This window comes from Pan paniscus, chromosome 21, assembly GCF_029289425.2.
Source record: "Pan paniscus chromosome 21, NHGRI_mPanPan1-v2.0_pri, whole genome shotgun sequence".
NCBI lineage: Eukaryota > Metazoa > Chordata > Mammalia > Primates > Hominidae > Pan > Pan paniscus.
This window is the reverse complement of record NC_073270.2, coordinates 52,262,085-52,550,442: the sequence shown is the minus strand read 5'-3', so window position 1 is coordinate 52,550,442 and position 288,358 is coordinate 52,262,085. Positions and strand designations below refer to the sequence as shown.

Below are 288,358 nucleotides of genomic sequence, written 5' to 3'. Positions count from 1 at the left end.
ACTGTATCTGCTGACTTTTCTCCTCTGTCTTCTTCAATGCTTCTCCTTGAACCGTCACCTCTCGTCTCTTAAATAAGCTACGTACCCTTGAATCCCTTTCTCAGTGATTGCTTTCAGGAAAACTGAATGTGAGATATCTCTGATATTTGAGTGATGACGAGAAGTCAGGTATGAAAAGAATTGGGTAAGAGTGGAATAAAAATGGTGCATAGATGTTTTTATTTATTTATTTTTTTTTGTGCGATGCCATTTTGTGAGATGTGGAAGATATAGGGGGAATGGGAAGGAACTGAAGATCAGAGGGTCATTGTTAAGAGCACGGACTCTGGAGCCAGACCCTTGGGTACATGTCCCAGCACTGCCATTTAACATCTGCAGGAACTTAGGCAAGCCACTGAGTCCCTTAATGCCTCGATTTCTTTATCTGTAAAATGGAACTAAAAGCTGTACTTCAGAGGGTCGTGGTGAGGACTGAGTGAGTTACAATATGTAAAGCACTTATAACAGTGCCTTGTGCAGTAAACACTGTTATTATTATTACTAGTGGTTTTGTTATTAGTATTACTGCTTTAGACGTGTTAAGATTGAGATGCCTATTGACATCCAATTATATCTGGCCCAAGTGCTCCCAAGTCTCTGGGGACCATGTGGTGAGATAATAGCAGACATGAAAGAGTCTTGGAAACTCTTTGTTTACCCGTCTGTCTGCCCCTTTGAGCTCCAGAGACCATGACTAACTCGCCTCGGTCCCAGGCTTTGACTCAGGGCTGATCAGAGCAGTGACTCAGGGTAGCCACTGAGGATGTAAATAAAGGAAGGAATGGAGCAGGTCTTGCTGGCCACAGGTAAGGGAACATTCATGAGATTATTTCTGCAGGGGTCCCAGATCTAGTCCATCGAGGAGCTGCTGTCATTGCCCCAAGGCAGCTCTAGAGTTTTTAGAGTTTGTCTACCCCAGAGTTAAAAGGTTTTCCTGAGAATGAAGTGCTGGGGCTTTGCAGATCTGAGATAAGGCAGCTCTTGGAGTCTGCAGTAACCTGAGCTGCCCAGGCTTGGCAGAGGCATCTGGGAAGCTCTCACAAGAAAGGGAGGACAGAAAGCCAGCCCAGGTAGGCATACCAGCTCCTGGCTCCTCCCAGATGAGGGCCCAAATGTGGGGATAATGACCCTCTGCTGAGCAGCTTAATCCCAAAAGGTGCTTGAAAAAATGGAGCCTGCTGTCAGTGGAAGCATCAATTGGTGCCACCCTCTGCAAAGGCAAATTAACGATACCAGCACCTTGTTGAGTCATTTTGAAGCCTGAGGCCAAAGGGAAAATGTGTAGCCTTCATATATATGACTTTAAAAAATTATTAATATTATTATTATTATTATTATTATTTGAGACGGAGTCTCACTCTGTCACCCAGGTTGGAGTGCAGTGGCGCGATCTCGGCTCACTGCAACCTCTGCCACCCGAGTTCAAGTGATTCTCCTGCCTCCGCCTCCTGAGTAGCTGTGATTATAGCCACTTGCCACCACGCCCGGCTAATTTTTGTATTTTTTTTTTTTTTTTTTTTTAGTAGAGACGGGGTTTCACCATGTTGATCAGGCTGGTCCTGAACTCCTGACTTCATGATCCGCCCCCCTTGGCCTCCCAAAGTTCTAGGATTACAGGCATGAGCCACTGCACCCAGCCTTATTGTTATTATTATTATTATTATTATCATTGAGACAGGATCTCACTGTGTCACCTAGGCTGGAGTTCAGTGGCTCGATCTTAGCTCACTGCAGCCTCAAGCTCCCAGGCTCAAGCGATCCTCCTGCCTCAGCCTCCTGAGTAGCTGGAACTACAGACATTCGCAACCATGCCCGGCTAGCCTCATACATATACATAATCTATTTTTTCACAGTTAAATTCTTTCCAGGAGTAGATTTTGAAAATATCAGCGATGAGTTTGCTTCCATTAAAGCCAGCAAAGTAAAATTGATACAAATTCTCTTTGGGGTATAAATAAAATAAAACATAAGTAATGCTGTGAGTTTTAATACACTTACTTTTTAACTTTTCAGTGTATATTTTTCAACTACTTCAACGATTTGGGAGAAAATTACCATTAAAGAATACATTAAAATATGTATATGAAGGCACGTTTTTCCTTTGGCCACAGGCTCAACAAAGCCAGTATGACACTGTCAGATGCTGTCTTTAAAATGTTGATATTTTGCTCATTATGGATGGTTTTTAGCATTAATTTTGATTTTTAAAAATATTGCATTAAGATACCATTTATCTTGATTACTGAGTTTTTGGGGCATCCTCTTAAATTTTGTGCCTGAATGCTTCACTCACCTCACCCTACTTCTGATCCTGCTTGTGCCAGACCATAAGGGGCCTTATCCAGCAAATACCACCCCTAAGGCTTGAAGCTAGGGGAACTGTCACACAAAAGAGTGTGTTCAAGAGTGCTCACTGCAGCATGGGAAACCAGTCCCGTCCTTCTTAGAAGACGGCTGCTTAAATGGAGCCATACGGTGGCATATTCTACAGCCGTTAAAAAGAATATTATTTCAAATTTTCCAACACATAAAAACATCTAAGAAATATTAAGGAAGAAAGTTACAAAACCACATCTGTAATAAAGCTCGTATTTCTATTTGCACTGTTGGAAATGTTTTGTATTAATCTCACAACTTTCCTACAAGGCTATAGATGAGGAAACTGGGGTCCAGAGAAGTTAAGTAGTTTTCCCAGGGACACACAGCAGGGAAACAAGAGTCAGGTTTTTTAGTGCAGGAAGTCTAACTCCAGAGTCCAAGGTTTCAGCCTGTAAGTGAAACTTCTTCTATTTGATTCTGGAATCTATATTTACGCATATATCTATCTGTATTTATTTATTATACATATAGTGTAGAAAAAATCATGGGGCAGCCAGGTGCGGTGGCTCACACCTGTAATCTCAGCACTTTGGGAGGCCGAGGCGAGTGGATCACTTGCAGCCAGGAGTTCGAGACCACCCTGGCCAACATGTTGAAAACCTGTCTCTACTAAAAATATAAAAATTAGCCAGGCGTGGTGGCAGGAGCCTGTAATCTCAGCTACTCAGGAGGCTGAGGCAGGAGAACCGCTTGAACCCAGGAGGTGGAGGTTGCAGTGAGCCGAGATTGTGCCACTGCACTCCAGCCTGGGCGACAGAGTGAGACTCTGTCTCAAAAAAAAAAAAAAGAGAAAAAAAAAAAAAATCATGGGGCAAGACACAAAACTGTTATCAATGGTGATCTCAGGTAGAGGTGAAATTATAGAGTAGTTTAGCTTTTAATCTTACATAATTGGATAAAATGTGGATTCTTAACAGTGAATAATATGTATTACTTGTATAATAAGAAATAATAAAAAATACTTACTACAGGTGTTTGCTGTTTGCCAGCACCTAGGCTAGGCAGTTTCACACATTGTCTCATTTAACTCCTGCAACAGCTCTCTTATTACACCATTCTACAGATGAGAAAACTGATGTTGGCAAGGGTGAAGTGACCTGATCAAGCTCAAAAGAGATGGCACCAGAGCTCAAACTCAGATTCCCCAAATTAAGATTACACTGGATGTGCGGCAGTGGCTCATAGCTGTAATCCCAGCACTTTGGGAGGCCCAGACAGGAGGATTGCTTGAGTCCAGGAGTTCAAGACCAGCCTGGGCAACATAGACAGAACCTGCGCCTACAAAAATAAAAAACCCAGCTACTTGGGAGGCTGAGGTGGGAGGATCACTTGAGCCTGGGAGGTAGAGGCTGCAGTGAGCTGTGATTGCGCCACTGCACTCCAGCCTGGGTGACAGAGGAAGACCCTACCTAACAACAACAACAACAAAAAGTTACACTCAACACATCCCTCTTCCCGACTTGCTTTTCTTTAGTATATTTTTAATGGTTGAGTCCGTGCCCTGCAGAATCGCAGCACACGTTTTCTAGTCAATCCCCTATCGCTGGGCATTTAGGTTACCAAGCTACTATCCAAAAAAGACTCCCTCCTTTCGAAACGAGAAGGACTAGGGCATGGCTGGGTCCCGCTGCCCCTGGTCATTTTCTCGATGGCCTCTTCCCTACAGGTTCCAAGTTCCGACAGGAACCGCCTTGCGGCGAGGGGGCCCCGCTCTCTTCCCGCCTCCGCGTCCCCGGAGGAGCCTTTGGTGCCTGCTGTCCGCCCCCCGGCGCCATCTGCGCCGCGCAGGTGTGCCCGGCCCCCTGTCCAACCTGGGGGCTGCGAACACTGGGCCGATTGTGGCCCCCGCGAGCCCGGCGGGCAGCTGCGCCCGAGCTGCCATCTGCGAGCGCGGCTCTGCGTGGGGAGACAGGGGGCGGCGCGAGGAGGAGCTGGGACGCACCCTAGCTGGGCCCCATTCAAGCGCTGCCAAGGCCTAATTGATGAGAAATGGCCCCGAGCAGGTGCGAACCTGTCTCCCGAGGCGGCGGGGCGGAGGGCGGGGGCCCGGGGGGTGGGGGCGGCTGCTTCGCGGGGAGCGCAGCTGTCGAGGGGTCATTACTGTGGCGGCCTCCCTGGGGCTTTCCAGCCTGGGGCTTGGATGGGGTTGGAGAGACAGCGCGAGGGGGAAAGGTGGGGGCGAGGGGCGGGGAGGGGGGAGCCCCCTAACCCCTTTGTCGCACCCCAGGGTCTCCACTGGCCAGGACCTCAGAGCGCCAGGGGGCCCCTTAGATCCTGTCATCGCTCTCATTGGAGAAGACGGTGGCCAGGGAAGACCAGCCCGGCATCCAGGAACACCCAGCTAGAGGCAGCTCCACCAGTGACTCCCAGTCCAGGGCTGTCCCCACGAGGCTCTCAGTTGTGGGGAGCCAGTCTTTCCACCTCTTTTTTTTGTTTGTTTTCCGCTGCTCCGGTTACAGATATATCTGGTTGGTGCAAAAGTAATATGCGGTTTTTGCCATTACTTTTCATGGCAAAACTCGCAATTACTTTTGCACCAACCTAACAAAAAATAGCAGGGTTTTGAAATGTTAGGCTGTTTTACATGTTTACGTGGACTGCATCGACCTCTCAACAACTCTCCACCTAAGAAAAAAAAAATCAAGGCGCAATAAAATTGTGCTTTTGCCTAAGATGTTTATAGGACAAGTTCGTGCAATTAGAGCTGCCTAGAGCCCTGCCGAAAGAGTGTGTGGCTGCAGGGGGTGCCATCAGTCTCCTCTCTGTACATGGTGAACCTACTGTGTCTCAGAAGCTCCTCAGTCCTTGAGACTGAGAAGAGAGCTCATTGAGATGTAATTTCCAAAGGCCCAATGTGAGGCCTTTCTCAGCAGTGAAACTCCAGGATAAGGGGTCCTCCAGGTCCCATACTTCGCCTCTCAAAACACCTTCTCACTCACTGCCCCAGAGGCTGTTGGACTGAACTCCCCTTCTTAGTGTCAGACACTTTGCCAAGCTTTCACCTGCCGCAGCATCCACTGTAGCAGCCAGAGTAATCTTTGCAAAATCAAAATTGGAGCTCATCCCTCGGTGGTGAAGACTCTCCGATAATTTCCTATTCCTAAAGAATAAAATGTTGATCCCCAGCATGGCCTATGGCCCTAAGCGATCTCCCTGGAGGGAGACTTCTCTGCCCTCATTCCATACTCCTGTCTCCCTAGAGCAGGCAGATCGTGCCATGTTCCCGCAGCATTTGACAAACAGGTGCGAACTATGTACCAGACACGTCTCTAGGCTCTTAGGAAAGAGCAGTGAACAAAATAGACAAAAATTTCTTCTTCATGGGCTGGGGTTCTAGTGGGGGAGACAGACAAGAAACAGACAAACGATTAAAATATATACTGTGGCTGAATCTCAGGCCTTCAAAATCATCATAGTTGCTTTTTCCCTCGGGCCCTTCCCACACGCTATTCCTGCTGCCAGCAACATCATTCCCCAGAAAGCCCCAGGCTTGGAATCTTCAGATCATTGTTCAATGTTGCCTTCTCAGGGGTGCCTTTCCTTGCCATGCTATTTAAAATCATGGTTCATGCTAGAATTAGCTATTCATTTTATTCAGCTTTGACTCCATAGTGCCCATTCCCATCTAACATAGTACATATTGGTTTGTTTTTGTTAGCTCTACGAAATATTTGTGTTAAGTACATCGCTTAACTGCATTTTCCAGCATCCCTTGAAACTGGGCGTGACCCTGTCATCGAGTTCTGAAAATGGTGGAAGTGATGGACGCCACCTTTTGTCTTGGGCTACAAAACCTCCTGCAGGATCCTCAATACTTGTTCTCCTCCCTTGTCACCTGTGGGTGCAGAGGATCTGGGAGAGAGCCCCTGAGGCCCTGGATTAGGTGTTTTTTTGTTGGTGTTTTTTTGTTGTTGTTTGTTTGTTTGTTTTTTGACAGTCTTGCTCTGTTACCCAGGCTGGAGTGCACTGGTGTGATCTTGGCTCACTGCAACCTCTGTCTCCCAGCTTCAAGCGATTCCCCTGCCTCAGCCTCCCGAGTAGCTGGGACTATAAGCGTGCGCCACCACACCTGGCTAATTTTTGTATTTTTAGTAGAGACGGGGTTTCACCCTGCTGGCCAGGCTGGTCTCGAACTCCTGAATTCAGGTGATCCGCCTGGCTCAGCCTCCCAAAAGGCTGGGATTACAGGTGTGAGCCACCGCACCCGGCCAGATTAGGGTTTTTTAACCTGGGCTTTCTAACCTGGGATCAGTCCTGAGACCCCCCCACAGAGATCTGTGGCTAAAAGGCAGAGGAGGAATCTCTGAATTTGGATCTTTAAAAAATTGTGTCTTTATTTTTACTCACCTTGAATTGAAAATTATCATTTTCTTCAATAATGAATGTAGCCAACAAGCCACAATGGTGGCAGCAAGGCCTGTGACTTTTACCCTAGAAACCATAAATGCCTTCATATTACATGACAGTTGCTGCAAATGTCTCAAAAATACTGTTAACTGCAAACTTTTCCTGTAAAGACACAGATAGTAAATATTTTAGGCCATACAGTTTCTGTTGGAACAATTTGATTCTGCTGTTGTAGAACAAACACAGCCACAGACATTATACAAATAAATGACTATGGTTGTGTGCCAATAAAACTTTAAAAAAACAGGTGGCATGTTTACCCAATTTGGCCCATCTGTAGTACTTTGCTGACCATAGATTTACACTCATTACTACTTTGAAATTACAGTAATTATCAGATCTGCCACTAGGTCTTGTTATTTAATGTGTTAAAAAGAAGAATTCATATTACTAAGTGATGAATTGAGAAAAATACTGGATAATTATGTTTCAATATAATTGGTATTCTTCATAGTCCTAGGTGTTTTATTTTTTAATGACAATTGAAGAATTTTAAAATACTATCACACAAAGAGGTCCAGAAGCACGCAATGGGTTAAGAATGCCAGGCTCACGACGGCAGAGCCATTGAATGGAAGAACTCGTAGGGTCCCTCGGGCCCTTACCTGCCAACCTGCAGTGGGCTGTGAAGTGAATGAGAAATAAACTTTTTCTTCCTTTTAAAATTAAACAGCTGAGATTCAAGGCTTGTTGGTGGCAGCAGCTGGCTCATCCTAATACTTTCCAGGGAATGTCACCTCTGGGAGGCTAGGACTTTGGCTTGTTCATTGTCATATCCCCAGGGCTTAGCGCAGAGCCTGGCATTCAGTTCATAGCAGCTGTGATGAAAGGGGTGAGTGAGGAACGCTCCAGCTCCACTCAGTTTCTGGGCCAACCTGTAGCATCTTATTGAGCCCGAGGGACCCACAGGGGAAATTTGGATGGGGGCAGGGAGAAGCTAAGTTGGTGATAGGGGAATTTCAGGTGGGCAGCCAGCGGCAACCTAGGCTGTGTCAGCATTGATGGGGAGGGGCTAAAGGACCTGCCTCTAAAGGAGTTCTTTCCCAGGGCAATGGGGGGTGGCTGTGACCCCCACTGCCCTCAATAAAATCCCTTCATCTTCATCTTGAATCTCTATGTTGAACGATGGAGTGGAGCTCTGATCTACAGGACAGACCTCTGTCTCATTGTTATGGATGGAATACAGTGCCTGGCAAAGTCAAGACTTCTGCAAAGTGAGGACCTGGTGACCTTTCTCCACTTCTGGGCTCAGGATTTATTTCATCCCTTGAAACTCCGCTTCCCTTCTCTCCTTGCCCCGTTCCCTTCTCCTCCCCCGTTCTCTCCCTCCTGCTTCCCCATCCACCCTTACACACCAAGAACCAGCCTGCAGTCTGTTTTCTCCTTCCTCTGTCCCTTCCCCCAGGGCTCTTCATTTTGTCCCTTCTTACCTGGCTCAAGTTACTGACCCTTTCTCTACCTCCATTTTCTCAACTATAAAATGGGGGTGGTAATAACAGTTCCTTCCTTGCAGGGTTGACGTGAGGATGAAATCACCAGGACTTAGCTATGACACAAAGGCAGAGATCAATACATGCAAACTCCAATTGTTCAAGTATGTATGGGAAAAAATAGAAGTGGCACATCAATGCCCCAATTTCAAGGGCATTACTGCTTAGGATGAGGCTGAATTTTTAAAAATAAATCTATTGGAAGGAGAACATTAAGTGGATGGTAAAACATTAATGAAGTGGTTTGTGGATATGAAAATCACCACGAAGTTGAGAAATAGGTTGAAGTTTGGGCAACTACTGGGTGGGAGAAAAACCTGTCTGCAGAGCATTTGCTTCCAGAGCCTGCAGGTGATGGATAAAAGCAGCCTTAAGGGGAGTCATAATGGTGGGATTTTTAGGCATGAAGGGTGGTCTTTCCTTTATTAAACCACTGAGGTCTAGGCCTGCTCTCCTTAATGGTCATGAAAGATGAGAACATGGTTAACCCCCCTGTGGTGAGTTAAATAGTGTCTTCCCCAAAAGATATGTCCAGGTCCTAACCCTGGTACCTGTGAATGTGACTGTAATTGGAATAAGGGTCTTTGCAGACATAATTAAGGTAAGGATCTCAAGATGAGACCATCCTGGATTAGTGTGGGCCCTAAATCCAATGACCAGCCTCCTTATAAGAGAACAAGAAGAAGATGCACAGAGACACGGAGAGAAGGCCACGTGCAGATGGAGGCAGAGATGGGAGTGATGTGGTCACAGCCAAGGAACACCAGGAGCTCCCAGCAGCTGGAAGAGGCCAGAAAGGAGCCTCCTGTAGAAACTTTAGAGGGCGTGGCCCTGCTGAAACCTTGATTTTGGAGTTCTGGCCACCAGAACTGTGAGAGAACACGTTTCTGTTGTTTTAACCCCTCAACTCTGTGGTTAATTGCCACAGTTCAGGTGGGCAGTGGCCTTAAGAAACACAACACCAAAAAAGCTCTGTTTGTTCTCTCTCTTTTTGGAACTCTGGCCTGGCCAGGGGTTGCATGGGGTTGCAGGAGAGGAAGCTCACAATCTGGACCCACTTGGAAGCAGATTTACTGGGAAGTTTATAAAGTTTAAGCTTCAGGGCCCATCGCCTGCCCAGGGACATTCCAAAGCCCTGGGAAGGGCCCTAATGCTATGTTCACGAGGCACGTGTTTGTGAAATTTGTAAAAGAAAGATATTTGAACGGCAGCCCATTAAGACCACTGTTTCTTTCTGCTAACAAAAACAAACCAGTATGTACTATGTTAGATGGCAATGGGCACTACGAAGTCACAGCTGAATAAAATGAATTTTGTCTTTTGACTTTCCCAGCCTAACTTTTTATTACTAATTTTGTCTTTCGACTTTCCCTGCACTTTCCCTTGCACGGAGTGGTGCTGGGGTGGCCGCGGGCGCTGTTGGGGTCTGGTCAAAGCGGGGTTTGGTAGGGATTGCATTCACTTTGGCTACCACGACATATTGTATGTGGCTTGCAGTTGTCTCTATGGGTAAATCATTGCTGTCCTTCAAGTGCGAGAATGGAATTCTAGAAAATGCCACCTGCCCGCTCTGATCCCGATGAAGCATCACTGCACAGAGATGTCATTGACAAACTGGTTGAGAAGAGTTACCAACGCATCAGGTATTTTAGGTTAGTTGCTGTGCTTAGAAGACTTGAAATGCCTTAAAATGTTTTAGCTCATGTAGGAAAGAAACTTGATAGTGGTTTCCCCAAATTTGACAACTGCCCTGTAAATGTGTGTGCTGTCAGCTGAATTATGTGTTCCTCCCCCAAATTTATACGTTGAAGTCCTAACCCTAGTGTCTTAGAATGTGACTGTATTTGGAGATAGGGAGGGTCTTTAAAGATTAAGTGTAAATCAGGTCATATTGGTGGGCCCTAATCCAATATGACCGGTGTCCTTAAGAAGAGGAAATCAGGACACAGAAATGCACAGAGGGAAGGCTGTGTGAAGAGGAGACGGCCATCTACAGACCAAGGAGGGGGCCTCAGAAGAAACCAACTCTGCCAGCACCTTGATCATAGGCCTCCAGCCTCCAGCACTGTAAGAAAATAAATTCCTATTTCTTAAGGCACACAGGCTGTGGTACTTCGTAGTGACAGCCCTGACAGGTTACAAAGCCAAAAGAAACTTCTAAATGGTCAGACTTTTCTTTTCCTTTCTTTTTTCCTTTCTTTTTTTTTTTTTTTCTGATCAACCTTCTAAAGAAAAGAATGAATTACCTTTCTTTTCTCTCTGCTCTCTGTAGAAAATGATATTGATGAGAAAAGACAATCAAAGAGTCTGGCCAAAAGGGAAAATGACCATCAAGTTTTTTCCTACAGGAGCTAAAACATTCAGGGCATTTCAAATTTTGTTGTGAAGTAAGTAACTAGTTTTTTTTTTTTAATCTTTTTTTTTTTTTGAGATGGAGTCTTGCTCTGTCGCCCAGGCTCGAGTGCAGTGGTGTAATCTCGGCTCACTGCAACTTCCACCTCTTGGGTTCAAGAGATTCGCTCTTGCCTCAGCCTCCCAAGTAGCTGGGATTACAGGCACATGCCTCCATACCCAGCTAATTTTTCTGTTTCTAGTAGAGATGGGGTTTCACCATGTTGTCCAGGCTGGTCTTGAACTCCTGACCTCAGGTGATCCACCTACCTTGGCCTCCCAATGTGCTGAGATTATAGGTGTGAGTAGCTAGTCTTAAATACTCACTAAATTGATGACACTTCAAGCAGGCCAGACAGTTAGTTAATTAATAAAAATATTGTGTTGTTTTTATGGGATTTTGTGGGTTTTGCCATAACAAAGTAATTGGTTGTTATTTAGCTTTTCTAGATAAATGTTTACTTTCATGTCTAACTTTTTATTACTAATTTTGTCTTTTGCAAGATGATGCCTCAGAATAAACTTCAGGCCCGAGATTGAATCTAGCCCCTTTCATTCCTCTCCATCTGTCCCTAGCAGGTCACCATTCTGGGAGTAACTTCACCCCGCAGAGGAGCCAGTGCTCGCCTCCAGTCACTCCCAGCCTCTCCTCTTTGGACTCTTTTTTCCTGGGAGATGAGTGTTGAGTGCAGATGGGAAAGATGTATAATTGATGAGCCTCCAAGCCTGGCTGGGCTGAAGAGGTCAATTAATTATTAAATACAGACTCAATGGGAAGAAATTTCATTATGGGGTCACTTAATTAAGTAGCAGGCCAGAGGGACATTTGAGATGAGATTTCAAGGACTCTTGTTTCTGAGTTTGCTTTTGGACCAAGTCTGAGGGTGTGAATAAAAAAGAAGTGACCCTTCAACCCGAAGCATTTGAGTGAGCCCGTCCTCCTCCTCCTCCCTTCCCTGCCCCCGACTTTCCTCCCTTCCTCCTTTGCCTTTCTCCCCCTCCTTCTCTTCCTTCTGCCCTTCCTTCCTGCCTTCCTTTCTTTTCTCTCTTCCTCCTAACCTCTTCATTCCCTCACTTATTTCACATATATTTATGGAGTATCTTCCATGAACCGGGCATCCGCGTTAACACTCGGGTTGCAGTGGTGACAAAACAGCTTAATTCTGGCAGAGGAGACAAGCAACAGCCAAGTAAAGGACCAAATGCCCAAGAAGGCATCGCCCAGGTGGCTGCTGTGCTGAGCTGCAGAGCAGACTGACGGTTGCGTCGAGAGGGGCTTGCCAAGGAGGTCCCTATGAGGGGGTAACACTTAAGCTGAGTCCTGAGGCATGAGAAGGAAACAATCCGGCAGTTCGGCAGAAGGACACTCTAGGCAGAGGGAACAACAGCAAGTGCACAGGACAAGCTAGTGTGTTCCCAGAATAGCCAGGAAGCTGGCGTGGCTGGAACACAGTCAGGGAGGGGAAGCATGGTAGGATATGAGTTTGAAGAAGTGGGCAGTTGCCTAACAGATGATTGACGGACAGGGCTTTTTTTTCCCCACAGGCCCTGGGAGAAGCTCTCCACCACTCACTGTATTATCACTGAAGGTCTCTGCCACTCACGCACCAATGCATGCTGCATGTTCAGCGGTATGGGATGGAAATCCAACTCAAGCTGTCTCATTCAAATAGGGGATTTTATTGAGCCACGTAGTTGAAACAAACAGGTAATTGGGCTTCAGCCATGGCTGAATCCAGTAGCTCAATGATGATGTAATGAAGTTTTGACTCTTTCCCTTTATCTCTCTCTCTCAACTCTGTCTCCCATTTCAGGGAGTTCCAGGCTATACTCTGCAAGCTTAGAAATCTTAGCAAAAGAGAACACCTCTTCCTAAAGCGTTACAGCTAATGTGCTAGTTCAACATTTCATCAAATGGCCTGGGTCAGCTGCCCACTGCTGAACCAATTGCTGTGGTTGGGAGTGTGGATACTCTGATCAGCCAGGACTGGACTTGGGGAGAGATGGAGCTTCACAGAGTAGAAGCAGGGGAGGGGTGGACCCCAGACAAAAACTATGGTGCCATGGCCAGAAGAAGGAATGGATTCTGGGCAGACGTAAACAACAGATGTTCACTTTACCTCTTGGACAGTCTGTCTCTTTTTCTTTGCTGGCAAAGGCTGTTGTTTTGAAGAATCCGTCATGAGGCATTATCCCATCTTAACAATGGGCATGCGTGAACTGCAGGCATTGACATAAATCTTGATCATACAGGATTAGCAGGCACGAGCTTTGAGTCAGAAAGGCTGCATGAAAAATTGGGAAACGCTCAGGCTCTGAGGCCCAACTAAATGGAATTCAAGGTGAAGAGCTTTGAAATGGACAAAGAGAGAAATTGCATGTTAACGACAGGAAAACCCCATGAAAGAAAGCCTTGAATATTAGTCTACCTAACAAGCGAAACTCAAAATGCAAAAGGTAATAAAAAAAGGATGAAAAATTTTCTGTTGGGAGGATAGTCTGATGCAGCCATTCTAAAGAACAGCGGGCACTGTTGAATCTAATTAAGTACATGTAAAATATGGGACCCCGCCATTCCTCTTCTGGATATCAACCCCAGATGAGTTATCATTAGAGTGCATAAGAAGACCTGTACAATGATGATCATTCTAGCATTAGTGGTGGTGGTGAGGGGAGAGAACTTATGTGGAAGTCCACCACAAGGAGGATGCACTCTGGGAGCCCTGAGCAGCGTTAGAACAATGGATGAGACACGCACATTGTAACATGAGTGGATTCTAAGAACACAGTGCAGAGTGCAAGAAGCGAAAGATATACGGCACAATACCATTTATATAAGATAAAAATACATGTGCACACAAGACAATGCAAATCACATATGAATGCCTGCAAGTTGGAAATATGTAATATATTACATGCATTAGAATGGCTGCCTATGAATGGGAAAGGAAAGAAAGTAGGGAAAGGGAATAAAAGGGAATCAACCAATTAATCAATCTCTTGAGATTGGACCAATGATGATGTGCCAGGACCCAAGGAGTAGGATTAACTCGTCATTCTGCCCTGGAATTAAATAAAGAGAGAGAGAGAGGGAGACATTGACAGATCCTCAATGATAAGTGGGAAACAAACACACTGTTTCAATCAGGAGTCTGTTTGGCTTCAGGTAACACTATCAGACCACTGGTGGCTTAAATAATAAAGGTCGTGCCCCACATAAGAAGAAATCTGGAGGAGACAGCTGCTGGCATTGGTTCAGTGGCTCAATTTTGTCAGATGTGATGTCACAGTGTTTTAGTCTCTTGGCTTGTCTTTCCAGCTTCTTGCCTCATGGTTGCAAGGCGGCTGCTATAACTCCAAACATCACACCTGATGTCAAGGCAGAAAGGAAGCAGGAGGAAATGAAGAGTAATGACAGTTGCAAGTAAACCGTTTGTCAGGAAAGCACATGTTTTTCCAGCCCTCCCCCATCTGACTTTCCCTGAAAGACTCATTGACTAGTGACTCACTCTGTGCCTTTCAGGTACGAGTGAAGCAGCAGACTGCAAAGACAGGCTCAGATCAGTGATGAGCTAACCAGCTGTCACTCAGAGTGGGGAACATTGCTCAACTAACAAGACCCACCAGCAAGGAAGAACGGGGGTTGTAGCTCACACTGCAGACTGGACACTATTCTAAGCACCTTACACATTGCCCTGTTTAGGTTTTACAATTTTAAAGGTGGTCCCCATTATTGATCCCATTGTAAACTGGGGGTACTGAGGGATCGAGATAAGTCAGTGTCTTTCCCAAGGGCACACAGCTCGCAAATGTCAACCCAGGGCTCAAGCGTAGGCAGCGCGGCACCAGAGCTGCTGCTCAGAACCCCTGGGCTGCAGGTGCACAGCACACTGTGCCCTCCGCATCTGAGAAATGACAAGCTCAAAAGTGACCAGCAGGAGTAGAAGATATGGGGGACTTGTATAGCACAATTAACATGCTGGATCATTACATATATGTGTACATGCCTCCACCCCCTCAACCTATCCATGCAAACAGTAACGGGGCTCATCTTTAGAGCGGTTGCAAAAAGGAATTGGGCTAAGACGTGTAAAGCACTGAGAACAGTGTCCAGTCTGTGGTACATGCTATGTCCCCTGTTCTTCCTTACAGAGGAGTATACACACACAACCACAAAGTTGTTAACTGTGTTAATTACTTGTTAATTGTATATATAATAATGTTAATTGTATATGTGCTTGTGTATATCTACATATATATGTAGAGAGAACAAAGGCAATATGTGTTTATTGCAAAAAAAACAACCAAAATTTAGGTGACTTTTTGGGTAGAGTTTGGTCTGCATCAGGCACTGGGGAGGGGACGGTGAGGGACCCAGGCACTGTCCAGAGTCAGCTGTCCCTGGGTTCCACACAGACTCCCCAAGAAGGACACCTGTCAACTCTGCCAGTCCAGAAAGTGTATACACTGTCCAGGCTACTGCAGAGCCAGCGGGGCTGGTGGCATTTTGTTTCCAGTTCTGCACTTTCTAAATTAGAAAACCAGTACACATTCATTATAAAAAACCAAACATACAACAAAGCCCATGGAGAAGTAGAAGGTGCAAATGAAGTTCCCTCCATCCCTTCTGTCTCTCTCTCTCTTTTTCTATAAGACCGGCTTTCAAGGACATCCCTTCTCCTACCTCCCTTGGGTAGTGATTATTGACGGTTTGATGTTTGCTTCTAAACAAGTCTCCACACCTGTATATCCATGGGTAATTTGACTTTTTCTAGCTAATGAGATCACACTCTGTGTGTGTGTCAGGACCTCTCAGGAAACAGATGGCACAGTCAGCCTGGGTAATACAGGGAGTTTAATGAATGTAATATTTACAGAGCTGTGGGTAGCCGGTGGGAAGGCTGTAAGAATGGTGCAGTGGGCCTGGGGAACCAACAAGGGTGCAGAGTGGAGAGAGCCTTCTGTGGAGACATGGTGAAGCCTCGGTGCCTGGCAGGGGCCGCAAAGGGGGATAAAGCCCTCACTGTGCACCTGTCTCCTGCTGGGGCCTCCCCCTAGTTGAACCTACAGGAAGCTGGAGGAAGGGGAGCTTAATTTCCATGAGCCAGATTCCAGGCTGGACTTGGAGGAGGCAGCAGAAGACAGCCATATTGCACTGTAAGCCCCGCCTAGGTCTCGGTGAGACCCTTTTTCTCCTCTACTTGATCTGCATGGAGATCAGCAGGACTAATCTCACCATGCTTTTTGACGCGCTGACATCCGTCACCCCTGGAAGCCCAAACCCTGCTCCCCACTCTTCCCAAGACCCTCATCTCCACCTGATACCCTCCCTTTCCCCCTTTCCTGTTTTCCTTTTCTCCACAGCACTTATCAACCATCTGGCATGTTATTTCTTTAAGTTTTTTGTTTGTCTTCCTTGACTCTAGCAGATATTTTTGTCTTCTTTGTTCCCTGTTAAGTCCCAAATATTTAGAACACTGCCTGGCACATAGTATGTGCTCAATAAATAACAAAGTATCCAAGAACATGAAAGTCAGCCCATACAGCCCTCTGATGATTTTAAATTGCCACATAGTATTTCACAATACTGGGAAGACTACGGCACGTGTAGCCATTCCCTTAAAATTTAACTTTTAGTTAGGTTCCAATTTTCCCCCAGGACAGACAGTGCAGCAGGAAACACCCTTTATATGCATCTTTTCCTCACACTTAAGTGAATATTTCCATGGGATAAAGTCCTAGAAACGGAAGGATAGTGTCAGAGATGCTGCACTGTTTGATAGACGCTGTGATGTCTTTGAGTTCACATGGAGTGAAGAGCTGAGCCTTCCTTTGTGCCAGGTGTGTTTTGATGCTGAGGCAGTGTTCTACATCTGCTGCATATCCAGCACTCATGCTGTGGGGAAGACAGCAGGATCCAGATCAGGCTCCGTCCTTGATGAGTCTGGCGTATAGCTGAGGAGGCAGGCATTCCCAGAGCGTTCTTCTCCCCTCAGAGCTGGCTCAGAGACGGTCAGGATGATGGGAACCCAGAGAGGACAGAAGTCCCAGGGGCTGGGGATGTTTGGATGACTCCTGGGTGAAGGGGCCACTCATGAGCTTCATTAATTTGAGGACAATTTATTGAGCACCTGCTATGTGCCGAGTATCATTCTAGGTGCTGAGAATACAGCATCATATAAGTTAGAAATGGTGCCTGTTCTCACAGACAAAACATTGTATGAGGGGAGGAAAGTGGTAATCAAGTAAAGAAATGAAGAAAATAGAACAGGATGGTGCCAGGGTGGCTGATGGGGTGGGCTGGCTACGTTGACAGGAGTGCTCAGGAAGCCTTTGAGAAGGTGGCATTTGAGCAAAGATATGAATGACAAGGAGTGAGCCATGACAAGGTCTGAGGACAGAGGGTTCCTGGGTGAGGGAGGAGGCGGCAAATACTGCAGCTGTGAGGTGGGACTGAATTTGCAGCGATTAGGGAGAGGAGGTGGGAGCCCATGTGACTGGAGTGGGCTGAGAGAGAGGCAGGAGGCAGGAGGTGAGGTTAGTAAGACCCCCTGGAACCAGGCAGTACAGGGCTCGAGAGGCCATTGCCAGGAATTCGGATTTTCTCCTAAACACAACCATTCATCGTTGGTGGATTTGAAGCAGGTTAGGGCCCTGATCTGATTTCTATTTTAGCAGATCCCTCTGGCTGCTGTATGGAGAGTGGCTTGAAAAGGTGGCAAGACCAGAAACAAGACCAGTGAAGAGGCAATTGCACTAATTTAGAAATGACGGTGGCTTAGATAAGAGCAGTGGCCATGAAGGTGCTGAAAAGTGGATGAGACAGATATATTTTATTTTTTTAATTTTACTTTTCTTTCTTTTCTTATTTTTTTGAGACAGGGTCTTGCTCTGTTGCCCAGGATGGAGGGCAGTGGCAATCATAGCTCACTGCAGCCTTGAACCCCTGGGTTCAAGTGATCCTCCCACCTCAGCCTCCCAAGTAGGTGGGACTACAGCTGTGTGCTACTCCACCCAGTTAATTTTAAAATTTTTTTTGTAGAGACGGGGTTTTGCTATGTGGCCTAGGCTGGTCTCGAACTCCCAGGTTCAAGTGATCCTCTCACCTTGGCCTCCCAAAGTGCTGGGATTACAGGCATGGGACACTGTGCCTAGTCGATATATTTTTAATGAAGAACCCACAGGGTTTACTGCTAGAAAGATGTGAGGTATGAGAGAAAGAAAGGAAATAAGAATCGCCTTGAGATTATGGAACTGGGTACTGGTCAGATATCCTAGGTTTGGGGGCGAATACAGAGGAAGGCTGAATCAAGACAGCAGTTTCTCTAAATGGGAAGGGTTATCTGCAGCTTGGCAAACCTTTATCTGCATAAACATCTTCACCCAGACTTGTCCCCCGACAAAGGCTTAAGAGGGATTGAGGCTGGGCAGAGAACACCCCCAAGCCTCTAGGTCATACTCTGAGGATGGTTTACCATGTTGCTTCTCAGTGGTGAAACTGACAAGGTCAGGTGCATAGATGCTGTAAATATTAGAAGAGACACATTCAAAATGACAGGCATAACCAAACCAGAAAATCCTCATTTCTAACCAGATACATTAAGTATCTGTTTTTCGTCTCCACCCCAAAGATGTGCACAGCTGTCTGGCATTTGTGGACAAGCTCAGGTTGCTTAACTCCCACCTGCCTTGCTGGGGTCAGGCCTCTTTAGTGAACTTGGATGTTCGCTGCTGCTACAAGCAGCTTAGGTCTGCAGGGCCAGCAAGAGACTTCTGGTGGGAAGGAGAGGAGGCCTGGGTTTGTTAAAGGGACACTGGAAGGGGAATCCTATTGACCTGGGTTCCAAAGCACACCAAGGATCCAATGCAATCTGATGGGGGACAGTGGAAAGACTTTTCCTCTTTTCTCCAGCAAGCTGAAGAAGTGGAGTCAGATCAGCAAAGGTGGATTTTGGGGTGGGAAGTAATTGGAAGAGCAAGCAATTTTTTTATTCATCTGATTTGTTTTGGTGGTAGAAACCATAAGAAGAGAAAAAGGAAATAATTCTCAATGTCAGACACTGTTGGTCAAGTTGACTACCCAACAGCCATTCCCTCTTCTTTGCTCATATAATCCTGATTTTTGTTCCCAGGTACTGAATCTAGACCCTTGAGGTGAGTCAGTCAATCCAAGCCAATCTGAGCCACTCAGTCTTTCTTGGACAGTGATTAGACTAGGGGTGAATATGTGACCCAGCATGTGTCACTTGCCATATTTTTCTCTGAGAGAGAAAGAGGGAAAGGGAGAAGGAGAAGGGGAGAAAAAAGGAGACAGAAAGCCAGATTTTTTTTTGGTTTGGAATGATGAGTGTGATGTCTGGAGCTGTGACAACCATATTGCAACCAGGAGGAGAAACCCCAAAAGAATCAAAGAGGCACTCAGTCACACCTGTAATCCCAGCACTTTGGGAGGCCGAGGCGGGTGGATCACAAGGTCAGGAGATCGAGACCATCCTGGCTAACGAGACCATCCTGGCTAACACGGCGAAACCCCGTCTCTACTAAAAATACAAAAAATTAGCCGGGAGCGGTGGCGGGCACCTGTAGTCCCAGCTACTCGGGAGGCTGAGGCAGTAGAATGATGTGAACCCAGGAGGTGGAGCTTGCAGTGAGCTGAGATAGTGCCGCTGCACTCTGGCCTGGGTGAAAGAGCGAGACTCTGTCTCAAAAACAAAAACAAAAAAGAGGCACTCAGAGTCTATACATTGCTGAGCTACTGAATCAACCCTGAAACTGCTTCCATTTAGACCAAGGTTTCTCAACCTCAGCACTATTGACATTTTGGACCAGATAATTGTTGTGGGAAGCTGTTTTCTTCATCATAGAATGTTGAGCAGTATCTCTGGTTTCTACCCACTAGATGCCAGTAGCACCCACATTTCACTCATGACAATAACAAAAATATCTCCAGACTTTGTCAAACATCCCTTGGTGTGGCAAATCATGCTGGTTGGGGACCACCACTCTAGAAATCTTGTTAAATGATATAATTGTGTCTCTACTAACTGCTATGATGAATAACTTCTGTACCAAAGTTGTGGCCCCCAAACTGGGAAGCACAAGATAGTCCTTTGGGGCATGGGAAGAAAATATTAAAAATTCGATTTACATTTCTTATCTAATAAATAAGAAATTAAGCCTAATTTATATTTATTAATAATAGATTGTCAGGGGCACCCTCACTTTGTCAGAATCTACGCAACACAAACCTACCCAAGACATCTGAGGCTCGGAGGAACATCACACCTCATGGGAGGTCAGCAGTGGTGTCCACTCGTGTGTGTTTGTTTTCAGACCCTGCACCGTACATGTGCCCGATTACGAGGATTTACAGGTTACATCATCTAACTATAACCACCAATAGGTTTCTCAATGGGGCTGTCATTGGCCGTTTGGATGAAACAATTTGTTAGTGTGCTGATAGTCCATGCATTGCAGGACATTGACCATCTCTGGTCAGTGCCCACTGAATTCCAGTTATGGCCACCACTCATCATGGCAACCAAAAGCAAGATAAGGGAGGGGGAGACAACACACATTTGTTACATCCCAAGCACTGAGCCAAGCATCGTGGTATATACAGTACATGTGTATGTGTATGTACATGTATATTTTTATTATTTATTTATTTATTTAGAGACAGAATTTTGCTCTGTTTCCTAGGCTGGAGTGCAGTGGTGTCATCATAGCTCACTGTAGCCTCCAACTCCTGGGCTCAAGTGATCCTCCTGTCTCAACCTCCTGAGTAGCTGGGACTATAGGCGTGCGTCACCCAGCTAATTTCTGTATTTTTTGTAGAGACGGGGTTTTGCTGTGTTGCCCAGACTCATCTTGAACTCCAGGGCTCCTGTGATTCTCTCACCTCAGCCTCCCAAAGTGCTGGGATTGCAGCCATGGCGCCTAGCCCTGCATGTATATTATATATGTAATGTAATGCGTGTATGTCCGTATGCATATGTATATATGTATATTACCTCCGTCCTCAGGACAGCTCTGAAAAGTGGGTAACCCTATTAGTTATCGACTGCTGCAAACAAATCACCACAAATTTAGCAGCTTGGAACAACACTTGTCTACGATCTCACAGTTTCTGTTGGTCAGGAGTTGGTGCACCGTTCCTCGCTAACTGGGCTTCCCCAGCACACCTGCCTCCTTACTGCAGCTCATCTCTTCAAAACCAGCCAGGGAGAGGGAGACCCATAAAATAGGTGCAGTGCTACGTCTCCTGCACCGACATCACATAAGCATCTCCATAACCCTCAGTCACACACCTCCCACCAACTTGGTGCATTCTACCGCCTAGAAGCAGGTTGCAGGTTGCACCCACGCTGCAGAAAAAGGGATGGCAAGGGCCATGAGCACCAAGAGAAGCCGCCTTAACCACCTGTCCACGCAGGGCTAAAGGCTGTGCAGTGCCCGAGTGGTAGAGTTCAGATGCAGCCGTGGCCTGTCTGATGTAGAGCTGGTGTTACCTCCCTTGTCCCTGTGCTGGGTGGCATGCATGTAAGCTGGGCCAAGGAGGAAGGAGAGACCTTCCTGTGGGGTGAGGAGACGTCACTGCAGGTGTAGGGGCTCAGGGAATAAATGGAGGGAGGCTGAAGGCATGGGAGCAGCTGGAGAAGGCAGGCTGGGCAGTGTGCTGGGAGGTGAGAACTCAAGGGCAGGCCAAAGTCATCGGGCCTCCAATGCCCAGGTCCGAGCTCCAGAATCACACGGAGCCCTCATCTTCCTTCGCTCACATCTGGCAGAGACGGAATCATTCATTCACTCATTCATGTTTTTGTTCATGTGTTCATTTATTCTAACATTTATTGAACACTAATTATATGTCCTACTGGCTGTTCTAGGGGCTGGGGATGTCATAGGGAACAGAGCACCATTCGATCTCTCAGGGACCTTCCATCTCAGCGAGGCAAACAATAAATACAGCAGACAATTGGTCAGGGGGTGACAGTGCCATGAAGAAGCAAAGTAGGGTGGGGAGATGGAAGACTGTGGTGGGGCTTTACTGCATGTTCTTATGGGTGGTCAGAGGGATCTTCTTGACAGGGTGACATTTGAGAAGCTGGGGAGAGTGCAGGTGCCATGGACTGGGACAGGGAAAATGTGGAAGGGAAGCAAGTCTGCAAGTGGAAAACTAATAATTTATTTTCAGCCGTGTTAATTTGAGATGTTTATTAGACGTCTAGTAGAGATGTGGAGCAGGCAATTGGAAACAGAAGTCTGCAGAGACATGTACTCCCCTGCAGTGATTCCCCAACAGATCGCTCCTCTCTCCCCAGAGCCTCCGTAATGCTGTTCCTCCTGTCTGTGGTGCTGTCCCTCCAAGTTATTCACCAGGGCTCAGGTTCAATGTGGCCTTCTCAGGGAGATCCTACCATCCTGGCCAGCCTCAGGCACCCACCTTGCAAACACTCAGAGCTCCTGTTCATCTTGGAGCCCGAGCCCGTGCCACAATTGAAATTAAACAATTACATTTGTGATTCTGTTTCTTGCTTGTTCCTCCCATTCCCCTTCTCAGACTTCCAGCTCCACAAAGACAAGAACTGTGTGTGTCTAAATCATCACTCCATTGGCAACACTTTATGTTGTAGGTATTCAGGCTGATGGAATGAATGAATGACTGCATTTGTTCATTCATTCGTTTATTCACCTGGCAGATCTTGTCAGCTCCCACCTGTGCCCCCTTGGTCTTTACCCCAGTGCACCCCAGCCTGACTTCTAGCCAGCAGCACCTGCATCCCTTTGCCTGCGGGCTTTCACAGGACTCTGAGATGAGCCCTGCTGTGCCTATGGAGGTCAGGAAGCACCTGGAAAGAATGCCTCCTCCTTTCCAGGGAGCAACCCGGAGTGGTCACTCATGACTGAGGGAGTTTGAAAATAAATACGCCAGCTATTTCACTGCCCAGATGGGGTAGCTTCAAGATGTGTCACCCAGCTACACAGTCACCCAGAGGGCCCCAGTGGGACTAAGCTCCAGCTGCTTGATGGCACCCTGCATGGGCTGCCTTCCTTCCCCACATCACGTGCCCTCTCCTATACTGATATTTCCTGCACCTCCCAAATAAACTTCTTGAGCTTGAATCCCGGTCTCAGGGTCTGCTTCTGGGGAGACCCAACCAAAGACATTCAACAATTATTTTCTAAACACCAGTTTGGAGCTGGACCTGGTTCTGACCTCCAGAAACATAGAAGTATCCAGGCCCCTCTTACTCTTTTTCCTCCGGTTGGGGTGGACAGATCATCAACAAGCACGCCAGATGCAACTGACAAGAAAATGATCAGATAATGCTGATGCCATGGAGGAAATGAGTAGAGTGAAAATTTAGATGTCTGAGGGGCAAAGTGCATCTTAGACAAGGTGGTCAACAAGGCCTTCTCTGAGGTGGTGACGTCTGACCCAGAGCTGAAGGACGAGAAGCAGGTAGCCATGGGAAGCTCTGAAGGAAGGGTGCTCCAGGCAGAGGGAACAGCAAGGGCAAAGGCTGGGGGCGGGCTTGCAGGGGCAGGAAGGAGGGAGGTGACAGAGAGAGGCTGCAGGGGCCACAATGAATAAATGAATGAACAAGTAAATGAATGAGTGAATTAGCAGATAATGTAAAACTTCAGTCATTGGAGAGGGGGGAATTGTGGGCAGATATGTTCCAGCCCCTGAAGGGAGAGGAGGATCCTCTGTCTATCATGGCATCAATGACCGATCAGAGAGGCTACAGCTGGCTCAGGAATGCTGCTTGTAATGTTAATAACCATTTAGAGGTTGGAAGGCAGGGAAGGGAGCCAGATAAGGTGAGGCGGGAGGGGAGCCCCGACTGCCTGCCCCACCATGGCCTCAGGATCTGACAGCACCTGTCACCAGGAAATCACACGAGATTGGCCCGAGGGATAAAAATCTGGTTGGATTTTTAGGTGCTTAGGGCCAAGCAGAGTGGGTGGGTGGGTAGGACTTGCCTAGCTGGCCCTGCCACACTCAGGTTCCTTGTAGGGGGAAGAGAAGCCTCTACTATGGAATGGGGAATGCCCAGAGGCTGCTGGCCAGTGTGCAGGAGCCCCGCCACTCCCAGGTGCAGGTGGGGTGTCAGTGAGGGCTTGTTTGCTGAGTGAATCTACCTGTGGATTTGTGGGAAAGCCTCCTGTGTGCCTGGACCTCAGCACTACCACTAGAGGCACGCTTTAGGATTCAAAGCACTCCTTCCAGAAGTCTCTACAAATACACAAAAGTGTTACCCAGAAAAGAGTAGTGCATTGGTGCCTGCCAAAACCTTAGTCCAGATGTTTCTTTAGTTGCCAGTGGAACCCATGAGGGGATAGGACACAGGGCAGATATATTTAAATATGCTTGGGTATTTTTTACAAAATAAATAAATAAGCTGAAGTCATGTCTTTAGTGTTACCTGGACTTGTGGTTGTAAGAGTAAAACCACAATTCAAACAGACTTAAACAAAAGAGGAATTTATTAAGAGTTTTTTGTAGTTTTAAAAAATGTGGTAAGATATACATAATAAAATTTACCGTTTTAACCATTTTTCAATGCACAATTGTTTCAGTGGTACTAAGTTCATCTACGGTATTATGTAGCCATCACCACCATCCATCTCCAGATGGATGCAGTTTCATCATCCCACACAAAAACGCTGTACCCATTCAACAACCACTCTCCATCCCCATAGGGATTGACTGGATTTTATAGTGCAAAAGCTCAGAAGGATTGGCCGGCTCCAGGTACCACTTGCCGCAAATGCTCACATGATTTCATCTTTCAGGGCCGCCTCCCCTGGGACCCTCATGGGATTTTCCTTTGTGGTGTCAAGATGACTGACTCACTGATATGATTTGGATGTCTGTCCCACCCAAATCTCCTGTTGCAATGTAATCCCCAGTGTTGGAGGTGGGGCCTGGTGGGAGGTGATTGGATCATGGGGGGGCGGGGTTTCTCACAAATGGTTTAGCACCATCCCCTTGGTGCTGTCCTCATGATAGTGAGTGAGTTCTCAAACGATCTGACTGTTTGAAAGAATGCAGGCCCTCCTCTTGCTCTCTCTCTTGTTCCCTATCTGGCCATGTGAGATGCCTGCTCCCCCTTCACCTTCCACCATGATTGGAAGCTTCCTGAGGCCCCACCAGAAGCAGATGCTGGCACTATGCATCCCGTACAGTCTGCAGAACCATGAGACAATTAAACTTCTTTTCTTATAAATTACCCACCTTAGGTATTCCTTTATAGCAATGCAAGAATGGCCTAATGCACTGACCTTCGGCCTGACACCCTCACAACATCAAGTCCAGAGGGGAAGAGACTCTAACACCTTTGCTCGTGTGGAAAGCAAAAGCCATGGTTTCCCCTGAATCGGCTTGATTGGCTTGGCTGAAGCCATAGGACTCCCCTGAACCAGTCACTAGGGCCAGGGACACTGATTGCCTGGTCAGCTTGTGGACTGCGAGTTGGGGAGGTGAATTGCTGCAGGAAACTTAGGGCTCTCCTATATGGTGAAAGTGTGCTGGGTTCCAAAAATAGCAGCTGCTCACTACACCCTGTGCCTGGAGGCATCTTTCTGGTGTGAGCAGATGTCTCAAGCCAGGCCAAAGAGTGTCGTCTCAGAATATTTGCTGCAGTGATATGAACTCGGGTTGCTAAGCTAATTGGATAAATGCCCAATGCTACTCAAGGCCACCATGCAAAGAAGGTCTCCAGAGGTCTAAAGCCAACACAAACGCAAACAGTTGAGAGATGGAGAAGGACCCGTCCTAATGGACATGCATTCAGTTTAAGTCACTGAGTCCAGCCAAGCTTGAAGCTAGTTCTACTTCTGGAAATGCATTACCCAGAAGTTATATAAGCCAACAAATACACTTTTTGGCTTCAGCCAGTTTGAGGTTTTATATTTTTGTTACTAGTTCATGATCACAAATCAGTAAAGAAGCATGAAACTAGATGATTTCTAAACTCCCCTCTAGCCAAACATTCTAAAAAGACTTCCCAACAGCAAAGAATTTTATGTGACCTGGGTTATCTTGTCAAGCCAGTGAGATTCTACTGAAGTTACCAACTTTGGTCAGCACCCGCACTCCCACCTCCTGGTCTGCCTTTCTGTCCTGCCACACCCCAGGGAAGGAGGATGGGGAATTCCGGAGTAGGGCAGCAGTGGCTGCAGCAGGGCGCTCTGGTAAGATGACAGAGAGCAGAGCCAGGAAAAGGTGAGAGAGGAAGCCATGAGAGACTCTCATCAGGGATGAACCTGCTGTGTTCAGGGAGCACCACGGAGCCCGTGCGGCTGGAGGAGAGAGGATGAAGGGGAAGGCGGTACCATAAGGTCAGAAGGGAAGTGGGGCAGCCACAGACTGTGTAGGGACCCTGGACCACTGGAAAGGCTTTGGGTATTCTTATGAGTCATATTAATGTGATGTTCAGAGTTACCTCCCCGTCACCAAACACTCACATACCCTAACTCCCACAGGCCCACATATGCACATTCACACCCACATTGGCCTGTATGCACATAAACACACACCTGCACACTGACACACTCACATCCAATAAACATACACCTGCACACCCACACACTCACATCCAATAAACACACACCTGCACACCTGCCACACCCACATCCAATAAACACACACCTGCACACCCACACACATCCAGTAAACACACACCTGCACACCCACACACTCACATCCAATAAACACACACCTACACACCCACATGCTCACATCCAATAAACACACACCCACACACTCACATCCAATAAACACACACCTACACACCCACCACACCCACATCCAATAAACACACACCTGCACACCCACATGCTCACAGCCAATAAACACACACCTGCACACCCACACGCTCACAGCCAATAAACACACACCTACACACCCACACACTCACATCCAATAAGCACACACCTCCATATCCAGGCATCCAGGCATTTCCTCACACTGCACATGGACCTCCAAACCTTTGCCTGACACATAAAGTCTAATACCCACGTTCTCTCTGACATGTACTCACGCACACATGCACACACACACGCACAGTCGCAAACACACACGTGCACATTCGCACGTGCTCATTTTTTCACTCACATGTTCACACACATTTGTCTACCTACGTGCACACACTTTCAATGTAGGCAGTCCCTGTCAGATCCCTGTCCCACAGGCCTGATGCTCCTTACACACACACATACACACACACGCTGCACACACCATCACACACACTTCCAGGCATCTGTGCACATCCTCAGCCACAAACAGCCCCAGTCTGCACACCTCCCCCTCCCCTGCAGTTTTTTCCTGGGGATTCTTCGTCACAGCGTTGAGACAGACATTTGAAAAATCATCCTGCCGGTTCATTATTTCAGGGAAAGCTGGGGGCGGGGAGATTTATTAAATTTGGAAGGGCTGCTTCTCTGGAGAAACTTTCTGAAGAAGGAGAAAAAAAAGAACCCTTGACTGATGATAGAAAGCCAGGCTTAGAGCAAGGGATTACGGGGATCAGCCGAGGTCATCTTGCCGCTTTCATTAACCCTATAGTTTATTTTTTTCATCTCCTTCTTGACAAGTACGTGGGAGACTGACAGCCACAGCCGCTGGCCGCCAACGCCCTCCCTGAAAGCTGAGTTCCTTGTGAAGTCCCCATGGGGGCTGCGGTTGGGAGGAGACCTGGAATCTTGCCAGCTCTGCCTCTGTAGGAGGGTGCCTACTGTCCCCCAAAATTCAGAACGTGAGCTTATTTGGAAATAGGATCTTTGCAGGCATAATTATCTAAGGATCTTGAAATGAAGTCACCCTGAAGATAGGATGGGTCCTAAATCCAATGACTGATGTCTTTATAAGAGGAGGGAGAGGGACGCAGAGACACAGAGAAGGCCCCGTGAAGATGGAGGCAGACAGAGGTGCAGCCACAAGCCAGGGATCACCTGCCGCTGGAAGAGGCAAGCAATGAATTCTCCCCCAGAGCCTTGCAGGGGAGTGTGGCCCCGCCCATACCTTGATCTGGGATTCCTGACCTTCAGAACTGTGAGAGGAGGAATTTCTATTGTTTTGGCAGGAATTTATGGCACCAAGATTGTGGCAATTTGTCATGACGGCCCTAAGCAATGACTATAGGCTCTAGTTGGTTGGATGGACGTGGGCAAGCCCTTCCCTCCGCTGGTCCTTAATTTGCTCACCTGTAAAAGGAGAGGCTCTTGGATATCAATTTATTAACTAATGTGTTGGGCATCTCCTGGCGCCTGGCATTTGACACACTGCAGGAAGCCGAGGAAAGAGAAATCCCTGCCCCTGTGAAGGTGACCTCCCAGAAGGTGGAAGCAAATATTAAACGCAAAAATAAGTGCAGCACCTGGTATGTCAGGACATGACAGGTGAAGAAAGGCCTTACTGAGAAGGTGATATGTGAGCCAGGGCAGGAGGGGGGCAGTCACGTTCTGGGTGGGTGGCTGGGCAAGCACACAGGCCCGGAGGGAGGGTACGTCTGTACCTGGTGTGATGGGAACAGCAGTGAGAGTGGAATGGAAGGAGAGAAGGGGAGAGTGGGTAAATAGTTTCCAAGTGCCTTTCAGGGCTCGATTTATTTTATTTATTTATTTTTTTGAGATGGAGTCTTGCTCTGTCACCCAGGCTGGAGTGCAGTGCGATCTCGGCTCACTGCAACCTCCGCCTCCTGGGTTCAAGTGATTCTCCTGCCACAGCCTCCCCAGTAGCTCGGATTACAGGCACCTGCCACCATGCCCAGCTAATTTTTGTGTTTTTAGTAGAGACGGGGTTTCACCATGTTGGCCAGGCTGGTCCCGAACTCCTGACCTCAAGTGATCTGCCTACCTCGGGAATTACAGGCGTGAACCACCACGCCTGACCTCAGGGTTGGATTTCTAGAAGTCTCTGCTTTCATTTGTTTGGTATAGCCAAACTTGGATTGAGTACATCATGGGAAATTCACGCAAATCATGAGTTGTTTATACGTTTGGCTTCTCTCAGGGAGGGAAGCCTGGTGAGAATACACAGGCCTCCTGGCAGCTCCCCCCGAAGAATGACTCTAACAGAGGGCAGTAATCTGGTAAGGGGAGGTAGTGTGGACTCTGACCACTGAGGTTGGCAGAGACCTAAGACTCTTACACATTCATTAGTCTGTGAGCCTCAGTTCCTCTCCTTCCCCCAGAGGTAAGTGTCCTCTCCCGGCCACTTTCCCTGGCAGAGCCATGCTGGAGGATCGAATGCAAGTGCTTAATTTCTCTTGGCTCCAGAGCACACTGATGATGCTTCGTGTAAAGGGAAGGACATTGGGTTTGGCCTCATGTGGACCTGGGACCAATACCCAACTGGGAATACTGGGCTTCAGCTCTCAGCTCCCCCATTTGCTATCCATGGGACCCTGGGCAGACATTGAATCGCTCTGTGCCTCAGTTTCCTTCTCTGTTGATGGGGTAATGATGTAACCTCCATCTGGGGTTGTTGTGAGACTCAGATAGGGCTCTAGGGCTATTGGCCAGGATTACTGTGATTGCCTTGGTTGCTGCAAGACGCTGTCCAGTTGCCATTCCTTTGCAGTCACAGCCACGTGGGTGCGAGGAAGGGAAACAGACATCCACATGAAGCCCTCTGTAGCCTTGTGGAGCAGAGCAGGCAGTTATACCACCACAGGGGCCCAGCCGCCTGCTCCAGACTCCAGGGACACTGAGGGTAGAGTGGAGTGGGGTTGGGGGCAGTTGAGGTGGGGATGAAGCCTCAAGGACCCATCTGCTGGACTATTTTTTAAAAAGCTCACCTGGACTGTTTGTTTATTTGTTTGTTTATTTATTTATTTTTTGAGATGGAGTCTCTCTCTCTTGCCCAGGCTGGAGTGCAGTGGCATGATCTTGGCTCACTGCAATCTCCGCCTTCCAGGTTCAAGCTATTTTCCTGCCTCAGCCTCCCAAGTAGCTGGGATTACAGGTGTGCACCACCATGCCTGGCTAATTTTTGTATTTTCAATAGAGACAGGGTTTCACCATGTTGGCCAGGCTGATCTCGAACTCCTGACCTCATCACCTGGATTGCTTAAATATTTTTACGCTGAGAATGTATCACTATAGCATCACTTAGTAACTATTGACTGAGCACCTACTAGGTGCCAGGCCCCGTTCTTACTGCTGGAGCCATAGCAGCAAGCGCGAACAAGTCCCCGGTGGCTCCTGGAGTCTAGCGAGGGAGACACGAAAAGCAAATCAACAGACGATGAAATACGTCATCTAGTAGCAGGTAGTGAGAAGTGCCGTGAAGGAAAATGAGACAAGAGAAAAGACACAGAAGCGTGAGGCAGAGGGGAGGCAGCAGATATTCTAGACCTGGCCATCAGGGAGAGCATCTCTGAGGAGTGACATCTGAACAGAGTGAGCCAGCCGCGGAGATATTTAAGGAAAGGGCTCTCTAGGTGATGGAACCAGCAACTGCAGAGACCTGGGGGCAGGACTGTTCTTGCCTGGTTGGAGGAAGAGCGAGCAGGCCAGTGGGGTTGCAGCAAAGAGGGTGCTGGGAGATGTGGTAGGAAGTGAGGTCTCAGAGAGAGCTGGGGTCAGCTCAGGTGTTAAATCGTAAGGCCGTAATTTTGAACAGTAATCTTCAAGAAAGTTATCAGTAGAGACATTTCTGAGCTTGTCTTTCGAACCCCCAACTTGTGTCTTCGTTTCTGGCCTCTGACGCATCTCTCCAAGCCCCCTCCCTCCTAATACCCGATCCCCACCGCGCTCCTTCCACAGTTCTCTGGGAAGAGCTGGCTTGCTTTGGCATAGACATGGCCTCCAGCTCAGCTGACCGGAAGGAGTCACCTCCAGTTTCAATTTCAAGTGAAATCGGATCCACCCAAGCTGGGCATTTCCTGTGGTCAGATGAATAAACTCAGGAGAAGGAAGCTGCAGAGGCCGCTGAGGGCAAAGACAGACGGGGGTCTGGTGAAACGGGACAGGGTCGGGTGCAGGAGGTCCCCCAAACCTTCCCACACAGAGAGAAACTGGGGCAGCAAAGAGGCCCTGCTCAGGTTCCAAACCTGCCACGTGTCTCCCCCAAGGCCCACCTCCCTCCCTCAGGTCACCAGGACACTGAGACGGGAGGACATCTGGAGCCCATTAGGATGGCATCAGTCCACACAGGGATGTTTTGACTGGACCCTTGGATGGGATTTCTTGTACATTAACGGTGTTTATTTTCCAATAAAGATTCTTAAGACAAGATTGCAGCCCTGGCCTCTTCTGAGGGGACGACCAGCCAGAAAGCCTGATCCTGTGACCCAGGGGTCCTTGGGTCTCCCGGGGGGGCAGTGGAAGCTTCTAGACAGGGTATATCACCTTGTAGACAGTCAGAACCCAAGGTCCCTCTCATGAGACATGTAAACAGGTCAAAACCTCAGTTCGTACTCCACATATAGAAAAATGTAATTTCCCTGATTTTTTAATAGTAATAATATTCATAACAGGCCAGGCACAGTGGCTCATGCCTGTAATCTCACACTTTGGGAGGCTGAGGCAGCCGGATCACTTGAGGTCAGGAGTTCAAGACCAGTCTGGCCAACATGGTGAAACCCCAACTCTACTAAAAAATACAAAAATTAGCGGGGAATGGTGGTGTGCACCTGTAGTTCCAGCTACTTGGGAGACTGAGGCAGAAGAATTGCTTGAACTTGGGAGGCAGAGGGTTCCTCCACTCCAGCCTGGGAGACAGGGTAAAAAAAAAATTGAAACAGTAGCCAACACTTACTGTGTTAGGAAATGTTGTCTGACTGGTAACTGGGGTGGGGTGGATGGAACGAGGATGGCTCAGTAGGGTCAATGGACAAAAGGGCTTTGGTTTATTTGGAGCCCCAGAAGTCATGGCAAAGACCTTAGGATTGATGCTGATTGGAGATGGGAAGCCATTGATGCTGATTGCAGATGGGATGCTGATTGTAGAGGGGTGAGGGGTTAAAGAGCAGAGGAGTGGCAGAGATGACTTCCATTTTTAAAGGATTATTATGGCTGCCCAGGGCTAATAGACCTTGGGAACCACGGAGAGCAGGTTGTGATTAGAAAGACCAGGCAGGAGGCCACTGTCATGGCCCAGAGAGGGGACAACGATGGCTTGGAGTGGGGTGGTGGTAGTGGCGGGTGATGAAAAGCAGACAGAGGTGTGAGTGTGCCTGGAGACATCCGGAGCACAGCACCGTGTCCAGAGCACGGGGAGAGCCGTGAAGAGGTAGCAGAAGACCAGAAGACAGGTGGCTGTAGGCACAGGTGTGTGCTCCAAGCAGTCTGGCCCTCACCAAAGTCCTCACCCCACAGCTCGGAAGGGAGCAGTTGAATATGATTAATATCTGTGAGCCGAGGGCAACAAGGATCCAGCAGAGAATCTCTGGATCTGCAGGTGCCCTGAGGATGGGAACCCCACAGCTACTGTGTGGACAGTGACTGAGGACCAAAGCATGACAGATGGCCAAGTCACCCCAAGGCCAGCCCCCACCCACTTCCTTCAAATACTTGGCACTGCATGAACTCAGAATTCACCCACGGAAAGTGCAGGAGCCTCAACTCGATGAAACTAAGATTTCAACATTCCCCAAAAATGGAGACTCAAATTGCCCTGGAGAAATACAGAGAGGTTCGTTTCCTGCCTGCCTATGTTTGTGGAATGATATTTGGGTACTATTTCCATCTCTCTAGATTGGAACCTCATGCTTAGTTTATTTCCTGTTGCAGGGGTTGGCAAACTTTTTTTTTTTTTTTGAGACAGAATTTCACTCTTGTTGCCCAGGCTGGAGTGCAGTGGTGCGATCTCAGCTCACTGCAACCTCCGCCTCCCGGGTTCAAGCAATTCTCCTGCCTCAGCCTCCCAAGTAGCTGGGATTACAGGCGCCTGCCACCACATCTGGCTAATTTTTTGTATTTTTAGTAGAGACAGGGTTTCATCTTGTTGGCCAGGCTGGTCTCGAACTCCTGACCTCAGGTGATCCACCCGCCTCATCCTCCCAAACTGCCGGGATTACAGGCATGAGCCACCATGCCTGGCCAGCAAACTTTTTGCAAAGAGCCAGAGGGTAAACATTTTAGGCTTTGCAGGCCAAGGTAAGAGTTAGGCTCCTGCAACTATTCAACACTGCCACTGTAATGCAAAAGCAGCCATGGACAATACATAAACAAACAGGGCTGTGTTTCAATAAAATTTATTTGCAAAAACAGGTGGTGGATCCCAAGGTCTCTCCAGTGTTTACCATGAGATCTTGGATGTGATATGGGATCAAGAAATATTTGCTAACCTGATGAATGGTTCCTGCTGCTCACCAGCTTGGAGGCCTTGAGCGGGTCCCTTCTCTGAACTTCCATTTTTTTCATTGGTAAGATAGAGAGACTGGGCCAAATGAGCTTTGATATTCTATGAGGGTGAGCTATGGTTTGAGAATTTCAAGGTGTTGACAGTATTCCTGTATTACTTTCTTATCTTACAAAGGCATGGTGTGGGTGCATGTGGTGCAAGGATTTATAAGTTTTCTTGGTCCTCTTCTTTGATTCAACTTTATATAGCTATTCCATTATCTAAAACAGGGGTCCCCAGTGCCTGGGTCAGAGCCTGGTACCAGTCGTATTACCACCTGAGCTCCGCCTCCTGACAAGTCAGCTGCGGCATTAGATCCTCATAGGAGTTCGAACCCTATCGTGAACTGCGCGTGATGGGGATCTAGGTTGTGCACTCCTTATGAGAATTGAATGTCTGATGATCTGTTACTGTCTCCCATCACCCCCAGATGGGACCATCTAGTTGCAGGAAAACAAGCTCGGGCTCCCACTGATTCTACATTATGGTGAGTTGTATAATTATTTCATTATATATTACAATCTAATAATAATAGAAATAAAGTGAACCGTAAAGGTAATGCACTTGAATCATCCTGAAACCATTCCCTGCCCCCATCTGTGGAAAAATTGTGTTCCACCAAACCAGTCCCTCATGCCAAAAAGGCTGGGGACCGTTGGTCTCAAAGGTCTCATCATGAACTACTGTGGGTCTCTGATCTTCCCAGTTCACCAGGGGAAGCCTGGCCTCCCTTCCCTCCTGTCCCCTGGTCTGTCTTCCACAGCAACCGCATTATCAGGACTCTTCCTATAAATGACAGGAACTTAAGCTGGCTGTGGCATAAAGCAAATTTTTTAGTTTATGAAACTAAAAAGGCCATGCTTTTTATTATGGCTTCTAGCACATTCCAGCAGGAAACCCCAAGGAGCCCAAGATCTCTAAATTTATTTATTTATTATTATTTTTTCTTAGACAAAGTCTTGCTTTGCCACCAGGGCTGGAGTGCAGTGGCTTGATCTTAACTCACTCTGACCTCTGCCTCCCGGGTTCAAATGATTCTCCTGCCTCAGCCTCTCAAGTGCTGGGATTACAGGTGTGCGCCACCACGCTTGGCTAATTTTTGTATTTTTAGTAGAGATGGGGTTTCACCATGTTGGCCAGGCTGGTCTCGAACTCCTGACCTCAGGTGATCCACCTGCCTCAGCCTCCCAAAGTGCTGGGATTACAGGCGTGAGCCACCGCACCCGGCCCAAGATCTCTAAATTTGAACCTGGGCTTCCAGGTATTTTAGTCAAGGTAGGAAGATAAAAAAACATGTTTAGCTTTGTTTACAACTTTTAAATATTAGACACATGGTACGTCGGGCTCCATTTATACTCTTGTCCTGGGGCCCAGAGATGAACTGGATGTGAGTGAGCTGGCCTTGCCAACCGTGGGAGGACAAGAGGGAGGATCCTGACAGCTCTGCCACACGCTGGCCCTGGAGTAGGTGGCTCAGCCATGCTCTCCAAAATGGGACTCAAAATAAAATCTAAGTCACAGGGTTAATGTGAAAAGCGAGTGAGATAATGTGTGCAAACGTGCTTTGAGAAATCCTATACAACGATAAGGAATTATTATTATTACTGGAAGTGATTAGACGCAGACATGGTTTCATCACCCTCCTGAGAGATGGTGCCTGGAACCCAGAGGATTCTGGGAAACGTCTGACTGAAGGTGAATAGAGAAGGGCTGTGTGCAGACGTGAGATCAAGCAATGGGCTTAATGTGGTGGGAAATCTTAGGAGCTCCGTAAATATTTAGCTTGTCGACTAGACGTCAGCTGAGATCTACCTGTGCTACAAGCTTCCTGAAAAGGCAAGCCGCACGCCCGGGTATCTAGCCCGAAGCCCTCTTGGGCAGTGCCACCCTATGGAAAAGGGGGAATGGTCCTCTCCATCCTGCCCTCCCCCATTCCGGGGAAATCATGATCTAGAAAGAGGCTCAGAGCAGTGCCCAGAGGTGTGTGGAGAAGAGTCCAGAATCCAGGGGTGTTCAATCTTTTGGCTTCCCTGGGCCACATTGGAAGAAGAAGAATTGCCTTGAGCCACACATAAAACACACTAACACTAATGATATCTGATGAGCTTTTAAAAAATTGCAAATATAAATCTCATAATGTTTTAAGAAAGTTTACGAATTTGTGATGGGCCACATTCAAAGCTGTCCTAGACCACAGGTTGGAGAAGCTTGGTATAGACAGAAGGAAAGAGATACAGATACAGATGGAGGAGGTGGAGGGAAGAGGAGAGAAGAGGGTTGCAAGAGAGAGCCGAGTGGAGATTCCTAGCATTTCAGAGTTGAAAGAGAATCCACAGATTCTGCCCAACCTCCCAGGAAGTGGAAGCTCAGAGAGGTCAAGCACCCTGCCAAAGGTCACACAGCCAAGCATTAGCCTCAGAAAAGAAAGATGAGCTACCAAGCAGGGGCGGTCTGTTGCAAGTGAGGGATGGGACCAGTTAGATGACTGCACAAGCTACCCCAAACAGACCCCCACCCAGCGGGGTAAGCCCTAAGCAAGGCGGGGGGTGGGTGGTGATGGCATGGTCAGGAACAAGGTGGGGACTAACATTTACTGAGCACCCACGATGTGCTAACCTCCATGCTGGGCACTTTTCTTACTGACCAAGTATCGTCCTTGGATTATTCTTGGTTCACAAACTCAGGTCTTTTTTGTTTTGTTTTGTTTTTATTAAGCACTTTCTTTTGGTCTCCAAGCCATGTGTCAAGTCAGTGAACTGCTGGGGAGGCCAAACTCAGTCCTTCCTGGGGTTCCCAACCAATGCTTGTGCAAATATCCTGGGTAGCCCAAGCCATGGGAGTGGTGGGCGGGGGCACTGTTATCAGTGCAAAGTCCCTACATAATGGGTTGTCTAGTTCCCATATGTTCCCTCCAGGACAGGAGGCCCCAATCATTCATGCTGTGTTTAAAGCACAAAACCTTGGGTGGGATCAGGGGCCCCCGTGGCTGAGGACTAAATTTCCCAGGTGCAGCACAGAGCCATCAGCTCTGAGGGACAGCTGTCAAGAGCACAGAATCTGGAGCCAGACTATGGGTTCAAATCACAGCTCTACCACTAGTTAACTGTGCAAACCTGGCAACTGGCTTAACCTCTCTGTGCCTAACTATGAAGTGGAGATTAAACGTGATGGTGAGGATTAAATGAGCAAAACCAAGTCAGGTGCTTAGAACAGGGCCTGGCACACAGTATGCATTCAATAAATGACAACCATTACCACCAAGTTTCCCTTCTTTCCTTCTTTCTCCTCGGCCTCAAAGGCTCTCTTTTCTCTCCTTTCTGTCTGTGACACCTAGCAATGGGCTGTCCCTCTGGGCTAATAACGATAAGGATACAGTGCTGCTGGGAGGATGCAGGCCGTGAAGCCAGTGGAGGGCTCTACACAGCATTTCGTATCTGTTTCTATCATTTTTATATTTATTATAATCACCAGTCTGAGTCTCATTAGCCCCAGAATTAGGCCCAGAAGCATCTATTTGTAGTAAATGGGAAAGTGCACAGCAAAAGCACAGGAAAATGAGGTGTAAGACCCCAATGCCTGGTGCAGAGGAGGAAGAGGGAGGGAGCTGGATGTTCAGCTCTCCTGGCCTCCTGGAGTCAGCTCTGGCCTTTGCAGGTCTCTGGCCCCTCTGACCGCAGCTGACCTTGCTTCTTGCCAATATAGACCCTCTGGCTTGGCTGCCCCTTCACATCTCTCTGACCCTTCCCCCCTGTGACCGCCCCACCTTGGCCTGCTGCTTCTCACTTGACCAAGGTCTTCAATGACCTTGGCCAAACTTCTTTAGCCAAGCCAGGTTCCAGGTCCCAGTGCCATCACACTCATTTGGCAGGTCAGAACACCCAGGCCCCATGAGGAACTGTGACTTTCCCTGGGCCACAGTGTGAGGTAGGGGCAGATCCAGGATGCAGGTTTCCTGACCTTCAGCCTCTTGCTGCTTACACCGGCAAGACTGGCTGTTCGGGTTGACTGACAAGCACACAATCTAGACCAGCAGCTCTCAGCCGGGGGTGATTATGCCTTGGAGGGAACATTTGACAACGTCTCAAGACATCTTTAGTCATCATCACTGGAGGTATGGGGCTGCCACTGGTGTCTTGTGAGTAGAATCTGGGAATGCTGCTAACGATCCTGTAAAGCACAGGACAGCCCCCACCCCCGACTACAAAGAATTAGCTAGCCTCAAACAACAATCAATTGAGACCCTGGGCTAGATTCACATGCAGCGTTAAGCCTTGGATAAATTATTTAACTGGTTCTTCTGTGAAATAATGATAACACTACTGAGCGCATAGAACTTGGAGAGGATCTAATGACCTAAGGCATGAGAGAGCTGAACGTCGTGTCTGGTGGAAAGCGAGTTTTTGCTCATAAATGGGGGAGGAGGTGAGCGCGTGGGCTATTGTGCCAGCAGGGATGGCTGCTGACAGCGTCCCATATCTAAACTCCAGAAAGTGCCGGGGAGGACCACAATCTTCAAAACCAAGCTGAAGTGGCACACTTGTGTCTAAAGGAATTTTGAGTTTCTTTCCCCCTCCCTGCCATTGGCATTTGAGAATTCGAGTGTTAATTTCAAAGAAGAAACTGCATTACCTGTTCTCCATGCAGATCTGAGCCTCCATTTTAATTTGCCTTCATTATCTCTTTCTCTTATTAAGAATGGTAAATCTGTTTTGTGTTTTCATTATTCCATTAGCTCGAGGAAGCTCATCAGTAATGTGGGGAGCTGCCAACATAAATAGCACAATTTTCATACAAGCGAGGCAATAATTGACTTAAATCGCTATTCTGCGGAGGCTGAGGTTCACAATTAGAGAAAGCAGTGTGATTTGAAAACGAGTTACAGTTGATTGGATTTTAGGGGAAACCAGGTTTGGAATGTGTTAATTGCATTCCGCCTAAACACCAGGTCTAAATGAAGCAGCCAGAGATTTAGGTAACTAACAAAATCTTCTCCAGAAATGGCCCCAAATTGCTTAATAGGATGGGAGAGATCTGATTAAGATGGGGAACTAATGGTCTCACTGTATTTCTGGGGTGACAGGCTGAAACTCTCATCTTGGAAACTCCTCGAGATAAGCGAGTGACCAACTTCAATCTGTTTTTCAATCTGGTCCGGCTGAGTTTTGGGATCAAATGTCAATGGTACCTCCTTCCTGAGCCTCTTTTCCTGTCCCACCCTACAAATGGTCCATCAACAAATCCTGTGGGCTCTAATTTTAAAAAGCATCCCGAATCTGGTGTCCACTGCCACCATCGTCTCTCACCTGAACTACTGCGGTCACCTTCTCATTGGTCTCCTGGTTCTGTCCTTGCCTGGGGAGCCTCTTCTCTGTACAGCAGCTAGAGAATCCTGTTAGAACCTAAGTGGAACTATGTCCTGCCTCTGCTCAAAACCTGGCTGGGCACGGCGGCTCATGCCTGTAATCCCAGGACTCTGGGAGGCTGAGGTGGGAGGATCACTGGAGCCCAGGAGTTCAAGACCAGCCTGGGAAACATTGTGAGACCCTGTCTCTAAAGCAAACAATAAAAAAATAAATTAGCTGGGTGTGGTAGTGCATGCCTGTAGTACTACTCAGGAGGCTGAGTGGGGAGGATGGCTTGAATCCAGGAGTTCAAGGCTGCCGTGAGCTATGATTGCCCCATTGCACTCCAGCCTGGGCAACACAGTGAGACCCTATATCTGAAAACAAACAAACAAAAAACCCTCCAGTGGCTTCCGTCTCATTCCAGGAAAAGCGGAGTCTTTCTGATGGCTTGTAAGACCATCTTGACCTGCCCATAAACTTGTTGAACCCGTCACTCACCAGGGATGCCCAGGGTCCTTCATGGTTGGCTTGATTCTGTTTCCATCCCATCTCTCAGTATTTTCTCCTCCCATCTCTCAGTATTTCTCCAGCCACCTGGAATTACTTAAAGACCCCTGATGGTTCCAGGCTCGGCCTTGTCACAGAACCTTTGTGTGTACTGTCCCCACCTCATTCACTGGCTTAGTTTCTAAGCTTCCCTGAGATCTTACTTGTTTTATGCCCCCGTCCTTCTCCAATCCTTCTTTTTAAGGTTTCCAGGAATGCAGAGAAAAAAGCAAAAACTAGTGGAAACTGTTACTTCATGTGACTAATTCCCCCACCCCCCAGGTTTCTGGACTTTTCTCCTCCTCCCCTAGCTGCACAGATGAAGTGGGAACATATATATTAATACTTATATCCAATGACTATGCTTCCTGGTCACAGTTGATTGGTCCAAAGTGGACCAATCAGAGTCCTTCCCTGGGAATGTGGAATGTGACGTAAAGATTTGAATCTTGGTCTCACTTCACTTTTATGTTTCTCTCTCTCTCTCAACCTTTTGCATAATCTCTTTATACATAATTTTACATGAAGGAATACATGTAATGACGTGCATTCCTTATTCCCTTATTCCTATTTCCTCACTCTTTTATCTACATTATCCCTGTGGCCCAGTGCTAGAGACCCAGGTTAACAACCCAGCATGTGTTCTTTCAAACTATTTTTATTTGTGCTTATATTTGCATCTGTGTTTTTATGTGATACATATGTATAGACTCACAAATATACGCGAATTAATTGGGATTTTTCCATCAGTCTTTGTTTTATAAAAATGGGATTCTATTTTACACTCTTTTCTACATCCTATTCTTTTTTCTTATTCAAAAATATCTCATAGAAATGTCTCCAAGCCAACGAATAAAGCTTTAACTTATTCTGGCAAATAAATGGTAGCATTTATTTGCAAATAAATAGCACAAGAAAGGATGGCTATTATTCTGTGAGTAAAAGCAGAGAAAGTGGGTCCGAAGATGGAGGGAAGAGAACAGAGACCCAGAGAGGAAGACTGAGAGAAGCCACAGAGATAGGTGCCCTCTGAGTCAAGCTGGCATAAAGCCAACTGGCCTCGCAGCCTCAAGGCTCCAGGACACCCCACGCCTTCTTTATAAGAAAGTGGCCCTGTAGGGGTTTCAGGCAATGTGGTGGGTATCAGTTGGTTGTAACTAACAGGTCTTAACTAACACAGGTGAATCTGCGATGGTGCTTTATATGGCTATTTGGGCACTTTATGGACCTTGAGGAATGAAGGTAGGGTTAGTCAAATTCCTCTGTCGGCCGGGGGTGGTGACTCACACCTGTAATCCCAGCACTTTGGGAGATTGAGACAGGAGGATCATTTGAGCCCAGGAGTTTGAGACCAGCCTGGTCAACATAGTGAGACCTCATCTCCACAAAAAATTAAACAATTAGGCAGGTATGGTGACACACTCCTGTAATTCCAGGTACTCGGGAGGCTGAGGTAGGAGGATTGCTTGAGCCCAGGAGGTGGAGGCTGCAGTGAACTATGATCATGCCACTGTACTCTAGCCTGGGCAACAGAGTGAGATCCTGTCTCAAAAAAAAAAAAAAATCCTTTCAATGACATATTGTCATAATTGGTTCAGACAAGCTCTAACCCTTGGTTGATTTGTTCATTCATGTGTTAATTCTATTTCATTCCATCCTTTGCTTCCAACTCCTGCCACTGTCAGCTGCCCAGATGTGTTTTCTTTTTCTTTTATTTTGTATGATTCGGGATAACATATGCGAGCATTTTTGTATGTGTGTGTGTTTTAAGTGTGCCACATTATGTGATAGACTCCCTCTTTTGTTTATGTGTGTGTGTTTGTTTTGTTTTTCACCTTGGGAGCAACCCACAGCTGTGCTCGTGTTTATAAATCTATTTAGTTCCTCTAATCTCCATTCCCCATTCACCTGCTTCCCCCTGGCACGCTTGAGTTATCCTTTTGTTTGTAGGCAGTTTGCAAAATACCTATAATTGCTTTGTGTGCATCTATTTTACCTTATGTAAAATGGCATTGAGCTGTGTTGTTAAGACCTCTCTGTACTGCTGTGCACACATCTGGGGCACTGCTTGTAACCATCCCATAAGATGCTTAGTGCACACCTGGCACATTTTACTTATGGTCAAAGAATGACTCTGAAACATTTAGCTAGTTATCTGCATGCTGTTTAGCTCTGACATGAAGAAGACTCATGTTCCTAGATTGTTTCAAGCAACAAAGGCAAAAACAGAATTTTGAGAGCAAAGAGGTCAGTTTGAAAAATTCAGTTTGAGTTGTTGACTAGAGGAGATGAGGAAGCTAATTTGGCCGTGTATGGGTTTGTTTTTGTGTTTTGAGATGGGGTCTCACTCTTGTTAGCAGTAGTAGTTATCTGTACGGGTCTGCAGCAACCTCAGTTCTTGCCTCCTCAGAAGACAGAATTCGACCGAGGGGCATAAGGCAGAAGGAGTGACTGACGCAAGTTTTAGAGCAGGAGTGAAAGTTTATTAAAAAACCTCAGAGCAGGAATGAAAGAAAGGGAAGCGCACTTGGAAGAGGGCCAAGCGGGCAACTCGAGAGACCAAGCGTGCGACCTGACCTCTTGACTTGGGGTTTGATACGGTGGCAAGCCTCCGGGGTCCTGCGTTCCTTCTCACCGCTCCTGAGATCTTATTGGGAAGCCTCTGGCCACCCATTTCAGGTGTTTTCTATCTATTAAGGGCCTGCCTTTCCCTCATGCCAGCTGTGGCCAATTATTACTTTAGACAGCCAGTTAACAACTGCCTGACCGTCACCTGATGGTTGCGTGACACTCCTGGTGTGTGTTGAGGAGGATCCTCTCCTGCCCTGCTCATACCTGACCAGCTACCTACTGTAACGCTCCAGCCCCCAGGCTGGAATGCAGGGGTTCTCACTGCAGCCTGGAACATCTGGGCTCAAGTGATCCTCCCACCTCAGCCTTCTGAGTAGCTGGGGCTACAGGTGCGTGCTACCATGTCTGTTTAATTCTCTTTTTTGTAGAGATGGGGTATCACCATATTGTCCAGGCTGGTCTCAAACTCTTGGCATCAAGCGATCCTCCTGCCTCAGCCCCCTAAAATGCTGGGGTTACAGGTGTGAACCATCGCGCCCAGCCTGGATTTTCCAAAAACCTGCAGAGTATGAGTGTGGGGCGGTCACGATGCCTCTGAGCAATGACCAAGAGCATCTCTCCACCAGCTTTTCCATCTGCGGTGTCCAGGTGGGCCCATTCTTCCTAAGAACTTCTCCCACCATCAAAGGGAGGGACTCCCAGGGTGCCTGCAGCTCTCACCACCCCCAACCATGTTGCGATGAACATCCACACCTGTAGGTCCTATGCAAGGATCTCTAGGCTGTGAATTCTCAATGGGGGTGATACAGCCCCCTGGCGGGCGAGAACTGATTCTTAACGCGTCGGAATACTCTTTGTTTAAAATTGTGGCAGAATACACATAAAATAAAATTGACCATTTTAGCCATTTTAAAATGTGCAGCTCAGTGGCATTGAGTACATTCACATTCTTGTGCAACTGTCACCACTGTCCATCCACAGAAGTCTTTTCTACCCATCAAACACTAACTCCACATTCCCCGCCCTCCCAGACCCTGGCAACCACCACTCCACTTTCTATCTCTAGAATTCTGACTACGCTAGGTACATCATACAATATTCTACAAATACTGTAGAATCACACAATATTTGTCTTTTGGGGACTGGCTAATTTCACTTAGCATAGTGTCCTCGGGATGCATCCATGTTGTAGCATGTGTCACAATTTCCTTCCTTCTTAAGGCTGAATAATATTCCACACTATGTACAATAGCACATTCTGTTTATCTATTCATACTATTCATATCCATCAATGGACACTTAAAAATCTTACTTTTTTTTTTTTTTGAGACAGAGTCTCTCTCTGTAGCCCAGGCTGGAGTGCAGTGCTGCGATCCCAGCTCACCGCAACCTCCACTTCCTGGGTTCAAACAATTCTCCTGTCTCAGCCTCCCGAGTAGCTGGAATTACAGGTGCACACCATCACACTCAGCTAATTTTTGTATTTTTAGTAGAGACAGCGTTTCACCATATTGGTCAGGCTGGTCTTGAACTCCTGACCTCAGATGATCCACTCACCTCGGCCTCCCAAAGTGCTGGGATTACAGGCGTGAGCTGCCACACCCAGCCAAATCTTACCTTTTTTATGTATAAAGCACACATATACCTACAGCACACAAACAAATATGTATGCAATATCTCTATAGTTCTAAAATTTCATTAAAGGGGGAATTAGAAAAAAAAAATCTTAAAAGGCTCCTTAAGGGATAATGACTGTTGACGCTGTGGACCGGATAATTCTCACTGTGGAGCTGTCCCGTGCATTGGACAATGTTTAGCAGCACCCTGAGCTTCCACCCACTGGATGCCAGTAGCACCTCCTTCCCAGCTGTGACAAACAAAAATGTCCCCAAGCATTGCCATGTGTCCCTAGGGGTGCAAGATCACCAAGGTTGAGAACTGCTGCTTTGGGCCCTGCCCCAGAGGGTGGGCTGCCTGTTGAGAGCCTGTGCATTGTCACTTTCTCTGAGTGCTGCCTGGTGGCTCTCCTGAGGGGCCATCCTTTTACCAGCAGTGCCCAAGCATTTCCGTGGGGGAGAAAGTTTCATGGTGGAGCCTGGGCTAAAGCATGGGGTGGCCCTGAAATGAGCCAGAGGAGGACAAGAAGCCTGCCAAGTTCAGCACAAAGGCCCAGGGTTTCTTGGCACAGAGTCCTGGTGGCCTCTGGGTTACCTTACCCAGCAGTGTGATCAGAGACGACCAACACCCTCACCCTGTTCGTTCCTGGGCGTCAGGCTCCAGAGGGCACCTTGAATGGACAAAGCTCAGGTGTTTACTTCTAACAATACTCCTGTCACTCCTCCCAGCCACTTCCCCACCTTTCCTGAGCACGTCCCCCACCCGACACCCCCAAGTCTTTGTATGTATTCATTCCTCTAATTGACAGGTATTTATTGAGCAACTACTAGATGCCAAGTACAGTGTTGTGCTCTGAGATACGATCGTGAATAGGGCTGGCCAGCTCCCCATCCCAGCCTCACCCAGGAGCTTTCAGAAGGCTGAGGTGCTCTCAGGTCTGCACCCCCTCCAGCCTGGGGTGTCAGCAATCCTGGAGAAGGGACACCTAAGCTGAAACCTCAAGGGTGAGTCCAACCTGTTTCTATCAGCTTTGGATAACAGCAACGATTACAATAATGCTGGTCCCTGAACTTAACCACATGCCAGCCACTGCTTCCAGCCCCTCTCCAGTGGGTCCCTGCCCATTCCTGGGCATCAGGAACTGGAGGACAAGCCAGGACCCTCAGCAGCTTCTAAAGTTGTGCATCATCCGCCCTTGCTCTTACTTCTCCCTGACCTCACCTTCCAGCACTTTCTGCTGACTCACTTTATTCCGGCCACACTGACATCCTGACAGATCTTTCCAACACAGCAGGCATACTTCTGCTGCAGGGACTTCGCCTGTGCTGTTCTGGTCACCTGGAATACACTTTTCCTCACCTTCCTCAGGTGACTGTTCAAATGTCACCTTCTTGTCATTCTACTTGCCATTATAGTCCTTCTCCCTGCCGGGTCCCACCTGGAAGCACTGCTTTATTTTTCTCCTTCCCACTGAGCACCATCCCCCATTTCCTGTATTTTATATTTTCATCTTGTCCGTTTGTCTGTCTCTTGTTTGTCTGTCTCTTGTTTGTCTGTCTCTCCCTATGATATGGTTTGGCTCATCTTGAACTGTAGCTCCCACAATTCCTATGTGTTGTGGGAGGGACCAAGCGGGAGGTGATTGAATCATGGGGGCGGGTCTTTCCCGTGCTGTTCTTGTGATAGTAATTAAGTCTCGTGAGATCGGATGGTTTTACCAAGGGGCGTTCCCCTGCACATGCTCTCTTGCCCACCACCATGTAAAAAGTCCTTTTGCTTTTCCTTCATCTTCCGCCATGATTGTGAGGCCTCCCTAGTCATGTGGAACTGTGAGTCCATTAAACCTCTTTCCTTTATAAATTACCCAGTCTTGGGTATGTCTTTATTAGCAGCATGAGGATGGACTAATACACTCCATTAGAAAGTAAATTCCTTGAGGGCTGGGATTCATCTGCCATGTTCAGTGCTATACTCCCAGCATTTGCAACCAAGCCTGGCACATAGTAAGTGCTCAAGAAATATGTGTTGGATTGGCCGGGCATGGTGGCTCACAGCTATAATCCCAAAATTGGGAGGCCAAGGCAGCGAATTGCTTGAGCTCAGGAGTTCAAGACCAGTCTGGGCAACATGGTGAAACCCCATCTCTACAAAAAATACAAAAATTAGCCAGGCATGGTGGTGCACACACCTGTAGTCCCAGCTACTCAGGAGGCTGAGGTGAGAGGATCCCTTTAGTCTGGGAGGTGGAGGTTGTAGTGAGATCACGCCACTGCACTCCAGCCTGGGTGACAGAACCAGACCCTATCTAAAACAAACAAACAAACAAACAAAACTGTTGCATTATTGAACTGCATATACTCCTCCCAAAAGCCCTACGAGTTTGATCAAAACCACCTGGAGAGCTTGTGAAAACAGATTCTGAATCAGCGAGGTTGGGGCTGGGTTCGAGATTCTGTGGTTCTACAAGTTCTCAGGGGATGCTGATGCTCCTGACCCTAGGCCACACTCTGAGCAGCAAGGACTTAGTGGCTGTGACCACCGTCCGCTTTACAGATAGTGAAACAGCGCACACAGGTTAATGACATTGCTAAAGGCACTGGCTTTAAGGAACGAGGATGAGTTTGAAGTCTGTCAGGCTCCCACAGCTGATGTTGATGACAGTGACCACCCTACCGTATTGCAGACTCCAAGGCTGAAGGGTCCTTCAGGTGCTTGCAAAACTGAACTCTCTCTAAGTTTTCCAAGGGAGAAGATCATGGATGCCAACTTAGGGGCTCTGTGACCAACTTTGGAGGCCTGTCCTGCAGTGCAGCTCCCAGTCTGACCACAGATCCTAGGCCCTCAAACTGTCTTCCTCCATGTGCCCTCCACGTCTCTCTTGTGCTGGGATTTGCGTGTGTGTTGGGAACCATTCAGAATGCTTTCTTGGCATGTTGACAATGAAGGGAGCTCTCTCTGGGCCAAAGCTTGCACTGGGTGAGTGGGAGCTGGTAAACTTGATAAGCCAATTGGGAGGAAATTTGCAGCATCATCTCATTAGAAGGTCAAGGGCATGCTCTCACACTTACCTGCCCCCAGAGCTCTAGAGGAAAGCCCAGAGAGGAGGGCAGAGGTGGTCATTTTATCCAGAGCCTTCTAATTCCTTGGTTCCATCTGAACTCGATATCGCAGAGATGGACTCTTGGACACGCTCTCATATTGCCTCTCAGCTCTTTACCAGGGGCTAATTACAGAGGCTGCTATTCCCAAATCTAACTAACCTCGCACACGATCAAAGCACAGTCTCTCTCTCCCCAGGCTGATCTATATAACGGCGACCCTGCTGCCCCAGCTCAGTGCAGCCACCAAGCTCATGGCCATCTCCGCGTCTCCATTTCCTTGGTACTGACTGCCCTCTGAGCTGTGCCCCAGCCCGAGAACCCAATCCTAGTTCTGGTTTCTCTCACAAGCAGCCCCATAAAGGCTGGTGAGGCCACATCTGGAAGGCTTGAGAGGCTGTCATAAACCCCATGTTTACCAGGGCTGGGCAGGTAACGTCAATGAGGAAGAGGAGTCGATGGGAGGGGGTACCTGAAAAGGCCTCGAAGGCTGCAAAGCTCTTCCCAAGTGGTTAAAAGTGGTCCTGAGAGAAGAAGGCAAGCCCCATGTGGCCAGGGAGCCCCCACCATTTTTTTTGTTTGTTTTGCTTTGTTTTCCAGCAAAGCCAAAATTTTAGAATTTTTTGCATTAACTCTCCCAATGGTTAAAGGTTGCAAACTAATTTGAAAGGATTTTTAAGCATGCACAGACCACGAGGCATGTGTGATGGCCTAATTCAACCAACAGGGCCACTGGTTTGCAGTCTCACCTTAGAAAACTGAGGACAGAGTAACTGTGCATGAATGGGGGTCTCTATCAGTCAGGATCTGAGGAAGATATGGGGACACAGCTAAACAGAGTCACTGGAAGGGATTTTCTATTTACAAAGTATGGGCAGGGTGGAGGAAAGCCATGGGGACGGTGCCCCTGACACAGAGGTGCTCCTGGAATGACAGCCACGTGGAGGGGGCCACCTCACAGAGCCATGACTTGGGCTGAGGGAGGCCGCCATCACAGGTAGCTCTGCAGGCCAGGGACAGGGAATAAATTTCTACTTTGCATCTTATCTCCTCCCATCCTGCTAAAGGTCACTATTGGCCAAACGCAACCAGAGCACACCCACCCATGGGAGCCTGTTGGTGGAGTCCATGCAGGTGAGCCTCATGGGCAGAAAGCAGGGTGAGGAAAAGTAAGGAGGTGGAAGGAAGGCATTGGCACAAGACCCCATGCCATGGTCACACCTGGCAGTGACCACGCCATCAAGTCTACCACTCTTGGCCAAATGAATGGAGGCCTCCATGTCCGTGTCACCTCTCAGCATTTCATATCATTTACTCTCATCTAACCGTCACGTTCTTGTCCTCTAGACAATGCTGTGTCTTCCTGGCCATAGCCTTGGATCTTTTTGACCTGCATTTTGATTTTTAAAGGATATAGAAATAGAAATGAGGCTTGATGTCTGATATCCTGAGTTAGAATGTTGGCTCTGCTGCACATTGGCTGTGTGATGCTAGGTGAATCAGTTAGCCTCTCTGAGCCTCAATTTCCACTTCCGCAACAAGAATAGGGAAGGATAGTGATTTGTCCCTTGTAAGGTTGCTAAAGGCTTAGAGATGAGGGTCATATAGTACTGGTACAATACCTGGTACTTTACAGACACGGAGCCATAACCTTGGGCTGAGGGTTGTAAAATAATAGCATATGTTGATGTATGTTGATGCTATTATTTTTAATGCTGTTTCTAATTATCCTCCTTATCTGCTCCAATTTATATCTTGGTTAATACCATCTCTCTTTAACCCAGACTCCCACTGGCTCCCCCTAGTGGTCAGGTTGCTTCTCTTCCAGTGTGCTCTGGAGTCCTTTCTCCCTGGAATGCTGGCCTAAACTAGAGGACAGGTGCACGCCAGCCCACCCAGCTGCACTCTAACCTCACTTTCAAGACGAAACTATCTTCCTAGCAATTACTCACTTTGCTAATCTGACACTGATTCCCTGGGCTCCCACTTGCATAAATCTCCCTGATTTTGACCTAAATAAGGAATCTGAAATCCAGTAGAGTATTGGGCATGATGTTTCTTCTGTGTTATTTATTATTGTGAAAAATTGGAAACAACCTCAAGGTACGAGAATAGGGGATGGGCTGAGTAGATGAAAGGATGCCCTGATGGCAGATAATGCAGCTGTTAGAGATATTTATGAAGTGTTTAGAGTGATGTAGAAAATGAGTACAATATAATTATGCAGGATTAAAATTATTTTCACAGGTATGATTGGAGCTGCATATAGGAAAGTTGCCTCTGTGCACATTACACATGTATAAATTCAGCTATATTCATTTTTAAAAAGAAACAAGAGAGAAAAAAATCACTTAAACAGTGCAGGCAGTTCCTCTAGTTTAATGACTATTTGTCACTTGTTGAGTGTGAAGTGGGTGGTGTGAATCTGGAGGCCTTCATGGAGTTCTACCTCTCCTGAGAGCATCTCTTTCTGCCAAACAACTCTGGTGTTTCGAGACATGTAATTTCCATGCAACATACCTCCCAAATGCAAACCAACTACTCTATGTACAGACAAAACCATTCAAGAGCAATATAAGAGGTTTTCATGGGCATTTTTGCAGCTTTCTCCATAGGCATTTATCTTTATAGCCTAACCCAGTGTATGGGGAACTCCACTGTAGAAATAAAAACGGAAGCCTATATATAGAAAAAGATAAGAAGCAAATGCACCAAATACTACCAAAGGCTGAATATGAATAAGTGGGAGTGATTTTTTTTCTGCCCTCTTCTTCTAGTCATTGAATTTTTTATTGAGCATCTACTATGTTCCAGATGCTATTTTATTCACTGAAGATAAAACAGTGAATTATAAAATGCAAAACGAATTGGCAGGTGGAGACAGACGATGAACATCTAACTAAGTGAAATATACATCAGGCTGGGGTTGATGTGTGCTTAGGAGAACAAAATCAAGCCGGGCAGGAGACAGGAAGTGCCAGGTTGCAGGTGCAGGTGTGGGTGGGGAAGGCCTTATTGAGAAAAAGATGCTCGAGCAAAGATTGGAAGGAGAGGAGAGAGTGAGAATGTTTGGGGGAAGAAGGTTTCAGGTAAGGGGAACAGCAAATGAAGGGTGTGCAGAAAACAGCTAGGGGCCATTGTGGCTGGAGCAGAGCCAGGGGCAGTGGCCGGCTGTGTTTCTCTAGTGAGAGTCTGTCACTTGTATAATGGAAATCAAAGCTTTTTATTATCTTTACAGGAAAATAAAATGGGGGGTGAAAGGAAAAAATCATCTTTTTTTCTCGCCCACGCGAAGCTGACAGTTTTCCTCTCTTTGCCCAGTTTCGCATCTGCGCAAGGCTGGCCTCCTGCAGGCAACCCTTCAAGGCTGCCCTTTCCTGGGTCATCATATGTTCAGCGTGAGAGATGCCATTCCAAAGGTTCAGAGCCGTGTGGCTGTGGACTTGGGGGTGGGGGACACACCCCCTCCTTCCCTCAACCTCCCTCCCACCGCCTGCTGCCAAGGGCCGCCAAGAGAAATGTGGGCAAACCACACGGACCACCCTAGGCCTCCCAAGGGCACTCGGGGGTGATGCCAGCCCCAGGAAGGAGTCCTCAATAAAGATCCAAGGTGCTAACAAGAAGATGTCAATCCATTAACTCCACTTGAAGGGAAGAAAAAAAAATGTCAATTACTGGTAACGTGAAACAAAAGAGTGGGAAATCGCAAATGACAGTCTTTTTAAGACGGCCCTAGGGCCACTTCCAGCTGACCCTGTGCATTAACCAAGCAGGGAGATTTTTTTTCTTGGCTGCTCCCTCCTGCATCCCTAATAGCATAAAATAAAAAGATTTTAGATAAGATTTCATTCTGTGAATCAATTGGCAAACCACACTGGGCTTCACGGGGCATTCTGGTCTCAATCTAATGGAAATTATTATTTTTTAAAATGGGAATATCAATACTAAATTGGATCCTATAGCAGACAGCATATACAAAGGTTTTATTTCAGCTGGCTTCTCTGGCTTCCACGGAGCTTTGCTTAACCCAGTACCTGCCAGCATCCCAGGGAAAGGATGAGAGAATGCGGTGGGAGAAAAATATCCCAAATCCTTGTTGTGACAGAATAGCCAGAAAGTTCTGGCCCCTCGCTGGTTTTCCTGGTTTTCCACGTTGGTCTTTGTTCTGTTCCTCAGACACCAAGCTCACCCCAGGACCTTTGTGCCTGCAGTTACTTGTGCCTGGAATGCTTCCCTTCATTTCCCTGCTCTTGGCTTTCCTCTCTGCAGATGACAACTCTCCAGTTAAAAATCACTTGCTCAGGGAAGGTGGGTTTGACCTCAATCCTGTCCTGTTATTCATGCTGCCAGCATCCTTCGCAACCCATTGCAACTGTAATTACATATTAATTTATTTCATGTTTCTGCTACTTCTGCATAGATAGGGGGACATCCATGTATTAGTTCATTGCAATGTCCACTTTGGTGGCGGCCAGTTTTTCTAATCAGGAATGCGTTCTCTGGAGGTGACTGTCAAAAAGATCACGCTCCAGAGGTAGCATCTTCAATGGCACCACTAGCTTTATGCCAGGTCAACCCCAGAGGCTTCACTAACTGGCCCAAGGAACTTTAGACATAAGTGGTCACGGGGGGAAGTCAGGACTGATGCTTAGCAAAGCGGACGTGAGAGATGCATCGTTTTCAGTGGCAGCAGTGCTTTCCAAGATAAGTGGATGGGGGAATGTGTCAGAGCTGCTCCCTGCCCTTGCAGGAGCCGCAGGGTTTAAGAATCTAGGGCTGCACCATCTCATGTGTAGCCACAAGTCACACTGTGGTTATCTTGACTTCAATTTCAATTAACTAAAATTCAATGGATACTTCAGCTCCTCAGTCACACTAGCGGCATTTCAAGGGCTCCATTGGCACACGTGGCTGGTGACTACCACATGGCACAGCACAGAGTAGAACATTCCATTACCATAGAGAGTGCTATTGGCCAGAGTTGCTCTAGGGGATGGCACCCTGGGTTTGATCCCTAAAAGGCCCAAGTCCTGACCACCATGGATGCTGGACAAATTCTACTGCTGCAATACTGTGGCCTTTGCCCCTGGGAGCCTCTTAAGCAAAGCATTTTCTGAGCCTCAGTAGGGCCTGAGATCTGGCAGTCCAGGAGCTTCCAGACTGGCTTGTGGAGCTGTTTTCCTCTGCTTGTTAATAAATTGTGGTTGGATGTGGTCTGAGAGGTGCCTTCATCAAAACCTGGATGCCAGCTACCAGCTGCTCCATTTATTCTTGTAGTTATTTAACAAATATTTATTGAGCATCTACTATGTGCCAGATGCCTTTTTGAGTGTTGGGACACAGCAGAGCACAATGCAGACAAGTCCTTCCTCTCATGCAGATTGCATTTTGTGGTATGGGTGGGTGGGACAGACACCCAGGAAACAAACAAATGAATTAGATGTTGTCGGAGAGCGATAAACATTATGAAGAAAATCAGGCAGCGTGCCAGGATAGAGGGCAGCTTGGCGGGGGTGGAGTGAGCACTTGATGGAACAGAGGGGCCATCCACAGCAAAATCACTGTCCATGATGCTGGAATTCCAGCATTCCAAGGTTCTCTACTATCCTTAGATTCCCAGATCTCCAGATGTCTACACTGGAAGAAAGTTCCACTGGAAGTAGAAGCTCCTTTGCCTGGCTCTTCTACTAACTTCCCATGTGACCTTAGCAAGGTCATTGGCCCAGCTTGGGTCTCCCTCCATTTCCCCATGTGTAAATTGCAGGCTTTGGACCTGCTGATTTTCAAACTGCGAGCTGTGACCCCTTAAGTGAGTTATGAAGTCAAGTTGACAAGTGGCAACTGTCATTTTTTAAAGGAAAGGAAATAGAACCAACAGAAAATAACAGAGTACATTGCACGGAGGAAGGTATGGTTTCCTGTAACTTTCACGTGTGTGTGTACGTGGCGTGCACAGGTACTGGGTCGCTATGTCAACTGTATTTCTTCTTGTGAGCTGCTGTCAAAAGATCGGAAAGCTCTGCTCTGGATCACCTTCTGTGCCTTCTGATTTGAACGTACTCCGAATCTATTGTTGTTAACCCGTGGGACCAGACAATTTAACAACATACTCACGAACAGAGTGGAAATTGAATCAGGGAGTGTGCTCTGAGCAGACATCACTTACATTTTTATTATTCCCAATATGCAAAAATCACATTAAGGCTACATTTAAAAACCTGTAATATTGCATGGAGGCCTGGTATTTCCTGGGGATCTGTTCCAACACTTCCACTCACCATGGTCTGAAACTCCAAAATCTCACCTTGAGAGCGCAACCTCTCCATCTCCCTTCACTCCCGTTCTCTCTCTCCATGGGTTCTTCTTATTGTTCCCATTCATTCATTCGTTCATTCACTCATTCATTCATTCATTCATTGAGCATCTATTTCTTGAGTGCCTGCTATGGGCCAAACATTATTTTGGGTGCTGGGAACAAAGTGAGGAGACCCCATTCTCAAGGAGCTCATGGTTGGGTGGGTGAGGGGCATGTTTGATGGGGGGTGAGACAGACAAACAAGAGGGCAAATTGGTGACAACTTTCAGTGGTGATGGAAGCCATGAAATAAACAAACAGGAAGATGGAAGAGAGGATGCTGAGAGAGCAGCCGGCTTAGCCGTTAACCCTGGGCTTTCTCAGAGTGACTTGAGGACAGATGCTATAAGCTGCTTGCTGTGTCTGGCACCCATGGGCCCTCTCTAAGTGCATGCTAGACCAGGTAGACCTGGGGACCCCAGAGGACCTCAACATGAGGCTCAGGCGCATGGTTCCCAGCACTGAAATTCCACATTCCTGCACCCAGATAAATGGTTAGACCCATTTGAGAAAGAGCCCAGTGGTCCCTACTAATCAATAAACCAAGGAGTTGGCCCTTCTGGCCCCAACACTCAAAGAAGGCTCTGCCCAAAGGTACTGAGAACCAGAATATCTCTGCGGATAGAGTCTCTGGGGCTTGTGAAAGCCCAGATCGCAGGGTCCACCCCAGCACCTATGGTTCCCTGTCTTTCCGTGTACCACATCCTTGGGGTGTTCCAACCTGCCTTTCCAGCAAGGTGCTGGTGTGTGCGGAAGCTGCTGGTCTGAGAATCACATAGCAGTGCTGACCTGGAGGCTGGCTGGTTGGAGGCAGGGCCTGACACGGAGGGCAGGAGACAGAGCCTGGCAGGCCTAGCAGCAGTGTAGTCCACATATCTTGACCACTTTTGCTGGGTCTCTTATCTCCCAGGAGCTTCTTGGTCACTTATAATGAACCAAATGCTCAGCGAGGGCTGGGGGTCCTTGCCTTCGGGAGCCACTGGAGTTTAAGCCAGTGCTGGGGAGTTTGAGACACACAGGGCTGCTGAGACTGTCTCATGGAAGACTAGTGTCCCCGGTGGCTCAGCATGGCCTCGTCTCTCCAGTGGGGTTCAGCTTCCAGCAGGCACCAGCACCCCTAGGAAAGTGGGACCCCGAGGGTCCTGGGGAATTGCCTTTGGAGCTGGGTCCTTTCACAGACAGCCGCCATCTGTCGGGAACGAGGGAGCTGGGTCGCGGGAGAGTGTGGTATATGGTTGTTAAAATTGATCACTAAGCCTGAAAGATTGAGTTCAAATCCCAATCTCCTCACTTCCTGGTTGTGTGACCTTTCGAAGTTCACTTAACATCTGTGAGCCTCAGTTTCCTCATCTGTAACACTGGGAAACAATAGCCAGTATTTTCAGCATTAGCCATCCTTTTATGGGTCATTGACTGTGCCAGGCTCTGGTGTTGGGCACACAGCAGGGAACAAAACAGACCAACAAGCTGCTCTTGGGAGACTGCTTTCTAGTAGGGGAGAGAGGACTTTTTTTTTAATAAGAAGAATAAATTATATGGCATATTCAAAGGAGATAAGTGCTACGAATATGGGAAACGTTAGAGAATGAGCAGCCCAGTTTCTTCAACAAACACACTGCAAGGAGAAAAACAGAAGAAGGGGGAACCCATAGATTTAAAAAGACCTAAGGAACAGCTCAGCTGTCATAAACAACCTCGTTTAGATCCTAGTTTGAACAAATGAAGGCGAAAACGAATTGAGAGAATGAGGGACATCTGAACGTGGACTGGAATTCTGGTAACACTAAGGAATGACTGGTAATGTTTGAAGTCATGATAATGGTATTGAGGTTACGCTGGAAGAAAATCCTGATTTTGGTGACATTCACAAAATGTAAACAGATGAAATGAGGTGGTGCCTGGGTCTGTTTCAAAACCATCCGGTGGGGAGGAAATCAGTGAAGCCAGATGGACCGTACACGGGGCTGGGGGGTGAGTGTGTGGGGTTGATCTTACTGTTCTCTCCACTTTTGTTTGGATTGACAATAAAACATTTACAGAGAAATCAAAGTCTTGCTCTGGCTTCTCATGTCACTCAGAGTAAAGCGTGGTCCTCTCAGTGTCCCCCACAGCCCTGTGAGGTCTGCTCCCCAACTTCCTCTTTATCCTCCCCACCCCTCGCCACCCCTGCTCACCCAGCACTCACCGATTGACCTTCTCGCACCTCCTGAGCCACCCAGGCTCGCCCCCTGGGGGCCTTTGCACCTGCTGTTCTCTCTCCCCTCCCCCGCAGCTGCCCTCATGCCTCGCTCCCTCCAAAAATTCAAGCCTCTGTTCAAATGTCACCTCTCAGTGACACCTTCCCTGAGCATCCCGCTTAAAATCCAAACCCCATTTAGTGCCCTCCTCCGGGTTCCCTGCTTTCATTTCTCCATGGCACTCCTGCCCTTATCATAGACTGTACTGCAGCATTTACCGATTATTTTGTTTGTCACCCTCACTGGAATGTCACCTCCATGATGACGGGGATTCTTGTGTTTTTATTCCCAACTACATCCTTTGCATCTAGAAGAATGACTGGCACATAGTGGGTGCTCAAAACATTCCGTTGAATGGAAGAATAAATGCAGACACAGACACTGATGAAGGTCTTACGATAAAGGAATACCCTGAAAGGCTTGCGGAGGGTCCCTGGACAATGGGATCATGGGGAACCACTATTCCCTTTGTACTTATTTATATTTTTACACATGTTTCTATAATGACTAGTAATTATTTTTGCAATCTGAAAGAGCAAACAAACAATGATATTTTAAATAAAATGCAAGGGGTTCCCATTTTTATTAGAATGAAATTGAGTCCTTATCCTCCTTTGGCACCGTCCCTCTTTATCCTCACTAATGAAAGAGAAGCAGAAAGTGCTCCTTCCTCCCACATGCTGAATGCTAGGCTCTGGGAAAAGCGGGTGTATTAGTCTGTTCTCATCCTGCTATAAAGAAGTACCCGAGACTGGGTAATTTATAAAGAAAGAGGTTTAATTGACTCACAGTTCTGCATAGCTGAGGAGGTCTCAGGAGACTTACAATCATGGCGGAAGGGGAAGCAGGCACGTTTTACATGGTGGCAGGAGAGACAGCGAGACTCTGAAGGAGAAACTGTCAAACACTTATAGAACCATCAGATCTTGTGAGAACTCACTCACTATCATGAGAACAGCATGGGAAAAACCGCTGCCATGATCCAATCACCTCACTCCATTGACACATGGGGATTATAATTCGAGATGAGATTTGGATGGAGACACAGAGCCAAATCATATCAAGGGGGGAGCAGGGGCAGCAGGCTTAAGTGTCATCCTTCCTTCTCTGCTGCCGTATATGGCGCCACCACCTGCCCAAAGGCCCAGGAAGGAGACTTGTAGGCATCTGAGACCCCTCATGTTCCTCACGTCCCATGTTCCACCCCTCACCCAGTCCTGGGGGGATCTTTATCCAAAATAGGCCTTTCCCCTTTCTCATGTGACCTTCCAGCGTGCCAGGAGTGTCCCTGCAGCTCCTGCAGCCTCCTGGTGGTCATCCAGGTCCCCATCCAAATGTCCCCTACTTTGAGAGGCCCCCCCCCAGGGACACAGCCCAGATCTCTCACTCCATCACTGTGCATTGCCCCATCTGAAATGACCCTGGGTGGGGTCCATCTCCCCCAGACAGAGCACACACCCAGTTGATCTCCTTGCTTGTCACAGCTTCCCACACATGGGGGCTCAAAACACATCTGCTGAATGGATGTGTGCTGATGTGGTTTGGAGGTTTGTCCCCTCCAAATCTCATGTTGAAATGTGATTCCTGTGCTGGAGGTGGGCACTGTGGGAGGTGATTAAATCCTGGGGGTGAGTCCCTCAGGAAAAGTTTAGTGCCACCCCCTTGGCGATGAGCGACTTCTCCCTCAGTTAGTTCATGCCATATCTGGTGGTTTAAGAGCCTGGGACGCCCCCCTTTTGCTCCCTCTCTCACCATGTGATGCACCTGCCCCTCCTTTGCCTTCCTCCATGATTGGAAGCTTCCTGAGGCCTCCCCAGAAACAGATGCCTGTGCCATGCTTGTATAATCTGCAGAACCACCAGCCAATGAAACCTCTCTTCTCTGTAAAGTACCTAGCCTCAGGTATTTCTTTACAGAAATTGATAAACGGCCTAATACACAAGCCCTGACTCCGTAGCGGTGACCAGGGACTGAGGATGACATGGGCTTGTCAGACAAAGGGAAAAGCTTCCGATAGAATGTTATGTGAAAATCCAGGCTGCAAAATCATGTGTACGGGCTGATGGCACCTGTATTGGAAAGCAAAACAAAACAGAATAAAAAATGTCAACAAAGTTGTCTGGGGAAAAAGGAAGAAACTATTCACTATTTAAATGTTCAACTGTCCCAGGAGGTGGGATTCTGGGCAATGTAGGTTTCTTTGTTCTGCTTTTTTGGGCTTTCCGCAGTTTTCTTTAAGGCACACCTACTCCCTTTACGATGAAAAAGTGGTAAATAGGAGGCAAAGGAACCCTCGCGCCCTCTGCTGTTCATCATTTGCTACTGCAATGCCCCTCCCAGGATCTGCCGGAAGTGCTGTGTGGGGGTGACAGGTGTTCCCCCCACCCCCTAAATTTCAAAGCAGGCTTTTCCTGTATCAGAAATGGATGTCAAAGGGAATCATGACAGACTCTCCCATCCCCCGGGAGTCTTTCCAAACTCCCCTCAGTCCCCTCATCCTCGGCGGAAGGCCTCCAGAGCTCCATTCCCACAGCCGGGTCAACTCCCCCCGCGTCCCTGTCCCTCCTAACTCCTTTCCCCGTCCCTTGATGAGCTCTAGGAGTGGGAGGTGCATGAGGACAGCAGAGTCAGGCCTCTGGGTTGAAATCCTGTGTGTCCTTGGACATGTCACTTAGCTGCACAGGTCCTCAGTCTCCTCATCCATATAATGGGACAGTGAGGAGCCAGGTTTTCTCAGCCTCAGCACTGCTGACATCCCACCTGGATCAATGTTTGTTACGTGGGCTTGTCTTGTGCATTGTAGAAAGTTTAGCAGCATCCCTGGCCTCCACTAAGTGTCAGCAGGACCCCTCCTGCCCAGGGCCGACAGCCAAAACAGTCTCCAGACATTGCTGAGTGTCTCCTGGGGCACAAACTCACCCCGGGTGAGACCACTGCAAGCCTCGTTTCTGTGAGTCATTACACTTTGCATCGTGCTACAGTTTTCTGTGGTTAGAAGGTGCTCAGAAAATACCAACTGAAGGAGAATTTAGGCATAATCTGCTCTGAAAACAAAAAAGAGGAAGAAGGAAGAGCAGGGATTGAAAGGGAGGCCTGATGCTCTCATCCCCCGCGTCCTCCACCCCAGCTAGCTGCTGCCTGCAGGCGAGGTCAGTTACATCTTGGCTCCATCAATGTCCCCCTGCCCTTGCCTGAGCAGGCCTCAGGCTGCAGAGTTGGGACGGGCCTCCCAGGCCCCCTTCGTGCTGGGCCTGTTGTGCTTGGCCCTGCCTGCGGTCTCCACCGACAGGAGAACGTGCTCAATTAACCTACAAAAAACAATAGCAAAAAGGGTCAGAGTGATTGTGAAAAAGAAAAGGTGCTGAAAGATTCTGGCAAACAGGCCCCCAGTGGGGGTGGACAAGGGCGGCCAAAGAGCTTGGCTAAAATGGGAGAAACCTCAGCAGCGTGGGGGCACTGGTGTCCCCTTGAGGGGACAAGGCCAGCTAGGAAAACAGACTTACTCCATTCCTTGGCCTGTGGGCCTCCCATTTTTGAGTGTGGAGGCAAGGAAAACACAGCTGGAGCCAGGTCTCCTGGGTTCCCTACGCTGGGGTGGAGGGGGGCACAGAGAGGCTCAGGAAGTGTTTGCAGCATTGGGGGTCTTGCTGACGTGGGGGCAGATTCTCACCTCCTCAGTTCCTGGAGGGAGAAGATCTTTATATCCCCAAAGCCTACAGCTCAAGGAATCAGCGATTAGCATAGTGGAGGGTTCTGCTAGGCAGTCTCTCTGTGTGGCTGGAGCTGAGGCCCCTGCCCTATGGCCCTCCCCTGGGGAGAGTGGCCTCTACTGTTAGCAATGATCCTCAGGTACTAAGGGCCAGGCACTGTGCCAAGCACTCTATACATTTTACCCTAATTCATCCTTCCGATCCCACTGCGTGATAGCCTCTAGTTATCTGTTTATATGCACATAGTAGGTATGCATATTTTTGTGTACCTACTATGTGCATATTTGTTGAGCACCTACCAGTGCCAGGTTCTATCCTTGGTGGTGGAAATTCAGTGATGAGAAAAAACATGTGGGAATGCTGAACAGCTGTCAGGCTTCTCCATCACCAGTGGTAATGTAAAATGGTGCAACCACTCTGAAAAACGGCATGGCAGTTTCTCGTGACGTTAAACACACACTTACATGATCCCGCAATCCCGCTCCTGGTGTGTAACCTACAGAAATGAAAACCTTTGTTCATGCAAAATCTAGTACATGCAGGGTTAGAGCAGCTTATTCCCAATCACCGAGAACTAGAAACAATCCAAATGTCCCTCGCCTGGGGAATGGATTGACAAGTGGCTCATTCATAGGATAAATTACAAGTCAGCAATAAAAAGAAACAGACGATTGATGGATGCAACAACATGGATGAATCTCAGAAGCATTCTGCTACAAGAAAGAAGCCCGTCCCCAAAGGCTGTAAGCTGTGTGTCTTTTATATGACATATTAAATAGAAAAGGCAGAACTACAGAGGAGAGACCAGATCCATGATTGACATAGGGCAGGGTGGGAAAAGGGCCTCACTATCCAGAAGTTGCTTGAAGATATTTTTGGAGATGATGGAACTGTTCTGTGTCTTGATTTTGGTGATGGTTGCATGACTATGCATTTATCAAAGCTCATAGAACTGTACTCCAAAAAGTGAATGTTACTGTATGTAAATTAAACATAAATTTAAAAAAAGAAAAACAGATATGAACCTTGCTTTTGTGGAAATTACGTTCCAATACATGGAGAGGAAATAAACAAATAGGCAAACAAATATACACTTAGTGAGGTGGGATATGGAGAAACAAAAGGGACAGAAGAGGTTGGGTGGGGTGGAAATCTAGGTGAGCAATCAGGATGGGCCTCACTGAGGAGGTGACATTTGAGCAGAGGTCAGAAGGAAGCAAAAGAAGGAGCCACGTGGATACCTGGAGAAGACGGTTCCAGGCAGAAGGAAGGAGCTTGCTTGGTGTGTTTAAGGAACAGCAAGGAGGCCATGGCAGCTGGAGCACAGTGGGGAGTGCGGGGAGCTGAAATGGGGCAGAAGGTACCAGGAAGCCAGATCTCCAAGGGCTTTGAAGGCCATGGTAGAGTTTCAGTTCTTGCTCTGAGTGAGTGAGGTGAGAGCTCTGGGAGCCGAGCAGAGGAAGGCAGTGATGTACTTACTTATTTTAGCAATTGATCTGGTGCTGTGTGTGAGGCACAGACTGTCAGGGGTGAGGTGGAGTCAGGGACCAGCAAGGAGGCAGCTGCCACGGCCCAGGCGGGAAGCAATGCAGGCCTGGACCAGTGTGGTAGTGATGGAGGTGATGAGAAGTGGTCTCGCTGTGCATACAATTGAAGGTAGAACCCACAGGTTTTTCAGACCGAATGAAGGTAAGGCTTGTATGAACGAGAGTTCTCGAGGGTAACTCCAGTATTTGGGGCTCAACTTCTGGAAGAATGGAGCTGTCATGTACAAAGATGGGAAAAGTGGCTGGAGAAACAGATTTGAGGAGAAAACCAGGAGTTCTTTTATGATCCTCAATTTAGCAATGAAGCAGCTCAGGTCCAAAGAGATTGACTCCCTCGTGCAAAGTCACCCAGCCAGTGTGGGATGCAGATGAAACTGGAAACAGGTCTGCCTAACCCCTGAGCTCTGTCCCTTCTGCAGGCTCCTACTCTAGACCAAGAAATGGCTGGGCTCAATGATACTCAAACTGTGGCCCCCTGAGCTTGTTAGAAATGCAAATTCCTGCGTTCCACCCAAGGGGGCATTTGGCACGTGCCTGTGTTGTTTGCATGGGCTTTGACTGCAAGTAATCTGTCATCTAAAAGAGGTGAAACTGCAAGTTTCCTAGAAAGTATGTCATATAATAAGAAGTCCTGAATTTGGGCTGGGCGCCGTAGCTCACACTTGTAAAACCAGCACTTTGGGAGGCTGAGGCAAGTGAATCACTGGAGGTCAGGAGTTCGAGACCAGTGTGGCCAACATGGTGAAACCCCGTCTCTACTAAAAATACAAAAATTAACTGGGCGTGGTGGTGGGCGCCTGTAATCCCAGCTACTAAGGAGGCTGAGGCAGGAGAATCGCTTGGGCCAGGGAGGCAGAGGCTGCAGTGAGCCAAGATTACACCACTGCACTCCAGCCTAGGTGACAGAGCAAGACTCCATCTCAAAAAAAAAAAAAAAAAAAAAAAGAAAGTAAAGAAAAAGAAAAGAAATCTTGAATTTGATAATTCCAGGATTAATGGAATTAACCACCAATTGAGCTGGTTAATTTGGCAACTCGATTATGTCAGACACAAAGATGGGGGTCTCTACAATTCCCTTGGTCTTTCCCTTGTGGTCACAAGATGGCTGCTGCAGCTCCAAACGTTCTGACAACATCCAAAGATAAGACCAACAGGAGAGAAGTTTCTCAAGTGTCTCTATCTTATCACACACACACAAAAACTCTGTTTCAGAAGCTCCCAGGAGACATCCAGTTGTGTCTCTGTGGCCAGAACCAGGGCATCTGCCTGCCTATAAACCAATTGCTGGCGGAAAGGAATGACTTAGCCCAATCGCAATGGATGCCCTGGGGCTGAAGCATCTCTCCATTGGGCACATTGTCATCTGCCGTGCATGGAACACATTGGGCACTCTCTTAGCCAAGAAGGGGAGCTGGCTTTCCAGTAGACCAGCAATCTGTCTGCCGCAGGCCTCTGCATATGCTTTTGTGTATTATCTTATGAGTATATGTATAACCTTATCGAATAAGCTTATACCCAAATCACGGAGAAGCACCGCCAGAACTGATAGCAGAAGGGGTCAGAAAGAAATTATTAAGCTTGGGTCCTTCTTTTTCTTTTCTTTTCTTTTCTTTTTTTTTTGAGACGGAGTCTCGCTCTGTCGCCCAGGCTGGAGTGCAGTGGTGCTATCTCCGCTCACTGCAGCTTCCGCCTCCAGGGTTCAAGCAATTCTTCTGCCTCAGCCTCCTGAGTAGCTGGGATTACAGGCGCGCGCCGCCACGCCCGGCTAATTTGTGTATTTTTAGTAGAGACGGGGTTTCACCATGTTGGCCAGGCTGGTCTCAAACTCCTGACCTCGTGATCCACCCGCCTCAGCCTCCCAAAGTGCTGGGAATACAGGCGTGAGCCACCGCGCCCGGCCAAGCTTGGGTCCTTCTATCAGACCATATAAGTTACTGTTTTAAAATAAATCCCACCATCTCTGCCTGGCACTGTTAGGTTGCCGTGTATATGAGGCAGAGGGGTGAGTTGTAAAATTTAACCTTGTGAGAGTGACTTCAATCTTGGTGATTGTTTGAGGCTTTCTTTTCCTTCACTCTCTCTCTTCTTTCCAGTTCTCCACTCTAGAAAGTAGTTCGGGCTTCTTTTGATCTCTGAGAGACCCTGCTTAATCTCACAATAGCCCTGCAGGTGGGTTTGATTGTTTCTGCTGCACAGATGAGAACACAGGTCCGGGTGCAGCAGGGGCTCCCTGGGCCAGTCCTCCGGCTCAGCCAGCTCTCTCCTCCAAGGACCTGCAAAGAGAGGACGCTCACCCTGATTCCACTATGGAGCACTCAGGAAGGGAGTCCTGGTATTTCATTGACAAGGCTGGCAGACTGGACCAAGTTGGAACTAAGACTTGCCCTTGTCACCCACACGGGACCCCCAAGACTTTTTCCCCCATCTCCTGTACACACTCAAAATTACAGCCTCCACGAACTGCTATGAAAACACTTTTTAAATAGATGCCTGGCGCGCCCTCGTGTGTCTCCATGGTGTAATAACACTGTAAGGTTTTCAAAACAGCTTAAAAAATAATAATGATGGCTGCTGATACAGATGATACATATTGAGCACTGATGTGCCAAGCAATGTATAAAGAAATGTAAATGCACAGTTTCGGCTTTGATATAAAAATTTTTCTTCTGAAGAAACTATATATGATCATGGTAAAAAAAAAATCACACAGGGCACAAAGGTTTACAGCAAAGTTATCTTCTCCCACTCTGTCCCGCCTGATGTGAATGGTGCACACTAATGTTGGGCAGTGCATAACCTGTCCAACCTTTCACCGTAACACTGATATGGGTCCATGTGCAAATGTATCTGTGAGATATATTCTTAGACTTGGAATTGCATGTGTATGCAGCCCTCTCCAGGGGGCACTTAGTACCACTTTGAATCATTGCACTGGCACTACTTGAATTGGCAGATGTTTTCCCCATTATTTCCTTCACTCGATAAACTACTATTAAGCACCTACTGGATGCAGGGCACTTGATTTCAAGGTTCTCTTTGCTGGTAGCATGAGGGCAGACATGAGTTCAGGCCTTACATCCCATTCTCTCAGCAATCCAGTACGAAGAGTTTTTCTTAAGAAATTTAAAAATTAGTCCCAGGATCCAGTATCACTGGCTTTGATTGGCTTAGCTTTGGCCACGCCCTCATTCCTGAACCAATCATTGTTGCTGGGATGGTGGGGATGGGGTGCTCTTATTGGTTAACTAGGAGATGGGTGGGGTCCCTAAGGAGCAGATCCGTAAGAGCTATCAGCTTAGAGGCGAATGGAAGTGGATGGCGTCCAAGCAACAGATGCCCGCTTCTGTGACTCCACCCCTCACGGAAAGTCTATGGGACTCTCTGAAATGTATGAGTGATACTGTTAGAAAGCGGCAAGAAAATGAAAAGAAAACGTGGATGTTTTCCATATTTGAGTTGATGCAGGCTGGAGACAACAGCTGCCAGAGCTGCAAGGCAGAACACCCTGAGAAGTGGAACCGGAGGATCCAGGCGCCTGTTGAAGGGATAAATGAGAGCCGTGGTGTGTGGATGGGACTCTTTCTGTCTTCCATTTGGCTGAAGCTCCAAACGCCAGGAGTAACCCAGTGGGTAGCAAGCACCCTTCCCTCCACCTCTGCAGGAATTGCAAAAAGCAATGGTAAAAAAATTGGTTTGTGATCCTTACCCCAGTGCTCAAGGAGGTTGGAGAAGCTGAAAGAGAGGACTGGTTTTGATATGGTTTGGATTTGTGTCCCCACCCAAATCTCATGTCAAATGCTAATCCCCAGTATTGGAGGAGGGACTGGTGGGAGGTGATTGGATCATGGGGGCGAATTTCCCCTTGCTGTTCTCGTGATAGTGAGTGAGTTCTCATCAGATCTGATTGTTTAGAAGTGTGTAGTGCTGGCCGGGTGCAGTGGCTCACGCCTGTAATCCCAGCACTTTGGGAGGCCGAGGCGGGCAGATCATGATGTCAGGAGATAGAGACCATCCTGGCCAACATGGTGAAACCCCGTCTCTACTAAAAATATAAAAATTAGCCGGGCGTGGTGGCGTGTGCCTGTAGTCTCAGCTGCTTGGGAGGCTGAGGCAGGAGAATAGCTTGAACCTGGGAAGCGGAGGTTGCAGTGAGCCGAGATCGTGCCACTGCACTCCAGCCTGGCGACAGAGCAAGACTCCATCTCAAAAAAAAAAAAAAAAAAAAAGAAGTGTGTAGTGCCTCCCACCTCTCTCTCTTCCTCCTGCCCCAGCCATGTGAACACGTTCCTTCTTTCCCTTTGCCTTGCTCCGTGAGTGTAAGCTTCCTGAGGCCTCCTCAGCCATGCTTCCTGTATAGCCTGCAGAACTGTGGGCCAGTTAAATCTCTTTTCTTTGTAAATTACCCAGTCTCAGGTATTTTTTTTAGCAGTGCGAGAACGAACGGACTAATACAGGTTTGGAGACACGTCTTTGGAGAAACTCTTGATACTTGGCGTCCTGTGGCATTTCCTTGCCATTAGCACCTCCAACGTTATGCTGGAGAAAAAGCCATTCCAACTCTTCACCGAACGCCGAGTCAGAGAGGGGTGGGGAAACCACTGGAAGAGCTTGCCCTGTGTCTTCTGGACAGACTAGTGCCAAACCCATGCCTGGAAATGGGTAGAAGTTAGGGACCATGGCCGCTCAGCCTCTGCAGGAAAATGGATTACTGCATCAGGAATGATGACTCCAGAGCAGGCCAAAGGTGTAAGTTTCTTCCAGCAGGTTCTGAACCTCCAGAGGCAGCTGGCCTGGGGTTATTTGGGATTCCCAGTGCAGGACTACCTGAAAATGTGAGGAGCCCAAACGGGGCTGCTGGACCACAGGATGCCCAGGACCTGCAGGCACACTCAAGAGTGGCCTGCCAGAGGAGACACATTGCCTGCCTCCCAGGAAGCAAATTTGGAGGTTGCCAGTGGGAGAATTGCCAAGAACTGCCATCCCTCCCCTGGGACACACAAGCTAAGGAAAGAAGGTATTGGCCCTCTAAGCCCAGAAAGCACAAGATCACATCATCACAACACCAGCCAAGTAAAACGTCCCTGCTTCTCACCTCTTCAGAGCCCAAGGGGGCTGGAGAGGAGAAGAAATGAGAGTGGAGGAGGAAAGAGGTTTAATATGAATGAAATTTGGAGTTTTGACATGACTCGACATTCTAATGACTTCATTTAGACTGTTGCTACACTCAGAAGTGACTTGGAGAAATTTTATTTTTATAATCATCACCATATTGTTATTGGTCATGATCTAAGGGTGAGGAGAAGGGCTAAAGGATCGGCCCAACAGATCATTCGGGGCAAGTAAAGAACTATCCCACCAGTTGTGTTTGAATGGGCAGTGAGAGGGAAAATCAAGTTGCTACTTGCACCCCTCTAACTCCCAACTTCCACTCTTTCAACATACCAGACATGAAAGCTGAGTAAATGACCTCAAAGGTACAGTGATGACAGGGTGTGGTGGTGGTAGTTCTTGGTTTCCTACATTACATCTTCAAATCGGGTTTTAGAATGGATGACACTGGAAGGCTAGAAATCTCAGGTACTGACATGTGGGCTGGATTATAATTGTCTTCAAAAATTCACCCACAATAGGATCAGACAAGTTAGTATGGCCATAGGTGCTACAATGGGAGAAAGTTTTAAATGCTGTTCAGATCGGAAGACATGGGTCAAAAAGATCAAGAAGAGTTGACATGAGGCAAACATTTTATATCTCCATCCAAGAGCTACCTGATGAGGTTTCACCCATCAGGGATGCAATGAGAATTTACTGGGCGCCCAGCACTGTGCGGACACAATTCAAGCAAAAGGCAACCAACTCTGGCATCCAAGTGCAGGCCAGCAGCCAAGTTCTTCCTCCTTATGAGCTGACATCTGATTGACAGATGGCCCCAGAGAAAGCTTCTTGGATCATATCTCAGTAACCACTGGCCCAGCCTGTCAAATCCAGAGATTTAAGATGGCATAGCACCTTAAATCTGGAAGAACTTAGCAACTTCATAATGTCAAATCCAGGGGGAAAATACGCACACAGAGAAACCAGAAAAGCATAGAATGGTGGGGAGAAAGAAAGAAAGAAAATGAAAACACTGTTTCCATCGGCAGAATTAGCCTTTGCCAGGAAAACTGGAATGTTGTCTTGGTAGGCACATAATTCATTTTTCTACATGTTCAGAAGTAAAGAAAAAGCCAGACCCAAAAAGCCAGACCCTGGGGGAAATCGTGGATACTGTTTGTAACTTTGGCAAAGACAATATATTTGTGAACTCAGCCTCATGTGAAATGCTTGATAATCTCAAAAAGTAAATGCCACAGCGTGTCGTATACTGTGTGGTCTCAATGATGTGAGAATGTCTATATATCCCAATACCTGTCCTCGTTTCTAACTAGCTTGATTTATTGTCATAGACAAAAGAGTAGATGAATGAATATATACCAAAATGTTGTTAGTAACTGGTAGGACATGGGCAGTTTTTATTTTTAATCTTTATAGTTTTCAGTGTTTTCTAAAGTACTAAAAATTATTTTTATTTTTTTTCTTTCACTGTCATAGCCCTTTCATTATAGAAGCAAGACATGAATGAGAATTCACAGAAACACATAGACAGTATAGAATGTTCTAAGTGGGGAGCTAGTCTTTCCTGTTCTTCCAACTGCCTTGAGATTGCCACTGTCAGAAATCTTGCTTTCTATTTTTCAGGCTGTTTTCTTTTCCTTTTTTTTCTTTCTTTTTCTTTTTCTTTCTTTCTTTCTTTCTTTCTTTCTTTTTTTTTTTTTGAGACAGAGTCTCACTCTATCACCTAGGCTGGAGTGCAATGGCGCGATCTTGGCTCACTTCAACCTCCACCTCCCGAGTTCAAGGGATTCTCCTACCCCAGCCTCGCGAGTAGCTGAGATTACAGGCGCCCACCACCACACCCTGCTAATTTTTGTGTTTTTAGTAGAGACGGGGTTTCACCGCTTTGGCCAGGCTGGTCTCGAACTCCTGACCTCAGGTGATCCACCCACCTTGGCCTCCCAAAGTGCTAGGATTACAGGCGTGAGCCACCACGCCCGGCCCAGAGACTGTTTCTATGAAACATTTATACCAGTAGTGAAAAGCCCTGGTAATGTGTAGCAAACAGGAGAGTTCAAGCGGCATGGAAAGGGAGTGGCTGTGACTCTGCGCCATCTGGTGGCTCTATTGCAGAATGCAGGCCCTGTCACCCAGCCTGTCACCCAGGCTGGAATGCAGTGGTACAATCGTAACCAGATCATTTTCAAGAGAAGCCAGAAATACCAAGTTATCTGCGAAATATTCCGAATTTCAAAGGTTGGCAACTAACTAAAAAATTTTAAAAGTAATGTCTGGAACAAATAAAAACACTTGAGGGCCAGCATCCAAAGAATTGAGGCCTCTGCTTTAAGAAATAGATGTAGAGTGTTGTATTAATGATCAATTTCCAGGGATGACATGAGGAATTTTGTTCATATACATTCCCTCCACTGCCACTTATTCCTTTCAGCTCCTTACTTTTATTAGATTATTACTAATTCTCCTACCAGTGGCCTTTATGACTTTATGTAATACATTTAAACTCCATTTTTCAATTCTATCAACTTTTTACAGCATCTACAATGAAAAAGGAAGAAAATCCTTCTTCTACCTGTTTGGTGCTAATGAGTACACTTTATTATTATTGTATGTTTGCAACGTTCCAGGCACTTTACATTCATTCATTCATTCATTTATTCAACAAATATTAATTGTCTACTTATGTGCCAAGCACTTTTCTAGACACCGGGAGTACAGCAGTAAACAAAACAGGCAAAACGTCCTGCCCTTGGGGAAGGAATATTGTAGCAAGGGATATAGATATTAAATGAACAAGCAACATAGCTGTATCATATGTTAGATGGTGGTAAAGGGTCAAGGAGAAGCAATAAAGCAAGAAGGAAGAAATGTGCAGTATGTGTGTGTGCGTGCATGCATTTGCAGGGGTGTGTGTGTACATGTTAAGTGTGTGCATGTGTATGAGCTCATGTGAGTGTGACATTTTAGCTGGGGTAGCCAGGAAAAGCCTTCCAGAGCAGATAACTCTTGAATAACTCTTGATGGAAGAGAGTGAGCCATACAAGTATGAGGCGTGTGCACATTCCTAACCAACGACACAGAAAGAGCTAAGGACGCGAGGCAGGGCGTGGCTGGTGTGTTGGAGGGACTGGGAAAAGATAGGCTAACTGAGCAAGGAGGATAATGGGAAAAGATGAGATTGGGGGAAAAGGCTGGGCAGTTCATTGGGGGCCTGAGAGTTTCTAATAAGGAACCCTCTGAGTAAGAGGGGGAGCTGTGGGGAGACCATCTCAGAAGAGTCACATGAACTGACTTGGGTTTTAAAAGCCCCTTATGGCTGCTGCATGGAAGATAGATAGGGGGCATGGAAGATAGAAAGTAGTGGCATCCTCAGTCTAGGGAGTGATGGTGATGATGATGATGGAGGAGATGATGAGAAAGGTCAAATTCTGCAGAGCCTGCAGGATTTGCTAACAGATTGGATGTGGGAGTGCAAAAGAGGAGTTAGGGGTGACTGAGAGGTTTGTTTTTGTTGGTTTTAGTTTTGCTTATTTTTTAAAGACAGGGTCTGTCTCTGTCATCCAGGCTGCAATGCAGTGGTACAATCACAGCTCGCTGCTGCCTCAGACTCCTGGGCTCAAGCAATCCTGCCTCAGCCTTCCAAGTAGCTGGGATCACAGGTGTGCACCTGTGATCTAATTAATCATGCCTGGCTAATTTTTTTTTTGATAGAGACAGAGTCTCACTATGTTCTCTAGGCTGGTCTCAAACTTCTGGCCTTAGGCAATCCTCCCACCTTGGCTTCTCAAAGTGCTGAGATTACAGGTGTGAGCCACTGTGTCTGGCCCTCCAAAGTTTTTGATCTGAACAATTGGAAGGATAGGATTGCCTTTTCACTATCTTCCTATGTAGGTAACTTGATCTGTCATCAGAGAAAAGAGATTACACGGGTATATACAAAAATATTGTTAACAATTATGTCTGTGTGGTAGGTCATAGGTGATGTTATCTTTCTTTATGTTTTTCAATATTTTTCATTTTTGAATATAAAAACTGGACTACTATTATTATTTTTTAAAATTTGGGGCTTTCAGGCATGACAAGGGTATACTCAATGGACCAGGTAAAAACACTCTCTACCTTGTTGGATTCTGTATTAGTCAGCATCTGCTGCATAACAAACAACCCCAGGCTCTTTTTTTTCTTTTTTTTTGAGACAGAATCTTACTCTGTTGCTCAGGCTAGAGTGCAGTGGCGTGATCTGGACTCACTGTAACCTCCGCCTCCCAGGTTCAAGAGATTCTCGTGCCTCAGCCTTCCAAGTACATGGGACTACTGGCGTGTGCCATCACACCCCACTAATTTTTGTATTTTTAGTTAAGATTGTGTTTCATCTTGTTGGCCAGGCTGGTCTTGAACTCCTGGCCTCAAGTGATCTATCCACCTCCGCCTCCCAAAGTGCTGAGATTACAGGCATGAGCCACTGCACCTGGCCTCCCAGGCTCTTAATTAGTGTTTCTTTCTCACTTTCTGAGATGTGAGTTGGCTGGAGCAGCCCTGGTTCAGGCTACTGGTAGAGTTCAGGTCTATTCCAGGTTTTTCATTCTAGGACCTGGGCTCTAGATGTCTCTGTGATCATTAAACTCTTTCCCTGCTTCATCTCTGCTGTTTCGGTGTAACGGGTCTGTCACTGCACAGTGGGTATACGAATCTGTTGGCCCTATAACAATAGTATCCAGACAATAATCACTGCTTGGCATTAGGTCTAGCTTTGGCTTTTGAAAAGTCAAAAAGAGAAATACTCACTTTATAGTTACTTCTGGCGCCCCTAACACTATGTGACATCAGAGATTCTATAGTCATGTGGGCTTCTATCAATCTAATCAAAAAACAAACAAAGCATGTTATTCACCGTCAAGAGGTAACTTGGAGGTTTTATTTTTTAAATCTCTTTATTGCTTTAGATATTGAAATTCTATTGATCAGCTTAAGGATCCATGTAATATTTATTTTGCTGCAGAGGAAGCTTTGGGGATCATATCTCAGTAACCAACAACCCAACCTGTCAAACCAGGAGAGGCAGGATGGCATCAGTCCCAAATCTGGAAGAATTTAGCAACTTCATTGTGCACCAAATTCAGTGGAAACACACACACACACACACACACACACACACACACACACTATGAAAGCCGTGATTTAATATGCAAAAACAGTTGCTAAAAATGCAAATATTTCAACAAAAGAGAATTCATGTGACTATTAAGAGAGTATGTTAACTAGATAATCTTGGAAGACCTAAATTGGGTCAACAAACGTTTTGATTTTAATACAATTTTAATACAAAGCAAAACTAAATAAATTAGAGTTTACTATAATGTGGAAATGGGTAATAATGTTTTGGTGTGCCACCCTTCAAAATGTTAAACAGAATCATTTTTAAGAACTGAATTTTATTTGTTATTTAATTTCATTTAGAATAGGAGACTTTCAACCTAATATAACCTACCTGGGAATGTTTCTGATCTCATGAGAATCAATTAAAAGCAGAATGTCAGCTTTTCCAGTTAAACATTTCATTAGGAGGAAAAACTCCAAAAGCACGTGCCAAAGCATCCACGATAAATCATTTTCTATCCTTGGACGAGACCCAGCATGTGAGGGTCTGGAAATGCTTTCAGAGGGTGTCTGAAAATGTTGTGTCTCACGTCAAAATGCCATCCTCCTCCTCCTCTGCCACGGATGGAAAAAATATTTACACTGGAAAGTAAAATGAACAAATATGGAAACTGAGTCTGGCCCTGGGACAGCGGGAGCTAGGGACAGCCCTGGGTGGGGTAAGAAGCCCTGCTTCTGGGGGAAAGGTTTTGGTGGATCCCTGCCCTGTGGTTGCATTGCCGTTCACAGCTGGGAAAGAGCTTTCCTACCCAGTATCTCAGTGAATCTGCCCAGCAGCCCTTTGGGGTGGGGGCTACTGCTGCCCACATCTTACAGTTAAGGAAACTGAGGCTCAGAGAGGTTAAATCCCCTGCCCGAGTTCACAAAACTAGCTAAGAAGCTGCAGCAGAATCAAACCCAGGTCTCCTGACTGCACCTTCTGAACCCTTCCTCTTGGCCAGGCCACCCCCTCTCTACGCTCTCCGTCTGCATCCCCATCCCTCCCTCCTGTAGCTCCTCTCGCAGTTCAGTTTTGTGCCCGAGAACCCCATGATCCTCGATCAGGTCATGACCAAGACCACAAATAAAACCCCTGGTGAACACGAGGGCAGGGCCACACTGCAGGGCACCAGCCGGAGCGACAGTCTGTCTGGCTCGGTAGTGACTAGTGACTCTCCCATCCGGCGGGGTGTGCAAGCGGAGCTGGACACAGGATGCAGTGTGGCCACGGGAAATGTGCAGAGTGATTTCCAGCATCTCTTTCCTCTTCTCCTGCCAACTTGCCTTTATGGTGTCCACTTCTTCCCCACTCAGCCATAGGGTCTGGGGTGATTGGCCCCTGTACTGGGTTGAACAGTGTCATAAACTTCATGTCTACCTGGCCCCTGTGAATGTGACTTTATTTGGAAATAAGATTTTGGCAGATGTAATCAAGTCACACTGGATTCGGGTGGGCCCTCCATCCAATGACTTGGGTCTTTATAAGAAGAGGGAAATGTAACACAGAGACACAGAGGAGACACACGGCGGGAGGAAGGCCACATGAGAGTGGAGGCAGAGATTTGGACTGAGGCAGCTGCCAGCCAGGGAATACCAAGAACTGCAGGCAACCACTAGAAACTGGATGAGGCGAGGAAGGATTCTTCCCTGGAGTCTTCAGAGGGAGCTGCTGACACCTTGATTTCAGATTTCTCAGGTCCAGAACGGTGTGAGAATAAACTTCGGTTGTGTTAAGCCACCCAGTATGTGTTGCTATGTGAATGCAGGCCTAGGAAGCCAACACAAGCCCCACCTCCAGCAGCTCGAGTGAAGCCCATCTGCATCTCCCAGTGCCCTGCTCCCCATGACTGGGTCTGGAGAGGCACATTTAACCCACAGAGAACCAGTGGGATGCTAGAACTACGTGGTGGGGCTTGGGGGAGAAGGAAACCCTCTCTCCTCCTCTATGTGAACCTGGAAGGGCGTAGCCAGAGCTGCTGCTGGAAGAAGAGAGATTTTGTGATAGAAAAAGGCTGAGAACAGAGGCAAAAGGAAATATCATCATCCTAGTCCTGGATCAAGCTGAGCCTGTCAGAAACCAGGACTAACTACGACGTTTTTAGTCCAGAACAAATGGGTTCCCGGGTAACTTAAGCCTGCTTGGTTTCCGTTTCTGTCGAAAAGTTTTCTAAGTAATGCAGGGAGTCAAGTATTGGATGAGTGTGTGGTCCAAACAGCCTTGATGGTCTTTTTTTCTTCACCCATGCCTTTTAACCATATAAATTAATGAACCTAGACATATATTTCGAATGCTTCTGGCATTCCCTACATTCCACTCCTAAAGAGGGCAGATAATTGAGAAGGTGCCATTACAAACACATATTCGGGGCTTTCCAGTTAATCCTAGTTGATCCTGAATCCTAGAAGCGATTGAGATGTAGGAAAAAATAATAATCACTCCTACGCAGAAAAATCGATTCAGGTGCCCTGACATTTCCCCCTGATGCGGTTTTGGAGGAAACCTCCTGCCCAAGGTAGGAGGCCACAGGTGCTTTCAACAAAGCCTGCCCTGTGACTAACCCCTTCTGAGCACCAAGATTTGGCTCTTCCAGCTGGATCCTGAAGTGGCCAGTGGAGGGAGGAAGGGAGGACAAGGGGGAGAACTCAGGCTGAGCCTCCAGGGACAGGAGGACACTCAGTTTGCAGCTGACCTCCCATCCTCTGTCCTAGCACCTCTCTGGCCAGCAAGGGGCTCATCCAGGCTGATTTAATGTTAAGGACTTCTTTTAAGAAAAAACAAACTACACATATAAAATTAAGTATGGACGTGAATATTTATTTAAATTGATAAAAGGAATCATGGTAAGTTGGAAATGTTAAAAAGGTGGCAAATGCGACGAACACCTGAAAATCAAAATAAGTGATAAATCATCCTCATCCTCATCATCACCATCATCACCATCATCATCACCGGCCTGATCCACCTCTATTACACCTGTTTTACTCCATTTTTGGCTGCAGATTCTCTCATAACAGTTTCATAAGATTCTTTTCTACAGTGACAATAAAAAGGTAATTTAATCTTTTCTTTAGGCATGTTCACTTTATTGATTGATTGATTGATTTGTGATGGAGTCTCGCTCTGTCGTCCAGGCTGCAGTGCAGTGGCATGATCTTGGCTCACTCCAATCTCCACCTCCTGGGTGCAAGTGATTCTCCTGTCTCAGCCTCCTGAGTAGCTGGGATTACAGGTGTGTGCCAGTATACCGGGCTAATTTTTATATTTTTAGTAGAGACAGGTTTTCATCATGTTGGCCAGGCTAGTCTCGAACTCCTGACCTCAAGTGATCTGCCTGCCTTGGCTCCCAAAGTGCTGGGATTACAGGCGTGGGCCTGATGAAAACCCGTCTCTACTCATTCTTCCCCCTCCCTGCTACCAAATGCCAGGACTCCTAACCCAACCAGAAGCTGAGCATGGGGCAGCCCATTGATGGAGCCCAAACAAGTCAACCTGCTGACACAGAGCAGGTAGAGGTTGAATTTGTTGGGGCAAATAAATGAGAATTACTGGCTCAAATCCTCATTCCCAATCAAACTATTTTTGGAAAGGAGGATTGGATGGAGAAAAAGGATGGAAAGGAGAGGTGGAAGAACTTTAATTTGAATTCTAGTACACAGACAATTAAACTAATTAGAAGGCAAAATAAGTATCATGGAGGAAATTAACAAGGGACTTGGAATGGTCCAATGGAAAGTGAGGTTGGTGATTCAGGAGACGGAGAAGCTCACCAAGGTGTAATGTGAGGATGGTATCTCCCCAGCAGTCCAGGTAAGAGGATGGTCCCACGGTAGAAGGATGCAGGATAGAGCAGAGAAAACGGACAGGTCTGTAATTTTGGTAGTGGCCCCCTGTATTGGTCAGGCTGTTTGGTTGCAAGTAACAGACACATACAATAGCAGTGGCTTAAATGAGATAGAAGGTATTTCTCTTTCACGTAATAGTCCCAGCTAATGTGGCAGCCCTGCTCTGTGATGTCAGCAGGGATCCAGGCTTCTTATAGCTTGATGCCCCGCCATCCCTAGGATGTTGTCCTTGTCTGCATGACCCCAGATGATTCCCTAACACACCTCTATTTCAGTCAACAAGAACAGAAGATGGAAAAAGGAAAGGACACTTCCATTCCATCTGAGGCTATGCATTAGTAAAGTCACAGGCTAAGGCGCTGTAACAAAAGGGACCCTAACACTAAGTTGGCTGGAATAAGGTAGTTGATTCCTCTTTCATATAACAGTCCAGTAGAAGGTGTTGAAACAGGGCCACTAGATACATTAGTTCATGAAGGTATCCATGGATCCAGCCACCTTCCATCTTGTTCCACCATCCCCTTGTCTTTGTCTTCATGGTGAAAGCTGACCACCATATACCCACCCTGGCCTGCAGAAAGGGGAAAATGCGTGTTGATTTCATGCAAACATCTTCCTTTTACGGAAATGACCCAGAAGATGCCACATTGCTACTGCTCACATCCCATTGGCCAGAACTTAGTCACATGGCCCTCTTGCTGCAAAGGAAGCTGGGAAAAGTCATCTTTAGCTAGATGGCCATGTATCCAGCTAAAACAAAGGGATTTCTATTATTAAAAAGAAACAAGGGAGAATAAATTTCCAAGGACAGCTAGTCTTCTCTGCCATAGGGCTTGCCTGGAGCACATCACTTGTGTTCCCTCACATCAGACTGAACTTGGTCACATGGCCCCACCTGGCTGCAAAGGAGCCTGGGAAATGCAGTGTTTGGTCTGGGCAGCCATGTTCCCAGCGAAACATCAGAGGCTCTGTTACTATGCCTAAAAGAGATGAAGATATCAGGGAACATACCTCTCCTGAGAACTTCTGTTCATTCAGTGAAGTATGAGGCAGGGTTAGCAGCTGAGAGTGAGGGAGATGAAAGAGACAGGACAGTTTCAGTCAAGGAGACCATATCAAATCGCTGAATTGTGGAGCAGGAATGTGTGCCATGAGAGGGTTTGGAGGGTGAGTCTGAGGTTTGAGCTCATGGACTTTAAGTGAAACCTGTTTGTCAGGTTGTATGACTTCTCTCCTGCAACATTCACAGCCCACGTGCAAGCAGAGAAGATGGGTGTGTAAACTGATCTGAGATTAGCATTACCAAGTGCACAAGGGGGTGTTTGCAAAGGATGGATTATAAGGTTGTGCTATGGGATCTTGGATGGACAAGAAGGAAAGTGAAGGCAGGAAGAGGTTCATAGATTCTGGGAAAGGGGTGAGGTCAGGGGTTAGCATTTAGAGGTCAGAGGTCTTCATGAGATCAGAGAATTGTGGTTATGAGACAGTATTAAGGTATTAGCAGAAATGTAAGGATGCGGTGACCAGGAAATAGGATGTTTGAAATACAGCCTTGAAAGAGTGGTGTTTGAGGCTGAGCTCCTCAGGGTGTATGAAGTAAAATGAAACATAGGCTTCTAGGATTTCACAGTCCAGGAACTGGGAGAGGCCAGACCGGTGAAGGGTAACCCGTGAAGATGTTATTTACTTCTTCCTGGAAGGACATTGGCTGCAGGGACTTCACTCTACTCTAAACTAGTTCCATGCTGAAGGTCAATGCTTCTTTCTAGGAGGGTCTGACATGAGAAAGTAACAAGAGGTCAACTTTCTCTCGGTGCTCGTGACTTCCTTGGTGTTCTCACCTTAAAGCTGTATTTACCAGAGTCAGAAGCATAATACCAGTAGCACTGGAAATGATTTTAGGTGGTTCACAAACACCATATAAACATGATGAATTGCACTGTTGTTCTTTCAATCCAGACAAAGAGAAAGTCTTCAGTTGTTGCTACTATGTCTTGAACACCTCTCTCACACCCGCTAAGCTCCCCTTTTCATTACAGAGCAGACCTCAAGTTCAGAATCTTCAGTAGATAACAATGGCTGGTGAGGATTTAGTGAATCTGTTGCTTTCATAGTATTTTATTGTTTTCTTCCTATTTCTGCAGTTGATATTCACTTTGTGTGTTTACCAACATCCAATGACTATTTTATAGCATCAAGTCAGATCATGTCAGTCCACTGCTCACACCCCTTCAGGGCTTCCCAACACATCTGGAATAAAATCTGAGGGATTTCCATGGTCTGGAAGACCCTTCATAGTCAGACCCCTGCTAAGCTCAGCCTCCTCTTCTTCCATCATTCTACCCTTTGCTCACACCCCCTTAATGTTCCTCTGATATGCCAAGCTTAGTCTCACCTTGCGGCCTCGGCACGTGCTGTGCCGTGCCATCTGCCTGGGATGCTTTCACCCAATCATCCCATGGCTCACTCTAACCCTTCATGCAGGTCTCTGCTCAGATGCCAGCACCTCAAAGAGGCTCTTCCTGACTGCCCTAGCGACTCTAGCTAACATGGCATGAAAGCATCTGCATCTGAACCTCACCCAATTTCTCTTTAGCTTTGTAACTTTTGTTAGCACTCACACTAATTAACTTCTCTCTACCTACTTACTTTTCCCTCCTTCTCTCCTTCCTTCCTTGTTTCATTCATTTTTTCTTTTCTTCCTTCCTTTTTCTTTTCCTCCCTCCCTTCCTCCCCATCTCTTGTTTAGAATTTATCTCCTTTACTAGAGCTCCATGAGGACAGGGACCTTGTCGTGTTCACTGCTGTGACCCCAGGGTCTAGAACAGTGACTGGCATATGTAAGACACTCAATAAATATGCATTTGAAGAAAAAATAGGTTAACATATTTTCCTTTTAAAATACATTTATTTAAGTGGAATAGCAAATAAATGTGAAGAAAAGCATTCAGCAAGAAGTCTGTGTAGTACAATCTGGCAAATAACCAAAGGTGCTAAGTGATGGGCATATTTTATTAAAGGACTGTGCACAAGACTGAGGTTTAGGAACTGCTTCCCTGAAGCGATTCTGGAGTTACTTGGGGGAAGGAGAAGAATTTCCCAGTGCTCTCCCTGCAGACCAATGAACAGACTGTCTCTCTCTTCTGGTTGGTGCTAAAGATCTTTGAGCATTGGCCAGGTGTGGTGGCTCATGCCAGTAATCCCAGCACTTTGGGAGGCCGAAGTGGGAGAACTGCTTGAGCCCAGGAATTCGAGACCAGCCTGGGAAACATGGGGAGACTCCATTTCTACAAAAAATTAAAAAATTAGCCAGGCTTGGTGGTGCATGCCTGTAGTCCCAGCTACTTGGGAGAATGAGGTGAGAGGATCGCTTGAGCTCCAGAGTTTCAGGTTGCTGTGAGCCAAGATCACACCACTGTACTCCAACCTGGGCAACAGAGCAAGCCCTGTCAAAAACAAACAAACAAAAAACCCTCCTAACTGAGCACCTAGTTGGTGTCCCCCAAATTTTTAGCTTTCTTTAATGCCCTCTTCTCCCCATCCAGACTACCACCTGGTCTTTGGCCTCATTATCCTTACCTAAAGCCAGATGGCCCTGGAGGCTGTTGGGACAGTTCGCCATTTAGGAGCGCCCACTATGAACTCTGCACTAAGTGACTGACGTGTCATTTCTGAAGAGTTAAGTAGTGTCATCCCCATAATAGAGATGAACAACTCCCCAAGTCATGCACCTAATTGTGCCAGTATAAGATGCTTGAGGTGTGGACTATTTTCATTCCCTCCAGGTGTCTTATACTTCAGGTTCAGTAATAGCCCCTTCACTCACCCAATTCAAGTGCTTGGGTATTCAGTTTGCTTGGCATTTTATTTTTCAAAAACTGTGATTCTTTTTTTTTTTTTTTTTTTGAGACAGAGTCTCACTCTGTCACTCAGGCTGGAGTGCGGTGGCACGATCTCGGGTCACTGTGACCTCTGCCTCTTGGGTTCAAGCAATTCTCTGCCTCAGCCTCCCAAGTAGCTGGGACTACAGGCGAGTGTCATCATACCCAGCTAATCTTTTTATTTTTAGTAGAGACGGGACTTCACCATGTTGACCAGGCTGGTTTCGAACTCCTGGCCTAACGTGATCCACCTGCCTCAGCCTCCCAAAGCACTGGGATTATAGGTGTAGGCCACCAAGCCCGGCCCAAAAGCCATGATTCTTTAAGGAGATTAAGCCAAGTGCCTCAAATATGCAGAAGAAAGGAATGTCTCAGAGGGAAAAACATACAGATTAGAGGCACAGACTGAGGTCTGTGATCTAGCCACGGAGTATTTTGTTTAACTTACAAGCTATTTTTAAGTTTGGAATCAACTGCCAAAACTTAAAAATCAATAAAATTTGCACCAAAGTGTGAATTTCTGGAATTTGTTGAAAACACAGACGGCCATGCCACATTGGGCCCACATTCCTACATGGCAGCCACCAGTTGGAATTGAGGGTCACATGGCAGCCACCAGTTGGAATTGAGGGTCAGTCACCCTTATAGACAGACCCTGTGTTTCCCCATTTCCACAGACCCCACTACTCCCTAATGTCTTAAATGGCTTCACTCATTTATATTCCCTACCTGAACCCCAAGTTTATAACCTGGAGCAAGAAAGGGGAGAATTCACCCTAGGACTAGGAGAGCATTCTTCCAGGCTGACTGATAGGAGAGGAAAGGAGAATTGAGTGAGGTTTATGGGTCCCTGGAGAGAGAAGAGATCTGAAGTGGCCACAAGCACAGCTCTAAGCAGTAGTGTGCTGGTAAATGTTTAACAACAGCTCTCCAGGGAAGAAAAGTGTGTGTGTGTGTGTGTGTGTGTGTGTGTGTGTGTAAATTTTACTATGATAAAAGATATGTTTGTTGCACACAATTTACAAATAATAATAAACTCTTTATTGTAAATACTCTTTATTGTAAACATTCTATCCTAAATTCCATATAGCCAATTAATTCTTACAGAATCTTTTGTTAATTTTTGTGTGTATAAATTTTACAGAGATAAAGGATATGTTTGTTGCACACAACTTACAAATAATAATAAACTCTTTATTGTAAATATTCTTTATCCTAAATTCCATATAGCCAATTGATTCTTACAGAATATTTTGTTAATATTTTTTTTTTTGCCAAACCTTGTATCCAAAGTCAACTATCACTGCGATTTGGCCATGATTTGACAAAATTAGACTACGAATAAAAATCCCTGATAACTGTACAGCTAGGCACTGAAGAATGGGTATAGGTTCGGCATGAATGCTGGTTGAAATTTTTGTTTACACTAGTGAGGAAGACAAAAGTAAAACAATGAAAATGAATGTCAGAACTCCTCTTAAATGATTTGAGCAGCTGTCAGCTGAAACGGATAACAGTGTTCAACTACTGGAAGAATAATCCCTCCATTTTTTGGTGCTATACACCATGTATTGGCTACAAACAAGACATACTTTAAAGTTTAATTTGCATTACTGACATTTTATCCAGCATGTTCTGAAGTCTAGAAAATCAAAAAACAATAAATCAAGCCCTGATGTGTAGTCCTCTCTAATCTTTGTGATACAAAAACACTCCCCACAGCCAGTTAAGCAACCAAAGACTAACATGATGTCATTGAGTGGGGAATCAGGAAGAGATGCGCGGTGTCTCCCCTAGGTCTCCATAAGAGTTACTATATAGAAATAGCCTCAAAAGCACAGATAACAGTAACAGGTAGTAAAATTAGGTAATGAGTTTTGAGTATAATTTTCTTTTTTAATGTAATTTACTTAATTATAAATTTAAATCATTTAAATTTTTATAATGGCTGTGTTTACCAACTTGTAAAAATCCTGAAAATATAGCAACCAGCTCTCACAGGCTTGGCAAAGCCAGCTCCAGCACATCACTGGATACAAGGGAAGCATCTAGAATGGAGAAGATAGGAGAACTCGAGAGGCCAGAGTCCTTGGAGGCTCTGCCAGCACCCATATGTGCACGCATGGATGACAAAGCATCCAGCACCTAGGATCTATTTTAGCTCTTCATTCTCCCCAGCATCTGGGAGCTTCTTGTCAGTCCCTTCCTTACATGATCTGCGGTCATAGCTACTTGCTCAGTCCCCCATCTGATTCACCCTGACCCTTTACAGGGTCCAAGGGAGGGACCTGGGTAATGAGGGTAAGTAGAAATTTCCCAGGCCCTGGACCAGCTGGGGACCCTCCTGAAGGGAAACAGGGTCTAAATATACCCCTGGGACATAATTATCCCCATTCTGCAGATGAGGAAACTGAGGTTCAGGGAGTTGTTATTTACTCAAGTTCAAGGGCTGCCAAGAGGCAAAGGCAATATTGACGAGCAGGTTTGTTGGCCTCCAAACCCATCTCCTTTCCGCAAAGCCATCCTGCACCATCCTGGAGACAGCTCCTAGACCAGCATTTAGAATTCCAGCTCACTGGAGTCAGGAGAAATCTTAAGAATGACCTGGTACAGGCTTCCCATTATACAAATGGGAAAACTGAGGCCCGTGGTCATTCCTACAGCAATGACACCAGCAGACCAAGGACTAGAACTGAGGCCTCCCGTCAAAGAGTCAGAGTTGCTGGTGAAGGATAAATATTCTGGGTAAGAGAATTAGAGGGGTCAATAAAACTCAGATAAAAGAGTCAAAAGGCCTGTAATCCTGGCACTCTGGGAGGCTGAGGTGGGTGGATCACTTGAGCTCAGGAGTTCACGACCAGCCTGGCCAACATAGTGAAACCCCATCTCTGCTAAAAATAAATTAGCTGGGTATGGTTGCATGCGCCTGTAGTCCCAGCTTCTTAGGAGGCTGAGGCACAAGAATCGCTTGAACTCAGGAGGTGGAGGTTGCAGTGAGCCAAGATCAGGCCAGCCTGGGCAACAGAATGAGACTCCACCTCAAAAAAAATGATAAGAGTAAAAAAAGAGACTTCCCCCTTCCCAAAATGTCCCAGCCAGTTGAAAAAAGAGATTAGAAAAGATGATATCCTCATTTGGATTTAGGGGTGATATCAGGAGAGACTTCCTGCCAGGATTGGTACCCTTGAGATTCTTTGAGAAAGTCCATGGTGCAACAAAGACTTCATAGAATATTCTTCTTATAAATACTGCAGAGATGTGCAAGTCAATGGGGAAACTGAGGCATGAAGCTAGATCCTCAGGAACCTTCAGGGCCTGAGACTCAAAATGAAGAGTTGGGCATTCTCAGACTTTCATCCTTTTTACCCCAGCAAAAGCAGACCACCTTTGGGGGCAGGGGCCACTCCCAAAAGACCAGCTGGAACTTGTGCTCTGGGGCCTAGGAAGCAGGACGCTGGAGATGGTCTGCCAAAGCCACAGTTCCAGAATTTCCAGGCAGACGGATTCCTCAGGAGGCTGCAGAGACCTCAATGCGGCTGTACTGGATGCCAGTGGAGTTCTGCCTGTGGCCAAAGCTCAGGGCAAACCTGTCAAACAAAGAATGCGTGGGATCAGGGGGTGGCAGGGCCTGGGGCCGTCCCTGGGGAGTGGACCTTCCACTGGGGTTCCCACCCCCCAATCCCACCTTCACTCCTACCATGACCCTTCCTGCCTCCTGCCTTATTACAAATGTCCACCTTCTCTCACCTGGACCCCCTAGCAGCTCCTCCCTGGTCTCCCTGGGTCTTCCCTGGCCTCCTATAGCCCCTTGTCACCATTGCATCTACAATGACCTTTCTAAACGCAAAAGTCTGTCACTCTCCACTGATATGGTTTGGATCTGTGTCCCCACCAAAATCTCATGTTCAATTGTAATTCCGTGTTGGAGGTGGGGCCTGATGGGAGGTGATTGGATCATGGGGGCAGTTTCTCATGAATGGTTTAACACCATCCCTTTTGGTAGTGTCCTTGAGATGGTGAGTTCGTTCTCATGAAATCTGGTGATTTAAAAGTGTGCAGCACCACCCCCTGCTCCCGCCATGGAAGATGTGCTGGCTGCCTTTCGCCTTCCGCCATGATCGTAAGTTTCCTGAGGCCTCCCCGGAAGCTAAGCAGACAACAGCATCATTCTTCCTGTACAGAGTGCAGAACTGTGAGCCAATTAAACCTCTTTTCTTTATAAATTACCCAGTATTTCTTCATGGCAATGTGAGAATGGACTAATACATCTGCTCAGAAGGAGACCATCATCATGCTCAGCCTAACATCCCATCTTCTCACCATGGCTGCCCTCCCCCACACCAACCCCTCCAGTCCCATTTGCTCATCACGCCCTGGCCACATAGGCCTCCTGTCTCTCCCTTCAAAACTCCTAACTTGTTTCCACCTCCAGGCCTTTGCTCTTGCTGTTCCCTCCACCTAGAACATTTCTTCCAGCTCTTGAAACTGTTTCTTCCGCTTGAACATTTCTTCCAGCTGTAGAAACCGTTGACTTTTTCTCGTAATTCCAGACTCAGCTCAGAGAGGCCTTCCTTGAGCATCATTCATTCAGCCAGAGATATGATTAAAGATGACAGTGCCAGGCACTGTTCTAGGCCCTGGAAACAGGGCAGTGAGTGAAACCAATACACAAAACTATCACCGTGCTTGTTGAAAATTCCTGATACACTTGTAACACAAATGCACCCATAGCTGTTTGCACCCTAGCTAAAGAAACTATCCATTTCCCAAATCTGCTGTTCACCCCCTGGTAGGTTAACCTGCCTTATTTTCTTCATGATATAAAAACTCTGAATTATCTTATTTGTGCATTTTTGAGTTTTGTAGTCTATCTCTCTCCTATACATTAAAATGTAACTTCCTTCTAAGTCCAGAGACAGGGTCTCTCCCGGTCATGGGTCTGTCCCCAGAGCCTACTACAGTGCCCGGCACTTGAAAATATTTGCTGAAGGTTGAATGAATCGATTCCTGAGAAACTGGGATAAAACAGGAATTTTTGAATTTTTTTTGTTATATCCCCTGAGGGATTGGTAAAGGTCTCTTTTGAGCAGAAATAACCTGATAAGAAGGCAAAATAAACAACATTTCGGCAACCAATTGCCATTGATTGATGTAAGACGATTTGAGCCCCTTGTGTTACTAACGTGTCCTTAAAGCAGGTAGAGGAGCTGGATCCATAAGATGTAGGTCCCCATTTCCAACAAGCACATCTGAGGCACAGGGATGCAGAATAAGTCAGCCCTACAGCAGTGGGTGACGGCTCTACCGGCATCTGCCTCCCATTTTTGGGGAACGTGGCAGGTGGCTTGACTGGACTGTCAATCAAGGATCTCTGCCCTATCCTGGCTAAGTTAGGGGTTAGGAGGTGGGCACATAAACCAGCCTTGGCCAATCAGACTTTCTCCTGGGACCATGGCTCTTGTATGGCGGACACAGGAGTGAAAACAGTTGCTGCAGAAAAGACTATCCCATTAGTTCCTGCTGTCAAAATCCCTGGACATGCCCTGGTCCCTATGTTCCCAAAGTCGAGTTTCTCTCTCTCTCTGTGGCCTCTGATATCAAGAGCCCCCTGAACTCTAGGGACAGAGATGATAAAACACAGACCTGCCTCCGGACTCCACCAAAACCCCTAACTTCCTGTCTTCTCCAGAGTCATAGCAGACCCAGCCTCCAGTCCCCAAGGGCTGGCCTTGGCTCCCCCATGTAACCCCAGGTCCAGACTGACACCCCGCAGCTGCAGTCACATCCTGCCTTACCCCAAAGCTGGCTCCCACCAGCGTTTCTGCCTCCGTTGCTTTTTATCCCAGAGTATGGATTTGGAATCTTCTCCCAAGAAAACCAGTGTGGCAGAGATGCCAGGCAGCTGTCTAGTAACAGAACCCTCGATTTTTAGCTGGGCACATGGCTTCCCAGATTGAAGACCACATTTCTTGGCCTCCCCTGCATATAGGTGTAGCCAAGTTCTATGGAAAGTCATGTGGGTGGAAGTGACCTTGAGGACTGTGCCCACCCCTTCCCCTCCCCCATCCTCTGGCAGGTATGTGGGGGTGCACCTCCTTAGGCCATGCAGGAAAGGTGATATGGAAGAGGTGGCAGAGCAACAAGACAGAAGGAGCCTGGGACCCTACATGATCTCATGGCATGCAGCATCCACCCAACCCTGGACACCCAACCGACATTTGGATGACTTCAAGCAGCCAAATCGACTTCCTAACTAATACAGCTGGGTTGCTGAGGCGCCTGCCGAAAATGCAGAAGGTGCCACTCAACAAAGTAGGAGAGAACATTCTGGGATGGGGAGGACTGGGTTACAGGTTCTTACATTAGGATCCAGATTGGGGTGGGGCTTAGCAGCCAGTGCAGGGATGCTAGTCAATAATAGAATGATTTTTTAAAACGTTTTATGACTTCCCAGAAACAGAATGGGCAGTCAGGAGCTGGTGACTATCACCTACTTTTAAGAGGTAACTGGGGACATTTGCCAAGGATGCTTAGGACTGTAGCACTTTGAAGTTCCTTCTGAAGCTCCCATTCCACTCTTCTTTTATTTGAACAGCCTAAGGTCTCATGATGCTAAGATTCTGAACTCCCCTCAATAACCTGAAGACCTGATGTGATCCTACCCATCTGGCCTGTCTGACCCTCCACGCTCTTCCCTTCCTCCCTCTGTTCCAGGCACACTGGCTTACTTGTTCCTTGCACATGCCAGATACATGCCCACCTCAGGGCCTTTGCACTTGCTGTTCCTTCTGCTTGGAATGCTCCTCCCCTCATCATTACATGGGTGCCTCCTTCTCACTAACTTAAATTCCACCTCCTCTGAGAGGACTTCCCTCCCTCACCACCCACTCTACTTCAGCCACAACCCCTTTCTTCTTTGTTCCTCCTGTGTCAACCTGGCCCTCTCAACATATTTTGCTCTGCTTCATTTTCTCCTAATTACCCATCACCAACTAAAACGCTCTTGTTTATGCATTTGTTGGCTTCCCTCCCCCATCAAATGAAAGCTCTTGAGGACAGGAACTTTGTCTTCCTTAATCTCAGCATGTTTCCTAAGGCTCTGAACACTGTCTGGCACATAGTAAGGACTTAATAAATAGCCACGGAATGAATGCATGAAGCCCACAAGCATTTTGCGTGCAATGTTTAAAGGCCATAGTTATGATATTTTGCTACTCCAAGGTCCTGTGACTCTAAGATAGTTTATGGTTTTAAGATTCTACTCTTCTAGCCTCCTGTGATTCCATAATCAAATGATTTTTAAATCCCCATGAGCTGGGTCTTAAAGTCAAATGAAAAGGCACTGTAGGGAGACACAAAACAACTCAAGGAAACAGTTTGTGTGTGACCGGACAAAACTCATAGTGCCGGCCGGGCGCGGTGGCTCACGCTTGTAATCTCAGCACTTTCGGAGGCCGAGGCGGGCGGATCACGAGGTCAGGAGATCGAGACCACGGTGAAACCCTGTCTCTACTAAAAATACAAAAAATTAGCCGGGCGTGGTGGCGGGCGCCTGTAGTCCCAGCTACTCGGAGAGGCTGAGGCAGGAGAATGGCGTGAACCCGGGAGGCGGAGCTGGCAGTGAGCCGAGATGGCGCCACTGCACTCCAGCCTGGGCAACAGAGCGAGACTCCGTCTCAAAAACAAACAAACAAACAAACAAACAAACGAACAAAAAAATAACTCATAGTGCCCAGGCAATAAGGAAGACAGGAGGAATGCCCGCTTGCAAAAGGAAAGCACAAAGACTAAAATCCTGAAGCTGTGTGCTTGGGGTGTGCTACAGCTCTTCCCCCAGACCCACCCTGTCAGCTTCCTACCGTCTCTTCTGGAACTGCTGGTCTATCTCTGCCAACGACTGGCCTTTTGTTTCAGGAACAAATAAATAGATGAAGCCCAGGCCGAGGACAGCGGTCAGTCCGTAGAGCAGGAAGGTCCAGGACAAGCCGATGGTGCCTGGAAACAGGAGGGCGGGAGTGTAGGCCCAGGACCAAGCACTCTGGCCCCGCAGCCTGGGCCAACTGGTAGGTTCTAGGTCAGGCATGGAAAGTCAGTTCACTCAAAGCAAATGTTCCCGTTGGTCAATTTGCAGAGTGACCAATAAGCTGTCAGTGAAGTACCTTAAAGTGGAAATCTCGCTGATTGTCTCAAAGGCGGGGATGAGCCAGGACGCAAGTCCACAAGCACAGAGACAAAGGCAACTTGTGTTTATGGGAAAGGCCCCTCACCCACATCTAGAGCACTATCCCGTGGAGCACGCTTGGGCTCCGAAAGCCTGGCTTGAGGGATCGTGGATCCAGCTGAGTGGCCAAACAGCGGCATGGACACGGCCTTGGCAAATCTCAGTTTGAAAAAAAAAAAAAAATCCTTAGAAATTTCATGAATTGGGCTTGGTGCAGTGGTTCACGCCTGTAATCTCAGCACTTTGGGAGGCCAAAGTGGGAGGATCACTTGAGCTCAGGAGTTCGAGACCAGCCTGGGCAACATGGTGAAACCCCGTCTCTACTAAAAATAAAAAATAAAAAAATTAGCTGGGCATGGTGGCACACACCTGTAGCCCCAGCTACTCGGGAGGCTGAGGCTGGAGGATTGTTTGAGCCCCGGAGGTCAAGGCTGCAGTGAGCCGAGATCATGCCACTGCACTCCGCCCTGCACTCAGGGCGACAGAGTGAGAACCTGTTTCAAAAAAAAAAAAAAAAAAAACACACCCAGAAATTCCACGAATCGGTCATTCAGTGAATTGATCATTCAGAGAACTGAGTTTCAGCCAGTTTGACCTGTGACTGGTTTGGGAGAGAGGACAAAAGCCACAGTTCAGTCCCAGAGTCAGCCTCCTCCTAGAGCCTCCGGTGGGTCTCAGAGCCAGCAGCCAAGATGGGAATGACCCTGAGTCATTTGATGTCATTCATCCCAAGACAGAGAAGAGGCTGTGGAGGAAGGGTCTTTGTCAAGGTGGAAGACAAATTATGTTTTGGAAGCCATTCTCACCTCTGACAGCCACGTCCATACCTCCTTTAGGCAGCCTCCCATGACCAGCTGGACCTATCGCCAGCAGGGAGAGCAACAGGCTGGAAGGCAGTGGGGCTGGTTCTAGTCTTTTGACTCCCTGGCTGGACGGGGTAAGGATGTATTTTCCCATCTGTGAAATGGGGATGATATATGACACAATTCTAATAAATTCCTTCCTTCCTTTCTCCCTCCCTCCCTTCCTTCCTCCCTTCCTTGTTTCTCTCCTTCTTTCTCCTCTCTCACTCATTTACTCCACACAAAGGGAAATGCTTGAAGACTGAGGCTGCAGGGAGAAGCTTGGATTCCCTAAGACTGGGGGTGGAAGACAGCCATGATAGGGGGGTTCTTCCACTGGGGTTTCCCACAGCACTGCCCCCCAGCCTCCCAAGTTGGCTGCACCTTTGGGAAGGAAACTCTTGGCCATAGAGAACAGGAAAATAACTGAACCCTAAGAACTGTGCCTTGGGGACCACAATGAAGGAGCCTGTGTACTCTGGCCCAGATGAGCAATACCCACTGAAGACCAGGGCCTGGAGCCATGAGCATCTCAGCATCTCAGAGTCATTCCCTGGTGTTCTGGGCCCACATCATTTCCACCCCATCCCGCCACACCTCAGAATGGGTTTCAATGCTAGGGAGGAAGAGATGATGTCACCCAAACTTGATTTGAGAAAAACTTCCAGGCCAGACACGGTGGCTCATGCCTGTAATCCCAGCACTTTGGGATTACAGGTGGATCACTTGAGGTCAGGAGTTCAAGACCAGCCTGGCCAACCTGGTGAAACCCTGTCTTTACAAAAAATACAAAAATTAGCCGGGCATGGTGGCGGGTGCCTGTAGTCCCAGCTACTCGGGAGGCTGAGGCAGGAGAATAGTTTGAACCCGGGAGGCGGAGGTTGCAGTGAGCTGAGATTGTGCCACTGCACTCCAGCCTGGGTGACAGAGCAAGACTCCATCTCAAAAAAAATTAAAAATTAAAAAGAAAAGAAAAGCCAAGAAAAACTTCCACCTGGCAGGTGTCATGAACCAGTTTAAGCCAGTTTGGAGCAAATAAACATTGCTACTCTTACTCCTGCTGGTTGACCTCAGATGACCTCTCACCAGTACTGGGTGTAGACCATCACCCATTAGCTGGCCTGGGGAGTTTTACAGTGCATATGAGGGTCCTGGATGTCGTCTTGGACATTTGGTGATGTTTCTGCACAGAATAATAGTTCTGCAGCTAATACATAGGAAAATCCAAAAATTTCTGCTTTAGAGTAGGGAGCTTGGGCCACAGAAAAAAAACGGACTTGTCTGGGAAGGACTCACCAATGAGATCGAGGAAGGAGAGGCTGATGAAGAGGTTGGCCGCCCAGTTGAAACTGTTGCAGAAGGCGAAGGCTCTTCCTCGTATCTCCACAGGGTAGATCTCGCTGAGGACAAGCCAGGTCACTAGGGTGGGAGAGCAGGAGGGCTCCTGGGCTGTGGTGGGACCTGGGGCCTGGCACCATCAGGTCAAACATGCAGCCTCTCAACAATGGGATTTTCTAGTGTCAGGCTCCTGATACTAAACTCCCACTCCCATTCCGCTATAAGAATTACAGTAGAGTCTCAGTTTGCTGAAGACTGAGAGGTTTTCTGAGACATGAGACTTTCAATGCCGAGATGGGAACAGTCTTGGACGAACTGGGATGATTGGTTTTCACCCTATTCATTAAATTCCTTCCAGTTGTGAGCTATCCAGGCTTTAAGGGACCTGAAGCTCAAATGACTTGGGGAGCCTTTTAAGGAATACAAATTACAAACATAAAATTAGGCACTGGCCCTGGGAGGAGCAACTGCAAGTAAGTGAGGGGCCCTGAGGCTTCATGGTCAACCCACCTCTAGTGCCCCGCTGACACCCTGCCAGGTCATCAGGGTGGGAAGTCCCCAAACTTCCCCCTAGGAGGGGTAGAAGGCTCCAGAGTCACCTGCAAGAAAACTCCACTTACCTGGCCCAAACCCAAAGGAGAAGGCACTGACAAAGACCATCAGGCACAGCAGCGCGGTCCAGCGCAGCAGTGCATGCCCCCGGGCGGGCGGAGGGGGCCCAGGGAGGGCAGAGCTCAGGGCCAGCCGAGGAGGGGCTGAGGGGTCTCCAGATCTGGGATGGGGCTTGGTTTTCTTAGCAGTGGACAAGATTGGCTCCCTTTGGTCCTCATTGGTCCTTGGAATGGGAGGTAGAGAGGAGTCCTGCAGCAGGCCAGAGTCTCCAGGGAGGCCTGTCTGCCCAGTGGCATTGGGCACAGCCAGGCAGCTTGGGCCTGAGTCCATGGGCACGGCAAAGCTGACGAGGCCTATGCCGCTGACGGACAGGGCCATGAGGGCACAGCCAGCTAGCAACAGAGCCCTGCGGCCTGCACGGTCCACCAGCCCCATGGCGGTCAGGGTAGCTGCCACCTTCACTGCGCCAAGCCCCACGGAGGCCAGCACGGCTGAGGATCCCCCATGGAAACCAACGGAGCTGAAGATGGTGGAGGCATAGCACAGCACGTTGGGCTGCCCTGTTAGTTGCTGGAAGAGCACCAGCCCCAGGCCCACTGTGGTCCGGCCTCGCATGTTATCCCGTGCCCTGAAGAGGTCCAGAAAGGAGTACCGTGGCCTCCCTGGGCCCAGCTTGGGGGCCTCACCTCCCTGGAGTGGGATGAGGTCCTTGTGTGCTGCAGTCTCATCTGTACCAGCAGGGAGGAAGAGGAGGCTGAGGGATTGCAGGACAGCAGGTGCAGTGGCCCAGCCGAACATGTGCCTCCATCCCCAGGGGGTACCAGCCAGTGCATAGTTGAGGGCATAGGAGAGCAGGATGCCCACAGTGATGCCTGCCTCATAGAGGGACACCAGCACTCCCCGCTGCCGTGGCCCCACCAGCTCTGACACGTAGATACAGCAAGCCATGGAGGAGAGGGAAATGGCAAAGCCAACCACAGCGCGGCCCAGGACCAGCCAGGCCAGGGAACCAGCCAGGCCCAGGGTCAGGCTGCCTGCCAGCAGCACCAAGTTGCTCCCGAGGATGGCTTGCTTCCTGCCATAGCAGTCAATGAGGAAGCCACCAACCAGGGAGGCGAGGAGAGCCCCCAGGAGCAGGCTGCCCACCAGGAACTCCTGCTCCAAGCAGCTTAGCCCAAAGTCAAGCTGCAGTGGCAGCAGCGCACCTGATATGACTGCCAGTTCATAACCAAAGGTCAGGCCACCCAGCAAAGACACAGAGGCACACAAAGGCAGGACAGGTGGGGGGTGGCCTAAAAAACAAAAGTGACAGGGACAGAGTTAGAATGGTTCCTTGTCATACCATCCATCCATTCAACCTTCCCTCCATCTGTCAACACCTCCATTTATCCATCCATCTACTCCATCCATCCATCCATCCATCCATCCATCCATCCATCCATCTGTCCATCCATCCACTCCATCAATTCAACCATCCATCCATTAATCCTCCATCCATCTACTCCATCTGTTCAACCACCCATTCAACCATTCACTGATCCATCCATCCATCTATCCATCCACTCCAACCATCCATCCATCCATCCATCCATCCATCCACTCCATCTATTCAACCATCCATCCATCCATCCATCCATCCATCCATCCAACCACCATCCATCTACACCATCTGTTCAATCATCCATTTAACTATCCATCCATTCTTCCATCCACTCCATCTATTCAACCACCCATCCATCCATCTATGCATCCTCCATCCATTCATCTACTTCATCCATCCAAATATTCATCCATCTGTATGTCCATTTATCTATACCTTAATTCACCCAACCATCCACCAATTTGTTGATCGGTCTATCTACAAATCCATCCATTCATCCACCCATCTCTGTATTTCATCCCTTTATATACTCATCCACACATCAGTCCATCCATCCATCCATCTATCCATCCATCCAAATTTATTTATCTGGCATTTACAACATGCCAGGAAGTGCTCTTAGGGCTGGAATACAGCTGTGTTGTCCAGGATCTAAAGTTCTAGAAGAAATAGGAAGATGATAAATAAGTATATAATTTCAGATAGTGAAGATGTCATAAAAAATGAAGCAGGGAAAGAGAATTAAGGTTGATGGAGTAGTACTATTTTAAGGCCTCTCTGAAGAGCAAAAATTTGAGCAGAGATTTGAGTGACGTGAAAGTCCCAGGAAAATCTGGGAGAAGAACATCCTAGACAGAGTGAACACAAAGTACAGAGGCCCTGAGGTAGGACAGTTCTTGGTGTTTCAACAACTATGGATATTAATGGTTAGTACTTATATGGCCCTTACTAAATGCCAGAATCTGTTTTAAGAGCTTTATATGTATTTTCTCATTTAATTGTTACAGCTACCCTATAACATATCATCCTCCAAAGTGCAGAGAAGTTAAGAAACTTTCTCATGGTCACATAACAAGTAAGTTGTAGAGATGATATGGCTAAAGTGAGGACCTTTAATCACTGAGGTAATCAGACAGGAGGCCAGAGGCTGAAGCCCAGTGAGTGAGAGTGATGGGAGATGATGAGGCAGGAGAAATAGGCAGGGGCCAGATCATGTGGGGCTTTGCAAGTCAAGAGGACAATGAGGAATGTCATTCTCAGTAGTTGGAAGCCTTTGCTGGCTTCAGCCAGGAATGAGGTGATCTACTTTTTTCATTTTTTATGAGTCCCAACAGGAAACAAATCGGTCATCTATTTTTAATTTTTAAAATATTGCTCTTGCTGTTGTATGGAGATGCTAAATTAGGTGAATGTGGCCCAATCAATGTCCATTCACCCCTTTTTCTTTGGTATCAGGACTACATCCAGCTAAAAGACTACATTTCCCACCTTTCCCACAGCTATTGGTGGCTACTAAGATGGAAGAGGGAGTTTTTTTGGTGGGACATTGAAAAAAGCTCTCCAAGAAGAGGGTGAGAGGGAAACAGCTGGCTAGATCTTTTTTGCCCTTTTTTCTAGCTCCCTTACCTCTTGCCTGGAATGCAGGTGTGATGACCAGAGCTTCAGCAGCCATCTTGGAACATGATGGGGGGTAACCATGAGGATGCAAGCTACACACTGACATAGTAGGACGGAAATATAGAAGAAGAATGGGTCCCTGATGGCAGTAAGCCTACCATACCAACAATGGATTGTCAATCTCCATATATTTTGATGTGCTAAGAAGAAAATCCCAACAATTTCTGACTTAGTGAAACTATGCTATTTCCAGTTTCTATTCCTAGCAGTGAAACCAAAGAGCAAGAGTAAACCCAGGTTGGAAGGCTAGTACAAGGGTCCAGGTGAGAGTGCTAATGAAAACTAAGAAGAAATGCTATATAGCAGGGAGCTGCCAGTTAAGATCAATGAGGAACACGGGCTGCATGTGAGACAACAAAGAATGGTGGGGATTGCCAAACTGGAGAGTTCATGCCTCATCTAAAGTCACAACACAGCTCCAGGTATTGTTAACACACCAGACTGTATAATCTCTGGCAAATTATTAGAAGAGTAACTGCCATTTCATGACTGATCCCTATGTGCCAGGCATAATGTAAGAAACTTTAAACGCATCATTTCATGTAATCCTCACAACTGTAGGAAAACACCCTGTTGCATGGCCAGAGTGAGGCCATCTTGAAGTGAAACCACCATGATGATGGATATTTGGGCCCCACATACCAAGTTGTTCTACAGTAAGTTCTTTAAAAATGCCTGTAGCATAGATAACCCTTCAAGATGCTTATTCAGCCTCTCCAGTGGTCACAAGTCTTGGCAAGAAAGTCTGAAGACATGATCAGCTGCACATGTTTTATGCTAAAAGCTTGATATATTAAGAATACTTTCTGGAGGGCAGGTATGGGAATCCACGGTCTTGTGGCTACCTGAGATATGGCTCCTGTTTTTATGTCCCTGTGAAATTTCCTTCTGCAAGACTGGATTTGTCAGCCTCTTTCTTTGGCCTCTCAGCTCCTCAGCCTTCAGAGGTAGGTTTGCATAGACCTGCTCACCATGGAACAGTAACCTCATGAGTTAGGTATTATTAATATCTCCATGTCACAGATAAGGAAATTGGAAAACAGGAAGGTCAAGAACTGCCAGATCTGTTTTTTTTAAAAGAGAAACCATAAATCCAGATTTTTATAAACTATTTTCTGATTTTTAAATGTTGTTCCAAGAATATATAAAAATATTATTTGAGTCAGACAAAACACATCTCAGAGTGCAACCCATAGGTACCAGTTTTCAACTGCTTCCACATGGAAACAAATTTTCAAGGAATACAATCCTCTGGGTGTAGTAAACGTTTGTTACTTCTTCTGTCTGCCTGGAATCTTTTCCTTTGAGGAAGAGCCCCTTCCCCACTGATGGGATTACCAGTCACATGTACTCTCCACCCACACATAGGGATGAGCAAGTGGGTCTCAGGGAATTGCTATACATAGACAGGAAAAAAGAACTACATTTTTTGAGAATTTCAAGTTACAGAAACAAAATAGTCATTGGTCATGCTGTGCAGAAGGCCTTTATGAAAATGAAACCAACACAGATGAGAACAGAGCCAAAAGACAACAAGAAATAGATCCCAATATTATTGCATGAACCCATGGATCTAGCAGTGCCTGAAGCTTACCCAATCCATTGGGCTCTCGTTACATGAGCCAACCAATACTCTTTGTTCTTTTAGTCAGATTGAGTTGTTTTCTGTAAATTATAATTTAAAAGCTCCCAATTAGTACACTGAGCAACAGAATTTCCAGACTCATGGAAAAACCTGCAACGTCTCTCTCTCTCTCTCTCTTTTTTTTTTTTTTTTTTTTTCTAATTGAGGGATTTGTAGGGCTCCCAAGTCATTTTTACATATATATAGTAGTGAGGACAGGACAATAATTTAGAGATTTGCAAAACAAGGTTCTTTTCTGTTTTGGTAACTAACTTGCTGTGTGACACTAGGCCAGTCACTTGCCCTTTTTGGGCTGTGGGAGCTGGTCTCTAAAGATGGCTCCCAATGAGTCATGCCTCCTGGTGTTATGCCATTATGTGGTTCCCTCTCACACTGAATCTGAGTAGCTCTGTTACTAGTTTTAACCACCAGAATATGGCTACAGTGACACTGTTCAGTCCTGGGTCTAAACCTTGAGCAATTTCCACATTTTATGTTTTCTGGGGAGCCCCAAGCCACTCTGTAAGAAATCTGGCTACACTGTCACATGGAAAAACTGTGTGGAGAGACCCTTAGGCAACAGACAGGGGCCGCCAGATGATTCCAACCACAGCCGCAGAAGAACCACCCAGCTGAGCCCATTCAACCCAGAGAACTAGTAGATATAATAAAATGATTATTATTAGAAGACGCTAAGTCTTGGAGTGTTTTGTTAAACAGCAATAGATATAACTTGAATATAAAATAAGGAAATCTATAAAATGAGGAAATGTTACTAGATCAGTCTCTTCCAAAGGGCCCCTGACACATTAATGAAAGATGTTACAACATCTATGTGTTAAAAATACCAATAGATAAAGCATCCATTCAAACATTTTTCTCCTTTAAAATGGAATAAAGATTCCTGAGTACATGACAAGCGAGCACAAGGGTCAGTTTGTGGGAATCAGGAAAGCACGCCATGACCCAACTACTTCATTACTTAGGAAACACCAAACTGCACAATAATTCTGACTTCCATATCTTACAATGTGAGGTTTTTAGTCCTAGATTAGTTTAATTTATATCAAAATGGACCACTGGCTAAAGATGAAAAATGAAAAGGGTAATAAAGGAGGAGCTCAAAAATAATAATTCTGAAAAATTCTTCCTAAATCCAAAGAAATTAGTGTTTCAATGTTCCCATTTTATGAATGAACAAACTAGTGAAGAAGGTACAAAATCCTTGGCTGAATGTAAGAATGTGAGAGGCTTTTTGTCTTGCTTTGTTTTCTTTTTGGTAGATATGTTTTCTTGCCATTTGCTTCTTTTCCCCTTCCAGTCCTCATGATTCCACTGATCCGAGAGCTCTGGTTATTAAAGACATTCTTAAGCTTCTCTCTTGTGTATCTGTGCATACCTCATCTCACTCTGTGCCCCTCTCAGCTGCACTTGAACCAAGGTACTTCTGATCTCTCAGTGTCAGTTTGCTCATGTGTAAAATGGGGACAATAATACCCACCTTGTTTGCTTTCAGAGCCGGTGGGAAGATAAAATGAAAAAATGGATGCTGTTCCTCTAAGTTGTTATATGATCTACTGTGTTGACAGCTTAGCACAGTGTAAAGCAATGAGGACTAGGACTGAAAAGGCCTGAGTTCCAGTCTTAGCACTGCCACTTGCTCTGTGCCACCCTGGGCAAGCTGCTTCTTCTCTTTGAACTCGTTTCCTCACCTGTAAAACAGGGCTAATAAATCCTTTCTCACTGGCTCTTGGAAGAGTTCAGTAGAGAAAGGAGGCTCAGGAAGTATGCTCAAGGAGAAGTACCATGATTGCTGTTACCACCTGTAACAGTCCTGCTCAATGCCAGACTTGATTAAGAAAACACAAATTTGGTGTCATCTCCTGCTCCACTTCTGATATGATTTGGCTGTGTCCCCACCCAAATCTCATCTTAAATTATAGCTCCCATAATTCCCTCGTGTTGTGGAAGGGACCCAGTGGGAGATAATTGAGTCATGGGGGTGGTTCCCCCATACTGTTTCATGGTAGTGAATAAGTCTCACAAGATCTGATGGTTTTATAAGGGGAATCTCTTTCACGTGGCTTTCATTCTTTCTTGCCTGCCGCCATGTAAAGTGCCTTTCACCTTCCACCATGATTTTGAGGCCTCCCCAGACACATGGAACTGTGAGTCCATTAAACCTCTTTTTCTTTATAAACTACCCAGTCTCAGGTATGTCTTTATCAGCAGCATGAAAACGGACTAATACACCTTCAAAACATATCCCTTCAACAGCTGGTGCTACAGGCATGTACCACTACGCCTGGCTAATTTTTATATTTTTAGTAGAGACCGGGTTTCACCATGTTGGCCAGGCTGGTCTCGAACTCCTGACCTCAGGTGATCCGCCCGCCTCAGTCTCCCAAAATGCTGAGATTACTTACAGGTATGAGCCACCATGCCCAGCCTGAATTTTTTATTTTATTTTATTTTATTTTTATTAGTGTACATATAAAAATAACCACATATGGATGCTGGCTACCCTATTGGCAGCACAGTTGCACAGATTACTCTTAATTTTTAATTCACACACTTAAATTTATATATTTCTGGAAGCATCTAGAATAATCCAGCAGTATCTATGTCATGCACCCCCACCCTGGACCTGACAAGGATATCTGCAATATTATAGCCAGATGTATGGAGAGTTTCTCTGGACTAGACATTGCTTTGAGTTTAAAAACACATTTATGGCCAGGTGCAGTGGCTCACGCCTGTAATCCCAACACTTTGGGAGGCTGAGGTGGGCGGATCACTTGAAGCCAGGAGTTCAAGAGCAGCCTGGCCAACATGATGAGAACCCATCTCAACTAAAAATACAAAAATTAGCCGGGTGTGTGGCATGCACCTGTAATCCCAGCTACTCGGGAGGCTGAGGTGGGAGAATCATTTGAATCCGGGAAGGTGGAGGTTGCAGTGAGCCAAGATCATGCCACTGCACTCCAGCCTGGACAACAGAGCAAGATCCTGTCTCAAAAAAAAAAAAAAAAAAGTTCTCACCCCAACGTTATGAGGTAGGCTCTTGTATTATTTACAAATGAATAAAGTGATCATCAGAGGGGTAAAGCAACTCACTTAAGGTCAAAAGTAGTAAGTGCAACCTGGGCAACATAGCAAGATCCTGTCTCTACAAAAGGTTTAAAAATTAGCCAGGCGTGGTGGTGGGCGCCTGTAGTCCAAGCTACTCTAGGGGTTGAAGTGTGAGGATCGCTTGAGCCCAGGAGTTTGAGGTTACAGTGAGCTATGATCGTGACACTACACTCCAGCCTGGGTGACAGACTGAGACCCTGACTCTAAAATAAAAAAACAAAAAAAGTTGTAAGCAGCTGAGGGTAGAATGAAAGCCAGGCTGTCTGGGTCCACAGTCCCTACTCTTGACTGCTCCATTATAATACCTTGGTGAAATGTGATTTCACTCTGTTCTCTTGCTTGGGTCCCTTCTTAGCTTTGTTAGGCAGTTTCTGTGCAGAAGGAGGAGCTCCATGGGTGAAGGAATCATTCTCCACCCCCACTTCTGCTCATCCCTCTCCCCTGCCACTCCTACCCTCCAAGGAAACGAGCCCTTGCCACTCCCTGGCTGGCCTGTCCTTCCTGTTCCTCACCACTAGCAAACATCCTGGAAGATGCTGCTCAGATCCTGCTCTGTCTTCGCCCCCCTTTGCCCCTCCTCCCTCATTCCTGAGGCTTTCTCCCAGAAAGCAAGGTCCTTCCAGGCCATGTGAAGCAATCGAGGTGAAAGCCCAGGATTTGTTTGCCATTTCCTGGGTTCCTCTTGCAGCGAAAGGGAACCCAGCCAAAGGGCTCACAGCTTCCACCCACAGGTTCCACTGGAAAACACATCAGTGCAGGTTCAGTTGAAATGGACAATAAGGCCAATGGACAATAAAAACAAACAAACAAACGTGAAATAAAACAGTAATAATAACAGCTATCACGTATGGAGACCTCCTCTGTGTGAAGACTTTATGTTCCTTCCCTCAATTCATCCTCATAACAACCCTAGGTGAGACTGCTACAATTATTCCATCTTACAGATGTGGAGGTTAAGGTTCGGAGTGTTCTCACAGCTAGGAAGCAACAGGATCAGGATGGAAATGCTGACCTGCCTGCCTCCCAAACCCACGTCCTTAAGAGCTCTGCTGCACTGACCTCCCAGCAAGAAGAGCCAATCAGAGATAGGTGGGGTGGGAGGAAACTGGGGTGCAGGAGGCAGAGGTGGAGGGGAAAGAGCTCTCAGGAAAACCCCAAGGGATAAAGCATGGTGAAATGATACTGTGGCATGGGACTGTAGATATAAAGGAGGACCTCAAAGGAGTTGGAGCCATTAGGAAGACGAGGAAGAACATTCCCTTTCCATGGTTCCCATCACCTGAGTCAGTCCCACCACCTTAGCATGACAGGCAAGGCCCTTCATGGGCTAGCCTAACTCCTCAGCCACTTCGCCTCCTGCCGGACTCTGTCGCCACAGCCCCGCCCCACACACCTTGCCAACATGTTTGTTCCCGGCACATACTGTACGCTTTCATGCCGCTCCACCTCTGCACGTGCTGGGCCTCCTATGTGCACTGTCCTTGTTCCCCAAGGAAAGGGTCCCTTTGTTCCTCTACTCTCCCTCTTCAGTCCCAGGTCCTGTGCCACCTCCCCAAGGAGCCTCCAGGTATACACATCTGTTATTTGGCATCCACTCCTCATCTTCCATTGCAGGGAGCCGCCCCTTTTCCTTGTCTCACAGTCTCTTGGTTTGGGTGGAGATAACCGCCCCCACCTCCACCCTCGGTGCCCAGCCCCAGGGTGGTGTCCATGATCCAGATCCAATCAATCAGCAAATTCCTGGGCCCTAGGCAGAGATGAATACCACGTGGGTGAACCTGGGCCAGTGAGAGTCGGCCTGGGTATGTTTGCTCACCAGGGGTGCCAAGCTGGTGTTTTACTTGCCTGGAGCCACTGGGGGCCATCTTCCCTGATGAAGGATTCCTGACAACACTGTATGAGCCCCTAGATCCAACTGCACCTGAAGCCATAGACTTCAGTGACCCATAAATACTCATTGCCAATTTCTGGATTTTCTGAAGGTTGGCCTGTCATTTTTTTTTTTTAATCTCAGTACCCAAGTACCCTTCATATCAGCAGACAGTGACGTTTGCTTAGTGCCTTTCAGTGGAAAAGTTTGAGGGAGTTCCTGACCAATTCCCATGCATCTTCCTCAACTCTCCACTGTACTCCTTTCGCTTGGTCACACTGCAAGTTCTTTTATGAGTCTTCCATATTCAACTAAGGAGGGCAGGGATAGAGACTGACTCATCCTGAGCCTCCGGGGCCCCAGCCCTGCCCTGACACCCAAGAGGAACCCAGTGAAGTTTCTGCTGAATGAACAAATGACTGGGTAGAGGACCAGGGCTATTTCACCTCATGACATTTCTAGGGCTGTGTCAGATACCTCTGAACCTAAACTAATTCTACACAGCAGCCAGAAGGATTCTGGGAAAACCTAAGTCAGGCCTCGTCACTCTTCCACTAGGAGCCCTCCAAGGCTCCTATTTCAGTCTAAGAAAAGCCAACGTCCTCACCGTGGCCTTCAAGACTCTGCAGGATCTGCCCCCTCTCACTGGCCTCCAGTCACACTGGTTCCTTGCCGCTACTCTCACTCCAAGCACGTCCCAACTCAAAGCTTGGTACCTGCCAACCTCTCTGCCTGGGAAGTCCTGTCCCTCCATGCCAACGGTTCCTTCCTTCCTCCCTTCTGATCTTTGCTGAAACATCCCCTTCTCGGTGAGGCTGTCCCTGGCCTTCTACCTAAAATTCAACCTCCCTGTAGCATCTAGCACTTTGTATCCCCTTCTCCACTTGTTTTTTCTGCGTGGCACTTCTCATCTTCCAAAATAACTACATATTTTACATATTTATTGGTCTCCCTGACCTGAAAGTCAGCCTCAAGGGAACAGGAGTGGTTTGTTTCTTCTCAGCTGTCTCCCTGAGGCCAAGGACAGTTACTCAGCACTCAATCAATAATATTTGTTAAACAAATGAATGATTGAGTGAATGAATGAAAAACCAAATGAATTGTGGGGATGTAGGAAATCCAGAAAGAAAGGATCTTGGCTCATGAACATCTGAAAGGTCCAGGGCCTGGAAGTGGCCATGGACAGGAAGCAGAGCAAAGCCTCATCCTCAAATTAAGATGGCTTAGGCTGGGCACAGTGGCTCATGCCTATAATCCCAATACTTTGGGAGGCTAAGGCAAGTGGATCACTTGAGTTCATGAGTTCAAGATCAGCCTGGGTAACACGGTGAAACCCCATCTCTACCAAAAAATACAAAAATTAGCCAGGTATACTGGTGTGCACCTGTAATTCCAGCTACTTGGGAGGCCGAGGTGGGAGGATGGCTTGAGCCTGGGAGGCAGAGGTTGCAGTGAGCCGAGACTGTACCACTGCACTCTAGCCTAGATGACAGAGCCAGACTTTGTCAAAAAAAAAAAAAAAGAAAGAAAGAAAGAAGACAGAAAGAAAGAAAGAGAAAAAAAGAAAAGAAAGAAAATTAAGGAGAACAAATTAAGACGGCTTGACCTAAGTTTAGCAAGTGTGCGTCCTTTCTATTAATAACCTGCCTAACATAGGCTGTAGTGAAGATGTCCCACACTGGAGGAAATCCCTTAATCCTCTAAGCCCCTCGCTGTGGAGGGCACAGCTTCCCCGGGACAGAGTCAGGGGGCAGGGGGAGGGGGGAGAACCCTGGTTTGGGATGCAAGTATCTCCAGCTGCAAGTCCCAGGCCTCCTGTTGGTGACACTAGAGTAGTGTCTCAACCAGAAGTCACAGAGCACTGGGTCCCTCCTGCACCAGAGACCTGCTGTGGCTTTCCCTGAAGCTCCAGGGAGAAGCCAGAAGTGAAATTGAACTGTATGAATATCCTCTTGCAGATGGCCGGCTTCCAAATGTCCCAGCAATTGCAGCCACAGCTGATACTTGGAGCACCCACTATAGCCAGCCAATCTCCTAAGGGGCAGTATCTGTACCTGCTGGCTTAATCCCTAGACAATCCTATGACAATCACTATTGTCATTCCCATTTTACAGAAATCACCACCACACTGAGAGGTGAAGACATTTCCCCAAGGTGACACAGTTTGTAAGTCACACAGCAGGAACTTGAACTCGGGCAGTCTGACTCCAGAATCCCAATATTGGGTGCAATATAAAATAAAAACTCACATTCACTCACCATTTACCAGATATAGGTGATGAGCCGAGCACTGTAATTCATTTTTTCTCATCATTCTCATGGCTGCCCTGTGATAAGGGTATTTGATAGTGACCAGAGAAGTTGGCAGACTCTCCCAGGTCAAAGTGGAATAGTAGAACAAAGTGAGGGGAATTGGGTCTAGAACCCAGTTCTGCCCCCAGAGGCTATAAAGACAGCCCAATCCCTGGTCCCTGCTGTGTAAGAATTCTGGGGAGGACAGAGACCCGCAGCCATGACTTATGCCTCCCCCAGCACTAACACCCAGCCCTCGCTTTGCCCATAGAAGGCACTCAGCAAATGGCTGTTGGGTTGATTTAGCAGGAATAGGAGGTGCAGGGACAAGGGGCTAGGGCTAAGCTGAGTGTCCTTAAGAAGACCTTGACCTCTCTGGGCCTCATTTTTTTCTCAGGCTCTGGGGCACTGTGCCGTGGGGGTTAAGAGGATGGACTCTCCCGTCAGAGCCGGAACTGGTCACCAGTTTTACCATTAATCCACCATGACAGGCCACGTGGTGCAGTGGTTAGGAATGCAGACTGGAGTCAGAATGCTGGGGCTCCTTCCCAGCTTCTCCTCTCCATAGCTGTGTGACCTTGGGGAACTCACCTCACCTCTCTGGGCTTCCCCATCTACAAATGGGATATTAATGCCTACCTTCTATGCTTACCTACATCATAGCCAGTGTTAGCCACTGTGATTCTCCACAGAACGACTCAGAGCAAGCTTTGAAAAGTTAATTCAGGGCCGGGCGCGGCGGCTCACGCCTGTAATCCCAGCACTTTGGGAGGCCGAGGCAGCCGGATCACGAGGTCAGGAGATCAAGACCATCCTGGCCAACATGGTGAAACCCACTCTCTACTAAAAATACAAAAATTAGCTGGGCGTGGTGGTGTATGCCTGTAATCCCAGCTACTTGGGAGGCTGAGGCAGGATAATTGCTTGAACCAGGGAGCTGGAGGTTGCAGTGAGCGGGATCACACCACTGCACTCCAGCCTGGCGACAGAGTGATCATCTCAAAAAAAAGAAAAAAAAAGAAAAGAAAAGATAATTCAGGTCACGGCCCCGCTCCAGCTTAAAACCCTTCTCCAGCTTGCCGTGGCATTTGCAATAAAATCTGAACTTCTCACCACGGCCTACAAAGCCCTGCACACCTCTCTGCCATCCCTTTGACCTCAGTGCCCTGCCCGCTGTGCTCTGGCCATCCTGGCCTGGGCCACACAAACTCATTCCTGCCTGAGGGCCTTTGCACTGTTGCTGCCACCTGGAAGCTCTTTCTCCAGATCTCAGCAAGACCCGCTTCTGAGGAAGGTCTCAGCTCCAAAACGTCCTACTCCAGAAAACCCACCCTGACCACCTACCTAAGGAACCCCCGCCCTCGGCCTTCACGCCACCCCATTTTATGGGTTCCACAACACCTTATCTCTCTCTGAAGTTATTCATAAACGTGTTTACCCAGCTGCTCAATCAGAATGCCACCTCCATGAGAGAGAGGATTATTGTCTATTTTGTTCATTGCTGAATCTCTAACCCCTATATCAATGTCTGACACGTAGTAGGTGCTCACTCAAGAATCAACGACTGATCCTTCGAGGCTTCTGAATGCAGAGAGAAAAATAGAGCCCTAGTCCCGAGTGGCAACAAAGCCATTCCCCACGCGTCCCACCCCAGTGCTGTGTTAGAATCTCCTTCTCTGTCCCTTCTCTGCAGAATCACGTCCAGAGGAGGGGGTTCGTCTGTTTTGTTCGCAGTTTCGTTCGCGACAGCGTCCCCAGGCCCACAACAGCGCCTGGGGCACAACCGCGCTCAGCGAATCGATGAACTGCTTTGCTTCTTTCGGAGCCTCCATTTCTTCATCTGCAGACCAGGAACAGCTGCACTTGCCTGGGGCTGTCGGATCAGGGCGCCCGGGAGAGTGCCTGGGCCCGAGTGGGCGCCGCAGCAAGTGAGGGGCCACTTTTCCGGGGCAGAAAGGAAGATGGAAGGAAGCGCGACCAAGCCCCGTCCCAGCCCCCGCTGCAGGCCTGCAGTCTCGGGCTGGCCACCCGAGAGGCGGTATCCGGCCGGGGCGGCCCAGGGGAGCCAGGGGGCGCGCACTCTTAGGGGAGCGTGGGGGCGGTGTCTACACCCTGGGAAGGGGTCGGGCTTCCAGCAGGCAGCGCCCGATCGGGACTTACCCATGGCGAGCGGGACTCGGCGGCGTGCTGGGGGCGCTGAGGGGCCGGGCGCGCATCCCCCGCCGGAGTCCCCAACGCCGCTGCCGCCGGACAAACTTTCCGGCCCGCCCCCGCCTCTGTCCCTCCTGCCCTGCCCTCCCGCGCGCAGCGCCGCCAACGCCACGTCGGCCAGCCAGGCCCCGAGGCCTGGAGGCGGGACGGAGGGGAGCCCAGGACCGCCCCCGGCCGCCCCAGGCCTGGCAAGGACCCCCTCCCTCGCCCACTGTCCTCCCGGGGGCCCCCACCCGCCATCTCCCGGGTCCCCTTCATTGGTAGTCCTCCCCTGGGGGGGACACACCAGCAAGCCATCCTCCCTGGTAGAAGACCCCACACGCACTGTCTTCCCCTGGCCTCTTTGCAGGGAAGAGGTGCCCCAATCACTGGTCCACACTTGTCTGGCCTCCCCAGCGTGCGCACACACACAACACACACAACATACACATCTACACCGAGTGAGACACTCGCGCATACCCACTGGAGCCGCTCGCTCTCTCATGGATTGATCCCTCATTCACTCCACGCTTGGGTTTGGACACCACCACATGCCAGGCACTACGCTAGGCTTGGGATGGGCCGAAGAACAAAACAGAACAGGTCTTTTGTTTACCTTCTAGGAGGGGAAGAGTTTACATTCTAGGAGGGGAAGACGAAAAAGAAGTAACTAAAGGATCCTGAGAAATATCAGCTAGTGATAAAGACTAGGCAGAAAGTTAAACTACGGTGGTGGGTTAGGCAGACACAGGTGGCTGCTTTAGCTTGCTGATCTGAGAAGAGGATATCTGAGCAGAGATCCGGCATTCCCCGCAGGGGGAACAGCAAAGGCAAAGGCCCCGGGGTGGGAAGGAGCTTATGGGGTACGAAAAACGCAGAAATGAAGCCAGAGTGTCTGGAGCAGAGGAGAAGACAGGGAGAGAGGAGGGAGATGGGGGCTAAGGGAGGGGCTTTGGTGGGCCAGGGTCAGGAATGTAGATTTCAACCCCATCAGCAGGACAGATAACTGGGGAGTTCTAACTGGTTAAGGGCCAGAATACTCAGCCTTCCCACCTGGGAGGCTGTTGCAAGGTGAGAAGTTGGTTTGGGCTCATGTCACCGTGGTGAGGTTGGAGAAAAGTAGGCAGATCACATATATATGCTCTGTAAGAACTTACAGACTGGAAGAGGGGCAGCTTGTGGCTGGGAAAGGAGATCCAGAGTTCTGTCTTGGCTGTGTGACATTTGAGGTGCTCAGCAGGCATCCATGTGGAAATAGGTGGGCAGTTGGCTATGAGCCTGGGATTCTGGAAAGGGGTAGGCTGGGGACACCGCCACTAATGCTCACTCAGGCAAAAATGCACGTACAAGCCCAGCACTCACATGGGCGCAGCCTCATCCAGCCTCTCAATACGTGTTCACAGATAGGCACCTTTGCACGTGCACCAGTAGCTGTACCCTCACCAGCCAAAGTCACAGCGACCCCTACCGTACAGGTGGATACACAGGCATTCTTCCATGCTGCAGGCACAAGCAGGTATCTCAGCAAAGATGACAGCATCCGTAAGACCTCTGAACCAGGGGATCCTTGCACAGTTTCAAAAATAATAATAGCTGGGGCAGTTTGAAAACATGGCTCCAGAATTCGTTGTTCCTTCCCTTGAAATAAAAGTGGGCTTGTGACTGGTTTGATCAGTAGCCTGCAGAGTGACACTGTAACTTCTGAGGCTGGGTCACTGGAATACTGGTGCCTGGATCCCTGAGCCTTCATATAAAAAGTCCGATTACACTGAGACCCTCCTGGTATTCGTGGCCTAGTGGCATCCTCTTCTCTTCTAGATGTCACTAGAAGTATCACTTAGCAACTTACTTCTAATGAATAGAATGTGGTGGATGTCATTTTCGGATTAGGTTATAAATGATGGTGATTTCTGTGTTGTTCAGTTTCGAGATCTCTCACTTGTTTGCTCTGATGAAGCCTTTGAGCTGCCATGTTTTGAGCTTCCCAACGGAGAGGCCCACATGGAGCGAAGCTATTGAATCACATAGCTAATGCCTCCAGGCAATAGCCAGTGAGGGACTAAAGCCCTTAAATCAACAGCCCTAAGGAGCTAAATCTGGCCAACAAGCTTGTGGTGAGCTTGGACGTGAATCTTCCCTCAGCCTAGCCTGGAGGTGACTCTAGTCCTGGCTGACACCTTGATTTCAACCTTGCAAGATTCTAAGCTCTTGCTCAGAGCTAGAATTTAGCTATGCTAAATTCTTTATCCTAGAAGACATGAGATAATAAATGTTTGTTTCTTTAAGCCACTAAATTTGGGGAATAATTTGTTATACAGTGATAAATAACGAATACACATTTCATTATTGTTAATTATCTTGATTAGAAAAAGGAGATGGATCATCTCCAGGAGAAAGTAGAGATTAGGTTATATCTACATGGACACTGGGAGGCTTATCACCCTTGGCCTTGAATCTCTCCTCTGACCCTTGAACAGTTAACCATCAGAAGCTGAGAAATCGGTGAGGATGATATCTAACTTTAATTTAATGTGATCTTAAGGGACTGAAAATGCCTTTGCAAAGATTAGAGAGCAAGAGAAATCTGGCATGGTTGACTCCATCTTGACTCTAACCTCACCGGCTACCTGTCTTTGCTTATTTCTGGGTATAGGCCAAGCCAACCATGAGAGGAGTTTAGTTTATATTTTAACTTTGAAGCAAGGATGATAATAATCACTCCCTAAAACTAACCCCCTCCTTGCTCAGGGACTGAAGCTACCTTTGTAAAATTAATGAAAGTCCATGAGGTTAGGATTATGGGATGGGCCTGAATTATGCTAAAATGCAGGTGTAGTTTTGGTAATACCTTACTGCTCAGGAGTCATGTGGCCAGAGGTCACAAGATTTGTAATTTCCCCAATTGCTCCTGTAGATAACATCACTATTGTAGAACCTAAGATTCATCTTTTGAGATGTTTTTCATACTTTCACATCCTGGCAACCAACTGACCCCACCTGGACTAAAGATTCATGAGTCGACTGGTCCTGTGGCCCCCATCTAGAGGCAGACTCAGTGCACGGGGCTGTTTTCCATATCTCGATGATTTCACCCCCCCAACCAATCAGCAGCACCCATTCCCTAACCCCCTGCCCACCAAAGTATTTATAAAAACTTGGTTTCTGAAGTTTTCAGAAAGACTGATTTGAGGAATAACTCCACCTAGCCCACTTGGCTAGCTCTGCATTAATAAAACTCTTTCTCTACTGCAATACTGCAGTCTCAGTGAACTGGTTTTGTCTGTGCAGAGAGCAGGAAGAACCCATTCGGCAATTATAGGACTTTGCTGAAAAGCCCTTCTCACCAATGTCTGTCTCTTAAGTGTTGTAAACCTCTCACTCACTATTTAAAAAGCCTATTCATTAGCTTGGGGTCCATGATGGAAAAAGGAGTTTCTCTGATTTAAAAAAAAAAAAATTCCCTTAAAAAGCCACTTTAATAAACTTCCTTTTATAGATGGCCTCAGAACCCAAGTTGATTTCTTGGGGAGTGACACAGAATTTAGATAAAATACAGGATAAAATACAGGATGCCCAGTTAAATGTGAATTTCAGATAAACATGGGACATACTTTTACTACAAAATTATTTGATGTCTATCTGAAATTCGCGTTTAACTGGGCATACTATTTGTTGCTGTTTTTGCTAAATCTGGCAACCTTACCAGCCATTGTTTGGGACTAAGCTCCTGCACTAGTCCCCAACAGAACAGACTGAAAATCAAAATGGAGTCACCCATGCTAGAGTTCCAGGTCACTGAACCTAAGCTATCTTATCTGACCTTTCCAGAAATCAGGAGAGAGATAAGCAGCCAGCTTAAATCTTCAATCAGCGTGATGATGAAGTTCCCTCTGCTTTCATCCTTACACAAAAAAGGTAGCCTGAAGTAACCTGATGTTAACCAGTTATTTTTCTATTGCTCTAAAGTAACTAATATACTTTTTGTTCTTTGTTTCTGCTTTCTTCAGTCCTTCTCTGTCTTCATAAAGCCAGCCTCTGCTTCTCAGCTTACTGGAACATTTATTCTATTTGATGAAACGAAGTGTTGCCCAATTTTAGAATTGCAAATAAAGCCAACTGAGATCTTTAAACTTGTGATTTTGTCTTTTGACACAGCTAATGAGGAACAGACCAGGAACAACTACACTTCCCTGGGACTGTCGGGATGGATCAGAAGAGGCAGGATGAAGACAGCAAGACCCAGAAGGAGGCTTCAGCTGTGAATCATGTAGCAGGGCATGGAGCTTAAACTCAGCTGTCGGCAACCCTGAAGTTTAGCAGGAGTGAGGAGGGGAGGGCACGATGGAAGGTTGGATTAGGGCTGAGAAAGGGAGTATAACTTGCACATTTAGAGTTTGTTTTGTAAGTGGATTCTGCTTTGAGATTTTATTTTGTATTTTTTGCAATGGAGTCTCACTATGTTGCCCAGGCTGGAGTGCAGTGGCTATTCACAGGCATGAGGATAGTGCCCTACAGCCTCTAACTCCTGACTCAAGTGATCCTCCTGCCTCAGTCTTTTGAGTAGCTAAGACTATAGGCATGTGCCACCATGAAATTGTCCTCATAGGGTTAACGAGAATTAAATGCTGGGTTCTGGGCAGAAATATAGTTATAATTAAGCATTAATTTGACTGCCCTTTGGCCCATTTCCTTGTAACTGAAAGTCATGTGGCACTAGATACTGCCATTTGCATCCCCATTGTTTCTATAGATAGGATTTCTGACCTTAGCATCATAAGGCTTTTTGTTTAGGAATTGCTTAAGATGTTCTTCAGATCCTGAATTCCAGTGGACTGGCAGACACCAACCAGTTTGAAGACCCCCACAGAGGAACTGAATCAGCCTAAGAACAAAATTTCTTTATCTCCCTGTCCTGTGACTTCACTCTGCATTCTTCAACCAAACAACGATCCCTACACCTCAGCCCACTCCAAAACCCTTAAAATCCCAAGGCCGAAACTCCTCCAGGAGGTGGATTTGAGGTTTCCTTCTGTCTCCTCATTCAGCTGCCCTAAGATTTTTTTAACTCTTTCTCTGCCGCAACCCTCTGTATTGGTGTGTTGACTTGCCCTGCTTCAAGCAACGGACCTGTTATAGTCACAACCACACCCAGCTTACTTTGAGATCTTTTTTCTTTTTCTTTTCTTTTCTTTTTTTTTTTTTTTTGAGACAAAGTCTCGCTCTGTCACCTAGGCTGCAGTGCAGTGGCGCGATCTTGGCTCACTGCAGCCTCCGCCCCCCAGGTTCAAGAGATTCTCATGCCTCAACCTCCCAAGTAGCTGGGATTACAGGTGCCTGCCACCGCGCCTGGCTAATTTTTGTATTTTTAGTAGAGACTGGATTTCGCCATGTTGCAGTCTGGTCTCGGATTCCTGGCCTCAAGTGATCTGCCCGCCTCAGCTTCCCAAAGTGCTGGAATTACAGGTGTGAGCCACCACACCCGGCCACTGTGAGATCTTAATTACTGTTCTTCTCTGTCTTCTCATTTACCATTTATAACCCCCTTCCAACTCTCTCTATATCTCTTCTTTGCATATTTCTATCTGTTGTACTTATCACCATCTGATACACTGTATATTTTTTTAAAGATAAAAACAAAAATGGAGCTCTTTATTTAAATAGCAATATATGGCACATTAAAGAACATCATAGGTTAAAAATAATACATATTTGGAACAAAACTCAAAAGCCTAGTTACGTTTTGGTATCTTTCTAGATAAGCAGTTGTTTTTTTCATCATTTCTTTATATATGTGTGTGTGTGTGTGTATATATATATATATATATATATATATATATATATATATAAGCTTTACTGAACTATTAAAAGAAAAACTTTGGGCCAATTAAATTTAACACAGTTTAATTGAGCAGAGGATAATTTGTGAATTGGGCAGCCCCCCGAACCAGAATAGGTGTTACCACATGGTTGGAGAGGATTTATGGACAGAAAAAGGAAAGTGACATAGAGAAAACGAAAGTGAGGTACAGAAACAACTGGATTGGTTACAGCTTGGCATCTGTCTTATTTGAACACAGTTTGAACAATTGGCCACCACTGATTGGCCAAAAGTTGGTGACTGGTGCAAGGGTAAGTTGTAGTCTGTTTACACATCTAGTTAGGTCATAGTTCATCATGTACGGGGAAACCTTTAGGCTGAACTAGAAATAGGTAAGGAGGCAGCTTCAGGCTAAACTTAATTTAACAGAAGCACAGTTGGCGTGTGATAAGCTGCTCATACTTAAAGCGTATAGTTTGACAAATTTTCACACATTTACACCTGTGAAACCATCACGTGAAACCATCATCACAATTAAGATAAGGAACATATCTATTATCCTTAACACATTATATCTCTCATTTATTTGTTTACTCTGTCTTCTCCCTTAAAATGAAGCTCTATGAGTGGGATTTTTTTTTTTTTTTTTGGAGACAAGATCTCGCTCTGTTGCCCAGGCTGGAGTACAGTAGAGCAATCACAGCTCACTGCAGCCTTGACCACCCCAAGCCCAAGTGATCCTCTTACCTCAGCCTCCCAAGTAGCTGGGACTATAAGCGTGTGCCACCACATTGGGCTAATTTTTTTGTATTTTCTGTAGAAATGGGGCTTTGCCACATTGCCCAGTCTGGTCTCAAATTCCTGGGCTCAAGGAATTTGCCTTGGCCTCCCAAAATGCTGGGATTACAGGCATGAGTCATCGCACCTGGCCAGGAATTTTTTTTAAATCTCCCTGTATTCTCTTCTGTATCTCTTCTGTGTTGTGGTTCAGGATAAACATCTAGAATTACACCTAGCACATACTAGTTGCTAAATCATAATTGTTGAAGGATTTTACCTTCCTCTTGTTCACCCAAGCAGCCAGCTTACAAGACTGCCTGTTTTTTGTTCCCCAAACTCTAACCTTAAAAAGAACTTAGATTAGAGGCTGCAAATTCATATGCCTACAGGGCCCACTGAGGTGTTATAAGTGAGGGAAGTGAGCCGGGCATAAGGCAGTGTGGAGTGGTGAGGACTGTGGCAAGCTGAAGGCTGTACATTCAGGGCGGAAGTCAGCAGGCTACAACCAGCTGACTGTTTTGTCTATAAAGTTTTATTCGAACACAGTCATGCCTGTGCATTTCCATATTGTCCATGGTTGCCTTTGCACTACAACAGCAAAGTTGAGTAGTTGTAACAGACATGATGGTATGGCCCACAGTGCTTTAAATATTTACTATCTGGCCTTTACAGAAAAAGTTTGACAACCACAGGTCGAGACTCTCAGGGGGCCAGATGGGGTGGCTCATGCCTGTAATCCTAGCACTTTGGGAGGCCGAGGTGGGTGGCTCGCTTTGAGCTCAGGGGTTGGAGACCAGCCTGAGCAACATGGCAAAACCCTGTCTCTATAAAAAATACAAAAATGAGCCGGGCATGGTGGCTTGTGCCTGGGATCCCAGCTACTCAGGGGGCTGAGGCTGAAGGATCACTTGAGCCAGGAAGTGGAGGTTGCAGTGTACTGAGATTGCACCACTGCACTCCAGCCTGGGTGATAGAGCGAAACCCTGCCCCCACCCCCCACCCCCCACCCCCACCCTTGCCAAAAAAAAAGGACTAACAGGGACAGCTGGGTGGAGCTCAGCAGGCTGGCTAGGTAGGAATGTGGGCCCGATGCTAATATTTTTCATTATAGGAAATGTGAACTTTCCTGATTTTTTTTTAATGAGGCAGGAGATATTATGTTTTAAAAACAAGGTGTTAGCAAACTGGACACAACCCAAAGGACACCAGAATCCATATCAAGTTAACTGGCTAGGACACAAACAACCTCAACAAAGCTTCCCCTGTGTCCCATGTCCTACATCCTGCCCAGAGTAGCAGAGCACCTCTAAACCTGACTCAGTCATTGGGAAGGCTGATGTTGGGCCAAACAGATTCCATTTGCCCCACGGTATTCGTCATGGTTAACTGCTGCCACAAAATTGCTACACAACAAATAAACAGAACAACAACAAAAGATTCCCACAAAACCTCAGGGGCATAGAAAAATATGTATTTATTTCCCAGGATCTGTGCTCTTCTCTCCCATGTCTGCTATTTGGCTGATTCTCTCGTTGGTCTGCAAATCGTCTCTGCTCCACATCTCTCATCCTGGCAGTCAGGTTGCTTTCAGTTGCAAGTGACAGAGACCTAACTCAAAGCAGCTTAAGAAAAAAATATATTTATTGGTTAACATATATTTTAAAATTCTGCTTCAGGCATGGCCAGATCCAGGGTTAAATGATTTCATCAGATCTCTGTAATTCTCTGCTTCTTCTATTTTGGGTTCCCTCTCAGGCAGGTTTACTGGGTAGTCCCAGACTCACATCCTCACAGTTTATTTTCCTTGGTATAAAGAGAGCTTGTCTTTTCAAAGAGCTCTCTCCAAAGTCTCAGAATTGAGTCTCATTGGCCAGGCTGGGAGCTGGTGGAGTATGCTAATGAGTCAGTTCTGATTCACATGGAAGAGGAGTGGTTTACTGATTCAATTACTTCATGAATAATTAATGAGATTCATGAACAATTAATTTTATGAATGAATAAATTCATTCATTCTTACATTTAATTATTAATTCAACAGGTATATATTGAGTATTTATTATGCTGATAACTTATCTAAGTGCTGGGAACCGAGAAATGATCAAAACAGAGAAAAACTCTTGTCTCCATGGAGTTTACATTCAATAAAGAGAGACAGATGACAGATTTTACATTTTTTACATATTTTACAATATGTAAAATACAATACAATACAAGATAAATACGTAAATTGTGTAAGGTACCAGATAATGATAAACAGTATGGAGAAAAATAAAGCAGGGAAAGAGGATCAAAGTTGCAAGAGGAATGGCAGTGTGCCAATTCCTAATCAGGTGGTTTGGGAAGTCCTCAATGAGAAGGTGACACTTGGCAAAAGACCTGAATAAGGTGAGAGAATGGGCAGAAGGATACCTGTGGGACCAGCATTCCAAGCAGAGGAAACAGCACGCGCCAGAGCCCTGAGGCAGGAGTGTGTCTGAGGAAGAGCGGGGAGGCCAGGATGGCTGGAGCAGAATGAGGGGAAGAGAGATAGGAGAGGAGGGCAGAGGTGACGAGCGATAGGCAGGGCTTTTGGGGACTTCTGCAAGACTATGTGACCCAGGCCTTCTGTCTCCTAGTGCATTGCTCCTTGCTCCTCTCCAAACAACCTTTTCTCTATATGACTTTCTCCTTTTACTCCTTCCTTCACCCCTGTGGCTCAAGGATGGTGACAGCTTCACGGTTACCCTCTCTGGGGTACTGCACTATCCCTTCCCTTCTGGTTCCCAAATACTAGGCTTGAACTATTGCAAATAGTCCTTTATCCCTGCTCTGCCTGCTCCACTGTCACTGAACGCTACTCAGCTGACTTGAAACAATCACAGATTTGTCCCCTAAGTAGTGCCTTAGTTTGTAAAACCTTCACGTGATTGATCAAATTTGAGTTCCGTAAGAACTCATGAGTCCTGTATACTTAATCTGAGGAAGCCTCCCCGGTGTCCCGTGTTTTGATCATTTTCTCTGTTTTGATCATTTCTCTGTTCCCAGCACTTAGATACATGAGGAAACTGAGGCTCGGAAAGGATAAACCAGGTTTCTCAACCTCAGCACTATTGACATTTTGGACTGAAGGACTGTTGTAGGAAGATGCTCTGTGTACTGTAGGATGTTTAGCAGCATCGCTGGCTTCTTCGCACTAGATGGCAGCACACTCCCTGCTCCTTGCATTGCCAAATATTCCCTGGGAGGCAAAATCTCTTCCGTTTGAGAACCACTGGGTTAAATGGATGCATGTAGCATAATGGTTATGGATATAAGCATAGGTACTGCATGAAATTTATTGGAAGTGTCTTTAAAGCCAGCCAGAATGCAGTCATGATTGACAGAGCTCCAGCAGCCATTTTGTGCCATGAGACCTTGAGAGTAGAAACTGAACCCAGCAGAGCAACCCCACAGCAGCAATCTGGGTTCCTAACTCCGTGATGTACCACTTCAGGCCTGGCCCCACTGTCTCTGTACTTCAAAGATAAACTGCTAGATTGTTTGAGTCACTGCTATTGTGAGTCTTTCTGTTATTCACAAATTAACCAAATCATTTCTAGTATGTTTTAACAGTAATGGGATAAAGATGTAGTTTTAAAAAATCATCATTAAAAATATATTATCCCACTACACTCATATAAAGGGAAATCTAATGTTCTGGAGCTGGATTCTAGGAGTAGGGTGGATGGAGGAGGCTGAAATTTCTCCTAATCACTTCTTGCTTTTTTTCCCTGTACTCTTGCCTAATTCCCTATCACTGCTCGTCTTCATGCCTGTAATAGTTGTCCGATTTTTCTTGCAACTTTGGAGTCGTGCACTAGGCAATGTATGTGGTTATATTTATTGGAGGTTTGCAGTGATGGAGGCTTGTTACCACCCAGAACAGTGCCGAAATTTTCTTTTAATTTAAAATTCAACATTACAACATTACAATTCTAAACATGTATCATCTTCTTCCCACAACAGGAAATTCTGGCCTGCTGACCTGTAGTGAGCATCTCGGACTTTTGCCTGCCTGACATTCATTATCCCTTCTCCTGGTAAGACCACTCAGATTTTCCTTTGGGGAGCCACACCTTCTCCACTCTCCATGTGAATTCCAATGGGGCTGGCCCCACCTCCCCTTTCCACATGACCAGATCTGGCCAATCAGTCTTTTCCATTGCTTTGTCTACAGTGGTGTGTTCAGAAACAGTTATGTGACCCAAGGCAGACCAATGAAAATTGATCCTGGATTTTTGCTAGAACTGTTGGGGGAAAATAGTGTAGCAGGCAAAATAACAATCCACAAAGACGTTCCTATTCTCATCTCTGGAAACTGTGAATATATTAGGCCACATGGCAAAGGCTAATTCAGGTTGCAGATAGAATTAAAGTTGTGAGGCCGGGTGTGGTGGTGGCTCACGCCTTTAATCCCAGCACTTTGGGAGGCCGAGGTGGGTAGATCACTTGAGGTCAGGAGTTCAAGACCACCCTGGCCAACATGGCGAAACCCCGTCTGTACTAAAAATACAAAAATTAGCTAGGCATGGTGGCAATGTCTGTCATCTCAGCTACTCGGGAGGCTGGGGCAGGAGAATTGCTTGAATCTGGGAGGCAGAGGTTGCAGTGAACAGAGATCAGGCCACTGCACTCCAGCCTGGGTGGCAGAGTAAGTTAAGACTTCATCTCAAAAAAATAAAGTTGCTAGCCAGCAGATTTTGGAAAGATTATCCTGGATTAGCCGGGTGGGCCTAATGTAATCACAAGGATCCTTAAAAGTGGAAGAAGGAGGCAGGAGAGAGAGCTGGGGAGATGGCAGCCTGAGAAGGCGATATGGTTTGGATGTGTGTTCCCTCCAAATCTCATGTTGAAATATGACCCCTAATGTTGCAGGAGGGGCCTAATGGGAAGTATTTGGGTCATGGGGGCAGATCTCTCATGAATGTCTTGGTGCCTTCTGCATGTTCATGAGTGAGTTCTTGCTCTATTAGTCCATGTGAGATCTGGTTGTTCAAAGAGCCCGCTGGCACCTCCTCCCTTCTCTCTTGCTCCCTCTCTCGCCATGTGGCACGTCTGCTCCCCTTTCACCTTCTGCCATGATTGCAAGCTTCCTGAGGCCTCACCAGAAGCAGATGTGGTGTTGTGCTTCTTCTACAGCCTGCAGAACCATGAGCCAAAATAAACCTCTTTTCTCTATAAACCACCCAGCCTCAGGTATTCTTTATAGCAACACAGAGTGTCCTTACACAGAAGGACCTGACCGGATGTTGCTGGCCTTGAAGACAGAGAAAGGGGGCTATCAGACAAGGAATGTGGGCAGCTTTTAGACACTAGAAAAGCAGGTAAACAGATTCTATCCCTAAAGCCCCCAGAAAGGAACACAGCCCTGCTGACACTCCAATTTCACCCCAGTGAGACCCATTTCAGACTTCTGATCTCTAGAACTGTAAGATAATAAATGTCATTTAAGGCTGGGCATGGTGGCTCATGCCTGTAATCCCAACACTTTGGGAGGACAAGGCGAGCAGATTGCTTGAATCCAGGAGTTTGAGACCTGGCCAACAGGGCGAAACCCAATCTCTACTAAAAATACAAAAAATTAGCAGGGCGTGGTGGCTCACACATGTAGTCCTATAGTCCCAGCTACTCGGGAGGTTTCAGCAGAAGGATTGCTTGAGCTTGTGGGGGGGAGTTGAAGCTGCAGTGAGCCCTGATCATGCCACTGCACTCCAGCCTGGATGACAGAGTGAGACCCTGTCTCAAAAAAAAAAAAAATAAAAATGTCACTTAAGCTACTAAGTGTGTGGCAATTTGTTGCAGCAGCAATGAGAAACCAGTGCAGAAGGGTCTGTTCTTTCTGCTGGGGTTGCTGGGCTGGTTGATGTGGAGCTCATCATGAGAAAGGGAGCACTCCTGGAGATAAAGCCATTGAAGATGAAAGCAATGTTGAGAGGCAGCCAGATACATTGTGTGAGCCCCTGGGTCCAGCTGCACCTAAAATAAATTTCTTTTTGTGGTTAAGCTTGTTTCTGTCATTTGCAGCCACCATGGCGATGAATAATGCAAAATGTATCCCCACTGGGCAGTCACTGGCAGTGCTATGCTCAGTCCCCTGGATGCCTTGCCCTTCACTGCACATGGCTGACAGTCAAGCTGGCATCTGCATTTGGGCTCTCTCTGCCCCTGCTCTGCTGCTCTGTGGCAGGCCAGGAGCACAGAGAAAGTAACATCTCTTGGGAACAACCCTCAGTCAACGACTGCTGTCTAAGTACCCAGGTCCCTTGCCGCTTGGGTCTGAGGCCTGAGTCATCTACACTGGCTTCTGTTCCCCAGCGGGATTCAGCTCTAGTTGCCCAGAGTGGAAATGGGCTCACCTTTCACTGGCTGCCTTCCTGTCCTTACCTCACTCCTCTCCTGGTGTTTCTTGAGATTACAGTTGTCTGGGAGTTGGAGACCAGCCTGGGCAACATAGTAAGACCCCCATCTTTATAAAAAAATACAAAAATTAGCTAGGTGTGGTGGCTCATGCCTGAAGTCTTAGCTACTCAGGAGGCTGAGGCCAGAGAATCGCTTGAGACCAGGAGGTTGGAGGCTGCAGTGAGCTGAGATCACGCCACTGCACTCCAGCCTGGGTGACAGAGTGAGACCCTGTTTCTTAAAAAAGAAAGAAAGAAAAAAAGCAGAGACCAAGTAGAAGGGGGAGTTTCACGGGAGATAAGTTTGGAAGTGGATGCAGGGATCTTATGCAGGGCCTCCTGGGCTGAATTAAGGATTGGATCTTTATCCTAAGTGCAGTGGGGAGCCATTGAAAGGCTTTAAATTGAGTTTCCTGCCACAGAAGCCAGAACCAGTCTGACCATAGCAAGCCTGGGTCTTGTAAATATGTTTTCATGCAGATTTCTAAGGCAGTGGCTCAGATGAATTTGGTAACCATAGAGACAACTATGTGGACACTAACAATTATGATAATGAAGCCACAAACTTGGGAAACTGGGAGTTATAAATAGAATTGGTTCTGGGTAGGCTTTGAGTAGTCTGGGCTGATGAAAGGTGCTAGAAACCACATTATGCCAACATAAAGGATCTTATGTTTGAAAAAGCGAACTGCCTCGTGTATGAATGAAACCTAAGGACGGCAGAGCCCAAGGCATTGGTGTCATAGCAACCCTCAGACCAAAGGGCTTTTCTTTGGTATTTCAAACAGGGCCCCAGTGACTAGGGGCTGGAAGGAAGGAAAATGAACAAATGAAGAGTGTCTGCTATCCACCAGGCACCCTTATGTTGAACATCTTGTTTAATTTTTATAAGCACTTGCCAAAGTAGAACTAATTATCCCCATTCTGAAGATGATTAAACTGAAATTCAGAAAAATGATGTTGGTGGGCGTCACAGTGTGCCAGCCATTTGTGGCTGCCTTTCCAATAGCTATGCCCAGCTCACTTGCTCGTTGCTTATAGAACACATCTCCATCTTCAAAGGCTGAAGATGCCAGATCCTCACTTTTCCAGCTTCCTCTGTAGCTAAGCCAAAGGCACATGGGCCAACTATGACCGATGCCCTTTATGGGAAGTGTGATGGGGAGAGAAGAGGCTTCAGCAAAGGATTTTCTCCCAAATAAAGAAAACTATACAGGAGGTACTGCCCCTCTTCTTGAACCAAATGTTTTTGTGTCTTCAGATAATGTGTGGAACTTTGATAGCCATCTTGAGATCATAAGGTGACAAGGATAAGGACCAAAACAACATGCTGAGGCTGGTGGAAAAGAATGAAAAGACCCCGTGTCCTTGGTATCTAATGACAGCTGGGGCCTTCCATCTCTTGAAATTATTTATTTATTTATTGAGATGGAGTTTTGCTCTTGTTGTGCAGGCTGGAGTGCAATGGTGTGATCTTGGCTCACTGCAACCTCTGCCTCCTGGGTTCAAGTGATTCTCCTGCCTCAGCCTCCTGAGTAGCTGGGACTACAGGCGCATGCCACTACGCTCAGCAAATTTTTTGCATTGTTAGTAGAGACAGGGTTTAGCTATGTTGGCCAGGCTAGTCTCCAACTCCTTACCTCAGGTGATCCACTTGCCTCAGCCTCCCAAAGTGCTGGGATTACAGGCGTGAGCCACTGCACCCAGCCACACCTCTTGAAATTTTGGGAGATAATAAATGAACTTATTGTTTATGCCAATTAAGCTAATTAGTTGACTGATGTTACTTGCAGTTTAAAATATCAAAACCATTGCAGTCTATTAATTGTCCCCCAATATCATTCCTCCCCTACTTCCTTTTAGTAATAATCACCCAGGGTTTTAGCTGAATTTGTGTCCGCCCTGCTAAAGAATACATTTCCCAGCTTCCTTTGCATCGTCCAAGTGACTAAGTTCTGGCCAATAGGATGAGAGTGGAAGTGACATGTGCAACTTTGGGCCAAGTTCTTAGCTGGTTGATCTCTTTTTCCCAGTTGTCATCACCCTTTTTGCTGAGTGGAGAGGGCAACAAGTGGAGTAGACTCAGAGGAGGAAGCAATAAGTTGAGAATAACAGATCTGGATGTTTCATAAGCAAGAAATAAATCTCCCTCATATTTAAGCCAGTATTTGTAGGTTACTTTGTTATAGCAGTTTCTTTTGTTTCCTAGCTAATTAATACAGTTACCACAACACACCTCCACTCAGTGGTGGTACAAGTCAGGGTTCTTGTTGCAAGCCACACAAGGATGGGGCAAAGGAGAGGCTTCTGTAGTGGGAGGTGGTTTCTGTGTTCCCCGAGACACCACACAATGGGAAGCCCCTTCCCCCACAAGGAGCAGTGGTTGGATACTGGGGGTCCAGTTTTAATTGTCATCATACTAAACACTCCATAATAATAATAGCTTCCATTTCGAAGTGCATATCATGTGCCCAGCACGGTTCTATGTGTTTTACCTCGTTACTCATTTAATCATCACAAAAACCCTACAAGATGAATATTATCTACAATCTTCTTTTACAGATGAGGAAACTAAAGCACAGAGAGGTTAAATTACTCACTCTTCCTCAAACATGTCAAGCACACTTCCTCTCTGGGGCCTCTCCTGTCTGGAAAGATCTTCCCCCAGGAATCCATTCACAGGGTTCAAATGTCACCTTTTCGTTGACACCTTCTCAACCACTTTATTTAAAATTAGGCCTGGCTCCCTCTCCCGTCTCCCTCTCCCGTCTCCGTCTCCCGTCTCCTGTCTCCCGTCTCCCATCTCCCGTCTCCCTCTCCCTCTCCTTTCCACGGTCTCCCTCTCATGCCGGGCCATCTCCCGTCTCCCTCTCCCTCTCCTTTCCACGGTCTCCCTCTCATGCCGGGCCAAAGCTGGACTGTACTGCTGCCATCTCGGCTCGCTGCAGCCTCCCTGCCTGATTCTCCTGCCCCAGCCTGCCGAGTGCCTGCAATTGCAGGCGCGCGCCGCCACGCCTGACTGGTTTTCGTGTTTTTTTGGTGGGGACGGGGTTTCACTGTGTTGGCCGGACTGGTCTCCAGCTCCTAGCCGCGAGTGATCCGCCAGCCTCGGCCTCCCGAGGTGCCGGGATTGCAGACGGAGTCTCGTTAACTCAGTGCTCAATGGTGCCCAGGCTGGAGTGCAGTGGCGTGATCTCAGCTCGCTACGGCCTCCACCTCCCAGCCGCCTGCCTTGGCCCCCCAAAGTGCGGAGATTGCAGCCTCTGCCCGGCCGCCACCCCGTCTGGGAAGTGAGGAGCGTCTCTGCCTGGCTGCCCATCGTCTGGGATGTGAGGAGCCCCTCTGCCTGGCTGCCCAGTCTGGAAAGTGAGGAGCGTCTCTGCCCAGCCGCCATCCCACCTGGGAAGTGAGGAGCGCCTCTTCCCGGCCGCCATCCCATCTAGGAAGTGAGGAGCGTCTCTGCCCGGCTGCCCATCGTCTGAGATGTGGGGAGCGCCTCTGCCCTGCCGCCCCGTCTGGGATGTGAGGAGCGCCTCGGCCAGGCCGCGACCCCGTCTGGGAGGTGAGGAGCGTCTCTGCCCGGCCGCCCCATCTGAGAAGTGAGGAGACCTTCCGCCTGGCAACCGCCCCGTCTGAGAAGTGAGGAGCCCCACCGCCCGGCTGCCACCCCGTCTGGGAAGTGAGGAGCGTCTCCGCCTGGCAGCCACCCCGTCCGGGAGGGAGGTGGGGGGGGTCAGCCCCCCGCCCGGCCAGCCGCCTCGTCCGGGAGGTGAGGGGCGCCTCTGCCTGGCCACCCCTACTGGGAAGTGAGGAGCCCCTCTGCCCGGCCACCACCCCGTCTGGGAGGTGTACCCAACAGCTCATTGAGAACGGGCCATGATGACAATGGCGGTTTTGTGGAATAGAAAGAAGGGGGAAAGGTGGCGAAAAGATTGAGAAATCGGATGGTTGCCGTGTCTGTGTAGAAAGAGGTAGACATGGGAGACTTTTCATTTTGTTCTGTACTAAGAAAAATTCTTCTGCCTTGGGATCATGTTGATCTGTGACCTTGCCCCCAACCCTGTGCTCTCTGAAACATGTGCTGTGTCCACTCAGGGTTGAATGGATTAAGGGTGGTGCAAGATGTGCTTTGTTAAACAGATGCTTGAAGGCAGCATGCTCGTTAAGAGTCATCACCACTCCCTAATCTCAAGTACCCAAGGACACAAACACTGCGAAGGGCCGCAGGGTCCTCTGCCTAGGAAAACCAGAGACCTTTGTTCACTTGTTTATCTGCTGACCTTCCCTCCACTATTGTCCTGTGACCCTGCCAGATCCCCCTCTGCGAGAAACACCCAAGAATGATCAATAAAAAAAAAAAAAAAAAATTAGGCCTGGCATGGTAGCTCAGATGTGTAATCCCAGAAGTTTGGGAGGGAGGCCGAGGCAACAGGATCACTTGAGGCCAGGAGTTCGTAACCAGCCTGCACTACATAGGGAGACCCCGTCTCTACAAAAAATGGTAATGATTGGCTGGGGGTGGTGGCACATGCTTGTGGTCCCAGCTACTCAGAAGGCTAAGGTAGGAGGATTGATTGCTTGAGCCGCAGCAGGTTGCATCACTGCACTGCAGCCTGGGCAACAGAGCAAGACCCTGTCTCAATAAAAATAAAAATAAAAAATAAAATAAAATAAAATTGCATCACTCCCTCCCACCCCCACTCTACTACACATAGGGTAACCATATATTGTATCATCCAAACTAGAATGCTTTTGAGAGTAAAAAGGGGACACTAGCCTGGGCGCGGTGGCTCACGCCTGTAATCCCAGCACTTTGGGAGGCCGAGGCAGGTGGATCACTTGAGGTCAGGAGTTTGAGACCAGCCTATCCAACACGGTGAAACCCCATCTCTACTAAAAATACAAAAAAATTAGTGGGGCATTGTGGCATACACCTATAGTCCCAGCTACTCGGGAGGCTGAGGCCTGAGAATCACTTGAACCTGGGAGGTTGAGGTTGCAGTGAGCCAAGATCATGCCACTGCACTCCAGCCTGGGCAACAGAGTGAGACTCCTTCTCAAAAAAAAAAAAGGCGGGGGCACTAATAATAGTTATGCCAGGGCAACAGGCAAAAACTGGGGCTGTCCCTGGCAAGCCCAGATGCACGTCATCCTTCCCATCCCCCTTACTGCTTGATTTATCTCCTGCTAGCCCCTGTCAACGACACATTTTCCTTATTTGTTTATTGCTGGTTTCCACCCACTAGAATGTAAACTCCATGAGGGCAGTAATAATTATTCTCTATTTTGTTTACAGCTCTGTCCCCAGGGCCTAGCACAGTACCTGGCCTATAGTAGTCACTCAATAAATATTTATTAAATTAATTAGTGAATAAATCACTGAATGGGCATCTGGTGCTGGTGGGTGGGAAGTGAAGAAGAGGCCATAGGTTCTCTTTCGGGCTCAGAAAGGGCTAAAAAGTAGACGCCTCCCTCCCCTTTACTGCTTGGCTGTTCTACCCAGAGCTCAGCTGCATATTTTGCAGCCAGAGGTCAAGGCCCCAAAGGGCCATGCTTGGTGTAGTCACCCCAGGCTCACAGCACCTCTCCTCCAGCAAGAGAAATCCTGTGGGACCAGGCCACTGTCCTTGTTCTTTCAGCTCTCAGCCTGTCCCCAGTGCCAACTTGCTCTAGCCATGTGGAGCTGCTGGTCCTTGTCCAACCCAATCCTACCCTGTGTCTGTTCTCACTGCCTGGAACCTGAGCACCCTCCCTCTCCACCCCCTGACTGAGCATTCCAGCACCTGAGAATTTCAATGAAGATGAAGATATGGGAAAATGAGACATGAATTTGACTGAAGCATAAATAGGCACAAAACTTTGGGAGGGTAGTTTGGCTGAGGAGTCGAGTTTCAAAGTGCTTGTCACCTACAACCCAGCAATATCACTTGTAGAAAGATGTCCTCAGAAACATTCATGTGTGCAAAGATGGCTGGATAAGCCTGCTCACTGCAGCACTGTTTATAACAGACAACAAAACAAAACAAAAAATGAAACAAAACTGGAGAAGTAACATTGTTAAAATGTCCTACAGATTCCATGTAATTCTTATCAATATTCCAATGACATTTTTGTAGAAATAAAAAATTCTAAAATTTATATAGAATCATAATAGACTCCATATAGTCAAAGCAATCTTGAGCAAAAAGAACAAAGCTGGAGGCATCATATTGCCTGACTTCAAAATATACTACAAAGTTATTGTAATCAAAACAGCATGTCACTGGCATAAAAACAGGCACATAGACCAATGGAACAGAATAGAGAGCCCAGAAATAAATCCACACACTATAGTCAATTGAGTTTCATCAAACACGCCAAGAACACGTAATGGAGAAAGGACAGTCTTTTCTATAAATGGTGTTGGGACAACTGGATATTCATGTGAAAGAATTTAGACTCTTATCTTACATCACATGCAAAAATCAACTCAAAATGGATTAGACTGAAATGTAAGAGCCAAAACTATAAAACTCTTATAAGAAAACAGGGACAAAATGTCATGGCATTGGCCTTAGCAACGATTTTTTGTGTAGGACTCTCAAAACACAGGCAGCAAAAGTGAAAATAGACAAATGGAATTGCATCAAACTAAAACATTTCTGCACAGTCAAGAAAAAAGAAAAAAAAAGAGTGAAAAGACAAACTACAGAATGGGAGAAAATTTTTGCAAACCATACATCTGATGAGGGGTTAATATCCAAATATATAAGGAATACAATCCAATAGTAAGAAAGGACAAAACCTGAATTAAAAGTAGGCAAAAGATCCAAAGAAATCTTTCTCAAAAGAAGACATAAAAATGGACAACGGGTATATTAAAAAAAATGCTCAACATCACTAATCATCAGAGAAATGCAAATTAAACCCACAATGAGATATCACCTCTGACCTGTTAGAATCGCTATTTTAAAATATAAGAAAGATAATAAGTGTTGGCAAGGATGTGGAGAAAAGGGAACCGTTGCACCCTGTTGATAGGAATGTAAATTAGTACAGACATTATGGACAACAGTATGGAGGTTCTTCAAAAAATTAAAAATAGAACTACCTTATGATCTAGCAACCATACTACTGGGTACATATCCAAAGGAAACAAAATCAGTATATTGAAGAGATGTCTGCAGTCCCATGTTAATTGCAGCATCATTCACAATTCTCAATCTGAGTGCCCATCACTAAATGAATGGATAAAAATATGGTACATTTATACACACAATGGGATACTATTCAGCCTTTAAAAAGAATGGAATGCTGTCATTTACAGCAACATGGATGGAACAGGAGGATATTGTGTTAAATGAAATAAGCCAGGCACAGAAAGACAAATATCCCATGATCTCACTTATATGAGGAAGGTAAGAAAAGTTGAACTCATGCAAGCAGAGTAGAATGATGGTTACCAGGCGGTGGGGTAGGGGGAGGGAGATAGGAAGGATTTTGAGATGTTGGTCAAAGGATACAAAATTTCAGGTAGATAGGAGGGAACATTCATGAAATCTATTGCACGACATGGTGACTATAGATAATAACAATGTGTTGTATTCTTGAAAAATGCTAAGATAATAGATTTTAAGTGTCCTCACCCCCGAAATGATCAGTATGTTAGGTAATGTTAACTAGCTGGATTTAGCCATTCCACAATGTATACATATTTCAAAACATGTTACTTACGATAAACACATACAATTTTTACTTTTCCTTATGTACATCTTCATCTGGCTGTTCATTTTTATCTTTTATACTATCTTTTATAATAAACTGGCAATAGTAAGTAAAGTGTTTTCCTGAAAAACAACAAACTGGAAACAACTGTTTAGCAACAAGAAACTGCCTGACCAGGTAGAAGGACGTGGTAGCTCTGTATGTATTGATATGGAATATAGTCTGAGATAAATCGTTTAGGAAAATGAAAAGCAAGTTGCCAAAGAACCCACAGTATGATGTCATTTATGTTGGAAAAAACGCCACAACGATGTGTGAGTGTGCACACTGAATAAAAGAAAATTCTGGAAAGGAACTAACGGCCAGCAGTGTCACAAGGGGGATAGGTAGTTTATTTATTTATGTGTGCGTGTGCAAAGCTCCGTATTGTAAGAATTTGCTACAGCCTGTGTTATTATAAGCTTTGTAATGAAACAGGTAGAAACTGAAAAAGTTTAATTATTCCCAATTCAGTTTAGGTTCTGTCTCCGGAAGACTTTCCCGGATTCCCCAGCCCCCACTCCCCACCCCATCTTACCACCCCCTCTGCCATCTCTGAGTCTCAATTTTCTTTTCTGTAAGGATTTTCATCATTTAACCTTATTTCTTCTGAATGCACTAAATGGTAGTTATCCTAGCACTTAAAAGGATGTCGGAAACATGGTTCATTGTCTGACCCTTCCAACCCTGACTTGTATGAGTACATTTTGGGGGGAATGTAGGAGTCAGGGGAAGAGGAGTTCCAAAAAGAGACTACTAGAGGGTGCAGCTGTCCCGGAAGAGACTTCTGAAGAGAGCAAAGTGCGTCCGACGTTTTTCTCGAGAGGCGCCGAAGTTTTCCGGAAAGAGACGACCAACTGAGAGGTGGGCCCCCAAAGCCGGCTGCGAGAGTCACCGAAGATTTCCGGAGAGCCAAGGAGTCGGGAAGAGCCACTTACTGAGCGTTGCCGAACGTGTACGGAGATAGCCGAAGAGGCGGAAGGCGGGGCCACAGAGCCCTTCCTGCAGGGAACCTAAGGCTTCAGAGAGCCGAAAAGTTGGGAGGCGTAACCACTTACAGGCCGGAAGTGTCCGGGGTGGACGCATTCGGGTAGCCGAAGAAGTCCCAGGATTGCCGAAGAAGTCCCAGGATTTCCGAAGCGAGCCGAAGCATCGCGACAGTTTTCAGAGACAGCTGATCGGTTGGAGCTGTTGCGCCGAGCACAGTCATGGCGGCGGCCAGAGCTACTACGCCGGCCGATGGCGAGGATCCCGCCCCGGAGGCTGAGGCTCTGGCCGCAGCCCGGGAGCGGAGCAGCCGCTTCTTGAGCGGCCTGGAGCTGGTGAAGCAGGGTGCCGAGGCGCGCGTGTTCCGTGGCCGCTTCCAGGGCCGCGCGGCGGTGATCAAGCACCGCTTCCCCAAGGGCTACCGGCACCCGGCGCTGGAGGCGCGGCTTGGCCGACGGCGGACGGTGCAGGAGGCCCGGGCGCTCCTCCGCTGCCGCCGCGCTGGTAAGGTGGGCCGGGATCCCGGCGTGGGCGGCCCCGAGGCTCTGGGGCCTGGGCGGGTGAGGGACTCCCCTGCGCTCCGAAGCTCGATTTGCCTCAGTTTCTCCTTCTGTGCCTTCTGCCGTGGCCGGCCTTTCGGAAATGTTATTCTTTCATCCCTTTCTTCATTCGTTAAGTCTTAAGAAACCACGTGGCCATGCAGCGTCAAGCTTTTGTCCTGAGGCCGTTCTGCCTGGTTCAAATCTGGGATCTGTCATTATTGCTCAGTGTTGAACATGTTTAACTTCCCTGAGCCTTGGTTTCCCCATTTGACTCGTTTCAATTTTCGATCATTATCTTTCCATTTATTAGTTTTAAGAAACATGTAATGACAAGTACTTGCCCCACTGGAGCCAGGCTCCCTGGGTTGAAATACTAACTCTGCTGCTTATGTAGCCTTTCAACAAGTTATTTAGCCTCTCAGCCTCGGTTTTCTCACCTGTAAAATGGGAGACATAGTAGCAGTATCCATGTCATAGGGATGTTGTGACCATTAGAGGCGGTATGTGTGTCACGTATTATCTTCGAATGTGTGCCTGGCACATAGTGCCCGATAAATGTTGGATTTCATTAAATTGCCTATGTTTTCATTAAACATCATTGTGCGCCAGCACCATAAACTTTGTCCTCAGATGAGAAAGTGACACTCAGAGAGAAGTAACTTGCCCAAGGTTACACGGTTACTAAGTGGCCGGTCCAGGCCCTCAGCTCCTTATGCCTCTGACTCAGAAGCCCTGGCTTTTTACTTTTACGCTTCTTGCCTTTCTTTTATCAGTATTTTTTAGGTACCAGTGGGTACCAGGACATTGTTAAGTGCTGGGAGATCTGGGTGGGGGATATTCAGTAGCCAACAAGCGGACACATTGCTGCCCTTTCAGAGTCTTAAGATTTCATGAAGTTATTTGTGTATTCATATTTCTGTTTTCAGCCTCATGATCTGTTTCGTTAAGCAGAGATTGTATTATAGCTGGCTTGTTTATTGCTGTATCCCCATTGATAACATCTCTCAGTTTCTAGAAAAGTATACTGAGTCTGGTTGACTTTCAGTAAAGATTCATTAAGTTTATTGGAGCTATTGTTCCTTGTATGGTAGCAGAAACTGAGGCTTAGAGAAGTTAATGTAATTTTAAGATTAGATTAGACAATTAATAAGAAAAGGAGCTGGGATTTGAACCCTGTCCTCTCTGACTACGAAGATGAACCTCGAAGCCAGCACACTGCTTGGCCTCCTGTTTGTGTCCTCATCAGTAGAAACTGCTCTGACTGGGCTGTGCCTTGCTCTTTGTTTTTGTTTTTTGAGACAGTGTCTCACTTTGTCACCCAGGCTGGAGTGGTGCAGTGGCACAATCTCAGCTCACTGCAACTTCTGCTCCCTGAGATCAAGCTATTCTCCTGCCTCAGCCTCCCGAGTAGTTGAGACTACAGGCGTGAGCCACCACACCTGGCTAATTTTTGTATTTTTAGTAGAGATGGGGGTTTCACCCTGTTGGCCAGGCTGGTCTCGAACTTCTGACCTCAAGTGATCCTCCCGCCTCCGCCTCCCAAAGTGCTGGGATTACAGGCATGAGCCACCACACCCGGCCTTTGTTTTGTTTGTTTTTTAGAGAGTGAGTGTGACAAATGAAGTCCAGTGAGAAAGGGTGGTTTGGAAGGGAGGAGGAAGCTATGGCCTCCTCAGTTTAGCTGTGGGATGTTCCCAGGCATAGTCCTGCAGTGGGCATGAGCAGGGGAATATTCCAGATGAGTTCAGTTGTACCATTTCCTGTAGCATTCCTCAGTAGTCCTGAAATAAGTAGATATAGATGGAAAAACTGGCTTAATCTTTGAAAATTAAGTTTACCCTTTAAAAAAAATCCAACCCAATAACCACTTATGTCTTGATTTCAGGAATATCTGCCCCAGTTGTCTTTTTTGTGGACTATGCTTCCAACTGCTTATATATGGAAGAAATTGAAGGCTCAGTGACTGTTCGAGATTATATTCAGTCCACTATGGAGACTGAAAAAACTCCCCAGGGTCTCTCCAACTTAGCCAAGACAATTGGGCAGGTTTTGGCTCGAATGCACGATGAAGACCTCATTCATGGCGATCTCACCACCTCCAACATGCTCCTGAAACCCCCCCTGGAACAGCTGAACATTGTGCTCATAGACTTTGGGCTGAGTTTCATTTCAGCACTTCCAGAGGATAAGGGAGTAGACCTCTATGTCCTGGAGAAGGCCTTCCTCAGTACCCATCCCAACACTGAAACTGTGTTTGAAGCCTTTCTGAAGAGCTACTCCACCTCCTCCAAAAAGGCCAGGCCAGTGCTAAAAAAATTAGATGAAGTGCGCCTGAGAGGAAGAAAGAGGTCCATGGTTGGGTAGAAGAATGTGTGTGACAACCACACACAGTGAAGCTCTTTTTTCAAAGTAAATTTGAAGAAATGCTACAAGTATGAGATGAGATCTAAGTAAAGGTGTTAAGATATTTTTAAGTGGTATGTGATCGTGTCATTATCATCTGCACTTCACTCAAGAGCTTACTATGTGTCTAAGTCATGTTCTAGGCAGAATTGGGTATTTAAAGTAAATTGAGGACAGGCTTCTCCCAGATTGTGACATGTATATCTCAGATACATGGGTGTGGCATTGAACCACATAATGAGAACATTATTCTCTTTTTAGTCCTTGTGAGACAAGGATGAAGTCTCAGTTGCTGATACTCGCTGAGCTTACTGGCCCTCTAACCCAGTGTTGTTTTTTTGTTGTGTACATGTTATATTTATTTTGAAACCAGTTTAATGGGATACAACCAGCATTTTAAAAAATGAAATAGAATACAGCATAGAAAATATCAGTGTATTGTTTTATGAAACTTTCACATGTATATATAGACCAAGGATATGTGCTGAGTTTTGATGTCAAATATATTTCTCTTTCAGGGTCATGATCAAAAAATGAAAAGTCTGCTTAACTCCAATTTCTCTTTTAAAAAAGCAGACTTACAGCTTTCAGGCAACTGAAATTCATGTTAACATTGTTTTTATTTTTATTGCTTTGTATTTTTGTGGTTACCTTCTAAGACAAGTGATTGATATAAAGTTCCTTTTAAGTTTATACCGGTAAACAAACTGAGTTGATTTCTATCACAGGCAGTAAGTAGGTAGAGCAAAAATGGTGAAGTGACTTGTGAAGACTGAAGTTTGATGAAGTCTGGTTTAAGGCACAGGTAAACTGAGTGTGGATGCAAAAGTACCAGGAGCTAGCTTTTAACCTTGCCCAGCCTCAGTTTCTTTTCTTAGAAGAAGCTATGTTTGGGTGGGAAGGGAAGAGAGGGATAAGAAAATACCTTTCTTCCTTGTAAACTCCAATCAACAAACATATTTTGAGTGCCTTTTGTGTTCCTTGGCACCCTGTTGGGTATGGGGTACAATGGTGAGCCAGACAGACGCAGCGCCTGTCCTTTTGTAAGAATATTTATTTTTATAAAAAAGTATAAAGTATACAGTGGGATGTTTTGATATACATTATGAAATGATTGCTACAGCTGAGCTAATTAACACCCATCACCTCACATAGTTACTGTCTTGTTTCTTAATATGGACATTTGCAGCTATGAATTTCCCTCTGCACACTGTTGTCATCACACACTCTCAGTTTTGGTATTTTGTGTTTTTGTTTTCATTCATCTCAAAGTATTTTCTAATTTCCCTTGTGATTTCTTCTTTGACCCCTTGATTGTTTAGAAATCTGTTAATTTCCACACATTTGTAAATGTTCCAGTTTTTCTTTTGTTATTGCTAGCTTCATTCCATTGTGTTCAGAGATGATACAGTCAGGGCCTGTTCTTATGAAGCAAACATTCTATAATAGTAGGACCAGTACGCTGTCTGTTTCATTCACCACAGTCAGCATGCCCCAAGTGCCCAGCATGGGGTGGATGGCCAGGAATGAGTGAAAACTTCCCTTCCTGGGTAGTTGTGACTAGTAGAGAGGAAAAATAATATAATTGCCTGCTTACTGCATGCCAGGCATTGGGCTGGGAATTTTTATATTGGATCTAAAATAACTCTTAAGTTAGGCATTATCCCCATTTTATAGATGGAGAAACTGGCCCCAAAAGGTGGGAACTTGTCCAAGACGTCACAGGTAGCAAGAGGTACTTTTACCTGGCTCCAAATCTGTGTTCTTTCCACTGACAAATGAGATATGGGATATGGTGCATCTTTACAGTACTATAAGAAGTATTGGCGTATAACATTATTTTCAAGGAACTCCAAGGGCCACAGGAGCTGACAGGTTTTTCAATTAATATTCCCAACATGAATGAGATGCCTCATTCCTCAGTTTCCTCACGTGTACTATAAGGCTAGTACCTACTTTGTTGGGGTATGGTTGGCTCGTGTGCATTAAGTCAACAAATCCCTAGTTGATAGGGTTTGGCTGTGTCCCCATCCAAATCTCATCTTGAATTGTTCCCGTAATCCCCACGTGACATGGGAGGGACCCAGTGGGAGTAATTTAATCCTCGGGGCGGCTACCTCCATGCTGTTCTCGTGATAGCGAGTGAGTTCTCACGAGATCTGATGGTTTTATAAGGGGCTTTTCCCTCTTGTTCGGCACTTCCTGCTGCCACGTGAAGAAGGGTGTGTTTGTTTCCCCATCTGCCATGATTATAAGTTTTCTGAGGCATCCCCAGCCATGCTGAACTGTGAGTTACTAAACTTTTCCTTTATAAATTACCCGGTCTCGGGTATGTCTTTATTAGCAGTGTGAGAACGGACTAATACACTAGTACTCACTATGCGCCGGGCACTGGAGATCTAATGGAGGGGAACATGAAGCTTACTTTCCTGGGGAACATAAGACAGTTTCAGACAGTGATGAGTGAAGATGTGAAGGAAAACCAGAAACACAGGAGATGAAGAGAGTATATCCCAGGCAGGCTGTGGCGTGCGAAGTTGGCGAAGAAGAAACATCCCCGACAGCAAGGCTGGTGTGGCTGGCATTAGTGAGCAAGGGGGAGGAGCAGAACATGAGATGGGAGAGGCGGGGCCAGATCCTGCAGGGCCCTGTTACAAGGTTGGGTTTTGTTCTTAATGGGACTCAGGGTTTTTAACAGGGTGATACCTGATTGTTTTGAAAGGGTTGCATTGGTTGCTGGCAGAAAACCATAGAGGGCAAGAGTGGAAGCAAGAAACCTGGAAGTGAAAAGGCGACCGAAACCAGCTGGTCCAGTAAAAACAGTAGCCAGGGTGGAAGCTGTGGCGAGCATGCTCCAACTGCTTGGCACAGGACCTGGCAGCCACTGAGGCAGGGAATGCGGTGGAGAAGCAGGCTTGTCTGGGGTAACACCCGAGGCTCGTTGTCTCATGGTCACGGAGATCAAGGACAGGGACCCACAAAGAGTTAGGTGAAGAGCAGAAATTTAATAGTTGAAAGAAAGAGAATAGCGCTCTGCTACAAGAGGGGTCCTGGAAAAATGGGTTGCTGGATCTGCGGTGAAACGCAAGGGAGTTTTATAGATGAGCTGGTGAGGAGGTGCTGTCTGATCTACATAGGGTGTGAAAAACTGGTTGGACCCAGGTGTGCCATTGGCATAGGGTATGAATCTCGGCACCCCCACCCCAGTCTTTTATTATGCAGCCGAGTTCTCTGCCTGAGCTGTGCCATGTTGCCCATTTCTTTATTACTGTACACGTGGTAAAAGAAAAGGGAAGATGGAGCCTCGTGTTAGACATGCCTGGCCCCCAGTTAGCCCTTCTCTATTGGCACAGCTACCAGCTTTCCCCCGTGCAAGCTTCCAGCTTCCTTATCTATGTTTGCAGCTGGATTTTTCAGGCTGCTCTTTGTTAGAAAAGAAATGATTTCTGGGGCTGCTTTTTTGTTAGAAGGGAAATTCCGCCGAGGACTCTTTTGCCCTGAATATCTGCCTAAATAATTTCTACCTCCGGTATCAGTGGCCAGTAGCAGTGGGGGTAGCCGCAGCTGTCAGGAAGCAGTAAGGATCTTTGCAAGTATCAGGAGGGAGAGTGGCAGATATTGGAGACTGGAGAAACGTCACAAATGCCCCCAGGAGGAGAATCGTCCATCTGCACACTTAGCCCTTGGCCCACAGTGGGAAATAAAGGGTTAACAAATGTTCCTAGGTGAACAGTGGATTCCTTTCCTAGTTCCTCTCACAAAGGGCTAAGGAACCCTCTGCACTTTCAGATCCCTTGACGTCCACCGGGGAGCTGCAGGTGCTTTGCAGTGCTGAGCCAACAGCACTAGCAGTTTTGTGTGAATCCCCAGCTAAACCCAACCAGATGAGGATTATAATCTCCATTTTATGGTGGAGGAAACACTGGGCAATAGGAAATATCATGTCCTGGGGTCACAATAAGTGACAGAGCTGGGATTCAGACCCATGCTTTTAACAACAGCAGCTGACTTTATAGAGTTACGTTCTTTCCATGCATTAACCCATTTTACAGAAGAAGCAAATGAGACACAGAGAAATTAAGTCCTGCCCCAGGCCACTCAGTTAGTAAATGGCAGAACCAGGGAAATGTGATATGACACCGAGATGCGACCAACACTTGACACAGGCCCACATTCCTGGAACATTTAAAAGTGCTTTTGTGGCCAGTCCATGGGGCCAAGAGAGGTAGTTCCAGAGTAGAGTTGCTTTAAAGCTGGCATAGTGAGTGCTCCAAACAAGCTGTGTTCTTATTGTTGGATGAGCTGAGCTGACCACGCCCACATCACGTGCTACCTTAGGGGTTGGGAACATCTACATTAGCGAAGGCATGCAGGGCATAATCTCTGATTTAACTGCAAGAATCCATCATATTCCTGACCCTGGTTCCAATAAAACTTTATTTACAAATCAGACAGTCAGCCTGTGGGCGATAGCTTGCTAATTTGATTTTTAAAACCATCCCATTAAGATATTTTTTGGATTATTGAGTTTTTGGGTGCCTCCTTAAATTTGTGCCTCACTTGCTTCACCCTAGTTCTAACCCAGCTGTCACTGACTGCCTGAGCCCTGATGGAGGAGCCCATGTTCTTACAAGGGTCTGCACCTGCTGTGGTTTGAATGTGTTCCCCGTATTTCATGTGTTGGAAACTGAATGCCCAACTTAGCAGTATTGAAAGATGGGACCTTTAAGAGGTGATTGGATCCTGAGGCCTCTGCCCTCATGAGTTGATTAATCCACGTGTGGACTAATAGATTAATGGGGTATTATGAGAGCAGGACTGGTGGCTTTATAAGAGGAAGAGAGACCTGAGCTAGCACACCCAGCCCCCTTGTCACATGATGCCATGTGCCACCTCAGGTCTCTGTAGAGTCCCCACCTTCAAGAAGGCTGTGCCCCCACCAGATGTGCCCCCTCGACCTTGTATTCCTCCATAACAGTAAGAAATAAACTCCTTTTCTTTATAAATTACCCAGTTTTAAGTATTCTGTTAAAAGCAATAGAAAACAAATGAATGCAGCCTGAACCTCTTGGGGAACTAGGAGTCTTCCCTTGCGTCCTTTAATTCTAGGCACCGCAATTTCAATGGACTGTGCACTTTTCTGCCACCAGGGGTCGTAAGTTACTGTCATTCTTGGTGCGAACAGGTAAAGAAACCTCCCTTCACTTTCTCTCTTCTCTTCCTCCTCCCTCCTCCCTCCTTCCCCTCTTTCTTCCTCCCTTTCTTTTCTCCCCTTCTCCTTCCTCTACTTCCATCTTTTCTTCCCAAGTCCCTGCCTCCTTTCCTCCCCTCTCTCCCTCCCTCCTTTCCTTGAACGTGTTCATTTATTCACTCAACGCCACCTTAGCTGAGCACCTATGTGTGGCAGGCACTGTGCTAATTATGCACCATGTAATGAGGGAGACGGACGTGAGGATGTCTAGTTCCTTCCAGTCTTAATGTTTTCATCCATTCTCTCTTCACTCACTCCTTCACTGGGTACTTAGTGAGCACAGGGGCTGCGTCTGGCTCTTCTGAAGAAGCTGCAGGGATGACAAGGTCCGGCCGCGGCCTGGGAGGCCCTTGTCCTGGCCCCTTCCGTTCTTCCTTACTCAGCAGCCCAGGGGACCCTTTTAAAGCCAGAACATGCCACTTCTGTATTCACAAATGTGCTGGCTTCCCAGCCCATGTCTCCTTGTTTACCAGGTGCATGGCCTAGGATCCCCTCCTTGTACCTCTCTGAGCCTCAGTGTCCTCATCTGTAAAATGGACTCACAGTGGTGCTGCATGGTGGAGTTGCTGTGAGTATTGTCACTGGTCAGGATCCCCAGGAAGCAGACTCAGATACAGTTGAGCTGCCCTTGGGATCAACATCCACAGCATGGAGGACACAGGAGATGGCAGAGGACACAGGAGAGGGCAGAGGACACAGGAGCGGGCAGAGGGAGAACTGGAGCTGAGACCCAGCAGCAGCTTCAGTCAACCCTGCGGGAGCTCTGCAGTTGAAATGGCTCTTCAGAGACGTCACAAGATGGCCTGAGATGGCCAGGACTTTGCAGTCTCACATTATGCAGTCGTTGGGGGGGTCACCCCTGGAAGGGACACGAGCTCTGGCAAGGCCACTCTCTGCCTACTGTGAGGCGATCCCTGGAGGAGCTGAACACAGGAGCTGACTGCTGACCACTCTCCCTGCCTCTGGGGCAATAGGTCCTTCCTTAAGGGATCTGGGTCGCACATCCATGTCCACCACAAGCATCCATATAAGGAGGTGCGTGGAGCACTTGGAGCACTACCACAGTGCATGGCACATGGTGACAATGAGCAATATCATTATCGTGATGTCATTTAAGTGGCTACTATTTTTAGAGAACAGCAAACAGGTGATTATAATACAGCTCCATTTGTTCCCCTTATAAGCTAAGGGTAGACAAGACGCACTTTCCTACCTTGCCAGGCTGCCATTCCAAAGCTTCTGAATCAAAGGTCTGAGACTGGCCTGAGAATCTGCATTGCTAACAACTTCCCAGGTGATGCTGAGGCTGCTGTTCTGAAAACTCCTACCTGAAGGAAAATCAAAGTATGTCATCAGAAAAATAGGAAATGGATGCTGAGAGGGCAAGAAACAAAATACCATCTGCCATACCCATTTTACAGATGGGGGAGTAGAGGCTCAGAGGTGCTAAGCAACTCTCCCAGAGTCATCAGCCTGTAAATGGTAGAAATTGTGCCAGGCATTATTGCCTACCAAAAGTCACCCTCTTTTTTTTTTTTTTTTTTTTTTTGAGACAGAGTCTCACTCTGTCACTCAGGCTGGAGTGTAGTAGTGTGATCTTGGCTCATCGCAACCTCCACCTCCCAGGTTCAAGCAATTCTCCCACCTCAGCCTCCCCAGTAGCTGGGATTACAGGTGCCCACCACCACACCCAGCTAATTTTTGAATTTTTAGTGGAGACGGCGATATCACCATATTGGCCAAGCTGGTCTCGAAGTCCCGACCTCAAATGATCCACCTGCCTTGGCTTCCCAAGATGCTGGGATTATAGGCGTGAGCCCATCCCCCACCCCCTTTTTTTTTTGAGACGGAGTCTTGCTCTGTCACCCAGGCTAGAGTGCAGTGGCGTGATCTTGGCTCACTGCAAGCTTCACCTCCTGGGTTCACGCCATTCTCCTGCCTCAGCCTTTCAAGTAGCTGGGACTACAGGCGCCCGCCACCACGCCCGGCGAATTTTTGTATTTTTTAGTAGAGATGGGGTTTCACCGTGTTAGCCAGGATGGTCTCAATTTTTGTATTTGTTAGTAGAGACAGGATTTCGACATGTTGGCCAGGCTAGTCTCGAACTCCTGACCTCAAGTGATCTGCCTGCCTCAGCCTCCCAAAGTGCTGGGATTATAGGCATGAGCCATGGCACCCGGCCTACCCTTCTTATTCCTTTTGGACAGAATCCCAATTAGTCTAGATATTTTTAGGCGAAGATAGTTTCATCTCAGGAAAGGTCAGATTGGTTCCTGATTAGGAATGGGCATGTGTATTAGGCCTTTTGCATTGCCGTAAAGAAACACCTGAGGCTGGGTAATTTATAGGGAAAAGAGGCTTAATTGGCTTACAGTTCTGCAGGCTGTACAAGCATGGCTCCAGCATCTGCTTCTGGTGAGGGCCTCAGGAAGCTTCTGATCATGGTGGAAGGCAAAGGGGGAGCAAGCAGTGTCCCATGGTGAAAGCAGGAACAAGAGAGAGAAGGGGAGGAGCCAGGCTCCTTTAAACAACCGGCTGTCTTGTGAACTAACAGAGCCAGGGCTCACTCAGAGATTACCACAGAGAGGGCACCAAGCCATTCACGAGGGATCTGCCGCCATGATCCAGTACCTCCCACCAGCCCCACCTCCTACACTGGAGGTCACATTTCAACCTGAGATTTGGAGGGGACAAACCTCCAAACCGTATCAGCATGTGACCCTTTTCTGGCCAATAAGATACAAGAGCAAATCTGGGAAGATTGCTTCTGTGGAAGATTTTGCTTCTCCTAGAAGGTGAGGAGATGTAAGAATTCTCTCCCTGCTCTGACAGCAGCACATCCCCATCAACAATGTCTGCTTTTCAATGCAATGGCAATAACCGGAGGTTCAGCAGCCATCTGGAGGCCATGAGGCCACCCCTGATGGTAAAGAGTCAATGAGAGGAAGATGATGAGGTAGAGGGATGGGCAGAGTGTGAGTCTGTTCTTAGTGACCTCAGACCTCACTTTCTGGACTTATTATATGCACAGGTAAACGTCTCCAAAGCTGAAGCTACCGTAAATCAGATTTTCCATCACTTAAAGCCAAACGCATTCCTAACCAACACAGATAGAGACCCCAGGCCGCCAAAGCCATACTTGTTCATAGCATCTTGCTGCCTTTTACCGTCAGGTTGGAGCCTCTCTATTTAGATCAAAGTGAAGGAGACAGACTAACTCCAGCCCCTTCTTACCAAGGCCTGGGAGGTGAGAACCCGGCACTGAGACCCAGCCTATTCAAGGCCTGGCCAAAGTCTGCCACCAACTCCCTCTGTGAGTTTGGGGAAAATTCTAGACTTCCCTGGGCCTCAGTTTCTCCACCTGTAAAGTGGAAGATTTGATCTAGGTCCAGTGGGTGGCTGTAACTGTAGGCAGTTTTCTTGGGTTCACATAATGTTTGCTTTTTAGTTGCCAATGTTAAACAATTTCATATGGCAATGTTAAACAATTTCAAACATACATACGGATGGTTTCATATGTAAAAATCTAGACATCTGGCTTCTCTGGAAACATCGTCAGGAGATCTTGCCACACGGGACCCTGTTCTAATACCTCTTCTTTTAGAAGGGCCTGTACTTTCCAATTTGCCCCAGTCTCCACTGCTCCCTATTGCTCTTTGGCTCTGAGTCACTGTTTGTCATCACGCTGGCCCCGTTGTTCTTCTTACAGAGGTAAGAGGAGAGTGAGATATGTCTTACTCCTCTTGTTACTTGTCCCTGAGAGCATTGAATTTGCAACCTTTAGATAAGATGGCATGTATCTTCCCCAGGGCCTCACAGGCATCCCAAAACTCAACAGGTCCCAAAACAAACCCCTGGTTTCACCCATAGTCTCTGCCCCCATCACAAGCTTCCCATCTTAGTAAATGGCAGCCCCAGGAATCCAGAACTTCACCCCAAACCTGGCGGCTCTCTTTGACTCCTGTCTTTCACCAGCTCCCCTCGCCCCCATTCGATCCAGCAAAAGATCCTGCTAGCTTTACTTTCAAAATATAATTAAAAGGTTGGGAGAGTGGCTGCCCTTGGGGGAGGGGCAGTGATTTGGAGGGGGCTTCTGGGGACTTCTAGGGGGATGGACAAGTTCTATTTCTTGAGCTTGATGCTGGTTATGTGGGTGGATTGGGTTTGTAAAACTTCATGAAACTGCAGGCATGTTTATATATGTACTTTTCAGTATTTATGTTGTACTTCAATAAAAAGCTGTGAGGCCAGGTGGTGGCTTGTGCTTGTAATGCCAGCACTTTGGAATGCCGAGGTGGGCGGATCACCTGAGGTCAGGAGTTCAAGTCCAGTCTGGCCAACATGGCAAAACCCGGTCTCTACTAAAAACACAAAAATTAGCCAGGCATGATGGTGGGCGCCTGTAATCCCAGCTACTTGGGAGGCTGAGACAGGAGAATCGCTTGAACCCAGGAGATGGGGGTTGCAGTGAGCCGAGATCGCCACTGCACTCCAGCCTGGACAGGGTGAGACTCTGTCTCAAAAAAAAAAAAAAGAAGCTGATGATTTTGGAACTACTTTCTGTTCCCCCTCCTGGCCACCCTGGCGTAGGCCATGTGATCTTTTGCCTGAACCCCTGCAGTTGCCTCTCATGGTTCTCCCCACTTCTGCCCTCATCCCCACTGTTTCCACGCAGCCCAGGAATTCTATTAAATCTCAGTTCAGATCTGCCAGGCAAGGTGGTGCATGCCTGTAGTCCCAGCGACTGGGGAGGCTGAGGCGGGAAGGATCTCCTGGGCCCAGGAGTTCAAGGCTGCAGTGAGCTGTGATTGCACCACTGCACTCCAGCCTGGATGACACAGTTTAGTTTTAGTTAAAAACAAAATTAAACAAACTAAAAAAAAAGAAAAGAAAAGAAAAGAAAAAAAGGGGCCGGGCGCAGTGGCTCGTGCCTGTAATCCTAACAATTTGGGAGGCTGAGGTGGGCGGATAGCCTGAGCTCAGGAGTTCGAGACCAGCCTGGGCAACATGGTGAAACCTTGTCTCTACTAAAAAAAAAAAAAAAAAAAAGAGTTGAGAGAGTGGCTGCCCTTGGGGAAGGGGCAGTGATTTGGAGGGGGCTTCTGGGGACTTCTGGGGGGATGGACAAGTTCTATTTCTTGAGCTTGATGCTGGTTATGTGGGTGGATTGGGTTTGTAAAACTTCATGAAACTGCAGGCATGTTTATATGCGTACTTTTCAGTATTTATGTGGTACTTCAATAAAAAGCTGTGAGGCCAGGTGGTGGCTTGTGTCTGTAATGCCAGCACTTTGGAAGGCCGAGGTGGGTAGATCACCTGAGGTCAGGAGTTTAAGACCAGTCTGGCCAACATGGCGAAACCCTGTCTCTACTAAAAACACAAAAATTAGCTGGGCATGATGGCGGGTGCCTGTAATCCCAGCTACTTGGGAGGCTGAGACAGGAGAATCGCTTGAACCCAGGATGTGGAGGTTGCAGTGAGCCGAGATCGCCACTGCACTCCAGCCTGGACAGGGTGAGACTCTGTCTCAAAAAAAGAAAAGAAGCTGATGAATTTGGAACTACTTTCTGTTCCCCCTCCTGGCCACCCTGGCGTAGGCCATGTGATCTTTTGCCTGAACCCCTGCAGTTGCCTCTCATGGTTCTCCCCACTTTTGCCCTCATCCCCACTGTTTCCACGCAGCCCAGGAATTCTATTAAATCTCAGTTCAGATCTGCCAGGCAAGGTGGTGCATGCCTGTAGTCCCAGCGACTGGGGAGGCTGAGGCGGGAAGGATCTCCTGGGCCCAGGAGTTCAAGGCTGCAGTGAGCTGTGATTGCACCACTGCACTCCAGCCTGGATGACACAGTTTAGTTTTAGTTAAAAACAAAATTAAACAAACTAAAAAAAAAAAGAGAGAAAGAAAGAAAAAAAAGGGGCTGGGCGTGGTTGCTCGTGCCTGTAATCCTAACACTTTGGGAGGCTGAGGCGGGCAGATTGCCTGAGCTCAGAAGTTCGAGACCAGCCTGAGCAACACGGTGAAACCTTGTCTCTACTGAAAAAAAAAAAAAAAAGAAAAAAAAATTAGCTGGGCGTGGCAGCATGCGCCTGTAGTCCCAGCTACTCGGGAGGCTGAGGCAGGAGAATTGCTTGAACCTGGGAGGCAGAGGTTGCAGTGAGATGAGATTGCGCCACTGCACTCTAGCCTGGGTGACAGAGTGAGACTCCATCTCCTAAAAACAAAAAAGAAAAGAAAAGAAAAAAAGGAAAACCACTCCACTTCCCCCCACCAACCCCAGCACTCCCCATTCTGACGCCTCTGCTGTTCGTCTCCCCACTATTCCCCTGGGTCAGCCACACTGGGCTCCTTGCTGTTCTTCCAACATGCCAGCCTTGCGCACATCTCAGGGCCTTCATAGCAGCTGTTCCCTTTCCCTGAAACACTTTTCCCACTGATTGCCACATGGCTGCCTCCCTCATTTCCTTCAGGTCTCTACCAAATGCCACTTTGTCTGGGAAGCCCCCACAGCACCCTCATCCCAGCCCCATCGACTGCCCAGCTTCATTCCTGTCAAGCTCATCATGGCCCCCCACAGCCTCTGTATTCACTTGCTCATTTGTTTGCTGTCTGTGGCCCCCTCTAGAACTGGGGCTCTGGGCAGGGAGCTCTGTTTGGTTCACTGCTCTAGCCCTAGTTTCTACCATGGTGCCTGGGATTTAGTAGGTGCTCCTTAGGTATTTTGAATTGAATTGAATTCTCTCTTCCAAACCTAGCCTGCCTGTTGGAAAGAAAATCAAGGATCCATGTGAGTCTTCCTCTGATTCCTCCCACTCCTCCAAACAAACAAACACACACACACACACACACACACACACACACACACACACAGGCGTGGGCGCACTCCCCACCTACCCACTGTCTCCCCTGCTGGAGGCAAAACAGTATAGTCCTGGCCTGAGGTTTGGAACAAAAAACAGAACACTGGGGGTCTGCTGCCGATCAAAGGCCTCTCCGTGTTTGTAAACCTTGACTCTCCGCCTGGGATGGAGGAGGCCAGGGGATGGCCCAGAACCCAGGGTTAGTCAACGATCCAGGCCAGGAAGGCCCAGGCCTGCCCCCTTCCCCATAGTGAGGAAAGGCCCCACAAGGCCAAACTGTTTGACTTCCCCCTCCAGGGGAAAGAAGGGGGAACTAATCCCCACTCCAGTCAGAGGGCTCTCTGCTGGGACCTGCATCAAAGCCAATATTGTTCTTGGAGCTGCAGAGACCTCAAACAAAATGTCACACTGAGAGATGTTGACGGGGTATGGGGGTCAGGGTGCGGAGGTGGAGGGGAGGGGAACCGAAAGTCCCTTCTGTGGAGGGAAGAATGGAATTTGGTGCCAAGATTCCCCTCATACTCTCTCCCACTGCCTACCTTATTTTTCTTCATAGCACTAAGTTCCACGTGACATGCTGTGTATTTCATACATGTATCTTATCACAGAGCTACTAAAATGAAAACTCTGTGAGAGCAAAACTGGTGTTTGATTTGATCACTGTTGTATCCCCAGCACCCAGAATGATGCCTGGTATACAATAGGTGCTCAATTAATCCTTGCTGAATGAACAATAGTCATGATTTTGACTGATATTCCTAACAGTAAGACCCAATGATGTAGAGCGTGTTTCATCCTTCAATATTTATTGGTCCTCTCCATGTTCCAGGCACTGGGAGTGTGGCAGGGGGCAATTGGGACTCCCTTGTTCCCCTGGAGTTTAACCTAGTGGTAAACACTTTCAGACGACGAATCATGCTATTTGGGGATTTTGTACAGGGTGAGTGACGTGAACTTGAGGAAGGCTGCGTTTCCTTAGATCAGGAGGTCGGGGGTGGGGACCCTCTGAGGAGGTGACATTTGAGCTGAGGACTGAGTGAGTAGAAGGAACCAGTCATGGTGATGGTGGCGGGAGCTTGGGGAGGGTGCACAGGGAGATCCAGGCAGACTGATCATTTGTAAAAGCAGAGAACTTGCTATGCTCAAGGAGCAGAAAGAAGGCTGCAAAGAGGACAGCCCCCAGCAATGGAAGGGAATGGGGGGAGGGTTGAAGGACCAGGCAGGACCTGATCGTTCATGTAAATGCCTAGCACTGTGCTTGGCACACAGCAAGCCTCCATAACTGGGCTGATGACCATAGTTAATATATTTATTCATACCTCACATAGTGTGTTATTTCCCAATTAGAAATCATACTTCCCTGTAATTAGGGGTTGATAGGTACCTGGTCCTGTGCTAAACGAATAAATGGGAACAGCCCTTAGAACAGCGCCTGGCTTTTCATTCTCTGAGACTTATCATAAACTTATGATGTAGTTGTTTTTATTATCTACATTTTCCACAAGGCCATGGAGGCTCAGAGGGGTGATATGAGCCCACCAGGTGCACAGTTTCAGTGTTAAACATCTGCTGCTTGACAAACTATCCCCCAAACTTAAACAATAATCATGCAATAATACATCATGATTTTGTGGGGCAAGAATTAGAGTGGGGCTCAGCTGGGTGATTCTTCTGTTCTCCGTGGCATCGAGGAATGCACTCAGGGTCACTCAGCCATTCAGATGGACTCATCTGGGGGGCCTAAGACAGCTTCATTCATGTGTCTTGTGCCTTGATAGGGCTGGCTGGAAGTCTGGGCTCAGCTGTCAACCAGAGCAGATACTCATGGCCTCTCCAGCATGACAGCATCAGGGCAGTAGTCCAGGTCTCCAAGGACAAGTGTTCTAGAAATCAGGCAGAAGCTGTGTGGCCTTATTCATGCCCTGGAAGCCATATCGGGTCACTTCCACGGTAAGCTGTTGGTCAAAGCAGTCAGAAGCTCACCTAGGTTCATCAGGAGGGGGAATAGGCCCTGCCTCCCAGTGGAAAGGGTGTCACAGGATTTGTGGCTATGTTTTATAACCACATATGGACTGGCATTTGAACTGCCTACCCCACTAGATGGGAAGCTGCATGAAGGAGGGATGCTGCCTGCCTCATTTCATGTCAGATCCCCAGTGTTCAGCACAGTGCCTGGCACAGGTTTGAATTCAGTAAATGTTTGCTGAATGAATAAATGAATAGATGATTCCAAAATCCATACTCCTGTTGCCATGGGCTCAGCAGAGCTTGGGTATGAATGACTACTGCTCGGTGCAGCACCAGGAACACCAGGAATGCTGGTAGCCCAGCCTTCTGGTGAGGGTTACCAAATGTTGGGATTTGCACATCAATTCAATTCAACCCATCTCATATTTATTTCTCACTCATGTGCCAGGCAGTAGAGAGACAGCTGTGTCTGAGCAGGCATGGCCTCCGCCTATGGGAAGCTCAAAGCCATGCTTTCCTTCTCTTCACATGAGTTGGCTTGAAGTCTGGTGGAAGGACCCCTGGACTGGGAACTGGCCATAATTCAGACCCTGACTCTCTGGATGGTATTGGAACAGACACTGTGACCCTCTGTTTGTTGACCTGTTTAGTGGGACAGGTGTATCAGATTGGATGACTATGAAAAAGCCCCTCTAGCTAGTGGGAGTCATAGACATGTGCGGCTCAGATTCCCCTTCAAACTGGGACTTGCTGCCCAGCCATTATTAGCTCTTTTGGGGACTGCCTCAGTTTTCAAGTAGAAGTAATGCTCTTCTCAGGGAGGCCCTCAGCTCAGAGACTGGTTGAGTAAGATGCCAGTACAAGTATCTACCCACCTGGTGCAAGACTCCTCCAATGGGTGAGCTTTGCTCTGGGCTCTCCATTGTGCTGGCAGAGACTTTGTCTTGCCTGAATGCTGCCTGGTGGCTCCCTCTGCCCAATCCTGCTTCTCCCTGTTCCTTTTCCTTTTCACAGGTGTTATTCCCAATAAATCTTATGCACTCCTAACCCCCTGTTTCCTAGAGAACCCACACTGTGATTTGGTTCTACATATGAACTCTGCCTTATTTATCTTTTTTTTAAATGAGGATTACACAGATATACTATAACATTCAAAGGGTTGAAAAACACTGTGTTGTAGGTTGGGTTTTCAAGGACTTGGAGACGAGTGTGCAGGAAATTTATTAGGGCATGCCTTTGGGATCCACCCCCATGGAAGGGAAGGGAAGGAAACAAATATAGGGTGAAGGGAGATGTTGAGCAGAAATGCAACCTTGACAGAGGACTTGACCAATTGCATGAGTGCTCTGAAGGGGGATGGCCCCTCAAAGTTGTCCCAAATTGGGGTGAGGAGGCTGGGAACTTGTATTCCCGCTTCAGTCACTAACTGGATGTCAGCCACTCTGGGAAGGAAACATGACCTTGGCTAAAGTGGCACTGTTTGCTGAGGCAATTATCAAATGGGCTCATAGCCAAGGATTGACTACTGGAAGCATTCCAAGCAGATAGAGATTTTTGTTCCTAAAGGGGCACTGGGCAGTGCATTCCAACATTCGTAACAGAGTATGATGTGCAAATAAGTCTTCCGCTTGCTCATGTCCCCAACATAACTTTAGTCACACATAACTGAAAACATAGACACATAAGGCTTATTAGGTTTTCTACTGCCTTGTAAATAAAGTACAGAGGTGGTTCCATGAATTCATGAAGGATCCCAACTCCCATCTTTCTGCTTTTCCATCCTTAGTGTGTACCTTTCATTCTCGAGGTTGGTTCATGTTGGTTTCTGTATTAAATCACCTCACAAGTTGCAACAACATTATTTTGTTATTTCTCATAATTCCATGATTGACTGGGCTCAGTTGGGTGGTTCTTCTGCTCCACATGGTGCAGCTGAGATCACTTAGGGGGCTGCATTTAGTGGGAGCTCCGCTGGGGCTGAGACATCCAAAATAGCTTCCTGTCTTTCAGGGCCCCTCTCTATGGAGTCTTTCATCATTTAGTAGTCTAGTCCATGCTTCTTTATGGTGTGACATTGGCTGCCAAGAGGGAGTGTTTAAAGAAGACAAGCCCTAATGTGCAAGTGGTTACTAAGTCTTTGTTTGCATCACATTTGCTGATGTCCCATTGGCCAAAGCAAGTTACATGGCCAAGCCCAGAGTCACTGTGGGAGGGGACTACACAAGGGTGTGAATACCAGGAGGCATGGGTCTGTGGAGGCCACCAATACATCCCTTACACTTCCTGATCAACGATGGCTGCTGGAGCTCAAGCCATGAGTCAGGAAGGAAAAAGGGAGAGGAAAGAAAAAAGGGTATACTCCTTTAAAGACACGGTCCTAAATGTCCCACATAACAACTTCTACTCACTTCCCATTGGCCAGATCTTAATCCTATAGATACACCAACTGTAGGGAAGCCTGAGAATTGTTTTTAAAGCTGCTCATGTATTCCAGGGAAGTGGCACTAAGGTCCAAAGGAAGCTACATATGGGTGGTCCCTGCTACACCAGCCTCCCAAGCCTCCCAGTGCACCTTCTAGGAGACAAGCAAGGTAATCGATTTTTTATTTATCCTTCTGCATTGTTAAGTATGCATGTATTTTTTTTCTTTCTTTGCACACTGGCCAGCATGAAGTTTTCTGTGGATTTCTATACAGATACTTCTTAACTTACAATGATGTTACCCCTCAATAAACCCATTGTAAGTTGAAAATATCCTAAGTTAAAAAGCACTTAATACTCTCAATAAATCCATTGTAAAGTTGAAAAATTCTAAGTCTAACCATCAAAAATCAGGAAATGTCTGTATAATGGTCTTAGCACAGTGCTTGGAAAACAATTTTATAAATTGTAGGCATTGCCCCTCAAAAATGGTATTTATTATTTATACAAATAGTAGTACAATAAAATTATGAGTACCTTGAGTCACATTCTCTAATTTGCCTTGGGTGCCAGTGGTCAGACCCACCCAGCTCATGTGGTCTCTTGCCAATAGCTCCCATCAACCTGAGGTTTTTCTAACTTTGCCCTAAGGTGAGCATGATGGCAGGCTTGGGAACAGTCTAGTTGAGGGTTAGCAACACAGACTTTGGAGTCAGAAGACACATCTCTGAGTTTTAGTCTCTTCCTCTGTAATGAAGGTAATCACACCCATCTGGAAGGTGGTTGTAAAAATAAAATGAGAAAAGCTGAGGAAGCACTGAGCATAGTGTGTGGGGCATAGTAAGTGCTCAGTCAATGGTATGGGATACCTTGATGAAAGGACTCGACCTGTCTCTCTGACAGTCTTTAAAAGAAGTTAAGCAGGGTGGGGGGTCCACGAGGGGGTGGAACACAATATTTCTCCTTTAGCTGAAGTGTGTCTCTGGATTTCAGGTCATGTGTTATATTCCTTCACTCAACACATATAATAACTTCTTGATCTTCTGATGACTCCAACAAGAAAAAGAGTTCAGTATTTGTGTGGGGATATGGGAGTAGCAGTGTGTATCATTGGGATTTCAGCTCTATCATGCACCAGCTGCGTGACCTGGGACAAATGTCTTAATCCCTCTGAGTCTCAGTTTCCTTATCTGTCCAATGAACATACCTAGTAAGGAATGAAAATTAATGTTGGTCAAGCCATCCATTGACTGTGGAAGTTCTTTAAGAATTCCCTTCCACAGTCTACTGAACAGTATATCTCAACAATAGGCTTAAAATATTCAGTAACACATGCTGTAAACAGATGTACTGTCATCTAGACTTTGTTGCTCCATTTATAGCGCATAAGCAGCATAGATTTAGCATAATTCTTATGGGCCTTCAGATTTTCAGAATGGCAAATGAGCAGAGCTTCAACTTAGAGTTACCAGCTGCATTATGCCCTAACCAGAGGTCAACTTGATGGCATCTTCTTCCAAAAGAATAGTATTTCATCTATGTTGAAAATCTGTTGTTCAGTGTAGTCATCTTCATCAGTGACCTTAGCTTGATCTTCTGGTTAACTTGGTGTAGCTTCTACATCATCACTTGCTGTTTCACTTTGCACTTTTATGTTATGCAGATGGCTTCTTTCCTTAAACTCATGAACTCAGCTAACTTCAAACTTTTCTTCTGCAGCTTCCTCACCTCTCTCAGTCTTCACAGAATTAATGAGAGTTAGGGTCTTGCTCTGGATTAGGCTTTGGCTTGGGAATGTTGTAGCTGGTTTGATCTTCTATGTTAGATTACTAAAACTTTCTCCCTATCAGGAATAAGGCTGTTTTGCTTTCTTATCATTCATGTGTTCATTGGAGTAGCACTTTTAATTTCCTTCCAGAACTTTTCCTTTACACTCACAAGTTGGCTAACTGTTTGGCACAAGAGGCCTAGTTTTTGGCCTGTGTTGGCTTTCGACGTGCCTTCCTCACTAAGTGTAACCATTTCTAGCTTTTGATTTTAAAGTGAGAGATGTATGACTCTTTCTTTCACTTGAATACTTTGAGGCCATTGAAGGATTATTAGTTGGACTAATTTCAATAGTATTGTATCTCAGGGAATAGGGAGGCCTGAGGAGAGGGAGAGAGATTGGGGAATAGCCAGTCAGTGGAGCAATCAGAATACACACAATATTTATCCACTAAGTTTGCCATCTTATATGGGCACAGTTCATGGCACCTCAAAACAATTACAATAGTAACTTCAAAGATCACTGATCACAGATCACCATAACAGATATAATCATAAAAAAAGTTTGAAATTGTGCAAGATTACCAAAATGTGACCTAGAAACATGAAGTGAGCACATGCTGTTAGAAAAATGATGCCAAGAGAATTGCTCACTGTAGGGTTGTCACAAAAATGCAATATCTGTAAAACACAATGAGACGAGATATGCCTGTACACATTATAGTTCTCGTTTCAGATGAGGAAACTCAGTTTGAGTAAAACCTCCTGCCCAGCAACAAGCAAGTGGCCCAGCCAGAATTTGAATGTAGCTTTGTCTAATGCATGGGTGATAGACTCACACAAGTAATGCGGATGGATTTTATAAGGATGGAATAAGTTAAGACAGGTAAAGTACTGAAAACAGAGCCTGGCAAATAGTAAGTGTGGTATATGGGCTTGCTAATATTAATATTGTTATGATGATGGCTACATTTGGGCCACCAGATTGAAACCTCTGCTCTAATGCTAAATATTGTACTCTTAATCTCTTAGCTGGTTCTGGAACAGGGAATCCAACCCAGGCCCACTGGTAAAATATGCCCTGGTCCCAGCTGCCTCCACACAGACTTTGGGGCATGGACCAGAGTTCCTTTGATGTCAATGAATCCAATTCTCTAGAAATACCTTTTCCAGTTTGGAGTACCCCATCCTCCCATGCCCAGACCTTGAAGGTCCAAAGTGCTCCCTGGAGGGCCTTTGTCCCTCCATACACTGTTGTCTGGAGCCTTTGATGAAGCCGGTTATTGGGCTGGCTCAGGATCAAGTCCCAGCCTGAAAGGTCATGGGAGACAGTTTCATCATAGCTTGGAATGGGTCCGTTGGGAAATAACTTGCCCTCAGTGTTTATAGGAACAGCATCAGCATGATCTGGATAGGAAGTGAGTGCCACACCCCTTCCTGGGTCTTTCTCTTGCTATCTCGTAGTCTCCCAAATTTCAGATTTTGGCCTCAAATTTTTGGAATTTTGCCATTGTCACGTACTCCCTGCACTCCAAGTTACTTGGCATTTTTCTTTGAGTTGCTTTACATTGTAAACTTAAATAGATATAAGTTAAACGGAGAGCTTTCTAAAAAAGTCATAGGCTTTAATAAAAAAACGAAAATCACAGCCAGGTGTGATGGCTCATGCCTGTAATCCCAACACTTTGAGAGGCCGAGGCAGGAGGGTCGCTTGAGCCCAGGAGTTCGAGACCAGCCTGGGCAACATAGCAAGACTCTATCTCTACAAAAAATTTAAAAATTAGCCAGGCATGGTGGTGTGTGCCTGTAGTTCCAGCTACTCAGGATGCTGAAGTGAGAGGATTGCTTAAGCCAGGGAAGTCAAGGCTGCAGTGAGCCGTGATCATGCGACTGCACTCCAGCCTGGGTAACAGAGTGAGACCCTGTCTCAAAGCAACAACAACAACAACAACAACAACAACAACAACAACAACAACAACAACAAAGCAACAAAACCAAAACCAAAACAAAAAATCACTCTCTTTAAGTCAAAAGTAATTATAAGAATAAATAAAATAAAAATAAAACAATATTGCTTGGCTCAGCAAGAGCCCAATGTTTCTGACTCCAAACCCTTTTCTGTCTGTTACAAAGGAAGATTTATAGGTGATGAGGTCTCAAAGGGATACTGACACCCAACTGAGACTCTGTCCACGGTATAATGAGGAATTGAAGAAAAGTGACACAGGATAACTTTCACTTTCTGTGATTCAATGTTATTTAAATGCCCGACATGAAATTATCTGTGTTTCCTCACTAGTATTCCTCTCACACTTTGAGAAATAGTCCACCATCTCATATTTGATCCCAGTACCAGTTCCTGTCTCTCATAGCCTCATCAGAGTTTCAGCAAGACCTGCCAGCTCTGCTGGCAAAGTATATCCAGAATTGAATCCTTTCCTACCACCTCTGCTGTTACTACTCTGGTCCAAGCCACCATTGTCTTAGCCTGAGGTATCTTTGAAATAAAAAGCACATGCAGTAGGATGGCTATCATAAAAAAGGTAAATAACAGCAAGTGCTGGGAAGATGTAGAGAAACTGGAACCCGCATACACTGCTGGTGGGATTGTGAAATAGTGCAGACACCTTGGAAAACAGTTGGGCAGTTCCTCAAAAGGTTAGACATGGAGTTACCATATGACCCAGAAATTCCACTCCTAGGTATGTACCTAAGAGAAATATAAACATGTCCAAAAACTTGTACACTAAAGATCAAGGCAGCATTATTCATAATAGCCAGAAAGTTCAAACGGTCCAAATGTGTATTAACTGATGAATGAATAATAAAGTAGGATACACCCATACAATGAAATAGTATTCAGCAATAAAAAGAAATGTAGTACCAATGCGTGCTGTGACAGAGATGAATCTTGAAAGCATTATGTTGTCAGAGAAGCCAGACACAAAAGGACCACATATTACATGATTCCATTTATATGAAATGTCCAGAGTAGGCAAATCTATACAGACAGAAAGTATCTCAGTAGTTGCCTGGGACTGGGGAGGTTGTGGGGAGATAGGGAGTGACTGTTAGTGGGCATGAGATTTCCCTTTGGGGTGATGAAAATGTGTTAAATTGATTGTAGTGATGGTTGCATTGTGAGTGTCCTGAAAAATCATTACATTACACATACTTTTTTTTTTTTTGAGACAGTGTCTCATTCTATTGCCCAGGCTGGAGTGCAGTGTTGCAAACACCACTCGCTGAAGCCTTGACATCCTGGGCTCAAGTGATCCTCCTGTCTTAGCCTACCAAGTAGCTGGGACTACAGGCACACACCACCATGCCTGGCTAATTGACATATTCACTTTTAAACAGGTGAATTATATGCTACATGAACTATATCTCAGTAACACTGACTTAAAAAAAAATGAAAGCAGAATATGCCACTCTGCTTAAATCTCTACAATGGCTGCCCTTGTCACTGAGTGTGAAAATCCCTACTTGGGCTTTTGGGATCCTACTCTGAGTCCTTGCTGGCTGGCTGTGACCTTGTCTCTGCACTCCGGTTCCTTGATGATGCTAAGACCTGTCATGTTGCCTGCTGCCTCAAAGCCATTGTGTTTGACTTCTCTTTCTTCCTGGAATGCTTCCTTTGTATACCCAGAAGTTCATTTGTTCACTTTCTTTAGGTCTTGGTTTAACTTAGGGTCCTCTTCATGGACAGCTTCCCTGACCACCTTATCTACAACAGCACCTCCAAAGCACCACTGTCAACTTCCCTTTGCTGCTTCCTTGTGTTTTCTTCCCAGATTTGTCATATTTTCATCTTTTGATTATAATACATTTTACTCATTTATTTATTATTTGCACCTGCCATCATTTAAGTTCCATGAGGTCAGGGATTTTAATTTTTTAGTCTTATTCATTAGTGTATATACAGCCTGGTATATGGTTGCCATATAGCAAATATTGAGTAAAACACATGGTGAAAGGTATGTCTGATTAATCCCAAGTTTGCTAATGAGCAAAGCCAAGTCTGGTAGGTATTCAAATATTATTAATAGTTAAGTAAATATTGACAAGGCATCTAACATAGACCAATGCCCAGGCCCCAAAGCTGTTGGGTGTCAAGATTCTGTACTAACTCAGGAGGGTCGCTTCAGCCTTTAGACGTGATGTGATAAAAAGCCAGTTCACATTTCCCAGGTTTCACCAGAATCTGGCAAAGGATGAATTAGATTTTTAGGGATGGTGGTTCTCAATCCAAGCTACCCTTTAGAATCTGCTTGGAGCTTAAAAAAAATCCTGATGCCCAAGCCACACCCTAGACAACGAAATCAGACTCTGAGGATGGAGCATCAGCACTTTTAATGCTCCTCAGGTGATTCCAATGTGCAGCCGGGGTTGAGAACCACGTGCTAGAAGTTTAAAGAAGTGCATGTAGAACCCTTGTTATCTGAGGGGAATGAGTATTGGGAAACAGCCTCTTGAGTGAATACACTCACATTGTCGACAACTCCTTTAATATTAATACTTTCAGGGATTTGGTGCATGAAGGATACTCACTGCTACTTTGTTCAATGCTCAGTATTAACGTCATATTGCCCAGATCTAATAAACACCTATACTAGAGTTATTACAGTGTAGTGGTTGGTTACGCATGTGGACTCTGCAGTGAAATTGCTTGGGTTTGAATCCCCACTCAATAGCTGTGTGTCCTTGGATAAGTTACTCAATTTCCCTGTACCTCAGTTTCCTCCTCTGCAAAATGGGAATATAATAGAACCTATTTCATAGGGTTATTTAAATGTTCAATGAATTAAATCATGTAAAGCTCTTAGAATAGGACCTGAACTGGAGTAAACACGTAGTGAGTGTGGCCATTATTATTCATGAATAAATAAGCTGGAAAGCCAACATTCCTTGCATTTGACATAGATCACAAACTTGATTAAATTCCCTTGAACAATATAAACTGCAATTACAAATCTTGGTAAAGCCCCCCAACTTTTTTTTTTTTTTTCGAAACAGGGTCTCGATCTGTCACCCAGGCTGGAGTGTAGTGGCACAATTATAGCTCATTGTACCCTTCGCCTCCTGGGCTTAATCAATCCTCCCACTTCAGCCTCTCAAGTAGCTGAGACTACAGGCGTGCACCACCATGGCCTGCTAATTTTGTAATTTTTTTGTAGAGACAGGGTCTCACTATGTTGCCCAGGCTGGTCTCAAACTCCTGAGCTCAAACGGTCCTCCTGCCTCAGTCTCCCAGAGTGCTGAAATTACAGGTGTGAGCCACTGCACCCAGCTAAGCTGATTCTTTTTTATTTTATTTTATTTTTTTTAAAACAGCGATGATATCTCACTATGTTGCCCAGGCTGATATCAAACTCCTGGTCTCAAGCAATCCTACCTCGGCCTCCCAAAGTGCTGGGATTACAGGTGTGACACACCATGCCCAGCCCCCAAGCAGATTATTTCAAATGGTTCAAGCATATTAAACAGCAGACCAAATATACACAAATTCATTGCTGATAAGACTTATAAATTCATATCTTCACACCAAGGTCAGTTATAAAAGTGCTGAACTCATATAATTTACTTTGTTTCTTATTTATATTTTCAGAACTTTGCAAGTTTCTAATTTTTACCCCTTCCTAGATACAACAACAAAGAAAAAATTCTTCATGAGCATTTGGTAATCTCACCCAATTCAAAAGCAAAAGAGTGCTGTCTCAAACATGCCATGCCTATAGGAGCTGAGTTACCAATTGGCTGACTTCTCATCAGAACATTTTGGATCTTGTTGTATATTTCAAGATGATTCAGGTTCATCTTGAATGATCCAGAGTGTTTGAGCAGTGTGCTTAGTTCCTTTTTGTAATATAACCTTTCCCTGCTATAGCAGGTGCTTGCTTCCTTTTTGTAATATCATTTTCGTCTGCTATATCGGGTACCCATAAGTCTCTATATTCTACTTGGAGTTTAATCTTGAAAGACTTGAGTTTTTCCCCCAAATGAAATATTCTTTGACTTTCACATGGTAGGCAGGAATGACCCAATGGTCCTGGTATTTTGATAGACTACAACAATGTCTGATGGCATTACTAGAAACATGTTTTTGTTATTATTTTTTTGGAAAGAGTTCCACTTCTGGTTCTAGTATAGGAAATGATAAGAGACTGTTGCTCCCACTCTAACACCACCCCATCAAAATAGGCTTTATTAGCTATAAAATCATAGTTTTAAAAACTTCATGGAAAGCTGAGGACACAAAGAAACCTAAAGGAGCTAACCTCCAGGAGGAAATGCCAAGATCATAATAGGGGAGAAGAGACTCATAGCTGCTCCAAATCCTAACACAACTGCTGGAGAAAGAGGAGACTGCCATGGATGGGCAGGAAAAAACCAGCTAAATTTTCAATAACATGAGAGCTTCTGTGTAGCTTATAATGGAGATAAACTCTACTCACTGAATAGGTCTGAATCTGCCCACCAAGTCTTACCATGGGATTTATCAAGTGCGGGATATTACACCAAAACAGGTGATAAAAGCACCAAAACAGGTGATAAAAGGAGGGATAAGAAGGATTCCCCTGAAAGCAAGGGGCCTTTCTTAAGTATAAGACACTCTCAAAAGTAGGCACAGGGGAACAGGTCAGGAGAACAGACAGAAAACCTGAGGTAGAAGAATTGAGAGATTCCCTCCCCTCCCAGGCATGCCTGGCTTTTGACTATCAGAAGCTGATAGTGAAAAGACACCCCTACCAGTCATTCCAGACCTTCAAAATGTGTAGAACCATAGCCCTCCAAAGCCAGATGAACAACAACTAGGCTGAAAAAATCCTCCCAGGTGCAGGAAATGGGGGGCAGGATTTGAGAACAAAGAGAACTCACCAATGACCAAAAAGCCCCATGGCAACTTGGCTCTACACAAGAGAGAGAACTCCCAACATTCCCAAACTGGGCAACTCTTCTGGGAAGTAAAGGCAGATTCCTAAAATCTCACCAGTGCTCAGGTCTCAGATCTGCTGAAGGAAAAGTTCTAAATCTACCCTCAAAACATTTGGAGCCAGTGATGAACTGAAACAATCTAAAACTGCACCAAAGCTGAAATCCAGCTCAACCACAGGTAAGACTGGTTAACTCCATACTACAGGTAAAACCGATTAACTCCATACTGCAGGTAAGACTGGTTAATTCCATACTCTATCAGTTTTACAGGAAAAGGGGAGTACCCCCTTCTGGAGGTAAATATTATTTACTTCATTCTCTACTGTTCTTTCTTACAAAAATGTCAACAATGCATTCAAAGATTAGCAACCACACAGACAATAATAAAATGTGACGGTCATTTAAGAAAAGTATTAATAGAAGCAGATTCAGATTTGGCCTAGATTCTGGAATTCCCAGAGACTTAAAAAATCTACAACAAAATTCTAAAAATGAAAGAATCTAAAGAACAACATGCATAAACAAATGGAAAACTTCAGCAGAGACCTGGAAACTATTAAAAGAACTAGTGAAAATTATAGAGATGAAAAATACTACATCAGAAATGAAGACTTAGATCTATAAGAGACTGGGCACAACAAAGACAGGAATCACTAAAGATAGGTAATAGAAAATGCCTGTTTGAAACACGTAGAGAAGAAAAAGTGAAAAAAATAAAGAACAAAGAGTCTGAAATTTGTAAGATGATACCAAATGCTCTAACATAAATGTTACTGGAATTCTAGAAGGAAAGGAGAGAGAGAATGGGGCAAAAGAGGTATTTGAAGAGATAATGACTGGAAATATACCAAAATTGATGAAAGACATCAATGCACAGATCCAAGCAGCTCAGCAAACTCGGAGTAAATAAATATAAGGGAAACACTACACCTAAACGTTTCAGTCAAACTGCTGAAAAGTGAAAGATAAAGAGACCTTACAAGTAGCCAGAATAAAAATGGGGCATTACTTACAGGGGAACAATGATATGAATGGTGGCTAATTTCTTACCAGACATTACTTACAGGGGATCAATGATATGAATGGTGGCTATTCTCTTACCAGAAACAATAGAAACTTGAACACAATGGAATGAGATCTTTAAGTGCTAAAAGAAAAAAACATTGTCAATCTAGACTTCTATATCTGGTGAAAGTAACTTCAAAAACAAAAGCAAAAATAAAGATACTTTCAGATAAACAGAAGCTGAGAGAATTTCCTTTCAACAAGCCAGCACTATAAGAAATGGTAAAAGAAATGCTAGCACCTGAAAGAGAAATGATCCTGGATCTGCAGGAAGAAGTGAAGAGATAGGGTAAATATTTGGGAAAATATGAAATACTTTTTAAAGTACATTTATCTTTTATTTATATAATTTATACATGTCTTTTAAAGACTATTGATTGTTTATAAAATTAAAACAATATATTGTGTAATTCAAACAGTGGTGTTCTGGTAAATGTTTAACAATTGGCTGCTGAAAAAAAAAAGCCCTTATTTATAGAATTTTATTAATTTCATGGTGTAAATATTCTTGCTATGGGTGATTTCATGCTACCATCAGTTCTACAGCTGGCTCACAAATTTTCTGAAAGAGTAACAGTCATTTCTCATAAGCTAGCATGAGTTATCTTCAGCACATACTTGGGTTTATAGAATACACAAATTTAAAAAGACAATAAAAGTACAAAGGAAGAGAAGAGGGTGGTAAATGGAATTTTTTACATTATTTCCATTATTGTAAGGCTTTCTTTCTTTGTTTCTTCTTTTTTTTTTTTTTTTTTTGGGATAGGATCTCACTCTGTCACCCAGGCTGGAGTGCAGTACTGTGATCTCAGCTCACTGCAGCCTCCACTTCCCCGGGCTCAAGCTATCCTCCCAGCTCAGCCTCCCGGGTAGCTGGGACTACAGATGCCTGCAATTACGCTCAGCTAATTTTTGTATTTTTTGTAGAGATGAGGTTTCACCATGTTGGCCAGGCTGGTCTCAAACTCCTGAACTCAAGCAACACCCTCCTCAGCCTCCCAGATTGCTGGGATTACAGGCGTGAGCAACCATACTTGGCCACCATTATTGTAAGGCTCTTATATTGTTCCTAAAATAATATATCATTGTGCAAAGGTAGACTGTGATAAAGATGCATATCATAATCTCTAGAGAAACCACTAAAATAATAAAACAGAAAAAAGCTAAAAAATTAATAGAGGAAATAAAATGCACCAAAATATAATCAGTTGATACAAAAGAAAGCAAGAGAAGAGGAAGAGAGGAACAAAGGACAAATAAGATAAATAGAAAACTAATAGCAAAATGAGACACTTAAATCCAACCAGATAAATAATTATATTAGATGTAAATTGATTAGACATTCCAATTAAAATATCAGAGAATGTTAGACTAGATAAAAAAGCAGAGTTCATCAATACACTGTATAGAATAAACACATTGTACATATAGAAACAGGTTGACAGTTTAAAAAAAGTGGAAAAGATATACAATACAAACTTTGAGCATAAGAAAACTATTGTGGCTATTTAAATATCAGATAAAGTGGACTTCAACACAAAGGGCATCTATGGTGATAAAGAGAGAGATTTTAGAATGATAGAAAGGTGAATCCACCAATAAAGACATAACAATCTTAAATGTGTTCACATTTAATAACAGAGTCAAAATCTATGAAGTGAAAATTGACAGAACTAAAGTGAGAAATAGACAAATCCACAATTAAATTGGAGACTTTAAGAATCTAAATTTGAAGAACACGATCAGCCAACTTGATCCAATGAATATTTTTTATCGCTAAATATACTCAATCACTTTAAAAAAAATTTATTTAAAAAATTAGAGACAGGATCTCACCGTGTTGCCCAGGCTGGTCTCGAACTCCTGGGCTCAAGCAGTCCTCCTGCCTTGGCCTCCCAAAGTGCTGGGATTACAGGTGTGAGCCACCACACCTGGCCTCAATGCACTTCTGTTCTGGCTTTATTGAGGTATAACTATATATAATAAAATTCACCCATTTTAAATGATCAGTTTGATGGAATTTAATAATTATATACAACTGTATTACCACCACCACAGTCAGCAGAACACATCTATCACCCTATACATTTCCTCATGCTGTTTCCAGTTGATCCTGTCTTTTGACCCCCATTGCTTGGCAATCACTATATGGTTTCTATAATTGAAGTTTGCCTCTTTTAACTCTTCATATAGATATAATTATGCAGAATGTAGTTTTTTTATGTTCAGCTTCTTTCATATAGCAGAATGGGGTTTTTTTTGATATTTATTTAGAGTGTTGCATGTATCAGTATTCCAAAGTAACTACCACCCAGCAGCAACAAGGACACCACCCTCCCGCAGTGTCAATGGATGCCACATGGGGAGCAAAGACAAGGCACTCCTACTCCTCCAGCCAGGGAGGTATCAGGAGAGGGCTGATGGGAGCTAGAACTCCCAGCACTCCCCAGCAGTAATGAACTCCCCTGAGATGGTTTTGATGTTTGTCCTGTCCAAATCTCATGTTGAAATATAATCCCTAATGTTGGAGGTGGGGCCTGGTGGGAGGTGTTTGGGTCATGGGGTTGGATCCGTGCTGTCCTTGAGATGTGAGTTCTCAGGAAATCTGGTTGTTTAAAAGTGTGTGGCACCTCCCCCCACCGCCTTGCTCCTGCTCTGGACATGTGACCTGCCTGCTCCTGCTTCGCCTTCTGCCACGAGTAAAAGTTCCCCAAGGCCTCCCCAGAAGCTGAGCAGATGACAGCGCCATGTTTCATGTACAGCCTTGCAGAACGATGAGCTCATTAAACCTCTTTTCTTTATAAATTACTCAGCCTCACATATTTCTTTATAGCAACGCAGAAACAGCCTAACAACTCCCCCCACCTCAGATATTAATGGAGGATGAGGTGGGGAACTGGACTTCTACTTTCGTCTGGTAGTAATGAGGTGACATCCCCATTTCCTTTGCAAGAGCACTGAAAGAAGTCAGCAAAAACAGAAGTTTTAAATAAGAGCCAAAATCTTGTAATACAGTACCCAAAATGTCCAGGTTCCAAACGAAAGTCACTTGTTGTATAAGACAAGTGGAAGGTCTCACACTGACTTTTTTTTTTTTGAGACATTGTCGCACTCTGTCATCCAGGCTGGAATGCAGTGGTGCGATCTCGGCTCATTGTAACTTCTGCCTCCCGGGTTCAAATGATTTTCGTGCCTCAGCCTCCTGAGTAGCTGGGATTACAAGCATGCCATCACACCCAGCTACTTCCTGGAGGTAGAAGCCCTATCTTACAAGCTCAGTGCCCTCTGATGATGTCCCGGATCATGATAAAAGTTTTTTTTTCAAACTTTTTCTCAAAAGCTTTTTTTGTTGGTTTGTTAGTAGAGATGAGGTTTTGCCATGTTGACCAGGCTGGTCAAACTGACTTTTGATGCTTAATATTAAGATGACAGTGATGGTGTCACACTGGAAACAAACGAAAAAAGTAGAAAACCTCAGCAAAGAAACAGAAGACTTAGCAAAGTAATGGAAGATACAAAGAAGAATCAAATGAAAATTGTATAACTGAAGAATATTATACAACGGATGGGTTCAACAGCAAATGGAGAAGGCAGAAGGATCAGTGAACCAGGACATGGAACAATGGAAATTACCCACTGTGAACAACAGAGAGAGAATAGACTGAAAAGGTAAATAGAGCTGCAGGGACAGGGGGAGCTACAGCAAAAGATCTAACATCTGTATCACTGAAATTATGCAAGGAGAGGAAAAAGAGAGTGGGACATAAAATTATTCAAAGAAATAATGGCTGAAAACTTCCCAAATTTGGCTATATATATAATATGTAGTATATATCATATATGGTATAGTATATACTGTATAGTATATATCATATACGGTATAGTATATACTGTATAGTATATATCATATACGGTATAGTATATACTGTATAGTATATATCATATACGGTATAGTATATACTGTATAGTATATACTGTATAGTATATATCATATACGGTATAGTATATACTGTATAGTATATACTGTATAGTATATATCATATACAGTATAGTATATACTGTATAGTATATATCATATACGGTATAGTATATACTGTATAGTATATATCATATACGGTATAGTATATACTGTATAGTATATATCATATACGGTATAGTATATACTGTATAGTATATATCATATACGGTATAGTATATACTGTATAGTATATATCATATACGGTATAGTATATACTGTATAGTATATATCATATACGGTATAATGTATATACTGTATAGTATATATCATATACGGTATAATGTATATACTGTATAGTATATATCATATACGGTATAATGTATATACTGTATAGTATATATCATATACGGTATAATGTATGTACTGTATAGTATATATCATATACGGTATAATGTATGTACTGTATAGTATATATCATATACGGTATAATGTATGTACTGTATAGTATATATCATATACGGTATAATGTATGTACTGTATAGTATATATCATATACGGTATAATGTATGTACTGTATAGTATATATCATATACGGTATAATGTATGTACTGTATAGTATATATCATATACGGTATAATGTATGTACTGTATAGTATATATCATATACGGTATAATGTATGTACTGTATAGTATATATCATATACGGTATAATGTATGTACTGTATAGTATATATCATATACGGTATAATATATGTACTGTATAGTATATATTATATACGGTATAATATATGTACTGTATAGTATATATATTATATATGGTATAATATATATACTGTAAGTCTATATTACATATGGTATAATATATACTGTACAGTCTATATAAGTATACAGTATAATATATACTGTACAGTCTGCATCACATACAGTATTATATACTGTACAGTCTATATTATATACAGTATAATACAGACTGTACAGTCTATTACATACAGTATAATATATACTGTGTGGTATATTATATACAGTATAATATAGACTGTACAGTATATATAATATATATGTATATATAGTATACTGTAGTATATGTATATATACTGTAGTATATGTAGTATACTATATATACTGTATATATAGTATATATAGTATACATATATACATATATACATATATGTATACTGTATATATACTGTAGTATATGTATATATGTATATAATATACTGTACAGTATATATATTATATACAGTATAATATATACTGTATAGTATATATAGTATATACAGTATTTATTATATATACTGAAAGTATATATATACTATTTTCTTTTGTATAAAATATATATATAGTATACATATATATTATTTTCTTTTGTATAAAAGCAGGGACTCAGACAGATACTCTTTGTACACCCATGTTTATAGCTGCATTACTCACAATAGCCGAAAGGTAGAAACAACCCAATGTCTATCAACAAATGAATGGATAAACACGATATGGTATATCCATACAATGGAATATTATTGTGTAGTATATCTGTATTTTTGTATAGTATATATAATATATACTATATAAAATATATATATTACATATATACCACACACACACACACATATATATACATGTTGGCTCTCTGAGGCCTCCCCAGAAGCCGAGCAGATGCCAGCACCATGCTTCCTGTAAAGCCTGCATAACCATGAGCTAATTAAACCTCTTTTGGCTTATATATACATATATGTATATTTGGTATATGTATATATGAATGAACATATCTATGTGTATATATGTGTGTGTATATATGTGTATATATGTGTGTATATATGTGTACATATATGTGTATATACGTGTGTATATATATGTGTATATATGTATGTGTATATATATAAATCTACAGACCCAAGAAGCTGAGTGAACTCCAAATATTGCTAGGGTAAACCAAGGAAATCCACACCAAGACATATCATGGCCAAACTTCTCAAAACATAAGACAAAAAAAAGAAATCTTGGAAAATATTTATTCAAGAGAAAGAGAAATGAACCTTACCTATGGAGAAGAACTAACTCAAATGATATCAGATTTTTCACCAGAGACCATGGAGGCCAGAAAGTAGGTGCATAGCATTTCTCAAGTGCTCAAAGAAAATAACAGAATTCTATGTCCACCAAAAACAAGAACCAAGGGGAAATCAAGACCTTCTCAGATGTTGGAAAACTAAGAGAATTTGTTGCCTGCAGACCTGGTCTCAAAGAATGATTAAAGGAAGTTCTTGGCCAGGCATGGTGACTCATGCCTATAATCCCAACAATTTGTGTTGCCTAGGCCGGTGGATCACCTGAGGTCAAGAGTTTGAGACCAGCCTGCCCAACATGGTGTAAACCCGTCTCTACTAAAAATACAAAAAATTAGCCGGGTGTGATGGTGGGTGCCTGTAATCCCAGCTACTCAGGAGGCTAAGGCAGGAGAATCACTTGAACCTGGAAGGCGGAGGTTGCAGTGAGCTGAGATGGCGTCATTGCACTCTAGTCTGGGCAACAAGAGCAAAACTCCATGTCAAAAAGAAAAAAAAAATTATACCTGATAGCTGAAGCAAAAGTTAAAACACTGATGTGGTTCTAAATGTATGTAGAGAAAATATTGAAAGAAGTATTTTAAACTGGGTAAGGCAAAGGGGCATGAAGTAAGGTTTCTATGCTTTGCTGGAATTGGTTAAATGGCAATACCAGTGGATTATAACTTATAAGTTATGTACATGCAATGTAATACCTAGAGCAATTACTGAAAAAAGCCATGCAAATGACAAAAACCAAAATGCTAAAAAAATGGACCAAGGCCCTGGATAGACATTTCTCCAAACAAGATACGCAGATGGCCAATAAACACATGGAAAGATGTTCAACATCAATAATCATTAGAGAAACGCACATCAAAATCACAATGGGATACCACTTCACACCTATTAGGATGGCTATTATTTAAAAAAAATCACAGAAAATAAGTGTTGGTGAGGATGTGGTGAAACTGGAACCCCTGCACATCATGGGAATGTAAAATAGTGCAGCCTCTGTGAAAAACAGTATGGCCATTTCTCAATAATAATTTTCAAAAAGCGCAGAATTACCTTATGATCCAGCAGTTCCACTTCTGGGTATATACCCAGAAGAACTGAAAGCAGGGACTCGGACAGATACTCTTTGTACACCTATGTTTATAGCTGCATTACTCACAATAGCCAAACGGTAGAAACAACCCAATGTCTATCAACAAATGAATGGATAAACACGATATAGTATATCCATACAATGGAATATTATTCAGCCTTAAAAAGGAATTATGACACATGCTACAACATGGGTGAGCCTTAAGGACACAAAGCTAATCACAAAAGGATAAATATTCCATGATACCGCTTGTATGAGCTATCCAGATTAATCAAATTTATAGAGACAGAAAGCAGAATGATGGTTTCCAGAGGCTGTGGGAGGAGAGAATGAAGTTATTTTGTAATGAATACAGTGTTTCAAAACTGTAAAACTTCTGACAAGCTTGTCCAACCTGCCTTATTTTGTTGTTGTTCTTTTTTTGTTTGTTTGTTTTAAGCTTTTAGCAGCCTGAAGCCATGGTTTTTAGTTTCTGTCTCTAGTGATGAGTAGAAAAGAGGGATGAGGAAGGGGCTTTACTGGCCCAACCAGAAACAGAAACTAAGAACCCATGACTGTATTCTCTTCCTTGGACACTTCTGTGAGAACAAAGCAAACTAAACATACGAGAAACTCTTTGGGATCTAAGGCTATGCAGAGAGCTTAACCCGATCATCCAAAGGAAAAATTTGATAAATTTAACTACATCAAAATTAGAAATGTTTGCTTGGTGATATATAGTTAAGAGGCTGAAAAGACAAGCTACAGACGGGGAGAAATATTTGCAAACAACATAACTGACAAAGAACTGACATCTAGAATTTGCAAAGAACTTTCAAGACTCAACTGTAAAAAACCAAATAATACAAGTAGAAAACAGGCAAATGACAGGAAAAGATAGTTCACCAAAGAGGATATAGAGATGGCAAATTAGCATGTGAAAAGATGTTAAACATCACTAGCCATTAGGGAAATAGAAATTAAAACCACAATGAGCTATTACTACATCCCTGTCAGAATGGTTAAAATAAAATAAACAGTGACAACACCAAATGTTGGCAAAGATGTGGAGAAACTGGATGATTCATACATTGTTGATGGAAGTGCAAAATAGTACAATCACTTTGGAAGACAGGTTGACTGTGTCTTAAAAAGCTAAGCATTGCAAATACTGGGCAACCCAACAGTTGCACTCCTGTATGGTTACCTGAGAATAAACAGAAGTGAATAGAAGTGACTCACCCACCTTAAAAAAAAATAAGAATAACGACCGGGCGTGGTGATGCACACCTGTAATCCCAGAACTTTGGGAGGCCCGAGATGGGTGGATCATGAGGCCAGGAGTTCGAGACCAGCCTGGCCCAAATGGTGAAACCCCATCTCTACTAAAAATACAAAAAAAAAAAAAAAAAAAATAGCCGGATATGGTGGCACACGCCTGTAATCCCAGCTACTCAGAAGAATTGCTTGAACCCGGGAGGCAGAGGTTGCAGTGATCCGAGATCGCTCCACTGCTCCCCAGCCCAGCCTGGGTTACAGAGTGAGACTACATCTCAAAAAAAAAAAAAAGAAAAAAAAACCCCAAAATAAGAATAACTCATCAGCAGCAATAACTCTCATTGAGCACCTGCTCTGCCAGACACTGCGCTAATCACATTACATGTGTTATCTCATTTAAACTTCCTAACAACCTTCTTGTCTGGTGTAGACTATTTTTAAAAATTTAACTTTTAAGTTCAGGGGTACATGTGCAGATTTGTTGTATAGGTAAACTTGTGTCATGGGGATTTGTTGCACAGATTATTTCGTCATCCAGGTATTAAGCCTAGTGCCCATTAGTTATTTTTCCTGATCCTCTGTCTCCTCCCACCCTCCAGCCTCCCATAGGCTTCAGTGTCAGTTGTTCCCCTCTATGTGTCCATGTGTTCTCATCATTTAGCTCCCGCTTATAAGTGAAAACATGCGGCATTTGGTTTTCTGTTCCTGTGTTAGTTTGCTAAGGATAATGGCCTCCAGCTCCATCCATGTTCCCGCAAAAAACATGATGTCCTTCTTTTTTGTGACTGCATAGTATTCCATGGTGTAGACTATTGTTATCACCACTCCACTTTCAGGCTCAGAGGCTGTTGTTCAAGGCCACGCAGTGAGTAAGTGGCCGTGCCAGGATTTGAACCCCGGTAATAGGAGTACGCGCCTTAATCCTCGCCTTGTCATCCTCAGCCATCTCACAGGCGAGTAAACAGAGGCGAGGAGAGGATAAGCCAGCTGCCCCAGGCCACATTGCTGGGAAGCCAAGAGGCTAAGACCCAAGGCCACACTGCCCTGCGGCTGGGGTCCCATTTGCTAGTTCTAGTGCCTAACTTTCTCCAACGTTCCCGGGCCTCTTTCACCCGGTCCCAGGGGCGCAGGCACCACCCTTTTCCTCCAGGAGGAGCAGGGAGAGGGCGGGTTCCCCAGCGCAGTCCCCTCCCCGACCCTCCCCCAGGCTTTAAGCCGGCGCCGGGGCCAGGCGGGGCAGTCCCGGGCCGGCCCGTACCGCCGGGCGATCGCGCTGATGGCGGCGCTGGCGGCAGCGGCCAAGAAGGTGTGGAGCGCGCGGCGGCTGCTGGTGCTGCTGTTCACGCCGCTCGCGCTGCTGCCGGTGGTCTTCGCCCTCCCGCCCAAGGTAACGCCTCCTCCGCCTGTGCGCCCCCGGTCAGCCACAGGCGAGATCCTCTTCTCCCAAGCCTCCAAGTTGGGAGACCGCTGAGGTCCCAGTGTAGACAGGCTCCACCAGACCCCCTCGCCTTCTCTCCCTTGCACCTGCCGCGGACCGCTGTGAACGCTCCTAACGCCTCTTCCCTCTTCCCAACTGCTCCTTAGAGCTTGAGTCCCACCCTGCCTTCTGGATCTCACTTCCATGGGAATAATTTCGTTTCGTTTCAGTGACAGGTTCTCGCTGGTCACCCAGGCTGGAGTGCAGTGGTGTGATCATAGCTCACTGCAGCCTCCAACTCCTGGACTCAAGCGATCCTCCTTCCGCAGCCTCCCTAGTGGCTAGAACTACAGGTGCATGCCCAGCTAATTTTTTTTTAATAGAGATAGGGTCTCACTATGTTGTCCAGGCTGGTCTGGAACTCCTGGACTCAAGCAATTCTCCCACCTTGGTCTCCCATATACTGGGATTACAGACGTGAACCACTGTGCCTAGCAGAATTCTTTCTTTCCTGAGCTCTAATTCTGTGCTTGGTGCTGTATTGCACATTTCACGCGACAGTCACAATGAACACTTACTGGGTGCCAAGCTGTGTGACCTGGTGCAAGTCACTTAACCTCTCTGAACTTCAGTTTACTCGTGTAAAAATGGGAGAAATGATAGTGCCCACCCATAGGGCAGCGGTGAATATCAATGAGGCAATAGATGTAAATCTCTTATAACTAAACCTCATACAGAATAAATGCCCAATAAGCAGTGACTGGTCTTTTTCTGCACCAGGTCCTTACGTGATGAGGACGGTAAGATTCATGAGTGCTTACTACGGGTGAGGATTTGCCTTTTGTGTATCACTTTATTTAATCATTTCAACGCGTCTCAGAGGGGAAAGATTATTTGACCCATTTTCCAGAGGAGAAAACCAAGGCTCAGGGAGAGAAAGTGACTTGCTCAGAGTCACACAGCAAGTGACTATGTCGGTATTCAGTCCCCGGCTTGTCAGAATCCAGAACCCTAGCTGTTTTCAGTCTCCCCAAGGAAGTAACCCCTGTAAGATCAAAGGCCGCAGGTGGAGTTCAGGACTCATAACTGAAATCAACACTAGTGGGGGCTGGAAGGAGATGGTACCACAGGTCCCTTTTGGGTTCTTCACCTGTGCCCTGCCCAGCCCAGCCAGGGCATCATGAGAGGGCACTGGGCTTGTAAGATAAGGCTTCTACCTCCAGGAAGTTGCTTCACCATCTCTCAGTGAGATATTAAATGTTCACAAAAATAAAAGTAAAGAGGAGGTATAATTTAGTGGTGCATTACCCAGCACCGATCAGTTGAGACCAGGGAGCTTCTCCTGGGAGAAGGAGCCCTCCTTGGGCACATGGAGTAAGAAGGTGACACCAGGTGGTTCAAAGGAGACCCAGGGCTAACACACAGCAAGTTCATTAGTGTGGAATTATCTAAGCTATTAGACTTTCTCGACGTGGAAGAGAAAAACACAATAAATGATGGAAGAAGGATGAGGTCACCTTTGCAAAACTCAGCCCACCCCAGGCCACTTTCTGACCTGTGGATCTTAAGATCTTGGACCAATCTCCTTTCCTCTTTGGGTTTTGCTTCCCTGTAAGTGGAGCGATTACACCGCTAGCTTCTGGGATTGATGTGAGAGGTTGAGTAAGGCTTTGTGAAACATCTTTGGTGGAAGTGTGGGTGGCTGAGCCTTGACTGATTGCTGTCTGCGAGGCCATAGGCAGAGCTCTCCGGCAAGAAGAGATAAAACACAAGGTCTCTATTCTCAGTAGGGGTCCCGACAGCTTCTCTCTGCTCTGTTCTCTAGCAAGAACATGAACCCAGGAGCAGATCCAAGGGTTAAGGGGCCTGGAGCATTTACTACTTGAGGGGGACTCTTGAAGAAAATGAATACAGATTTACAAATACAGGATTCGGTACGAGGCTTGGGAGAGGGCTCTGAAGCTTGAGCTTCACAAAGGCTCCTCTTCCTATCTGAACGCCAACATGCACAACTGAATGGAAAGCAGGGAGAGATAACAGGGAGAGCCCCTGGGATGTAACTAATCCCTTATGATGGTGCTAAGCCTGATGAAGAAGGTGTTTTATTGAGTGCTTAGCTCTTACCATGTGCTAGGGGCCATGCTAGGAGCTTGTCAGGCTTGTCCCATGTAATGCCCACAACAACCAGAGAGGCAGCTGTTATTTGCATCCCTATTTGACAGGTGAAGAAACGGAAACTCAGCGGGGTTAGGTGACTTGCCTAAGGTTACACAGCTGCTGCAAAGCCAGAATGCAGAGTCTGTACTCCTTTATGTGTGTGTGTGTGTGTGTGTATGTGTGTGTGTGTGTGTGTGAGAGAGAGAGAGAGATAGGGTCTTGCTCTGTAACACAGGCTGGAGTGCAGTGGCACGATCTTGGCTCACTGCAACCTCCACCTCCCAGGCTTAAGCCATCCTCCTGCCTCAGCCTCCCAAGTAGCTGGGACTATCAGCTCCTGTCACCACACCCGGCTAATTTTTATATTTTTAGTAGAGACGGGGTTTCACTATGTCACCCAGGCTGGTCTCAAACTCCTAGACTCAAGCGATCCACCAGCCTCGGCTACGCAAAGTGCTGGGATTACAGGCAAGAGTCTGTACTTCTTTCTAACTGCTGTGCCTTACATGCTCTTCTTAGTTATAATTCAATACAAACCACCCCTTTGTTCCCTACAGTTCCCTTGTGGGGACCCTTTATATGGCTCTAGATGTCACTGCCTCTTTAAGTGGTTGATGAACCAGGGCCTCCTCCCAGGAGGCAGGCCTGGCTCTTTGGAGGACCTTCGCCTCCCTCAAAATCTCTGTTGGCATACCTGAAGCCTCCTCTCCCATATAACAATATTTATATGATTGTCATTATTAGATTCTCTGACATTAAGAACAGACGTGTTTCTCAATTTCATATACAATGCGAATAAGAAGTATCCTTAGAAAACATCATCATCTTTATTGATCTGGGACACACATTTAATCCATTTCCCAATTAGAAAAAAAAAAAAAGTGCAGCTCACTGCCAGTGCAGTATTCTCGGTGCAAAACAGGACATGGGTTAAAGCAAGCACAGTAGGTTTGTTATGCACACGGAGCTTCAGGACAATTCTGGTCATCTTCACCAGTCACTCCCTGTGAGAGCCTCCCCAAACAGAGGCTGGTGGACTAACTTCAAAACATGCTTGCTGGGCAATTCAAGACAGGCATCCTCAGCGTCCACTCCAACATCAGATTGTCACTTCTCAGCCTCTTCCACATGGATATTCTGGCGCCATGAATGCAGGTTGTATTGTATACATGGATCACTAACAACTTGCGAAACTGCAGATATCACATCAGGAAAGAAGTTGGAGATGTTCAGTTATTTGTCATTTACCAGGCAGTGTGGAGTAGGAGACAACCCCTCTTTGGGGCCTGGGTTTCCAGCTTGATGACATCTATCCACTGCTGCTTTGCCGTTCTAGGAGTCTGTGTGTCGAGAGGGTTGGTTTTCATGCACCTGTTCCTGGTGACTGGTGAGCTTGTCTTTGGGGAGGCTGGAGTCAATCTGCAGAGCAGAGCTGGAAGGAACAATTCTTACATTATGTCCTCTGGCTCAGAAATGCTGTCAGCAGGGATGAAAAGGAGTGGGATGAGCTCTGGAATGCATGGCTGCCGCTTCCAGCACCACTGGGGATCCTAGCTCTTGCTATGAAGAGTGCTGGGGGCTCAGGAAGTTGGGATGCTACCCCAGGGACTACATCAACGTTTTCCAAGAATGGCCATCCTGCGAGTTAGAGGTTTGGGGAGTGATCTTAGCTAGTGGGCACAGATGGGACTCTTATTAATAAAACAGGCTTGCAAATAAGCTCCAGCCCCACTTGTTTGCAGAGAAGCCTTACCCCCTTTCCTGCCTTATGCCCCCTGAGAGCAAATTAAATGATACTGACCACCTGTCCAAGAGGAGTTCTTAACACTGGGGACTCACAGGTGACTCTAAAGATGCTCTGAGAAGGAAGAGTTTGGGGATGCTCTCGGCAAGGCTGCTACAGAGTGTTGTGCAAGCTGTGCACTGCACAAGGTGCTTGAGGAGGCAAGTAAGGCTGAACCAGCCTGCATTCCACATGCCAAGCTGTGCACCCTGGTGCACAGCTGGATCCACCTGAGGAAGGGCCTTTTATTCTAATTTGCACAAAGGTGTCACGGTGGCCAACAGCAGACTTACTCTGGGGTAGAGATCTTTGGGGGGGATGGTAGTACACCTGTAAGGTCAGAGGCCCCCTTTCTTGCATTTGCCTAATTTGTGGGCAGGTAGATGACCAGGAAGATGGTCCTTTCATTCCCAGTTTTGAGGCTTTGGAATCAGAACTGCATTCGCATTCCACATACTTGCTGGGCAAGTCATTTTCTATTTCTGGCCTTGGTTTCTTCATTTATAACACAGCCATAATATTATATTCTTTCCCAGTTATTTTCTGGCCACAGTGAGTTAATACATTGTGCCTGTACTATAAATTCTTAGTTTTTTATTTAATGCTGAAAATATGTTTTAGTTCTCCTATTTTGCAGATGATGAAACTGAGGCTCAGAGAAGTTAAATGATGGAGAGAATATGGGCTTTAGAGTTGAGAAAACCTGGATTTGTGTCTGGCTCTGAAGAGGGGAGCCTGGGCTGGAGACCTTGAATTTCTGAGCCTGAGTCTCATTTGTGAAGTGAGGAGGACTCACACCCTCTCATTCTGTTACGAGAATTAGGGGAAGACACAGGAGGTGTCCAGAGTAGTGCTCAGCGTATAGTGGGAGTTTATAATTAGAGCAATAGCCACAGATTTTCTCACATTTACAAAATGCTGTTTTACATGCATCTCAAATTTCAGCTCATTTACTCTTCACATCAGATGTAGGAAGTTCAAACAACAATTATCCCCATTTTTAGAGATGAGGAAAGTGAGGCACAGAGAGGTTAAATTCCGAGGTCACACAGCTACTAAACACTACTTCGGTCACGCCTCCTCCTTCTCTCTTAGTCCTGGATTTTGGAAGTGAGAGCGGCCAGGAAGTGAGAGAGGCCCTTGAGTTTTCCCCAACAGAGGTTTTCCAGAAAAAAACTGCAAGTCCAGCTCTGCGGATTGAGCACCTTCTCTGGCCAGACACTGCCTGCTGATTTTACCTTCTATCATCTCATTCGAGCCTCAGGGAGCTCAGACAGGGAGTTTTCCCCCATGCACCCCAGAATGGAGTGAATCTGGTTTGGTTTCCATCATCCAAATACCACTCACATCATTTTTGCCAGAGTCCCTTACCACTCAATATTATTTACTTAATTACATTCCTGTTATTCTTTTTACATTAATGTCTTACTGCCCTCTCCTTTTAAAAAAATTTAAATGCAATTACTTTAAAAGGAGATTTTCTGTGGGTATCATGTATGGAAAACCAGGATCATCACTGATGATTAGGAGAAGAAAACTAGCAATAGATAGGTAAATATTTAACGCTGATTAATACTGGGTACATACTGCCTGGTTGAAGCTATGGGCCTGCGATCTGCCCTCTCTTTGTTGCAAGGGGAGGGATATCATCAAGTGAGGCATTAAAGACAAACTAGTACCAAACTGAGACTTTGTTTTGGAAATAATGAGAAGGAAAGAAGGATTAGAAGGGAGGTAACCTCATTGTTCCACCCAAAGTCTTCTGGAGTTGGCTTTTTATGCTTCAAGAAATACTGGACCCATAGCCTGGAAGCGTGTCTTATCTGGGGATGCTGAGGTTGACTGATAGCCCCAGCTCCTCAATTTCCTCATCTGTACATGGATGACCTTCTTGCCACCATGAAGCTTGGTGAGCTGTTAAGTAAAGGAAATCTCGGGCATGTGGCTGGCTGAATAGTGACCCACGAAAGGTGTCGGTGTCCTAATCCCCTGAACCAGTGAATGTTACTTTCTATGGAAAAAAGGGACTTTCCAGGTGTGATTAGGTAAAGGATCTTGAAACAGGGAGATTATTGTGCAGTATCCAGGTGGACCTGATGTAATCCACAGGCGGCTTTCTGAGAGGCAGGCAGGAGAAGTTGAAATCGGAAGGTAATAGGATGATGGAAGCAGAGGGAGAAAAAGCAATGTGATGTGGGGCTGTGAGCTGAGGAATGCAGGTGGCCTCCAGAAGCTGGAACAGGCAAGGCATGGATTCTCTCTCCTGGAGCTTCCAGGAGGAACCAGCCTGGCCAACACCTTGACTTTAGCCTAGTGAAAATGATTTCAGAATTCTGGCCTCCAAAACTCTAAAAGAATACATTTGTGTTTCTTAAGCCACTCCATTTGGGGTCATTTGTTACAGCAGAAAGAAAAGATGAATACATGGCAAAACCACCCCACCAGACTGGTTCTCCCAGGAGCGGCTGGGAAGTTTAGCCCCATGTCTCCCTCTGAATTTTGATGCATCAATTGTCCATAATTCCCAGATGGGTCCCATCATGTGGGCCCCGTGTTCCTGGGATGCAAACCCTCGTGTTCAGGAGAGAGCCTGGCTTGGTCAAAAAGGTTCCAGGCTTTGGATTCATTTGGATACGAATTCATCTCTAGCCTCTGCCCTGATGAGCAGTGTGATGCAGGAAGAGTGTCTTCACCTCTCTGAACCCAGTTCCCCAGCTGAAAAATGGAAATGTCCACAGTCCTTTCTTCACAGGATTTTACAATGAATAAATAAGTTCATACATGCAAAATGTGTGTCTCAGAGGACATGTACATTTTATTTTATTTTTTTGGCAATTTAACCTTTACACATGCTTTTCTGGTTGGGATCTTTGAAATTGATTTGGAAAAAAAATGGGAGATGCTGGTAGCATTTGGTGCAAAGGACTATGTTGAAATGGTCAGTCCCGTGCCTCAGTTTTCTCATCTGGAGATTGGGTCTAATCATAGTTCAACCTCATACTGCTGTGGGGAGGAAATGGGTTCATATGTTTGAGGCACTTACTGGAGTGCTGGCTTATAGTTAGCACTCAGTAACTGTCAGCTATTAATATTACAGTTGCCATCGTAACATTTCAGAACTGGTGCTCATTCTAGTTTAACCCCCACAAAAAGGAAACTGAGGCCCAGAAAAGGAAGTGAATTTTCCAAAGGCTTCAGTGAGGGGCAGGGCGGGGATGAGCACTTCTATCCCCCTCTCCAGGGAGTACCCTGTCTTAGGCATCGGTCATCAATGTTTTTATTTTAATTAATTAATTATTTTTGAGACAGGGTCTTTCTCTGTTGCCCAGGCTGGTGTGCAGTGGCATGATCCCAGCTCACTACAACTTCTGCCTCCTGGGCTCAAGTGATCCTCTCACATCAGTCTCCCAAGTGGCTGGGACTACAAGCACACGTCACCACGCCTGGCTAATTTTTGTATTTTTTGTAGAGATGGAGTCATGCCACTCAACTGGTCTCAAACTCCTGGGCTCAAGCTATCCGCCCCTCTCAGCCTCCTAAAATTCTGGGATTACAGGCACAAGCAACTGTATCTGGCCTCATCAATGTTTTATGCTAAAGACATTTCATTTAATCTCTTGACAGCTAACTTCTAGATGACAGGTGAGGGGGGTCAGAGGTCAAGTTCACTTATTTCTATTCAGATCGTAGCTAGCTCTCAACAAAGGTTAAGGACAGCTCATGTTTACTGTATGTTTATTAGGAGTTCTGGTCCCCGTTTCCTTGCTGATCCATCTTCCAACCCCACTCCACCTCTCATGCCCTCTGCTCCCACCGCTCTGGCTTTCTTACTGCTCCTTAAATATCCCAAGCTTGCTCTCATCCCAGGACCTTTGCACTTGCAGCCCCCTCGTTCTGAACCTCTGTTCTCCCAGATGTCCGCAAGTCTTGCTCCTTCCCTTCATTGATCTCCGTTCAGATCTTACCTCCGAAAAGGCCGTCCCTGCCCCTATCTTTAGACCCTATCTAAAATAGAAAATGAAAAATCCTTTACACTCCATTCTGCCTTATTTTTCTTCATGGTCTTTATCACTACCTGGCAACGTATTACGTTTTAATTATGTATCTGCTGGTGCATTATCTATATTAACCCCCTTCCCCCCTCCCCACCCATGGGGTATAAGCTCACAAGGGCAGGGATATTTTTTTTTTGTCCTGCTCACCATTGTATCTTTGGTGCCAGCCCCGTGCCTGGCACATAGTAGGTGCTCATAAGTATGCGTCGAATAAGTGAAAGAAAGAATGCCAGTTGTGTGCTAAGTTCTTGGCATGCATTTTCTCATTAATCCTCACCATGACCCCAAGAAGGAGCTACTACGATTCTCTCCATTTGCCCAATGAAGAGCCCACGTGCAGACAGGAGGAGACCCCTGCCCACATTAGGCTGGCAGATGGCGGCAGATGGCGGCAGATGGTTCTCAGGCTGACTTCCAAACTCCTGCTGTCGCCTATCTCCCCTGGCCCTTTGCCTCCTGCAGAAAGTTGCTGACCCTGGACACTCCGGGAATAATCAGAGGCTAATTCGAGAGCCAGGTTGGCAATCCAGGGACAGGGACAGGCTGTGACTCACCGTAAAGCTCTGGGGTCAGGCTGACAAGCTGGGAAGGCTTCTTGTCTCTGGCTGGCTTTGCGCTTGGACTGGATGTGGTAAGATGAAGAGAGGAAGGAAGGGTGCTCCTGGGGAATGGGAAGCACAAGAGGCCAGGAGCAGGAAGAGTCCTGAGCAGGGGGAGAGGGCAAGGAGTCATCTTCCCAACTCTAGATGCAGACTTCCAGTGCACAGCGACCCAGGAGGGCAGAAACTGGCAAAAGCAACCATAGACTGAGCATCTACTAAGCGCCAGGTGTTATGCTGGGTACTTCACATGCATTGCAGCCAATGCTTAGAACATCCAGACAAGGGAGGCCTATGAGGAGGCACTGAGGGTCAGCACAGTGCAGTGTTGTAGCCCAAGGTCCCCAGCTGGTGAGTAGAATTTAAAATGACACCCATGCTCACAGCTGTGGCCCCAGGGCCCTGTGTCATCCGGCTCCTGCCCACCTGTCCCCTTGTGTCTGTTTTAATGGTAATGGAATTTGTTTTATTTGGGTATGATAAACACACAGACACAGAAATCAGCATTATCAAAGAAGTTTTTATACTCAGATGGCCCTAGAAGCAGGAGGCATACCATGCCACACGGCCACACAGGGGAGCAGCAGGGTCTGTCGGGAGGCAGAGGGAATAAGAGGAAACGTGGGCATGAGCCTTTACTGTGGGCAATATGTTCGGGCAAGGCAGGGTGTGCAGGTTTAGGATTGGCTAGTTAGTTTGAATCATTTCAGTGGGTCTGGGGGCATAGGGGCTTCCCCTAGTTGTCTTGTACCTGGCTCTGGGGTGATTAGGGCAGGTGGATTCATGTGAGATCCCTCAAAAAGAGGTGGTAGGGAGTATGGGGTCTTGACTGGTTGTTTCACATATGAAGGAATGCTTGCAGGCTAGTAGTTTATTCTTTCTAGGAATTTGCTAGCCCTGGGAAGGGGCAGTCCCTCCAGGGTCTCAGAGCCTCAAACACAGAAATTAGAAAACCTGATTTTACAACTTCCCATGCCCTTGTCTTTTCTCACTGTGCCCCAGCCTCATGTGCCTTCTTTTGGTTCTTCAAAGCTGCCAAGCTTGCTCCTGCCTCAGGCCCTTTGCACTTGCTTCCCTGGACCATTCTTGCCCCAGATCTTCCACAGCTGGGTGCTTCTGGTCATTTAGGTCTTGGCTCCAATGGTACCTCCTCCTAGAAGTCCTCCTGCTTCTCAAGCACACCTGCCCTCTTCATCCCACAAATCACTCTCTAAAACAGCCTTCTGTTTTATTCCTTCATGGCATTCATCCTGATCTGAAATCATCATTTCTTTGTCTAGTGTCTGCCTCTCCCCCTTGGCTGTGAGTGACCTAAGAGCAGGTTTATGCTTATGGTGTGCTCTATGGCAGCCCTGTACCCAGAGTAGTGCCTGACACATAGTAGGTGCTCAGTGAAAAAGTATTCATTCCATGAATTTGGATTTGAACACAAGTTCTGATTTCAGAACCTGTACAGGGTCTAAAACCCCAGACTGCTTCCTGGTTTGCATAACGTTTGAGCAGGAATCAGGGTTTCCAGCCCTTTCTATTTTGAGCTGGGAAGACTGAGGCCCAGAAGGGGACTGGAGAGACTTTGCTAACCTCTCCCAGCCTAGTGGACCCAGATCCCTCATCTGTGCCCCTCCATGCTCTCCCTACCCGGTTTGACCCATTGCCCCATCCCTCAAGTGGGCACATAGACCCGCTGACCCCAGAACAATTCCTCTGAGGTCCAGCCAACTTTCCACTTTCCCGGAGCTCCTGCCAGGTGTGTAAACAGGCTGGCATGACTTCCAGTGATGCAGCAGGGAGCAAGATCGTGTTTCCTGACCCAACTCAACAGGACAGTGCTCTCTGGACTGATGAGCAGAATTCTCTGACACCGCCAGACCTTGAAGACACAAAGTCAGCACCCTAGCTAGGGGCAGACCTGGCCCGGGCCTGGAACAAGTCAGACACGTGTGTCCAAACTGCTTTTTTCAGCTGAGATGCACTGGGGACTTGGGAAGAGCCACATGAGGTCACACCACTTCCCGGCAAGTGATTTCCCTCCCCTGAGCCTCAATTTATTCATCTGCAAAGTGGGCATAATGATACCTGCTGGGAAGGCTCAAAAGTGCTGACACGCAGTAGGTGCTTAATAAAGGATTGCTGCTGTTGCTATTATCTGCAGAGAGTCTAGGCTCTCTGCTCTTTTTGTTTGTCCTTGAAATTCACACGAAGAGGGACAGCCATGGGAAGGTGCCTGTGGTGCTGGTAGGAGCACCCATAGGCAGAACACAACAGTGAGCCCCAGCTAGAAAAAGACATTGGAGCAGAGCCGGGGAGGCCAGCAAGCCCCTGCCCTGCCGGTCAACCTAGTGAAGTCCCTTCCCCACCCTTTTAGCTCTACTCTCCTGCGGGACCTTACCAGCCCTCTGCGCAGAGAGAGGACTTCGATTTCCACTGTACTCAGCTCCCCTACAAGGAAGTGCCGACACCTGGGAGGCTGTAGGAAGTGACCTCAGCTTTGTTGATGTCCTGGGCCACATCACATGCCTTATTCTTGCACTCTCCTCTGTCCCCCGAGGAGACTTCAAAAGAGCCACAGCCAGCACCTCTAGCATCTACTAAGTGCCAGGCATGGTTCTAAGCACTCATGATATGCTTGTGAGCTTTTTTATGTTCACTGTGGCTCTGTGGGCTGGTGTGTTATTACTGACATTTGCAGACGAAGAAACTGAGGCACCGAGTGGTTCCCTCACTTGCCCAAGCTCCCACAGCTGGGAAGTGGCCGAGGTAAGATTCAAACCTCACCATTCTGGCTCCAGGGTCTGTGTTCTCAGCCATGCAGTATGACCCAGAGGTGATGGACCCATTTTACAGATGAGGAAGTTGAGGCTCAGAGAGATTAAGCCATTTGCCCAGCATCTCATAGCCATTGACAAAATAGTGGGGTTGGCACTTGAGCCTAGGTCTGCCTCATTGAAAACCCAAACTCTTTTGTGGTTCAGTGGAGGCCATCAGGGAAGGGAGCGATTGTGCTGGATGGGGAAGGTGGGACATCAAGACAGGCTTCCCAGAGGACAGTGATGTCATCCAGACACTGGAGTGGGAGTTTGGAAATCTCAGAGGGCTTTCTGAAGATTGGAGTTTATGGAGACAAGAACTAACACAAGTGATCAGGCAGTGGGGGGAGGAGCTTGGGTTCGGCTGCTTGGTTCCAACTCTGGTTTTTTGTTTTTTTGTTTTTTTGGTTTTTTTCTGAGACAGAGTCTCACTCTGTTGCCCAGGCTGGAGTGCAGTGGCACGATCTCAGCTCACTGCAACCTCCGCCTCCCAGGTTTAAGCAATTCTGCCTCAGCCTCCCGAGTAGCTGGGATTACAGGCACCTGCCACCACGCCAGGCTAATTTTTGTATTTTTAGTAGAAACGGGGTTTCACCATGTTGGCCAGTCTGGTCTCGAACTCTTGACCTCAGGTGATCTGCCCCTCACCCCCACCCCCCTGCCCTTAACCTCCCAAAGTGCTAGGATTACAGGCGTGAGCCACCATGCCTGGCCCCAGTCCTGGCTTTTTAACCAACTGTGTGACCTTGGGCCAGTTACTTAACCTCTTCGTGCTTCAGTTTCTTCATCTGTGAAATGGGTATGATAATAATAGACGATGTTTATAGAGAGCTAAAAAAACGTTGGCTACCTTCAGGGACAAAGCACCTACTGTGTCTCAGGCCTTAGAGGATATGCTTTAAATCAGTGAGTCTTCCAGCAAATTTGCTCCCAGGAGACATGTGGCAATGTCTGGAGGCAATTTTGATTCTCACAGTGGGAGTAGGGTGCTACTGGCATCTGATGGGTAGAGGCCAGGGATGCTGCTAAACACCCTCCCATGCACCGGACAGCCCCCCACAGAGAATCCTCAGGCCCCAAATGTCCGCGGGGCCAAGGCTGAGAACCGCTGCCCCAAATGCATTAGTTCCTTTGATCTCTCTGACACGTGGAGGCAGGCATGGTCCAGAGTCCCATTTTGCTGATGAGGAAACTGAGGCCTAAAGAGGGGCATGCTAGCCTGTGAGCACACAGCCTGGAGGCAAAGGGCCTGGCAGGAAGGAGAGGATTTGGAAATGCAGGGCATTCCAGGCACGAGAAAGGCACTCCTGCCCTCAGGGCCTCTCAGAGGCCAGCTCCAGGCTTCACTGGACGGAGCTGACGGCCCCTCTGTCCGCAGCAGTCAGGACAGCCGCCTTTCCCTTGCTAGGGAAATAACAAAAGAGGCCCTTGTTCGCCGCCGCCCACGGCCCCGCTTCTGCCCTGGGTTTTACCATGCCTCCTGCACCTTTCTCTCTTGACAAGCTGAAAGTGCTGGCTCTGGGGGCCTAGGGGTGAGGGGCAGAGCAAAGGAACATTCTTCCAGCTCCTTTTATTAACCAATCCCTGCCCCAGCCTGTGGCCCCGCTCAGAATTCCCTGGAAAGGGCTGGAACCAGTCAGCAAAACTTCTCATGGTGCCTGAGTTGGGCGTTTTACATCGCAGAGTGCCCAGCCGCAGGTATGGGCTGCTCACTGGGCAGCCAGTCCTGCTCTGCCAGTGTCTGGGACCAGAATCGTGGGACGTCCAGGCCTGGGGAGTCCTGCCAAGGCCCGGCTCTCACCTTTCTTTGGGGTTGATAGGGGAGACTGAGGCCTGTTCCGAGAGGACATTCTCACCCCCGCTAAACCAGACATCAACCGCTTCCTGCTCCTGACTTTTTTCGTGATATGGAACCTGTACTTCTCCAGACCCTGGCTTTCCCTTCCTGGAGAAGGAGGCTGCCTCACCTGGGGTGGTATGTCCCCCTGAATCACCTCCTGGGGGATGGAGGAGGAGGGACAGCACCATGAGAGCATGAACCCTAGCACCAGCCTTCCTGGACTCCAGCTTTGCTCTCCCACTTCCTAGCTGTGTGACCTTGGGCAAGTTACTTAGCCTCTCTGTGCCTCAGTCTCCTCCTCTGTAAAATGAAAATACTGATCGGGCCTAACTCATAGGAATGTTGTGATGATGGGTTCACATGCCCAGAGTACTTAGGGGTGTACCTGGCCCAGAACAGGTGCTAGGTCAATGTTTGCTATTGTCAGTAGTAGTCGTAGTGGTATTGTTTGCCTTACAAATGACCTCTTGGCCCTGGGGTCTGGAAGGGCATTATAGGGGATGAGGTTTGTTCTTGAATCCTCTTGACCTCCTCCCTTTACTCACTGTGTGGGTTCTTGGGTTCTCTGAGCCTCCATTTCCTCCCGTATAAAATGGAATAAAGCTCATCTCCTAGGGGCTGCTGGGAAGATTAACTGAGATGATGCTTATTCAGAGAAAAATCTCAGTGAGAGTTCCCTTGTCATTCTTATTCTTGGCCAAAATCCCGAAGTCCCAGATGCCTGAGAAGCGAGGGACTGTGAGCAGTGGAGGTGCATTGTCAAAAGGGGCTTGGAAACAGGCCGGGCCTTTCCAGCAGGGCCGGCTTCCCCCAGGACCAGCTTCCCCTTCACTCACTGGTTTCCCAACTGCGCCCCCTCCCAGGATGCCTGGGGCAGGACCAGCTGGACCCAGGTGGAGCTGGGATGATGGTAAACATAAGATAATTGAAAATGTCAGGCCGGGCGCGGTGGCTCACGCCTGTAATCCTAGCACTTTGGGAGGCTGAGGTGGGCAGATCACAAGGTCAGGAGATCGAGACCAACCTGGTCAACATGGTGAAATCCCATCTCTACTAAAAATACAAAAATTAGCCAGGCGTGGTGGTGGGCGCCTGTAATCTCAGCTACTCAGGAGACTGAGGCAGGAGAATCACTGGAACCCAGGAGGCGGAGTCTGCAGTGAGCTGAGATCACGCCAGTGCACTCCAGCCTGGGTGACAGAGTCTGTCTCAAAAAAAAAGAAAAAAAGAAAAAAAAAATGTCAAGGGTGGGGCAGAGCCCAGGGCCCAAGAAGCAGTGGGAGCACAGAATGTGGGCTCGGATGATCCAGGACAGAGCCAAGATTGGCCAAGAACTTCCCTGCAAGTGAAAGCCAGGCACTTCCCTTGCCAGCCTCGGTTTTCTCATCTGTCCTACGGGCCCACCAGCCTCATGGGGCTGTGATGAGGAGCCAGGGAAACCAGGTGCTTTGTAAAACGAAAAAGTGCCCTCCAAATAGTGAGAGGTTAATAGGGACCTTGTCCATCTTGTCCACCAATGCACAACAGGTGCTTAATCCACGTGTCCTGAATGATTATGGAATCAAAAGGGATATTTCCTCAGTGTTCCCTGTGTGCCAGGTGCTACCCACAAGTGACTAATACAATCAGTCAAAAAATTTCAATTGAGTACCTGCTAGGTACCAGCTACTATTCTAGGGGGACATGGCAGACAGTCACAGTGAACCAGACAGTCAAAAATCCTTTCAGCTATGCAGCTGACATTCTAGCGAGGGATAAATAAGCAAGATCTATAGTATTGTTGGCAGAAAGGGGTCCCAGTGCAGACCCCAAGAGAGGGTCCTTGGATCTTGTGCAAGTAAGGATTCGGGGTGAGTCCACAGAGTAAAGTGAATTTATGAGAGAAGTGAAAAAACAAAAGAATGGCTACTCCATAGGCAGAGCAGTGGCATAGGCTGCTCAACTGAGCATACTTGTGGTTATTTCTCGATCATCTGCTAAACAAGGGGTGGATTATTCATGAGTTTTCTGGGAAATGGGTGGCAAGTTCCTGAAACTGAGGGTTCCTCCCCTTTTTAGACCATATAGGGTAACTTCTGGATGCTGCCACGGCATTGATAAGCTGTCATGGTGCTGGTGGGAGTGTCTTTTAGCATGCTAATGCATTAGAATTAGCATATAATGAGCAGTGAGGACAACTAGAGGTCACTTTCCTTGCCATCTTGGTTTTGGCCAGCTTCTTTGCTGCATCCTGTTTCATGAATTGGATCTTTGTGACCTGTATCTTGTGAAACCAGTCCTGCTGACCTCCTATCTCATTCTGTGACTTAGGCTGCCTAACTTCCTGGGAATGCAGCCCAGCAGGTCTCAGCCTCATTCTCCCCAGCTCCTGTTCAAGATGGAGTCGCTCTGGTTCAAACGCCTTTGACAGTAGGTCCCATGATGATAACTGCTATGGAGAACAAAAGCAGGGTAGGGAGGGAGTTGGGGATGAGAGTAGTGCAATTGTAGAGTCCGGAAGGTGTCCTGGAAAAGGGAGCATTGAACACATACCAAAAGGAGGTGACATTTGAGCAAAGACCTGAAGAAGGTGAAGGAGCAAGCCCTGAGCATCTATAAAGGAAGAGCATTCCAGGCATAGGGAACAGCAAGTGCAAAAGTCCCTTTGCATGGACGCGGCTGTGCTTCTTGGCCTCGGTAGAGGGTTTCTCTTGGGTTCTCTCTCATCTAACCAGGCTGGGTCCTTTCCCTGGGCCTGCCGTGTGTGCTTCAAATTCCTTTCCCTTTGGGGCCCATATATATGTGGTACCTGGAATCATTACATTTATCTCCAAATGATAGACCCAAAGTGGTTTACAGATCATTGGGAATAACCTTCTAACATAAAGAAGGGTGGGAGCATGGCAAGTGTCCAAGAAACAGCAAGTGGTCTTCCTTGGTTCTCATAACAGCCTTTTCCAGGAGACTGATCCTTGGTCCCCTGGTCACAGAAAAACTAAACTGAAGAGCCCAGATGGGATTTAAAGGCTCGTCCCACCCCAGTGCCTTCGGACAGGGTTTCACTTCACCTGGAGAAAGGCCTCCCATTAGCACCAGCTGCAAAGGTGCGGGAGAGGATGACAGGGGAAAAGGGACATAGAGGGGGCCTGAGGGGAGCTTTTGGTGCACCCCACCATGCCGCTCCATGATGGGAGATGAAGGAACCAGCTGGACAGTTGGGAAGACTGAGGCAAAGAGAGAGGACGGAGCTGCCCAAGGTCACACCATGAATCAGCTTATTTTCTCAGAACAATGTGTTCTACCCTCCTCAGGCTGAGTGAGGCCACCAGGAGCTCCTGCATCCAGGGCACACCCCCACAACCACCCTCCTGTCTGGCTCGTGAATGATTAGTGAGGCCTGGGCAGCCACAGGGTGTGAGCCACCGCAGGAACATTTTTAATGAATGGCTCCAAGAACTTGAACTTGTCACATCCACTAATGAGTCCAGGGGTCTAACAGAGTCCACTGTAGGGGAGGGGTTGGGGGCGGGGCTCAGGCATCTCCTGGGGCAGGTTTGCTGCCCTTTCTGTTTCCCCCATTGAGTCTTGTGCCCAGATGGACACAGGTGGCCCCTAGCTGCTGTCTCAGAGTGTTTTGGGGCATGGGACAAGGTAAGAGGGAGCCTCGGTTGGCAATCAGAAGCAAGACTTCCCGGTGGCCTCAAATACTTCCACCTGCATCACCTCTGGATTAATCCTCCATGCCTCAGTCTCTCCCTCTGGAAAGTGGGCACACGAAAATCAGTTCTGCTCACCCTCAAGACTGAATTAGCCCCCAGAGAGGATGTGAAAATGCCTATCAAGCACCTTCTGTTGAGTGCCTGTCCTTTCATTTCCTCTACTAGAATCTACCAGAGCCTGGGAAGAGCTGAAGACACAATTACTGTAAAGGGCTTTAATCAGTACTCACACATAGTAAGTGCTCAGTAAATGCTGGCTGCTCCCTCCACTATAATCTTCATCGCTGAGCCGTGGGGATAGGGCCTATAAGATCAGGACTAGGGCCCTGGGCTAGACCACCATGGTAGGATCGTGGCTCCATCCCTTGCTAGATGTACACACATGGGCAGAGAAGTTGCCGAACCTCTGTGTGCTTTATCATTTCTAAACAGGGTCACTGGGACACACAGGCGAGCTAATGCACCCCAAAAAGCATGGCTTGGTGCCTAAGCATAGTAAGCCCTCAATCGATAGTTGCTTTGTTCTTCTTGTCTATGGTTTGCATTGAGGCAGAGGGCCTTGAGCAAGTCACTTGAGCTCTCTGAGCTACAATAAACCAAGCCACCCATAAACAGTAGTTATTGCTGCCTCTCAGGGCAGTGGGTAGAGTTTAACAAGGGAATTGCCAAACAGTGTCTGGTCTGTAGTAAGGGCTCAACATGTGTAGCTATCTCAGATAGCAGTGGTATGGCACTGAGGCCATGAGGGAGAGTTGCCCCAGAGGCTGGGGAGAAATGCCCATATTGCAGGACTGTCAAAGCATAGCCATGTCCACCTGCCTTTTGATCTCCCCTGGGCATTCTCTGAGGATGGCCTAATATGCATCCAAAATTACGGATGGAGACAGGGAGGCTCCAAAAAGCCAATGAGTCAGCCTGAAGCTGGTGGCTTGTAAGTGGTGGAGCTGAGATTTGCACCCAAGCTATGTGACTCCTAGTGGCCTTGTTCCCCTGAGCCTTCACCTGCCTGATTTAACCTCCTCTTTCCAAGTGGAGGTCTCATGCCAATGTGCTTCTTGGCCTTGGCAGAAAGGGTTTCTCTTGGGTTCTGTCTCTTCTTTCCAGGTTGGGTCCTTTCCCTGGGCCTGCTGTGTGTGCTCCAAATTTCTTTCCCTTTGGGGTCCGTATATATGTGGGAACTGGAATTGTTACCTTCATCCCCAAATGGTGGACTTGAAGTAGCTTATGGATCATTGGGATGAACCTTCTAACATAAAGAGGACAAGGAATGTAACAAAATAACAGCTGCCAGTAGTAGGTAACATTAAATATGTAAATCTCCAGATAGATAGATGATAGATAGATAGATGATAGATACATAAACAGATAGATAGATAGATAGATAGATCTGGGTGGGTAGATAAAGAGCTATCTGTCTGTCTGTCTGTCTGTCTATCTATCTATCTATCTATCTATCTATCTATCTATCTATCTATCTATTGAAAGAGAGAAAAGGAGAGAGGAAGGAAGGGAGAGAGAGAGTGAGAGGAAGAAAGAGAGAGAGAGAGAGATAGAGATTACTCTGGGCTATACGTTGCACCCAGCCTTTTACCTACATGAACTTATTTAATCCTTCCAACAATAACTCTATGAGGTTGAAATTCTTATCATCATTATTATCATCACCCTCATTTTACAGAAAACCAAGGAACAAAGTTAAGTCATCTGCTCTGGAAGCTATAGACTTCCAGGATTGGAACCCAGACACTCTGGCACTGGATGCCAAGCTCATAACCCATAGGCTTCTCTGCTTCTTGGCATCAGGTCCGGATTTCAACCCCCAGGTCCCAGCTCCCTGTCCATGGCTCTTTCCCCTGATCCTGGCAGCTTTTTTTTTTCCCCCCCCCTTGGGGGCTGGCCTTCTTCCAGGCAATGTCCCACCATGGTGATTCTGTGAGGCCGTCATTCCCATGTTATCCATGAGTGAACTGACGCTCGGAGTGAGGAAGCGACACCAGTCCTGAGTGCCTGAGCCATGATGCTTCAAACCCTATGTAGCTCCAGAGGGTCTGGCACTTCGCAGGCTCAGTCCTGGGCAACGGGATACCATGAGGTTTAAGGCTTGGCTTCTGCCTTGCTGGAGTGCAAAGTTCAGCACTTCATAGCCCCAGCCCTGGACACTCCTGAGAAGTGGGACTCTCGTAGGCAGCAGGAGGGCACTGCTGTGGGCAGCTGGTCTCAGTCCTGTCCCCAAAGTGTGGGCCAGCCAGCTCTCTGCCTGGCACAGAGCTACCAGTATCTGCCAAGAGCCTGGTCACTGCCCAGTGCCCTGACAAAAATGCCAGCTGCAGCCCAGCAGGGAGCTGGGGCAGGGGGAAGGGGACAGTGGTGGTGGAGGCAGTGTCCTGAAAATTCCTGCCCCAGGGTCCTGGAGAACAGACCACTTCTCTTTCTTTCCTTTCCTACACAAAGAGGGCAAGTTGGGGGGCAGTAGGAAAAAAGTTGCCTTGTGTATGCCTGGAAATCATTCCCCAGCTCAAAAATTAACCACCTGACATGGCATTTTTTTCTCTCTCTCTCCACCCCTCTCTCACCCCTGCACGTTTTGCTTGCAGGCTTTAATCCCTGTGGTCATGTATTGGCTAAGCCTGAGAAGCTGGGATTTCTTTGGTGGGGGGATTATAAGGCTTCCTATAAGAAAGCCAGACCTTGGAGATTATGTATGGGTTGGGTGGGTGTGAGCAGGGCTGAGTTGGGGACCAAGGCTAGGACTAGGGTGGCCACATGAGGCATTTGGAGAGCAAGATTGAAGGAGGAGCTCACTCAGGGTCACGCGTGAGCCTCGCCCACATGGCAGCCCTGCTCCCAACTCCTGCTGCATGATAAAGCCCAGGGCACAATGGTCTTTCAATGAACTAAGAGAAAGCATGGCCTTAACTTGCACAGTCTACCTCTGACTCACTGTGTGACCTCAGGGAAGCCACTTTCCTTCTCGGGACAACCATTTCCTCCATTGTATATACTAAAAGTTAGATTCGACCAGGGTTTCTCCACTTTGTTCAGCGCTGTGGACATTGACCCTATTGGAACAAATAATTCTTTATTGTCAGGGGCTGTTCTGGACACTGCAGGATGTTTAGCAGCATCCCTGTCCTGTACTCACTAGATGCCAGGAGCACCCTCCACCAGTCATGAGACTAAAACATGTCCCCTGGGGGACAAAATCACCCCCTGTCGAGAACCACTGGATTAAATGATCTCAGCTTCATTCTGACTCTCATATTTTAAGTACAGTATTTTTGAAGCCCAGCTTTATGAAATTGATCTAATTGTATTATTAATAACAATGTTATTTAATACAACATAACAATATGTATTGAGCTACTGTATGTATCAATCACTGGGTCAGTGGTTACCTTATATTAATAACCATCTCTCCAAGGGAGATGGTATGATCATATGTCTACAGCACACAAGGAAACTGAAGGTAAACAGAGTTAACAAGCCCAGGTTCAACAGCTAGAATGTGGAAGAATCGGGGCTTTAATTCAGGCTCCTTTAATTCCAAATCCCATATTGTTTCAACTGTGCATATTTGTTGTAGAAAGATTAGAAAATACAGATATGCAAAAGAAAACAGCACTTTCTGATCACAGAATTACTAGGTGGGAGGCACTTATGGTTTAAGTTAGTAGAACAAAGACTTTTATTCCATTCACCTTTCTGAAGCACTCTGAAAACAACCACAAAAGCAACAAAAGGAGAAGAATATGCCATCTTTGATGAAAGAAGGAAAGACCACAATCCCACCTCGCCAGCATATGAAGAAGAGCTGACAATGGCAGGAAACTTTGACCAAACTGCAGAAGGAAATCAAGAGTGGCGCATGCTTCTGCACATCGTGGGCAGGACGAGGAGTTCTGAAGTGTTTTTGAACTCTGACACTTCCTAATACTGGCAAAGCCTGGAGCATGCATGTCGGAGAAGGGAGAGTTCCTGAGATGTATGTGACAGTACAGCATTCAGATGAACTGATTGAGGAGGCTCCAAGATGCTTGTCAAGAAGCGGGATGTTGGAATGGCACATGGGAGAGAGATTGTGGATAGTGATCACCTGTATGGCTGTAAAGGTTCTAGTTTTCTCTCTCTGTCAGTCAAACAAACATAAATGCTAAAGAGACACCAAAGAACTGTGACCTTCTTGGGTCTTCGCATTGAGTAAGGGGCTCCCCCTTGCTTAGAGGAGAGGCATGTTCTGGGTCCATGTTGGTGAGAAAGCATTCTGAGATAGTCAACAGAGCCAATGCTTAGATACCTGTGGGCCAGCCCCTTTCCCCACACTTTCCTCCAACAAAGAACCGGTCTTAAAAGAATGACCGCAATTCTGTAATAAGTAGCCAACATGAGATCTGCCAAAAAGAGAGCATGAGAAATAAAAAGGGAAGAAACATAAAATAGAAAGGAGAAAAACAGAATAAATACTAGAAGATTTGTGTTATGAAGTGGGAGAAACTATCGGACAGATATTTTTCGGTGAAATGTATTTTAAAAATTGCCTGCCTACAACAAATCTCAAAATAAGAAACAAAAAGGGCAAAGAAGAGAGATTAAGAAGCAGAAGGGGGTGAAAAAACAGCACTCAGGAAGTAAGTGGAAGAGAAAAATAAAGCTATTCTGTTATAAAGGCTGTATCAGACAGAGCAAAATGGGGAAATATTAAAAACATAATCAGAGACATGATATACAGGCTAAAAAAGATTGAACAAAATGAAGTGGAAAAGTAAGAAAGGATGGATGAAAAACAATTAGTATGGAAGACAAAGGAAATCCAACGTCAGCATAATTGGTGTTCCTGAAGAAAAAAATAAAATGGAAAACAATATTGGAATCTTTAATAGAAGAATATTTCTCCAAAACTAAAACATATGCAGGTTGAAAGAGCTTACTGTCTTCCAGAAACAGCTTATGGACACTCATCAACACCAAGACAAATTGTGGTAACATTAATGGACTTGAAGCTTAATTAAAAAAACCTTATGGATATCCAGGCAAAAAATTCAAGTGAGCTATAAGGGGTGGGAGAAATCAGGCTGGACTCAAATTTCTGCAATAATTAAATATCTACTAATTCTCAGAGAAAGAACATGTAACCCAATAATTTTACAGATATATCACTTGTGTATTCAGAGGATGCCTTCTTTTTAAAAATATATGCATATTTGTTGTTGAAGTTTGGAAAATAGAGCATATAAGAAAGAAATCCAAATTTATTCATAATTTCATCCCTAAGATAGAAATGTCAATCACACACTTCAAAATGCTTTCACAGATATTTGTCCTAATGGAATCCTCTGTGATGTAGACATCCCAATATTATTATTCCCAATTAGAAGACGAACAAATTTAGGCTCAGAGTGTTCAGTGATTTTCTGCAAAAATTCAGCAGCAAAACCACCTATCCCCAGGCTTCCTGGCCCTTGGGCCTGAGTTCTCTAGAACAGTTCTGTCCTGTAAAACTTCCTGTGATGATGGAGATGTTCCATATCTGCTCTGTTCAGAATGGTGGACCCTAGTCCCATGTGGCTGTTGAGCACCTGAAATGTGGCTAGTGTTACAAAGAAACTGGAATTTTAAATTTTGTTTGATTTTAATGAACTTGAACTTAAATTCCACATGTCACCCAGGGCTCCACTGTTTGGACAGGCCAGCACTAGAGAGTTGCTTGGTATTCTTTCCCCTTCAAAGGCAGCTGACCACTTTCCATTTCAGCCATCCTCCCAACCTCATCCATATCAAGTTCACCCAGAATCTGGCCTCTGGGGTCAGCCTTGATCATTAGGACTAGCCTCCTTCCCTGTGGCACCTGTCTTCTCCAGATGCAGACTCCGTTAGGCCTTGCCGTCAGTTCCTTCAACCCTAGAGATTTTAGCTGAGTCCCACTGGCTTCTGACGGCAGAGGGAGTAGGCTGGGAGCTAAGCAATGTTTTACCCGAAGCTGCTACTCCTTCTTCCCTGGGCCCGCTCAGCAAGATTCTCCCTCCCAAAATGGAGCCTCTGGACAGAAACAAGTGGCAAGAAAGCAAACTGCTCACCCTGGCTTGACCCAGAAAATGAGTCTGCAAAATCAGACACCTCTCCCAACCTCTGAACTCCAGAAGTTAAAATTGAAAGGAGCAGTGCCTCGGGACCATGTGGCCCCACACTCCTTCCTACCTGAATCTGCCCTTGAAGACCCGAGGGAAGCCTCTATTTTGCAAACACACAGAATGAACCTCAGTGTGGCCACGTGGCTGGTGTGAGTTCATGAAACAGGAGGCCCAGAGGCAGAGGTTGACCAGAGCTGCTGTTGGGTGGAGTAAAATCATGGATCCACCTGGACTCCCCTCTATGGTTCCACTATTTCAAACGGACCAGGGCTGGGAGTGATGAGATCTACTCTTAGGCTCTGCATGGTCCCGAAGACACTACACCTCCTCTCCAGACCTCAGTTTATATCTGTAAAATGGGGATTTTAAAATGGAGCAGGGGTTTTCAGTACAGAGTCCGGTGATCCCTACTAATCTGTCAACATCTTGACATTACATTCAGTATTGCATATGTGTGGGCACATATACAATATGTGGGCTTTTCATTAATTACCGCAGGGGTCCATCCTTCTACCAATTCAAATCACTTAGATGAGAGGTCATAAATTGGTGACTATAGGTTGAATACCACCTGCAGATGTAGTTTTTTTTTTTTTTAATTGGTCCACGGTTTCCTTTTAATGAGCAAATCTTTTAAAACTGAGATTTCACACAGAAGCAAAATTTCAAGCTTCTCTTGAAATCAGGAGAGCTGGCATCACGGGACCCACATTCCTGCATCACAACAATCAGAGGAGCTGAGCAGCAGTGGTTGTCCTCGTGGTAGGGGGTGCCCCTGTGTTCCCCACTTCACCACAGTCCCCGCCCCTCCCTATTGCACTCATGACACTGAAGTCCAGTGCCAGCTGTAAGTTACTGTTAAGCTTGGGAACTTTTATCCCCTGCTAAAATAATAGTTTTCTGTATCCACAGCACTATTGGAAGTGCAAATCAGACTTGAGAAAACGTGACTTTTCTTACACCAGCCCATATTACTCATTAAATTGTCCCCTGCATATGAGTTTGAAATGCCTGAAATGACTTTATATCATTTATTCATTCTTTTAACAAATACCTGTTGAGGCACTGAGGATAGAGGTGAACAAAAACAGAAAAGGCCCTGTTTGCATGGTGCTCATGGTCTGCAGGGAGGAGAGAGAGAGATAATAAGTGAATGAACAAAAAATAAACTTCAGGTAGTGATAAGTGGCTCCACAAGAATGAAGCCAGATAATGTGCAGCAGACCACAATGAGCAGTGTGATCAGAGATGGACTCCCTGGAGGGGAGACCTTTGAAGTGAGGGCTGAACAGCAAGGAGTCAGCCAGCCAGAGATGGAAGGGGGGTGGGTGGGGTCAAGAGGGCCAGGCAGAGGGAACAGCAGGTGCAAAGACCTGGACGGGGGAAAAGGCCTGGCCTGCTTGTTCTGAGAGCCCACCACTTAGCATTTTACAGGCCTCAGTGCTCTAGTCCCTGCCTCCAAGTCCCCTGGGAGATTTTTGCTCTCTGGAAGTTAGTTTTGTTCTTAAGTCCTGGCAGAGTGGGAAGGTCGGGGGATGAGAGGCAGCAGCACTTCTTACTAATTCTCCACCAGATGTCTGGCATACGGCTGGCAAATCTGAATCCATTTGCCCACAGGAAGCTCAGCTGAGGCAGGGCAGGCATTTGGGGGTCACTCTGGCTCTGCTCCAGTCCCTCTCCAGCAAGGTAATAAAACACACTCTTGACCTACTTGCTGCCAAAACCCCAAGTGGACCAAGGATTGACTTCCCAACTCCTGCCATTTCCCTTGGGTCACCTCTCCAGCTGACATGTGCTGTATCTGGAGTTATTCCTTCACAGAAAGCTGAGTTGGCATCCTGACAGGAGCATCCAGAGAGAGAGGAGAAAGAGGGAGGGAGAGAAAGGGAGGGGGAGTGAGAGAGGAAGAAGAGAGAGGGAGGAGGAGAGAGAGAAAGGGAGAAGGAGGGAGAGAGAGAAAGGGAGGAGAGAGAGGAAGGAAAGAGAAAAGGAGGGGGAGGGAGAGAAAGGACAGATAGAGGGAGTGGGAAGAAGGAGGGAGGGAGAGGAGAGAAAAAGAAGGGGGGAGAGAGATACAGAGAGAGAGAGAGAGAGAGAGAGAATACAGCTTTGAAAGCAACCCTTGCAGCCAGAATTTAAACAACTTTCCTCCCATTTATATCATGTACAGAATGAATACATCGCACAAAAGGACTCACAGGATGTCACCCCCAAAGCAGATGTATTCTAGTGTTCACAACAACTTTTTCCATAGTAGCCCCAAACTGGAAATAATACAAATGTCCACCAGCAGGAAAATGTACAAATAAATTCTCATCTATTCACAGAATGGAATACTACTCAGCAGCAAAAAAGAATAGGCTACTGATACACACAACTGCATGGAGGAATCTCACAGACATCACGCTGAGCAAAACAGCCAGACACACTTCAAGCTCATTCTTGTTGGTAAAATTAAAATTAAAAGACAGCCAGAGACAGAAGTACATCCTGTATGATTCCATTATATCCCAGAACAGGCAAAAAACAATCTATAGTGATAGAAATCGCAGCACTGTTTTGGAGAGGATGTGGGAATTGACCTGAAAGGGGCATGTAGGAACTTTCTGGGGAGATGTAAACGTCCTATATCTTGGTTGGGATGGTGGCTATATGAATATGACCATTTATCAGAACTTTTATTTTATGTAAATTATAGCTCAATGAGCTATTTTTTAAAAGTCATGTTTATTTTTCTCTCCAGCTAGTGCTCTAAAATATTTTCAGTGGGGAAGTTCTTTTCCTATTACTTGGACAAAAACCCCTGCAGACACATGCCTTTTCCTATCACTCTTGAGATGTAATTAAAATACTCCAATTACTTTAATACACAAACATGGTCTCAATTCAGAAATTAGAATGGTCAGTTCCAGGTGATCATCAGAATGTGAAACTTGATTTGGAGTGAAATCCTTTCCCCTCCCCTTCCTGAGGGCTCTACAGGCTGGAAGCTGGGAGAGAAAGAGGAAAGAGAGATTATTGTCTCCTGAGTTCCCCTTTATGGTTTCATCTCTTCTTCCTTATTTTCTTAAGCAAGGTTTGTGACAGCCACAGTGAAAGAAGCCAGGGGGCAGGAAAAGACAAGGAGCCTAGCAGGTGCATGACTCCTGCCCCTCAGCTTCCCTTTACAGCAGACACTTCTCTTGTGAGCATTACAGAGTCGGGAGACTAGAGGATCTCCCCCTTCTCAGAACACTTCACAGCCCTTCCCTTGGGTTTTTTTTTCCCTGGCTGCTCCCCCTCTAGTTCCTGGTTTCCTATATATGGGAACTCCCTTAGGGGTCCTATATCACTTAGAAGCAGACCTCTTAGGCAGGATTTTAAAGAGGACCTGGGCTGAAATTCTCACTTCAGAACCACATCTGGTCTTTAGAAATGCTTGGGCTTTCCCTCCTCACATCTTTGGAATGTTGGTCCAGCTAGGATTGAGGGATAAAACACAGGGTGCTAAGTTCACTTTGAATTTCAGATGAACAAGGAGTCGTTTTTAAACTATAAGTATATCCCAAATAGTGCATGGGATATACTTATGCTAAACAATTTTGCTGCTATCCATCCTAATACTGATTGGATATTTGGGAATAGCTTGTCTAGCTCTCTCCATCTCCCCCTTGTGTAATAGCATAATGCTATGAGCAGCTTGCCTTGTGTCTACCCAGCAGGCTGTCCACTACTTTCATCTCTGTGACCCTGGTCAGGCTACTTATTCACTCTGTGCTTCAGTTGCATTATCTGCTAAATGGAGATAATCATGGAACCTCCTGCATAGGGCTGTTGTGACAATCACAATTAAACTGAGATAATACACAGGTACAGTTGTTTGGGCAGTGTCTGCCACATAGCAAATTCTCAATAGGTATTGACTGTTATTAGTATTATTATGGTGTTAGTGATTGTTGTTGCTATTGCATGAAGAGAGGAAGAACTAGAGCCTCCAGATAGGTTATTTTCTGGAGAAAGGAGCCAGAACTAGAAGGATGGGGTTCCTGTGAATGAGGAATTGGCAAGGAACAGGATGGTTATTATTAGCATGCCTTGTGGGAGACAGTGAGGCAGAGATGGGGAGTCATGGAGGGGCAGAGATGGCAAGGAGCCAGGAAGCTTGAGAGAGGTTCTCTTGGCCTAGGAACGAGAGAGATTTTCAGGCATGCTAGAGAATAGAGAGGATGTAGGCATTTGACAAGAACACCCACGGATTGTGCAGAAATACATAGTGATAAAGAGAAAACTCTGGTCAGACCACCTGGGTTCAAATCCTGACTGCCTCAGCAGCTATGGGCAAGTTACTTGACTTTTCCTGTTTGCCTCCATGTCCCATCAGTAAAACAGAGCTAACAATATCTGCCTCAAAGGATTGTTTTGAAAATAAAATGAGTTCACAAATGCAATTACTTGGAAATTAATTGCTTGCTAATTAATTGCTAGCAATTGTTATACTTTGAGTCCCTTAAATGTTTAAAAGGGAAGAGTTTAAAAATTAGAATTCCTGTTTAGACTACACAGTTTGTAAGCTGCAACACTACCCTGGGACTGAATTACCTGGGACACAGCATTGTATGCATGACCTAAATAGACATCTTTTTATAATTTCCCCCAAAACAGAGGGGGAAAGTAATAGTACCTTCCTGAATCCAGGTGTGTCAGTGTATGCCTGTCATCCCAGCTACTTGGGAGGCTGAGATGGGAGGTTCACTTGAGCCCAGGAATTCAAGACCAGCCTGGGCAACATAGTTAGACCTTGGTTCAAAAAAAGATAGGAAAGGAAAAGAAAAGATTGTTAGGGGCATTACATGAGTTAATACATAGAAGACGCCTGAAACTTAGAGAATACTCAAAAAATGTTGGTGATTGTGATTGTCATTATACTGTAGTTATTCTTCTGCATAGAGATGTGAAGCTGCATAGAAAAGGAAACTCTCACCAGAGCTCCTCAGAATTGAAATTTTCCAGGTGACTGCATGTCACTGTTCTCAACCATTATATTCCATTTTCTTTTCTTTTAATGCCCTTGTCAGGATCACCCAGGTTACAGGGTTATCCTGTCCTCATAAAATGAATTGGGAAGTGTTCCCTTTTTCTCTGCTCTCTGAAAGAGTTTGTGCAAGATGGTATTATTTATTCCTTCAATGTTTGGTAGAATTACCATTGAAGCCAGAAGGGCTTGGAGCTTTTTCGTGGGGAGGTTTTTAATGATTGATTCAGTTTCTTCAATAGACACTGAAATATTCAACTTTTTAATTTCTTTTTCTGATAGTTGAGAAAGGTATGTTTTTATCAGGAAGTTCCTCTGGTTACTTGAAATCATCAAAGTTATTGGTAAAAAGTTGTTCAAACTATCCCTTTTGCATCCCTTTGATATTGTAAGATCTGAGTCATGTCTTTTTAAAATTCTTGTCATCTATTAAGTTCTGACCTTAGAGTGTCCCTAGCAGGGAAGCTATATTGCCTTCTTAAATTTGTAACTTTGTTGCTATTCATGAGTATCAGACACACACACACACACACACACACACACACGCACACACCACACACCAATTCCTGTTGAGTTAGAGGAGCAAATTTGCAAGAATCCCCTACTGCTCCAGAAATCTGCCCTCATATTTTAAAGTACAATAGGCAAATAAATGCTCAAGTGCCTGCTGGACAAAGGGGAGGCTCTGACCTTAGGAATCTGCAAAAGCTTTTATTGTCTGAGATTTAGTTTAAATAGCTCTTCCTAAGAAAAGTGTTCCCTGCCATCTTTCTTTGTCCTCTAAGTTAAGTTAATTACTTTCCCCTAGGCGTCCCTAGCTTACTGAGAACCACATGTTGATCCCATTGTAGTTATTTGAGCCGGCATCCACCTGCTTGATCCCTAGACTCTGAGATCCTCAAGGGCAGATGTTCACTTACTCATCTCTACCTCCTGAACTTCCAGCATGGTGGCCAGCAAAGAGTCAGGGTCACAATCTATTTATTCTTTCACTCATTCCACACTCCCTGAAACCAACTCCATCAATGTGTTGGGGACTGTGCCAAGTTCTGGGGATGCAGACGTGAACAAGACAAAAGCAATGGGGTCCGTCTTCTCAGGGAACTTTCTTAGTAGTCGAGGAGACAGAGTCAGTAAATCATTTTGAATGGATGAACCTTTGCAGGTTACAATTTGGCACCATTTACCACCCTATTTTCCATGGAGCATAAGTTGTGGAGGATTTTAAGAAATATTTCAATCCATGGTCAAACGTATTTTGGAAACTTTGGGTTAGATAAGGTCAAATAAATATGTGTACTACATGATTTGTTAGCGCTTTCAGTGTACCAATTATGAATTTTTAGCGGAGTGGTAGGGAGAACAGTTCCTGAAAAACTTATTTGATTTTAGAACCATTTCTTGGGAAGATATCATGTGACGTTGGATGTGATGTGCCGGGAAGTTCCACACCAAGATTGCTTAAGACCTCCTGGGTTGCCCCTAGCAGCTGACTCAGCTGCCAGTTATTCTGTCCGTGCAGAATGTACTCAGTGTATTTTTCTGGATTTGGAGCCACAACTTTTTTTTTATTCCAGAACCATCTATAAGATGAGAGGACTTCAAAAAGTTCATGAAAAAAATGGAATTAAAAGACAAAAATAAAAATACAAACTTTGTTTCTCAACATAAGCTCCATCAAGTTATAGACACTTTTGTAATGATGATACCGCTATTTAATCCATCCTTAAGAAACTAAGAGTCTGCGGAATTTAACCATGTCAATGCCATCTTTGTTTTACATTATTAACTGAAGAAAAATGGGTGCTCTTTAAAGATTTTTAAAGATTAGGAACAAAAAGAAGTCAGAAGAAACCATATCAGGACCATAAGACAGATGCCTAATGATTTCCCATTAAAACTCTCACAAAACTGTCCTTGTTTGATGAGAGGAAGGAGCAGGAGCATTGCTGTGGTGAAGGACTCTCTGGGGAAGCTTTCCCTAGCATTTTTCTGCTAAAGCTTTGGCTAACCCTCATAAAACTCTCATAATGAGCAGATGTTATTGTTCTTTGGCCCTCCAGAAAGTCAATTAGGAAAATGCCTTGAGCATCCCCCCAAAAATGTTGCTGCCATGACCTTTGCTATTGACCAGTTCACTTTTGCTTTGACCGGACCACTTCCAACTCTTGATGGCCATTGCCTTGATTGTGCTTTGTCTTCAGGATTGTACTGGCAAAGCCATGTTTCATCTCCTGTTACAATTCTTAGAAGAAATACTTCAGGATCTTGATCCCATTTGTTTAAAATTTCCATTGACAGTTCTGCTCTTGTCTACAGCTGATCTCGGTGCAGTGGTCTTGGTACCCGTCAAGTGGAAAGTTTGCCCAGCTTTAATTTTCCAGTCAGAATTGTGTATGCTGAACCAGTTGAGATGTCTGTGGTGTTGGCTATTGTTTCTGCTGTTAATTGTTGGTCCTTTTCAATTAGGGCATGAACAAGATGAATTTTTTTTTCCTTGCAGATCCATGTGGATGCTCTGCCACTGCAGGCCTCTTCTTCAACATAGTCTCATCCCTTCTAAAACAAATTATCCATTTGTAAACTAGAATTTCTTTGGAGCATTGTCCCCATAAACTGTTCATAAAGTGTCAATTATTTCATTATTCTTCCATCCAAACTTCATCATCAATTTGATATTTGTTTTTGCTTCAGTTTTAGCAGAATTCATGTTGCTCTGATAGGGGCTGTTTTCGAACTATCCTTTTTAGTGCCTCAAACTAGATTCTGTTCAGACATGTGATAATAAGTTAGTATGAGTTTATTTTGGTGCAAAAATTTGAAACCCATGCATAGTTTTTAAATAATACATACTTTTCATGAACTTTTTGAAGATCCCTTGTCTTAACCTCTCTGTGCCTCAATTTTCTCATTTGCTAAATGTAAATGAAAATAATACTAACCTTCCTTTCATAAGGTTGTTTAATGAACAAATAGACATAACATACTTAGAACAGTCCCAGGCACATAGTAACATTCAATAAATGTTCTTATTTTTTTCCATCACTGTGTGACAGAGATATTCTGAATTTTGCAATAGCAAGGATGAAAGCACACACATTAAGTTCAATTAAAATGTCAGGTATTATTTATTGTTAGGAGGATGGAGAAGGTGAGTGTTTTAGTCAGGAGTCTGAGTTGCAAATGACAGAAACTTGAATCACAGAGACATTAAGTCACCTATCCAAGGTCACGAAAGTCATGGTGTAATCAAGCTATAGTTCAAATCCAGGAAGTCTTGCAACAAGCCCATGTTCTTAACCGCTGTGCTGTTCTGCTCTTCTGTGAACCGAGTGCTGTGAGAGCATAGATATTGGAACTGACCAGGACTTTAGGGTGGGGGTCACAGGATAAAAATGGCCTTTACAAGATGAGTCATAATTCACTAGATGAAGAAGCAGAAGAATGTTCCTGGCAAAAGGAAAAGCATGTGCAAAGGCCCAGAGAATGACAAGCAGCGTAGACTGCTGAGAGAACTGTGTCCAAGATAACAGAGAAAGTGGGGAATGTGGGAAGCCTGTACTGGGACACACTGATAAGCTTTGAATGCCATGACTGTGAGTCTGGGGGCCATGGGGAGCCAGAGGAGGTGTTTGAGCAGGGGAGTGACATAATCTGAAGTGCATTTTAGAAGTATTCCTTTGACTGCTTATGTGGAGGATTCATGAAGACAAGTGCAAAGGTTGAGAAATAGTCTCAGTGAAAGCTGATGAAGTTTGACCTTAGTCAAGGGCAGTGCAGATGGAGAGGAGAGACCTAAACACTCAGGCTCTAATGACAGAGCTTGGACTCTATTGTATCAGATCATGCCTGGGACCTCTCTTAACTGGGTTTGGCTCAGATAAACCCCAAATCCAGCTGGAGGACATGAGCCTTTTTTTGACTCAAATACAAAAGAGGCTTCCAGCATAGGCAAGAAGGCAGTCCCTCTCCTTCTCTGTGCCAAACACCTCTCAAATCCTAGCTCGGAAAGATGTCACCCTCTCTGAGAAGGCTTCTGTCTTAGATTGGGTCTTCAGAAGGACCCTGAGACAACAATTTGACTGCAAGGAATTTGGGGGCAGTGGAGAAGGGAAACAGTGAAGAGCATGGAAGAAATACAAGTGTGCCAATGAAGAGGTAACTACCAGCAGCAGTGACTCAGCCTTACTGGGGACTTCTGGGAAATGGTATTCGACATGCCTCAGTTATCCCACTGAAAGGCAACTGAAGTTCGTGGCTAGGAGCTACTCCTGGAGTGTTATTTCTTGGCAGTCTTGGCCAAGTGTGCTTCTGAAACTGGAGAAATCTGAAGACGTCACTGGTGTGAACAGGAATGGTGGGCACTGAAGCGAGAGACAGAGGACTGTCTTAGTCCATTTGGGCTACTATAACAAAATACCTTAGACTGGGTGATATTTAAACAATAGAAATATATTGCTTACAGTTCTGGGGGCTGTGAAGTTCAAGATCAAGGCACTGGCAGATTCAGTGCCTGGTGGGGCCTTGCTCTTTGCTTCAAAGACAGTGCCTTATTGCTGTGTCCTCACATGGCAGAAGGAAGGCTCTTGGGCCCCTTTTATGAGGAAACTAATCCTGTTAGTGAGGGCAGAGCCCTTATGACCTAATCACCTCCCAAAGTCCCTGCCTCTTATTACCACTACAATGGGGATGAGGATTCCATGTATGAATCTGGGGGGACAGAAACACTGAGACCATAGCAAGGAGGTGCTGAGGTGTCTGCCCTTCTCAGACCCCACTGGCTGACACAGCTCCCTTTCACCTTTGCTCCATAGCTCACTGTCTTAAACTCTGTTTTAGCCCTTGTCTCTCTAGGAGGTGAATGATTTGTCTTCATGTCTGTCCCCTTGAGCAGTGGAAGCAGATGAACCAAGGATGGGCTAGGCACCAAACCTTGAATGCCAAGTAGAGGGGTGGACTACAGTCTAGGAATCTAGGACCGGGGATGGGCTGGGCACCAAACCTTGAATGCCAAGTAGAGGTGTGGACTACAGTCTAGGGGTCTAGGTGTCTCATAATAGACCTAAGATGAAAGTGAAACATCTTATAGTCATATCATTTTCAAAACGCAAAGATGAGGATTGTCTGAAGGGGTCCAAGAGTTAATTTATGGTATGTCTGGGCTTCTGTGGGAATTTGAGACTATAATCTCCACCGAGGACTCATATTTACAAGTTGGGATACCTGTTGGTCTGGTGAGTGGTACACAGAACAGGATACATGGGGCATTCCTTCTTGGGTCAGCAGGAAGATTTGATAGAAAGTAATTGTATATTTTTAAAAGCACGAATTCATTGTGGAGCAGGATACCAAGCATGGGTGGAAGAAAGTCAGTTTTGCGCAGAATGTGATGCAGATTTCCTGGCCCGGGGGGTGATACATGGATGTTCTTCTGCCTGGAGGCCCACAGTGGTGTGCTGCAGCCAGCTTATGCTGGCTTGGGAAATGTGATTGTCAAATTTTTAGGAATTCTAATAGCCAGTTATTAAATACAGACCTTAATACACACACACACACACATGCACATGCACACACACACACACAAGTTTTTCAGAGAGCCAATTGTTCAACATTTACCAACACACATCTGTTGTTTGAGGGATATTTGGCAGAAAGAGCCTGGGAAGGTGATTTGGGTTTGAGAAGCACTGTAGTTTTTTTTTGTTTGGTTTTTAGAGACCAGGTTTCACTGTGTTGCCCAGGCTGGACTTGAACTCCTGGCCTCAAGCAATCATCTTCCCTAAGCCTCCCAAGTACCTGGGACTATAGGCACCTGACTAAGAACTGTTTATTGGTTGGCGTGGCCAGATTTACTTGTTAAAAATTTAGACTATGTCTTAGTCATTTTCCTTGTACCAGCTTCCAGCCCAGGGCATAAAATGTGGTCAGGAATAAAGTTTGCTAAATGATGGATGAATGAATGATAGCTTGGATCAAGCTTTTTCTCTAAGTTGTAGAAACATGTTTTCATCATTCAACAGATATTTTGAGTGCCTACAATGTGCCAGGAGCTGTTCTTGGCACTGGGAACACAATCCCTGCTCTCCTAGAGCTTGCATTCTAATAGAGGAGAAAACATATAAAGCTATAAAATGTGCTTTCAGGTGGTAACCGGTTACATAAAAGAACATGAAGCAGGATAATGGGCTGGAGACAGAGTTTCATGCTGCTTTTGTACCAGGAGCCAAGACTTAAGAGGAGAGGTGGCTCCATCTCTCCAAAGTTGTATGTCTTCAGGAAGGCCCCTTTGGCTCTCTGAGCTGTGGAAACCAATTGTTCCCAGCTGATATTCAGGTTCCCAGCCTAAGAAGGCTGAGGTGGCCTTGGCCAAGTCTGAAGCCTTTGGTACACTGGCTCCCCAGGTGGTTACTAAAGCTCTGTAGGCAGAATGTTGGGATTCCAGGAGCTTCTCTAAACAGGGTGCTGTTTATTGTGCCACTGCTTCCCCACATCCTTGTTTGCTGTGCTGTATACCTGGGACAGGCCTGCTCTCTATCTCTGTGGAATTCTGGGATGATGCCCTTTGGCTCCAAGCACACATTGAGGCTTTTCCAACAAAAGGGTCTCAGCTTCTTGTTGGGGGAGCTTTGGGGTTCTGGAAACGGCTCTGACATCCACCTGCTGACTCATTCTTCCCCTCTCTGGTCCCAGTCTCCACATATGTAGAGCCAGGGAAATGATAGGGGCTTGGTGATGATCTGATGATCTGCCATTGAATCCCCAGATCGGGGAGGTTTAGGGGCTGCCAGGATAGGTGGAAGGGAAGGAGAGAACAGAGAAGCCCATCGACAGCTCTTTTTCTCACTTCTCCAGAAGAGTGCCTTTTTTTCTGATTTTTACATTCAAAGTTTGTCTGTTTTATATACTGAGATTCAACATACAATTTTGCTTGAACAAAGGGCTGGGGGTTATAAGAATTTATGGACTCTGGTCTTGTGATTCTCAAAGATATCTTACCTCTGAGATGCAGGATCTGCCTCATTTGAGAAACTGAAAGGATGATGACAAATCAAAACTTAGAGAATTTTTGGTTGTGGAGTTTGATTCTGTATTATTCTTTTTGCTTTCAACCTTTAGTGTGTGTGTCCAATAACCTGGGTTCTTGGGATATTCATTCCAAGTTGAGTTAATTTGTTTTACAGTTGTTCTTCTCTGGCCCCCAGGAAATAAATTTTAGGTATCCTGAAGGATAACTTTGTATTAACTGTGGCAGCTTATTTAATTTTTTCTCTAAAACAATGTATCTTAAGTCAATAGGAAAATAGGATGTGCTGTACAGAAATTCTCCCAGCGGGAGACTTTTTGCACATCTATAAATTTCATGAATGAATGTGAGCACTGATAGAAAAGCTAAGGGACTTGGGAATCTGGACATTTTCCAATGTAGGGTGTGTTAAGCAGAGTCTCGGGATGTGTTTTTCAAGGTATGGAAATTGGTGACAGTGTGTCTCCCCCATCTCAGTAAATAACAACCCCACCTTCCCTGAGACCAACAACTTGGAATTGCCCTTGGTTTCTCTCTTTGCCTCACATATCACAACAGATCTATCAGCCAAGCTGCCAGACGTGATCTTGGAAATTGATCGAGAATTCAACTACTTCTCACTACCTACAACTGCCGGCAATGGGCCCTAGTGGCCGGTGTCTGTTGCCTGGATTGTTGTCACAGCTGTCTGATGGGTCTCCGTGGTCCCTCCCTGGCCTCCCTGTAAGATGGATTAACTAATCATAGCATCCCCCACGTAACCTGATACCTGTCCTGTTTCGCTGAGGATATGTTCTATGAGGATGGCTCCTAGGATGGTGCTCTGTTTGATGTCCTATGGACATGGAATAAAGTTAACAAAACTTACTATAAGTAGGAAGTAAGAGCCATAAGATGGCTCCAGACAGGACCAAATCCAAGAAAAAGTTCATGTTTCCTAGAATATGCAAGATCGTTGCCTTGAAAGGACATAAGAAAGCAAGGGCAGGGCAGGAATAGTTTCATTCCAACAGTGATCATGCAAATAATAGGACCTTAAGTATTATGAATCCTGTGGGACACGGATGCATCAGATGTGAAGTCATTGTCTTTATCACTCTCATTATGAGAACAGGTGTGTAGTTTGACAGGTTTTGACAAATGTGCACACTAATGTAGCTACCACTCCAATCTAGGTATAGAACATTGCCATCAGCCCAAAAGTTTCCTCTGTGCTCCTCTGCAACCCCTACCTATGCCCCCACAACATAGACCTTCCACCCTAGCCTTGGCAACCACTGATTAGATTTAAATTACTTTGTCTGCCTTTCATTGGGTCTAATATTTAGCTGAGAACAGCAGCAGGGCACTTGTATGAAGGTCTGGCTGTGGAGGTATATTGCTTTGGTCTACCCTGGTCTGCACAGCCATTACCTTGCTAACGACCTCCTTGCACCTCAGTTTCCTAATCCATCAAATGGGGATAATAATCATACCTACATCACTAGGATTTTGTTAGGAATAAATAGCACCTGGTACTTATTAGCCCAACAGATGTCAGCTGTTGTTATTGTTTATGGAGTATGCATTATGTGTTGGGCATTGCACTAAGTACCGTGTAAGGATGTGGCAGTTGCTCCCTGTCCCAACTCCACACCCCCACTGGTGCTCACCATTTCCGCACACACCAGTAGCTTCCTACTGCCTCTGAGATGGTCTGCGGGAGTATTTCCCCTGGCTGCAGGAGCATGCTCAGTCTGCACATAAGGATGCCGGAAGTGCTGAAAGTTAATGCTCCCAGTATCAGCCCTCAACCAATGATGGCCAGGAGTTGGCAGATAAATGCTCCAACTTCCTTGCCTCCAGTTGAGACAACCCTAAGGCATGATTTGCCCTGTCCCCCAGGGTTCCCCATCAGAATTGAGCTTCAGGTGTCCACAGTGGTAACCTTCTCATGGGACATACACTGAAGCATGGTCTGCCCTGTCCCCATCAGAATTGAGATCCAGGTGTCCACAGTGGTAACCTTCTCATGGGACACTCTCTGGATTGGCTTCCTTCTGTTTCATTTCCCCATTGTCCTTCCAGAACCTCCTGGGATCCTCTATCAAGTAAACTATTTTCATTCTCGTCTTTATCTCTAAGACAACAATGTATTTCATTTCATTCTCAAACAGTCCTATGAGGTGAACCAAAATAGCTTCCTCATTTTATAATTGAGCAAAATGAGGCTTAGAAAGGTGATGCCACCTGCTTTAAGTCAATGCCTTAGGCACACACCTGCTCCACTGCTGCCCTGAGAACAAGCTGGGGCAGGCCTCCTTCCCCCTCTGCCCCCAGCCCGGGCCTCCTTCCCTCTCTGCCCTGAGCCCTGGGCCTCCTTCCCCTTCTGCCCCGAGCCCCGCTGACCCTCTGAGCATGCATCTCCTCCTGCAGGAAGGCCGCTGCTTGTTTGTCATCCTGCTCATGGCGGTGTACTGGTGCACGGAGGCCCTGCCGCTCTCAGTGACGGCGCTGCTGCCCATCGTCCTCTTCCCCTTCATGGGCATCTTGCCCTCCAACAAGGTCTGCCCCCAGTACTTCCTCGACACCAACTTCCTCTTCCTCAGTGGCCTGATCATGGCCAGCGCCATTGAGGAGTGGAACCTGCACCGGCGAATCGCCCTCAAGATCCTGATGCTTGTTGGAGTCCAGCCGGCCAGGTAAGAACAGGTAATGGTTCCAGCCCTACAGCGGAGAGGCAGAGGGACCACACCTCTGGAGCCTATACCTGCTCTTCTTGATTTACTTGTCCAGGCCAAGAAACTCATCGGTTCCCACCATTTATTTATGTATTTATTTATTTCTCAACTATTTAGCAAGCACCCGCTGCATGCTAGACACAGCACTAGGCCCATCATGGGCAGCTGTTCTCAAAGGTGCAGAAGAATCACCTGGGAACATGAGCTGCTGACCCCCAGGCCCCACCCCCAGGGATTCCAGTCCCATAGTTTTGGAGGGGGCCACACTGACAGTTTGACCCTGACTGCTCAGGGCTGAATCCCAGGTGACCTGCTCTGAAAAATAACTTAACCTCTGTCTGCCTGTGAAATAGTGATGTAGTGGCACCCACCTCATAGAGTTTAGTGAGGATTAGATGAGCAAATGCAGGTAAATCCCCTGGACCTGAGCAGGCAATGCTGGCTGTTAGCATTCTTGTTTGCTATTTACCTGCCTAGATGATGAAGATCAGGTGGGAGTTGAAGGTGGGGGGATGCAGAGGATGTGGGAAGATGGGCTTGAAGGGAAAGGGAGGCAGGGTTACAATCCTAAAGAGCCTCGGGCACTCTGGCTAGGATTTGGACTTTTATTCTTAGAGGATTGGGTGGCCTTTAAAATAGGGGTTTTATTTTCATCTTATAAACCCTTTTGGCAATTTGGTGAATCTTAAGGATCTTCCCAGAATAATGTTTTTAAATGCATAATGCACAACAGAGTTTGAAGCAACAGCTACAGCAAAATGCAATTATCTAATTTTTTTTTTTGAACACAGACAGCTGTGCCCTGGTACAGGTAGGTACTGTTTTATTAACACAGCAAATGGCAAGACCGAGTGATAGGCCTAATCACACCCATAATGTTGAGCAGTTTTGAGTGTCGATGATATTTCAAGATGTCTGCAGTGATTATAATGTCATATAAAAATATCAGGGATCTTGCCGGGCACAGTGTAATCCCAGCACTTTGGGAGGCTGAGGCAGGTGGATCGCTTGAGGCCAGGAGTTCAAGACCAGCCTGGCTAACATGGTAAAACCCCTGTCTCTACCAAAAATACAAAAAATTCACTGGGCGTGGTGGCGCATGCCTGTGATCCCAGCTACTCAGAAAGCTGAGGTGGGCGGATCGCTTGACCCCAGGAGGCGGATGTTGCAGTGAGCCAAGATCACGCCACTCACTGTACTCCAACCTCAGTAACAGTGAGACCCTGTCTCAAAAAAAAAAAAAAAAAAAAAAAAGCAAAGAGAGAGAGAAAGAAAGAAAAGAAGAAAAGACAGAAAGAAAAAAAAGAAAGAAAGAAAGAGAAAATGTCAGGGATTTTTTTTTGGGTGACAGAGCCTCAGGCACTACTCATACACCTGAAGTTTGTTGCCTGTTTATCACTGAAGGAAATGCTTAATTTGATTAGATGTTAGCAAAATGAAGATACACATTTTCTCCCAATCCAGTTCTGAATTATATCCATAGACTTATAAATCTGTGCTTTAAAGGGTTCTAAGCTGAGGAATGACATGGCCAGATTTGCATTTTATTTCAAATACGTCTCATTTCCTTCAGATTTGCATTTTTTAAAGATTCCCTTAGCTGCCTTGTAGAGGTCAGACAGGAGGGTACGGGCATGAGAAGCTGATACATCCCAGTTAGAAGGCCATTTAGAGTGTCCCGACAAGAGACAGTAGCAGCTTGGACTAGGAGGTGGCAGTGGAGATGAACAGATTGGATAGATTTGAGAGTAATTTGGGTGATAAAATTGACACAGGGGAGGGCGTAGGAAAAGAAGGTTCTGGATGACTCCTAGGTTTCTAGCATCATCTCTGTGCCAACCGCTCTGCTAGGCTCTGTAGCTGCGCCTCCTCCTGGAGGAGCTGCCAGTCCTGTAGGACAGACTCCATCTATGGAACTGATTCCAGTGCCAAGTGGAATTTGATCTCCAAGGGGCACATCATGGTGTGAGAGCCCACATGAGAGGTAGGGAGATAGGGGGAAACTTCCTGGAGGAGGTCACATTTGAGCTTGACTTTGAATAATGAGTAGGGCTGCTCTTAAACATATTCTAAAATTACAATAATTAAAACAGTAAGACACAAGTCTGGAAACAGATTTTTGAAACAGAATAAATCTAAAGGAAACCCAAATCTGAAGGAAGGATTATCCAATAAATGGTGAGAGTTGGGATAATTGGTTTCTTCTATTAAAAAATTTACATCTTACTTTGTACTATGCATCTAAGTAAATTCCAGGTGGATTCAGAGTTCAATATAAAGAGAAAAAATCCTGATACTTAGATTCTGTTGGTGGGAATGGACCAAGCAAAGGCAGGGAGGCAGGGGAGTAAAGGTGTTTGGTGTGGGTGAGAAGTTCAGCAGAGTCTCAGCAGGGAGTAGCTGGTAAGAGGAGGGGAAAAGAGGGAGGAAGCTGAGAAGGCCATGAGGGAAAGATAGTGGAGTGTCTTGGTGCCCCGGCAACTTTATTCTGAAATGGGTATCATTGAGGATTTGGGGGCAAGAAAGAGAAAACGTCAGGCTTGGGATGTCTTTATAACCTGGGTACCTATGGACAGTTCACTTAAACACACTGAACCAGTTTTCTTAGATCTAAAATAAACCTGGTGAGTGGATTTGGTTTCTGCTTTGAGTCTCAAGTTTCCATCTGTAAAATGGATGGATTGTATTCCTCAGGGATGGCAAACTGGGACCAGAGGATCTCCTGGGCCCTGGGTTCTGGATTTGCCTCTAATGCCATCTGCTCTGCAGGCTCATCCTGGGGATGATGGTGACCACCTCGTTCTTGTCCATGTGGCTGAGCAACACCGCCTCCACCGCCATGATGCTTCCCATTGCCAATGCCATCCTGAAAAGTCTCTTTGGCCAGAAGGAGGTTCGAAAGGACCCCAGCCAGGAGAGTGAAGAGAACACAGGTGAGGCTGTGCTAAGGGATTGGGGCCAAATCCACCAGGATTTGGAAGTGGGAATGGGATGTCCAAAGGATGTTAGGGAAGGCCAAGGGCATGCACACTTATTGAGCACCTACTATGCATCAGGTGTTTTAATTATGACAATGACTGATAATTAGATAAGAAATCATGGTACCTTGGTTGTTTAAAATTTGCATTTATTAAGCACATACTGTATACTGAGCAGTGAGTTGAACTCTTTACATACATTATCTTCCTTAACTCTCAAAACAGCTCTATGAAGTAAGTACTATAATTAAACCTTGTTTTACAGCATTCAAAGAGATGCTCAGCATCACCAGTACTCAGAGAAATGCAAATTGAAACAATAACATTTTAATCAATGAGACAGGCAGAAATAAGAAAGCTGATGAATCCCCATGTTGACAGGAATAGGGGCCACAGGAACTTTCGTGCACTGCTAGAAAGAGTGTGGACTGGGTTAGAGTTTCTTAAGGATCTTGTGCAAGGATTTAATCACATTAAATGTGTTTATACTCTGTAACCCAGCAGTTTTGCTCCCAGACACCAAAGGAATTCTCCTATAGGTCCAGGAGGGAACGCACATAGTGATATTCACTGTAGCGCTCTCTGTGGTGTGGGAAGTTGGTGGCTACATGCACTTTATTGCTAGTACAGGCAAAGGCAAATATGGTGGATACATGCCATTGAGCATTATGCTCCTTTTAAAAGAGAGAAGAATTAGTGAACCATATACTTCTATAAATGGATCTCATAGAGCAGTTATGATTGGAGGTAAAAACCAGAATGAGATCTAGAATACAACCTCAATATGTAAGCTGAAAATACACATGAACGACAAAAGATTTTGTAAGAAATGTATGATGAAAAGCTACACATTAAACATATCAGAATGGTTGCTATGGAAAGGGTGAGAGTGGGAAATGGGGAGAGAAAGGACTAAAAAGACCCAATCAATTATAGGAAAGAGAGGCTTTGTGAAGTAAATAGTGATAACGTATTATGAACGGAGGGATTTGATTCCCTCAATCCTCTGAAAGTATGTTCTTAATAAAACAAAACATACACAGCCATTGTATTTTTAGGTGACTACATACAGTCTCCAAGAGGGAAATGATTTTCCCAAATCACATAGTGAAGTTAAAGAAGTCCAGGATCGATTCAGAGGCACAATGACGTCATGACTTTTCATTGGCAACTCTGGTTCCCCTGGTCTTATGGTTGCAAAGTGGCTGCCACATCATGTCACTTTAAAATGTCTTACTTTTAATTTACACAACTGTATTTTAAAAGGAAGATTTGAATTGATACATATGTGGGCAGAAATGGCTAGTTTAACCCCGGCATTGATTCTTCCTTTGTTCTTTTAGGAATAGAACCCAATACTTTCCTCTCTGAGGAAAGGCTGAAACTTCAAGCTCCCCTTGTGATAAGACTTGGTCAGATGACTGAGTCTGGTCAATGGAATATGAGTGGAAATGATGTGTGCAACTTCCGGGTTCTGTCCTTCCTGCCGGGTGGAATGTGAATATGATGGCACCTGGGACTCAAAGACAGGAGCCACATCTTGAGAGATAGATGGCAGATCTGCCCCTGTGGCTTTGGATCATTTACCTCAGTGAACACAACAAGCATTATCCATGAAACCATAGGTTTTGTGTGCTAGTTCTAGTTTTTAAAATATGAATTAAATTAAATATGTATCTGTTAAAACTTAAATGTTGATCCGTGTACCATCTAAGTTAATCTCACTGACAGTCACATGAGTATTTCCCCGTCATACACTAAGGGGTCCTGCTTATTTTATTTTCACGGCAACCCTGAACACTAGAAATGATTATATGTACTTTACAGATGAAGTTTGGAGAGGTGAGATGATGTGTTGAGGATCATAGCATTGGCAAAGTGGCAGAGTCAGCTCTACGCAACGGCAGAGTCTTCCACGAGGAAGGGAAGAGAAGCTTTATAGCATGGATTAACAAACTTTGTCTATAAATGACCAAATAGTAAATACTGCAGGCTTTGTGGGCCACTCTGTTGCAACTACTCAACGCTGCCCTTGCAGTGAGAAAGCAGCCACAGATAAAACAAACAAGCAGGTGTGGCAATGTGACAAAAAAATTGTATTTATGGGTGCTGAAATTAAAATTTCATATAATTTTTGTATCAGGAAATATTCTTCCATAGATGTTTTTCAACCATTTGAAAATGTAAAAGCCATTCCTAGTTGGCAGGCCACACAAAAACAGGCGGTGGGCTGGATTGGGGCTGCATATTGTAGGTCGCTGACCCCTGCTGTACAATATTGGCTTTCTTGATTTTCAAACTGTTTCCCTTAAGAGAACTGCCTGATGGTCACCCTGGGGTGGCAGCAAGCACCTGGGACTCTGCCCTTTTCCCCATTTCAACCCTAGTTAGACTCACTTTATTCATTTTGTACACTGGGCCTCTAAGCAATAATAACCAATGTTTACTGTGCACTTAGTTTATGCGCGGACTCTTAGGTGGACCTCATATCTGAATGAGACGGAGCAAGCATCGACCTCATTTACAGAAATGGAAATTGAGGAAGGAATTAAAAAGAGTCCTCCCACCCCCCGTTACGCAGTTTCCAAACCATGGCTCTGGTATTTTGAATCCAGGCTGGCTGACTTCAGAGCCTACATTCTCAGGCTCCATTATTCTGCCTCCCACATGAGACTTTTTCCAAAGTGGTCAAGCAAATGATTGAAAGCCAAGTCCCTCATTGTGAGAATGAAAAATCTGAGACTCAGGAAGGGGAAGGGACTTGCCCAAGGCCACACACAGTGGTGGCCATGCATTGAAGTCCAGAGTCTTTTCCTATGCTGCAGGATGTCAAGAGGGAGGGGACCCTGGGGGTTGGGATAGATACCTACCTTTACAGGCCATGGGATCAGGGAGGAGCAGGAATTGGTTAATGATCAGCTTCTAAGACCTAAAACAAGGCTAATTCCAGTACAAAGAGAGCTATTCCCTTTCATCCAGTTCTGAGCTTTGACCAGGTGGCAGGAGGCGAGGACAGGGGTGGAGGGAGTAGAGATTCTGCCAGTGGGCTAGGAGAGGCACAAGGAAGTTCCTAGGAGCTATAGGTTCATGAAGGACATCTGTAGCACCAGCAGCAACCATAATCATCATGTGAGCTGAGCTCCCATTTTCTGAGTAACCACCACATGCAGATACCATGCTAATTTTTTTATACTCATTAGCTCATCTGATCTTCATAATTGTACTAGGAGGTAATGATGCCCATTTTATAGATGAGGAAACTGAGGCTCAGAGAAGCAAAATGATTTGCCCAAAGTAACACGGTGATTTGCTGAGCTCTGTCGGAATCCAGAATCTGTGCTTATAAGCACCTTGCCATGGTGCCTGGTACAGAGGAGGCAGAACCTAGGGCAGGGTGGGGCTATCTGGATAAGACTCCAGAGGTCCTCAGACTTGGAGGGCAGCGCTGTTGCCTTTCTCCAGTTCCTTTACCCAGTTCTGTGCCCTGCACTGCCTGGGGGACCCAGGGGCCATGTGAGTGATGGCTTCGCCAATGTCGCCCTGCATGCACGCTCTCATTAGGTCCTCCACCACAGCCCTGTGGGGAGCCACTATCAGCATGCCTGTTTTACAGATGAGGAAACTGAAGCTCACAGCCATGATAGGCCCAATGTTCCTTGGCCAGTAAGGAGCGCACCTGGATTTTGTTTTTGTTTTTTAGAGACAGGGTCTTCCTCTGTCTCCTAGGCTGGAGTGCAGTGGTGCATTCAGCTCGCTGCAGCCTCAAACTCCCAGGGTCAAGTGATCCTCTAGCCTCGGCCTCCCAAAGCACTGGGCTTACAGGCGTGAGCCACCACGTCTGGCCTTCCACCTGGCTTTTGAATCTAAACTCTTTCCCCTCCTTTTCTCTGTCCATAGAAAGCTAGCTTGCCATCTACATCTTTATTTTATAGGAAGGCCCAGGATGCCACCCTTCACAACACAAGGGTCTTTAATGTTGAGTGAAGCGTGGTGCTCATCCATATGCTAACCAACCTTCTGCAACTTTCCTCATCTATAAAACAAGGACACTGCCTCTTACGTGAGAAACGAGAGCCAGGTACATAGGAAGTGGTTAATATATGGCAGTTGTATTAAAAACTACCTATGAGACTTCCAGGCATTGGAGGCACAGGTAATAAGACCTCCTACCTCGATCCACCTTGGTGTTTCCCCTCCTACTTGAGCGGGATTGATTTGCTTCCTGGTTTATAATCTGTCTCCTCCACAGGCTCCAAGCTCCGTGAAGGGCCTATCAGTCTTTCTCATTGTTGTGAATCTTCACTGGTGCAGTCTTGTGCACCTAAGACACTGTTGGTACATAGTAGATGTTCAGTAAATGTGTGGAATTAATGAATACACAAATAGACCATTGAACTAACTGTTCTATGCCTCAGTTTCCTCAAACCTAAAACAGGGATAATAATCCTTACTACCTAGGCTGACATGAGTGCTAAGTGAGTAAATGGACATAAACCTGCTTAACTTGGGGGCTTTTGACCTTCCCTGGATTGCCATTTACCTAATTTGACACAAGAACTCTTTCCCGAGGGCCCTCTTCGTGTCAAATTTTAAGAACATCTTAGTCATACCAGGGAGGCTAGACTAGAGTTATCAGTTTCACGTCAGACCTGCTAAAGTGGCAGGTGGGTGCCTTGGAGATGGACCGAGGTTCAGGGGATGGGAGATCCAAAGTTCTGGGTATAATCCTGACTCTGCCACTGACCCAATGGGTCCTCTTGATCCCAACTTTAGCCCACCTCTCTAGGCCTCAGTTTCCCCAGTTGTGAAGAGGAAGGTAATAAACTTTGCATAGCTCTCTAAGGCTGCTTGGAGACAGCTGTAAGATTATAAATGTGAAAGTTCTCCATCCCCTGGCCTGACACAAACTCAAGGATTTGTATGATGTGAATAAGACCCTACAGAAGCATCAAGCTTCTAATCGACTGGCAATTTCTGGACCCAGAGAAGTCTCTCTGGGGACTTTGCTCCACTGGCCTGTTTCCATGTGGTCTCTTGGGCCACTGAGGTCACAGGAAGCACAGGGGTGGATCCTGTGTAAATGTCTAAGAGCCCTGCTCAGCACCAGGTTTTCCAGTTTCATCTTCATGACTTTATCATCATCATCATCACCAGAAAATAATGCCTGATATTAACTTTTCTTACATTACTAATCTCCATAAGGAAAAAGCAAAACTCCCTCCTTCCTGATCATATATGATAAAGCTAATTACTGTTTAGAGTTCTGTGTGTACGAATACCCTTCACTGCCTTATTTATAGCACATACAATCTCTTATCAGGGCTCTTCAACTCAGATGCAGAGCAAACGGGGCCAGGCGAGGGCTGTGGCAAACTGGTGAGCTCAGTTTCCCTATCTGTAACTTCAGACAAGTTGCTGTCCACCCTGGCTGCATAAAGGAATCACCTGCACAGCACCCAGGTGGGAAGAGGGTAGAGTGAGCTAGCGATGGTGGGGACTGGGGGTCACCAAGTCAGAGTTCTTACTGTCTGGCCATCCCCTGGGGAGCAACTTTGCCCCCAACCTTAGTGTGCTATTAATAGTCCCTCGCTTCCTACTTCAGTGCCCTGGACCCTGGCCTCGTGCATGGCTTGTGGACCTGTTCCCAGCACTCGTGCTCAGGGGCCCTCATCCCTATGGCCCAGGGCAGCTGATTCAACTTTCATCTTCAGGCCCCTGCAGGGGGTCAACAGGGCCAACTCCAGGCACAGGAAAAATGACACAGCCAGCCACCATGGAATCCTGTTCCCTCATGGTACCAACGGTGTACCACGAGAGCGGCCCGTGGTGTGGAAGGGACTTCCCCAAACCACGGGGCGAGACAAGGAATGTCCACATGGCTGTGTATGTGGCCTGACTTCCATGTGAAGGAAAATCCCATGTAAAAAAGAAAAAAAATCAAACTTTTTTTGTGTCTTGCTTGGGTTCCTTGAAGAGTGTCAATGGCCTTCACCAAAGACCCCAGGAATACACTAGTAATGAAACAAGCTGAGTTATCATTTACTACAGCAGTGAGGGGGCGGGGCACACATGCCATGAGCTACCCTGATTATTTCAGGAAGGGGGTGTTAAAAGGAACCCAGGACAGGATCTGGACTGGAGGTTGGGCACTGAGAGAGACCAGAGGCAATTCCGAGCTGGGTAAGGAAGGAGCAGTCACTCATTTAGCAAGAGAGGGGGATGTTGGGATTTTGAGGGTGACACAGCCACCTTGCCCTTAGACAAGATGATGGAGAATGAAGTGACCTGGCTCTGAGTGTCAGAATCATTCCCTACGCTCTGTTTTCTTCTTTCTCTATGGTAACCCATATTTACTGAACATTTGCTAGTACTCAGCTTCCTGTTAAATTCTTTATGTCTTTTTTTTTTTTTTTTTTTTGAGATGGCGTCTTGCTCTGTCACCCAAGATGGAGTGCAGTGGCATGATCACGGTTCACTGCAGCCTTGACCTCCCTAGATCAAGCAATCCTCCCACCTCAGCCTCTCAAGAGCTGGGACTACCCGGCTCTGTTGAAGTCTTTATTTCAAGATTGACAAAGCATGGCCCTCCACATCCAGCCTACTGCTTGTTTTTTTACAGCCTGGGAGCTAAGAATAGTTTTCATATTTTTAAGTGATTGAAATAAATCAAAAGCAGAAAAATATTTTGTGACGTGAAAAATTATATGATATTCAAATTTCAGCCCAGGCGTGGTAGTTCACTTCTGTAATCCCAGCACTTTGGGAGGCCGAGGTGAGAGGATCACTTGAGCCCCAGAGTTAGAGACCAGCCTGGGCAACATAGCAAGACCTTCTTTTTTACCAAAAAAAAAAAAAAACAACAACAATTAGCTGGGCATGGTGGCACATGCCTGTGGTCCCAGCTACTTGGGAGGCTGAGGTGGGAGGATCACTTGAGCCTGGTATGTTGAGGCTGTTGTGAGCTGTGATCGTGCCACTGCCCTCCAGCCTGGGTAACAGAACGAGATCCTATCTCAAAACAAAAATTTTTTTGATGTCCCCCAAATGAAAGTTTAGCCACACTCAAGCATTGATGTTGTCTGTGGCTGATTTTCTGCTCCTATGGCAGAGATGTTGTTATGACAGAGACCTCATGGCCCCCCAAAACCTAAAATGTTTACTATCTGGCTTTTTACAGAAGTTTGTTGATCCTTGCTTTTAATAAGTTAACTCTTTTTTTTTTTTTTTTTTTTTTTTTTGAGACGAAATTTTGCTCTTGTTGCCCAGGCTGGAATGGTGTGCAATGGTGCTATCTCAGCTCACCGTAACCTCCACCTCCTGGGTTCAAGCAATTCTCCTGCCTCAGCCTCCTGAGTAGCTGGGATTACAGGCATGCGCCACCATGCCTGGCTAATTTTGTATTTTTAGTGGAGACGGGGTTTCTCCATGTTGGTCAGGCTGGTCTCAAACTCCCGACCTCAGGTGATCTGCCCACCTCAGCTTCCCAAAGTGCTGGGATTACAGGCGTGAGTCACCACACCTGGCAGTAGATTAACTCTTTAATCCTCTTAACAATCCTAGAATGGTTACTTCCATTTTATCATTAAAGAACTGAGGTATAGGGAGATTAAGGGATATACCCTAACCAGGGTTTCTCAACTTCATTACCAATGACATTTGGGTGGGATAAATCTTTGCTGGGGTGGGCTGACCTGTGTATTGCAGGATGTTTAGCAGCATTTCTGATCTCTAACTAATAGACGCCAGTAGTACTTTGCCCTTCCACCCAAGCTGTGATAACCAAAAATGCCCCCAGACATTGCCCAACATCTCTTGGGTACAGAATTGGCCCTCGCTGGGAACTACTGACCTAAAGTTACATTGTAAGTGATGGAGCTAGGATTTGAACCCAAGGCTGATGTGTTTGGCTACCAGCCACACACCCAACTCCCAGAGGTGAGTTATTTTACTCTTAGTGGTGGTTCCAGCTGCAGGAACATTTAATTCATTCTAATTTTCTTTCCTCCAAAACACTGTCAAAGGCTGCTGGGGAGTCTGGTCTATCAAGCAGAGAAATAACTTTATTATTTTTGTGTGTTTGTTTTAAGAGACAAGGTCTTTCTCTGTCACCCAAGGTGGAGTGCTGTAGCATGATCATACCTCACTGCAGCCTCCAACTCCTGGGCTCAACAGATACTCCACCTCAGCCTCTGGAGTGGTTGGGACTACAGGCATGCACCACCACACCCAGCTAGTTTTTTGGAGAATGTTTTTTAGAGATGTGGTCTCACTATCTGGCTCAGGCTAGTTTCAAACTCTCGGCTCAAGCAATCCTCCTGCCTCAGCCTCCTGAGTAGCTGGGATTATAGGCATGAACCACCACACTTGACCAGAGAAATAACTTTAAAAACAAAGTTAGCTCCTGTCCTGAGCCTCCTCTGCTCAAATGCTACTCTAGTTCCTACCTGACTCAGAGGAGAAGCCACAGTCCTTCCTGTGAGCTCTGAGATCCCTGCATGATCCCACCCACTTCCTACCACCTCCACCCCCTGCCACTTCTCTTACCTTGCCTCCTCTTACTCTTCTCCTCCCTCTGGCCCCTGCAGCTCCACTGGCCTCCCCTTTGCTTCCTGGGTGTGCTCCCACCCCAGGGCCTTTGCACCTGCTCTTTCTTGCCCCAGATGTTTGCTTGGCTCATCCCCTCACCTTCAGGTCTTGGTTCAAAGTCAAATTTTCCTTCTCCATCAGACTTTCTTTGAGCCTTGAAGAAGGTGTCTCACCCCAGGATGCCTGGCTCCTTCCCTGCCTTGTTCTTTTGCATGGCATGCATCTTCATTTGACATACTGCGTATATTACTTAGTCGTGTGTGGTCTGTCTCCCCCACCAGAAGATCAGCTCCATGAGGACATGGACTTTCATCTTTTGTCACTCAGCACCAGGTACATGACAGGTGCTCCATAGCGATTTGCTGAGGGATCAATTGGCTAGGGTTCATGTGCCCCAGTTTTGGCTCTGGGCTCCAAGTTGCACCAAGCTCTTATCTCAAAAGAACTGAAACACATCCACCACTTATTACTCTCAGGGTCTGTATGGTTACCAGCCAAATCCAGCCACCATCATCTTAGCTGGAAAATGCAACAGATCCAGAACTGGACTCTCAGCTTCCATTTTTGCCCCTTTCCCTATGTCCATTCTCTCGGACCAGGCCCAGAGTTGTTTGTAAAATGTAAATCATATCGTCTTGGGCATTAAATCCTGCAGGGGGTCCCCATCCCTGATTTAGTTCCCGTTGGCCTTTGCCCACTCCGTCCCCACCCCCATCTCCCCTAGGCCTTTCCTATACACCTCTTTCCCAGCACATGGGCTTCCTCAGTTCTTCATCTCAGCCAAGCACCTCCTTACTGCCGGGCCTTTGCACTTGCTGTTCCTGTTTCCTTGCACCCTTTTCCCAGGGCTCTTCATAGGATGGATTCCATTTTATCCTTGAGGTCTCAGACCCGAGGCCATCAGCACACAGTGTCTTCTCTGTTGAAGGGAGAGCCCACCTACTCCCCTCTCCGCTTTCCAGTCACATTACCCAGTTCTATTTCCTCCATACATTTGTCCCTACCTAAAATTTTCTTTATTCATTTATTTCCTGTCTCCCCTTCTAGAGTATGACCTCCATGGAAGCCAGGGGCCTTGTTCTATATTGTTCACAGAGTACCCTGAGAACATAGTCAATAGCACATAGTAGGTGCTCAATAAATACTTTTTGGATGAATGAATGAATGAATGAATGGACAATTGGGGTCGTCCAACCCATTGATGACTCATTACCATTCATAGCTGGCCTTTCACAACTTTGGCAATGGCTGCTCAGGTAAGCCTAAGCTTGAGTTATGGGTTGTCAAGCAGCTCTGCAGCTAAACCCCTGCCAACAGGCCTGGGCACATCTTCACATATGGATGGTAGGACAGGAGGATAGAATGCTGAATGACCTTTCTTTTCTTTTTCCTTTCCTTTCCTTTCCTTCCTTCCTTCCTTCCTTTCCTTCCTTCCTTCCTCCTTTCTTTCTTTCTTTCCCTCCCTTTCCTTTCCTTTTCTTTCCTTTCCTTTCTTTTCCTTTCCTTCCTTCCTTCCCTCTTTCTTTCTTTCTTTCTTTTTCTTTCTTTCCCTCCCTTTCCTTTCCTTTCCTTCCTTCCTCCATCTCTCTCTCCCTCCCTCCCTCCCTCCCTCCCCCTCTCTCCCTTCCTCTCTCTCCCTTCCTCCCTCTCTTCCTCTCTCTCTCTGTCTTTGTCTTTTGATTCAGTGAGTAGTATAGGATCCTTGGCAAAGAAAGCATTCTTGACTGACTTCACAAGATTTGGGACACTCCTGTTCCATTCGCTACATTACACTAAAGACATCATGCTCTTTCCTCCTAGCTGCTGTGCGGAGAAACGGCCTACACACTGTGCCCACGGAGATGCAGTTTCTCGCCAGCACAGAAGCGTAAGTTACTGGTGAAATTCATAGAGGACCCAGTGCTTGATTCAAGGAGACGATGAACAAGAATTCAATGCTGCAAACCATTTTCCTCCCATCCCTGAATTTTTCTCCAAATGACCTAATGCCTGAGTTTCCACCATTCATCTCTGTGGCTTAAACATTAACCTCAACAGCCTCCTTTAAAAAAAAATGCAGACATGGAAAGGGTAGGGCAGTACATTAAATCCCTAAAGATCTGGTGAGGTTGAGGATCACAGGTACTTTCCTCTTGAAAGAAGAGACCCAAAAAAGCAAGATAGCACAAACTGCATGACAGTCAAGGAGGAGAGGGTTGCAGGCAGGGTTAACAGTCCATACAGACAAAAAAATTCCTTATAAAACAATAACAGCCCTTCACCCTACATGACTTACAAAGCATCTTCACATTGATGTTGAAATCGCATTTAGTCTACAGTATCCTTTGCATTATGGCAGTGTAGTTAAGATCATGGGATTTGGAGTCACAAACACCTGACTTCGAACTCTGGCTCTGCTCCATACTGGCTGTGTGAGACAATGAGATAATGTAGACAGAGCAGGTTGGCTGGACCTTACACGTCCAGATGTTAGCACTTGTTATTATGACATTGTGATCTCAATTTAACAGTGATGACACAACAGGGAGCCAAGCGATCTGCTCAAGGCAGTGCTGGGCATTGATCCGGTCTATTTCATTCATTCGCTAATATTTATTGGGAGCTTACGATGAGCCAGGCACTATTCTAAGGATGGAGATACAGCAAGGAAAAGACAGAAAGCCCAGCCCTTACGGGCTTACATTCTAGTGGCAAGAAATGGATAAGTGAATGTAATCCATCGTGTGTTGGGTGGTTGATAAGCTTCAGAGGGAGATCAAAGCAGGAAAAGGAGGGGGGAGGCGAGCTGGTAATTGGGAAGGGGCAGTTTGAATATGGGTGGTCAGGGAAGTCATCACAAGAAGATCGTCCTTGAGCAAATCTCTGCAAGAGGTGGGGAGTGGTGGGGGTATCCATGGGAAGAGTGTTCTCAGCATGTGGACCAGCACGTGCAAAGCTCCTGAGAGGTCAAAGAGCAGCCAGGAAGCCAGTGTGGCTGGAGCCGAGTGAATGAGTGAGCACATGGTAGGAGGTGGGGTCTGAGAGTTGGCTTGGGAGGGGAGAGAGTGATGGTGGAGGACAGAGCATGTGGGACATCATGAGCCATAGATATAACCTTGATTTTGAATGAGATGGGAGCTGATGGAGATTTTAGCAGGAGAGGGGCATGACCTTATGCCTGTTTCATCCCACAGCCTGTGCTCCCTCTTGGCACCATGTTTGGGGGCTTTGAGTCCAACTTTGAGACATGAGTTCTGTGATTGGTCCAGCCACTCATGACTGTGTGGCCTGGAAATATGCTTTAAACATCTGCCTGTGCAGTGCTTGCACTGGGTGTGTTGCAAAACCCAGTCCTCACCCTCTAGAAGCCTACATCTGTTGGATGCAAACCCCTTCCCTTCTCTGGACCTCAGTTTCCTCACCTGAACAAAAAAGTGGTTGCTCTAGATAAACTCTAGGGCCCTTTCTGCTTTTTCTCTTTTCGATACTCAGGATGGTTGGGGTCCCCACGTCTGAGGGAGGCCACAGTTCTGGACCAGGCCTGCCACTCCTAAGAAGTCAGACCATGACGGTAGTTTCCACCTGCTTCTGGTCTTTGCCTTCCTGTCATACTGGAAATCAGCTACTCAGACCCCAGCTCATGTCCACATTGCCCTCTGGGGAAGGAGTCCCTTATGTAGTGATTCAGGCCAGAGGGTATTTGAATTATCTTTCCTTCTTTAAGTAAATATTTTTTCATTTTAATTTCCACTTTAATTTAAAAAAATTGATTTGTTACACAGAACACGTTTTTTTAAATCTTAATTTATCTTTTTTTTCAGATTCATTGAAGTATAATTGACAAATAAAAATTATATATATTTAAGATATACAATGTAATGTTTTGATATATGGGCACATTGTGAAATGACTACCACAGTCAAGCTCATTAACATATCTATCAGTGCTACAGCAATTCTCAGTTTCATTCACTTAGAAACAATTTACAATTGCATATGTCAAAAAATACTCTTGAAATAAAAGATAAATGCATTTAGCATCTCACTTCCAGAGGTAGATTATAACAGTTAAATGAATACCATTCTAGACTATTTCTTGACAGACAGCTATATACATAGATGCATTTTTACCGCGGTGGCTTATGCCTGTAATCCCAGTACTTTGGGAGGCCAAGGCGGGCAGATTACCTGAGGTGAGGAGTACGAGACCAGCCAGGCCAACATGGTGAAACCCTGTCTCTACTAAAAATACAAAAATTAGCTGGGCGTGGTGGTGGGCACCTATAATCTCAGTTACTCGGGAGGCTGAGGCAGGAGAATTGCTTGAACCCGGGAGGCGGAGGTAGCAGTGAGCCGAGATCATGCCATTGCACTCTAGCCTGGGTGACAAGAGTGAAGCTCTGTCTCAAAAATGAAAAATAAAAATAAATAATAAAATAAAATATAAATTGATAATTCTATGTACGCTGTTTTGTAACCTGCTATTTCACCTTTTTTTCTTCATTTCAGTCTGTTTCCAAATACCTATTTTATTTAATGGAGAATAGCGGACATCATTTCATCTCAATAATGCCAACATTATGATCTTTTACTTATGTACTTAGTAATTCTTAATTTCATTATTTCCCAAAACTCTTTAACTGTACAAGAAAAACAACCCAGAAAATAAAAAAGGAAAATAATATGTAATTCCACTCCTGGGAAAGGTATCAAAACAACTTGCATATATTTCTAGACTTTAAATATTCTTATATTCATGAAACATAGCCATTTCTTTATTTTTATTTATTACTTATTAATTTTTTTTAGAGACAGGGTCTCACTCTGTCACCCAGGCTGGAGGGCAATGGGGCAATCAAAGTTCACTATAGCCTCAAACTTTTGGGCTCAATCAACCCTCCTGCCTCAGCCTCCTGAGTAGCTGGGACTATAGGTGCGTGCCACCATGCCCAGCTGATTTTAAAATTTTTTTTATAGAGATGGGATCTCACTATATTGCCCAGGCTGGTCTGAAACTCCTGTCCTCAAGCAATCCTTTTGCCTTGGTCTCCCAAAGTGTTGGAGTTACAGGAGTGAGCCACCACGCCCAGCTGCAACATAAGTATTTATAAAATAAAAAACTAAATAGTACTGTGACATGCCTTTTCACTATAGTTTATGACTGGACAGCTCTCATCTTAGTAAGCATCCATTTAATAGCTGCATTGGTGTTCCATTCAGGAAGAGAGTCATCTTTATTATCAGCCCCTTTTTGATGGGCATTTAGACTGTCCTTCATTTAAATTATATTTAATGGCATGGTGAATTCCCTTGTACCCACACCTGAGACACTTGTCTATTCCTTTAGGATACATTCTTAGAGTAGAACATCTGAGCTGAAGAGTTGCACCTTGTTACGGGTTTTTGATACCTGTGCCAAATTACCTTCTAGAAAGATCACTTAGCTCCCCAACTCCTGGGCAGTCTGTGGCCTGTTCTCCATGTATTCTGAATGGCTTCTCTTTGGATTTGTTTAAAGCAAAGACCACCCTGGGGAGACAGAGGTTCCACTGGATCTGCCGGCTGACTCCAGGAAGGAGGATGAATATCGTCGGAGCATCTGGAAGGGCTTCCTCATCTCCATCCCCTACTCAGCCAGTATTGGGGGCACAGCCACACTCACGGGCACAGCCCCTAACCTCATCCTGCTTGGCCAGCTCAAGAGGTGAAAGCGAGAGTCCCCACCGGCAGGGAGGGTTCTGCTCCTCCCCTCCTCTTCCCTCCTTCATTCAACATCCAGGGAATTTGTATTGAGGGCCTTCTCTGGGCCAGGCTCTGGGAACACAGCAATGCACAAAATTCAGTGAGATCCCTGCCCTTGGGGAACTTCCATTCTGGCGGGAGAGACAGGCAATAAGTGAAAAAGCAAATGAATATAAAATATGTCTGTGTGATAAGTTAGGAAAAAAATACAGCAGGGAAAGAGGGTAGAAGTGAGGAGAGTGGGGTGCCAGTTTATGTAGGTTGGTCAAGGACACCCGTTCTCTCTGATGGGCTGACATTTGAGCAGAGACCTAGAAGGGAATGAGCCATGTGGACACAGGAGGGAAAGGCATTGCCGACAGTGGGGAGTTGCTCCTACAGGGCTTGGAGGTGGAGCTGTTCCTGGGGAGGTTCAGGGACCAGCAAGAAAACCAGGGAGATGAAGAGCCTGGGGCGAAGGGAAGGTGAGAAGACAAAAGGTTATAGCGGTAAGAATTGTCTAAGGACTCCAGCTTTTCCTCCAAGTGAGATGGGGGTCATTGGAAAGGTCACAGCAGAGGAGTGATCCAGCAGGAGGCATGGGTCTGTGGCCGTCATGGCCCAAGAGAAGCCTTCCAACCATAAGCAGGGTCGCCCAGTGGAGTGGGCTCTGCTGGGAGCTAAAGTCTCCCCACCCCTGGAAGTGGTCAGCAGTGACTGGGTGGCTGGTCAGGGCACGAGGATAAAAGAAAGATGTTCCTGCTTTATAAATTTTTAATAAATTTTCTCTCCTGCTCTAAAAAAAAAAAAAAAGAAAAGAGAAAAGAGAAAAGAAAGATGTTCCAACTGCACAACATGCCGCTCCCATTATTCTAAACCTCTGGTTTCTAAGATTTTAAAACTTCAGTATTTCAAGATTCTGTCTTTAAGACTTTTAGGTTCCAGGATTCCGAGGCAGGGTTTCTAAGATTCCTTGCAGTGGAGATGTAGCACAGGTTCATTTGATTTACATAAATGCAAATGTAAGCATTTGGCCAACAAAGGACACCAAATAGTATTTGATATTCAACATGGCTGCAAATACTAGCTGACTTCTTTACCTGTTGGCCAACCAAAGAATCAAAAACCTGTGGGGATGAATGAAGGGAGGCCCTGCTGATCTCCCCGAGAGAGGTTTGCTATGTGTGCAACCCTCAGTAACATACATGTGAGTAATTACAGGTATTTTCACAAGAGATTTTAGTACACCCATGTTTGGCCACATGCGCTGATTTTAAAACCTTAACCCCTGAGTGAGATGAATTGCCAATACATTCTCAGATTCCAAAATGCTTTGATTTTAAGATTTGATGATGGAAACCAGTGATTGTCAACCATGCACTGGGAGAGGTGAAAAAAAAAAAAGAAGTTGTAGGTGTATTTCACCAATTGATTTAAGCCCACTGAGTTTTACTGCAAACCTTAGATGTCTTTTTATCGCTATCCTTTAAACAAGGCTGGCTGTGCCTTCTGGTTTTAGCTCAGTGACAGAAAAACCAGAAGCAAAGATGGTCCTGCTTCAGGTGTGGGGAGGATCTAGGCTCAGCCCTTTAGCGTTCTGCCGAGGGGGAAGGTAGGCATTTGGTATTAGGGTTTGCCAGGACCCATCCCCAGGGCTGGACAGGAAGATGTGGGCTCTGGGGATGGAGAGCAGAGCCTAGGTTGGGGATGGAGAGAATTGGAGGGGAGCAGTTGTTGTCAAAGCGTTTTCAGGCTGCCTGCCTGCCCTGATGTGAGTAGGACTTTCTTCCAACCTGAAATGAAATTGGGGAAATTATATTTTTTATATGTCTATTTCATATTTATATTTTCTAAAATATATCTTATGTATGTTTAAGTATGTAATATATAGTATATTAACATATAATACATAAAATATATAATATTAACATATATACAGTAAAAATATCAAATGTGGGATTTCAAGTAAATTTCATGCAAATCTTATGCAACACAAGGGCTCAAATGCAGACCCTCTGGTGTAGGAAGAGGGGATTTAAAAGGAATGCTAGGTAATATGTGATTTTGATTCTCCAGCTGAGAACAGGAGAAGCCTGGGGAGACAGGAGAAGTGATTGCCCTGAGTGGTCCTTTGGCCCTTGTTGCCAAAATACATTTTATTGGTTTATTCTGATTATAAAATGATATTGGCACACTAAAGAACATTTGGAAAATGTAGAAAAAGAAGTTTGAAATACCTCCAATCCCACTGTCGATATTTTAACAGACTTTCTTCTAGACTTTTCTATGTCCATATATTAAATGTGTATATATTTAACGTTTTTGCCACTATGCTCTTAATACAGTTTTATAGTCTGATTTTATTATTAAAATTTTTTAGAAAACATAATTTTTAGTGACTATGTATTGTCTTATTTTGGGTGTACATACTTTAATCATAAGCATTGATTGTTTTCATTTTATAATAATTATTATTTTGCTATTACAAATTATGTAACTGACCACACACTTGCTGATATTTTAATATTTTTAAAACAATATTTTTATTTTGTCTAATTATAGAGGTATACTTATTCATTGTAGAAAATACAGGTAGAGAAAAAGGAGGAAATAAAAACCTCTTAGAATCCCACTATATAGAGTTTATTAATATTTTTGTTTGCTTATTTGTTATACAATAACTGTTAAGGTTTTGGTTTATTATTTACCTAGAAATGTCTGTGAGTATCCACATACTTTTGTATACATCATTCTATAACTTACTTTTCCTCTTTTCAATCTAGCACTTATATTCCTGACCACATTTCTGGTTGTTTTTTTAAAGTTTATTTCTAGTAGTAGAATTTCTGGGTAAAAGGATATGCACATTTTTAAGACTCTTACTGCATTTTACCAAATTCCTCTCCAGAAAAGAATATTCTGATGAACAAACATCAAGAATCTGCCTGTTTTTCCACATCTTCACCAGCACTGAGTGTTATTGCCCTTCATCTTTTCAGGCTTGATGATGTCTTAATAAAACTGAGATTGGACACCGTTCAGCAGAGAAAGAACTCATCGACATCACCATTGCCTGGACAAAATGCCCAGGGTCTTTGAGCATATGTAATAAGGAGGGCAAAGGTTTCAGCCTGCAGATGTGTTATATGTGACTCCCACATTCATTAAAACATTTTCATGAATTGTCAACATTTAACCATCACATAATTTCAAGTAAAACCCAAACCTGGGCTTACTGGCCCTGCACTCTTGCATGGCAACCATGGGGAAGCAAATAGCAGCTGAGCCCTTTAATGAGCAGGGCTCTCTTCAATTCACCATGGCCTGGCCTGGCCTGTTTCACTCACTCAGGTACCTGTCTGGCCTCCAGGGGGCAGAGATTTTGACTGTAGGGCACCCATTGGTCCCACTAGGTCAGAAGCCAGCAGCCTCCAAAGAAGAGGAAAAAAGGGTGCTTCTATTAGAATTGGTGGAAAACACTGTTCCCAAGACTTCCATGGGACCCTCTCATTCCTCCTCCCCGCTGCTACTAGTACTGCCTGGTCCCCTCTCCCACTCCCAAAATGGGCATGACTGCCCTTGGCCTGTTCTCATCTCCCGCTGTTCTCCAGTTTCTTTCCGCAGTGTGACGTGGTGAATTTCGGCTCCTGGTTCATTTTCGCCTTCCCTCTTATGCTGTTGTTCCTGTTGGCAGGCTGGCTCTGGATCTCCTTCCTGTACGGGGGACTGAGCTTCAGGTACCTCTCATTTTCTTTTTGGCAGTAGAGTGGGGAAGCAGGGAATGGCGTTTCTAACCTCAGTATCTGCCTATGAAAACTGAGGATGATTGTTATTTCATGTCGTATTCTCATTTTTTTCTTTTATGTATGTATGTATGTATGTAGGTATGTATATATGTATGTATGTATGTATGTATGCATTTAGTTTTACAGACAGGGTCTTGCTCTGCTGCCCAGGCTGGAGTGCAGTGGTGCGATCATAGCACATTGCAGCCTCAATCTCCCAGGTTCAGTGTTCCTCTGGCCTCAGCCTCCCAAGTAGCTGAGACTACAGGCAAGTGCCACTGTGCCTGGTTAAATTTTTTTTTTAATTTTTTGTAGAGACAGAGTCTCACTATATTGCCCAGGCTTGTCTCAAACGTCTGACCTCAAGCGATCCTTCTTGTCTTGGCCTCTCAAAGCTCTGGGGTTATAGGTGTGAGCCACCGTGCTAGCCATATTCTCATTTCTTGACCTCCCAGGGATGTGAGGATTAAGTGAGAGGTGTGACCTGCCTGCCACACACAGACCCTCTGTTGATGTCACATATTATTAATAATTATTAATAGTATTGTCTTTAAATAAGGTAAACACTCTTGACCAGAGAAGAGGGGAGTGCACGATTTCCCATTTTATGGGGCCCTGATACAGAAGATAATTTGGGGTGGCATGAGGACAAAATACTAAATAACACCAAATCATATTATGGGAAATATGTCTTTATCAACTCTCATCACTCAGTCTACTTACGTTGAGGAGAAAGTCTCAGTTGGGTGCTAAAGAAACCTTAATATCTAACATTTCCAAATCAACCTCTAAACGAAGAAAGAGCAAGCTTCAGACCCAGAGACTTGAGCCAGAAATGATATCTAGCCAAAATATAATACTGGCACTTTGTTTTCCTATATTTATTTTGCTTACTTCAATTACTTTTTAATATGGCTACCTTAATTTGGATAGGCAATACATACATATGCTTCTCAAAAATCAAAACAGCGCTAAGAGGTATGCAGTGAGAACCCCTCTTCCCAACCATGGGCCTCTTCTGCCACGATATCCTCCCAAACAAGCATCCACTTTTATTGGTTTCTTGTGTAACCTTCCAGAGTTTTCTTAAGCAAATATGAGCAGACATAGATATCTTTTTCTAGTGACTGGCCTCCCTGACAGATTTTTGTTTATTGTTTTATGTATTTATTTATTTATTTATTTATTTATTTATTTATTTATTTAGACAAAGTCTCATTCTGTCACCCAGGCTGGAGTGCAGTGGCACCATGTCGGAGTGCAACCTCCACCTCCCAGGTTCAGGCCATTCTCCTGCCTCAGCCTCCAGAGTAGCTGGGACTACAGGCTCTTGCCACCTTGCCCAGCTAATTTTTTGTGCCTTTTTTTTTTTTTTTTTTGGTAGAGAGAGGGGTTTACTCTGTTGGCCAGGCTGGTCTCAAACCTCAAGTGATCCACCCACCTCGGCCCCCCAAACAGCTGGGATTACAGGCATGAGCCACCCAAGCCCAGCTGTTTTTTAATTTTTATTTTATTATTTTTTTCTCTTTTACCTTGCAGCTGTAGCTCAAAGGAAGCAAGCATTTTTATAAGATACATTTCGAGAAGTGGGATTTCTGGATCAGAGAATAAACACATTTTTATTTTAATAGATATTATCAAATCATTCTTCATAAAAATCGTACATGTTTCCTCTCCCATGAACAATGTATGAGAGTGTCTGCTTCCTTGCAGCAAAGTGGATTTTTGCCAATCTGATAAGAGAAAAATAACTTGTGTTTATTTTATGAACAGTAATTTTGGGCAACTTTTCGTAGGTTTGGAAGCATATGAAAAGTTTGTTCATAGGTATTTTCTTTCCTGTGAATTGTGAAACTCTGTTCATATTTTTATACATTTTTTTCAAATGGGTTTTTGGTCTTGTTCTTACTAGTTTCTGGTATGCTTTATATTTTAGAAAGATGAGTGCTTATTCTACAATAGAAGCTACATTTTTTTTCCTGATTTGTCTTTTGGCTTTGCTTATGGTGCTTTTCTCCCTGCAGAATTGTTTTAATTTTTTTTTCAATCTTTTCTCGTGTGGTTTCTGAAATTTCAGTTACAGTTTAGAAAGGTTTTCCTAATACAGGACTTATAAAAGAATAATCATATATTTTCTTCTAGTTTTTTTTTTTTTTTACATTTAAACCTCTAATCTATTTGGAGTTCATCCTTATGGTACAGTGTGAAGTTTGGATTCAACTTCACTTTTTTTTGTCCCAAATGGTCACCCAGTGTCCTAACACCATTTATGGACACACAACATTTTACTATTTTGATGAAGTCAAATTTATCTATCTTTGATGGCTTGTGTTTTTGACGTAATATTGAAGAAACTGTTGCCTATTCCAAGGGCATGAAAATTTACCACTGCCCTTTCTTCTGAGAGGTTTATGGTTTTAACTCTAACCATATTATTCCAAGGCACATGAAAATTTACCCCTGCCTTTTCTTCTGAGAGTGTTATGGCTTTAGCTCTAACATTTAGGTCTTCAATCCATTTTGGGTTTAATTTTGTATTTGGTGTGAGGTAGGGGTCCAGATTCATTCTTTTCCACATGGCTGTCCAGTTTTCCTAGCACCATTTGTTGAAAGGCTATTCCTTCCCCCACTATTCAGTCTTGGTACGCCTGTCAAAAATCAACTGGCCATAGATGGATGGGTTTATTTCTGGGCTCTCAATTCTGTTCCATTGATCTATATGTCTGATACCATTTACTGAATAGCCCATCTTTTCCACACCAATCTGAGATAGCAATTTTATTATAGACTAAATTCCCATTTGTGATTGAGTCTGTGTCTAGACTTTCTGTTTTGTTCCATTGATTCCTGTGTTTATTCATGTGCCTGTTTGACCCACTCATGGATTTTAAGCCTGGAAGTCATATCATCAGATTCACATTTTCAAAGATCAACCAGGCTATACGTGGGGAGAACAACTGTAGCAAAGGAAGACAGTTGCAGGGAGATGAGCTATCAGGCAGTTGCAGCCTCCCGGACACAGAGGATGTGGCTTGGTCAGGTGGTGGTGCTTGTTGTAGGTGAGAAGTTAGTTATACCTGCAGTGGCCACTCCTAATCTCCCACTTTCTGTTTCAGGGGCTGGAGGAAGAATAAATCTGAGATAAGAACCAATGCAGAAGATAGGGCTCGAGCTGTAATTCGGGAAGAATACCAGAACCTGGGGCCCATCAAGTATGTGGGGGCCCTTGGGTTAAGGAAAGAGCTGAGTATTAAACGCTCAGGAGAGCTTCCTCCTGGCCTGACCTTGGGCCCATGGGGGCTGAGCTCCAGGGGAATTCCAGGACCCGTGGCGTGGGAGCCTAGAGATGGAGGATGGGAGGTGGTTTACACAGTCAACCTCTTGCTGTGGTGCTGGGGTAGAAACCTGAGGACCAAAAAGCCCCTCAGAGTGTACTTACAGTGGGATCTGCTACCTTCCACCCAAGGCACCGTTTCCCTCCCGGTACGCAGAATACCTGACACTATCTCAGGTGACTTCTGGGACCTTGTTTAATGCACATTTCCATATGGTGAAAATAACGGGTTCAGTAGGCCTGTGTTCAAGGACCAGCTGTGCCACTCATGTCCTGTGTGGCTTTGGTCATGGCACTAACCCTCTCTGGGCCCTGCTCTCCAGTCTGTGAAATGGGTACATTGGGTAACTGTCTCTTCCAACTCTTGGGGATCCTCTCTTTCCACCTTCATCCACCCTCTCTCCAGGTCTGTCCCCTCTCTGTGTCTTCTCCTTTCGGTGTAGACAGACTGTGTGTTTTTCTGTCTCTCTCTCTCTCTCTCTGTATGAATGCTCCTCTTTCTCTTTGCCTACTGCATTTCTGTCTGTTTCTCTTCCTCTCTGCTTTTTGGACTCTGTCTCTGTTTCTCACTTTCTTGATTTTCCGTAGGACCCTGGTAAACTCCTGGTGATAATGAAACACGCGATTTTGGGGAGGGGGTGGCTTGAGGCTCAGAAAGGATCCTGAGGGAGCGTGGAAGTCCTAGGACAGGAATCATTTACAGTCCATTGGCACCCCTCCCCTCACTCTGGGCACTCCCTGGGAAGTGGATGACTTCAGCTTTCTCAGAGGCAGAGCCCGGGCCCAGTCACTCCCAGTGGGCAGCTGCCTGAGCCTGTGCCTGCTGCGGTCTGCCTGAAACCCGGGGTCACCATCATGCCTGCATGTCTGTGCCACAGGTTTGCCGAACAGGCCGTTTTCATCCTTTTCTGCATGTTTGCCATCCTCCTCTTCACCCGGGACCCGAAGTTCATCCCTGGCTGGGCCAGCCTCTTCAATCCTGGGTGAGACTCTGGGGACCCACAGGGAGGAGTCCAACAGGGAGGATTCTGGGCTGGGCCACCTGGAGCTGGAGAGGCGGCAGTGCAGCTGGGGAGACACGCATCCAAGTTTCCATCTTTTGTCCCATATGATTATTAATAGCTCCCTCTTTCACTCTCAAAAGAGTTTAGGTTTGGGTGATAAAATATGACTTCTCATGTGTTGGGAGCTCTGGATTTGGAGTCAGACTAAACTGGGTTAGAATTCTAGCTCTGCCACTTACGAGCTGTGTGACTGAGCAAATCGTTCATTCATTCAATCAACATTGATTGAGAACCTATTATGTGCTAAGCTGGATGCTGGATGCTGGGACACAGACAAAAGCAAGTAGTTAGACAACAAAACAACTGCATTGCAATGAGTGCTATGAAGGAAAGACTGAGAGGGTTATGCTATAAAATAATAGAGCAGGGGCATTGACTTTGGACAGTTCTGGGAAGAGCCAAAGCTTAGGAAGACTGCAGATGAAAGCAGTGGAGATGCCCTGGGAATGTCTATTGAAGCCTGAGTCAGAACAAACGTAGCATGTTTGAGAAAATGAGAAAAGCCCAGTGGGAGCGAGGCCTGGTGGGAAGGAAGGAAAGCGGGTGAGGAAAGGTAGGAGAGGGCCAGATCAGAGTGTCTTTTCGGGCATGTTATGCATTTTGATTTTTTTTTTTTTTCTGTGAGCAGTGGGCAGCCATTGGAGGGTTGTAAGGTACTCAACCTCTCTGTGCCTCAGTTTCCTAATCTGTGAAATGATATTATAATAGTACATTTTTCATTGACTTGTTGTAAAGGTAAATGAGTTAATACATGTCAAGTGATTAAAATGGCTCATAAAAAGAACTCAATAGTTGTTAGCTATATTCATTAGGAAATGGGTAGTGGGGGCAAAAATATAGACGAGGAGAATAGTTAGGAGCTATAACATCATCTAGATGGCCCGTGTCTTTTTGGGCCAAATCTGGCCCGCCATTTGATTTTGAATGATTTTTACATTTTTTAAATGGCTGCGGAAAAATCAAAAGACAACGTCTTGTAATACACGAAAATTATATGAAATTCAAATTTCAGTGTCTGCAAATAAAGTTTTATTGACACACAGCCACACCTATTCAATTACATATTGTCTATGGCTGCTTTCATACTCCAATGTCAAATGTGAGTCCAGACAAACACCATGTGGCCCGCAAAGCCAAAATACTTACTGTGTGGCTTTTTACAGGAGACATTTGCTGACCCCTGGTCTGGGGGATGGCTTGAGTGAGGGTGGTAGCGATGACAATGCAGCAGTCAAGATATCATTCAAAGTTAAATGTGGGACTTGTGCTGGGTTGGATTGGGGGGTGTGAATGAAAGGAGTACCTGCATGGATGGTGGTTAATTGGAGAAGAATATTTTTTAGGGGGCTGGGAATGGCTTATTCATAATTCTATTTTGGACTTGGTTTAGACTTATCAAGCTCAACAGGCAGTTAGATATGCAAGACTGGAGCTTAGAGGAGATGTTTAGGTTGCAGACATAAATCTGGGAGTCATTGTATAAATTTGGGAGTTAAATCCGTGGGAATCAATGGGCTCAGCTATGGAAAGTGTTTAAGTAGAGTATAGACCATGAGGAACCCCAGCACTTGGGAGCTGGGGAAAGGAAAATGAATTTACTAGAGAAACAGAGAGATGGTGAGTGAGGTAGAAGGAAAACTTAGAGCTATGGACCAGCAAAAGCCAAGAGAGGGGAGTGTTTTAAGAAGCGTGAGTGGGCACTGTGTCAAATTCTGGTGTGAGTGGGAACATGATTAAATAGAGATGTATCTGCTGGATTTGGTGAAATCTGATTATTTCAGTTAGCCCCATCCAAGAGAGATATAATGTGAGCCACATATGTATTTTAAATTTTTTGGTAGCTATATTAAAAAAGTGAAAAACAGATGAAACTAATATGAATAATATATTTTATGTATAAATTATTAGTGAGATATTTTGCATTCTTTTTTTCATGTGAAATCATCAAAATCTGGTGTGTGCTTTACATTTAAAGCACATGTCAGTTTGGTCTTGCCACATTTCAAGTGCCCACTAGCCCACATGTGGCTTGTGGCTACCATACTGGACAGTGCACAATCCAGATATCTCACCTTCTGGGCCTCAACCTCTTCCCTGGTAAAATGGGTGACATAAATTCTGATCTCCTGAAGGTTGTTATAAGCAAGAAACAATATAATTTCATGAAGCCATGAAGCTCTTGTTGCTCTTACCATTTTTTTATTTTTCCAAAATGTAGATGCTTTATTTTTTTCAGATGCAAAATGGGCATTATAAGCATTTCAACAATACAGAAAATGTGCAAATCAGCTAAATCTCAGTCTCTAATTCTGATATACATCTTTCCTGACTTTTAAACAATGCCTATCTGAGAACTGTTCTACATTGTGATCACGCTGTTATCGGACTGCATACATTTGTCAAGACTTGTTAAACTATACCCTTAAAATGGGTGCATTTTATTGCATGTTAATTATACCTCAATGAAACATATGCCAATTGGCTTTTAGAACCCTATTAAAAGATTTTTTTTAACAGAAATGTGATCACATCAACATATTATTTGTAATCCGCTTTTTAATTTTGTATTGAATTTCAAAAGTTATGCATACTCATAAAAATTCAAACAATGCTGAATTGAAAAAGGAAAAGTTAGTGGCTCTTTATCCACTTTATGTCCCACTGCCCAGAGATCATCACCATGAGCAGTTTGGTGTATGACATTCCAGATACGCACACATATCTTCATACATACACACATACAAATATGTATACATATAACAAAAGACTGTAAAATATAATAATATGATCATGGACAACTTGCCATTTGGACTTACTCCATTCTTTTTTTTAAATTTTATTTTCTTGGACTCAGGTCACAAATTTATTCTTTTAAAACACTGCATAGTACTCTACAGAATGGGAGCACTTTGATTTATTTAACCAATTCCTTATTGGATTGTGTTCAATGCTTCAAATCAAAACTTTCAAAATAAAATTTACAAGGTGTCTTGGTTGTGTTTCTATGTCAATACATAGATTGACATTATCTTTTATCTTTTTTTAAACAGATGCAGTGTACTTCATAATATGAATGGAACACAATTTCTTTAAACATGTGTCTATCAAAAATCTTCCAATTTTTTTTTTACTCTTATCAGTAATGAACATCGTTGCACATAATCTGTGTATAAAAGTACGACTGTTTCTCAAGGTTAAATTCCTAGAAGGAGGATAACTGGATCAAAGGGTATTTACATGTAAAATTGGAAACATGTTGCCAAATGCCCCAGGAGGTTAAACTGGTTTATTCGTTCACTAAGGGCATATGTTCCCAACACCCTCACCAGTTTTACTCTCCTTTTCAAGTCTTGCCTGTTGGCAAATGAATGGTATACCATTAGTGTTTTGATCTGCATTTCTCTGATGATAGTGATATTGACCATCTCTTCCAACTTCTTGTCTGTTTGAATACTCTCCTTTCCAAATGTGTGAGTGGAAAGAGCTTTGGTTAGCAGTGAGCTCTAGGCTTTGTTGAACTTGGAGCCAGAACAATCTGAGTTTCAGGCCAGGGTCTACAGAATGGGAGCACTTCAATTTATTTAACCAATTCCTTATTGAATTGTGTCCAATGCTGCAAATAAAAACTTTAAAAATACAATTTACAGGGTATCTTGGTTGTATTTGTATGTCAGTTTAACAAAATGACTTGCTCAGGGTCTGCCCTTGAACAAGTTGTTTCTGTTCTTTGACCCTCTGATTCTCCACCTGAAATGGAAAGTGCCTGCCCCGAGGGCTTAATGTGTGCAAAGCTCCCCTAAAGGACACATTGTGGATGCTTGAAACGTGACAGTTAGGTTTTGAGGGGCCAAGAGGCTGGGTCAATCTGGGTTCCACTGGTGTGAGTGGGCTGTATCTCAATGCAGTGAGCTGCCCATCCCAGGAGGGATTCAAGCACAAGCTGAACAAAGACAGGGCTCTTACAGGAGTCCCGGTGAGGGTGATTTATAGGGGTTCCAAGGACTCCAATATTCTGCGGCCCTCGGATTCTCCCCTCTTTGGTCAAGTCCCTCTTCGTAGGGTCCTTGAGTTGGGAAGATAAGCATTTGCTTGAGCCCAAGCAGCATCTAAATGCCCCCAGGGAGCTGTGAACGAAGAGCTTTGCACCATGCTGAGCGCATTACAGGACAGAATCCAGTGGCCCAGCCTCCAACAATGGCCCCTTCACAGCAGGCCTAATTCCCTTCCACAAATCCTCCTTTACAATTCTGCCAAACCTCGGCCCGCTGAGATGCCCATGGTCACATGATTTGGGGCCTTCTCATTGTAGGTTTCTTTCTGATGCTGTCACCGGCGTGGCTATTGTCACCATCTTGTTCTTCTTCCCGTCCCAAAGGCCCTCTCTCAAGTGGTGGTTTGACTTCAAAGGTAAGGTGGTCAAGGCTGGGGTCTCGGTGGGCTCAGTGAGGACTGCGGCATGGAGTGTGGTCATCAAGGGCCTGGAGCCCCCCACTGCACTAACCACGTGGTCCTTCCTGCTTCTCCTTTCACTGTCTGAGCCATTGCCTTGTCTGGGGACTGAGGGCTGCCCCAGGTGGTAGTCCAGGACAGGGGTTAGCAACTACAGTCTTCAGACCAAATCCAGCCTGCTATCTGTTTTTGAACAGCCTGTGAGCTAAGCACAGTTTTCAGATTTTTAAATGGTTGAAAAAAAAATCAAAAGAAAAACATTTTACGACATGTGAAAGTTACATGAAATCTAAATTTCAGTGTCCATGTATCAAATTTTGCTTTCCCCTAAGGAATCTGTGGAAATTTATTTTCTTTAGTTATATAAGTGCCTACACAATAGCCTCAATTTTGCCTCTTGGCCCACAAAGCAAAAAATGTTTATTTTTCTTGTCCTTTGCAGAAAAATGACCCCTTGGCCCAAAGCAGGAGTTGCACCTTGGTTGCCCAGGGAGCCACACATGGAAAACACAAGCTGGGTTTCAACCGTATAGGAAGTGTTGGGGACTGAGGAAAAACTGCCTAAAGGCATTCGGATTCCATTTTTAAAAAATCACTGAGTACCTCTAACCAAAATGTCGTAGACTGTGGCCTTCAGATTGCCAGCTTGCGACTCCCTCCGGTGTCCAGCAGATGTCTACCAGAAGGTGACGCCAACACCTGAGGCTGCCACCTGGGGCAGTTGGATGAGCTCCTCCGGAGTCAGGAAATAGGGACCATAATCAAACTATTTTCTATTGTTGAGAAAAATAGTGTCACTCAGGATAGCCCCAGCCATGGAAGAGTCAGGGTTTGAGTGTGGGGAGTATAGTGTATGTGTCCTGTAGGAAGATGAGGATTTTGCAAGCTCCATAAACAGTTCTTTCTTTCTTCTTCTTCTTTTTTTTTTAATGGGGTCTCACTCTGTCACCCAGGCTGGGGTGCAGTAGCACCATCACAGCTCAGCGCAGTCTCGAACTCTTGGGCTCCAGTGAACCTCCCACCTCAGACTCCCAAGAAGCTGGGATTACAGGTGTGAGCCACCTCGCTTGGCTAATTAAAAAAAAAAAAAAATTGTAGCAGGCTGGGCATGGTAGCTCACACCTGTAATCCCAGCACTTTGGGAGGCTGAGGCAGGTGGATTGCTTGAGTCCAGGAGTTTGAGACCAGCCTGGCAACATGGAGAAACCCCATCTCTACAAAAAATTAAAAAATGAAAAAAATAGCTGGGCGTGGTGAGGCATTCCTGGTAGTCCCAGCTACTTGGAAGGCTGAGGTGGGTGAATTGAGCTTGGCAGGTCAAAGCTGCAGTGAGCTGTGATGGCACCCACTGCACTCCAGCCTGGGTGATAGAGTGAAACCCTGTCTCAAAAAAATTTTTTTTTGTAGGAACAGGGGTCTCGCTACATTACCCAGGCTGGTCTTGAACTCCTAGCCTCAAGTGACCCTCCCGTCTCTGCCTTCTGAAATGTTGGGACTACAGGCATGAGCCACCATGTGCGACCCATAGACAGTTCCTGTAGCATAGCTGGACCTCAGGGAGGCTGGAACTGGGTCTAAGGAGGCTTAGCTGTGGGCCTGCGTACTCTGCAGTTGAACAGGATTCAGCTTTTCTCCATCTCTGCTTCTTTTCCAGTCAGTCTTCCAAATGGCTGTTCTCATCATTCCCTCTGTATACAATTTCTTAACCTTTTCCTGGTTTCTGCTGCTTATTAGGTTTTGCACCTTTATAGTTTCTGCTTCATTTTAGTCTCTACTTTTGTTCCCTTATAGTGTCTGATCCCCGTGGCTTCTGCCAACTCCACTTCCTCATGTTTTCTATTCCCTGTGGCATCGCCCCTCATACTTTCTGCTCCTTCCTAGCTTCTTCCCCCTGGTGGCAGCCACTTCCTCATGGTGTCCATCTGATGCCTTGAGCCTCTGCTTCCCCGGAGCCTTTGTGTCCTCACAGTATCTGTTTCCTCCTGGCTTCTGCTTCCTCACCCAACTTCAGCCCAGTCATGCCCCTGTGTGTCATACAGCCTCTCTGTTCATTCTTTCACCTTCAGGTGTCACTTCTCTTCGCCCAGTGGGTCTCTGTTTCCCATTGCTGCATCTGAGAGTAAGAGTCGGGTTGGTCCAGCTTGTTCTTCTTGGGCAGGTCTCCTTCCACAAGGCTACTTCACAGCCTCGTAGATCCCTGGCCAGCCTATGGATCAGCTGCCCTTGGTCAGGTGCCCATCCATGGTTCTGGCACCTGGGGGTGAACTCACAATGCCCAGGGCTTTCTCTCAGCTGGGGCCATGGGGAAGGCGCTATTGTTGCAGGGCAGGCGAGCCCCCAAATTGGGGCTTAGTCTGGGAGGGTTCTTGGCTTCTTCACCCAGGAAGGAATTCCAGGGCAAGCCAGTGGTTTTAGACAGCAACTTTTATTGACACAGCAGTGCACAGCAGCAGCAGAGGTTCTGCTTCTTGTGGAGTGGGGCTACCCCATAGGCAGTGTGCCCAGAGTAGTAGCTCAGAGGCAGTGCTGCTGTCATATTTATACGCACTTTTAATTATATGCAAATTAAGGGGTAGTTTATGCAGAAATTTCTAGGATAAGGGTGTTAACTTTTAGGTTGTTGAATCATTGCCATGAAAAGGGATGGTAACTTCTGGGTGTTGCCATGGCAATGGTAGATTGACATGGTATACTGGTGGGTGTGTCTTATTGAAAGCTGCTTCCGCCCAGGACCTGTTTTAGCTGGTCCTCAATTTGGTCTGGTTCCCAAGCCCCAACCCTGGAGTGAGTCCTGCCTCCTACCTCACTATGACATAGATGACTGGCATCTCAGCTCTGCTACTAATTTTCTGGGTGACCTCAGGGAAGGTCCTATATTCTCTGAGCCTTACTTTCTCACTTAGAAAATGAGGGAATCCCTTAGATGCCTTCCACCTCTGGCTTTTACTGGCTTTATAGATCAGGGGTTACAATTGAGTTTGTAACTCAACTGCCTACAAGGAGGTAACATTTATTTTATATAGTATATATATTTATATGTTTTATAAATATATAATCTATTTTATATATTATATGTATTTATATATATTTGACCTATATTTTTCTCCAGATGGAAGGTAACATTTGTATACAGCAGATTGGGTACAGGAATATGTGTCTCAAGAAACACATGGCCCTCCTTGTCAATCTTTCCTTTCCCATTTTTGAAACAGAGAGCAGTTTCCTTATTATACAAAGGGAGACAATAGCTGAGATCAGTAAGAAGCGGTGAGAGGCTGGGCGCAGTGGCTCACACCTGTAATCCCAGCACTCTGGGAGGCTTAGGTGGGTGGATCACCTGAGGTCACGAGTCTGAGAGCAGCCTGGCCAACATGGCGAAACCCTGTCTCTACTAAAAATACAAAAATTATCAGGGTGTGGTGGCACATACCTGTAACCCCAGCTACTTGGGAGGCTGAGGCAGAAGAATTGCTTGAACCCAGTTGCAGTGAGCCGAGATCACGCCACTGCACTCCAGGCTGGTTGAAAGAGTAAGACTCTGTCTCAAAAAAAAAAAAAAGTAGTGATGAGTGCCTCAGTCTCATGGCAAGGCAGGGTCTGTGGAAAATTGGTGAGCCAATCCCCACTTAAATTAAAGGGGGCAGATATTACTTAGCTTCCACTGATTGTGCCCATGCAGGAGAACAGAACTAGTTTAGTCAGATTTGCTGATTTTTCAAGAGAAGCCAAAAATCTAGATTTTTATGTGGAATCTCCCTGGTTTTAAATATTGGCAACTCATTCAAGTTGAAAAACAAATACTATGTGGGCCAACAACAGTAGCACTAAAACACGTGTGTTGAGTCTGGTCCATGGAATGCCAATGTGTGCCCTTAGCCCAGGGGTCTTTGAACTGGAGTTTCCAGCATTGCCCAGTGGGTGGGGAGGGAACTCCATGAGCACTGCCTGTCCTTTGGCCACCAGTGACCCTGTGCAGACTTGGCTGATGTGATACTTTCTGGTATTTAACACTAAAGACTTTTGTGGAGTCTTATATTTTGGTCAGTAAGTTTCCATAGAGAGAAAGTGACTTGTTTAAGGTCACCCTGCTCATTAAAAAGAGTCAGGGCCAGGTGTGGTGGCTCACACCTCTAGTCCCAGTACTTTGGAAGGCTGAGGTGGGAGGATTGCTTGAGGTCAAGAGTTCAAGAAGAGCCTGGGCCACATAACAAGAGCCTGTCTACAAAAATTTAAGAAATTAGCCTGTGTGGTGGCACACACCTGTAGTTCCAGCTACTCGGGAGGCTGCGGCAGGAAGATTGAGGAGTTCAAGGTTGCAGTGAGCTGTGATGTTGCCACTGCACTCCAGCCTGGGCAACAGAGTGAGACCCTGTCTCAAGAAAAAAAAGAAAAATCGAGGGGGAGAGAGAGACAAAGAGACAAAGGGAAAGAGAGAGACAGGACATAGAACCAGGCATTCAAGCCAGCCTTGATTTTCTTCTTATACTCACCCCACTATTCTTTTGTGGGTTTGAGTTGCACTTGCATTTCTCACCCTTTGTGGTCATTCAAATATTGATTGAGTACCTACTATGTGCTTGTGGTGGAAAAGTAGTTGATGATGATGATGATGATGATGATGACAACGACGACAACTTCTCTTTCCTCTTTGCCAACTAGCTGTTCCTCTAGGGATCTTCGTGACTCACTCCATCACTTCATTCAGGGCTCTGTCCAAATGCCACCTCCTGAGAAACCTTCCCTCACTACACCATCTAGAAAAGCGTCTTCCTGTGTTACTCTTTATTCCTTTACCTTATTTTATTTTTCTTCATAGCACATGAAATTTCTTGGCATTATTTATTTATTTTTTAAGACAGGGTCTTGCTCTGTTGTCCAGGCTGGAGTGCAGCCACACAATCTCAGCTCACTGCAACTTCTGCCTCCCGGGTTCAAGCGATTCTCATGCCTCAACCTCCCAAGTAGCTGGGATTATAGGCACCCACCACCATGCCTGGCTAATTTTTGTATTTTTAGTAGAGATGGGGTTTCACCATGTTGGCCAGGCTGGTCTTGAACTCCTGACCTCAGGTGACCCGCCCACCTTGTCCTCCCAAAGTGCTGGAATTACAGGCATGAACCACCATGCCCGGCCAGTATATTTATTTGTTTATCACCTGACTTCCCCCCTGGAATGTAAGTTCTCCAAGGAGACAAATTTTCTCTGTTTTGACCATTTCTGTATCCTGAGAGCCCAGAAGAGTGTTTGACACATGGCAGGTACTCAATATATATTTGCTAAATAAATAGCCAAGGACTGACCGGGCGTGGTGGCTCACGCCTGTAATCCCAGCACTTTGGGAGGCCGAGGCGGGCGGATCATGAGGTCAGGAGATCGAGACCATCCTGGAGAACACGGTGAAACCCCGTCTCTACTAAAAAAAAATACACAAAATTAGGCGGAGTTTGCAGTGAGCTGAGATCGCACCACTGCACTCCAGCCTGGGCGACAGAGACGAGACTCCATCTCAAAAAAAAAAAATAAATAAAAATAAAAAATAAATAAATAGCCAGGGACTTGCTCTGGGCAAAGCCCTGGGATGAGTCCTTTGCACAGAGGGACCATTTCTTCTTTCCAGTAAGTCTCCGAGGGAAGTGCTGTTACCCCATTTTGCAGAAGAGGAAATCGAGGCTCAGAAAGGTAGTGACACTGGCCCAAATCACACAGTTGGGGCACAGCAGAGCTAGGATTCAAGTCTAGTTCAAAGCTTGTGCCTTTAGCTACTGCTGTAGACAGTCGGCTGGTATCAGGTTGAGCTGCAGTGGGAAATCCACATAGTCAGAGATTGTGCTTATGAGAAATAGCAGCAAAGGCATGGTTGGATGGGAAAACAATAAAAACCATGGTAGCTAACATTAACTGAGCACTTGGCATGTGACAGACAGTCTGATACGCACTCGCCATTTAACCTGCATTACATGGGACCCTGCTCAAGGCCTTCTTCCTTCCCTGGTCCCATCCACCCTTACCTGCTGCGTGGGGCAAGTTGCTTCACTTTTTCAGACTTCTTGTACTTCTTTAATGAAACGATATTTTATCATCTGAAGGCATAGGGCTGGGCCACCTGCCATGTCTGGTTACCTCATCCAGTTCTGGGCTTAAGTGTATGTTGCATTTGGCCCAAGAATCCCCTCAAGGTATATGACACCTGCATTGCATGTAGATACCATGGGCTGCATGCACCTGTGGGCTACATACACCTGTGGGCTGCATACACCTGTGGACTGTTACATCTGTGGGCTGCATACACCTGTAGGTTGCATACACCTGTGGGCTTCATACATCTGTGGGCTGCATACACCTGTGGGCTTCATACATCTGTAGACTGCATACACTTGTGGGCTTCATACACCTGTGGGCTGCATACACCTGTAGGTTGCATACACCTGTGGGCTTCATACATCTGTGGGCTGCATACACCTGTGGGCTTCATACACCTGCAGGCTGCATACACCTGTGGGTTGCATGCACCTGTAGACTGCATGCACCTGTGGACTGCATACACCTGTGGATTGCATACACCTGTGGGCTGCATACACTGTGGACTGCATGCTTGCTGGTAGAAGGATTTTATTAAGTAGCTTTTATTATCTTTATTTCCTGACTATAAAATCTTGTTTTAGGTAAACCACTGTGTAACGTTTGGAAAAAGCTCAAAAGGAGAAGCAAAATTTCCATAACTGCTTGACCAGGAAGTGTCCTGGGAGATGGTAAACTGCCTTAAAGGAGTCAGACCCATCCTCCCTGCTTCCCTGGTCACAGCCTGCCAAGAAAAGTCCTATTTCAGGAGTGATTACCCTGCACCAAGCGTGGGTCTAAGTGTGTCATGTACATTATTTGACAAATATTTACGGAGTAACCATCAGGTGTCAGGCACTGTTCTAGACCCTGTGGATGCAACTATCAGCTAACTGGAAATGCCTCATCTCCCTGCAGATCCATCATTGTCCTGGTTCGTGTTCACAGGGACACCCCGGTTCTGTAACTGTGCCATGTGCCGGCTGAGGAAATGGGGCTCAGGGAGGCAAAGTCACTTGTCAAGGGCATGCAGTAAGCCAAGACTGAGGAGGGTCTGTCTCCAAGCCTATGCCCCCAACCCAGGGATGTCACACTACCAGCCACGTGCCAGGTCCAACCCACCACCTGCTTTTGTAAATAGAGTTTTATTTACAACCATGCCCACATGTTTAGGTATGGTCTCTGGCTGTTTTCATGCTACAACGATGGAGTAGTGACAACAGAGACTGTGTGGCCTGCAAAGCCTCAATGATTCACTCGCTAACCCCCTGCAGAAAGTTTGTTGACTCCCCCGCCCACTGTCCTCACCACTGCAGCGCTGCCACTTTTGAGGAAATAAAAATCATCCCATCATTTCGGGGCTCAAAAATATCCTTTGTTTCTATTTTTCTAAATTTCCTTCCTCTTTTTCTTTCCTCTCTGTACATGTTCCAGTACAAAGAAAGCCTTTTCTCTTATAAATGAGGGTAAAAATAGCACTTGTGCCCAAGGGCTGTTGGGAGAGTTAAGTGATGTCCTGCATGTGGAGTTTCCAAAAACTCCCAAGCTGTGGGAACCATGACAATTATTTTCACTGGGAATAGAGCAGCTCCACCTATCATGATGCCTGTGCACTCTGTCCCTAAAGCTCCAAGTCAAATGCTGGATCCACACTTTGGCTTCCTGGGGACCCCTGAGTGTCCCCGGTAAGATGGGGCTCAGGGCTAGTGGCCTGTGCCTCAGGCTGAGCAGCCCTGAGTGTGTGCTGAATCCCTCTCTCTGCCCAGCTCCCAACACAGAGACAGAGCCCTTGCTGACCTGGAAGAAGGCCCAGGAGACAGTGCCCTGGAACATCATCCTTCTCCTGGGAGGGGGCTTCGCCATGGCCAAAGGCTGTGAGGTAAGACCCCCTGGCTCCCCCAACCAGCAGGAACAGTGGGAGGCAGGTGTGGGTGGGTCCCAGTGCTGGCTGCAGCACCAGGATCAGAGCAGGTGAGCTGCACGGGCCCTGGGGGCACAGCCAGTTTCCTCACTTGCCAAACTGAGATGATCATAGTTCATTCCTGGTGCTACAGAGAAAGAGAGGAATGAGTTATGGCCTGGATCCTTAAGGAGCTCATGATGGGCAAAATATTAATATAATACTAATACTAATAATACTAGGACTTGAGGGCTCTGTGACTTCAGAGGGATAACAACATATTGTGCTCACCCAATGCCAGACACTGTTCAACATGCTTGTGGAGGTGGAAGGATGGCTTCAGGCCAGGAGTCCAAGATCAGCCTGGGCAATATAGTGAGACCCTCTCTCTTTTTTTCTCTCTCTTTTTTTGAGACAGAGTTTCACTCTGTCACCCAGGTTGGAGTGCAGTGGTGCCAACACAGCTCACTGCAGCCTCAGCCTGCCGGGCTTAATCAATTCTCTCACCTCAGCCTCCCAAGTAGCTGGGACTGCAGGGATGCCTTCCCATGCCCAGCTAATTTTCGTTTGTATTTTTTTTTGTAGAGACGGGGTTAAAAAAAATCAGTCAGGTGTGGTGGTCCTAGGCTGGAGTACAGTGGAGTCATGATCATAATACTGTACTCCAGCCTGGGTGACAGAGCCAGACCTCATCTCTAAGAAAAAAAAAAAAGAAAGAAAAAGAAAAAACATGCTTTACACATTAACTCATTTAAACCTCCCAACAAAGCTATAAGGTAGATACCATTATTATGCCCATTCTCTAGATATAGAACTTGAGACACAGAGAGATAAAGTACCTTACCTAATGTCACACAGCTATGGAGTCAGGATTAGAATCCAGGCAGTTCGGCTCTAGAGTCTATGCTCTTAACCACTGTCATATAAGTCCTAGATAGTAATATTAATTAGTTCATGGATGTTATTATTAATGTTATTCCAGAGGGCTTTGTGAGCTCAGAAGTCAGGGCTGGGACCAGGGTGGGGCAAATGAGGCACACGGAGTGCAGAATTGCAGGGAGTGCTCACTCTCCGGGGTGTGCAAGTGCGGGTCAGCCAGCCCAGCTCAGAGGCAGTGCAACGTCAGCATCCGGCATCTGTCACCACAGATTATCTCACTGAATCGCCGCACCAGCCCTAAGGGTTGGGTAATGTTTTTATGCCTCTTTTACAGATAGGAAAACTGAGACATGAAAAATTAAGCAACTCTCTTAAATTCTTACAATTGCATTCCACTTGGGAGCTGGGGTTCAAACTCTCCCTGATTTCAGAGTCCGGGCTCCGGATTGTTCACTCTAGAATTTTGCACATGCCAGCCATTGTTTGAAGTGCTTCGTGAATCGAATATGACTCAGTCGATCTTTATAAACACCACTGAATCAGATACTATCACTGTCTCCACTTTAAAGATGAGGAATTGGAGGCAAAAGGAGGCTAAATAGCTCGCCTACGTTTGCACAGCCAGGAGATGGTAGAGCCAGGATCTGAAGCCAAAGGTCAGGTGGCTGAGCTCCATCCCACCCCTGAACGCCATGTAAACCGAGGCATTAAAAACCACAGCCAATTAAGAGTCAATCTGAAATTAAGGTTAAGGGAAGCTGAAATTACTTCTTTTACTGCTTCTGTTGTTAATTCAATTTTAATTTTCAGTTTCAAATGAAGTTACAATGTTGGACACCTGTTAACCGTGTACACTGGGCAGAAGCCCAGGCTTGGGAATCTCAGTACCTGGTCAATCTAGGTTCTACCACTCCTTGCTGGGACACGTCAGGCAGGTTTCTTAACCTCTCTGGGTTCCTATTTTTCTCATCCATAGATTGAGGCTCAAAGTTCTTACTCTACAGGGTTGTTGGAAAAAATTAAAGAATAACTGCCCAATACATATAGCCGATAAGAAGTGCTTAAAACTGCATGTACACCAGCTCATAAATCCTCATGTCATGGTTTCTACAGGTTGGGCTTTCAGGAAGCAGACTCTGGGATGGAGATTCGGAAGCACGGGCTTCATTAGGTTGTGCCCTTGGGGTCACTGTGGAAGGGAGAGGAAGGAAGCAGGAGAGTGCAGAGGGAGAAATGCAGCTGGAGGCAGTCCCAGCCCCACAGGAGCACTGGAGCTGAGATGACCTTTAGAGGCAGTCTGAGTAATCAGAGATAGCCAGGCCCTTGTATCCCAGCATCCATCTGTCTGGGGACACAAGCTGCCCCAGGTGCAGGTATGACCTCAAGTGAGGCCACTTTTGGGGTCTGAGACAGCCGACTGCACTCCCTTAGCTGGGGCAACAAGATCTCCACTGATGGGGATCTGGGTGGCACATTCAGGCTCTCTACATAGCTGCTCATTTTTAAATAAAATATGTTTTACTTTATTAATTAAAAAACACATAAATAATGATACAGACTTCAAAGGGAACAAAGGAATAGATGAGCAAAAGTACTGTTATTTGTCTCCATTTTAGGAATCCTGAGACCCAGAGAGGTTAAGTAACTGGTTCTGGGTAACACAGCTCATTAGTAGCAGAGCTAAGATTTGAACTCATGTCTATCTGACTTATGCTATTGCCTCCTGCTGGGGGTGTCTTAGGGAAGGCTTCCTGAAGGAAGTGGCATGTTATCCAGATCTTGAAGAAGCTTGCAGTACGATGGAACCAGACCATCTGGATTGGAATCACAGATTTCCCACTTCTTAGGTGTATGATCTTTGTCAAGTTACTAAACCTCTCTGGGCCTCAGTTTCCTCATCTGTAAAATTGGAATCACAGCGGCACCCACCTGGTAAAGTTGCCATGATCATTAAGTGAGTCAATATATGCAGAGAAATGAGAACACAGCCCAGCACAGTTGGTTATTATGGTTAGATACTGAGGAAAAGGAAAATCAAAATCAAGAATCATGTGGAGGTTCGTGGCTTGAGCAACTTGGTGGAAATGGTGCCATTTACCTCAGTGATCTGAGCCCAGCCTGGCCTAGAGGAAGGAGGCTGGATGAGATGACCCTGATCCAGAGGTTTCCCTAAGCTCCAGAAGTGGTGTGGGGAGCACTGGCTCTCAGTGGAGGCTGGGCTGCGGGACACTGGGCATGCTGAGAGGCCACCCTGGCTCTGAGCCCAGCCCTGGGCAGTTGGCCGGAGTTTCTCTTCAACAGGGGCTTTGTGTAGTAGCTGTTCCTTTCCCCAGCCTCTGCCGTACCATCCTCTCCCCAGGCAGCCGCAGCCTGGCCCAGGAGCGACCAGAATGCTTATGGCACATCCTGGTTCCTGGCCCCTGCCCCATGCTCTCATCAGAACACAGCCTGGCAGCCTCCTGAGGATCGGAGGTCCCTGGATGCAATCCAGGGTGAGCCTGGGTGTGTGGGCTCCCAGTGCTGGTTCTGAAGGGCAGGAAGTAGTGCTTACTCTGAGCCTCAGCAACTGACTTAAGCCCACTTAGGGTCCTCACTACAGTTTTCTCCTGCCACAAAACCGTATAATCATGACTCTGCATAGACTTAAACTCAAGTCCAAGGTTTCCCTTGGCCAACACAGAAAGCTATATGAGACAATGTAGGTCTCAACATTGGCACCTACCTCTCTTCCCTCCTAACACCCCTCCAGTCTCCTTGGCCCCTTCCTCAGCCACATCAGACTCACATGCACCCCATAGCCTTTGCATCTTCCCTTTCTCTGTTGAATCTTCGTCCTGAGAGCTTTGAGTCCTCACTCTTCAGGTCTCAGTCCCTCAGAAATGCCCTCCCAAGCCCCCACATCTAGAATAGCCTCCCACCCCAGTCCCTCTTCCTCTCATGACCCTGCCTATTCCTATATACCACATCTACCCCCCAGATGATCCTGTGGGCATGTTTATTGATTGTGTCTCTTACTAGAATGGAAGCTCCATGAGGGCAGGCAGAGACCATGTCTGTCTTACCCACCACTGTTCTAGGCACCTAGAAGACACCGGGTGCGTAATGGTGCTTAACACATCATTGTTGCTATGACCTACAAGATGGGCTGCTTTGAGAATTGCTAACATAATGTATGGAAAGTACCCAGAAGAGTGGTGATATACCCTGGGTGCTCAAACCAGGAGCCACACTCATCTTCACTATTATTATTACTGTTATTATTGCATTAACTCATTGAGGAAAGGTTGATCTTATTCTGTTGCCGCAACAAACTTACAAATATGTTGCGGTGATAGAGGTAAGGAGAAAATGTGTATTCTCCCCATTCCTCATTTTCTGCCAGAAATCTGTCATCTTTATTATTGACATAGTTTGGCTGTGTCCCCACCCAAATCTCATCCTGAATTGTGTAGTTCCCATAATCCCCACATGTCATGGGACCTGGTGGGAAGTAATTTAATCGTGGGGGCGGTTACCCTTATGCTGTTCTTGTGACAATGAGTGAGTTCTCAAGAGATCTGATGATTTTTTGTAAGGGGCTTTTCCCCCTTTTGCTCGGCACTTCTTGCTGCCACCATGTGAAGAAGGACGTGTTTGCTTCCACTTCCACCATGATTGTAAGTTTCCTAAGGCCTCCCCAGCCATGCTGAATTGTGAGTCAATTAAGCCTCTTTCCTTTATAAATTACCCACACCCGGGTATGTCTTTATTAGCAGAGCGAGAATGGACTAATACAATTATTATTACCCTCATTTTATCGGACACACAAGCCTAATGACACGACTAAGATCCAGATTCTGAATCTTACTAGGGCACGTCATATTATTTATTTGGGCAAATCACTGAGCTTTTTTGTGCTTCAGTTTCTTCAACCATAAAATGGAGATAATTGTACAGATGGTTCCTGACTTCACAACGATTCGACATATGATTTTTCAGCTTTGCAATGGTGAAAGAGTGATATGCATTCAGTAGAAAGGGTACTTAGAATCTTGAATTTTGATCTTTTCCCAGGCTGTGATATGTGGTAGGATACTCTCTTGTAGATGCTGAGCAATTATAAGGGTAAACAACAGATATTCTACAGTGTATAGCATTGCCAGATGATTTTGCCCAAATGTAGGCTAATGTCAGTGTCATGAGCACATTTAAGGTAGGCTGGGCTAAGTTATGATGTGAACAGGTAGGTTAGATGTATTACATGCATTTTCTACTTCAATATTCTCAATTCGTGATGGGCTTATTGAGACATAACTCCACTGTAAGTCAAGGAGCATCTGTAGTCTGTATTCCATGAGGTTGCTATGAAGATTAAGTAATATTTACAAATTACTTAGAAGAGTGCCCAGCAGAGTAAGCACTATGTTGCTTTGTTAAATTAAATGATAGATCATATTCAGTGCTTACTAAGTACAGAGAGTGTTTCGTGTGCACTTATTTAATCCTTACTGCAATTGCTTAAAGAAATCAAGGAACAGAGATGTTAATTAATTTGCCCAAGGTCACACAGCTTGTAAATGGTGCAGTGGTTTGAATGTTTATACATGTACATGAAGCCTTGTCTTTTTTCCTTCCTTTAATCAAATTCGCTGGTCTCTTTACCTAGGAATTATTATACAAAGTTGTATGCACACAGCTGAGCCCGTTGTGTTTTATAAAGCCTTTTAAAAGATTTTCAAGGGTATTTTGGCCACAGGAGATTTTGACTTCAAATATTGAACTTATGCCATAACAAACCTCCTTATAAGATGCTCCTCTACTGTATATCAAAGACACCAAGAAGAGAGGACCTGGTTGAAGTAAGAAAACAGGAGGAAGAGGGAAACATCACTGTACCAACTCCATCTCCCCACCTCCCATCTTTGCAAGGTGGCCTTGGGTACTTCTGGTCATCTTCAAGGCCACTAAGGAACATAATTTGACAACCACTGTGCTGGGTGATTTCTGAGTTCCACCACTTCAGGCATCTTGTGACTTCATGCTACTGGTTATGGCAGGCACTAACCAAGCGCCCAGCCACTTTCCTAGGCCTTTTATAGATTCACTCCTTTTCTCCCAACAATAACCTTCTGGGACAGGCACTATCATTATCCCTCATTTACAGATAAGGAAATTTTAGCACAGAGAGGTTAAGTGACTTGCCTAGGAAGTTAAGTGACAGCTAGAAAAGATTAAGCTGGGAAGCAAACTCAGTCTGACTCCAGAGCCCCTTCTCTTCACCTTCTGGCCATGCCACCTCTGACCTTGGCTGTTGCTGGTCCCTGGAGTCCCTGGGAATACTGTGGGGCTGTGTGTTTCCAAGGAAACAAAGCTTCCAATTCCTAAGAATATGGGAATGAGTCTGGGGCATGGTGGCTCATGTCTGTAATCCCAGCACTTTGGGAGGCCTAGGCAGGAGGATCGCTTAAGCCCAGAGGTTCAAACCAGCCTGGGCAACATAGTAAGACCTTGTCTCTACAAAAAAAAATCACTTAAAAAAATTTAGTCAAACATGGTGTTGTGTGCCTGTAGCCTCAGCTACTCAGGACACTGAGGTGGGAGGCTTGCTTGAACCCAGGAGATAGAGGCTGCAGTGAGCTATAATTGTGTCACTGCACTCCAGCCTGGGTGACAATGTGAGGCTCTGTCTCAAAAAAATAAATAAAATAAAATGGGAAAGGGCAGGTGAAGTCCCTTTAGAGTCCCCAGTAGAACCCTACGCAACAGGGGTTTTCCTCTCTTAGGAAGCTGCCAGACCTCCCTCCAGCGCTGGAGCTGTGCCAAGGCCTGTGTGGCTGCGGGGATGCTGGCTGGAAGCCCAGTCACTCAGAGGCCCAGCTACGGGGCAGCTCCTGGCTTCTCACTTGCCCGAGTCATTAATATTCCCTCTCTCTAGCCCCTCTCCGTTTAATTGCGCACAGAGCTGTCAGGTCAGACTCTTTGCCAGAGCTGTGGCCTATGGGAAAAACCAGAGGTCCCATTTTCTCCCTGCAGCACTCCTTGCAGCCAGGGGAGGGGCTGTGGCCTCCACGCTGCCACTTACCGTATTCCCCAGGCTAGCAGACAAACTGCAGGTGTACCAGAAACACCTTAGTTTCACGAGGACTCTTCTGGGGACAAATATTTTTAAGCATTTATTATTCTTACATTGAAGGTAACTTTTAAGTCAAATTGTAGGGGCAAGTGTACTATTTTATTTATGTAAAAACTGTATGCTTTATTCTATTTTTTTTTTTTTTTTGAGATGGAGTCTCGCTCTCTCTGTCACCCAGACTGGAGTGCAGTGGCGTGATCTCAGCTCACTGCAACCTCCGCTTCCCTGGTTTAAGTGATTATCCTGCCTCAGCCTCCTGGGTAGCTAGGATTACAGGCATGCACCACCACACCTGGCTAATTTTTGTATTTTTTTTTAGTAGAGATGGGGTTTCACCATGTTAGCCAGGCTGATCTCCCACTCCTGACCTCAAGCGACCTGCCCACCTTGACCTCTAAAAGTGCTGGGTTACAGGCGTGAGCCACCACGCCTGGCCCTGTATGCTGTCTTCTAGAATCGATTATGAAATTTTTAAGTTCTGAGTAAGCAGGGACTTTTCTATTAAAAGTAAAAAAATATATATAAAGTGTCTTTGGTATACTGGGTTGATAAAAGGGCTATGGTAGCAATACATTGGATTCTGAATGTTAACGGACTAACCCAGCTCTGCCCTAGATCAGCTCCAAAACCTACAGCTTTGTTCTAGGTCTAAGCAAACGGTGGCTTTATTGTGATCTTGCTGCATCACAGTTGCACCAGGGTACAGCATTGAGCATATTTTGACATCCTCAGCTTTGCCGCTTTGCGGTTACAATGATGTGTTGGGTCAGTTACTTAAGGATGCATTTGATGGTGAGAGGACAGAGGTGTGGAAGAGGATTCTAGATGTTATACACTGGTAAATAGGGTAGCTTCTGGAGAAGTCAGCAGAGAGAGCACCCAAATAATTCTGCAGCACTGACAGGCGAGTGGAGTCTCGGTGAACTTCTCTACCTGTCTCTGCCCTGGAGGACTGGAGTCAGCACTGGGCATTGCTCTTAATTTAGAGACAAGGTGACAGACTGGTGGGTCCAGAGGAAGATGCTGATTTGCGGGGAGCTTTGCAGAATCACACATCTTATGGAGGTAGATGGGTGTCTCAGGCACTACTTTTAGGGATCCTGGGCAAGTCACAAAAACTTTTTCAGGCTGAAGTTCCTCCTCAGTAAAATAGGAACCAATATTTACCTTTTGGGATGGTTGGGAGGAGTCAAGGAGCTAATGCCTGCAGGTGCCTGGTCCCCTGTAAAGCCTCAATAATGGTGATTCTTATGACAATGAATAATAATGCGTTAATATTTGTATTATTATCATTGTAGTAATTATCCTTATTACTGTATGTGTGTATATATACATATACATACATATATATAGCTTTTGAGACAGAGTTTCTGTCGCCCAGGCTGGAGTGCAGTGGCGTGATGTTGGCTCATTGAAACCTCTACCTCCCAGGTTCAAGCGATTCTCGTGCCTTAGTCTCCCGAGTAGCTAGGATTACAGGCACACATGTAATTTTTGCATTTTTAGTAGAGGCAGGGTTTCGCCAGGTTGGCTGGCCTGGTCTCGAACTCCTGACCTCAAGTGATCTGCCTACCTCAACCTCCCAAAGTGCTGGGATTACAGGCATATAAATACCATTATTATTGATAATTACATTGATTGTGTTGTAGTTGATGTATATCTGATACATGTTTTATATATGATATATAGTAAGTCTTGTATCTATATTTCATACATATTAATATATTATTAAATAATAATTATAAAAATAATGAATATTTTATATAAGTAACTATTACTATTTGGGTAATTAATAACCTTCACTGGAGGGATGAGAAGTTTTACTACTGAGGGTCTGGTTTGATTTCCCTTTCCCACTTAAATCGGTGCTTAGGGGTGCTAGAACCAAATGGATTATTGGAGACCCAGGGGTTTGGGTCCCTGGCCTGTACGAGATAGAGTGGAGAGCAGTTCGAGAAGTAGAGAGGCTGCTGGCTCAGATGTGTGACCTTGGCTCGAATGTGTGACATTGGACACGTCACCTCCCCTCTCTGCACCTCAGTCTCCCCATCTGGGAAGGGGTATGGTTGTCATTGTTGTGATTTATCCTAACCCTCTCTGGGGGGCGGCAGCTGGGGATGGGCTGGGGTAGAAGGAATGCCTTTCCCTCCACAGGAATCGGGGCTGTCTGTATGGATTGGTGGGCAGCTGCACCCCCTGGAGAATGTGCCCCCCGCCCTGGCTGTGCTGCTCATCACTGTGGTCATCGCCTTCTTCACTGAGTTTGCCAGCAACACGGCCACCATCATCATCTTCCTGCCGGTCCTGGCGGAGCTGGTGAGGGTCCTTCTGGGGAAGAGGGGAGCACCCCTCCCCCAACACACATTCAGAAATCTTCCCCCGCCAAGGGACCTTCACTGGGGGCCACAGTTGCCATTGCTGTCTTCCAAAATACATGAAAGTATCAGAACCACAGTACAATTTTTTTAAATACTAGATGTTTTCCTTCAAAAAATGTATACATAGAGTAAATATTTTCAAAGTGCTCCCAATTCTCTCTTCTGGGAAAATTAACCCATGGTGACATGGAGAGTTTTCTAGAACAGGTAAATCACCAATTTTGGATGAAGAAGAAGTAGAAAATCTGAGTAAACAAATGGCCATAGGAGAAATTCTAATGGTAAGCAAAGCAGTAGCCTCCCTCTAAAGCAGGGGTTTCAACACTGTTGATAGTTGGGGCTGGATCATTCTCTGTATGGGGCTGATCCGTGCACTACAGCGTGTGTAGTGGCATCCCTGGGCTCTGCTCACTAGAGACAAGTGGCGCCTCCCTAAATCATGACAATCCAAATGTCTCCTAGCATTCCCAAATATCCCCGTCAGGGGAACAAATCCTTCCCCCTACCCAGCTGATGACTCCTGGGCTAAAAATCACCAGCCCCAGGCCGGGCTCTGCCACTCATGCCTGTAATCCCTGCACTTTTGGAGGCTGAAGCAGGCAGATTGCTTGAGCTCAGGAGTTTCAGACTAGCCTGGGCAACATGGTGAGACCCCATCTCTGCAAAAAATACAAAAAGTAGCCAGGCTTAGTGGCAGGTGCCTGGGCAACAGACCCAGATCCTGTCTCAAAACAAAAACAAAAACAAAATCACCGGCCCCAGGTGGTTTGCTGGGTGAGAGCTAGCAGATTTGCAAGGAACAGAGAGTTCCCAACTCACCCAAACTGTTCACCAGCATAGAAAAATAGACATGGACACTCAATTTATAGCTAGCAAAACCCTGGCCCCAAAACCAGATAAGGAGAGCAAGGGAAGAGAAAGCTATAATTCAATCTCCTGTAAAAAGAAATGCAAATAGCAAAATGAAACCATGATTGAATGAAAAGAACAATACATACATGATCAGGTAGCTTTTATACTAGGAGTTTTAAAAAGGAAACTATCAATATAGTTTTATATTTAACCAGATTAAAGACCAGACCATATAATTACCTTAATGTAACCCACGCTGATAAAATTAAATCAATGATGCAAGTAAATGCTTTGTATGCAAACAGTGATGCCCCAGCACACATACCTGCAGCACCTTGTCTTTGGTTTCTGTTTGCTTATTTTATGCATCAATTTATCTGTGTTAGCACCCAGATATACACTGTGTTATTTTTCAATGACGGGAGAATATTCCATTATAAACGGACAGTTGTTGGTTTATTTAAGCAATCTCTCTGCCCAATGGAAATATAGGTATTTCCAGACTTTGCTGTTACTCAACAATGACGTGTCACCTGAGCCTTGTCTATGCATTCATTGATTACATCTAGAGAAATTCCTGTGACTGAGATTCCTGGGTCAAAGAGCATGTGCGTTTAAAATGTTGTTAGAGATGAGGAAATTGCCCTCCAAAGTGGCTCACCATTTTATAGCAGTATGGGGTGGGAGTCCTCAGAGGGACCTGGTCACTGAGAGAAATGAGAGTATTATAGGGGGTATGGGGACGGAGAGGGAGCATAGAACCCAGCCAGGTCTGTAAGGGGAGCTTTTGCTGGAAAAGACACTTGTAAATGACACATTCTTGTAAACTTTGCTTATCATCAAAATCAAAAAACATTTTACATGCAAGGGGGTGATCTTAGAGCTTTTTGAGAAAATAAATATGCTTTGGGTTGCAAAAATTCCCTAGAAGGCCCAAAAATATCCTATTTAAGTAAAATGCCATAAAAGTGATCAGTATGAATTGTAGGCAGGAGAGGTGACAAACTGGTGGCCCACTAGCTGAGGCCAGCTCATAGGGGGGTTTGATACACACAGTCTTAGAAATTTGGAAGAGCTGCCAACAGATGCTCTCATGAGCTCTCTTTCTCACTGAAATCCAGGGATGCCCCCAACAAGAGGTATCCAGAGGCCAACTCTGGGTTGAGATTGTTTGGCTGAGGGAAGGAGCAGGCAGAGGAAGTATTTTAAAGCCCTGGTTCTCAGTGTACAGTCCTTAGACCAGCAGCACAGGGGGAACACGTCAGGAATGCAGATTCTTGGAACCCACCCCAGACTTGCTGAATCAGCAATTCTGGGTGAGGTGGGGCCAGCCATGTGGGCTTTAACCAGCCCTCCAAGTGCTTTTCTGCACTCTCACATTGGAGAAGGAGTGTTCTAGGTACACCACCCCAGCCCATCCCTGATCAAACCACAGTGTGGCCCTTGAATGTCACTAACCCTGGGAATGTTCTCTCCACCTCTCTCTCGATCTGGTTCTCTTCTTACCTGCTTGTGTCTGTTTCTGCCTGTGCATGTGTCTTTCTGACTGCCTTTCTCTCTCTGTCTCTCTAACTCTCTCTTCTCACTTGTCCCTGTTGTTCTCTGCCACTCTGCCAATCTCTATGGATGTCTTTGTCTCTCTGTCTCTACGTCTTTGTGTCCCTCTTTCCAACTGCCTCTCTCTCTCTCTCTCTCTCTCTTGCTGTGGTCGCTCTGCATTGGTCTCTCTCCGGGTCTCTCCCACCTTTTCCTGGCCCAGGCCATCCGCCTGAGAGTGCACCCCCTGTATCTGATGATTCCGGGCACAGTCGGCTGCTCCTTTGCCTTCATGCTCCCGGTCTCAACGCCCCCCAACTCCATCGCCTTCGCCTCTGGACACTTGCTGGTCAAAGACATGGTGAGTCTGGGCATTTCCCAGCAGAGGCCCCGGGATGTGGGTGGGCCGCAAGGGGGCGGGCAAGGCCTCTATGCAGGACTCCTGCACCCTGACCCCACTCCCCAGTCTCTGAATAGGTCTTTCTGAGTGGGACCAGGAACATACATTTAGCAGAGACTCTGGGATGATTCCTGCACTTAGACAATCTCAGGAAACACTGCCTTAGTGACTACTTTCCAAAATTTGCTCCAGAGGCAAGGAACTTCCCCCTCCCTCTGGACCCCACTTCGTGCCCAGAATCTTCGGGGGAGAGAAGCAGCAGACACACCCTAGGACTCAGGGGTGGGCCTCAGTGCTCAGCCAGCTGGGAAGGAGACAGAAGCGGAGGACTGTAGCAGTGGGAGGACCCCACCAGCTTTCAGCAGGGCCCAGCCATTGGCAATATGTTCCCTCCCCCGGAAGGTCCCTGCTGAACCAGCTCCTCCCTTCCCGCTCCTGACTCCTGCGGCCTTTTCCCTCTCCACTGGCTTTGCAAATAACCCTTCCAAAGCTGTCAAAGCCAAGAAGGGCGACCTGCTTAACCAATCGCGATGCAGGCCCTCCAGGCACAAGACCCCTGCAGGACACATGGGGAGAGAGAGCGAGAGTGAGAGCGAGGCAGAAAGGGAGACACAGAGCAAACAGAGAAGAGACGAGACAGAGACTCATTAATTTGTTCATTCATTACAGCACTATTTACTGAGTGCATTCTATGTTCCAGCCACTGGGGGCACTGCAGAGTGGGAGAGACACCGATCCGCCTCCTAGGAGGCTGCTTTCTATTGGTGGAGACAGACGTGAACAAGTTCAGCAGATTTTCCTAAATTATGTAAAATTTCAATATTGCTAGGTGCTCAGAAGGAAATAAAACATGAGGAAGTGTAAGAGGACGGGGGAGAGGGGTGGCAGGGAAGCCCTCTCCAGGAAGGTGACATGGGAGCTGATGATCATGGGAAGCCGCCAGCCTCACAGAGAAAAAGGGGAAGAGCAGTCCCAATGGAGGGCACAGCAGGTACAAAGGCCTGGAAGAGAGGAATGGCAGCGAGTGCTCCAGAAATTCAGGGCCAGGAGGCTGGGGTGGCTGCAGTGGAGTTGGAGAAGGATGAGGTTGGAGACACGAGGTCAGGGAACAGCGGGGACAGGACAGACTTGGTATCTTATTCAAACCACAGTGGGGGCCCTCGGTAAGCAGGGCAATGATGTGATTTCACTTCTGTCTGTAGAAGATCATTTTGGCTGCTGGCTGGAGTGAATCGTTAGGGTGGGAGGGACAAGTGTGGAAGCAGGGAGGCTACTTAGAGAAAAAGACTGAGAGGGCAGCAATGCAAACAGCACAGATTTGGAGAATAAAGACAGCCAGAGAAATGGAGAGTCCCCAAGAGGTAGAGACTTGCAAGAGATGTGGAGGGGTACAAGGGGCACCCCCGGTCAGCCAGTCCCGGGCAGGGATGGCCCACCTGCAGGTTCGCTCCTGAGAGTAATGAGTTAGGTGTTAATGAAGTAGCTAACATGAGACCAGCAGGAATTTTGAGCCCTGGCAAAGGGAGACCCAATCCTCCCCCAGTTTCCCCAACATGTCGGCCCGACTCCCTCTAATCCTCCGAAGGTGCCAGGGCTTCCACCTCTGTGCCCTTAGAAGAGAGGCAGGACAGCACACGCAGTATGTCCCCCACCCATCCGTGGTAATATTTATTTAACACCTTTACTAAATCAGCTTGACATTAAAAAAAAAAAAAACTTGAATAAGAATATTCCAGAAGAAATGTTTCCAGTGCATCCATCAATGGAAAACCGGTATTATTAATATATGCCATGGCCAGTAAACCTAAAAATAAATGCAAAGCGGCAAAAACAAAAGAATTAAGCTCTCCCTGATAGCAGCTGCCTGGAGAAGGTTCTGGGCCTCTCCTTGTTAAAAGGGCAACTGACAGGAGCAGAGAAGTGCTGAAGCCATGGTGGCCCCTGTGAACCCCAAAAATCTGAGACAGGTCTCAGTAAATTTAGGAAGTTTACTTTGCCTAAGTTAAGGACACACGCCTGTGACACAGCTTCAGGAGGTCCTGACGACATGCACCCAAGGTGGGTGGAGCACAGCTTGATTTTGTACATTTTAGGGAGGCATGAGACATCAATCAACATATGTAAGATGAACATTGGTTTGGTCCGGAAAGGCGGGACAACTCAAAGAGGGCAGGGGGCTACCAGGTCATAGGTATATAAGAGACAAATAGTTGCATTATTTTGAGTCTCTGATGAGCCTTTCCAAAGAAGGCAATCAGATATGCATTCAACTCAGTGAGCAGAGGGATGACTGAATAGAATGGGAGACAGGTTGGCCCTAAGTAGTTCCCAGTTTGACTTTTCTCTTTAGCTTAGTAATTTGGGGGCCCCAAGATTTATTTTCCTATCACACCCCTAAGAGAGACTTTCTCTGGGAGGAATAGACAGAAAGAGAATTAGAAAGGAAGTAACTGTCTCACCATGTGATTCAGCCTAGGCTATGTGAAGGCGGCGCAGCCAGAAGACCCAGGTGGGAAAACAGGGATTTTCAGCCCAAGGTGGACTGACTGGTCCAAGAGGCCAGCCAGGGTGGGGAGCAGATGGGCACATTCTCCACCGACAGAAGAAAAATGCTTCCCAATGGACAAGGGTAGTCTTGACTAGGACTACCTGACTGGACTGGACCTGAAGTGTGTGTGTGTACCTATGTATACATATGTGTGTTCCTACATGCATGCGTGTGTGTGTGCATGCGTGTGTGTATATGTGTGTGGGATGGGGGTGTTTAGTGATCAGACAAGATTATTTTCAAGTTAGGTGACCTTGGACAAGTCAACTTCTCTAGGTCTCATTTTTCTCTTCTATAAAATGGGGATTAATAAGAATGACCTTTGTAAGGTTGCTTTCTGGGTTAAATGGCATAACCCTGTGACAACTGTGTAGCACACAGTGCCTGGAACCTAGAGGCCATCAATGAATGGGGACACCTGCAGCTCTTTGAGTGACAGCCTAGGGTAGTGTAAAGATTGAAGGGTCCCAGGCATTTACCGACCTGGGTCTGTGTCCTGGCTCCATCACTTCCTGGCTGTGCGATCTTGGGTGAGTGACTTCCTGTCTCTGAGTCTGAATGTTTCCATCTGTATGGTGGGTCAGGTGCTGACCCCTCCCTCTGTCTGGGCTCTATTTCAGGTGCGGACAGGCCTCCTGATGAACCTGATGGGTGTCCTGCTGCTCAGTTTGGCTATGAATACCTGGGCACAGACCATCTTCCAGCTGGGCACCTTCCCGGACTGGGCTGATATGTACTCGGTCAATGTTACAGCATTGCCACCCACCTTGGCCAATGACACATTTCGGACCCTCTGAGTCCCCCTGGAGGACTCCCTTGAGGCTGAACCCTCTCAAAGGGCTGTCACCATCACCTGCTGCTAGGACACTACAAAACAATCAAATAATTCTTTTCTGTAATCCAATATGCAGCAAGCAAGGGTGACCTCCAGTGGCCCACTCAAGTCCATGAGCCATTATCTAGGATACTTTCTCTCTCTTTCATGCAGTTCAAGGCCCAGGTATCTCTCAGATCTGCTGCCTGAGAAATAAGCTCCTTTATCAGTGAGCTGTTTTATCGTTAGGATACAAGAGAGCCCAGTTTCATCAACAGTGAGCAAATCTGGCATGGTGTTTGTCTCGTACAGTTGGGATAGGAGGCCATTCATTCCCATGGGCACAGCTAACATTATCCCCCAGTGATTACTTTCGGTTACACTGAAGAGCCCACCTTGCCTTTAAAGATCACTTTCCTGGGCTGCAATGTTCCAACCCAGTTGTTCCAGCTGTTCACAACCAGTGTGTGATTTTGCTTAGTTGGTGCCCATTCTGCCCCAGTTGTTTTACCCCTGCCGATAACCAGCAGTCAGAGATTCTTTTTTAATCCTTGGAGACAGGGAAAGGGACAGATAGCTTTCCAAGGACATGAGACTGTGCAAAGCCTCTTTGCTGTTTCTCTGGGCTCCTGAGCATACCAGGGGAAGTTCTAGAAACCGCAGCTGACATCTCGACCCAAGAGATTTAGGATTCTCCTGTTTCATCTGGGTCAGTTTGGCCATAATTCTGGGGTCAGGCCAGGCCTGGGTCCTGCCCTCCCATGGGGTGACTCATGACCCCTCCAGCCAGGACTCTCCTACATGTGGCCCCCATAGGCCTCTGTGGCTGCAAGGCGGTCAGTTGCTGCTTGTCCCAGCAGGTGGCCTTGATCTCTCCATGCCCCACCTTAAGTGGTAAGCATGTTTAATTATCAAAGGCCCCATTTGTCAGGGGTGAGAGAAAAGTCAAAAGAGAAATTGGGGCCTTGTAAAAGGCCAGGGTAAAATGTCTCAGGCAAGCAAAAGATTGTCCCCTTCTACATATGGGTAAAACTGAGACGTCCCCGTGAGTCCGAGGCTGGAAGTGGTGTCTGCCTTCAGGGGTTAATCCCTCTTTGTTCCAAGCAGAAGCATTCTGGCATCCCAGTGAAGAGCTCAGGCCCTCAGGAAGTGTCTGCTGAATGGAATGGCCCAGCATTAGCCCAGTATCGGAAAAGACACCAGCCCAGGGGCCCTGAATCGTCACACTTCCCTTTCCTAAGCCTCTGAAGGTGGAGATTCCCCTAGGAGCACTTGGCCAGCTGGGAAGGCAGCGCCCAGCTGCACTCGTTGTTGATACAGCATAAGTGAATCATGGGCATTTCCCTGAGAGCAGTGGGAGAGGCCCTCTGAGTTGGAGGTTGAGCTCCACCTCCTTTCCAAGCAAGCACTCAGTGTTGAATCACAGTTACAACCCACTGGGGCTGGTGGGAGGTGTGTTGTATGGGACTGGAAGCAAGAGGTTCATCCAAAGAGAAACTCATGGGATTTGTAACCAGATGAATCATGATTTCAAAGACTTCTGATCAAAAATACTGTGAAATAAAGAATGTTAATCAACTTTGGACCCGGAGATGATTTGCCTTTCTGAACATAAGAGAGCTTCAAAGCCCCAAATTCCTGGGCTGGGGATTCCACAGAGTTGACCTCTCTGATTTTCTACTGCTCTTCCCTCCCCTCTCCAGCTACATACTCTGCCTCAGGGCCTTCGCATGTGCTGTTCCCTCTGCTTAGAACACTCTCTCCCAAATATATGTCTGGTTCCCCGACTCACTTTATTCAAGTCCCTGCTCAGGTGTCACCTTCCCTGAGAGGCTTCCCTGACCTCCTGTCTAAAATGTCACCCTCATTACTCTCCACCCCCTTACTCTGCTATATTTTCTCCTTAATAGTTAGGACACTGTATAACTTATTTTCTTATTATCTTCTTCTCCCTCTAGAATATAAATTTATGAAAATACAAATTTTTTTTTTTACTGCTGTAACTCCAGTTCCTAGAACAATTTCCAGCACATAGCAAGTGTTCAGTAAATATTTGCTGCTTGAATCTGCTCCAGAATTAACAAGAAAGCCATCTCTTCCTCTGATCTGGGGTCTGTTTTGTTCATTACTTTGTTCACTCCTTCTTCCATTTATTCATTCAATAAACATTTATTGGGAACCTGTCATGTTCTGGTTCATTGTCCCACCCACATGGAACTTACAAGCTGGCAGGGGAGACAGGCAATAGGAACATAAACAAGTCATGTGTCATGATGCCGGCTAAGAAGAAAATGACCAAGATGTTAAACTGACTCAGAGGCTACTTTAGCCAGGGTGGACGGAGAGGACTTCTCTGAGCAGGTGGCACTAGATTGAGACCTGAAGGAGTCAGCCAGATGCTCATGGCAATGTGGGAGGAAGGGAGAAGGTGGGAGCGATGGGGAGTCTCTGGGGAGAACATTCCAGGCAAGGGGACTGCAAGTGCAGAGGTTCAGATGAGCAGATTGCTTCACTTAGTTGGGTGCTCTGAGCTGGAACTTTGTGGCATTTGGAAATCTAGAGTCTGCCTCTTCTGGCTGGTTACCAGGTCTCTGCAGCTTTCCTGAGAAGGCATCCTAGCTTGCTCTGACCGGATGTTACTCAGTCCTTGAAGCCTGAAGGGCTTTGCCATTCTTAGTGAAAAAGATCTGCAGGCAGAAGGCGGCAGCACCATTACGGTACGCTCATGGCAGCATGGGAACAAGGAGATGGCAGGGCTGGTACAGAGTCATTGGAATACACCAAGGGCTCATGTCCAGAAGATATGAGAAGCACCCCAACTCAGAAAAGACAAGACAAACAAAACAAAACAAAACCTTGTTTTTGTTACCTGTGGCCGCATAACAAGCCATCCTCAAACTTAGAACTTTGAAACAGCAATTTCTCGGCTCACGTTTCTGCATTTGGACAGAGCTCTGCAGGGATGGCATTGTCTCTGCCCCGTGAGCTGGGAGTTTTGCTAGGGCTGGAAGGTCTGCAATGGCCGCTGACACTTCAGGGTCTCTCTTCATGTGGCTTCTCCAGGAGTCTATCCTGGACCTCTTTACATGATAGTGGCCTTCAAGAGCAACAAAAACCGAAGCTAAAAGGCCTCTAAGGGCAGGATGTGGAAGTCTAAGAACGTCAATTCTGCCAAATTCTATTGGTCAAAGTAGCCCACAGGACTGGCCTGGTTCAAGGGGAAGGAAATAGACTCCAGCCCTTGATGGTAGGGGCAGCATCCACCAGGGACAGTGGGCTGCCGTGTTTGGAAGCCATTTACCATAGCCCCCAAGAAAAAAGTGGACAAAAGGTACGAAATGTCATCCTGAAAAGAGATATCTACATGGCCAACAGGATTATGAAGAGATACCCAAACCTATGTGTTTATAATTTGCAGGGAAATGCAAATTAAAATAAATTCAACAACATGCCAATCAGACTGGGAAAAATAAGAAAAGTGGACAATAAGTCCTGGTAGGATATAAGGAAACAGAAATCCTGTCAGCCCGGCCAGCATCTTGGCAGTAATTAGGGGTATTCATTATCTGTATTTCCTATGACCCAGAAAACTACCTCATGGGTCCTAAGGAGACAGTGTCAAAGGATATTTGTGCCACTGTTGTTTGAGGCCACCTAGGTGATCATCACTGGGGGAGTATTGAAATAAAATATAAAGGAAATACACCAAGGAAAACACAGGAACACACAGAAGTGATGAACTACAGGTACACAGAGTGACAGATTACACACAGACATATTCCAATATGAGTGCCAAACAGATACAGAGTCAAGTAGGTGGAGAAATGGAGGTGGTGATGGTATCGTAAAAAGGAGAAGAAATAAAAATCACTAAACAAGGAGTTCAATAAGCCTCATTGGAATCCTGGCTCCATCTCTAACATGCTGTGTGACCTTGAGCAGATCTCTTTACTATTTTTTTTTTTTGAAACTGGATCTTGCTCTGTAGCCCAGGCTGGAGTGTGGGGTGCAGTTATAGCTCACTGTAACCTTGAACTCCTGGGCTCAAATGATCCTCCCACCTTAGCCTACTGAGTAAAAAGGACTACAGGTGTGCACCCCCATACCTGGCTTGTTTTCTTATTTTCTTTGCAGAGACAGGGTCTTGCTATGTTGCCTGGGCTGGTCTCAAACTCCTGGCCTCAAGCAGTCCTCCTGCTTTTGCCTCCCAAAGCACTGGGATTATAGGCACGAGCCACCGCACCTGGCCTACTATTTTGGATTTCGATTTTTTCATCTGAGAAATGAGAGCACATAGGTGGGGCCTCAAGAGGAAATAGAAAGCATGCAAACTAGCTAATTTGTAGACAGTTTAGTAAAAGGTCAAGTTACAAGGTGAGCAGAGAGTAGGGGGACCACAGGAAAATTGTGGGACCCCAGTGCTGAGAAATCAGGGAGTGAGGAGTAGAGGAGCACCTCCAAGCCCAAGGCCTCAAGGGAGCAAGCGTCCTGATGGGATCTGGGTCCAGGGACACAGCTGGCTCTTGGTGACTGCAGGAAGGGGTGGGCTCTTCCTCTCCTCCATCCCTCAGCTCTCCTGCTGGGGAGTCAGGGCTCCCTAGAGAAACCAACAAACAGGGTGTGCGCATGTGTGTGTGTGTATGTGTGTGTGTGTGTGTGTGTGTGTGTGTCTTATCAAGACAGAAGGAGAAAGATTTCTTTTAGGAATTGGCTCACACCATTGTGGAGGCTTAGCAAGTCCAAAAATCTGATGGGGAGACCAGTAGGCTGGAGGGCCAAGAAAGTGCTGCAGTTGGAACCTGAAGGCTGTCTGCTGCAGAGTGTCCTCTTGCTCAGGGAGGGTCAGTCTGTTGCAATATTCAGGCCTCCCACTGATGGATGAGACCCACTCACATTCTGGAGGGTGATCCACCCTACTCAAAACCCACTTATTCAAATGTTAATCTCATCTCAAAACATACTCACAGAAACATCAAGAGTGATGCATAACTAAATCTCTGGGCACCGTGGCCCAGCCAAGTTGACACATGAAATTTTATGTGTTGCACCAACAGGAGCCAGAATGCAAGGGGGGCTTTGATGCAGCCCGTCCAGGTCCACCTCCCGGGTGCAGGGCAGGGAGGAGGAGCATGGGGAGGGGTCTGGAGAAACAAGCTTTGAGAAGAGTAAGGCACAAAGGGTTGACATATCAGAGCTTGCAATCTGGTGCCAGCCCTCAGCCAGGTTTTGTTTGTCCCCTCCCCAACGAGTTTGGTTTTTTTATGTTTAGTTTTTTTGAGACAGGGTCTCGCTTTGTGGCCCAGGCTGGAGTGCACTGGCCTGGTGTGATCTCAGCTCACTGCAACCTCCATGTCCCAGGCTCAGGTGATCCTCCCATCTCAGCCTCTGGAGTGGCTGGAAGTGCACAACATCACTATCATGCCCAGCTAAGTTTTCTATTTTTAGTAGAGTCGGGGTTTTTCCATGTTGCCCAGGCTGATCTTAGACTCCTGAGCCTCAAGTGATCCACCTGCCTCGGCCTCCCAAAGTGCTGATATTACAAGTGTGAGCCACTGTGCCAGACCCCTGATGAATTTTAAATTATTATTTGCTAGTCATTAAAATTCAGGAGATTTCACATAAAAATCTGGATTTCTGCTTCTCTTGGAAAGGAAAATACCAGATCTAGCAATATGAGACCCTCTTTGGTATCTGGCAACAATTGTTTGGAGCTGAGTAGTATGTGGAGGAAACCATAAGTTGGAACGTAAACATTAATTAGCCTCAGTCCCCACCACTCTTTAGTGACTTACACTGGCTCTCCTCTGTCAACTCTGTCACTTTCCTGGCTTGTGAAAGCATTTGAATCTATGACCCTTGAATTGCATGATCTGGGAGGTCCATTTCAGCATTAGCGGTCACGGGTTCTAATGGCCTAGAGCAGCACTACCCACTGACCTTTCTGTAATGATGGAAATGGTCTATAGCTGCCCTGTGTGACACAGTAGCCACTTGCTATGTGTGGCTACTGAACATTTGTAATGTGGCTAGTTCAAATTGAGATTTGTTATAAGTAGAAAATTGTAATATGAGAAAATAAATGTAAAACATCCTGTCAATTTTTTATATTATTTACATGTTAAAAGGATATTTGTGATATGTTACATTGACTAAAATATTTTATTAAAATTGATTTCCGTTTTTAAAAATTCGATTTTTTAAATTTAAAAAATGTTATATATCAACTTGACTGGGCCATAGTGCCCAGATATTTGGTCAAGCATTATTCTGGATATTTCTGTGAGGGTGTTTTTAGATGAGACTAACATTTGAATCAGTGGACTTTGAGTAGGGTTACCAGAAAAGTTTAAATTATGCATACGGTTCGAGTTGGTGGCTCACATACTGTTGCTATTGGATAGCACCAGCAATATAGGAAGATTTTGGCTGCTTCTCTGTATTCTCAAACTATCTGGACAGTGGCAACGTTAAAGAAGGCTGAAGAATTCAGTGACTCTAATTATTCTGTGCAGCTGGGCACAGTAGCTCACGCCTGTAATCCCAGCACTTTGGGAGGCTGAGGTGGGCAGATTACTTGAGCCTAGGAGTTTGAGACCATCCTGGGCAACAAGGCAAAAGTCCATCTCTACTGAAAATAATACTCTATGGGTCTCTGATTCTGATCCCAGACCAGGCTCTCCAAGAAGATCTGAAGGCTTACCTCTTCCTCTTCCTCTTCTGTCTTATGGCTCTGAATCCTCCACCCACAAATTCCCCTCAACAAAGCTGATTCTATTTTTGATGATTCAGAAGCCCCTTCCGGATGTTGTGGGCCTTGAGGTCAGGCCAGCCTTATATAGACAGAGGTAACTGCCTACATGTACCGAGAAAAGCCAAAAATATATTTTGCCTGTTCACTCCCTATGCCCCGATGCTCCCAAATCTTACATATCCACCAGAGGCCTTCCGGAAACAAACTGCCTGGTCTTTATCCAACCAGCTCCCTAGTGCCTGTGCAGAAACTGGGCAAATGCTGGTGGCTGGCTTCTAGGACTCTTTCTGTCTGACCAGCACAATGCCCTGAAGTTTGCTATGTGATGGGATCCAGGCCAGGGTGGCCTGGTGAGCATCAGAAGTCTCAACAATCAGATGTGAGCAGACGGGCTCGCTTGGCAGAACTGTCATCCCAGGTAGGAGGGAACAGGGCATGAGCATTTACCTATTGCTTACTGAACACTCTATATGCATTATCTCATTGAATCCTCAAACAGTCCTTAAAGTAGGTACTGTATTACCCTCATTATAGCAGAGGATGCACAACTTCAGAGAGGGACAGTGTCTTGCCCAAGGTCACACAGCACAGTAAGTGGTAAAGCTGGCATTTGAGTTCAGGTCTGCTGCCTCCAGTCCAGGGCCCCTGCAGTTTGGGGGGAATAGCTAGACATCTCCTTGCAGCCAGACAGCTAACAGCAGGCCCGACTAAGGCCTCCCGTGGAAGGTGAAAATTGATGCTCCTCATGCTGGCTTTGGCCCATAGACCTGTTAAGATTGGTCTGCATGGTAGTCTTTCATTTAAAAAAAAAAAAAAAAGCTGACATTTACATTAAAAAGAGAATGACTGGCGTCTTTAGAAAAGCTGGAAAATCTGGTCATGGTGGGCCTCGTTTTCAAGGGGCTTTGACCCTCAACTGGAGATGAATAACAGCTGACCAGACAGGAGGGAGTGGGAGGCTACCCTTTGTAGCTCACTGCTATTTGCATTCATCCTGCTTTGTTCATGAGCTAAGCAGCGTGGCCCCTGTGGGTACACAAGTTTGCTGCTGCTAGTCTGCCTCATGTACTTAGTTCTTTGCAGACCTGGTAGCTGGCCTAACATCCTGCAGGGGTGCACGGTCTGGGAAGTGTGTTAGGCCCTCTGAGGGTTCTGGCCACAGGTATTCCATTCAATCGCTGTGTAACTGTAAGAATGTCACTTCCCCTATCCAGGCCGTAGGACATTCCCCTTCAGGCCTGAGAGTGACCCAGGCAACATGTCCTTATAAGGGAAAGTGGCTGTGCCCCTACTGGTCCATCCCACAGAGGGGGAGCCTGGGGGGCTCAGGGGAGGCCTGCTGGGAGTGATGGGGTGCAGAGATGCCGGAGAGGTGTCTGCATTCCAGGTAGGAACTGGCTTTCAGGACAGCCTGAAAGCAGACCTGCAGGGCACTAACTGCAGAGGGTGTGCGTGGGGAATTTACATTATTGAGTACCTACTATTTGCAGTACCAGCTGTACTATGAAGTAATCACGAGGTCTGTGAATTATCCCCTCCACAGCAGCAGAGCCCAGTGGCTAACTGGTATACCCTGAAGCCAGCCCGCTGGTTAGAAATCACGGCAGTACCATTAATAGCTGAGTGGCGTGGTTGGCGACGTAGCTCTCTGAGTCTCAGTTTTCTGAGCTGAAGAATGAAAATAACATCTTTACCATAAAGGGATGTTCAAAGTAAGGGTTCAGTGAATTTGAAGAGAAATTGTTTAGAAGAATGCCTGATACATAGTAAGTGCTCAATAAATGTTAACTGTTATTTTCGTTAACTATTTTTTTTTGAGACGGAGTCTCGCTGTGTGCCCAGGCTGGAGTGCAGTGACGTGATCTCAGCTCACTGCAACCTTGTCTCCTAGGTTCAAGTGATTCTCCTGCCTCAGCCTCCCGAGTATCTGGAACTACAGGTATGCACCACCACAAACCAGATAATTTTTGTATTTTTAGTAGAGACAGGGTTTCACCATGTTGGTCAGGCTGATCTCAAACTCCTGACCTCAGGTGATCCACCCCCATTAGCCTCCCAAAGTGCTGGGATTACAGATGTGAGCCACTGTGCCCAGCCTCATTAAACTTTTTTTAAGGGGAGAAAACCAGCAGAGAGATATGAGGTCACCTGCCCAAGGTCTCATAGCTAGGGAGGGACAGAGCTGAGATTTGAAGCGAGGTACAAATCAGGCTAAAGACAGGAAGGGGGCTGGGGAAGGAGACCAGAGCCACTGCTCCCAGTACTTGGCAGGGGTCTGATTATCACCTGTGAGTCCCAAGAGCAGGGATCAGGCTCCCCTTGGGGCACACAACTATGGAGTGGGAGGGAAAGGGAAGCTGTATGGTTTCTCTGTGCCTCAGTTCCCTTCTCTGTAAAATGGGGCTAATTCTACCTTCCTGCTACCAAGATTAGAGACATCACTTGGAAAAGGCTGTCTTTTCCTCTTCCCACACCTTCCACCCGCTCTTGCTTGTGGGCAGAGGATGAGGCAGCTTGCCCAACCCTCTGGGAGGTGGGCCCCGAAAAGGGCGGGACAAGGCAGCCAGGAGAGCTTCATTAAAGAGTGGAAAAGCAGAAGTGGCAGGGATTCCCAAGTCCCAGCGATTCCCCCACTTCCTCTCCACCTGCCACAGCTGCCAGTGACCGCCCGCCTGAAACCACTGCCATTTGGACAGCATGCCAGGCCACCCAGGAGCAGCTGAGCAACTTGTCAAGACCGGGTAGGTCTGGGGACTTTGGACACTGAGGGCTACAGGTGAGAAAACAGCCAGCCATTGGGGGTGATGGATATGAACCCAAATCTTCAGCTCTGCCATTCCTCGGCTATGTGACCTTAGGCAAATCCTCAGTTCTCTGAGCCTCAGTTCCCCATCTGTGAAATGGAAGTAATAATGACATCTACGAGACTGTTGCCAGAATTGAATGAGAAAACACATGCTTAGTACTTGGCAACTGCTTGGCTCAGAGGACGCACTCACTAAACAGCAGCTAGTTTCCTTGCCATTTTCAATACCCCGTGCAGGAATTGTCATCCAATATGACTTAGGACTGGCTTTCAATCCTTAAAATTGTTTTTATTATTAGCTATTATTCCAAAAGCTACTGTGTTCCAAATATTAATTATATAGGAGAAGGGGGTGTTTAGTCCCAAATTCAAATGCCTTCGGGAGCTGGGAAGGGGTTGCACCTGTGGAAGGCCACCTGGGTGTGCAGACAGACCCATTCATTGATCAGCAGGATGCAGTCTGCAGGGCTGCTCCCCTGTCAAAGGTGGGTAGTGGATACTCAGCTCCAGCTACCTGTTGCAAAGGTGGGAGCTCTAACCCAGATCTTCTTATCTCTCAAGAAAAGCTGGAAACCCAGATTTTAATGTGAAACTTCCTTATTTCCAAATGGGGGCAGCTTACATACACACACACACACACACACACACACACACACACACACACACAGAGTGGGCCACAATAAAGCACATTTGCATATGATTCAGCCTTTAGGGCTTCAAGGTTGTGACCTTCACTCCAGCCCCACAGGCCTCACTGCATCTCAGCTTCCCACTGTTCTGGTTCTCCCAACTCCCTATTTCCTGATGGTCAGAGCACAGGACCTTTGCACACGCTGTTCCTTCTGTCAGGGATGTCCAACTCCCTTCTTCACCCACAAACTGACACTAGTCCTTCCACCCCCAGCTGGAATGTCACCTCTTCCAGGGAGCCTTCCTGACTCCCAGGTAAAACTGGGTCACTCTCCATCTATCCCACCCCAGTCCAGGCCCAGGCATACTATGCTCAGAATTCTTTGTTAATGAACTTAAACTCTAATGGTCTATTTAAGTCTCCTCAATTAGACTGTGAACTCCTTTAGTGGGACCAGGACTTAATTCATCTTTGTGTCCACAGGGGTCAGCACAGAGCCTGGGCACAGAGGAGACTCGAGTGAAACATTTACATCGTTGACATAAGTATCATCAGAGTAACAAGTGGTGCAGTTTTATAGGATCCTTCTTCTGTGCCAGACCCTGTGTAAACTTCTTTACATGCATTATTTCATTTTATTGTCCCAGAAGCCCTGTGACAAAGGTTTCTGTATTAGTCAGGACTCATTGAGTTGCAAGTGACAGATTGATCTTACACTGCCTGTAGAAAAACAGACATTTCCTAGTGTGTGGTCCGGCATAGATTTCGGCTTCAGGCATTTCTGGATCCAGGTCCTCCAACAAGGCCACTGGGACTCTCTGTCTGTTTCCTAACACTGTTTTCCTTGTGTTGCCTTCATCCCAGGCCGACTCATACTACATGGTGGTCCCCAAGGCTTGAGGCATCCTCCTACCAGCTTAGCTCTCAAGGCAACAAAGGGCAGTTTTTTTTGTCGTTGCAGCAAAACCCTGAGGAAAGCTCTATTGGTCCATCTCCGGTCAGGTGCAATCCCTGCACCAGTCACCGTGGCCAGGGGATCAGAGGTACTTGGATCAACTAGACCCAGTCACATGCTTATCCTTCAAGCTGATGATGGTGGAGCAAGTCAGCAGCTTTGCCTGTAACCAACACAGTGACAGCCTCCCCACCACCCTCCCTGCCCTTTATAACCATATTCCCATATAACCTTTCTGCCTGCTCTCACTTAAGATAATGTATGATCTCCAACCTCAAGTGGGCCTCAGTGTTGCCCAGCACATATGTTATTGCCCCAGTTCGTTTGTTCTCCCACTTTCCTGGGCAACCATTTTGTACTTTCTTCTTCCTCTTCAAGCATCCATCACCTCCGCCAGCATCTTACCTTCTCTGCTGACCTTGCTTCCTGCCAACCTGAGCAAACAGAAGCAATCGGTCATGCTACTCTTAATGAATAGTTTTGGAGCACTCACAACATGGCAGACACTATTGTAGGCACTTGGGACATATCAGTGATGAAAACGGACACAGTCCCTGCTCCGGTGGAGTTGACTCTAGTGGTAGGTAATAGCTGATGTGATACTTACCATGTGCCAGAAACAAAGTGACCCCAGGAGGTGCATACTTTTATTGCACCATTTTACAGATGAGACAGCTGAGACACAGAAAGGTTGTGATATGTACCCAAGGTCACATAGCTGGCAAGTGGTGGAGCAGAAATTTGAGCCCAGGCAGTCCAGAGGTCATGCCCTTAACATTACTCTGCTCTGCGTATATCAGAGGATACTTTTCACAGGTGCATACACGCTGCCTGTTCATTCGCCATCATCTGTACCTATTTCCTCTGCTTTCCCACCTGCTATTAAGGATGAACGACCCCTGCTCCATTCTAAGACCAGCCCCACCTTGCATGTTCTCAGTCTCACTCTCTGCCTCCACCCCTACAGGTGTCACTCCAGGGAGTCTCCCCTTTGTCAATGTCTCCCCTCTCGATGAGATCTCCCACCTGCAAACATGCTATAGATTTCCTCCCTTTACATGAATTCTCTTGGTCCAATTTCCCATAGCTACCAGCCACTGCTTCATCTCCCTGCTGTTTTAGTGTAGAAATTACCGGAAAGAGTTGTCTATATCTGTGTTTCCTATTCTTCTCCTTCCCGTCTCTCCTGGACCCAGTCTAGTTGGATTTTGGCCCCAAAAGCCACCGAACTCTCCCTGCCAAGGTCAACAGTGACCTCTAAGCGGCTAATAGGCATTGCTCAGTCCTCATAATTCTTGACCTGTTGGCTGCATTTGACGTACTTGATCACTCCTTTCTCCTTGAAACATTTTGTTTATTTGGCTTCCTAAGCACCACATTGGTTTCTCAGTCTCTTTTGCTGGTTCCTCCTCATCTAAGAGCCCCTAACCTTGGAGCACCTTGAGGCATGTCCTTGGATGTCTTTCCTCCCCAGTGACACACTCTCTTGAGGAATCTCGTGGTGCACATGGCTTTAGGTAGGGATATAAAGTTGGGAGACATCTAATAATCAATGACTCCCAATGTTATAACTCCAGCCTGACCTCCCCTCTGAATTCCTGACTTCTATTTCCAACCACGTTGTCAAAAGCTCCACGGAATGGCTCAACTGAATCTCAAATTTAAGAGTTCTGAACTGAATTCCTCCTCTCTCCCCCTCCACTCAAACCTGTTTTGACCACAGGGTTCTCATCTCAGGAAATGACACCTTGGTGCTTCCAGTTGCTCAGACACAAAAGCACCTCGTCATCCTTGACTCCCCTCTTTCTCTCACACCCCACAACCAATCAGCCTCTGCAAATCTTGTTGACTCTGCCAACAAAATGTGTTCAGAATCCAAGCTTTCCTTACTACTCCTCTGCCATCGCTCTTAACATAGTGCAAGCCCCACGAAGGTAGGGACTTCTGTTTTTTCATTCCTGTTTCTCCAATGGTTAACACAAAGTCATTGCTTGATAAACACTTGTTGAATGAATAAATATAAGGATGATAGAATATAAAAGTCCCTCACAGGCCAACTAGTTCACCCTCCTCACCCCTAAATTATAGAGGAGACCCTGAAGTTCAGAAAGAATAGAAGGTCCAGAATCATACAGCAAGCCACCAAGACTATTAATTCAAGTGAAATCGTTTCTCTTCTTCTCTCTCCTCTTACTCATTCTCTCTCTTTCACCTGTGCTTCTCGCTCCATGACTCTTTCATTCTCTTGGGCCAGTTGCCTTCACAAAACTGTAATAATGGACTCAAACAGTGCAGACTTTCATCCTCACATCCTCAGGTACTGCATGGGAATTGGGCTCTTCCCTGACAGTTCCAGCGAGAGTAATCCTGGGGAAGGCTCTGATTGGTTCAGCTTGCGTCACGTGGGTATACAGTGACTTACTCTGATGGGTCCACCTGGGTAACTACAAGGGTGGAGTCTGTTAGCAGAGCCTGGTGATGGGTTTGTGGGGCAGGGGCAGTGGACAGACACCCACCCACCCACCTCCTGATAGAGATGCCCTTCAATTTCCTTGTGTGCAGGTGGAGGTCCTGGCACTTGGGGTTCTGGAAGGCCCTTGCCCCACTGCAGGCTGCCTGGGATGCCTTCTCCCAGCCTGTTCCAGCCAGCTGTGGCCAGCTGCTGACCCAGCTCCTCCTGTGTGCCTCCCTGGCTGCTGCTGCTGCAGGTCTGGTTTATCACTGGCTGGCATCCTTGCTGCTTTATCCTCCTGGACCTTCAGCCATGGTGGCCACTGTCTGTGGCCTCCTGGTCTTCCTGAGCCTGGGCCTGGTACCCCCAGTCCGCTGCCTGTTTGCACTCAGCGTGCCCACCCTGGGTACGGAGCAGGGCCGCCGGCTGCTCCTGTCCTACAGCACTGCCACCCTGGCCATTGCTGTGGTGCCCAACGTCCTGGCCAACGTGGGTGCGGCCGGGCAGGTGCTGAGGTGTGTCACCGAGGGCTCCCTGGAGAGTCTCCTCAATACCACTCACCAGCTGCATGCAGCATCCAGGGCTCTGGGCCCCACAGGCCAGGCAGGCAGCCGGGGCCTGACATTTGAGGCCCAGGACAATGGCTCTGCCTTCTACCTTCACATGCTCAGGGTCACTCAGCAGGTCCTGGAGGATTTCTCTGGCCTGGAGTCCCTGGCCTGGGCAGCAGCGCTAGGGACCCAGCGAGTGGTCACAGGGCTGTTTATGCTGGGCCTCCTGGTGGAGTCGGCATGGTACCTCCATTGCTACCTGACAGACCTGCGGTTTGACAATATCTACGCCACTCAACAGCTGACCCAGCGGTTGGCACAGGCCCAGGCTACACACCTCCTGGCCCCTCCACCCACCTGGCTGCTCCAGGCGGCTCAGCTGAGGCTGTCACAGGAGGAGCTGTTGAGTTGTCTTCTAAGGCTGGGGCTGCTTGCCCTGCTCCTGGTGGCCACGGCTGTGGCGGTGGCCACAGACCATGTAGCCTTCCTCCTGGCACAGGCGACTGTGGACTGGGCTCAGAAGTTGCCAACTGTGCCCATCACGCTCACGGTCAAGTATGATGTAAGTGTGATGATGGGAAAAGGGAAGGGAGTCATTGTTTTGAGGGCAGGGGGAGGGTCTGTTAAACCCTTGACTTGTGATTAAATTTGACTTGCCTCTAAGAAATAGTCCTTGAATCATCCATGGGGCCCCATACCATGGGCAGAGGGACTCACCGGATACCCACAACAGCTCTAGGAAGTGGTTTCTATTTTCACTTCCTATTGCAGTTGAGGATGCTGAAACCCAGACACCTTAAAATAACTTGCATCCAAGGTCACCCTTCACAAGTGGCAGCTTGTCCTAGCCTCATTTTCCACATTTGTACAAATTGAATCGATCCTCCTAATCCTACAAGGCTATTGTGTCTTACAATGTGGTATTGTCTTAAAGTACCTAGTAAGCTCCATGGCACAAAAGAGATTATTTAATAAAGAGTGGCTATTATTAATAGCTTACATCTGTCTATGTTGGACTGGAGGAGGACTTTGGAATGGCCTTGATCAGGAGGCATCCAACTATAGCCTTCAGGACAAATCCAATGGCTTCTTGGTTTTGTAAATAAAGCTTTTTTAGAACACAGCCATGCCATTTGTCAATATATTGTCTGTGGCTGCCCTACAAAGGCAAAGTTGAGTAATTGCAACAGAGACTGTATGTCCTGCAAAGCCTGAAATATTTGCTATTTTAATAGTGATATAGAAAATATTTACTATCGACTTATAATCGGATATATTACTATCAGATCAAGAGTTGTGTTTTTCGATCGTTTCTTTTGCCACGGATCTTTTTATTTTTAATTTTTAGTAGTGAGGTCTCACACAAAAGTCCATTGCATAAAACATATCAAAGTGTCAAACTTCGAGCTAATAATATTAACAGTTTATATTTATCAAGTACTTATTACATATTAAGAAAGTGTTTTTCAGACTGCACAAAATCAATTTAATCAATTTAAGGAGTCATAAATAGTGTTTTTAATGAAATAGAATCAACTGGAAAATTATAAGATTACATCTTAGGCAATAAGGGAGTGTATGGTTTTGTGAATATTTTCTTCAATTACAAAACAATCTCTGCTTTGAAGGTACTGTAAAATGCATTTCTTTTCTTTCCTTTTTTGAGACAGGGTTTCACTCTGTTGCCCATGCCAGAATGCAGTGGTGCAGTGGTGCAATCACAGCTCACTGTAACCTTGACCTCCTGGCTCAAACGAGCCTCCCACTTCACCTACCTCTGCCTTCCAAGTAGCTGAGACTATAGGCATGCACCACCACCACCCAGTTAATTTTTATTATTTTTTTTAGAGATGGTGTCTCACTATGTGGCTCAGGCTGGTCTCAGACTCCTGGGCTCAAGCATTCCTCTCACCTCAGCCTCCCAAAGTGTTGGGATTACAGGCATAAGCCACCATGCCTGGCCTGTAAAATGCATTTCTTACCATAGGTCACAGTAAAGAAATGTGTCAGGCAATGTTCTAAGCATGTTCCCTGATTTACTCTTTTTCACCAAATCTCAGATAGTCATCAATTGCAAGTCACACCATTACTTTATGTATCCTTAGGGCAGAAAATGCTACCAATTCAACCTTGACACAATGCTTTCTTATCATTTAGAATTTTAATTGTATTTGTATAAAATAGTTCACTTATTATTTAACATAGGTTTATTTTGCCATATCTTTCTCGCGTATACATAAAAAGAAAAATAGGGGGCTGGGCATGGTGGCTCATGCCTATCTATAATCCCAGCACTTTGGGAGGCCGAGGTGGGTGGATCACCTGAGGTCAGGAGTTCAAGACCAGCCTGGCCAACAACATGGTGAAACCCCATCTCTACTGAAAATACAAAAATTAGCCAGGCATGGTGGTGTGTGCCTGTAATCCCAGCTACTCAGGAGGCTGAGGTGAGATAATCGCTTGAACCTGGGAGGCAAAGTTTGCAGTGAATTGAGATTGCTCCACTGCATTCCAACCTGAGCCAGCAAGACTCCAAAAAAAAAAAAAAAAGGAAGAAACGAAGAAAGAAAGAAAGAAAGGAAAGAAAGAGAGAGAGAGAAAGAAAGAGAAAGAGAGAAAGAAAAGAAAGAAGGAAAGAAAGAAAGAAAGAAAGGAAGGAAGGAAGGAAGGAGAGAGAGAGGGAGGGACGAAGGAAGGAAGGGAGGAAGGAAGGAAGGAGAGAGAGAGGGAGGGACGAAGGAAGGAAGGGAGGAAGGAAGGAAGGGAGGGAGGGGAAGTAATCTGATGGTTTTCCTAAAACATTCAATCTGACTTTTCTGAATGACTCTGGCCGAGGAGTCAGTCTCTGAGGCTTTTCCTCCAGTATCATTCTCTGTGCCTTCCAGAGCCCCGGTGATGCCCCACCATTGTTTCCAGCATTTTCTTGCAAGCTGCGGGCCCTCACTCAGCAAGTTTTGAGGCTGGCACTCTCTGATCCTCTGGGAAAGCATAAATTGTCCAGGCCCACTCATTGCTTTCACATTATTTCATCTTTTCTGAAAGCTTTGGGAGTTTCTCCTGCATTCATTTGAACCATTTGGGGTGTGGCAAGCTATCCTTCTGCACCTGGGTTAGTGCAGAATCCAACCCAGGTTGGTTCCAAAGTTCAAATGGTGAACTTCTTTCTTCCCTGCCTTTCTAGATACCATTCTTCCTCACCTGGACATACCTATGGAAACTGTCCAATGCTTATAAGCAGGACACGGGGACCCACCTTGGCTGAGACTGATCCCTGGGTTGGCAACATGTAACCCATGTGTGGCTTTGGGCTTCCCATCTTTTTTTTTTTTTTTTTTGAGACAGAGTCTTGCTGTGTTGCCCAGTCTGGAGTGCAGTGGTGTGATCTCACTGCACCCTCCCCTCTCGGGCTCAAGCTATTCTCCTGCCTCAGCCTCCTGAGAAGCTGGGATTACAGGCACATGCCAACACACCCAGCTAACTTTTTGTATTTTTAGTAGAGACGGGATTTCACCATGTTAGCCAAGCTGGTCTCGAACTCCTGACTTCAAGTGATCCACCCGCCTCGGCCTCCCAGAATGCTGGGATTACAGGCGTGAGCCACTGCGCCTGGCCACTTCCCATCTTTTAAATTAGGCTCTTCCTGGGCTCGACCCATAGAATTGTGTATATTGGATGGAATAGGACATCTAAAGTATTCAGTAAGGACTCAGCAAGGAGCAAACATCCATAGACAATTTGTTTTCTCTAAAATATTCTGCTCAAAGATACTAACCTTAGTAACATTTGTATGGTGATTTTTATTTGGCAAAAGAACCTGTTTCAGACTCCTAGTCTCATTGGGTCCTCCTCAAACCCTGGGAAACAGGGGTTATTTCTGTAACCATTTTGCAGATGAAGGCAGGGAGAGCTGGACAAGCCTCTTCTAGAGTTGGGGAGTGGCCAGAGAGGCCCTCAGTTGACGCTGCCTTTTTCTCCTTTCCCAAGGTGGCATACACTGTCCTGGGCTTCATCCCTTTCCTCTTCAACCAGCTGGCCCCGGAGAGCCCCTTCCTCTCCGTCCACAGCTCCTACCAATGGGAGCTCCGCCTCACCTCCGCCCGCTGCCCACTGCTACCCGCCCGGCGTCCCCGCGCAGCTGCCCCGCTGGCCGCGGGGGCCCTGCAGCTCCTGGCGGGCTCCACGGTGCTCCTGGAGGCCTACGCCCGCCGCCTGCGGCATGCCATCGCCGCTTCCTTCTTCATAGCCCAGGAGGCGAGGAGGGTCCGCCACCTGCACGCCCGGCTCCAGCGAAGACACGACAGGCACCAAGGCCAGCAGCTGCCCCTAGGGGATCCTTCCTGCGCCCCACACCCAGACCTGCCTGCAAGCCTCCGGCATGGATAGACTACAGGCTGGATGCCTTAAGAACCGAGAGCAGTGAGGGAGAAGGGAAAGAGCTTTGGAGTTGCAGAGACCTGAGTTGTAATCTTGGTCCTGTGCCGCCTCCCTGTGTGACCTTGGGTAGGTCACTTCACCTCTCTGAGCCTCGGTTTCTACATCTGCGTAACGACCGCATATTTACCATTGATGTGACCTACTTCCCACGCAGGGATGTGGTCAGGATGGAAGGAAATACTGGGCATGATAGGCCTGGATAACCGGTAAAGAACCATGCAAAGGCGAAGACAAGGAGTGCAGAGACAGCTCATGGTTCCTCCAGGCTGGTTGGCGATCAGGCTCATCTCATCTGCACCAACTGCTCTACCTGTTAGATGGAGACCTTGCATCATGAATTTCTCGAAATGCTCCTGGAACTTATTTATATGCCTCGAAATCCTCTAAACTCATTTATAGTAACCCATAGTTTTAATTTATAAATAAACGTATTTATTAAATCTTAGATTATGTTATTCCTCTGCCTCAAATTCCTTCAGGGCCTTTCCATTGCCAGGATTAGATTTTGCCAAATTAAAGTATAGGACACTCAGTTCAACTTGAATTTCAGATAAACAACAAATACTTGTTTCATTAAAAACGTAAATGAAATTTAGCAGAGTATAACTGAGCAAAGAACGTAATCCCCGGAGGCAGAATAGGTTCAGAGCAACTCTGGGGGGTGCAACATCGTCAGATAATATTTATGGACAGAAAAAGGAAAGAGATGTACAGAAAACACACGTGAGGTACAGAAACAGCTGGATTGGTTACAGCTTGGCATTTGCCTTATTTGCACACAGTTTGAACAGTTGGCTACCTTTGGTTGAAACACAGTGATTGGTACAAGAGTAGGTTACACTCTGTTTACACATCCAGGAAGGTTATAGTTCACTATGTATGGAGAAACCTTTAGGACAAACTTAAAATATGTAAGGAGGCAGCCTTAAGCTAAAATTAATTTAACAATGGCATTATTATCGTCCTTCTTCTAGAGGAGAAGAAACAGATTCAGAGAGGTCAAGTATTTTGCCCAAAGTCACTCAGCCAATAAGCCACAGAGCCAGGATTTAAACCCAAGTAGTCTAGCTGCCATGGTTTATGAACTTAACTGGTCTCTCAAATAAAAGTAAAATCCCCTTTGACAACCACACTCAAGTCAGTTTGCCTTCTTTGGCTCCACAATCATAACCAAGATTGTCAGTTGGTAGGTGCTCTTCAATTATTTTTCTATACATACATGTGTGTGTAAATAGAGTACAGAAATATGTAATATTGTTTGTTGAGTTTTAAACAACATGATACCATATATATAGCTCTGCAAATTGTTTTTTTCATTCAACAATATGCCATGGCCCTACTTTTTATTGTTAAAGAGAATTGATATGTCATTAGTTATTTAGCAGTTACCCCATTAGTAGATGGTTAGGTGGTGTCTAGTTTTTGCTATTATAAAAAATGTTGTAATGAACATCTTTGTGCATGGCTTCTTGTTTACATCAGAAGATTTCCTTAGAACAGATATAGAACTCCTAAATTACATGGGCTACTTTCAAGATTTTAGTTTTTAGATGTCTGTTAGTTGGTATAGTGCACAGACATCTAAAATAGCCGCCAATGATCCCCACCTCCTGGTTTTCATGCCCTTGTGTGATCCCTTCTCCTTGAATGGAGCAGGACCTTGACTTTCTTCTAGCTAATCAAATGTGACAAAGGTGATGGGATGTCATTTCTGTGATTAAGTTACATGTGATCATAATTTCCATCTTGCTAGCAAATTTTCTCTGTTGCTTTCTGCTTGGCTTGCGTGCTTTGATAAACCAAAATGCTATGTTGATGAGGCCCATATAGAAGAAACGGCAGGCCCCAGAAAGGTATTCTGACAACAGCCTTCTAAGTGAGTTTGGAAGTGGATCCTTCCCCAGTTGGGTCTTCATTTAGGACTCGAGACCTACCTGGCTGATGCCTTGATTGTAACCAGCCAGAGACCCTAAAGCAGAAGACTCAGCTAAACCATATGTGGGCTCCTGACCCACAGAAACTGAGATAAGAAATGTATGTTGTTTTAAACCACTACATTTGTGGTCATTTGCTATGCATAGGTAACAATAGAGCTGAGATTCCCCAGAAGTCAACCCTGAGACAAGAATTTATGCGCAGTTAGTTTAACTAGGAGGTGATTCCCAGAAGCACCAGTAGGGGAGTAGGGAAATGAGAGAAGACAGGAAGAAAAGCCTATACAGTTTGCATTATCAAACAGGTAGCTGCTGTGGGTGACTGAGGCTCAGTCTCTCTGGGCACCTCTGCAAATTAGTGTAGAATCTGTACCAGAGTTGTCCCCCAAGAGTGAGGCAGGAAACCCGGGTATTTATTCCCCAACACTCAGCACAGAACACTTCTGTGACCAAAACATATGGGGGTGTTCCTCAACTCCAAACCATTCTCTAGCCTACACCAACTGCATATCTTGTAATTCAATTCAATTCTGACACTATCGACCTGAAGGTAAGAGTCTGATCCCACGGGTTAAGGGATCAGCCCCACAAGACTGCCCCCACTTCAAGTGCTAATCACAAGTAGTAGGTTGTCACCTACACTTCTAACTGACCAACTATAAATTGGGGTTCCCATGACTCCCCCCTCGGGTTTGATAGTTTTCTGTAATGGTACAGAGAACTCAGGGGCATGCTTATTTACACTTACTCACTTATTAGAAAGGATATTACAAAGAACACCAATGAACAGCCAGATGGATGAGATGCACAAGGCAAGGTATGGGGGAAGGAGCATGGTGGTTCCATGCACTCTAGGAGCATGCCATCCTCCAGGAACCCCTATGTGTTCAGCAACTCAAGCTCCCCAAGCCCCGTAGTTCAGGGATTTTTATGGAGGCTTCATCACATAGGCATGATCAATTATTAACTCAATCCCCAGCCCCTCTCTCATCCCAGGAGGATGAGGGTTGCTGAAAGTTCAAAGCCTCTAATCATGGCTTGGTCTTTCCAGTGATACTTCCATTACCCAGGAAACTTCAAGGGATTGAGAAGCTCTGTGTCAGACTCTCCTATCACCCCAGAAATTACAAAGGTCTCAGGAGCTTTGTGTCAGGATCCATGGTCAAAGACCAAATATTAGAACAAAAGGTTCTCCTAGCACCCATATCTACAGGAGTTATAGGAGCTCTATGTTAGGAGCAGGGGGTATAAACCAATATGTATCTTATTATTTCACACACTGGCTGCAGGCTGCTCCTGGAGCTATAACTTCCTTGGCACTTCCAGCCTGCCCTGTGTTTGGGACAGAGAGAAAATGCTTTCAGGTGCAGAGTCACACGGGCTTACAGGAGAGTAACCTGCTGCCTGTAGGAGAACTGCAATTGCCAAGAGGATGTGGATGGGGCTCCAACAGCATCTTCTCCCCGCTATATGCTGGAGAGAATATAAGACTGGGAGTAGGAAAGGTCTGTGTTCCACTAAGTCCAGGTCCTACCACTTAGTAACTATGTGATATTGAAGAAGTCACCAGGTCTTCCTGAGCCTCAGGTTCCCTTCCCCCTCAGTGGGGATAGAAGAACCTTCCTCATCCATGCTGGGTAATCATGAGAAGCACGTCTCGACCGATCCTTACTTGGTTTCCACTAACATTTGATTCATTTCTTCAGCAAATATTCATTGAGCATCTACTTTGTGTCAATCCCCTTGCTAAGCTCTTCCAATACCATCTATGCAAGCTCTGTAGAGAGCTCTGTAGAGAGCTTGCATGCTAGATAAGAGACTGGCAGCAAAGAAGCTAAAAAATAAGTAAACAAGATCACTTCGTGTCTAGATAGGTAATAGGAAGAGGATGGGGAGCAATCTTAGGTGGGGTGGCCAGGAAAGGCCTCTCTGGGGAGATGTCCTGTGAACTGAGACATGAAGAACGAGAGGAGCCAACCATGCAACGGAAGAGGAATGAACATTCCAGGCATAAGAAACTGCACAAATGTGGTGTTTTTAAAGGACAGAAAAGAGCACATAGGAGTTGCTAGACTGCTTGTCTGAGGCCCCGACTCCTTTCAGGAGCTTCTCACCAGACTACCTGTGGCTGCCATGCCTAAGGAAAGAGAAAAAGTGAAGGTTGATTCCAGTCCTGCTGACAACCCCACACTTAGTCTCAGGATCTTACTCTCTGGACAGGAAGAGAAGAACATAGGGCTGGGACACCTGCATGGTGGCTCTTCCTTACCCCTTCTATCCTAATAACCCTCTGGGGTGGGCAAATGACTATCAACATGCCCATTTCACAGATGAGAATGGTTCAGAGAGGATTGCGGTTTTGGCCTAGAGTCGTAGTGGTAAATATAACCTTTCTCCTATCCAAGGAAGAGTCCTAGGCTTCCAAACAAGTGAGATGGGGAAGGAGCCCTAATTTCCCATGTCTGGGGCAGAGGAGTCAGCCCTGGGGTCTCCCAGTTGGAGATCTTGAGTTGTCTAAGAACTTGGAAACTTAGCAGTGTTAGGCGCCTGCTGCTGGCTGCCACGGGACCATCCTAGGGAGGAGGGCCAAGGGGGAAAGGAACCAGGTGAATGAAGTCCCCTGTTGCCCCACCTCACTCCTCACCTGAAAATGAGTTCCAAGTCTGGGTTCCAATCCCCACGCCAGCACTTGCTGGCTATGGCAACAATGTCAGCATGTTCCTCAGCTGCTCTGCATCTGAGCTTTTCCAAGTGTGAGCTGGAGGTCCTGATGCCTAAGTCCGAGCGTGGCTGAGTCAAGTCCCAGAAGAGTGGGGGTAGTGAGCATTGGAAAGGATCGGAGAAGAATGACCCTTGTTTATTGGCACACTTTATAAGTATTCTTAAAACAGCTTTATTGAGCTATAATTAACATATAATAAAATCCCCCCATTGTAATTACACAGTTTGATAATTTTTAGTGAATTTTAGTGTGGTGCAACCACCACTACATTCCATTTTAAGGACATTTATATGATCCTAAAATGTTCTTTTATACCTATTTCCATTTCACCTCTTCCATTACTCCCAACCCAAGGCAACCACTGATCGCTTTCTGTATCTACAGATTTGCTTTTTCTGGACATTTCATATAAATGGAATCCTACAATAGGCAGTCTTTTGTGTCAGGATTCTTTCACTTATCACAATGTTTTTGAGGTTTCTTCATGTTATAGCACATGCCAGTCGATTGTCTCTTTTCAGTGCTGAGTAGTATTCCATTGCATGGATATGCTACAATTTATCTATTCACCAGTTGTTGGACATTTGGAGCTATTATCAATAATGCTGCTGTGGACATTCACATACAAGTCTTTGTGTGGACATATGTTTTCATTTCTCTTGGATAGATATCTAGGTGTGAAATCTCTGAGTAGTGGGGAAAGTGTATGTTTAATTTTTTAAGAAATTGTGAGACTGTTTTCCAAAGCGGCTGTTCCGTTTTTCATGTCCACCAGCAGTGTGTGAGGGTTCCAGTTTTTCCATATCTTTGCCAACATTCGATATGATCATTCTTTTAAATTATAGCAATTCTGGTGGACGTTTTCATATGCATTTCCCTAATGACTAATAATATGAACAACTTTTATGTGCTTAATATCTATTCTTTGGTGAAATATCTACCCAAATATTTACCCAATTTTCAATTAGGTTGTTTGCTTATTTTTGAGTTTTAAGTGTTCTTTACATATTCTGGATATGCATCCTTCAACAAATACATTATTTGCAAATATTTTCTCCTAGTCTGTGGCTTGTCATTTGGTTTTCTTGGTGATGTCTTTCAAAGAACAGAAGTGTTAATTTTGATAAACTCTATTATTTTTTTCTCTTGTAGATTGTTCTATTGCTGCTCATCTAAGAAATCTTTGCCTAACCTAAGGTCTTGAAGATTTTTCTTTTATAAGTTTTTTTTTTTTTAAAAGACAGTCTCACCATGTTGCACAGGCTGGAGTTCAATGGTTATTCACAGGCATGATCATAGCACACTACAGCCTTGAACTCTCAGCCTCAAGTGATTCTCCTGACTCAGCCTCCCCAGTAGCTGGGACTACAGACATGTGGCACCACACCCAGCTATTTAAGTTTCACTGTTTTAGCTCTTAATTTTCTGTCCAGGCTCCATTTTGAGTTAATTGTTGTGTATGATATAAATAAGAGTCTAAGTTTTTGTTTGTTTTTTATATATGGATACCTGATTCATCAAACATGGTTTGTTGAGAAAAACCTCATTAAATTGCCTTTACATATTTGTCACAAAGTAACCATAAATGTAGAGATTTATTTCTGGAATCTCTATTCTGTTCCATTGATCAAATTCTCTATCCTTAAGTCAATATCATACTGTGATGATTGCTACAGCTTTATTTTAAGCATCTTATTAGCTATGTGAACATAAGTTGCTGTGCTTCTCTGAGTCTCACTTCCTTGTTTTAAGAATGGAAATAATAACAGATTCTACCACTTAGATTTATCATGTGGTAGAACATTAATTCATTTATGTTCAACCTCACAATAAAAACAAAGTCATTATGTTATGGGGTCTTTGGGGTGTTGCTTTTCTGGCCAGTAACCTCTGCGGCCCATGGTGCCTTTGCCCAAGTTCTTGTCTTGCATCAAGGAAGAATGAGGTATGCAGACAAGTGGAGGGTGAGCAAGATGAAGAGGAGCTTTATTGAGTGTTAGAACAGCTCAGAGGAGACCTACAGTGTATAGCTCCTCTCTGTAGGCAGTTCGTTCCCACGTCTGCAGCTCTCAGCAGAGAAGAGGCCCTGGAGAGGGTAGCTCCTCTCTGCAGTGGTCATCCCTTCCTCTCAGTCCTCTCCCTGCTCTGGCTGAGCCCAGGGCTTTTATAAACCTCAGAAGGATGGAAGTGCCTGTGGATTGGTCCATTGGTGTCCATGCCAGGGCCAGAAAAGGCACCACAAGTCCCCACTCTGGTCCACAGGACTGGCAGCCTGGCCCCCAGACTCCAGGCCCTGCCTGGCCTGAAGGTGGAGCATTACCAGGGACCTGTCCTCCTCCTCCCAGAAATCCATCTGCCTCCTGCTGTCTTCATGGTACCAGGCAGACTTTGCTCTGAGATCTGAGTGGGCGCCGACAGCAGAGAGAAGCCAGGCAGCAGGAGCAGGCACTTCTGAGCCTGTGAGGGCACGGGGCCTTACCAGGCCCCCAAGAATGCATGGATGCCTAAGTCTTCAGTCATAGTTTGGATGGCTGCAGCTGCCCCCAGGAGGGCAGGGATATCCCTGCCCATGGAGCAGGAGGCCTGGGTCTGCAGCGGCAAGTTGGGTGGCTGCAGCTGTGCCTGGGGAGCTCTTGCCCCAACTTGGAAGGGGCAGGGCTCCTGTTTGTCCCCAGCTCCGGCAGGCTCCTCTGAGCCTATGGCACCGGGAGCATCTCCCTGCTGCAGCCAGCATGATAGCAATGGCAGGCCATCTGGAGTGACCGCTGCCGTCAATTATTTCTTCCATTTTGCAGATTAAAAAAATTGAGATCCATGGAGAATGAAGCCAACTGGGCCAAGTTCAGTGAAGTGAAGTGGCCTTTGGCCTTTCTTTTTCGCTACCCACAGCAACCCCTCTCTTTATGAGGTTGGGACCACCTCCCACCAGAAAAGCTAAGAATGCCAATTTCTCACTTTCCCAGACCTTCTTGCAGCTAGGCAGAGAGGCCTCACATAGGCCCCAGGGATTGCATCAATCAATCCAACTTCCAAGTTCATGGGAACTAATGTCTAGCATTTCTAACATTCATTCCCTAGACATCTGCTGAGCCCCTTCTATAGCCAGGCTCTGTGCTAAGTTCTTTGCAAGCATGACATGCACGTAACAACTCTAAACGGTAGAATCTGTTATTATTCCAATTCTTAAGACAAGGAAGTAAGGCTCAGAAAAACAAAGCAACTTGTGTTCACACAGCTAGTAAGTTAAAATTAAGATTTAACCCAGAACTCCAGACCCATGTATTTCTCATTACACCACACCTCAGTGACTCATTACATAGGAGGAAAATATCAAGATCATTCTTACTCTCTCACTTGTTCTTTTGAAAATTTTCAAAAATATACAAAAAAAGAGAGAATCATAATGAATCTGATGTAATCATTGCTGGCTTACATGGCTATTTCAAGATGCTTAAAAGAAATATTTATTTTTAAACTGCCAATATCCAACAACAGCATAGGCTTGAAATCGGTTATTTTCAACTCAATGGAATGAAAATATACAGCAGAAAAACTATTAATGAGCTAGAGCTACATGTAACAACATGAATGAATTTCACAAATATGTTTTTGAAGCAAGTTTTAGAAAAATAGAGTGTGATTCCATTTACAAAAAGTTTAAAATAATTTTTAACAATGCCATATATGTATGTATACTTATATAATCCAGAGGCATGTATACATGTAGTGAAAGTATAAAGAAATGCTTGGAAATAATAAGCACCAAACTTAGTTTAGTGATTATCTTCTGTCAAGAAGGAAAGGGTGAGATCAGGAATGAGGGATGAGTTTCAAGCCTTCATTAGCACCGTGTTATTTAAGAAGTTATGGGGTAGGTATGTGGGTGTCTGTTTTACTGTACTTTATATATTTTTGTCTACCATATTTATTGCATGATTTTTAGATAATGCATGACAAACTAAGTAGCCAATCATAGGAGAATGCATCATCAAATTATCATTTATTTCATTTGTTCTCAGCCTTGACTGCACCTTGGAATCACCTAAAGAGTCAAAAACAAAAACAAAACAACAGCAACACTGAAACTCAGTACCATCCATCTGGGACGCTGATGTACGTGGTTTGGGGTGCAGCCTGGGCATCAGGATGTTTAAAATCATGTGATTATAACATGCAGCCAAGATTGAGAACTACCACTGCAGAACAGCTGAAATGATATAATCTGGGTTACATGTACCAATACAGATAAAGCTTTAAAAAATGCCATGCTGAGGCCAGGCGCGGTAGCTCATGCCTGTAATCCCAGCACTATGGGAGGCCAAGAAGGGTGGATCACGAGGTTAGGAGATCGAGACCATCCTGGCTAACACGGTGAAACCCCGTCTCTACTAAAAACACAAAAAATTTAGCCGGGTGTAGTGGTGGGCGCCTGTAGTCCCAGCTACTTGGAGGCTGAGGCAGGAGAATGGCGTGAACCCAGGAGGCGGAGTTTGCAGTGAGCTGAGATCGTGCCACTGCACTCCAGCCTGGGTGACTGAGTGAGACTCTGTCTCAAAAAAAAAAAAAAAAATACCGTGCTGAGAGAAAAGTCAGTTGCCAAAGGATATATACAGTATGATGGCTTTTATAGAAAATGTAAGAGCATGCAATATGATATATATATATATTATGGATACACACAAAATTTTTTGTTAAAAAGCATGAGAATTAAAAACCCCAAGTTCAGAGTGCTGTTTAGCTCTGGGGAGGGAAGATGATGGCTAGGGCTGGGATGAGATTGGGAATTGAGATTGGAGACTCAGCTCCAGGTGATGACTATCCAAGTTCCTTCTAGGATGTTGATTCCCCCAAACAGTGCAATAACAGATGCTCTGCAGCAAACACAGATCTAATGTAGGACAGCTCTTTTTCTTGACAGCAGCTGAAGTTCCCTCCCCACCCCACCCCATCCCAGCCGTCATGCGCAGTTTCCCTCTGGCCCCAGTCCTGTGTCAGGCTGCAAGCACTGTGCTTCCCTGGGAAGATGGATGTTTCCCCTCCTGAGAGGAAACTGGCTTGGCGCCTAGATCAGGGCCAAGTTTGGGACAAGCCGTTGGGAATCACAGCTTCTCAGCAAGGCCAAACGACTTTTCTTGTATAGTGTCCTCTTTCCACAGTGTAGTTGCTCCCCAGGTGGAAGAAGCAACTGTTTGAGATCAAGGAGACCTGATATTACCTGGCTGTGTGATATTAAGTAAACCCCTCGCCTCTCTGAGCCTCAGTTTCCCTATCTATATCATGAGGAGGTTGGTATGTAGGAAATGTAAGTACCTCTCTAGCTTCAAGAGCTGAATCATGATTGGTTTAAAATAGTGCTTCTCAATCCTAGTACTTACTAGAATAATCTGTGGTATTTTTTAAAAAAATAGTGACACCTGGACCTATTCCTGGTAATTCTGATTTAGTTAATCCAGAGTAGGGCCCAGGCATCTATATCTTTGTAAAGCTCTTCATGGCTGGGTATGGTGGATCACGCTTGTAATCCCAGCACTTTGGGAGGATGAGGTGGGAGGATTGTTTGAGACCAGGAGTTCAAGACCAGCCTGGGCAACATAGTGAGACCTGATATCTATTTTTTAAAAAGTAAAAATTAGCCCCGTGTAGTGGTGCATGCCTATAGTCCCAGCAACTCAGGAGGCTGAGGCAGAAGGATCGCTTGAGCCCAGGAGTTTGAGGATGCAGTGAGCTATGATTGCACAACTGCATTCCAGCCTAGATGACAGAGAGAGACCCTGTCTCTAAGAGAAAAATTAAAAATAAGATAGAAGCCCCTCCGGTGATTATAATGTACAGCCAAGGCTAAGGGCCAGTGGTCTAGGACAATCAAGGCGTCCCAATGGCCTTTGCAGGAAACTCTTTTTCCCAGCCTCTTCTGCATCTGGGAGTAATCATGTGATGCAATTCTGACCAATGCGATGCAAGGATGTCTCCTGGGGGCTGCTGGGAAGTCTTCTGCTACCTGACAATGAGGTAGACGTGGAAGGTGCTCTTTCTAGCATCGACCTCTTGCCCCTTCATCCTGTCTTGAGCATGGTTGAGCACAGGGACATTGCCTTTGGAGCTGCAGCAACTATCTTGGGATGAGCCTAAGAATGAAAAGCCAACACACTGAGGATGACAGAGCAGAAAGACAGGGAAGTCCTGGGTGCTTGATGAAGATGTTCACTGCTGCTTTCCTCTCAGAATCACCTACCTCCTGGCCTCTTTCCATGTGAGAAAATGAAGTAACTTTATGCCAAAGCAACTCTCAGTCAGTTAATTTACTTGCTCGCCTTGATTGATAAAGTCAGACAATTCTTTGCTCCCATAGAAAGCATATTCCAAAGAGAGGAGCAATGTTTGAATGCAGGAAAGTGCTGACACCTCCTACTCTGCCTGAAATTTTCTGCCAAAAATGCCCATACTAGGGCCTCAAAGAGCAATCCTGCCCCATGAGGCCTCATCAGGCTTTCTAAACCCTATTGATGTCTTCCTTTCTCCACACCTGACTTGCCCTAGGCTCCATTATAGGGAAGGAAAACAAAACCAAAATATCCATAAACTGGGGGTGGGTGTGGGGAGTAAGCTATTTCTAATCTTTTCTCTATTACAGGCTCACCTTGTTGCAGGATGAGTGTGCTTGGTTATCTCTTGCTGGGTAGCACACTGCCCCAAAGCAGAGACTCAAGGCAATGATTTATTATTATCTTTCACAGTTCTGTGGGTTGACTGGGCTTGGCTGGGTGGTTCTCACTTGGGGTTTCTCATATGGGAACAAACAGAGAATGTCAGGGACTGGAGCCCTTTAAAGGCATGACTGGGCTGGTCACCCCTGATAGCCTCTATACTTACAGTGTCTGGGCCCCAGAACCCTTTCACATGGCCTGGACAATCCATGTCACTTTCTGAGTCCCACTTTTTTTCATTTACAAGATGGGGATCAGAAAGATACTTTTCTAGTGGACCTCTGTTATTTTTGTCTGCCCAGCATACTTTCCCACTTCTTGTAACATCATTCAACGTTTCCGCAGAGGAACCACTATTCCACTAATACCTGTTTCATGTAACTCTGATGCCCAATCCCAGAACCTTGTCATTTCCTGTCCATAGGTCTGACCAACCACAGTTCCCCACAGGGCTTGAGCTTCTTGCTCAAGCCAGAAGCCTAGGGCACAGAAGCTAAGGGGGTGCACACTCTTGCATGAACCTGAGGCCCCAGGTGCCTTACTCGTAAGGAGCCACTCACTCAGGGGGTCATGAAATGCATTCAAGAATGACTGCCTCATTAAACTTTGTACTGAGGTACCTGAGTCACCCCACCCTAATCCTAGCACTGGTTCCCCATTTCCCTGGATAGCATCACTGGTCTAACCCAAATCAGCCCAGTTAGTGACCTTTATTGGGATAGTATATAGGTGCTGGGAGGGAGAATTTATCTCTTCCTCCATAGACTGCAAAGTAATAAAGTTGTAACCCCAGAACTGCTGGCAGTTGTGTCCCCTTCACACGTAGAAAGCTTGCAACAGGAGAGAATAAAGCCAGACAGAGATGACACTGGGAATTCTGACAACCTTGTTTGAATTCCTGGATCCAGTTTTTCCCAGAGCCTGCTTTACCCTTGTCCTTCCTAGTTATATGAGCTAATTTGCTTTGTTCAATCTGACTTGTGTTTCTGTCACTTGCAATAAAAGAAACCTGAATAATTAAACCTAACTCACAGAATTGCATTACTTGAATCTACTTTCCCTCTTATAGATGTTGATTTGGGGCCAGGTGTGGTGGCTCATGCCTGTAATCCCAGCACTTTGGGAGGCCAAAACAGACAGATCACCTGAGGTCAGGAGTTCAAGACCAGCCTGGACCACATGAAATCCTGTCTCTACTAAAAATACAAAAATTAGCCGGATGTGGTGGCAGGTGCCTGTAATCCCAGCTATTCAGGAGACTGAGGCAGGAGAATCGCTTGAACCCTGGAGGTGGAGGTTGCAGTGAGCCGAGATTGTGCCACTGCACTCTAGCCTGGGTGACAGAGCAAGACTCCATCTCAAAAAAAAAAAAAAAAAATTGATTTGGTTTCCTGAAGGTTTCCTTAGTTTAAGACTAAGATTTGGGGCTGGAGTGTGGGAACTTAGGATATAACACAAGGGGTTAGGGTATAACAGACAAGAAGGGGAAGTGGAGAGCCTTTTAACATTGTGAATAAAAAGCACAGGAAACAGAAAGAGTGAGAGAGATTTGGAGGGAGCAAGACTAGTGAAGATGCTGTCTAGATTCTTAAGAAGAGACCAAGGCCGGGCACGGTGGCTCAAGCCTGTAATCCCAGCACTTTGGGAGGCCGAAGTGGGGAGATCACCTGAGGTCAGGAGTTCGAGACCAGCCTGACCAACATGGCGAAACCCCATCTCTATTAAAAATACAAAAATTAGCCAGGCGTGGTGGTTGGCGCCTGTAATCCCAACTACTCGGGAGGCTGAAGCAGGAAAATTGCTTGAACCTGGGAGGTGGAGGTTGCAGTGAGCCAAGATTGTGCCATTGGACTCCAGCCTGGGCAACAAAAAAAAAGAAAAAGAAAAAAAAAAGAAGAGACCAGCATTTTCAGTTATCTGTAACTCAGCCCAATGGGTAGAAGGTGATGCTAGAAATTCTGATAGAAAACTCAGGTGTACTGGGAAGAACTCATGTGTGGTATACACTGATGGTTGCCTAATCAACACCATTACCTGCCCCACCCCCAAATTATTTCTTGATGGCTTCCCATTGTGGAGGTTGGAGATTCCTGGTTCTCACTCTTCTGGCTTCTCTTGCAGCTGGGGATTGGGTATGTGCTCCAATCCTGGCCAAACAGGAAATCTTCCGGAAGGGCTTCTGGAAAAAGATTTTTCTTCCTGATAAAGAGACACATAAAGAGAAATGGTCCTTGGTGTCTTTGAACATGGTTTCATGTCAATATGATGCTTGGAACTGTGGCAGCCATCTTGTAATCATGAGAAGACAGGTTTGAGGGCAAACATTAACAAGCTAAGGATGGACGAGGGAAAGATGAGAAGAGTCTGAGTGTTTGATAATATAATTTACTGGCTCAGCCAGTTCTGCTGTTGCCTACTTCAGACTCCTTGTTAAGCTGAGATAGTAAGTTTCCCCCCTCCCTTTCAAAATAAATTTTTAAATTTTAGAATAGTTTTACATTTTTGAAAAATTGTGAAGATAGTGGAGAGAGCTCCTATATACCCCACACCCAGCTTCTTTTATTATTAATATCTTACATTTATGTTACATTGTTATAATTAACAAACCAACATTAATACATTATTATTTGATAAAGCCCACACTTTATTCAGGTTCCTTTGTTTTTGATCTAATGTCCTTTTTCTGTCCCAGGATTCTGTCCAGGGTGCCACATTACATTTAGTTATCACATCTCCTTGGGATCCTCTTGGCAGTGACAGTTTCTCTGACTTGCCTTATTTTTGATCATCTGGACAATTTTGAGGCATACTGCTCAGGTAGATTCTCCCTCAATGGGGATCTGTCTGATGTTTTTCTTGTGATTAGACTGGGGTTATGGATCTTTTTGAGGAAGATCACAGAGGTAAACTCCTCCACAGACTGCAAAGCAATAAGGTTGTAACCCCATAAAGGGAGAGACTTTATTCTCAATACATCGTATCAAGGGTGCATATTATCACCATGACTTACCACTGCTGATGTAGCCTTCATCTCCTAGCTGAGGGAGTGTTTCCCAGAAGGTTCCTTCACTGTGAAGCTAATCTTTTCCTTCCTTGCCTTCCTCTTTGGGAGGAAGTCACTAGATACTGCCTACATTAAGAGGTGGGGAGTAATGCTTTACCTCCTTGAGGGAGAAGTAGCTACATAAATGATTTGAAATTCTGCAAATATGATTTGTCTATTCTCCCCTCATTTATTTATTATTGA

General features: G+C 45.9%; 4 protein-coding genes across 9 annotated transcripts; 3 read left to right on the top strand and 1 right to left on the bottom strand.

The window, feature by feature from the left end:
* Positions 1-79,100: 79,100 nt before the first annotated feature.
* Positions 79,101-103,614, bottom strand: SLC2A10 (solute carrier family 2 member 10). Of its 4 annotated transcripts, none has more exons than XM_003826011.6 (5): positions 103,211-103,609; positions 89,083-90,366; positions 88,421-88,543; positions 85,921-86,056; positions 79,101-81,648 (listed from the first exon to the last, which is right to left on the bottom strand). In XM_003826011.6, the coding sequence occupies exons 1-5, from the start codon at positions 103,212-103,214 to the stop codon at positions 81,570-81,572; spliced, it is 1,626 nt and encodes a 541-aa protein (XP_003826059.3). In that variant the 5' UTR covers positions 103,215-103,609; the 3' UTR covers positions 79,101-81,569. The 4 variants fall into 4 exon arrangements, 3 of the variants coding, with proteins under 3 accessions (XP_003826059.3, XP_063456962.1, XP_063456961.1); XM_063600892.1 differs by lacking the exon at positions 79,101-81,648 and adding an exon at positions 87,110-87,239 and having other exon boundaries at positions 85,924-86,056; positions 103,211-103,614; XM_063600891.1 differs by lacking the exon at positions 79,101-81,648 and adding an exon at positions 87,089-87,239 and having other exon boundaries at positions 85,941-86,056; positions 103,211-103,614.
* A 20,201-nt stretch (positions 103,615-123,815) lies between these two features.
* On the top strand, positions 123,816-129,008 carry TP53RK (TP53 regulating kinase). Its single transcript, XM_003826010.7, has 2 exons — positions 123,816-125,488; positions 127,412-129,008. Exons 1-2 carry the CDS (start codon positions 125,206-125,208, stop codon positions 127,888-127,890), a joined length of 762 nt encoding a protein of 253 aa, XP_003826058.1. The 5' UTR covers positions 123,816-125,205; the 3' UTR covers positions 127,891-129,008.
* A 15,491-nt stretch (positions 129,009-144,499) lies between these two features.
* On the top strand, positions 144,500-257,355 carry SLC13A3 (solute carrier family 13 member 3). Of its 3 annotated transcripts, none has more exons than XM_003826007.5 (13): positions 144,500-144,597; positions 201,495-201,760; positions 204,569-204,732; positions 215,164-215,230; positions 218,860-219,045; positions 222,674-222,799; positions 225,964-226,059; positions 227,060-227,164; positions 231,555-231,652; positions 239,519-239,631; positions 248,798-248,959; positions 251,633-251,770; positions 254,978-257,355. In XM_003826007.5, the coding sequence occupies exons 2-13, from the start codon at positions 201,525-201,527 to the stop codon at positions 255,152-255,154; spliced, it is 1,668 nt and encodes a 555-aa protein (XP_003826055.1). In that variant the 5' UTR covers positions 144,500-144,597; positions 201,495-201,524; the 3' UTR covers positions 255,155-257,355. The 3 variants fall into 3 exon arrangements, with proteins under 3 accessions (XP_003826055.1, XP_034803335.1, XP_003826053.1); XM_003826005.6 differs by lacking the exon at positions 144,500-144,597 and adding an exon at positions 160,022-163,950; XM_034947444.4 differs by lacking the exons at positions 144,500-144,597; positions 239,519-239,631; positions 248,798-248,959; positions 251,633-251,770; positions 254,978-257,355 and adding exons at positions 160,003-163,950; positions 238,671-239,433.
* A 7,264-nt stretch (positions 257,356-264,619) lies between these two features.
* Positions 264,620-274,082, top strand: OCSTAMP (osteoclast stimulatory transmembrane protein). The gene is given in 4 exon segments (XM_003826004.5): positions 264,620-264,663; positions 268,877-269,879; positions 273,302-273,656; positions 273,659-274,082. Coding segments are annotated over 4 exon segments (1,698 nt in total). The 3' UTR covers positions 273,955-274,082.
* The last annotated feature ends 14,276 nt before the right edge of the window (positions 274,083-288,358 follow it).

Excerpts from the sequence above, each read along its gene's own strand:
- SLC2A10 (XM_003826011.6), bottom strand. Across the intron at positions 86,057-88,420 it reads CTCCTTCCTCGATCTCATTG|GCACCATCGGCTTGTCCTGG; the intron begins GTGAGTCCTTCC and ends TCCTGTTTCCAG. Across the intron at positions 81,649-85,920 it reads CAGCAGTTCCAGAAGAGACG|GTTTGCCCTGAGCTTTGGCC; the intron begins GTAGGAAGCTGA and ends TTTGTTTGACAG.
- TP53RK (XM_003826010.7), top strand. The coding sequence starts at position 125,206 with ATGGCGGCGGCCAGAGCTACTACGCCGGCCGATGGCGAGGATCCCGCC. Across the intron at positions 125,489-127,411 it reads CCTCCGCTGCCGCCGCGCTG|GAATATCTGCCCCAGTTGTC; the intron begins GTAAGGTGGGCC and ends TCTTGATTTCAG.
- SLC13A3 (XM_003826005.6), top strand. The coding sequence starts at position 163,840 with ATGGCGGCGCTGGCGGCAGCGGCCAAGAAGGTGTGGAGCGCGCGGCGG. Across the intron at positions 226,060-227,059 it reads CAGAACCTGGGGCCCATCAA|GTTTGCCGAACAGGCCGTTT; the intron begins GTATGTGGGGGC and ends TCTGTGCCACAG. Across the intron at positions 227,165-231,554 it reads GCCAGCCTCTTCAATCCTGG|GTTTCTTTCTGATGCTGTCA; the intron begins GTGAGACTCTGG and ends TTCTCATTGTAG.